Below are 239,793 nucleotides of genomic sequence, written 5' to 3' on the forward strand. Positions count from 1 at the left end.
GCATTGTTTACAGAACTTTTTAATTATGCATAAATATTCTACTCAATTTCACAAGTCAATGATTTGGTTTTAAGTGCCACTCTGAAGAAGTCTTTCGCACTCGTGATATGCAAAAATACTCAATATTAGTCTTCTCTAATTTCAATGAAATGGAAACATGCCTATGTTCTTGTTCTATTTTTTACCTTAAAAATATCAAAAGATTATGATGGTAGTGTTGCTTCTTCCCAGCATGATTAAAACATGTTAAGTGTTACGTCCATAGTTTTAATTAAATATCTCATTCGTCCTTAGTTTTTATTAAATATCTAGTGGAAATGAGAGAGGAGAAAATACATGATATTGTATATCATACGAACTTACAATTACAAATTCCCCTGAGTTACAGAATGGGTATTTTTTCTCAATTGCAATTTAATTATTTAAAAGGCATGAACTTCTAAATATTCCCTTGCCTATTAGACCAAGGCTAAAAGGATTTATATATATATATGTACAGCAAGTTATAATCGTCGTTTTCTACACTCAGCTTTCATTACTTTCTGTCATTACAACCCTCTTTCCTCTTGCTCTCTGCATTCCTTGTTTCCAGCTCACTCTTGGCCTTCCTCTTTTTAGTTTTACTGGATGTCTGTTATCCAATATTTGCTTGGGCCATGCGATTCCATGCATTGGCTAAACCAGAGTAGTTACTTTCTTTTTACCTCTTCGACTAGATATTTTTTTCAGTTCCATAATCTTCGCTATTGAATCATTTCTAGCTTTATCGATTATAAGGACATTTCAATCATGACGTATTTGTTGTTGTGCATCGGAGTGTATTTGCGATTGCGTCAAAAATATTGCGAAAAATTCCTTACGTTTCCTATTTCTACCTTTGGATGTGTTCAGTCTCACATGGAAATTACTTATCAAAATCGTGCCTCCTTTCGCCGGTCGAATATGGTGGACCTTCCGAGAAGGGAGGAGAGACATCGATTCAAGGGTGGGGGTAGTCTCTCCGCACGAGGCTCCTTCCTGCCCTCTTCCAATGGGTGCTACCCCAGCGCCATCGTCCGCTATATAAACGTCGGTTACCGCCTAGGTAGCGGTCATGCCGCCTTGAAGCATGGCGAAGTGGATCGTTTTAGCGCTCGTGGCGCTGACGGCGCTGAAAGACGCAGCAACAGGTAAGTGGGAGGATTGACTGTGTTTTCCCCTCTGTCAGGACCATGGTCAGGACTCTCCCAGTATAACTCCATTCTCGGTGAAATAATTGTGCGTGAAACAGTGAATTAAATTATGTTTCTGTGGACCGAGTTGTTGTTGGAAGATCAATTAGCGTGCTCCAAGTATTGAAGTGTAAGCGCAGATGCTGTGGTTGCTCTTCAGTGTTTTCCATTAATTTTATTGTGTTATTAGTTGAATAAAAGTTTTTATTTCAGTTTTTGTGAACTAGGGAGGGATGGTGAATGTGGGAGGGTGGACATACTGGGGTGATTCGCTAAATGCCGTATTCAAACCTACCCGATCCGGTTGAACGCTTGAATAATATATTAAATCGAAGTCTGGACCAAAAGTTTGGGCCGCAACGTTATAGTCCAGTGATAAGTTATCTATTTCCTATTAGTACAGTATTAGGGAGTGTTATTAAGGGAGAGATGACTATCAAATCCCTATCTTCGTTCGGATGACCTCTGGACGCGTAGTTGAATTGTAACTTTTGAATTATATAATAACTGTGACAGTTTGCGATCTTTGAATAATGATTACGATCACGTGGGATAAATTTCGTGAAGTTTATTAAAATGAAAGCCTCTGGATCTTTGTTGAATTTTCAAAGTAAGTGTTTTGGCCCTAGGAAAAGGAAGTGAAAATTCTATGGAGATAGAATCTATGTACACGACTGAAAATCTAGTTTTTGCCTATTATTTTTGTCCCTATGCTATAGGTTGTGATCGCAACAAAACTTTTTTTTTCGAATTTCTGCTTCTACCTACCTTGATTCACGTGTGTCGCAGTATTTCGAGATGACACATAACTTTCTCTCAATCGGTCGTATTTAATCTTTTTTCCCGACGAATCACTCCTTTACAACTTACGTTATCCACTCGAAATTTTCAGATTTAATATAGGAGATCTTTTTCAGCTCTTGCGTACATCTCGAGTGTAAAGATTTGCGTATGTGGAAGTATTGAGGTAAATTTTTCATAGTTCAGCTCCAAGAAAATGTCGACTTCGGTTTATTTTATGCTCCCTGTAAATTCGGACAGAAAATTATTTTCTGAATACAACAAAGAAAACCGCATGTATATCTGAGTTTTCCTTCGCGAGATATGTAATGATAAATATAAAGAATTTTAAAGCGCGGGAAAAACTCCCTCACCCCCCAAGCCACTGCCGACGAAGCCTCGATGACGTCAAAGGTGCCTAAACATCACGCGAAGCTATTGTTGTGATTGTTTGTAATAGTTGCCAGCAGTTGTGAGAGCTTCGTTTGGTAGACGTGTTGATTATTTTATATTTAAAGATAAATATCCGACGATAGAGGCTTGGAAGCCCTCATATTTTGCATTACTTATAATATTAGTATCTGAGTAATGGCATAAAATATATAACAGGAGCAGTTAAACCAAAAATTTTATAATACCTAAATAACATCGTTGTAGGAGTCTGAGCCACGGCCATTGGAAGGGGGATACGTTAATTGTAAGTTGATGTTATCGACGGCATATCATTCATTTAAGTATGTAATTAGAACGATTTTGATGTTTACTAATGTCTGCTTAGCTTTTATATACAATAACTTCATCCGTTTATTCGTAGATACCGGAGAATTCGTCGTTTAGGACTGTCTGTGCTTGTATTATGGGGTGGATTCCAGTCAATGCAACTTTTGCTCGCTGATTGGAGACATCTAGGAACATTTTTGTGCCAAAATAGTGTTATTTTCAACGTGACATCTCCCGTTATGCTACTGCTAATAATCACAGTGCCAGTGGTTGTAATGCACAAAGTTTGACAAGGTTGAAAAATATCGGGCAAGAGTTATCAGTGTTCCATCGTGATTGAATAGAAGGGATTACACTACCAAATATTATCCTTGATTTATAAAGCAATGGTTGTAAGAAAGCCTCTCGCCAAATTTTACCACTGAGCGCTGAATAATTTCGCCCCTAGAAGAGTTTGAAGTTTCAACTTGAATTCCGCGCCAAAAACGTATTTCTCGGGTGACGCCATGTTGATGACGTGTGAACCTCATGATATCTGCATTGCTTGCATAAGGAGTGCATTATCGTAGGCGTTATTTCGAGTATAAATAATTGGTATATGAAACAGAATTTTAAATGAGTGGGAGGAAACCTTACGTGTACTGTTGTGTGCCTAGTGTGAAACTACCTCTCGTTAAACACAAGAAAAGTATTTTTTTATTGTGCCAAACGACCCAGACCGAGGAAAGTGATGGTACCACGCTGCACCGAGACAGCATATTCCTTCAGAGATGGGCTATTATAGAATTTTTGAGGGCCATTTTAATGTAAGTCTCTTCTGCTTCTCAATGGGATTTAGTTTCCATTACTCCTTATGTTGTCTTTGGCCACACATCGCAAAAGTTCGTATGTGCTAAAATAAATACGCGCTCAACGGGAAATTTTACAATTTAATTGCAAATAAATCATTATGTTTCAATTTAAGTTGAATTTAATGATTGTTTCGTGTGCATTTACTATATATTTGCTCCGGTTTTCACTCTTTGTTTCTATCTTGCGCATTAAAAGTCAACTACTGTAACGGAAAGGGTCTTCGTCGCTAACCTGGTAATGTGTCAAATAGTACAAAGTAATACATTATTATCACAAATTTGTACTCCAGGAAATACTACGATGTAGTATTACTCACAACAAGAAGAAATAAGCACATTTGAGTCACGGTGCCGCCAGGTGTGTAAATAGAAGCACAAATAGTATAAATATTAACTTTTCTTTCTTTTTTAACTTTTATAATCTTACAGCAAAACACAGAAACCAAAGGAAAATACGTACTGAATGAATGCTAGCAAATAGTTTGGACTATCATCAATCGAAAAAGAATAAGGGTCAAATTATACAATTTAAGGTGTGACTCCTCTCGCTAGACTTCAAACTGTACGTTAATGCCGACGTCATTATTTTATCCACCATTTTTTCTTAATTAAAAAAAATTTGCCTTAGCTTCAATGCCAGCGAAATTACGAGTACAAAAAACCTGCAAATAAGAAAGAAAACGAGAGAAAAAGCTGAAAAAATTATGAAAGGCTGTCCCGATCCCTCAACCTTTACTAGCACAGCTCAAATCGATGGCAACTTGGCCGCCTCGGAAACATAAAATTACTCAAAAAATAAGTATTTTAAAAAGTAAGGGTGAAAACCAGCTCAAGTATGCAGGAAATGCATACGAAATAATCATTACATCCTGCATAAATAGAAGCGGAATGATAAATTTGCAGTATAAAATAATTTATCCGTTTGAGTGCATATACATATACTCGCCGCGCTGCGCGCCCTCGTTAGGGGGCCACGCCCCCTAAAACCCTCCCCGCATCCGGCTTCGCCGGCTGCTCCCACCGAACGGCTTCGCCGTCCCACCCGCGACTCCTCGGAACGGCTTCGCCGTTCCTCGTCGGGGGTCGGCTTCGCCGCCCAGATATTGAGGCAGCCCTCCGACAGAGACCCGTTAGTTCCTCGGAACGGCTTCGCCGTTCATGGTGTAAGGGCGGCTTGGCCGCCCAAGGGTTACCCGAGTCCCCCCGAGGCGTCGACTCCTGGGAACGGCATCGCCCTTCCTCGTGACGGGGCGGCTTCGCCGCCCAAGGTTTACCGGTGTCCCCCCGAGCCGTCGACTCCTCGGAACGGCTGCCCCGTTCCTCGCCTGTGGGCGGCTTCGCCGCCCAGGGGTTACCGTCGCCCTCCCCCTCGTAAGACACCCGTTCGGCTGCTCCACGTGTTGGGGCGGATTCGCCGCCCGAGGGTTCTCGGAGTTTTTCCGCGCCTCTGACTCCTCGGAGTGCGTCCGTCGTTCCTGGAGCGGGGGGAGCTTCGCCGCCAGGGTTTTCACTCCTCACAAGCAATGCGTACTACCGGCTATCCCCTATCGTTTACGAAGGCTGCCGGGGGATAATGTTGCAGAATGTAGACGCATGCTAGCCGTGATTGGGGCATTTTAGCTTATGACGATGTTTTTAAGGCGGTCCTGGGGGTTTCCAGGGGTTTTTGTGAGTATACTGACTACGGTCACAATCATCCTAAGGAATTCCTTAGCGATGAGTCATAGGAGAACGGAATTACTGCTAAAATATGCGAAAACAACAAAGAAACATGCTATTTACGGAGAGAAATAATTTTTTCTCTGGTCTTCTAGGGAGCCACGTGAAATTTCGAGGGGTTTTCCTGCATAATATTTGTTTGCCAATCTACAATAAAAATTCCAGCTCTCTAGCTTTAGGGGTACAATGAATTTTCCCCTATGACTCACATAAAGATTACAAATTCTGTGTTCTCCACATAGCGGTGCATAGGCGCTGTAATAAGGCATTACTCACGCGAATTTTGTGGCCGCACCTTATGAGGAAGTGGTTTTAAAAAATCGCATTTAGGTGTCCATGCGCCAGGACTATCAAAATACCCCTACTATTTCGTTAAGAAATATACATTTAAAAATTTGAAGTTTTATTGTGGGTGTGTAAATGGGCATGACTAATTGAACATAACGGGTAAATATAGCCGACACAATTCCCATTCGGAATCAATAAAAACGATACAACTGGGATGAATGGTACACGAAATATACGACTTATTAGGTAATTTTTATTTTTTGGGGGGGTCACAGGGGGTTTTCGGGGGATTTTATGTGCTTTTTCCGTATAACGCGGCATCGTTTACCTTCGATAAAAATTTCGGCTCTGTAGCTGTAGTGCAAGCATGGTTTTTCGACGGTGTCACCCGTTAAAATTAAATATTCTGCGTTCTCCTGGTAGCGGCACGTAGGGGCACGAGATAGACGTCGTTCACGTTAATTTGGTGTACGTACGTCGTCAGGGAGTGGCAAAAAAAATTCCGAAAAATTTAAAATCGTGTGTTGAGGGAATGCAAACTTCACGGCGGATGTGTTGTAAGTTACCAAACGTTGTAGGAGTCGCAATTTCAATGGAAATACATAATCGCTAATTACTCGAAATTCGTCGAACGTATGGATATGAAAAGTTCTAGTATCTTGCATTAAATGGTATTGGTCCTACGATTATTGCAAATTGGTCAAAAAAATTCCCAAAATGATCCCATAAGAAAAGCATTGAAAATTTGAAAAAGTTAAAAAAAATACTTTAAATCAAAATATTGCAAAGAAAACCACACCAAAAAATCATCAGGAGCGCAGTCGACCAAAGCGAGGCATCTACTTTAAAAATGCTGTTCCAGCGAAATTTGAATGCTAATCCTAAAAGAAACGGAGAGAACCCCAAACTTTCGCACTTTAGAGGGAAAGAAAATAGCTACCTATAACTATAGCACATTTTGAAATTTATTTCATAATTTAATCCGGAAACTAAAAACCATAAATAAGTTAACGATTTTACGATGGTATGTCCACAAATTAAAGCATCCACCATAATTGCCGTGATTACTGTCTCTATCAAAACTGTAAAAATTTCATCTTAAGAAGTTTCATTTCAATGAAATGATTCGTTTTAAGACAAAAAAATTGTTCATCGAGCCTCGGTTGATAATGTCAGTACATTTCGAGAATCACCCAGACCAAAATTAACGTTTTTTTTACCATGATGATAAAATTTTGGCCACTATTTCCACGAACCCAGTATGTTTACGGCTTCTTCAAGAGTTACTCCCGCGGCATTCATGAGGTTCAAACGTCACATGGCGTCAGCCAATAGAAATACGTTCCGCGTCGTGGGCGTGGCCTAAGCTCCTAGCGGACTTTTAAAGCTACTTATCTCGGTTAAAAATCGAATTTGAGCTCTGAAATTTGGCGTGTGTGTTTTTAATTTATATCTTTTTGGTTTAAAATAAAAAATCCAATTTCTAATTTTGAGTGTTCCCTCCTATTGTAAAAAGTGCCATTACGCTATCGATAAATGTCTAACAGTAGTGTAAAAATTGTAAGTGGCATGCTAATCTCCGTTGTTCACCGTAGATATGACATTTCACTATCACGCTATTGAAATAAAAACTGTGTGTGAAGTTTGTTATTCCATTATTTCAACGAATAGTAGTGAGAAAAGTCACCTGTGTCACTTGTGTGGGCTAATTTAAGGGTTTAAATCAGTGAATAAATAGTTGTTTCATCATAACGAGTTCTGTTATTGTAAGTTGTACGTGAAGAATATAAGAATGTGACAGTGACTTCCAGTTTTTGAGAAGAGTATTTGCCTATTTCCCACTATATTTTTATGGTATATGCTATAGTCAGGGATGGGCATGATTCGTCTTCATGAATCACGAATCATGATTCGCGAATCACAAACTGTGATTTGTGATTCGTGATTCGGATCATTTTTTTTCGTGATTCGTGAACCGTGAGTCGACTCTTTTATTACTAGTTGAGGTGATTCGTGAGTCGAATATTTGTGATGCAGCTCACGATTCACTGACGAATCACGAATTAATTTCACTGCTGTATACGTACAAGTCAGAAGTGCAGCCACTCGGATAATTCAAAAATATATTTTGCACTGTAAATTCGTTCAAATGTGACTTTCAATTGTTTTGAACAAGATGACAAGATAGAAATGAAATTTGAAAATAGCAAGACACAAGTCAAAGAAAATGTCAAGAAGGCAGTCTGGAGAAATGGCCAGTACCAGTAAGTTATTATTGCAGTTTATGCTTACCTATAATTCTTACTCTACTTTTATTAATCATTTCACTAATTCAAATTCGTAAACACTACAAAGTGATTTTTATAATAGAATTCGTGTCATTTCAGGTGAGGTAAATCATGGTCTTAGTGATAACGTTGCTGAAGGTGGTACCAATTACCGTGCCCCATCGAATTTAATTTTTGATGGTAAATTTTTCCAAATTGTAAGTCAATCTGAGAAATATATTTCTGCCCAATGTCAGCTTTGCTTGCCTGTAAACAAAGTGGTTAAAGGAGTGGTAGGCAGCACTTCAAATTTTACTCGGCATCTTAAAGTACGAAAAAATGGTCAACTTTTTATTGACAACAGTATGATTGATTCCAAATTTATTAAAATAATGCATCATCATTGCTTTTTAGTTGGTTCACAACGCATTACAAAGTTATAACAAATATAAATCACAGAAGAATGCCAAACGGACTGGTGAAATTCAGCAGAAGAAAATTACTAACTTTGTTTCTTCCAAATGCATGAGAGTGAAAATCAATAATGAAATGCTGAACAAAGATATAATGCACTACATTATTCATAGCATGAAGCCTGTCCGCACTGTGGAAGATGAAAATTTTATGCGAATGTTTCAACGTAAGTTTTCTCAGGCCAGCAAGTGGTTAAGGGAATTTATTGATAATACGATGAACTCTGTGATGGTATTTCTCACATTTCTAATGACGTCCTACATCAACTTTTTTCTAATACACTCTCTTTTTACTTTATGTGCTGATGTATTTTATCCTTTGATAGATATTGATCCTTCGGTTCAGATCATGTCAAGGAGAACAATGGGTCGAAAATTAAACCTCATGTTTGAAAATGTAAACCAAAATTTGGCAAGCAAATTTACAGAAATTCAATTTATGACTTCTACTGCAGATATTTGGTCCACGAAACATAGAAGCTTCCTTGGTGTCACAGCTCATTGGGTAAATTGTAAAATAATATTATATAAAGCCTTTTGTGGCCTTAGCGTTATTTATTCATTGATCAAATATGCTAACTGATTTATGTTTCCAGATAAATGATGAAACATTGACTCGTGAAAGTGCTGTTTTATCATGTGTTCGATTTAAAGGTACACATGATTACAAGAATATAGCAGACACTCTACACAATATTTTCATCAGTTTTGGGTTAAACAATGAGAAAGTTGCCACAATGATTACGGATAATGGGTCTAACTTCGTAAAGGCATTCAAAGAGTTTGGCTGCAGTGAAATAATAAATATAGACAGCGATGGTAATAACTTAAGACAATAATATTATACTATTATTGACGAATTTCTTACAGTACAATTTATGCATAAAAATTCAATGTCTTTGCTGAATCAGTTTTCGTATTGTTTACAGATTTGCCCATGCATGAAGACGATAGTGACATTGAAGAGCTTTGCATTGATCTGAATTTTGGCTCAATAAATATGGCATGTGAAGATCTAGAAGAAGACAGGTTTTTACCCAAACATTTGCGGTGTTTTTCTCATACATTATCCTTAATTGCAACAACAGATTTAACAAAAATTCTCAAGAACTCTCCATCTTTGGTTAATCGCTTGCACAAATCTGTAATGGCAAAGTGTAGTTATATCTGGAATGCATCACGTAGGCCTAAATCTTCAGAAATTATTACTGAAATTCTTGATTGTTGTCTCGTATACCCTTGCCCTACTCGGTGGAATTCACTGTTTGATGCAGTTTCTCAAATTGTAAAATTGAGGCCAAAAATGAATGATGTGTTACGGAAACTGGACATGAAGCAATTATTCTCTGATACAGAATTTGACTATATGGAAGAATTCATTGCTTGCTTGCGACCAATTGCACAAGCCATTGATGTGCTTCAAAGTGGGAACAGCTGTTTCTATGGACAACTTCTACCCACATTATTTTCAATACGCAAGAAACTTGCGGATCAGCTGGAGAAGCCACTGCTCTATACCTTATATTTAATTCCTGAGTTGTTGACCGCTCTGAACACTCGTTTTGGCAAATATTATAATCTATCTCCAGAAGTGAATGATGCAATACTGGCAGCAGCATTCCACCCTCAGTTCAAAATGCTTTGGTTGCCAAATAATGTGAGTGATATTGATAGTAAGCGAATTACTAACCTGTGCCTAAATTGTTTGGAAGAAGTCAAGAATAATGGCACACCATCTATCCACAGTAATAGTGAAGAGGACTCAGATTTTTATGTTTTAGCCTCACCAAGTAAAAGCAAGACATCTCGAAGTCAGTTAGAGTTTGCTTCTTTTATGGCTGATTCAGATAAAACCTTCAAATGTTTTACTCAGGGCTACCCTAATATTCGTAAACTTTTTATTAAATACAATACCCCAATATGTTCTTCTGGTCCAGTGGAGAGACTATTTTCATTGGTAAAACTTTATTTTGAAACCAGAAAGATCAAAAATGTCCGACAAGGTGTTTGAGAAGTTAATATTTCTGAAAGGCAATCAACCATATTGCTGTCTCTAATAAGTTTTTTTATATGATATTGTTTTTTCTTGGGTTTCCAACCGAGTGAGAAAATTCGTGGCTAATGTTTTTCGTAATGTACTCGTTACTTAATGTAACACTCTTCCATCGTCCTCTGAGCAGAAATGAACTGCAGGCCTTCCCTTCTGCGCTTATACAGGGTGTCCCATTTTAAGTTCCCACCCCGAATATCTCGAAATCTAAGCAAAATGAGAAAAAATGTTTCAGACAAAAGTTATAGGGTTTAGAAGGGGACATACGATGGTGACTTTGAAAATGACCTTGAAGTCGATTTTCAAGGTCAAAGAGGGGGTAACTTCCATTTCTTAAATAGAAACCCATATTTTTTATTGCAGGATCGTATTCTACGGAAAAAAAATACAAATTTCTTGTTGGAAACTTTTTATTGAAAAATGTATTTTTCCAGAGTTTTCTCACAAATTTCGCTCATCTTCGCGCAAATCTGGCCCACACCGAACTGGTTCATTGGGTTCAATTTCATGAGCAGGGGGCTACGGGAGGAACCTTCGCGGATCGCGCCGCTCCCGAAACAGAGAAAAACACGGTAGTTTCACAGCAACCTAGTATCGGGTATTAGTTTTTGTGGTAAAATAATAGTCTAGATGTTCTCGTGGTCGCAATTTTCTTTGGTGAAATATTTGTTCAGGTGTTACCTTCGTCGTTTCGAACTACTATCGTCACAAAAAAGGTAGAAGCTGAACTTTAAGCATGAGTATAAAATCGTATCGAAGCTCGATAGGGTCTCGTCATATTTCTGTTTACTAATTGTTTATTCAACTACAACAATGAATCATGGAACATTGTTTAAACGTAAACATTTGGCTTCTACGGTCGAAAGAGTGAATTGGAACACGCGAAAAACAATGAAAACAGCGAAACGGTCGTCTCCTTCATCTCGTCACGGGAAAAATATTTGATTGGTGATTTTCGTTGTAATTTTTATAGACAGAGCAACATCATCGCATTACGAACAGCTTGTTAAAATTAAATGTTACTCATTCCTTTATTTAAAAAATGGCCGAAAGGTAGATTTCAATTTCCGAGGTGTGGAGATGAAAATGAATATCGCAGTTAAATACGTGATGTGTTGCTCTGTCTATAAAAATTACAACGAAAATCACCAATCAAATATTTTTCCCGTGACGAGATGAAGGAGACGACCGTTTCGCTGTTTTCATTGTTTTTCGCGTGTTCCAATTCACTCTTTCGACCGTAGAAGCCAAATGTTTACGTTTAAACAATGTTCCATGATTCATTGTTGTAGTTGAATAAACAATTAGTAAACAGAAATATGACGAGACCCTATCGAGCTTCGATACGATTTTATACTCATGCTTAAAGTTCAGCTTCTACCTTTTTTGTGACGATAGTAGTTCGAAACGACGAAGGTAACACCTGAACAAATATTTCACCAAAGAAAATTGCGACCACGAGAACATCTAGACTATTATTTTACCACAAAAACTAATACCCGATACTAGGTTGCTGTGAAACTACCGTGTTTTTCTCTGTTTCGGGAGCGGCGCGATCCGCGAAGGTTCCTCCCGTAGCCCCCTGCTCATGAAATTGAACCCAATGAACCAGTTCGGTGTGGGCCAGATTTGCGCGAAGATGAGCGAAATTTGTGAGAAAACTCTGGAAAAATACATTTTTCAATAAAAAGTTTCCAACAAGAAATTTGTATTTTTTTTCCGTAGAATACGATCCTGCAATAAAAAATATGGGTTTCTATTTAAGAAATGGAAGTTACCCCCTCTTTGACCTTGAAAATCGACTTCAAGGTCATTTTCAAAGTCACCATCGTATGTCCCCTTCTAAACCCTATAACTTTTGTCTGAAACATTTTTTCTCATTTTGCTTAGATTTCGAGATATTCGGGGTGGGAACTTAAAATGGGACACCCTGTATAGCTGTTCAATCCGGGGGGCATTGTTGTCATCTTCTGTCCATTATTTTTTAAATTAATGGTTTCTATGAAGAGAATGGAAACAACCATTTCCAGGCCATGTTTTTAAAATTATTTGAAGTTTTTAATTTCATATCCCGAGGCAGTATGCTGAATGCCTTGATAGCAACGTTTGTAATTTTTTTTAATAATAAAAAAAATAGATGAATTGATCGCCAACCTATGATTCTAAATTCCTTTTTTCCTCTTACAATTAGGGATATTAATAGAGGTTAATATGTCCAATACGAGTGAATCAATGTATATCATAGGTAGCTCCATGTTGGTTTAAGGACGTGAAGGTAACCCAACTAACGGCATATTTTTGCATTCTTACTTTGCTAGATTTATTTTTTTAATAGTGCGGTTTAGACTAGTACATTATTGCCAACTCTTTTTCATGCATGATATGTAGTGCATGTTTGGTGAGAATTCACCCCCTACCACACACCTTTATTTTGGCTTGCAGGATGTTGATGTACAGAAATTCTGGTAATTTATGATATCCCGTTGATTCATACTGCATCTGCACAAGTTTTAATTAACAGGCGAAAAAATTGGTATAGGTTCCCAATTATGGGACCAATGTTCATAATGTGACCATTACTTAGTGTTATTGTCAATCTGAAATGGCACAATGATTTTCCTTAAAATATGATTCGTGATTCGTGAACCGCACGAATCATATTTTAAGGAAAAATCACATGATTCATGATTCGAGATTTGAATCAAATTTCCAGGCGTGAATCGTGATTCGTGCGTCGAATCTAATTTCTTCCATGATTCGTGATTCGCGACTCGAATCAATATTAGGTGATTCGTGCCCAACCCTGGCTATAGTATATTGTTTGTGGATTTACCTATATTATTGAAAAAGGTTGTAGCTTGTGTGTGTGTTGGCAGCGGAACCGATTCGCGATCTCACATGTGGATTGTGTGCAGACTGTTTTGCTGTGAATTCGTATCGTAGGGCGGATAGGACTACCTTCTCCGCTAATTCGGCGTTGCCAAATTCAACAGCACAGCTTACTCTAATGTCAACAGCACAGCTTACGATCGTTATCCTCCAGTATTACAAGTTTCTTTTACATCTCGATTTGCCGCCGACGTATAGCAATAATTTGTCTTAACAAATTCCGTGAGGGTCGTGGCATCAATTTTAGGTGTCCTAAAAAAAAGGCTGGTGTCCTAACACCCCATGCCACACGCCTTTTAGGCGACTTGCGGGGTATTATGTAGATGTATTTCAGGTGTACTATTCGAACGAGTAGCAACTTTATCATCCATTTTTCTGATAACTAAAACATACGAAGTGAAACGCTTGTACTTCATCATCCCGATGCCGCATTATTAATATCCCAAGTAATAATCTAGGCACAATAGCAATAGGAAAACTTGCCCAAGAATAACATAACAAAATAAAGTAACGATGAGCTGCTAAATACTCCCTCAAAACAAATTTTACACCATGCGCTCAGCGTATTTCCCAACTCCCTACGGTTGTTTAGGCACCTATGACGTCACGCCTGGCCTCGGCAACGCATGGGTGTCTTCGCGTAGTGGTCGGCTCAGAGAAAATTTTCTCGATTTTAAATGCAGTTTTTTTATTTCTTTTGATGTTGAATGGAGAAACTGAATGTATTTTTGCGAGCTAATGTATCCATTTGACTTATTCAAAATAGTTTTTTGAGCAATCTACGATCCATGCAAGTTCCTCGTGTCTCTGGACGAGATTTGAGTGTCAAATGCCGCGTATCCCAGCCGTTGACATTCGCTCCGTAGAGCTTGACATTGATCTTGATGCTCGATTGTAGACCGAGGATGATAAGTGGTATCATGGGAAGAGAAAGAGAGGTTAAGTTCAAAACTGAATGGCAACTCGGCAAATAGATAAGTGGTTTAGTGCGCGCTAAAGGACGGGAGAGACTGACCAGGGTCACATGAGGGTGGATCCAGGGTCAACGAAGGTTGTATCTAAGGAGATGAATTAGCGTGATGAAATTGAAGTAAATTGTTATCTTTTCTTTTGCGAAATTCCCCCAAGTTGGTCGCAGAAATTCCCCGTTGTAAGCCCTTTCCAAAGGTGACAATTTATGGTTTTTCAACTAAAAACTTGTAGTTTTCATTGTATTCAAGCTACCATCTATAATCGTATATCGGATTATAAACTGTCGCATTTTGTTACACGATAAAGTTAAAAATTCTAGCGCATGCTATTTACAAGACCGAAAGTCTTACAAAATTTGGAATTGAGTTTTTTCTACTTTATGGCTTCTTATCGGTCGTCGTTAAAGTTTGACGTGCATGGCTTTTATGTTACGTCAATGGTTTGAATAGGGTGTCTAATTCACATTCGATTCCGTCGTCTGCCTCTTTTCCATTAAAGGTGGAGTATATGGTGTGATTATTTTTACTTTACGGCGTATTGAATCCACCAAAGTGTTTGAGATTTAAGTCCTGATATTTTATTGAATGTTATAGAAATTTTACCCAAATACTTCAAATTATTGAATATATAGAGAATCACTCTAATCTAATTGGTCTGATTTTATGATTCATTTGTTTTTCTTTATAACTTACGCTGTCACCTTTAGAATTTCATGGTATTTCATAATTATTCGTAGAGAATGTGCACATGTATAGTATAAAAATTTCACCCTAACATACTAAAGTAAATTTTTCATATTTTCATAAAATCCGACTCTGTTTTCGAAACGTCGGCATCAATGGAGACTTTCACCCGGTGGACAGCTCGAGTTCAACCACAATACGGTCAAATGTTTGAGGAGGATTACTCATTTAAAATTGGAATTAATGAGAAATAAGACCGGTCAGTCGTGGGTTCTACGTCTACATCCTTCTTTCATGGATGCGGATTTAGATTCTGATAATTGTGAGTGGATGATATTAGGATATTGCGTTACGGGTAACCACAATTCGTTTCTTTGATTTTCAGATAATTTTTTTTAGCGAAATATAACTTATAGCTAGTGTACAAACCTAGGTTTGTACACTAGCTATAAGTTATACTTATTAAGTTATATGCTATTTCCGTTGTTAGCGGTAACGCCCCGTTCGGTTTAACTGCTTCTAATAGGATAGTTTCTTTCATCATAGAAAACGAAAGGTATTGATTGCGATTCGTAACCCACCATAGGCGGATCCAGGGGGGGGGGGGCACGGGGGCACGTGCCCCCCCCAGACCCTCAAAAATATGTAAGATTTTTAATACGGTCCCTTTATGATTGCGTTCGTTTTGTATTACGAGGTATCGTTGTGCCCCACCCAGAAAAAAAATCCTGGATACGGCCTTGCTTGTGCCCCTCCCAGAAAAAAATCCTGGATCCGCCCCTGTAACCCACCATTAGTGTATTCATAATATACAAATTATTTCGTTTTAGAAATACAGGTTTAGACGAATGGCAATGGTCCATTTTTATCCTCATTTGAAAAAGGCCAGATTGGCGCCCACGCGATGCCACTCCACGTGACGTCACAGGGACCTAGTTTCTCTACGAGTAGATGGGAGTTATACATCGTCTGAGATTACCAATGCATGCATTAGGCGCAGAGCTCTGGGAAACATGTCTTAATAATCACTTATTAAAACGGGCTAAGGTCGGAAAGTTTTCCTCGTTTGATAAGGTGTTAATAATCCTTATTTTAGCCTAGCGCTACCAGCTAGCAGGGTACTCATCTACCCGCTAGCAGCCTGCGTCGTATCAGCGCTTAAGCCTCCCTCAAGGTCACCTCACGGGGCGGCAGCGGGAACGAGGAATACGTCACGCGGAGAGATTTCCCGGCATTCATACTTAGCCGTCGCGTTTTCGCGCGCTTGAAAATTTTCACTTTTCATTTAATCGCGAATAATAGATATCGTCAATTAAAAATCTAAATGCGTGAAATACGTACTCCAGGAGTAATAATCTTTCGATTTAGGCAATAAAAAAATAATAGGAAACCACCCTATTGCATCACCTATAAAATATGAATGTGGAAATCGTGGAAATCAATCTTTCGCATTGGATTTCGGTTGAAAGTAAAATATGTTAAGCTTTTTATAAATATGTAAAGGATTGGGGATGGGTGCGAGCCTTGTCACTCTCTTATCATGCTAAAAAGCTGGTATGTATTTCGCATTTAAAATGTATACATCTGAGGAAATAATGTTGCAGGGTTCCCACTCAACCGTGAAAACCTTAAAACCGTGAATTAGCCGTGAATTTCGTCTACCGTGAAAAAACCTGGTAAAAGCCGTGAATTTCGTCCTAAAACCTTTAAAATATCTCAATCTTGATAATAATACCCTCCCAGAAATTTTCAACTGCGTTCGTGGTGAGGGCACCTCTATTCATTGTCGCGAGCATCATCGCATGTGTCAGAAAAGCGTAGGAACGAATGTTGCCTGAAGAAAAAAAAGCATCTTTCCCCAGCGCAAGCCTTTTCTCTCCCCCTCCTGAAATATGACACCACTTCTCATCAGCTTGTTTACTTTCCTCGACTGCCTTGGTTTCCCCTCCCTCGGTCACTGCTTAGTCCCCCTTACATCCAATTAGCCTTCCCACTGGCTGCAGCGACCACTTTCGAAACTAATCTAGGTGGCCTTTGTGTCGAAAAATTTGAACGTTTATTCAATAGCCTCAATCCTGTGACAGGAAGACCGCTAGCCTTGATAACCTGCCATGCGCTGTATACATTACGCTCCCTGCATTTGAACCCGGGTGACAGCGAGCTTTCGGCGCGACCTTACTAATTCCCGCGCGTTGCGGCCTTTAAGCCCCTGAAAACGAGAGGTCTTCGCTTATGGCAACACAGCATTACACGATTTTCGCATGCGTCGATCTGGGACTTGCCAGTTTTACGTCGCAACCGGAAAGTTTGTGTGGAGTTATTTACTGTCGGTGGTGATCCAGTTCCTCCGCTTTGTGCTATCTAAGGTAATGCTGTTTGTTTGTGTCGTTAAAGCCTCAATTCTGTCGCGATATAAACTGTTACAAAGTCGTTCCATTGTTCCCAGAGCAACGGTAAGAAGGGAACATGATTTTCCTCTGATTAGAGAGATCGATTCAGTTTTGGTTTCTCAGTATTCCTCGATCTATCGTTCCCGCATTGACCGTTCGCCATTTCTGGTGCCAAATAAAGTTCCTTATAGACAATGTAATTTTTTCCCGCAGCTAACGTTCCCCGAAGTATCGTTTCTCGCATTGATCGTTTGAAGATCGCGGTTCCGACGCAGAATTTTCCCGCATCCATCGTTTGACGAAAATGAGACGAAATAAATACAATGTGTCATTTATGGCTAATAACGACAAGCACGTAGTTGGAATCCTCCCCAAGAGATGGAACTACCATTGGGAGAAGCTCAGTGCCGTGGGAAAGTAACATTAGCGCATTTCCCAAGAACCTTTATCCCCCTCCATTCAGCATTCGCCTCCCCCTTCTGACGCTTTCCTCTTCTTCAAAATAAAAAAGGTCCCAGCTCGCGCAGGGATCTTATTACGAAGACCTTAGCTTCGAAAAAAATATCGAGTTACACAAGAACAATAGAAACGTGTTTCGCGCTCCCCCCTCTTCTCACCCACTGACCTTTTTCAGCCTAACTCCTTCAAAGTTCCCAGTTCCTGGAGGTCAACTGCTGCATGAGTCACCTATTAGCCCAAAAGGTATCTAACAATGATATTCAGCAATTGCTATTGCTTTTATTAGATTGAAATGTTAGTAATTTGCACGTTAAAAAAAACCAGACCAAACACGTCGTATTTTAAGCAAGGAAATAGATGGAAAAATACGATGGTGATTTTTGGCGAAACGCGATATCCTTGTAGCTGAGCTTCTCGGCAGTTAATTCGGCATTTTGTTCCGAAAACATGATGTCAGGTTGTTATCAGTTATCAATTTACGAGCTATACTATAAGTCTCACTTGTCAGAGTTACTGACGAAGGGATATCTTCTCAGGATTTTTGTTTCTCCCTACTAACAATCCGAATTCATCTGCTCATCTGGCACTACGCTAATTAGAAAAGAATGGGTATCTTTAGGGTAAAAAATTACATGGCGCAGTCATATGGTCACGCTTCATCTTCTGCAGTATGCTCTGCGTATCCCCGTACGCGATAGCATCATTTCCGAATTTCACCTCGTACGAGTGGTTCCCTTCTTTCTAGGGTGGCTGGACTTCGAACCACCGAGTGTTTTCCATGTGGGTTTAAAGTCAGGTTTCATTTTCTCTAGTTTTATTTTATCCGTCTTCGGACCATGGCGCCTCCAAAGAAACTATTGAGAACTTTAAGAGATGGACTGAAAATAATTGAACATGACGAAAAGAATCCGGGCTAGATGCGCGTGAATATTGCAGAGCGCCTTGGGTTGTCCGCTAGCACATGACGGAAGGTGTGGGGGTAGAGTGAGCTACCTGGAGGAAACAAGTAGAGATGTGAAGGCGAAGATCCAGGTGGGCGTGCCGCTGACGATTAACGCAACATTGTTCACTCTTTACACACTACCTCAATTATATTAAAAATATATTCATTAGACAGGAACAATTCAAGTAATAGACTATTTTTGGCCTTCGTGATCCATCTCACAACCAGTCACTGCGCCGGCGAATGCGGTTTTTTAGGCATAATATGCACATTGCTCTCGTGAATACGTGTACTGGAAATGGTGTTTGATGGATAAGAATTTTTACAGCTGACTGAAATCCATAATAGCAGTGTAAATGCCGAGTGGAGAGCAAACATTTTTTTAGTGAGGTGGCGTTTTCCTTCAGAATTTTGAAAGAGATATGGGTCGAATCAACAATATGACCTATGCGTCTTGATAAAGTACTACTATTCCTGTTATTATCTAAATAATTGTTTGAAACCTTTAATGAATATCTTAATTACTCGCCAAAATCCTGCGTTTCCTGGGACATAGGCAACCTAGCAAAAAAATAAAGCATTGATCGTTTTTCCGCATTCATTTTATAATCGTATCGTTATTAGGAAAGAAAAATTTTCACCTAGTGGAGTTCCAAAAAAGGAGGGTAGTCTTAGAATCGTGCTCGTCTTAGATTCGTGCTAATACGGTGTATGAAATTGTTTTTCGATTTATTATGTTTTACAAACAATTTTCATAGAATCTGTTCCGTTAAATAAGAAAGAATCCATTTATTATATTCTATAAACAATTTAAATGAAATATTTTCCGTTAAATAAGAAATATTGGGGTGGGGGAAATTCGGTTACTGTGCAGTAATAACAACGTGCGCAAAAAAACAATCTCTCGTCGAGGAATTAAAAAAGGACCTCGAGTGTCCGGACGGAAGAAGGCCCGAAGGGTATTCGGCGTCCAGGCAAGAGCGCGGTTGGGCTGGTCCTTTTGTCGGGTCTGAATGTTGCAAACGATAGATCACGTTATAAGAGATATCACTTTTCATTGCGGCGTTAACATTCACGGCCGTTTGTCGCGTACGTTAATTTTCTGTTGATATACGGCTAGTGATTTTCTTATTGGTCGCTTATAAACGGACGGTGAATTTAGCGAAATTGAGACCGTGAAAACCTGAAAAAAGCCGTGAATTTCATTATTCAGGTAGAGTGGGAACCCTGTGTTGTTAAATCTTGAAATATGACGTACAGACAAGACCGGGACTGGGAGTTATTTCGTTGGGGGGGGGGGGGGGGGAGAAGGGGGAAGGTCAGTTTAATAATTTATAACTTAATGATTATTGTTAACCCTGGATCAGTAAACCTTTGTCATTTTTACGAAGCTCCAAATTAATATTCCAAATTTTATGAAAATGCATGTTGTAATAAAAAATTACGTATGTTATAGTATACTTTTCCCCCGCACTTACATCATAATTTTTTACAAATCATAGTAAAAAGAATTATCAAAAAATATTTTCAATGAAATACTTGTGGCTTATATTTTAAAGTATACAATAAAAAATAGTGTCGTTAAAATGACGAAGGCTTAGTGGCCACATGACTCTGAGCCAAGTCTATATTATATACAATCTATATTATATACAACCCGATGTGTGACAGATACCTCACGTACCACTCACTCACTCACTGATTCACGTATACAAATTCCCGACCACTTCCGGACGTGCTGGGAAGACGAAATTTTTACGGGTTGTGGAGAAAAAATATTCATCGCGGGGAAAAGTCCGAAAACTGGAAAAAGTCGAACGGTTTTCGAGATATATCGATCCGAATTAACATTGGAGCCTTATGGGACTAAAACTTTTCCCGTTCATTGCCTACTTGCAAATGTCACGGGAACATGAAATTTCACTGACGGAAACTAGATTTTTCGGCCGATTTTTTGATGTGAAATATTTTGCCATATTTTGATTAAAAGTATTTTTTATAATTTTTTAAAATTTCCAATGCTTTTCTTATGGGCCTATCTTTGGATTTTTTTAAAACCAACTTTAAATCGTTGTAGGAATAAGTCCTTAACGTACGAGATACTAGATTTTTCGATTGATTTTTAAGTGTCGTTTTCTTTGCAATATTTTGATTTCAAGTATTTTTTTTAAACTTTTAAAATTTCCAATGCTTTTCTTATGGGCCTATCTTTGGATTTTTTTAAAACCAACTTTAAATAGTTGTAGGAATAAGTCCTTAACGTATGAGATACTAGATTTTTTGGTTGAGTTTTTGGTGTGCTTGTTTTTCATACATTTTGATTTAAAGTATTTTTTTTTTACTTTTTAAATTTTCCAATGCTTTTCTTATGGGCCGAACTGCGGAATTTTTTTGACCTATTTGCAATAACCGTAGGACAAATTCCTTTAAATGCAAGATACTAGATTTTTCACTCCATTTTTTGGCTACCTTTTATTTTCCATAAGTGGAACGGATTACGAGTAATTACATACAATCGATTTTCCATTGAAATCGCGACTCCTACAACGTTTGGTAACTTACAACACATCCGCCGTGAAGTTTGCATTCCCTCAACACACGATTTTTAATTTTTCGGAATTTTTATTTGCCACTTCCCGACCACGTACGGACACCAAATTAACGTGAGTGACGTCCTTCTCGTGTTCCTACGTGCCGCTACCCGGAGAACGCAGAATATTTCATTTAAACGGGTGACACCCTCGAAAAACCATGCTTGCACTACAGCTAAAGAGCCGAAATTTTTATCCAAGGTAAACGATGCCGCGTTATACGGGACAAGCAAATAAAATCCCCCAATAAACCCCAGTGACCCCTCCAAAAAAATAAAAATTATCTAATAAGTGTTATATTTCGTGTACCATTCATCCGAGTTGTATAGTTTTTATTTATTCCAACTGGGAATTGTGTCGGCTATATTTACCCGTCATGTTCAATTATCCAGGCCCATTCACACACACGCTACAAAACTTCAAATTTTTAAACGTTGATTCCTCGACAACATAGTAGATGTATTTTAGGGACTCCAGGACATGGACACCTAAAAGAGATTTTTTTAAACCACTTCCCCACAAGGTACGGCTAGGAAGTTGACATGAGTTATGCCTTATTACAGCGCCTATGCACCGCTATGTGGAGAAAACAGAACAGGTAATCTAAATTTGAGTAATACGGGAAAATTCATTGTTCCCCTAAAGCTAGATCGCTGGAATTTTTATTGTAGGTAGACAAAGACCTTTTATGCAAGAAAACCCCTCAAAATGTCACATGGCTTCCTAGAAGACCAAGGAAAAAATTATTTTTTTTTCTGTAAATAGCATGTTCTTTGGTGTTTTCGCATATTTTAGCAGTAATTCCCTTCTCCTATGACTCATCGCTAAGGAATTTATTTGGATGATTGCGACCGTTGTCAGTATACTCATAAAAACCCCTGGAAATTCCCCGGACCGCCTTCAAAACATCGTCATAAGCTAAAATGCCACAATCACGGCTAGCATGCGTCTACATTCAGCCACATTATCCCCCGGCAGCCTTTGTAACGATCGGGGAAAGCTGGTAGTACACATTGCTCTATGAGGAGTGAAAACCCTGGAGGCGAAGCTGCCCCCGCCCCAGGAACGATGGAGACATTCCAAGGAGTCAGAGGCGCGGGAAACCTCCGAGAACCCTCGGGCGGAAAATCCGCTCCAACACGTGGAGCAGCCAAATGGGTGTCTTACGAGGGGGGAGGGCGCCGATAACCCTTGGGCGGCGAAGCCGCCCAAAGGCGAGGAACGGCGAAGCCGTTCCGAGGAGTCGACGGTTCGGGGGGACACAGTAAACCTTGGGCGGCGAAGCCGCCCCATCACGCGGAAGGGCGATGCCGTTCCCAGGAGTCGACGCCTCGGGGGGACACGGGTATACCTTGGGCGGCGAAGGCGCCCAATCACCAGGAAGCTTACGGGGGGAGGGCGCCGATAACCCTTGGGCGGCTAAGCCGCCCACAGACGAGGAACGGCGAAGCCGTTCCGAGGAGTCGACGGCTCGGGGGGACACAGTAAACCTTGGGCAGCGAAGCCGCCCCATCACGTGGAAGGGCGACGCCGTTCCCAGGAGTCGACGCCTCAGGGGGACACGGGCAAATCTTAGGCGGCGAAACCGCCCCACCACGAGGAAGCTTACGGGGGAAGGGCGCCGATAACCCTTGGGCGGCGAAGCCGTTCCGAGGAGTCGACGGCTCGGGGGGACACAGTAAACCTTGGGCGGCGAAGCCGCCCCATCACGAGGAAGGGCGATGCCGTTCCCAGGGGTCGACGCCTCGGGGGGACTCGGGTAACCCTTGGGTGGCGAAGGCGGCCTTCCACGATGAACGGCGAAGCCGTTCCGAGGTACTAGCGGGTCTTCGTCAGAGGGCTACCTCAAGATCTGGGCGGCGAAGCCGACCCCGGACGAGGAACGGCGAAGCCGTTCCGAGGAGCCGCGGGTGGGACGGCGAAGCCGTCCGGTGGGGGCAGCCGGCGAAGCCGGATGCGGGGGGGTTTTTTAACCCCCCCGTTTAGTAACCTATAATTAAATGATTTTATGCGAAAAACGAATGGGGAACTTGCATGGGTCGCCGATTGCTCTAAAAACTATTTTGAATAAGTAAAATGGATACATTAGCTCCCAGAAATACCTTAAGTTTCTCCATTCATCATCAAAAGAAATAAAAAAATTGACTTTAAAATGGAGAAAAAATTCACTGAGCCGACCACTGCGCGAAGACACCCGAGCGTTGCCGAGGGTAGACATGACGTCATAGGTGCCTAAACAACCGTAGGGAGTTGGTAAATACGCTGGGCGCATGGTGTAAAATTTGTTTTGAGGGAGTATTTAGCCGCTCATCGTCACTTTATTTTGTTCTGTTATTCTTGGGCAAGTTTTCCTATTGCTATTGTGCCTATGATTATTACTTGGGATATTAATAATGCAACCTCGGGATGATGAAGTACAAGCGTTTCACTTCGTATGTTTTAGTTATCAGAAAAATGGATGATAACGTTGCCGTTCGTTCGAATAGTACACTTGAAATTCATCTACATCTAGATAATACCCCGCAAGCCGCCTAAAAGAGGTGTGGCAGGGGGTGTTAGGACACCAGCCTTTTTTTGGGACACCAACTTTTTTTGGGACACCAAAAATTGATTCCACGACGCTCATGGAATTTGGTATGGCAAATCATTGCTATATGTCGGCGGCAAATGGAGATGTAAAAGAAACTTATAATACTGGAGGATAACGTTCGTAAGCTAACGAGCTGTTCTATTGATTTTGGCACCGCCGTATTAGCGGAGAAGATAGTCCTATCCGTTCTACGGTATGAATTCACCGCAAGACAGTCTGCACACAATCCACATGTGAGATCGCGAATCGGTTCCGCTGCCAACGCACACACACACACACACACACAAGCTACAACCTATTTCAATAATATAGGTAAATCCATAGACAATATACTAGCATATAACATAAAAATATAGTGGGAAAATGGCAAATACAATTATAAAAAACTGGAATTCACTACCATTCTCATATTTATCACGTACAACTTACAATAATAGAGCTCATTATGAAGAAAACAACAATTTATTCACTGATTAAAATTAGCCCGCGCAAGGGACACAGGTGACTTTTCTCACTACTATTCCTTGAAATAATAAAATAACAAACTTCCCGCACTCTTTTGATCTTGATAGCTTGATCGTGAAATGTCATATCTACGGTGAACAACTGAGGTTAACACGCCACTGACAATTTTTACACTACTGTTAGACATTTATCGATAGCGTAATAGCACTTTTTACAATTCAATCACGATGGAACACTGATAACTCTTGGCCGATATTTTTCAACCTTGTCAAACTTCGTGCATTAGAACTACTGGCACTGTGATTATTAGCAATTGCTTAACGGGAGATGCCACGTTGAAAATAATACTATTTTGGCACAAAAAATGGTCCTAGATGTCTCCAATCAGCGAGCAAAAGTTGCATTGACTGGAATTCACCTCATAATACAAGCACAGGCAGTCCTAAACGACGATTTCTCCTGTACCTACGATTAAATGGATGAAGTTATTGTATGTAATAGCATGGCAGACATAAGTAAACATCAAAATTGTTCTAATTAAATACTTATGATGAATGATATGCCGTCGATAACATCAACTTACAATTAACGTATCCCCCTTCCAACGGCCGTAGCTCAGACTGCTACAACGATGTTACTTAGATATTATAAAATATTTGGTTTCACTACTCCAGTTTTATATTTTAATGTCCTTACTCAGGTATTAATTTTATAAATAATACAAAATATGAGGCTTTCGAGCCACTATTGTCGGATATTTATCTTTAAATAGAAAACAATCAACACGTCTCACAAACGGAGCTCTCACAACAGCAGGCAACTATTACAAACAATCACAACAATAGCTTCGTGTGATGTTTAGGCACCTTTGACGTCATCGAGGCTTCGTCGGCAGTGGCTTGGGGGTTGAGGGAGTTTTACCTTTACCCGCGCTTTAAAATTCGTTATATTTATCATTGAATATCTCGCGAAGGAAAACTCAGATTTACATGCGGTTTTTTTTTATGAATTCAGAAATTAATTTTCTGTCCGCCTGTGAAATTAAAAAAATCCATGCAAGTTCCTCATTAACTTTTCCTTATCAACTTGTCAAATTTTACCGACCCTGAAATTGCCACCCGGGCACATGCAACCATTCTTCTTCCATGATGCAACCTCTGCCCCACCCTAGTTCGGGGACTGGGTTCAGATTAAATTTTACTTGAAGGATCGCGTAAGTTTTCAACGAGAAACGCGTATATAACGAGAAATGCGACAACTACGAGTGGAATGGGATTGATGCGTTCTCCTCATTGAAATGCCTTCCTGAAAGGTGTAGGAAGATCTACTTTTGAGGTCAAATCAAACAACGGCAGCAGACGTTTGACTGCTTGGGAAAATGAGACCTTGAAAACTGATGTATTTTGCTGCAGACTATAGATACCATTGAAATACGAAAGGTTTACACAGATAGTGCGTCAACTACTGGTTATTTTGCTGTAATACGGACGGGAAACATGAGGAGACGTCGTCGCACGTAGTTTAAACTAGCCAAAATTTTGGCTGGAATTTTTGTCTGGGAAATGCGGTGAAAGTGATTATAACTTACACTGGCCGTATGTATGCTGCACGCTTCCTAAATTTGCTTATTCGATGGATAGTTAGTTCTAGAAGTGTGCGCCGGCAACGGAAACTAGTCCTCGCCGCGGTGTCTACGCAAAGTCTGCGGAAAATTAGATCGTGGATCTCTCGGAATATGCTCAATATTTCATCATAGTTTCTCTTCTTTTTAAGTCTTGGAACCCAATTTATTATTATTAGTGACCAATTCGCGCTGTAGAAATCATCGGCGATAAGGTCGGCGCACACTACAAAAAAAAAACCAGCCCGCCGCTATGGAGCTTTTAATTCCTTTATTCCTTTAGAGTGCAGTATTAAAGGAATGCAAGATATCCATTATGGCGTTTGAATATGAGTGCAATTATTGCTCACTGACTTTCATTGTCACACAATTCAAGATCCCTACCTATCAGGCTCACATGAAAAGGGCAAGATATTTTATGCTTATCATTTCTGTGACTCGAAGTATTCTAAAAAAATGGATTATCCACCAACAAAAGGAAATATCATTGTCGTGAAATTTTACTTTAAATGATTTTTTTATTTGAAGCATATAAACATACTTGCTTTGCCGGTTGTAGCTTACAATATCTGATTTTTCATATTACCCATGTAGTTTGTGAGCTCACTGTGTATTTTTTGCTTTGGTTGCAGTGGATGGGGTTGTTCTATTCAATTTTCGTTTCTAAACTTGTATTTTTCCATTTCAGACTCCCCCAGGAAATGCAGTAAAGGATGTGGAACTGGTATGTTTACTCTTAATCTTTATATCTTAATCTCTTAATTTTCTCATAAAGTCAGGGAGAGATGCATTTGAAAAAAAAACATTAAAACCAACAACAATTAAAAAATCTCAAAATATGTGTTTTTGTATCACTAGTGCTCACCTGGTCATTGCTTTTTGTTTTGGTATTTATCAAATTATCTTAGGCTCGTTTTTCGTATTTGAGGAAAACTGAAAAAAAATTCCCAATGCCAAATAAATTAATATCAAAATATTAGTTGCTTTTTGGTAATAAATGTGTATGCATACAATGAATACTTAATGAAGACCATAATGCATCATTATCCCCCCTAGACCAAGCCTTATCCTCATAGCCCTGCATTCCAATCTATTACAGTCGTTTTCAATTCTTTGTACATTTGAAATTACATATTATGTACTTCCTTAATCATCAAGACATGTCTTTCTTAGCTTTCCTCTATTAGTAGAGGAAATTATAATCCTTCTATTTCATTTCATTGGGATTAGTGTTATTAGTGCACCCTTTCCTCATTGCCCTTCAGTCAGTATTTATTACCATCCATATATCTAAGGAAGAAAAAGGAAAATATGATGCATGCATAACTGCCTACATTTCCATGTTTTCAAGTTTTCACTATGTGTGATGGGAATAAATTAAAATAATATCCTAGCCATGCTGCAACCACCATTACTTAAAGAGATTTTGACTGCGGTAGGAGCTTTATGCTCCAAAAAAAAGCCAACATTCAGGGCAGATCAAATTAATTTTTTTAAATATTATAATTATGGCGTTTGAATATGAATCAGGGGCGGATACAGAAAACACTCAAGGGGGGGGCGCAAAAGATATATTGAGTTGCCTTTACTTTTTATCGCGATATCGCAATAAAAAATAATCAAGTCACAGGCAGAGTAAAATAAAATTTTAATTAATGTAATTATACACATATATAAGACAATGCCATCTTATGATATAAAAAAAGTCACAATCGTGGTTCTGCCATGTTTGCCAATACGGCCGGACCCGCAAGGGAGGGGCGCGCGCCCCCCGTCTGTATCTGCCACTGATATGAGTGCAATTATTGCTCACTGACCTTCATTGTCACACAATTCAAGTTGCCTATCAGGCTCGCATGAAAAGGGCAAGATATTTGATGGTTATCATTTCTGTGTCTCATATTCTCTTTTCTTAACCTTTCAGCCCCTCAACATGACTTCAAGTTCAATGTGCAACCGGGACATACGTATGTGTACAACTTTGAGGCAACGACTGAAACGAGCGTACCAGGTGCCGCTGTAACCTGTGAAGATGAGGAAGCCGGCGGACACAAGGCACCTGGAGGGCAGAGGTTGCATATAACTGGTCGGGCAGAATTGCATACAGGTGCAAACTGCGATCACGTAATGCAGCTACTGCAGGTCCATGTGACTGGTGCCGATGGCAAGGTAGGTAAAATTGGAATACTACATGTTTGGTTTATCTCATCATCAACAATCGTGTGAAAATTTTGATGTTTGCAATGATAACACATCAGATATGTGGGGGTTTCTATTAAGGGGAATTCCTTGGTATGTCCTATAATTTTAGTGTTGCAGAAGACCTAAATACTTTGAACTTACAAAAAATCAGATTGATTGTGGACAAGCTCACTTTGTGGAAATGCATTAGTAGTAATAATACAAAGAGCTATAGTAATTTTCTACACTTTTTAATTTTATTATGAGCAAATTAAATATTAAGTGAAAATTAAAAAGTGCTGAAAATTACTACAGTTGTTCGTATCATTATTACAAAAAATGTCTCTCTTCAGTCAGATTTGAAGGATAAAAGAACGGTGATTGGAATTCACTCTGCAAAATATGTGGGATGTTATTAAACGGTAAAATTTCTGGAATTAGCTAATTTTATGATTTAGACATACCATTGGACTATAAATCTTTGTGACAAGGAATAACTCAAATGACTAGACTCAGACTTCCCTGGCATGGCTTTGTTTCATGAATGGTTTTCCAGCCATTAAAATTCATGCAGTGTTTGCTGCCGTAATTAAGCCAGCAGAAGTTTTAGGGCTATTTAAAGTTTGCTAATGGCATAAAGTTAAGTTAAAATGGGCTGTATGGCCTGCTGGCCAATTGCTGAGTGATCATTCTCTGTATTTGCCTTGTTATTGCTTAAGACGGACATTATTTCATCTCTTTGCCTGAGTAGTTTGTGAACTTAAATCTATATAATCATTTCAAACAAAATATTTTCTAATATTATTTATTTGAATGTTTTGTTCTGTCAATTGTATTTTGAATCTAAAATTCTACATGTAAATAAGTATCTTATTTTTAAGTTTTGTATACGGCATCTGAGTGGTTACTTGTTGTAGTATAATTATGGAGATACAAAATTGATAGATGGAGACACAATTATGTACATTGTGTTGCTTTTTTAAATTTTGAGTCATTCTTTTGCATCAATTGTCATTTTATGTGACTCTTCCAGAAATTCCAAGATTTTGCCAGCTGTGAGAGACATCCTCTTGGTTTCTCATGGAACAATGGTCGGCTTGGAACTGATGTTTGCGTTGAGGATGGTGATACCCCTGTGGATGTCAACGTAAAACGTGCAATTCTGTCACTTATGCAAGTGTCGAAAGTACAACCATCTGGATCTGCTAGCCTTCATGAGGTAGGTTTCCTAGGAATACCCCATGAAATACTTCCATTGTGTTGGTGTTGACCATTAATTGCAGTTGTATCCTATAGTTGAGAGATGTGTCAGGCCATAATAATGCCAGCCTGTCACAGAAATAATTTAACTTGAGACACATCCAAATTTCTGTGTCTAGTTTTCTTTATGAAAATGTAAAGAAATCTTGAAAATCAACTTTTGGGAAACTAACCAAATTTAAGGCACTAAAGTTCAGTGTATTTAGGTGTTCCAGAAATTCAGCTTTTGTATTCATCTTGATTCCTGAAGTAATTCTTGCTTTAAAATTATGATTTGATTACTTTCCAATCAATGCATTAAATGTTAAAATTTTTGGTTTTATGGCTATGTGATCAGTAGTTTTTGTGCTTCCAAAAATTCATGTCTTACAGGTTATTTTGGTGGAATGTTTTGTTAGTGGTATCTATTGCTTGTCCTTCAGGCATCTTCTGCAGGAATTGTACAAAGAGAAGATACTCACTGTTCAGAGCAGAAATTTTTGTCACCTAACCAACCATCTGACTGTACATTCCTTGAAGTGAAGTGGATTAACGTTATCAATTGTTGCATATGGGTTTGCAGTATAATTAACTCCTTGCATGACCTGGTAACTTATTTTATTTTTAATTAATCAAGTGGAATATATTTGGCTGGCTTAGTGTTTATCTTTTATCAATCTTGGTACCATGGCTTGGTAATTTTGTAGAACAATCACATTGTTTTTATTTAGGTTGAAATGAGTGTTTTATAATTCATGGTGATGAACAAATATATCATCTGATTCTTGTGACATGAAGGAACTAGTGCAGTATTCTTTCGTCATCATCTGATCTACATCAAAACCACGACAGAAAAATCTTGGTAATTTGATTCTCTGGTATGATTTTAATGTTCCTTTTTAATTTCAGACTGACATCTTTGGTGTCTGCCCAACAGATTTCACCTACCATGAAGAGGGTGGTGTACTTAAGGTGACAAAGCACAGAAACTTAAATCGCTGTGCACATCGTGAAGGCCTTCACAATAATTTCTTCTCCACTTACTATGATGAACCTTCGGTAAGAATGTTTGTCTTTATAATGGTAGAACTTTCTCAATTGCATCATTTTAATTCTGCATAATAGCTAATAATTTGCGAAATTGACTTAAGTTATCTCCTTTTTCAAATTTTAATTCCATAATCTGTGGAATGTTTACAATGACTTACCGTATAAGCGCGTGTAAGAGGCGCACCTTTTTTCCCAGATATTGCAGCCGAAAATGGGGGTGCGCCTCTTACACAAACTTCTTATCTTCCCCCCCTCCCCTTCACCGGTTGCAAGTTCAAGGGGAACTGAGTGGCCTTGGTTTTCAGCGTGAGTCAGTCATCTGAAACCCTGGGTCAAAGTCAAGCGGCAGGTAGGGGAGTTTCTCCCTTAGTGACGTATTTTTAAAATGCTCCTGTTTGAATTTCTTGCAAGCATCGCGCAGTCACGTCGGTACCCCAGAGGTGAACATTGAAAAGATCTCGCGGGGTGATTCGCTCCGGAGCGCGCGCTAAATTTATTGCCACGAGTGGGCATCCCGCGGCATTTATACTGCATATAGTAATATTGGTGTCAAAACCTGCGGTTGAAAAAATTCGAACGAGTGTACTCATTGTTGGAATTAATGGTGGATAGAAGAAATCGGAAATGCTTCTAAGTGAAGAGCGCCGAAGGAGAGGTCGAGGGGAAGAGGGCTCCCTCCCCTCCGTATTTAAAGCTACGAGCGAAGGAGCAAGGGAAGAACACGTCCGATCTTGCATGTGACGTCGTTACCTTTAAAGCGAAGGGGCGAAGGCGCAGCAATGTGATATACGCAGTTTGCGTTGCCTGAGTTTCCAGTCCGTCTCGTCTTGTTTGAATGCGCTTATGCTACGCTTGTTTCTTCCGAAATTGTGCTGTTTCGACTATGTTGAATATTAGTAGCCTTATTTTAGCTATAAATCTTTGTGTCAATCAATTAGAGCTCAAAAAACTTAAATGCTGTAAGATATACGTCGCGTTAGGTCTAATTCTTTTTAGAACCTCGTGCGTGTCATACAATTGCTGAAAGATATCGAGATATCTTCGAGCTCAGAAGGTGACTCACGTAGCATTTGACCTCCAGAAACTCGGGGAATTGAACCTGGTAGACCGAAAAAGGTCAGTTGGTGGAATGGGGTAGGGATGAAACACGTTTCCATTGTTCCCCTGTAACTTGATATTTTCCTGTGGAGTCTCGGAAAGGAAAAAAACGGCAGAGGCATTAGCTGATGGAGAGCCGAGTGTAGTTCCGTTAGGCCCCTTTCACACACACCAATTTTGGACGGTCGGTAAAATATTGGCCGCTATTTTACCGGCGAAGCGATGCTTGCACACATGCCGGATTTTTACCGGTCAAACGATACGTTGCTAAGTTTTTGAGCCGGCGTCGTAGATCCACAGTGACAATGGCGGGCAGCTAACCGGCATTTTGCTGGTGCCGGCGTGTGGTCGGTACGTGTGCAAGATCCAATGCTCTCCCATTGTTCACTGTTGGAATGTGGACGGCCGATATTTTACCGGCCGTCCAAAATCGGTGCGTGTGCATGGGGCCTTAAATCTACGACGTGGTTATTATCCTACGGCGCTGAGATTGCCCCGATTGTTGTTCAATCTCTTGGGAAAGCTCATGCCATTTGCCTGTCGTGTTTTGCCTTAAAATTTTCCACGGCTGCAATTCTATTGCAATGCTCCTGCGAGAGCTTTTAAACAAAATTGTTCGTGAGTAGGACAAGCAACGTAGAGCGATGGCGTATGCAAAGAGAGGATCGGAACTCTTTCTACTCCCTCTTATGCCGCCGCAGTTATCAAAATTTCCTCTTTCAAATAGTACTGAAAGAGGACATTTCGATAACTGTCGAAATTCCAGGCATACGTCTGCAACACCGCACGATAGGATAAAAAAATGTCGCAAAATTTTTTTTCTTTATTGCTTCGATCCTCAAAATAGGGGTTCGCCTCTTACACGTGTGCGCCTCTTACACAAGCTTATACGGTATTTTTTTGAAGTAATAACTTGTTATAGATTTAATTTTTGTTTATTGTTCAAGTCGTAATTGCTTTCTTCATTTTATCTATATTGTAAAATGGTGTTATCCATTGGAAATAAATAAATGCCCTTGTCATGCCATCCCTTAGGAACTGCATTCATCGCCCCTGCTTCAGTCCACTCTTCAAGTTGAGCAGACCATTAAGGATAAGATGGTTGTTTCTGCTGTTGGTGAAGAAAGTTATCTTTTCCGTCCATTCTCAAATGGTGGTTCGGGTGCTCAAACGACTGTGACAACTAGGCTAACACTCGTCAAACATCAACCTAGCCCTGCTCCACCTGGTAAGACTTCTCATCAGTGAACCTCAAGAAGTGCGCAGTCTGTGATTGTTCTCAGAGAGCTGCCACCTTTGCTACATACAATTCTTATTCTTGATTGGTTCCTAACATCAGTTCTCGACCCATGATCTTGAAAAAAATTATCTCTTTAATGGGTCAGCCTTAAAAATCTAATAAGTAGTTCTTATCTGGAGTAATGCCACCATTTAGCTTGTGGATAAAAACCTTGCAATCTTATTATTTATGAATTCATACTTTCCTAGCGAATACTTCGAATGAACTTTTCCTGGGCTTTCCTCCGGGTAAGATAATGATAGGCAGTTGATATGTCACATTCCAATTCATTAGCTACTTTTAAGTTGATGAGAATGGGCTATGAATAAGAATAGGAAACATTCGGCTGGCTTAAATTTTCTTGCCCAGTGGTGGGTCTGAAGAATATTCATTCACCGGAGCTTATTGTTGTAGAAATGAAGTGTAGTTAATTTGTTCTAATTCAGTGTTTGTATTCTATCTCTAGTCACCAATGGCCATGGATCATCAATCCTTTTTGATGCCCACAAATGGAACCTTGGAGGGGCTAACCCTGAAGATCAAGCTACAGTTGAACACGTCACTCATGCTCTCAAGGCTGCTGAAAAATCACTTGTTGGAGGAGCCAGTACTGAATCAGCTGGTGCATTCCGTAGCCTCACCCGTGTCATGCGTTATGCCAATGCAGAATGCCTGATGAGTGTTTACTCTCAAGTGAAGGCTGGAACTGGGTTCACTAGCAAGAAGCTTGCCAAGTAAGTCTTGCATTTACTACACCTAAGGTACAAATATAATATTCGCAGCTATGGCGTTACTATGAGGGAGGATGGATCCGCCCCCCAATGCCTCAGATAAATTAAAAAAATATTTACAACCATTGTCTAGATTTGACTTATAATAACTGCATCTGCTTAAAGTTAAAGTTCATTTATCAATATAAAATTTTTAGTGCCAAAATGATGTAAAATGTATTTTGAGGCAGGTCATTTTTCAAAAATTTTCTTAGGGCCGGTTTTATAATGTCTGGTTAAACTGGAGTTTAAGCTAAGCGTCGGTTAAGTCCCAAAATTCTGTTTTATAATTGATGGTTAAGTCAAATCTCAGCGTTAAAGTGGTAGTCAAGCTAAACCATGGATTTCCCTTGGGTAAAAGTTTAATCTGCTACCTTTGGCAACCCGTCGATTACACCTGGACATAACATTCCTTCACCGTCTACTGCATGGAGACATTGACTCTGTTCATCTGGTAGAAATGATCCCTTTCCATGTCCCCATTTTAAACACTAGGCAAACATTCATGTTTTCACTCCCTCATTCTAATAGAAATTACGCCTTCCACTCACCCTTAACCAGAACTATGCGGAGCATTAACTACAAATGTAGTAGCATTGACCTTTTTAATTTAAATCCAAAGAATTTAAGGAGGGAGCTGCCTTTGTTTGTGCAATGACTTGGATGATTTGTTCCTCTGTATGGTGATAGTGTCTGTTTCCACTGTTTGAGAGATGTGTGACTGTTCAATCTGTTATTCTTGACTGCTGTGTTTGTTTTTTCTATTGTTGGTTTTTGCAGCAAGTTTGTGCGATTGTTCCTGTATTTTTGGGAGCTTGGAAATGTTTCAATCTTGTGTTAATTGTGCATTTTTTGTAATTGGGTGGTTTTCCCGTCAATAAACTATTATTATTATTATTATTATCATGATGGAATCCTTATGCTTTGCATTTGATACAAATAAATTCTTTAAATGCTATATAAATAACAGTATATTTGTATAGTGACGGATACATGGGGGGGGGCTAAGGAGGGTATCCAATTTGCTCCCATTGGGTACCATCCACTTTACACTAGATAGAATGGTGGTTTATTTCCAACCCCCACTACAGCTGGAATTTTAACCTCACCTAGTCCAACCCCCTTGTCCCTATCCTGGATCCACTACTGTCTTTGTATAATTTAGTACTCTGCTAAATATTTAAAACATGTTCAATGAAAGCTTCATATTTTGTGCGCTGAGAATAAAAGAAAATATCTATCACATGTATAGTATAGTATTCATAAACACCACTGAGAGTTGAAATTTAATGCTTTCATTCTGATTAGATATGTTTTTCGACAGATTTTTTATAAATTGAACCCAGCAACTTTAATATCTTTGCACCCCATCTCTTTTCCTTAAATCTTAAATACAATACAAGCCTTTGCTGTTGATTAGATATGAAGTTAGTTATGTTAGCACTTAAAACTTATTCTTACACAAGGTTTGCAAAAATAGTATTAACATAAAGAATAGATCCCCCATCCCAAGCTATGAGCCAAAAAGAGTTTCAATATTTGTTACAGATGCATATTTTTATAACAACATGCAGCCTACTTGTAAAGTATGAAAGGTTTGCTGCAAACTGTACATTTATTTAATAATTGGATAGCAGGAGCCCTTGAAGTAACTGTGGTAGGGTTATGCATAAGTTATTCAAACTTTATTCATTCTTCTCTAATTTTAATTTTAGACTGTGAAGCTATGTTCATAATCAGTGATTTCAGAACATCCATTCAATTTAAAATGGCAATGAATACATTCTCAATGGCATTACCATAAAGACTCACAGTCATCCCTATTACAATATCAACTACACTATTGACAGCCAGTATCAAAATATGTTTCACTTTGTACTTCAATGGTAAGGGCTACTTAGTGTCATGCAATAGATTTTGGTCTCTCTAATGAAGAAATTTAAACTTAGTTCTGTCCCTTATTGAAAATTTATTTGCCAGAGATTATGGATTTCATGAAACATATTGCTTCTTAACAGTATATATATATATATAATCATAAAAAAGATGAGATAATTTAAAGTTATGAAATATCTGCTGCTAGCTGACAATTATATGGCTCAATTCTTTTCGTGTCTGTAACACGAGTGGCACATGGCTGAATATACCTCCTCATTGTGAAAATTTTAATAAAACTGAAAATGCTCTCATTATCGTTTTAATGAACACTGATGAATTTTTCTATAAGACGGTGGTTGGTTATAAATTCTGTTATTTAAATTATGGCCATGGTGAGTACTTAGAAAACGGGAAAGGCTTTGATTATTCACAAATTGCAAGTTGTTCCTAATTCCGTAGGGAACGGAGAGATGATAATAAATTAGCGTAGGGGCCATACTAACGCTAAGAAGATATATCTTACTGCAAAAGTATAATTAAAATTTATCGTCATTATGATTAAATTGTAGCCTCAAAATGTTCCTAAAATCGCTCTGGTGGCGTACTCAATAGAAAACCATTTCAATTGGTTTCATTATACAAATGAGAATCTTCGTTCTCGAATAATAAGCACAAACAAGGTTAATTTACCACTATTTCTTGCAAAGGGACTCCACCTTGATTCAATCCATTAACAAATAGTAATTCATTATCTCCGTGTAATTTATGGTTTACACGTATAGCAGCACTCATACAATAACACTTGTACTTGCCAAATATTCACAAATCGAGGCGAGTATTTTTATTTTAACGACACACTGATGATTGACCATAAGATCGTCAACGATTAAAACCGAAAATATTGGCGTCATCTTCGTTTTCAAAGCTAACCATCACTTCTAAACAAACCTAAACAATTCTTTCACCACTCCCCAACTCGATTTTTTTCAATTTTGACTTTCGTCTGTTTCACTTTTCGCGATCAATTGTTGGTATGAGAATTACAGTAGCTACGCTTTCCTCTCGTTAAAGTTCCCATCAGCCAACTGGCGGTAGGATTTGCTTTATAAAACCCAACCTCTCGTTAAACTCCACGTTACCGTTATCTCCACGTTAGTTAACGTGAGGTTTAACCAGACATTATAAAACCGGCCCTTAGTAGCTTAGGTGAGGAGTTGCCCTCCCATACCCATCAAAGTATATTCCCAGTTGCGCCACTGCTACTCAGAAAAAATAAATTTAAATCTCTCACAAAGAAAAATGCTTAAAATTAATCAATCATCTTTTTTGTTGTCCACAATTAATAAAATTAAAAGAAGAATCCAAATTTATAAAATATGATCTGGAGGACTTGATTTGTTGTGAAATTGTTAAGCTTGTATCCAGAGGACTCAACAAAAAAGAATTAAAATATGCCACTTTTTTTCACATCTATAATTCGTTTTATATTAATTCCAATAATCATGAGATATGTGGCGGATAACCTGCTCATCTCACTGGAATGGGTGGTGATTGTATTTTTTTTAAATTTATTACACTTTGAACCTCCCAAAAATTTCATGTTTATTTGTAAAGTTCTGAAGATACATGCCCTTCTCACCCACACCAGTCTTATCAGTTTCCTGTCCAGAATTTTGTATACTGGTTCATAGAAACTTATTTTTGTACTCAGTTGTTGACTCAACCTAAACTTAATAACTTGTGTACTTCCTCTCTAAGCACACAAGATTTTTATGTTTATTTAAATGTTTTTCTCCATTCATAAAAAAAATTATCTGTTCAATCCACCAGGTCCGTTTTTCTTGATGCTCTCCTACAAACTGGCACTGGTCAGTCAATTGAAGCAGTGGTTCAACTGATTAATGCTAAAGAATTGTCACCTGAGGTTTCCAAGCTGTATTATCTTGGATTTTCCTTCATCCGCCATGCCACGCGTGGATCCTTGAAGGCTGTTGCTGTAAGTATCAGGAATGCAGCCTTAAGCCTAGAAGGATGGAATGGGATCATTTTGACCCTTTTCCAACTCTGCGATTTCTTTACTTCTTATGAATGATATCAAGATCAATGATTTTTCACCAGTTACATTTGCTCAACTTAGGTAATTCTTTTGATCTTGGCGTAGTAAACTCTCCAAAAATATTTTAGGTATTTTCAAAGCTTTAGCTACAACTTTTATTTTGTTTCTGAAGTTTGGGAAGGCATGTTGTGATCCCTTTTCTTTTGAGCTGTATAAAAATCTCAGAAAATTGATATTTTCCATTTTTGCATTCAAATTTGTCTTTGCTGAATCGCTAAATTAATCAAAGTCAATATGGTTGACCTGACAGCTAATAATGGCAATCACTCATAAATTAACTATTATCTCCATAAGTAGGCAGATGAATGCATGTACAAAATAGAATTATATCACGTCAAAAATTCTGGTGGAAGCTGTCAAAAGACCTAGATCACTGTCAGAAGTAGGAACTGTGTAGTGTGTGCCCCTTGAAATTTTTACATATGATACCATAAACAATTGTCACATGTGCTTCAATCGAGTAAAAGACTAGATAAGTACCAATAAATGGAAGATCGGTAGCAGAGTTGATAGAATTCAGTTAGTGGTAAGAAATAAAGCATCATTACGTATTTAAAGTGAGTCCAAATTAAAAAAGTTTGCACCTGTGGCAAAATACATAAGGTAAATATTTACTTGTAAGTGGTTAATCTAAAATACTCATGAGTGTCAAAATTAGTTTTTCATGCTCGATCACTAGGTTTTTTTTCACTAAATGTTGATATAGCTGATGCAAGTATATTCAGGACCATTGAATGATAACAATTGTTATCATTCAATGGTCCTGAATATACTTGCATCAGCTATATCAACATTTGGATCTCATTTGACCCCCCAAAGTCTTTCTAGGGTGTAAAACAAGCTCTTTTCCGGGTGTGTTTAGAATAGTTGTAAAACAAGCTCTTTATTATGTTCGAGCTGTTGATGATTTCCCCATTTTGTTCTCAGTCTCTCCTTGAGTCACCATCATTACCACCTGAGGCTTATCTTGGAGCTGGTGCCCTTGTTGGACGTTACTGCTCTGAACATCAGTGTGATGACACTATTCCTGAGTTCAAAGTTCTTGTGGGAAAACTTGCTCACAAGCTTGGAAAAGGATGCAAGCCAGTCAACAGGGAGCATGAAAATGAGGTGAGAACATGCATTTGGCTTCAAAATTCAAATGATATTTGAACTTTGGTGACTGAAATTAAATAAATTTTAAATATGATGAAAGAAAGTTTTATGAAATGCTGTTTTGTCCTTGCAGAAAGACCTTCCCATTTCTCCGTAATTGCTAATTTGAAATTCGACAAACATGTTGTGAAAATTATTTTTACTACGATTGTGATTTTTTCTCTTGAAACTTTTGTTGCCATTTGTATAGTGTTATTACAGATATTTCAATTATTGCTAATTTTAGATTGTTGGAGCCCTTAAAGGCCTTCAGAATGCCAAGAAATTGACTGCTGAAGCTGCTGATGCCATCATGAAGTGTGCCGTCAACGATGTCCCAACAAGAGTGCGCGTGGCTGCCCTTGATGCTTTCCTTGGAGATCCTTGCCAACAGAAGGTATTGACTGGATTTACTCTTTACAGGTTTTCATTAAAAATGCTGACAGAGGATCCTTTACAATATCACTCTCTTTTCAAAGGGAGGCACTGGAATTTATCCTCTTGTCCTAGTTTGTGTATGCTTTTTATAGCATTCCATATTTTAAATTTTCATCTGTCACAATGCAGGAATACAAATGTGTTGATTGTGTTTCTCGTATGCATGAAACTTTAACAATGATATCTGATTAAATTTGGCAGTCATTTTTGCATGCCCAAGCTTTAAAACCATGATTTTTTCTCATGAAGTCTTGGATAATCTATTTCTTATATGAGGGACAACAGTCATGATAAGTACTTTTTTGATTAGCTCCGAAGGATTTGGTCTAACCATAAGAATAAATTTTAGTCATAATGCCATGTTGTATGTACTTATAAAATGATGTGCATCTGTGTTCTTGAATGCCAGCTGAATCTCAAAATCTCTTTCAAAGGTTTCACTGATCCAGTTTTAACTTATTGGTAAATTTTTCTGTAAATACATATGTACTCACCTTATTCTATTCCTTGATGTAGCTAAATAAGACTGCACTTGAAATGATGAAGAACCGGGATTTAGATTCTGAATTGAGGATCAAGGCATACCTTGCTGTGACTGAATGCCCATGTGAAGCAGTGGCCAATGCTGTCAAGGAAATGATGGAAGATGAGCCCATTCATCAAGGTATGTTAATAGAATTAAGTCTCTAATTCGTCTCCTTACTTGTTTCCCCTCTCACGTTATGAGGTAGGATTTATTGTTTGTACTGTGGTCACTCTAGAGTCACAATATGATCTCTTCTTTTAATTGTGTTTTATCTTTTCACATCTTTTTTAATGTCTATAAACCATTTTCCTTGACTCAAGTTTTTAAATTCAAATCGGCATTGAGTTTTGATTAAACTAAAATTTAGTGTGAAAGCCGTTATTCATTTATTAACTTGTAACCAGGTATGTGCGTGGTACAAAACACTTGTATATTTCAACATAAGTGTGCTGGCATCTGTCATGGTTGACTGACAAATCAGCCAGTGCATGTAAAGATGATAGTATTTTCCCTATTCCATATTATATTTTGTTATTTTGGGGTAGCTATGCATTTTCGACAGATCCATTTCCAAAATTTGCATTGTATATTTGCGAGGGAGAATAATACAAGGTATTCAATTATGGACCTCTCCTACAGATTATGAAATGTGTCAATAGGGTCATTTTCAAGGAGCGAAGAATCCTGCATATCTTTACCCATGACAAAATACTATGAGAATTAATTAGTTGATTGTGTTATGACTTCCCATGCTGACCTTTTTTTCTCTTTTCAGTTGGATCATTTGTTACATCTCATCTTTTCACTCTCCGTACCTCATCAAATCCTGATAAGGCACAGGCCAAGCATTACCTGGGAGGAATCAGGCCAAAGAAACGCTATCCATTTGACCCCACCAAGTAAGTCTATTGCTTTTGACGCTGGAGTTACAAAAATATTTTTTTGCTTGTTAAATTGCTGGTTGCATTGTATTGCAAAAGTTTTAACTGCATGTTAAAAAGATGCATCATTATTTCATGAATATTGAGATGCAAATAATTTGAATCAAGAAAATAATTATGTTAGACCATGAATTTTTTAAATTCTTATTTTATATTTTTAGATTGTAGAGAGAGTTTCAAACAGCTCTACTGCTGGCTTTATCAAATCCTCAGCCTGGTGAAGTCTGCAGTACAGCTGGGTGAGGCAGTTACTCTTTTATGAACAAAACAGAGCACTATTACACTTCTTATTAAGAAGTGTAATAGTGCTCTGCTGTATCCTCTTTTTATCATATTCAATAAGTCATTAGATTCAGGTGTATTTCCTAGTACTTTTAAAAATGCTTTTGTAATACCAGTATTCAAAGGAGGTGATAAGCATTGTATCAGTGATTATAGACCCATTGTCATTCAGTCAGTTTTCGCTAAAGTGTTCGAAAGTCTGGTCACAGACAGACTTAAGCCATTAGTTGATAATATCCTTATGGATGAGCAGCATGGATTTAGGAGTGGTAGGTCAACTTCTACAAACCTTTTGTCATTTCATCACTTTGTCACCTCTGCATTACAAGATCATTTCCAAGTGGACACTATATACTGTGATTTTTCCAAGGCTTTTGACAAAGTTAATCACAAAATATTGGCAGCTAAACTTGAAGCCTATGGTATATCAGGTCACCTGCTATCCTGGTTCAAAAGTTATCTGACTAAGAGAGAATTTGTAGTTAAAATACAAAACACTGTGTCTTCTCCTTTCTCTGCTACAAGTGGGGTTCCCCAAGGCTCACATTTGGGTCCCCTTCTGTTCCTGATTTTCATAAACGATATTGGTGCCTCACTAAACCCAATAAAACATCTAATCTATGCAGATGACTTGAAGATCTTTCATCCTATTGATTCAGACAATGATGCTGTGGATTTTCAGAGGTGTCTAACCTCTCTTGCTGACTGGTGTGATAATAATTCATTGAAGCTGAACTTAAGTAAATGTAATGTACTTACCTTTTGTCGAGGGAAAATCCCATACCTAAAGAACTACATTTTATCAGGGAGTACACTAGATAGAGTCGAACGTAAACAGGACCTAGGCATTTTGTTTGACTCTCCACTTAAGTTTGACACACATATTGATACTATAGTTAGTAAAGCATATAAATCTCTTGGTTTCATTTGCCGACACTGTAAAGATTTTAACAGTATTTTCAGTTACCGTATTCTATATATTACCTTAGTAAGATCTATGCTTGAATACTGCTCAGTATTATGGAATCCATACTATTTGTTATATGACGCTGCTATTGAGAGGGTTCAGAAAAAATTTTTAAGACTTGTTGCTTTTAGATTTAACTTAGAAAGAGAAAGAGGATCATATATGTTGAACTGTTAAATCTACTCAATCTCAGTTCCTTATGTAATAGAAGGAAACAATTAGGTCTCATATTTTTGTATGGCCTGCTAAATAACCAAATTATATGTCCGGATCTACTAAGTCTAATCAATATTAAAGTTCCTGCCTTACACTCTAGAACTCATAATCTTTTTTATCTCCCGCACTGCAATTACAATTACATTTATTTTTTGCCTATGTTCAGGATAGCGAGGGATTATAATAACATATGTGTAGATGCCGATATTTTACAAATGTCAAAGGTTTCTTTTAAAAAATTCTTAATGGACTGTTTGAGGTGCATTTCCTAAGGTACCCTTTTCAGTTTTGTATTGTTTTCAATGTATCTATTAAACTTTATCTATATGTTTGGTATATGATGATATGATGTTATGATATTTCGTATATGTTTATACAGGTTTATATTTTATGTATGTTTTTTTTTGTGAACTACTTCTAAGTATGTATTTTTATCTCCTAATATGTATTTCATGTTATTGATATCTATGTTTCTGTATTTGTGGTATATTGATATTGTGATTAACTTTGTGCAATTTTAAATTTGTGCTAATGTAAAAGGGCTTAAGCCCGTGAAATAAATTTATTATTATTATTATTATTATTAAATCATTGCAAAATGTAAAGATATTTTAAAGATGACCCGTAAAGATAAGAATACCAGACAAAATTAAAGGAAAAATGCTTTATTTCGCAGAAGTTATTAATTTTTTGATAACTTTTATAGCTTGGGCATCTTCATTGTCAAACTTCAATGTCATTACGATGCTATTTCTTTTTTAAATAGGTTCTCCCGTGCCTATGAGTCATCTTATTCCATGGATGGTCTCAATCTAGCCACATCTGCTGAAGGAAATGTCATCTTCTCTCAGAAGTCTTTTGTTCCGAGATCTGCCAGTTTGAATCTCACCACAAGCTTGTTTGGCCACAACTTTAACCTATTTGAGGTAGGAATAGTGTATAATGGCATAATTATCATGTGAATTTGTGTATAACATGTCTTTTTATGTGTTTCCCTATTCAAATTGTTCATTGTCAATATCAGGATTTCAGAAGGATTGATAGTATGGCTTTTATTGGCCTGATTCAATACAATTATTGTATGTACCTACACTTACCTATTTCATTAATGTAGTATGTTTCATGTTCATACATTTTTGATTACTCAGATGCGATGTGTTAAAGATATTTCTTGTATGTAGGTTGGTGTTCGTGCGGAAAATGTGGACTTCCTTCTGGAGTCTCTCCTTGGGCCCAGAGGTTACCTCAAGACTCACAAAGCAAAGGAAATCATGGATGAAGTGAGGCACGACTTCGAGGAGGCAATGGAACACATCGCGGAGCGTGCCTTTGCAATACGGACCCGGGGCATGCATGTTCCTCCTCATGTCACCAGAAAAAAGGTTGATGCTCTTGGAAAGAAGGTATGTCAATCAAACTTTGGTTGCAAATATTTGTTCCCTGCTGAGGAGGAGGAGAAATAGTATCTAATTTTGTGTAGAAATTGACCTGGATAGTTATAGCTTTTGTCATTCATCTTCGCAGTGTGACTTTCTGGCTTAAAAAAATATCTGTTGGTTGTATATTGTAATCACTATGTACGTCATAGTGACTGTTCCTCAATGTAATTAGTACTTGTTCAATGACAAAATATTGTCATTCAATTCCTTACTTATCCATGGAACTAAGGCATTTATCCTTTTGGATGACAGTATCAGCTGAATTATATGTTAACACTTTCAATGCTGACAATATAAAACTCAAAATCATCCCCCTGTGCAGCTTCCGTTTTTTAATGTAAAACGCACGCATGGATGCCAAAACATCTGGGAAAAATATTGAAAATATTTTTTTGGCTCTAATTTGTTAGTTATGATTTCTTTAATTTATGACGTGATATCACGTCACCCGCACAGCGAGATATTAACGTGTTGCGGGTTGCATACGGTCGGCTTTTTCCCCGCGCCATCGTTTTCTTTCGATTTTTTTTCTGGACGATGTAACCACAGAAATACGAGGAAAATGAATTTGCAATGCTCTTCTAGTATCGCCATAGGTATTTTTCCTCTGCCATAAGAAAAATTTTGGTGAAGATTAATGTAATGCAAGTTATAAGTACGAGGAATCACCGTGATTATCTGTTTCATTTGAAAGGTAATTCCGCGCAAGATATTTCCGTACATTCCTTGTACAATTAATCCTAAGCATCGGGTAGGATTCTAGAATATTGGATAATTTCTTCATTTTCCTCTCAAGCTACTATTCTTGTCACAAATTCCTTTACTCGTTTCTTGTTTTCAGCTCCAATACCATTCCTCCCATTCGACCACCCGTAAGCTTCAGGCATTTAACAACAATGGGTTTGCACGTTGCATTATTCCCTTCGCTGTAGCTGCTTGAGATGGGTGGCACTCCGCTTTCAAAGTTATTTTACGACGGTAGATTAGGGTGTCTCCTGGGGTGCACCACTCCAGCCTGTTGTTCAAAGGTTGGAGGGGTCACGGAGGAGAAGAGAGGGGTGGTAGTAAGATTTAGTCGGTGCGCTTGTAAGAATTGGAGGATAGCTTTCTTGGGAGTGCCATCGGCACGTCAAAAAGATCGGGGCGGAATGAGAAAAGACTTTGCTGACACGTGTCCTTTTCATGTCATTGGGGTAGAGACTTCAGTGCCGGAGTAAAAATGGATATGGAGATAAACAAAATCAACCCACAACTTTCTCATAACTCTCTTCTGAATCAAGTCGATAACATATTATTGCAATACTATGTATGTACTCGAGTTAAAAATAAATACATTAAAACTGTAAACAATAGTATTTGCAAGTAAACATCTTACGAGAAATCTTCATTCATTCAGGCCACGTAACACGGATCTTTCGACGAATATTCTGCGAAAATCTGAAAATTATGCAAATATTCACCGCAGTAATAATATTTTTCATGTAGTGCGAAATAATAAAATTTCGAGTAAATTATTAAATAATATTTATTGCTAGGAAGAAGGTGGCAGCATCTTTGCCCCTTCTAATGCACCCGTTCACCTAAAGCAATGATGACATTTACTGTCTAATTACGTGATGGGAAGACTGATTTCATAGCAATTGGAAATTTCTAGTCACGCCTTATTTATGTTTAATCTATAGTAAATAAAAAATGGAATCATTTGCCATAAAAATATTATATTTACACAAAAAATGAAATACAATCGAACTGATGATTATTTCAATTTTATGTACATTTTATATGCAATTGCACAGTCACGTCTGTTTAGTAAAGCCCGAAATACGTCTTTCACAAATGCTATATCAATAGATATAATCTATAATACAATTTACAATGAATAAATTATAAATAAAAATCAATTGAAAAAAAAATATATAATATGATTTATGTCTTCTTGTGAAATGGAGAGAAGCACTCAGGACAGAGTGGAGGAGAACCCTCACAGTCAGGGCAAATGAATGAGCTCTCTTTCCTACGCCCGAGAGTGTAGCAATGCTTGCAACGTCGATATTTCTTTCTGCCACCTTCCACTTGGATCAGTTCAGGGAAATGGGATTGAGATTTGTTGGGTAAAAGTGACCTGCGATAGGAAATGTAGTACGGAAGGATAAGGGATTTAATCTCAGAAGGACGGAATTTACAAAGGGAAATGTTTTCGGTGGGTCCACGATAAAGAAAAAAGCTATTGACAAGAATAAGGTGAAAGATGTGGATCCCTAACTTTTTATACCATTTTAGGGTTATCCTTTCAATTGGGTAGTATGACATCATTTGATCAAAATGGTCTATTCCGCCCATCGACTCGTTGTACTTCACAACGGCCTCAGGTTTAGGAATAACCCTATCTCCTCCTCGGGTCGGCACGTCGACCATGCGACTCCCGAGTTCGGAGCTGATCATCAGTACGTCCCTTTTGTCCTTCCACTTTAGAACGCAGATACCATCGTTAGTAAAGGCATCCGTAACTTCACCTTTTTTCAATTTAGCCTTTGCTACTTCGGAGGGGATGCCTTTCCGATTTGCTCTAAGAGTTCCAGTGCAATACGTTTTCCTCTCAAGGAGTTAGTGGACTAAATTGACGCTGGTGTAGTAATTGTTCATAAATAATGAATGACCATTATCTAAATGGTCATTCATTAATTTATAAACAACGCATTCTACATGTCCATGCCCTCCAAGTTCAGAATCGCCCGCCCCGTGTACACTAGAAATCTTAGAACAAACCCGGAAGGCACCGTCAGCATGTACATATTGATTCCGTACTTATTCTTCTTTGATTTCATATAAATATGGAATCGCAACCTACCCCTCCAAAGAAGCATAGACTCGTCAATGCAAAGCTTTTGGGAAGGAATAATTAAGGAATCAATGGTGGAATGAAATGAATCTAAAAGGGGACGGATTTTGTACAGGATATCAACAGGAACTGGATCGTTTGGGCCGGGGTTCAAAGAAAAATGAAGGGCATGAAGAATTTAAAAAAATCGATAACTACTCATGCGTTTCCGAAAGCAAGGGAGGTCAAACAAGATATCCGTGCTCCAGTAATCAGATATCTTGTTTATAGGAATACTTCCCATGTGAAACAAAAGGCCTATGAAGGTAAGAAACTCTTCATAGGTCAATTGTTTCCAATACCTAATCCTTGCTTTCGGAGATTCATTTGTCTGCATAAGATGATTAGCAAACGCATTCGTCTGATCAACTATTGCGTGAACGAGGGAGTCTGGAAAGAGGAGACGGAAAAAACTAATTGGGTCGTTGGAAGGGGGTGGAGTGGTGAGGCCTGGATTTTCCTGGAAAGGGATATTTTGAGGGGTCACTGAAGTTCGAGACCACCGCAAAGGACGTTCGGATGGAGAAGGACTGGCGGCAGGGTTAGAGGGCTCCGGGAAAGAATGGGACAATGGGGATGGGCCAGGGATTGGCATAACGGGATCGGGCGTAGAAGGCGGCAACGGAGTACCTGACTGTGAGGGTTCATCCTCCTCCCCACTCTCCTCCTCGCTAACTTGGAGTCTTCTGAGAACTCCGACTCCCCGCTCTCCTCCAGAAGCTCCCGCAATTCTTCCTCCGTATAAGCTCGCCTAGAGAAGGCGGAGAGCTCAGAGGGCAATCCTTGTGTCCTCGACGTCGACGGCTGCGGGTCGTGATGCGACGTCATCTGACCATCAGCAGAGGTCGATGTATCAGCAATTACACAAGACGGCATCCACTCCCGGTCAGCATGTGACAATGGCCGCTTTACACCTCGCTTACGCAGCATCTGCAATACGTACATACATTTTACATATATTTATGTAAAAATTCAGAAAAATAACAACAAAGAAGCACTTACGGTAAAACAGAGAAAAGATAAAATGATCCGAATAGCTTTAATTTAGCAATAACTTCAGCAGTGGTGTGACTAAATAATTTGATCGGATGTAAACCAATAATTACACAGTTATTGAGTGAAAAAGAGCTGTTTGATAAAGCAGCTCTTTAGAATCACTTTTACGCCAAGAACTGGGATAATATCCAAACAGTTATTTACGATATTACTATAAATGTTAATTATTTTTATTTGCATTACTTGCATATATTAACAATTTAAGTACTTAAAAACTTACACTTATGATATGGATGATTTTCTTCACTCTCCCAAAACTGCCGCTTCACTTATACCGCCGCCGCCACCACTGCTGAGAAGTTGCACTGACAAACAAATGAAGAGCACAAAAAATTAGGGATATTTTACGTTGTAAAATAATAATGTAATAACAAAGTCCAATTTACATTAAAGATAAACTAATATCACCACTTAATACATTATTTGGATGAAACATAATACCATCAGAGAATAAAATATCGAAAAATAAAAGGCTCAACCGAAGGAAAAAGATTGAAATGAAAATTTATTTTCTCGATTTACAATAACAAACGAGGTATAATATTAAAAACATTACCTAACTAAGTTCAAGATAGGTAATAAATACAAATGAAACATTACAATAAATTAGTAATATTCATGCATAAATGAAAAGAAATGTAAATAATCCCATTAAAAACGAGAGGGAAAATAAATGGAAATTGGCTTACCGTAAGGTAAAAGAAAACTTTTCTCCCGATGCTCCCAAGACAGATTGCTCGAAACGGTCTTCACTGTTGAGCTGCTATATCCTTATTGAGCAAGGAAGGGTCGCAAACGGTCGTAAAAAACATGAACCCAGCTCTTAAGGAGGGGTGGAACCCTCGGACCACACATGACAGGATATCACATCATCAGCACCAGAGGATAGCGAGCCATGATGTGATATCACGTCATGCCGCACTCAAGGTGTTAAAAAAGTGTTGAAATTCTGAGAAATATACTAATATGCACTGCACTCTATTTGTCTTGGCCCATGTTCAATGTAATAACAAGTATGTTATTAATTGATTTGTGTATAAACACTAGGCAAGGTGTATCACTTATTTAAATTTTATATTATTTACCTGTAGTGTCTTGTATACAATTAGATTATGCCCAGGTGTAAGGGTTTGATATTTAGGGAAAAAATGAAAATCGAATGCCTTTCTAGTCTGTCAGTGGTTTCATTTTTATTTAAAGTCTCTTGTTATCCATAAACTATTATTAACAGTGTTTATAACTAATATTTTAAATGTTACTTTTATTCATAGAAATGTGAATTATAATTGTGAATGGGTTGTGATCACCAAATTTTTGAGAAGGCTCATATACTTAGGAAAATATGTATAAATAAGGAAATCAAATTAGTTGATTCAATATCCACTTGCTTTATTCACTAGTGGCTTATTGATGCTTAAATGATCTGCTACTTGGTCTGCTGGCTGGTAGATTGAAATGGTCAATGAATTAAAAATTTAGTTTGAGGGATGCAGGAAATCATATAAGAATTTTTTTATAATTCCAAAGGATTTTATCTAGAGAGAAGAAGGCTGTGGAAATTATTACATTTAAAATGTATTATTATTCCCCTTTACATATTTCTTGACATAAATGCTTCTTCTTTTTTAGGTTGGCCATTCTGTTGATCATGATGACCACAGCCTGGACGTTGACATTCATATGAAGCTTTTTGGCTCTGAAGTTGGTTGGGCTAACTATCACGGAACTCTCCCAAAAATGCCTTTTAAATCTGGAATTGATAAATTCTTTGACCATGTGGATGACGGAATCAATAAAACCAAGGACTATAAGGTGAGTGTCTTTATTGGTGCCAATTTAAGAATGATCCTTGTAATAGTCAGAAACTTTACCTGAAAATAAAAATTTTCGGGCCATCATCTTTTAAATTCTCATCTGCCAAAATTATATTTTTAGAGTAAATTAGGTTGACTGGTTTAAATTTGGAATTTTCTTTTGATTGATTATCCAAATGGGTAATTCAGTGGAAATTAGTTTCTATCTTAATAAATATAAGTTATCTTTTAATTTTTTTACAGTTGGACGTCAGCCCCAATCTTGCAATATTTGATTGTCAGCTTGTTTACCCAACTGGTGCTGGATTTTCACTGATTTTGGATGCTTCTGCGTACTCCTCTGTATATTTGAAGGTTGAGTCTCAGGGTGATATACTAGCTTTGATGAGATATCCTGGAAATTCAAAATTCCACATGAAACTCCTTCCAAGGTAAGACCCTGATTTTCTATAGAATGGAATTATCCCATATGGCATTACTATAGGGTTGTGGAAATGTAACTTAATATTTGCATTTTCTGTTTCATTTTTAGTGCTTCTGTTGAAATTTCTGGTGCTATGTTTGTTGATGCTTTCGCAAACATCATGGCAGGTCTTGAGGTTGTTGGAAATGTTCATTCATCTACTGGATTTGATCTTGATGTCCAAGCCCTTAAAAAAGGTTTTGGCATGGAAGTCAAGGTTAGAAGTCAGTTTTTATTTTGAAACTATGCTGAACCCTCTCTTTCCAAAAGAAACTTCAAGTACATAATTGGTGTAGAGAATTTATCAGACAATATCATGACTTGAATTAGTTTATTTATTCTATAGAGATATAATTAAGGAATTGCACTGTGAAGTGAGTTGGAATTAGAAGTGATTCCTAGCGGGAATTTTCCCTCAACTACATCTGAAAAATATACTGAAAACCTCGTAGACTTGTGTTCCACGTCCACTCATCTCTCCAGTAACATGGCATTCTAGCATATTACATTTGCCCAACCCTGATATTTGGTTCTGCATCCTCCACTGTTTAGAATCGGAATTTGAGATAGGTATTCTTAAAGAGGTGCATGTGTTAGGGGTGAGAAAATTTTTTTTCTTTTGCTATGAATGTAGCAGGGTGAAAGGACCTTTAAATACATATGTAGTATGCCCATGCTCCTATTGGTGCCTGACATGTCTGTAAGGTCACACTGAATTAAAGGTCATTTAAGGGAAAATCATAATTAAATCCAGCTGTGACAGCCAATAACTGGTAATTTAAATCTGTTGGCTAAAGACATGTAGTTAGTGTTGAATTTAATGCCTTTTATATAAAATCAACTTCTTGATTACTACGCCAATTGCAGGGAATCGTAAGGAACGCTTGAAATAACAACTGCACACGTCAGATTTAACACCACAAACTGAACTGCATTTAACCTTTTCCCTACCGTACACGTACATATACGTGTGGACGTTTCCTGACCCGGGAGACCACGGGCGTATATATACGTGTGAGATTTTCCCGGTCAAGAAAACGAAACCCGTATATATACGTTTTCGAGCTCTCCCCCTTTCAGGACGGTCGTGGGTTTAGGTCGCCTTTGTCTCGGGACCCAACGCTTCGGGGTTTAGGATTAACCCTCCGAATCCGGGAGCAGGTACCCGGACCCTTCGTCTTTTATAACCTCTCTCAGCGGTAAGGGACAGCGGTCATACAATTGTTTATAGAGTCAATTTTCGAAATAAATATTTGTTCATTTCTCAAGAAATATAAACTAAGAATTGAATTGTTTGTCTTTTGAGCAGCGTTTACAATTTTTAAACGAAATTCTACGACAAATATTAACTTATATCTCGAGTTATGTATAAACATCAACATGGAAATTGTTGCTGCGTTAAATGCTTTGATAATGGCCTTAGAACTTCGTTTAAAATTTGACAATGCTCAGATAAAAATGAGGAATTATATTCAATGTCTGTAATTTACGTGCAAGCAACAATTATCCATTTGCTAAATACATATAAGCAATACATAAGTTGACCGCGAACCAATGCCGCAGGTATGGTCGTAAACCCGGAAAGGAGGGAGCACAACTACTCTTGGAGTCCGAGATAATACGGAGTCCCACCGTGGAGGGGTCGAAAAAGGTTCAGCGAGACCCTTCTTAACGAATGCCCTCCAAAAATGCTCCGTACCACGAGAAAGAAGAGTCTCTTGGGGAGCGGTACAGCAGTCAAGCTAAGACGAAAACTCCGCGGTCTCGAAAGGGTTAATACACTGACGCCAAGGTCGGTAAAAGCCTTTTACCGACCTTGACTGACGCCACCGCATGGAGGCGCCACAAACACCGCTTACAGATACATCCACAAGGGGGCAGCACATATAGATACAAAATAGCAGCCAAATTCAAAAATACATATTGAATCTTGTACAATCTTAACACCTCTCCTCAGGATTCAATATAAAAAAAATGAAACTTAGTGTATCATCAGCAAAAGGACAAAAATGGAACAAAAGAACACAGCTCAAAAATACTTCATAAGAGCAGTCATTAACATGTGTAAAAAAAAAACTCAAAAGATACCTAACTTATTAGTTAGTTCTTTGGTTCTTGGACCAGTTAGTGATTTTGTCAGCAAGTCAGCTAAATTTTCATTTGTCCTAACATACTTAAAGACAATTTCTCCTCGACAAACTAGGTCTTTTAGGTAGTGAAACTTAACAGAAAAATGCTTTGACCTATCATTAACAGACCTTGTGCTTGCAATGGTTATAGCACTTGTATTGTCCGCAAGTATGGAACATGGCCTTGATACAAAATCTCCCTGACCTATTTCCACCAAAAAATCCCTTAACCACTCAAACTCTGTAGCACTTTCGTACATAGCCACATACTCAGCATGCGTTGATGATGTTGATGGTGACTTTTGCTTTCTACTTCGCCAGCAAATCACTCCTCCACCTAGAATGAAACAATACCCTGAAATAGATCTGCAATCACTCAAGTCACTAGCCCAGTCAGAGTCTGAATATACAGTAACTTTTTCATCAGTTTTAACATAATGTAATGAATAATGTTTTGTCCCCTTCAAATAATGCAGAATGTGCTTCACATTCTCCCAGTCACTTCTCACTGGGTCTCCACAATGTTGACTAACAAAACAAACAGCACTAGAAATGTCAGCTCTGGTATTTGTTGACAAATGCAGCAAAGACCCAACTGCCTTCCTGTAAGTATGTTCACAAAATTTTTCACTTACATTTCTCTCAAGGTTAACACATCCCATTTCAATTGGAGCACTGAACCCCCTAATGTCTAAAGAGAGGAACTCCTTCAGTATTTCTTCAACATAAATCTCCTGGCTAACAATCAATTCCCCTTTGGATGGTCTGGAGATAACCATGGAAAGAAAATTTGACACACTTCCCAAGTCCTTTATCTTAAGACATTCTGAAAGTTCAACCTTGACATTCGTTAAATGTTCCCTCTCACCAAACAGTAAAAAATCATCAACATAGACAGCTAATATCACCCCAGTTCTGACATAAACACAAGGTTCCTTAACACAGTCCTTGAATTTTAATTTCAATAGAATATCATGCAGGTGACAGTTCCAGTTGCGCCCTGACTGTTTTAGCCCATACATGCTTCTTTTCAACTCACAAACAAACATACCATGATCTTGTGAGGGAAAACCAGGAGGTTGTTCCATATAAATTGGAACTTCCAAAAAACTATTGAGATAAGCCCCAACCACATCAAGTTGATCAATCTCCCATCCCCTTTCTACAGCAAGTGAAAAGAGAGTTCTTATAGTCTTTTTCTGCACAACAGGGCTAGAAGTCTCATAATAATCTAAGCCATACACTTGTCGAAAGCCTTGTGTAACCAACCTTGCTTTCAATTTCACAATCACCTCCCCAGACTTTTTAATGGTGAATACCCACTTACTACCAATGACATTGGCCTCCTTAGGCCGGGGTACCACCTCCCATGTCTGTTGCCCCTTCATTGTGTCCAGCTCCTCCAACATAGCAGCTCTCCATGCAGCTGACTGTGGCCCGCTCAGGGCCTCCTGCCAAGTCTTGGGAACCTGTATATCATCTGGGTTGTTCTCTTCATACATTACCAGATTACAGCATGGTAGACTGCATGGAGCTCTCACTTCCCTTCTCCTTCCGGATCGTCTCGGTCCATCATCTGGGTTGGCCTCTCCTGCATCTTGAGTAGCCTCTGCCACTCCCTGTGAGGCCCCTTGGGTAGGTCCAGCAGCAAGATCCTCTCCTGGATCTGATGTGGCCCCTTGGGTAGGCCCAGCAGTATGATCCTCTCCTGGATCTGGTGTGGCCTCTTGGGTAGGCCCATCAGCAGGATCTTCCCCTGGATCTGGTGGATCATCTCCTTCTGTGAATACTACACAGGCTCCTTCCCTGGTAGGGCACTGTTGTTGAAGTCAATTAATGCCCCTGTGGGACTTACAGGGGAAGATATGTTCTCTGAACACCACATCACGGCTGATAATCACCCTCTTTAAATTCAGATCACATAGGCGGTAACCCTTCACTCCCTCAGGATACCCTATCATTAAGCACTCTGTCGCCCTTTCCCCTAGCTTGCCCTTCTGCTGGTTTTTCGGTACCCAAGCCCATGCCTGGCATCCAAACACTCGCAGTTTTTCCAGGTCACTCCTCTGGATTTCCTTTCCCAGCCATTTCTCCAGTGGACATGAGAAGTTTAGCGGAGTTGATGGGATCCTATTTCGCAGGTAACATGCTGTCTGAAGAGCCTCAGCCCAAAAGTATCCTGCCATTCCTGCATTGATTAGCAAGCACCTAATCACATGACTCAGTGTCTGATTAGTCCTTTCAGCAAGACCATTCTGTTGAGGTGTTTCTGGTACAGATCTTCGATGCAGGATTCCTTTCTTCTTTAAGTAAGTCTCGAAGTTGTCTCCAACGTATTCCCCTCCATTATCGCTTTGTAACTCCTTTATACTCTTGCCATGAAGAACTTGAGCCATAGCTCGGAAGTTCTTGAATTCTTCAAATACATCACTCTTGTTTTTAATGTCTACAGCAGTCACAAACCTTGATGCTTCGTCCACGAATGTGACCATGTACCTCTTGCCTCCTATTGATTGGGGTGTTATTGGACCCATCACATCAGAGTGGATTCGTTGAAGAACTTCCACTACCTTATCTTCACGATGTGGAAATTTTTCCCTCTTCATCTTCCCTTTAATGCATGTTTCACATTGACTATTGTCCATTTCCACTGAATGATCAGTAAGGTCCTCGAGTAACTTTGATTTCTTCAAGATCTCCACGCTTGGGTGACCCAGTCTTTCATGCCACCTAGTCAAAGTTGTCAGGTTAGCCGTCCTTATCTCATTCATTCCAGGCTGTTTGTTTTCCTCCTTAATTTCCTTCAACGTGACTCCATTCACGGTAGTAATATAATACAATCTCGCCACTCGATAGGCTTGAAACAACATTTTCTCACCCTGGAAAATTCTCGTCGCACCTTGGAATGAGATAAATTTCAGTCCCTTTTCCTCAATCTGTCCCTGTGAAAGGAGATTATCTTCTAGCTCTGGGACATAAAGGGCATTCGAAAAGGTAATGTCCTTCCCGCCACATTCTTGAGATAAATGGAGCGTCACTTTACCCACTCCCGCAATTTTAAGGGGTGCTCCATCCCCAACCTTCACGATGCCACTATAGCTTTGGAAGTCTTGGAACAGGTCTCTTCGGGGGGACATATGATCCGATGCTGCGGAATCAAGAGTCCACACACCGTCGTTCTGCGGCAAATTTCTCCTCGTGCAAAGCGCCACATGCTCCCTTTGAATAACTGATGCGGTCGCCTCCAACGTCTTTTCATCATCCTCCGTTTTTCTTGGACATACGGCCGCAATATGACCCTCTCCGCCACAAGCATAGCACCAAAACTTCTTGTTTCGTGGTGGCTTGCTTCTCCGCGTGATTGGTGCGGCTCTTCTTGTTGAATACCTTGATTGGTGCGGCTGTGCAAATTTAAAAGATGTTTTTAGAGCAAGATGCTCCGCCTTGTTAACAGCGATGCGTGTCTCCTCCTCTTCCAGAAGGTACTGTTTCACGATTGCCAACTCCATGTTATTGGGTTGAGCCGTGAGGGTCTTGATGGTTATCTCATACTTTTCCTTCGGAAGTCCAGTTAAACATATAGCTGCTAACTGTCTATCGCTGAACCCCATGCCGTTTTTAATAAGGACCCTGTTCATATTTACAATATGATTACAGTACTCTTGCACACTCATGTCATCCCTTTTCTCAAAACTTGCCAATTCACGCAATTTTAACGTGGCACCATACAACGAGTTTTCATTGCACACTTTATCTAGGATGCTCCAGGCCTCCTTTGCCTCCTCACAGTCCATTACATCGTAAATGAGCTCATCACTAACACTCCTCATGATGAGAGCCAACGCCACGAGATTATTCTTGGCGCGTTTTCTAATCTCGGCTTGAGATAGTGCTGCTCCCGCAGAATCTGCGTATCCAACTATAGTCTCCCAACAATCCCTTAAGAGCATCTCCGATTTGATCCTTGCCTTCCATCCATTGTAGTTCTTCCGAGTTAATTTCGGAATAGCGAAGGTCTTCTCATCGCGATCAATTGATGCCTCAGTCATCATGAGTTCGCTGGTGCACCGCCGATTTTCAAATCCCGTACAGTTTGTAACTTCACACTCTTAAAGCGCTTCCTTCTCGTCCTGGGCCCATTACCTGTTGAATTTAACGCCTTTTATATAAAATCAACTTCTTGATTACTACGCCAATTGCAGGGAATCGTAAGGAACGCTTGAAATAACAACTGCACACGTCAGATTTAACACCACAAACTGAACTGCATTTAATACACTGACGCCACCGCATGGATGCGCCACAAACACCGCTTACAGATACATCCACAAGGGGGCAGCACATATAGATACAAAATAGCAGCCAAATTCAAAAATACATATTGAATCTTGTACAATCTTAACAGTTAGAGGTAGGTGGCCGAAGTAAGAGCACAACAAAAGAGGTGAGGTGTGGCTCAAGAGCGAACAAAGGCACCTCAAATAAACTAATGCATGCTGTGCTTACCATTAGATGTATGTTCCTTGAAATATATCATACTCAGCTTGAGTATAATGTATTGCTAGGCTGTAACTACTTTCAGGTAACAAAACTTTCTCAGTATACTATTAATATCTCACTAAATATAGTGTCGAGACAGTGTTGTTGCTGCAAGAATTTAGTACCCCAATTCATTATTTGTAGAAATATTACATGAAAATTCAAATATATTTATTGCAAAAATATATTATATTGACCTTCGTTGTCTTTTTTCTTTAAGTTTGGTGTGCCCAAGCCTAAGCAAGAAGTTTTCAGCTTCCACTCTCAAGTTATGTCTGTGAGGAGAGAGAAGGGCCATGCTCCTGTTCATGCACCAGTGAAATTCTACAAGGTCAGGTTTGTGTGAATTTATTCTTTGTAGCACATTATCTGAAATAGGGTAGTTTCCTTCTTCGAAAAAAATGAAAGGCGTTGGTTGCGATTCGTTACCCACAATTAGTGTAGGTATTCATAATGTACAAATTATTTGGTTGAAGAAATCCCAGTTTAGACGAATATGTTAATGGTCAATTTAAACCTCATTTGAAAAAGGCTAAATTGGCACCCATATGTGATGCCACTCTATGTGACGTCACAGGGACTTTGATGCTATATGAGTAGTCAGGGGTTTTCCATCGCCTGAGATTACCAATGCATGCATAAGGCACCGAGCTCAGGGAAATATTTCTCAATAAACACTTATTAAAATGCCTATGGTCGGAAAGTTTCCTTCGTTTGATAGGGTATTAATATCCTTATCTTCCTTATTTAATATTAATCCTTATTTAAGCCAAGGGCTACCCGCCAGTAGGGTACTCTGCTACCTACAAGCAGCCTGCATCGAAGCGGTACTCATAGCCTCGCACCAAGGTGGCTTCACATGGCGGCAGCTGGAACCAGAATGATGTCACACGGGCTTTTCCCAGCATTCATACGTAGCCGTGGCATTTTCGCGTGCTTGAAAATTTTCACTTTTCATTTAATAAAAATAAAAGTAGATGTTAGGTAAGTCTGTATGTGGAGTTATCTCTGAGAAATGTTTATGTCGTACACAACACAAAAGTATTCCAAAATCAATGTGTCAAAATCAGTTAAATTTAGTTAACTTTAAATTGTGAAATTACTAGGTAATAGTTTACTAAATTTTACTGGTAGCTTTTTTTCATACTAATTAAGAATTTAAATACTGTACTTCACTATTACATAATTCTCTTTTTTGATAATCCTATTTTGGTCTCTGTGTTGACTTGTTATGAAGCATGTACCATGAAGACCTTTGGTTGAATTCTTATCTCCTTTAACCGTGACATTTTTACAGCAAATCCTATCTTGGCTGCTTCGAGCAACTCACTCCTCTGACTGGTTTGGTATTCTGTGGTGAAGTGAAATTCCCATGGGATGGTCTCTCATCAGCTGTCGTACCTAAACCAAACCAAGCCCTGTTTCCTTTGGATGGACCATTAAAGCTGTCATTCCACATTGAAAAGGAGAATGAAGCCCTCACCCATTATTATTTCCGTCAGTTTTTAGATATAGGTATATGTCTTTTCACTTATTAGACGAAGTTTTTAATATATTTTGATGATCATTTACTGCTGTGGTCAGCTTAATGATTTTTCATGAAGTCAAGGCCTGTTTAAATGGTACATTAACATGTAGGGATTAATGTCTAAATTTATGAATTCAAGAATGATTGCCAAAATGCATCGTGTAACCACCCAACTTGTGTGAATGCATGCAGAGAAAATAGAACCTGTTATAATTTGGTTCATGCATTCGTACATGTTCCGTTTTGGTCCACAAAAATCATTCATGCATACAAACAGTAACTCGTATCTGTTAATGTATCGTGTAAACAGGCCTTTAAGTTTTATTCATGGTTTTTGTTGTAACGTGATGTGCCAGGAAGTTTTATGATCTAGCATGATGAATTGTTATGTGCCGCAAAACTTGCATAGTTTGCTAGTATGTAGGAGCTTTTAATAAAATTACTTCTTTGGATATCATTTCATCTTGTGAAAATTAAGGCCTTATGGGGAATGTAGCTCTCCATAGTCCTCGGTTTTTGTTGTAATGTGATGTGCCAGGAAGTTTTATGATCTAGCATGATGGATTATAATGCACCTCAAAACTTTCATAGTTTGCGTCTCTTACACGAATTTCTTATCTTCCCCCGTTTATCTATGTTTTTCCTTTAGCCCCGATGCTTAAAGTGGGGGTGCATCTTTTACACGGTCGAACCTCTTACACGCTTTTAACGGTTCTTATGGGAGTCAATACTTGTCATTGACAGATTTTACTACTGTACTGGAGTATTGTGTTATTGAAGTAAAAGAGGTTGATAGAGGTAAATTTATGGTAAGGGAAAAGAGTTATAGGAACTGTGTTAGACACTGTTTTAAAAGTTGATGAAAATGATGTTGTAGTATTAATGAAGAAAACTTGTAAAAATATGTTTTCTTATAAAAAATATGTCCTCTTTTTCATTTTCAAGACTTTTACTACACGCATTTTGAGATGAAATTTGATACACCAAACTCTAAAGTTGACCGAGCAGTCCAGTTTGACTTAGAGGCACGGTATGCACCCTATGGCGATAAGGCTGTGAAAGTCGATGTTAAGACACCTTGGATTAAGTTCATCCTTGAAGGTAAGATTGTCCATGTTATTAGTTGAGGTTAAAGCAAAAAAATTTCATCTAAATTAATTTTTTCAAACTTTCTCATCTGTCTCAAGCACCAATATATTAGGCAATGATGGAAAATTGTCAATGGGCTCATTCACTCAGACCTCTTTTCACTAACAGAATTTGGTGGATAGAAGAGAAAGAGAAGTCAAAATAGATAAAAAAAAGTCTTCCTTCTTAAGGAAATTTCATGTTGTCCTTCTTGACCCAGTATGTACTAAATTGTGGTCTCACCATATAGAGAAACTGTAATAAATTAAACTCTACTTGTTATTTGTAGTAGAGATGGGTTGAATACCAGATTTCTGGAACTCGAATATCGAATTCGAATATTAAATCATTGCTCGAATATTTGAATACCTCGGATACTATAAACTAGAGATGTGCGAATAGTACACGCGAATACTCGAATACTAGAAAGTATTCGATATTCGAGATCTCGAATAGTTATGCCAAAGATACCGTCTCGAATACCTCGAATACTTTGAATTTCGAATACTTTGAATACATACACTGTCGCTCGCACGTCGTTGGTAGTTGACTCAGAAAAATTAAGAGAACTCTAGTCGTTTAGTGCATGCAGCGCCGTTTTAGGCAAGCTGACGAAATACATCAAATTCGCGGGTTCGAGTGGTGAAAAGAGTTCGACGTGGGGAACCGAAATTGATCGGATGAAAAAAAATCCGAAAATCCCAGGTGTCCCCCATCAGGAGAGCCTCAATGCTGTGGGATAGCAACATTGGTGCATTTCCCACGATCCGCTATCCCCCTCCATTCAGCATTCACCCCACCCAATCTGACGATTTCCTCTTCTCCGAAATCAAACAAAAGGTCCCAGCTCGCGCAGGGATCGTATTACGAAGACCTTGGCTTCGAAAAAATATCAAGTTACCGGAAAATAATAGAATCGCGTTTTACCCTTCACTCTTTCTCCCCCACTGACCATTTTCCCGCATCTACTCAGGGCCGTGGGATAGTGACATTGGCGCATTTCCCACGATCTGCAATCCCCCTCCATTCAGCGTTCGCCCCACCCCCTCCGACGATTTCCTCTTCTCCAAAATCAAACAAGAGGTCCCAGCTCGCGCAGAGATAGTATTACGAAGACCTTAGCTTCGAAAAAAATATCAAATTACACGAGAACAATAAAAACCTGTCTCACGCCCTCCCCCCTCAACTCACCCACTGACCTTTTTCTGGCGACCTGCTTCGAAGTTCCCCATTTCTGGAGGTCAACTGCTGCATGGGCTAATAGATAGCATCTACTAGCCCAAAAGTTGTCTAACAATGACTTTCGGCAATTGATATTACACTTTTATTGGATTGAAATATTAGTAATGTACGCGTAATTTAAAAAAGAATAAACGACCAAACACGACATATTTCTGAGTTTATTTAAGCATTTTACGCTGGAAAATAAATGCCGGAAAGACAAAGAAATACGACGGAGGCTTAGCATTTTGGCGTAATGCTCAAATAGGGGGTTTCCTATTATTTTTTTATTGCCTAAATCGAAAGATTATTACTCCTGGAATACGTATTAAACGCTTTTAGATTTTTAAATGACGATATCTATTTTTCGCGATTAAATGAAAAGTGAAAATTTTCAAGTGCGCGAAAACGCGACGGGTAAGTATGAATGCCGGGAAAAACTCCGCGTGACGTTGTTCTGCTTCCCGATGCCGCGAGTGAGGTGATCTTGGGGCGAGGTTCTGAGCGCTGATACGACGCAGGATGCTAGCAGGTAGCTGAGTACCATGCTAGCTGGTAGCGGTTGTCTTAAATAAGGATTATTAATACCTCATCAAACGAAGGAAACTTTCCGACCTTAGGCAGTGTTAATAGGTGATTATTAAGACCATGTTTCCCTGAGCTCTGTGCCTCATGCATTCATTGCTAATCTCAGACGGTGTAAAACTCCTATCTACTCATATAGAAACAAGGTCACTGTGACGTTACGTGGAGTGGCATCGCATGGGCGCCAATCTGGCCTTTTTCAAATGAGGATAAAATTGACCATTGCCATTCGTATAAACCGGTATTTCTAAAACCAAATAATTTGTATATTATTAATACACTAATGGTGGGTACCGAATCACAATCAATGCCTTTCGTTTCCTTTAGTGAAGGAAACTACCCTATTGTTTACATAAAATTATAATATTCCATCAATCTGCTAAATTCCTGTTTGAATCCTTTAAAGGAAATCACAATTACTCGCCAAAATCTTGGGTTTCCTGCTGCATAGGCGACCTAGTCAAACATTCCTGCATTCATCGTTTAGTATTCGAGGTATTCGAAATTCGAGATATTCGAATATTCGAGCAATGATTTGATATTCGAATTCGATATTCGAATTCGAGAAATCTGCTATTCGACCCATCCCTACTATAAACTATGAATGCGGGAATGTTTGACTCGGTTGCCTGTGCAGCAGGAAACACAAGACAATGGGGAGTAAGTTTGATTTCCTTTAAAGGATTCGAACAGGAATTTAGCTGATTAGTGGAATATTTTTATTTTATGGAAACAGTTGTGCATATAGTTGATTCAACTAAAGGCCGTATCACACTAGCGACTGCGACCGCCGCTGCGACCGCGACTGCGGCTGCAACTGGCCCGTCGACCAATCAGAGCGAGGCAGCAGTCGCAGCCAATCAGAGAGCTCTATTTAAATCTCACGCGCTTGCAGCAGACGTGTTTGTTTTGTTTACCGTAGCGAGGGAAGTTCAAGAAGGTTGTGAGATAACGCTGAGATAATTTCGGATTTTTAAAGTGATGATGGAAGCCCAGCATATTAGATATTGGACCTGAGTACACAGGTAACTAATAATGAAGTATGTGTTAACATATTTTAGGAACAATTTCAACAATTGCTGCTCTCTATCCATTCTTTGGGCTTCCGTAAACAAACAAGCCACAAGCAGAAACGTTCATACGTGCGCATGCGCGACCGTGGCGTGGGCCGCAATGTGTGATGGGGTGCAGTCGTAGCCACAGCCGAAATCGCGGTCACAGTGGCGGTCGCAGTCGCTAGTGTGATACGGCCTTAACATCTCTTTCAAATATTCTAAGGGGACACACCACCTCGCAAAAAATGATTGCATGCCGTCTCAACATTTACACTGCTACGTTGGATTTCTGTCTCATATACATTCTTATCTACCAAACGCCATTTCAGCGGCACGCCCATCTGATACTCGGCCTCATCCAACTTCTTATTTTCAACAGGTAGCTCTCTTTGCCCCCACTCCTGCTGTCACGTGCTAGCAGACAATCTGAGGCGTTTTGCAAAATACACTCGCTTCTCCACCGGATTTTCTTCTTCAATTATTTTCAGTCCATATTTGGAAGTTCTCACGAGATAAGCAGATGAATTCGAATTGCTAGCAGGGAGAAACCAAATATCCCTTCGTCTGTGACTGTAACAATAGAGAATTATAGCACAACTCATAAATTATAACTTGATATATGTTTTCGGAAAAAAATACCGCATCAACTTCCGAGAATCTCTGCTGCTCATATGGAGTCTCGACAGAATGCTAAGTCTCCGTCGTATTTTGACATTTATTTCCTTGCGTAAAATGCTTAAATAAAGTCAGAAATGCGTCGGGTTTGGTCTTTTTCTTCTTTAAATTATGCGCACATCACAATACTAATATTTCAATCCAATAAAGGTGTAATATCAATTGCCGAAAGTCATTGTTAGACACCTTTTGGGCTAATAGGTGATTCATGCAGCAATTGACCTCCAGAAACTGGGAGCTTAGAGGCAGGTAGGCTGAAAAAGGTCAGTGGGTGAGAAAAGGGGGGCGCGAAACACATTTCTATTGTTCTTGTGTAACTAGATATTTTTTTCGAAGCTGAGGTCTTCGTAATATGATCTCTGCACGAACTGGAACCTTTTTTTATTTCGGAGATGAGGAAAGCCTCAGAAGGGGGGCTAGTGCTGAATGGAGGGGGATAGCGGATCTTGAGAAATGCGCTAATGTAACTATCCCACGGTACTCATGCAACAGGTAGGCAGAAAAAGGTCAGTGGGTGAGAAAAGGGGGAAAAAAAAAAAAAATAAATAAAAACACGTTTTTATTGTTCACGTGTAACTTGATATTTCGAAGCTTTTTCGAAGCTTAGGTCTTCGTAATACGATCCCTGCGGGAGCTGGGACCTTTTCTTTGATTTTGGAGAAGGGGAAAGGGTCAGAATGGGTGAGGCGAGTGCTGAATGGAGGGGGATAGCGGCTCGTTGGAAATGCCCTAAGGTTGCTATCCCACGGCCCTGAGGTTCTCCTGGTGGGGGAAACCGGGGATTTTCAGATTTTTTCACCCAATCAATTTCGGTTCCCCACGTCGAGCTCTGTTCACCGCTCTAATCCACGAATTTGATGTAGTTCGTCAACTTGCCTAAAACGGTGCTGCATGCACTAAACGACTAGAGTTCTTGACAATTTTCCGAGTCAGCTACCAACGGCAGTGTGTGACAGTACACGGCGCGAAATTCAAAGTATTCGAAGTATTCGAGAGCGTACCTTTAGCATAATTATTCGTGACCTCGAATATCGAATACTTTGTAGTATTCGAGGTATTGGAGTATTCGTGGATACTATACGCACATCTCTAATTTGTAGACTTATGGACAGTCCCTTAGTTTTGATGTGCTCAAAAGAGGTTGATATGCTTATTTTTATTCTAATGTGTCATGTAACAATGCAATTTGGGGTTATTCCCCCAATATTATATTTTACTGGTAGATCAAACATTGCACGTATAAGCCATGTTTATGATATCATTTTTCCTATTTTACCTTTAAATTTGGGGGAAAAAAATAACTGCTAATGACCTCAGACCTATCAGATTAGTTACATTCATCTGCTAGATTTTCAGTAAACTTAGTTATATATAGGTATATATTTAATGCATCAATTCATTAACAGTTGTTTTAAGTTAGACTTGGTATGTGGTTATTTGGTGGGAGAGTAGCTGTTTGAGCATTAACCCTTTCACTACTGTGAATGTACCTTTCCATCCTCCCTGCGATATGCTTAATGCTTATGCCTCATGTGACGAATAGGTTTTCGTATATCATGCCGCAGGAAAAGGGTTAATATTATACTTAGTGGCCCTGGACATTGCTACCATGTCATATTTTTTGCAGTCTATGGGTGGTGTTTTATTCATATTTTTTTTTCCACAGGGACAGCCATTGGCAATGCAACGGAACATAGCTTGATGGGAAAATATGTAAGTGAAGGCAATGAGTACATGGCAAAACTGGGTCTGGTTTTGAAGTCAGCAAGTGGAAACAAAAGGGAGTACACTCCAACAATAGAAGTAAATACTCCTGAGAAGAAGAAAGTAGGAAAAGGAACTAAGGGGCAAAAAGCTGGTACCAAGAACTTAAGCATTGAAGGTAATTGAGCTAACATACCTATTTCATTTCTTGCAATGGAACTGATATGTAATAAGAACTCTGGTTGAATTAAAAACACGCTTTTATTTAGTAAGCGAATGATACACTATAGTGCATAATACACGTCCGTACTTGACCATGGCTACAATCCGAGAGGCTGTTGAAGTCCCCCAGTTCCTACCACGCCACCCAAGTGGCGCCACAGTCACAAACAACTGACACACAATATTAGCAGACAGCAGAACATACATAACAACTCTCCCCCCCCCCCTATTTTTACAATACAAAAGCATAACATGTTGTCACATTAAACAAAGCAGACACACAACATCTGATAGTAATCACAACTCAAAAACAAAGTCTTTTAGGTCAAAGTCATCTAGGTGAGTACAAAGTCATCTAGGTGAGATGGAGGTTTGACTGTCCACTGAGGCCGAGATGAATTTGGCTCTGTAGCTGGTCTTGCTCCAGGGTTATCACAGGGCGGAGACCCTTCGGGCGGAGGATTTTGTATGGCCACCCACTCATCAGGCCAACCCAGCCAGGTGATGTTTTCAGGCGATTGAGGATAGTCCTCAGTTGCAGCTTGAACCTTTGGAATATCAGAGCAGGGATTAGTATTTACAATAATATTGGGATTTTTATTACCAATCCATCTGCGACGGAGTTGGTTGACATTCCTACGCTCAACGTGACCAGAGGCTGAAATAGTTTTAAAATTATGAGGACCCTCAACTTCAGAAATTACACCCTTCAACCATGGCCCTCCCCGTCCATAATTCCTGTAAAAAACTGTGTCCCCAACAGTGAAGTAATTTGCAGACGCTTCCCTTCTCCCCAGCAAGATGGAGTTCCTCTTTCGCTCATTCAAATTTACATGAGCTGGATGTAGGTTGTCCAAAACAGTTTTCAATCTTCTTTCCATCAACAGCTCTGTGGGAGCTGACCCTGTGGAATTAGGAGTGGTTCTTAATGTGAGGAGGATGTTGGCTAATTCCTTTTCCCATTCATTGGCGGGCAATTTAAGCAGCAATCTTTTGACAGTCTGCACCATTCTTTCTGCCAACCCATTAGAGGCAGGGTTATAAGGGGGAGTTTTGTAATGGGAAATGCCATTATTATGAACAAAATCAGACATCTCCTCAGACCTGAAAGCAGGTCCATTGTCCGTGACAATTTCATCTGGTAAGCCATGAGTGGCAAACCAGCTGCGCAAATTTGCTATAGTGGTTTTTGATGACAGGGAACCCCGAGTGGAAGCTACCTCCACCCATTTGGACATTGCATCCACTAGAATCAAGAACGTATGACCCACTATTGGGCCAGCAAAATCTACATGAACCCTAGACCATGGCTTTGTAGGTATGCTCCATGGAATGGTGGGTACTTTAGGGGGATTGTTTTGCACTGAAGAACATTGAGGGCAAGATTTAATTAAGGATTCAATGTCCTCATCGATCCCAGGCCACCATACATAACTCCTGGCCAGCCCTTTTGTGCGTACGATACCTTGGTGCATCTGGTGTAGCATGGCTAACACTTGAGAGCGATAAATCGGAGGAATTATCACTCTGTTGCCTCTTAACAGACAACCCTTCAATACCGACAAAGATCCAGGAGGACCCCTCAGGTACCGTTGCACCTCCGGAGAATTTTCAGAGAAATCCCATCCATGTAGGACTCCGCACAGGACCTTCGACACCACAGGATCCTACCTTGTGGCTTCTGCGATGGCACCAGCTGACAGTGGGGAATGCTGTGCAGCAGATTCCTCAAGGAAAAGGATACCTGCTGGGTCAGGAGATAAATCCTCTCCTTCCTCCTCCAGGGGCAACCTGCTGAGAAAATCTGCATTCCCATTGTGGGAGCCAGGTCTATACAAGACATTGCAATCAAAATTTGCCAAGAAAAGACACCAGCGGAGCACTCGTGGGGACATAATATCTGGCAACTGCTTCCTTTGAGGGTTGAAAAGTCCCACCACTGGCTTGCTGTCACTGTATATGGTGAATTTTCTACCCCATAGATACATATAAAATTTAGTTACACCAAATATTATAGCCAAAGCCTCTTTGCCCACTTGGGAATAGTTTCTCTCAGCGGGCTTTAATGTGCGAGAGCCAAAAGCAATGGGCCTCTCTGTGCCATCCAGCATAACGTGGCTTATCACTGCCCCAATACCATGGGGAGATGCATCCCCAGCAAGCACAATGGGGAGATCAGGGTTAAAATGAATTAGTGCCGCTTTTGTCACTACATCTTTTACATAAGATAAACAATTGTCATGCTCACTTCCCCACTCCCACTTAGCACCTTGCTTTAACAGGTCATGCAGTACATGAAACTGGGAAGCTTTATTTTGGAAAAATCGGTCGTAGTAATTCACTAACCCCAAGTAAACTCGCAAGCTGTCAACATTTTCAGGTTTAGGTGCGGATAAAATAGCACTTACTTTCTTGTCCGTGGGATGTATCCCCTCCACACTCAGTTGATAGCCAACAAACTCAATTTTGGGAACCGCAAATAGGCACTTGTCCAACCAAAGATGTAATCCTGCATCACCCAACTTGCGAAGCACTGCCCTCACTCTCTGCCATAGACCCGACTTAGTGGGGGCCTGAATGAGGATGTCATCCAGATAAACTAATGTCCCCTCCAATCCTACAAGGAGCGACTCCATAGTCCGTTGAAAGATTCCAGGGGCTGCACTGAGACCCTGACTAAGCCTGGTCACCTGAAAAAGACCCTTGTGGGTGTTTAGCGTCAATACCTTGGCAGTTTCAGCATCAACCGGCAGTTGTAGGAAGGCAAGGGACATGTCCAGCCTAGCAAAGTATTTCCCTCCCGCTAACTTCCCAAGCACTTCGTCAATTGTGGGAAGGGGGTAAACATCCCTCAAACTGTTTGGATTAACAGTGGAGGAGTAATCCCCGTATATGCGGATAGTCCCATCCCTTTTCTCCACATTTACTGTAGGTGTGGCCCACTCAGACACTTTGACAGGCACCAAAATACCTTCATGCACAAGCCGATCAATTTCGGAAGACACTCTGTTCAATAGGGCATAGGGAACTGGGCGAGCCTTACGGAACACTGGGGAGGCACCGTCCTTTAGATGGATGTGCGTTGGAGGGCCACTATATTTTCCCAACCCAGGGGCAAACACATGACTGAAATCTAATATTTCAGGGGGCAGGGGAACACTTGATGAGCACAAATGCACTCCATCCACACCAATGTTCAACGCGTGAAACCAGGAGCGACCCAGTAAGGAAGGCCCCGGGCCAGCAGCAACTAATAGAGTCAGTTCAGCCACGAAACCTCGAAATTCTGCTTTCACTTGGGTTTGTCCCAACACATTTAGTTTTTCATTCGACCACGTCGTTAAATTAATGGCACAGGGTTTCAATTTTAAAGAACTAAACTTTGATTGAAAAACTTGACTCCCGATAATGGTGTGGCCTGCACCGCTATCCACCTCCATAAGCAAAGGCACTCCTTCAATGTTTACTGATATTTGTATTGGAGGTGGTGCTCCCGAGGAAGGGGTGAAAAATAACAAAGAATTAAGTTTACCTCCGTGAATTTGATCGTCTGAACCCAGGGGCATGATGATCGCATGGGCTGCGGCTGGGGTGGCACGGCGGTGCTCTCTGTTGGTGCTCTGGAACGGCTGCGGTGCTCCCTGGTTCTGGGCCCGGCGACGCTTGGCAAAGCACATCTTGGCCAGATGCCCAACCTTGTGGCAGCAGTGGCAGGTAGCATTCCTCGCAGGGCAGTCTCTGTGCGGCGTCTCGGCGCCACAGCGGTAACAGGTCGTACGCCCAACTTCATGCTGACGCCTGTTTGAGGGTTGATGGGTAGACCGTGGAGCCTGAGGGTTGTGGGATCTGTCTGTGCGGAAAACACTTGCATCTGGGGAATCTCTGTTATTAACCACCAACACGTTCTGATACTGCGCACGAATTTGGCACTTTGCTGTGCCTGTAGCTGCGACACGTGAACTTTAGCCTGTTCTGCAGCCATGGCTCTGTCTACAGCGATTTTAAGCGTGAGATCCTCGAAGTTCAAAGAAAATAACTGTTCTTTAAGCGAGAGGTTTTTCATACCTCTAAGGACTTGACGTAAGAGTGCTTGATTGAGGTCTGTGAATTTGCAATTATCAGCCAATTGTCGCAAGTCGGCAACAAAGTCCTTGAACGGTTCACCCGGATTCTGCATTCTCAAATCAAACTTTTCCCGTTCCACCCACACACACGTAGTTGGTATGAAATGCCGTGATAACAGCGCGAGTATTTCTTCAAAAGATTTTGCAGACGGTTTCTCCGGGGCACAAAGTTTCTTAACGAAGGCATAAGTGTGCGAGCCTGTTCACGACAGGAAAATGGCTCTTTTCTGCGTGGACGACACGATTTGGTTGGCCTCAAAATAAAATTGCAATTGTTCCTTAAAGTCCTCAAAATCTGAAGGATTGCCTGAAAACTGAGGAACCATACCCAGGTGCATGCCTCCCACGGCACCCAACGCCGAAGATCTATTTACCGAATCCTCCGACATCGTGGCCAGGAAATGATTTTAAACACACTTTAATAATTAATTCAAGTAAATCATGGAACTATCAGCCCGCAGACACAAATATTTTTCACTTTAAACACTTAGGCGATTACTTCACGGCATACAGTTCACACCACGTGGCCAAAAGTTCGTCAATACAAGGTTTAGCACAAACAGGCATTAAAATCACAACAATAATCACTGCTAAAACTCTTTTTATACACAAATACGCAATAATATGAGCAATTTTGTTTAAAGTTCGTAGACAGACAGTCCATGGTAAGAATTTATGAAACACGTGGTTAACTTATTAGCGCCAACATAAGGTTTATCTCAATTGTATTTTCCGGCAGGAATATCGCCAAACAGGCAGTATATATTAATTAAAAGTCAGTTAAAAAATAAACAGCATACATCCTTAGAACTTTCTCGCTTAATTGGCAAGACTTACGCACCACGTGGGGTAAAAATGTAGAAGTCCTCAATTGCACTCGGTTGCAGTCCAAAATTTCGTGGATTAGTCTTGAATCCCATCCTCGTCGCCATTCTTGATATGTAATAAGAACTCTGGTTGAATTAACAACACGCTTTTATTTAGTAAGCGAATGATACACTATAGTGCACAATACACGTCCGTACTTGACCATGGCTACAATCCGAGAGGCTGTTGAAGTCCCCCAGTTCCTACCACGCCACCCAAGTGGTGCCACAGTCACAAACAACTGACACACAATATTAGCAGACAGCAGAACATACATAACAGGAACTATAGTGGCAAAAATTTTATCCTTGCACTTGAACATGATTCACTTCACTGGCTTATTTTTGTGCTCAATAAAGCTATTGATATGGATTTCAAAGTCTTGAATAACTACTATCTCACATGTGGGAAGTGTCCAAAGTGGCAAGGAGGAGTTTGACTCAATGGTATTAGAATAGTGGGGAAGAAAATAAAGTGATACAATATGTATATGATGCAAAATGTTGCATCGTCTCAACTTTCAGTGTTCATAAATTTCAATGCATAAATCATGCCTGAAAAAGTTACAGATCAAATGGATGTTTTTATCACCAAACCTAATTATTGAATGGGCCTTCCATTTCACCAATATCTCTTACAGGAACAATTACAATTGAGGATTATAATGCCCGCAATCCCCACAATCCCCGCAAGCGTGTCTTCACATTCAATCGAGTTAAATTGGTGACGAATAAAGCAAAATATGGCCTTGAGGGAAGTGTTGAACGTGATGGAGGTGATGATGAACATTCCTTCTCCTATGATTTAAAACTGAAATATGATACTGACCTTCGTCACTATTTTGCTCTCAAGGTAAGATAACTTAAAATTTAATTTTTAAATTCTAGGTTAAGGATTAGATGAGTGGATAAATTAAGTTCCTCTAATTTAAAAAGGTGTTTTTGTTGAAAAAAATGCATTGCCGAAAGAGGCATGTTTATTACTTTCATTTTTCAATGTATGCACTTCAACTATCACTTTTGTGCTTGTTCAGCATTGCCGAGGAAGCCTGTTTGCAATTATCATTACCTATGAATGTAATGAAGTGCCTAGTGTAATAATTTTTAAAAGTAAAATAATGCTGATTTTCTTAAATCGACTTCAATATGTTGACTTTTTGTTTCAGGGCAATTCGCATGAATCAATAAAATTTCTGGAACATGGTTTGAAAGTCGATGCTGAATTCACGGCCTCTCAGTTCCCTGAGGTTGGATTCCATGTTAAATTGGATTCTCAGATCAAACCAGTACATGTAAGTTGAAGTGTAAAATGGATATGTTTCCAATAAGTATGTAGATCTTTTGTTGATATAGTAGAATAAATCCAAGTTACTTTGTCACCATTAATTTTTTTAGTTAAGATATATGTTGCATTCTCTAATAGGAAAGATTTATTGGAGTTAAAAAAGTATCACATAAATTAAACTCCTTTTTTATCATAATCAAAAGTATTTAAATTTTTGATAGCATTATACTAGAGATGGGTCGAATAGCAGATTTCTCAAACTCGAATATCGAATTCGAATATTAAATCAAGACCTCGAATTTCGAATACCTCGAATACTAGAATTGCACAAAGCATATTATTTCTTTAAGCTTCTTATTTCTTACTAAGTTTCTGTTTCCCTTCCCAGACGGCACAGAACCCTCCGTATCTAATTCGTATGTACATAGTACCCATTGACCAAGGGGATACTATGCCGCTTCGTCGCTTTTCGTCAATGGATAATTTCCGTTCGCGGCCTGTCGACGAAGCGCGTACGCAGCATGTGAATGTCCGCTACTAAGCACGTACGATTGGATACGAAGCGCGCAGGAACACGGCACTCAGGCTAATCTCAATCGATTAGGTCGACATTAGATATATCGTAACTCGCACGATCGAAAAATGTATCGAACGCAACACAATCGATAGCTACCGACCGTAGCGAGAACCTTGATACGAATCATTATGAATTGTAAGTTCTCAATAGGTAAATAACACCATATCATGAATTCTAATTACCATGAAAGACTCACGACCGACAAAGTTTTGTCGGTTGTGAGTTTTTCATGGTAATTAGAATTCATGATATAGTATTATTTACCCATTGAGAACTTACAAAACTTACTCGGCCACTTAATTAAGTGGCCGAGTAAATAACTCTGCGAAAAATGAGATTCTCATGGCTAATTCACGCACCCCCAGCATCCAGCATTGTTAAGTGGCTCGTACTTACTTGGAAACCTTGAGATGTTAATGAGAGTAAATTCTTATTAATTTTGACACTAAATAAGACATCACATAGCCCACGAGCATTAAAAAGCTTACCCTAAAGCCTGACGAAATAAAATTTTTAAATAAAAATTGCCGATGAAACAGGATTGCTGACACATCTGCTATTAGTATGATCGAATTCATCAAAATGCAAGCAAAAATTAACGTATAGTTCAGTCTCAGCTACTAAAACTTACCCATATCAGGCGCTAAAGTATTTAAAAAATTATTTGGGATGAGTAAAAGTCCCTAGGTCACTGCAGTAAATGTATCACCCTATTAAAAATATGAAAGTCCTGCCAAATCACCAGCATAAACACTTGTAAAATAAAACATGTTATCTCTTAGATCACACCTCCGATTTTATACTTACTTTGCATGAAGTCACCACCGCAAGAAATTTTAAAGAGGCAGGAAAGAAAAAACCCACAGAAATACAATACATATATTATGTATTTTCTATTGTCAACCACAATAATATTTCCAATTTTCTCTTCTATCCCACATCTAATTTAGCGAAACAATTACTCTTATTCTCTTTCGAATAGAAAATTATTTAAAAGAGGACTGGTCGATACATACAAACAATCGTCAATACTTTCTCCGATGAACGTCCACTATCACTGCACCAACTTGCACAAATCAAATCCACATCCACAAATATGTCACTTCTGCCACAATGTCTGTCTTCTTGGCGACAGGTAACAGTGAAGCAATGGTACCTTCCTCCAATCTGGGCACCTCCAATTCAGCAAGAATTTTCTCCTCGTCTTCTCGTCCAAGGCCACAGATTATTTTCTGATATCACAAGGTGCGATGTGAAGCTCAGACACCTAAAATTAATAAATAATAAAATACCATGTAACTTATTAGGTCAAATCATTTCCAATTTTTGGTATTTCTGCATGAGAAATCAAATTACTAGGCTCGTAAATATAGTAAATATTTGTAAGCCTGATATTTTTATTGTTTTAAACTATAGCATAAGATAATTTGAAATGATGAAAGCCGACGTGTAATACACCATAGGGCAAGCTAAGAAGCAATATTCGATCCTATAAACTTGGCAGCTTATTCCTAGTTTCTCCTTTAACCACACGTTCACCGAATGAATTAATACAAAAAAGACAACTAAAATGCAAGAATTTTCAAAAGAATTGCTGCTACAATATTTTGAATCACCATTTTTAGTACTGAATAGTACTATAGTACTTCAGTACTGAATAGTTCGGGATGTTGATGCATCAACATCCCGAAGCCACTTCTAACTTAAAATTACATCCAAATAATTACAGCGAGAAAGAGTACATACCTCACAGTTTTTCGTAGGGGTGAAATGTTTTCTTCTTATCGCCCAAATGCACTTCTTCTTCAACTCAGGATCTTTTGGAAAGCTAAAACCTTGAACCATGTCCCGGAGTTTCCATTACGTCATCCCGACAATAAACACACGAAAGGCATTTTTAACAAAAATATCTCACAAACAAGTTTCTGAAGCCCAGTGAATGAAATTAAAGAATAAGGGAAACTTCACTATTACCAGACACTCTATTTTTCACAAACTTAACCACAAAAATCCCTGAAATGTGGTAAGACGTTACGTAAACGACGCGATCTCCAACGCCTTGTGCTAGCTTGTGAAGACATGTGATCTTACTAGGAGGATATGGCACGATGGCACCAGATGGCACCACCCGCGTAAGAAAATAGTCCCAGACCGAATACAGTTTTATCGATGAGATACAATTTTATCGATGCATATGAATTTGCCAGTCCTCTTGCATCTTTATTCGTCATTAAAGGAAATAAAGAAACAAAACCTTCTAAGTAACTTCCTAAGCGCGATTTTTGTATCTTGATTGTCCACCCTCGTATTTAGGTACGAAAACTTCCTGTGCCGTCTGGGTTGATGAATGTATAAATAAAAAGTAGTGATGGGTCGGTTCGATTCCTCGATTCTTCGATTCCTCGATTCTCGGCCAAGAACCGGAATCGAAAACGAGTACTTGCCAAGGCGAAAAATCGATTCCGATTCCAGCAGTACTTCAAACAACAAAATATACGACCGCATTTCCAATAGTCATTTGAATTTTCGCGCCACGGAATCGTAATAAAAAAACACATATCTTCTTGGGATGTGCGAGTACTCGAAAATTCAAGTCGATCGAGTAGTTGGTACTCGACTCGAGCGTTTCGAGTAGCATTACGGATGTCGAGTCGAGTAGTTAAGGTAACAGAGCTTTCGAGGCTAGTAGGTCCAGCAATCTGCCGACAGGAAGCGCTATCATGAAACTCATGTAATAATGCAGTTTTTAAAGCCGATAAGTCATTCTAATGCCTTGGCCTGGTAGTTTCAGCTTGCCGAATACACTATTGTTGTTGTCGACGTGGGCGCCGAATACCTTTACGCCAGCCGTGGCGGCCGATCATCTTCCTACCCCGCGCACACTGGTCCGAAATCGGAAAAAGCTGGAATAAAGTCCAAAATGACCTTTTTGGGGATAGAGACTTGAAACTCAGCGTAAATACTCATAAATCATTACCAAATATTGATTTACATGCCATTTTACATAAATGCGAACCTTTAGTGAGATACAGAGGCCCAAACATGACCAATTTTTCAATGCCACACGAGATATCGTTTTTCCTCAAAAAATCTTTGAATTTATCCAAGTGGTTTTGCGTTGGTATGAGTTTTGTGGAATAAAAAACGCAATATTCCTTTGATCTGGTGCTTTGCCTATACTTTCAATGACTTTTGAAGATTTTGGCTCTCATCTGTCTGGTTTTAAAACACAAAATGGCCGACCCGTTTTTCACGTGAAATTTGACATTAAGTAGACATTATCTTTCGTTTACGAAAAATATAACTCGGAAAATTTGAACCACAATATAAAGTAGAGATTTCTAAAGAGTACTAATTAGAAATCTTGAAAAAAAAGTTTGCGACGAAGGAAATAAGAGCGATTTTTCAATCGCGCGTCAAGGCTGACCTACACGCCGCGGACCTCTGAGGCTCGGTAACTGAGGCCGATTTTTCAAGTTTTTATAAAAACATTAGTCCTGAAAATCGTCATTTAAAGCATGGATAATCGTCTTCATTGACTTAAAACACTAAACTGAGGATGTTAAAAAGGATTATGTATAGATCGACTAGACCATTTAGCGCATTACTCGAGTGAAAATACTAAGGATTGGATATTTTTCGGAACCATCCCGCGCGTAAGAAATATGCCTCGGGTATTGAAGTAAAGTGAAGCGATTAAGTCAGCATGCTTAAGAGAGAGAAAAATGAACTGTTTCCGTGAAAGGCAACAAGCGATACCCTTTTTCCCTTTCCACCCTCGCCGAGGTGAGTCGCGCGGTAGGGGGAGTTTTCACACCATAAGGCTCTTTTAGCCTTTTCTATTACTGCGTCCGTCCGACGTAATATTCATTTGTAGCATTTAGTTTCTTTCTTGAACTTAAAAAAGCAAGAGATTTAAAGGTTGATTGAATGACGTGAGAAGTATAGCATTTTTTTTAGCAAGTTTAGTTCTATAGTTGTTCGCTTCGTCCACTTGAATTCCATTAAGATTCAAGATCCAACAAATCGTTGGTATAATTTTTAATAAAAATTCCAAAGTCTCCGAAATCTTGCAATTTTGGTGGGAAAGTACTTGCCCAATAACACACATGTGTAGCAAAAGGCAATTTTCTGCAGGCAGTAATACTGTAACATGGAGACGTCAAAACCTGCTGGCTGAGCATGTAGAATAATTGGATTTTCTGCTTGAGAATTTGAAAGGGCCAAATATTACATGATTCATATACGTAGTATGTAATCTTTATTACAGCTATGAAAATTCCTGTACTCAGGGCTCTCCCTTGTAGTTTGGATATATATATATATATATTATATATATATATATATATTGTCGACATATTATGAGTGCCAATATTCTAAAGTAATACCTATCATGTAACACCACTTTTCAGGTATGTTCTGTTTTGAAATTTAGCTATTATATTTTAATTACATAGTATAATGATATGAAAGATTCTTTTGTCAACTGACTCTTTCACAGAGTAATATTTTTAAAAGTAGTTTTCTTGTTGCCTGGATTAAGTGATATTTTTCTTGGAGCCTATGGCATCAGAATCGATGGAATCGGTATCGGTAGAATCGGAATCGAAATGTCAGAATCGGAATCGGGATCGGAATCGATAAAATTTTGGAATCGACCCATCACTAATAAAAAGTTATACAGTGGAACATTGACCTCGAGAAAAACGATAAATGCGGTAATGCTTGACTAGGTTGCCTATGTAGCAGGAAACCCAGGATTTTGGCGAGTAATTAAGATTTCCTTTAAAGGATTCAAACCGGAATTTAGCTGATTATTGGAATATTTTAATATTATGGAAACAATTTGGGCTTATAGTTGATTCAACTAACATCTCTTTCAAATATCCTAAGGGGGCACACCACCTCCCGAAAAAATGATTGCATGCCATCTCGGCTTTTACACTGATACGATGGATTTCTGTCTGATGTGTATACATGGTATATATTCTTATCTACCAAACTCCATTTCTGTGGCATGCCAATCTGATACTCGGCTTCATCCAACTTCTTATTTTCAACAGGTAGCTCGACGCTTTACCCTCACTCCTACTGTCAAGTGCTAGCGTACAATCCGAGGCATTTTGCAAAATACACTCGCTTCTCCACCGGATTTCTTCAATTATTTTCAGTCCATCTTTGGAAATTCTCACGAGATAAGCAGATGAATTCGAATTGCTAGCGGGGTGAAACCAAATATCCTGAGAAAATATCCCTTCGACTGTGACAATAGAGATTTATAGCATAACTCATAATTGTAACTTGATGTATGTTTTCGAAAAAAATTACGGCATCAACTTCCGAGGAGATCAGTTGCGAGTATATCAAGTTTCTCCAGAATGCAAAGTCTCCGTCGTAGCCACAGCCACAAGCAGAAACGTTCATACGTGTGCATGCGCGACCGTGGCGTGGGCCGCAATGTGTGATGGGGTGCAGTCGTAGCCACAGCCGAAATCGCAGTCGCAGTGGCGGTCTCAGTCGCTAGTGTGATACGGCCTTAACATCTCTTTCAAATATTCTAAGGGGACACACCACCTCGCAAAAAATGATTGCATGCCGTCTCAACATTTACACTGCTACGTTGGATTTCTGTCTCATATACATTCTTATCTACCAAACGCCATTTCAGCGGCACGCCCATCTGATACTCGGCCTCATCCAACTTCTTATTTTCAACAGGTAGCTCGCTTTGCCCCCACTCCTGCTGTCACGTGCTAGCGGACAATCTGAGGCGTTTTGCAAAATACACTCGCTTCTCCGCCGGATTTTCTTCTTCAATTATTTTCAGTCCATATTTGGAAGTTCTAATGAGATACGAAGATGAATTCGAATTGCTAGCAGGGAGAAACCAAATATCCCTTCGTCTGTGACTGTAACAATAGAGAATTATAGCACAACTCATAAATTATAACTTGATATATGTTTTCGGAAAAAAATACCGCATCAACTTCCGAGAAGCTCTGCTGCTCATATGGAGTCTCGACAGAATGCTAAGTCTCCGTCGTATTTTGACATTTATTTCCTTGCGTAAAATGCTTAAATAAAGTCAGAAATGCGTCAGGTTTGGTCTTATTCTTCTTTAAATTATGCGCACATCACAATAGTAATATTTCAATCCAATAAAGGTGTAATATCAATTGCCGAAAGGCATTGTTAGACACCTTTTGGTCTAATAGGTGATTCATGCAGCAGTTGACCTCCAGAAACTGGGAACTTAGAGGCAGGTAGGCTGAAAAAGGTCAGTGGGTGAGAAAAGGGGGGTGCAAAACACATTTCTATTGTTCTCGTGTAACTAGATATTTTTTTCGAAGCTGAGGTCTTCGTAATATGATCCCTGCGCGAGCTGTGACCTTTTTTTATTTCGAAGAAGAGGAAATCCTCAGAGGGGGGGCTAGTGCTGAATCGAGGGGGATACCGGATCTTGGGAAATGCGCTATTGTAAGTATCCCACGGTACTCACGCAGCAGTTGACCTCCGGCAATGGGGAACTTCGATGCATGTAGCCAGAAAAAGGTCAGTGGGTGAGAAAAGGGGGGAGGGCGTGAAACACGTTTTTATTGTTCTCGTAACACGATATTTTTTTCGAAGCTAAGGTCTTCGTAATGCGATCCCTGCGCGAGTTGGGACCTTTTGTTTGATTTAGGAGAAGAGGAAAGCGTCAGAGTGGGTGAGGCGAGTGCTTAATGGAGGGGGATAGCGGATCGTGGGAAATGCCCTAAGGTTGCTATCCCACGTCACTGAGGTTCCCCTGGTGGGGGGAATCAGGGATTTTCGAATTTTTTCACCCAACCATTATCGGTTCCCCTTGTCGAACTCTTTTCTCCGCTCAAATCCACGAATTTGATGTAATTCGTCAACTTGTGTAAAACGGCGCTGCGAGTACTAAATGACTACAGTTCTCTACATTTTTCAGAGTGAAATACCAACGATGTGCGTGCGACAGTGTATGACGCGAAATTCAAAGTATTCGAGGTATTCGAGGCGGTACTTTCGCATAACTATTCGAGACATCGAATATCAAATACTTTCTAGTAATCGAGGTATTCGAGTATTCGTGGATACTATTCGCACAACATCATACGTAATACTGATTTTGGAAAAGTGAAACTTTAATCGCTGATTTAAAATATTTTCAGGTTGAAAACATATTTGACTTGATTCATGGACCTGATCTCAAATCAGAAATGGCACACCTTCATATATCCAATATATATGTCTTCAAGCATGAGTCGGACAGTAATTACCATGTTTCAGTCAACAACAGAGGTAAGTTTAATAGGTGTTTAACTTAAGAAACTGAAAAGTACTTAATACATTGTAAAGATATCTGTTTCTAAAATCTTTACTATAAAATTATCTATTTTGTATGTTATTTTACTCTTCCTAACTGAAAAAGCCTTTCTTATGCATTCTCACCCATCCTCAGGTATAACTATGAACTTATCACACTACACACAGGAATTAATGACTGACCTGACCTCTATCTTATTTTTTAAACATCATGTTTACTGAAACCTGAGTCAGTGCCCATAAGGAGGAATGAAAAGTCATTATGACATCATCTTGATGTCATTTTTCAAGTCATGGCTTGGTAGTCACGGTGACCTCAAAATGGTCCCTTGAAATGACATCCTTCGTGACTCATGATTATGTCAATATGACCTTAAATGATTTTAAATTTTAAATAATTTTTTTTAAACATCATGATTACTGAAACCTGAGTCAGTGATGTATTTTAGGATGCTTAATAAATCAAGTTTTCATTTCTTTTGTTATACTGTAATCTTTAGTTGAGTATCTTAAAGTCATACTTATTTTGTAGTGCCCAGCATACTTTTTGGTCATATACTTCCAAATTTTTCAGCAAGACTAGGGATCTCCAAAATTATTCGCTTTAGGGCCTCACAGCCAATCAAACAATGGTTTGGGGACCAGCTATATGGCACATATGCATACTCAAATAGGTTTAATTCCATTATGATGATCAGTTGGGAAACATCACTCACTACTGTATGCTTCCATTTCAATTTTGTATAAACATAATGTCTATTATAACATTGGCTAATCTAGGCAAGGTACACATAAGTTTTGATCATTTGTTTATTTCGAGTGTTTGCAGGCACAAGCTGGTCTCATGAGGAATGTATGAGAGGGCCTCATTGGTCACCCGTGACCTGTAGGCTGTAGTTGGAGGTCACTGATTTAGAGAGATAATGATCAATCACATGTTTATGACCACTATTTTCTATTAACATAAAAATTAACTATTGCGCATTTAGAACCATTGAAAGCATACCTATATGCAAGAGAATGTTGCATATCACTTTCACTGCCACTTGGTTTACTGCTTCATTAGCTCTTCATATTTTATGGATTGTAACCCAGACGGCACAGAACCCTCCGTATCTAATTTGTAAGTACATAGTACCCATTGACTACGGGGATACTATGCCGCTTCGTCACTTTTCGGTAATGGATAGTATTCATTCCCGGCCTGTCGACGAAGCGCGTACGTAGCATGTGAATGTCCGCTATGAAGCACGTACGATAGGATACGAAGCGCGCAGGAACACAGCACTCAGGCTAATCTCAATCGATTAGGTCGAAAATTAGATACCGTATAAGCGCGTGTGAGAGGCGCACCTTTTTCCCAGATATTGCAGCCGAAAATGGGGGTGCGCCTCTTACACAAACTTCTTATCTTCCCCCCCTCCCCTTCACCGGTTGCAAGTTCAAGGGGAACTGAGTGGCCTTGGTTTTCAGCGTGAGTCAGTCATCTGAAACCCTGGGTCAAAATCAAGCGGCAGGCAGGGGAGTTTCTCCCTTAATGACGTGTTTTTAAAATGCTCCTGTTTGAATTTCTTGCAAGCATCGCGCCATCACGTCGGTACCTCAGAGGTGAACATTGAAAAGATCGCGCGGGGTGATTCGCTCTGGAGCGCTCGCTAAATTTATTGCCACGAGTGGGCATCCCACGGCATTTATACTGCATATAGTAATATTGGTGTCACAACCTGCGAAAAAATGTTGAAAAAATTCGAACGAGTGTGCTCATTGTTGGACTTAATGGTGGATAGAAGAAATCGGAAATGCTTATAAGTGAAGAGCGCTGAAGGAGAGGTCGAGGGGAAGAGGGCTCCCTCCCCTCCGTATTTAAAGCTACGAGCGAAGGAGCAAGGGAAGAACGCGTCCGATCTTGCATTGTCGTTGCCTTTAAAGCGAAAGGGCGAAGGCGCAGCAATGTGATATACGCAGTTTGCGTTGCCTGAGTTTCCAGTCCGTCTCATCTTGTTTGAATGCGCTTATGCTACGCTTGTTTCTTCCGAAATTGTGCTGTTTGGACTATGTTGAATATTAGTAGCCTTATTTTAGCTATAAATCTTTGTGTCAATCAATTAGAGCTCAAAAAACTTAAATGCTGTAACCCAGACGGCACAGAACCCTCCGTATCTAATTCGTATGTACATAGTACCCATTGACTAAGGGGATACTATGCCGCTCCGTCGCTTTTCGTCACTGGATACATTCCATTCGTGGCCTGTCGACGAAGCGCGTACGCAGCATGTGAATGTCCACTACTAAGCACGTACGATTGGATACAAAGCGCGCAGGAACACGGCACTCAGGCTAATCTCAATCGATTAGGTCGAAATTAGTTATATCGTAACTCGCACGATCGAAAAATGTATCGAACGCAACACAATCGATAACTACCGACCGTAGCGAGAACCTTGATACGAATCATTATGAATTGTAAGTTCTCAATAGGTAAATAACACCATATCATGAATTCTAATTACCATGAAAGACTCACGACCGACAAAGTTTTTGTCGGTTGTGAGTTTTTCATGGTAATTAGAATTCATGATATAGTATTATTTACCCATTGAGAACTTACAAAACTTACTCGGCCACTTAAATAACTCTGCGAAAAATGAGATTCTCACGGCTAATTCACGCATCCCCAGCATCCAGAATTCTTAAGTGGCTCGTACTTACATGGAAACCTTGAGATGTTAATGAGAGTAAATTCTTATTAATTTTGACACTAAATAAGACATCACATAGCCCACGAGCATTAAAAAGCTTACCCTAAAGCCTGACGAAATAAAATTTTTAAATAAAAATTGCCGATGAAACAGGATTGCTGACACATCTGCTATTAGTATGATCGAATTCATCAAAATGCAAGCAAAAATTAACGTATAGTTCAGTCTCAGCTACTAAAACTTACCCATATCAGGCGCTAAAGTATTTGAAAAATTATTTGGGATGAGTAAAAGTCTCTAGGTCACTGCAGTAAATGTATTAACCTATTAAAAATATGAAAGTCCTGCCAAATCACCAGCATAAACACTTGTAAAATAAAACATGTTATCTCTTAGATCACACCTCCGATTTTATACTTACTTTGCATGAAGTCACCACCGCAAGAAATTTTAAAGAGGCAGGAAAGAAAAAACCCACAGAAATACAATACATATATTATGTATTTTCTATTGTCAACCACAATAATATTTCCAATTTTCTCTTCTATCCCACATCTAATTTAGCGAAACAATTACTCTTATTCTCTTTCGAATAGAAAATTATTTAAAAGAGGACTGGTCGATACATACAAACTATCGTCAATACTTTCTCCGATAAACGTCCACTATCACTGCACCAACTTGCACAAATCAAATCCACATCCACAAATATGTCACTTCTGCCACAATGTCTGTCTTCTTGGCGACAGGTAACAGTGAAGCAATGATACCTTCCTCCAATCTGGGTAACTTCAATTCAGCAAGAATTTTCTCCTCGTCTTCTCGTCCAAGGCCACAGATTATTTTCTGATATCACAAGGTGCGATGTGAATCTCACACACCTAAAATTAATAAATAATAAAATACCATGTAACTTATTAGGTCAAATCATTTCCAATTTTTGGTATTTCTGCATGAGAAATCAAATTACTATAGGCTCGTAAATATAGTAAATATTTGTATGCCTGATATTTTTATTGTTTTAAACTATAGCATAAGATAATTTGAAATGATGAAAGCCGACGTGTAATACACCATAGGGCAAGCTAAGAAGCAATATTCGATCCTATAAACTTGGCAGCTTATTCCTAGTTTCTCCTTTAACCACACGTTTACCGAATGAATTAATACAAAAAAGACAACTAAAATGCAAGAATTTTCAAAAGAATTGCTGCTACAATATTTTGAATCACCATTTTTAGTACTGAATAGTACTATAGTACTTCAGTACTGAATAGTTCGGGATGTTGATGCATCAACATCCCGAAGCCACTTCTAACTTAAAATTACATCCAAATAATTACAGCGAGAAAGAGTACATACCTCACAGTTTTTCGTGGGGGTGAAATGTTTTCTTCTTATCGCCCAAATGCACTTCTTCTTCAACTCAGGATCTTTTGGAAAGCTAAAATCTTGAACCATGTCCCGGAGTTTCCATTACATCCCGACATTACACACACGGAAGGCATTTTTAACAAAAATATCTCACAAACACGTTTCTGAAGACCAGAGAATGAAATTAAAGAATAAGGGAAACTTCACCATTACCAGACACTCTATTTTTCACAAACTTAACCACAAAAATCCCTGATGTGGTAAGACGTGACGTAGACGACGCGATCTCCAACGGCTTGTGCCAGCTTGTGAAGGCATGTGATCTTTCTAGGAGGATATGGCACAATGGCACCACCCGCGAAAGAAAATAGTCCCAGACCGAATACAGTTTTATCGATGAGATACAATTTTATCGATGCATATGAATTTGCCAGTCCTCTTGCATCTTTTTTCGTCATTAAAGGAAATAAAGAAACAAAACCTTCTAAGTAACTTCCTAAGCGCGATTTTTGTATCTTGATTGTCCACCCTCGTATTTAGGTACGAAAACTTCCTGTGCCGTCTGGGAAGATATACGTCGCGTTAGGTCTAATTCTTTTTAGAACCTCGTGCGTGTCATACAATTGCTGAAAGATATCGAGGTATCTTCGAGCTCAGAAGGTGACTCACGTAGCATTTGACCTCCAGAAACTCGGGGAATTGAACCTGGTAGACCGAAAAAGGTCAGTTGGTGGAATGGGGTAGGGATGAAACACGTTTCCATTGTTCCCCTGTAACTTGATATTTTCCTGTGGAGTCTCGGAAAGGAAAAAAACGGCAGAGGCATTAGCTGATGGAGAGCCGAGTGTAGTTCCGTTAGGCCCCCTGCACACTCACCGATTTTGGACGGCTGGTAAAATATTGGCCGATATTTTACCGGCGAAGCGATGCTCGCACACACGCCGGATATTTACCGGTCAAACGATACGTTGCTAAGTTTTTGAGCCGGCGTCGGCGATCCACAGTGACAATAGCCGGCAGCTAACCGGCATTTTGCTGGTGCCGGCGTGTGGTCGGTACGTGTGCAAGCTCCAATGCTCTCCCATTGTTCACTATTGGAATGTGGACGGCCGATATTTTACCGGCCGTCCAAAATCGATGCGTGTGCAAGGGGCCTTAAATCTACGATGTGGTTATTATCCTACGGCGCTGAGGTTGCCCCGACTGTTGTTCAATCTCTTGGGAAAGCTCATGCCATTTGCCTGTCGTGTTTTGCCTTAAAATTTTCCACGGCTGCAATTCTATTGCAATACTCCTGCGAGAGCTTTTAAACAAAATTGTTCGTGAGTAGGACAAGCAACGTAGAGCGATGGCGTATGCAAAGAGAGGATCGGAACTCTTTCTACTCCCTCTTATGCCGCCGCAGTTATCAAAATTTCTTCTTTCAAATAGTACTGAAAGAGGACCTTTCGATAACTGTCGAAATTCCAGGCATACGTCTTCAACACCACACGATAGGATAAAAAAATGTCGCAAAATTTTTTTTCTTTATAGCTTCGATCCTCAAAATAGGGGTGCGCCTCTTACACAAGCTTTTACGGTATATCGTAACTCGCACGATCGAAAAATGTATCGAACGCAACACAATCGATAGCTACCGACCGTAGCGAGAACCTTAACCCCTCAACGCCGTCATGCGTACCCAGTACGCGCCCTTTAAATTTCGTATGCCGCCGTCATGCGTACCCAGTACGCTTCCTGACCTACTGTTTATAATATTCTTTCTCCGCCAGATATTGTATGTTAAATTAAAACTAATTACTCTATCTTTTGATGAAATGTTTTTCCTTTCCCATAAAATATTCATTGCGGTTTTATGCCTTCAAGATTTTTAAAAATCTTCGATAAAATTCCGTTTTAAACCAGCGCCTTGACGACTTCGGTCCAAAAACTCATCGCCTTCTTTCAGCTGTTCTATCATGAAAACTTCCGCCTATTCTGCTTGAGAGACGTCTAGAAGGGTCAGCTACTTTAGCTTGAGATACGGTATCTTCTAAGCTCAATGCCATGTCTCCGTCTTCTCCTTGTTTGTCGTCACCTCGAGCCCCAAGTGTGTTTGGTCCACCTCGTTAGTCCTAAGCGTCCTAAGCGAAGGGGCCATGTGCTTCGCTCTGCATTTATTTTTTATTTTTTTTTTCTGGACAGTAATCAACGAAGATAAGATTCCATCTAAACAGACAGCGTATACCAGGAACCATTCGAGATATTTTCTCGTCTCTTGAGGGAGCTTCTAAACCTTGAGCTTCAGTCCACCCAGTCCACCAGAGTCATTCATGCTGTGTGGTGTTCGTTCAGGCAGTATGCTGAAATTCTCATCGGGTGTACTTCCTGTGTGTGGTATTTTTTTATACTCGGGGATCCTACGAAATGGGAATAGTATTGAAAGGCAAAAAAGAGACTCGGAAGTCTGTTTGTGTGTTAGGCTATAGTAAAATCATTGGTGGGGCGAATTTCAAGGACCTGTTATTGCATTCGTACGTAATGGAAAGAAAACGCCATTACAAGTGATGCATGAAGTTATTTAGGAGACTATTGAATGAGGCAGTCCTAAATTCATATGCTGTTCACAGGAAAATCACGTATAAAAATTTGACTTATCATTTCGCGTGCCATTGGGCGAGATAATATTTTTGAAATATCCAACGTCATACGAACTGTTTGGACTTGGCCGTCACTCATTACAAAATTTAGTCCCAAGTATCACAAAAATTGATTTCCTAAAGACAATTCCTGCAGCTTGGAAGAAATCAAAGTCTCAAAGGAGGTGAGCAGTTCGTGCGTAACATGGGAAATGAAGAGTTTGCGTGTACTGTTGTGAAAAATGTGTAGTGGGATTATGTTTGGATTGCTTCAAATCATGTCAGAGCAGATTTTCTAAGGTAAATCATTTGAATATTTGGATATTGACGTTCAAAACATTAGCATGTGATTACATATATGAAATGATACAGTAATAATGGAACAAAGTCAGAGAAGTGGGCGGAGTGGTAAATTTTCAAGTAGGCGAAACGGGTAATCCTATCGAAAGTATCCAATCTGTTATCAAATTTTCAACCCCAAATAACTAAATTACATCACGTCATTGTATTTTTTAAATGCATGGAATGTTAGAGACCTCGTAGCTTATTCGAAACCAAATAAAAATCTTTCAAAATTGAAAATTTATTCAGTTCATAAAAAGAGATACATAAAACAATAAATATTTTTTTTCCAATTGCTCGAAAAATTATTATATAGTAGCGCATTATAATACGCAAGTTTACAAAAAATTTCAACGATACTGATCGTATATTATCAAAGATATAAATTATTGAATGATTGTATACCAAAAAGGCGAAGATTTTTAAATCTCATCCGGCCGCTGAGATGGGATTTAATTAAATGCCTGCCGCGCTTGAGGGGTTAATACGAATCATTATGAATTGCAAGTTCTCAACAGGTAAATAATACTATATCATGGTATTTAGAATTCATGATACAGTATTATTTACCTATTGAGAACCTACAAAACTTATTCGGCCACTTAAATAACTGCGAAAAATGAGATTCTCAAGGCTGATTCACGCATCCCCAGCATCCAGCATTCTTAAGTGGCTCGTACTTACTTGGAAACCTTGAGAAGTTAATAAGAGTAAATTCTTATTAATTTTGACACTAAATAAGACATCACATAGCCCACGAGCATTAAAAATCTTACCCTAAAGCCTGACGAAATAAAATTTTTAAATAAAAATTGCCGATGAAACAGGATTGCTGACACATCTGCTATTAGTATGATCGAATTCATCAAAATGCAAACAAAAGTTAACGAATAGTTCAGTCTCAGCTACTAAAACTTACCCATATCAGGCGCTGAAGTATTTGAAAAATTATTTGGGATGAGTAAAAGTCTCTAGGTCACTGCAGTAAATGTATCAACCTATTAAAAATATGAAAGTCCTGCCAAATCACCAGCATAAACACTTGTAAAATAAAACATGGTATCTCTTAGATCACACCTCCGATTTTATACTTACTTTGCATGAAGTCACCACCACAAGAAATTTTAAAGAGGCAGGAAAGAAAAAACCCACAAAAATACAATACATATATTATGTATTTTCTATTGTCAACCACAATAATATTTCCAATTTTCTCTTCTATCCCACATCTAATTTAGCGAAACAATTACTCTTATTCTCTTTCGAATAGAAAATTATTTAAAAGAGGACTGGTCGATACATAAAAACTATCTTCAATACTTTCTCCGATGAACGTCCACTATCACAGCATCAACTTGCACAAATCAAATCCACATCCACAAATATGTCACTTCTGCCACAATGTCTGTCTTCTTGGCGACAGGTAACAGTGAAGCAACGGTACCTTCCTCCAATCTGGGCACCTTCAATTCAGCAAGAATTTTCTCCTCGTTTTCTCGTCCAAGACCACAGATTATTTTCTGATATCACAAGGTGCGATGTGAAGCTCACACACCTAAAATTAATAAATAATAAAATACCATGTAACTTATTAGGTCAAATCATTTCCAATTTTTGGTATTTCTGCATGAGAAATCAAATTACTAGGCTCGTAAATATAGTAAATATTTGTATGCCTGATATTTTTATTGTTTTAAACTATAGCATAAGATAATTTGAAATGATGAAAGCCGACGTGTAATACACCATAGGGCTAGCTAAGAAGCAATATTCGATCCTATAAACTTGGCAGCTTATTCCTAGTTTCTCCTTTAACCACACGTTCACCGAATGAATTAATACAAAAAAGACAACTAAAATGCAAGAATTTTCAAAAGAATTGCTGCTACAATATTTTGAATCACCATTTTTAGTACTGAATAGTACTATAGTACTTCAGTACTGAATAGTTCGGGGTGTTGATGCATCAACATCCCGAAGCCACTTCTAACTTAAAATTACATCCAAATAATTACAGCGAGAAAGAGTACATACCTCACAGTTTTTCGTAGGGGTGAAATGTTTTCTTCTTATCGCCCAAATGCACTTCTTCTTCAACTCAGGATCTTTTGGAAAGCTAAAAACTTGAACCATGTCCCTGAGTTTCCATTACATCCCGACAATACACACACGAAAGGCATTTTTAACAAAAATATCTCACAAACACGTTTCTGAAGCCCAGTGAATGAAATTAAAGAATAAGGGAAACTTCACCATTACCAGACACTATTTTTCACAAACTTAACCACAAAAATCCCTGAAATGTGGTGAGACGTGACGTAAACGATGCGATCTCCAATGGCTTGTGAAGGCATGTGATCTTTCTAGGAGGATATGGCACAATGGCACCACCCGCGAAAGAAAATAGTCCCAGACCGAATACAGTTTTATCGATGAGACACAATTTTATCGATGCATATGAATTTGCCAGTCCTCTTGCATCTTTTTTCGTCAATAAAGGAAATAAAGAAACAAAACCTTTTTAGTAACTTCCTAAGCGCGATTTTTGTATCTTGATGGTCCACCCTCGTATTCAGGTACGAAAACTTCCTGTGCCGTCTGGGAAAGGTATGAAGGCTATTTGATGAGGTTTTACTTGCGAAGCTTTACATAAAGTTGGTTCATCAAATTTAATTAAATTTAAATAATTTTTGAAATCTTCACAAAGGATCATTTGTTTTATTTTCCTTTTTCAGTGACATATCCACTTGCTGGCTTGGAAGGAAAATTAATGGGAGAAGTCAAGCCAGGTCATGTACAATATGAAATTGATGCGAAATACGACAAGCACCAAGTGGACTCAGCCTTGGATTTCAAATATGGGGAGACTCCGGAAGAAGGATACGATTTCAAGTGGGGGGTAAGGAGAAGTAATTTAAAAGATATATTTTTAATGTTTAATTTTTTATTTATTTCTTCCACCAATTATATGACATCCAGTGACAAATACATGTAACCCTTTAGTTCCAGCGCCCACTATAGGAAAAAGCTTTCAATGCTATGAGTAGCATAAGAATATTTTAACCTTTCTGTGCAGAGCTCTTTTTTGGGGTGGAGTTATGCTGATATTTTTGTCCCTCCAATTTGGGACCCCACTCAAAGGGCACCCTGCCCTTACCCCGGTCACTGGACTATACCCTCTAATCCTGTCTTAGCATGAATGCACAGCCAACTTATTGTGTTACTGATGGCTATTTCAACCAAATATTGCATTTGATTTTCAATTATTTACTCTTCTAAAAGAAGTGCAAATTTTTTAAAGCATTGTGAAATTATAAGCAGATTTCTAGCGTCGATAATAGCAAAGTAAGTTAACATGAGGGACTAAGACTGTAAGTCCAGAAGTCCGTTATTTAATACTAAAATTTGGTTTCAAAATTACTTACCCACAGAGCGAAACGAAGAATCCATTTGAAAGTATTAAAAATTGTAGTATGCAACACAATAAGTACAGTGGAACCTCGATTTATCGTTTTTCAGGGGTTTGATGAAAAAAACGATGAATGCGGGAATGTTTGTCCTGGTTGCCTATGTCCCAGGAAATGCTGGATTTTTTCGAATTATGACATTCATTAATGGATTTAAAAAAGATTTTAGCTGATTACAGGAATATTATTCCTTTATCGAAACACTTAGGTCATATTGTTGATTCGGGTTATATCTCTTTCAAATATCCTGAAGGAACACGCCGCCTTGCTAAAAAATGTTTCACTCCACTCGGAATTTTCGCTGCTATTATGCATTTCTGACCGATGCAAAAATTCTTATCCATCAAATGCCATTTCAAGTACATGTATTTACGAGAGAAATGTGCGTGTTATGCCTCAAACAACCGATTTCGCTGTCGCAGTGATTGGTTATGAGATGGATCAAGAAGGCCAAAAATAGTTAATTAATTGAAATGTTCCTTTCTGGCAATTAAATTTTTAATATGATTGAGGCAATGTGGTGTTAATCGTCAGCGGCACGCCCAACTGATCCTCCGCTTCATCCCACTTCTTGTTTTCACCGGGGATCTAGCTCTACCCCTACCCCTGCCGTCATGTACTAGCGGACATACCGAGGCGTGCTGTAATATTCGCGCATTTCTAGCCCGGATTCTTTTCTTCGTCTTCAATTGTTTTCAGTTTATCTTTTAAAGTTCTCACTCGTGTCTTCGAAAGGGCCATGGTCCGAAGACGAATAAGAATAAAACTAATAAAAATGAAACCGGACTCTATAGAACCCCCATGGAAAACACTCGCCGGTTTTAAGTCAACCCACCCTGGATAGTACGGAACCACTCGTACGAGGTGAAGTTCGGCACTAATGCTATCGCGTACGGCGTAAGCAGAGCTTACTGCAGAGGGTGAAGTATGACCATAAGACTGCGCAAATTTTTTATCCTACAGAGAAGGCAACTTACCCACTCATTTCTAACAATAAGTCACGTAGCTCTAGATGAGCAGATGAATTCAGATTGCTAGTAGGGAGAAACAAAATATCCTGAGAAGACATCTCTTCGTTAGCACCTCAGACAAGTGAGACTTGTAGTGAAACTCGTAAATTGTAACCATACGCCCTGTTTTAAAAAAAAATCTGCATTAACTGCCGTGGAGCTCACTATCAGCTGCGAGGATATCGATATTCGCCAGAAATCACCATCGTATTATTCCAACTATTTCCTTGCTTAATATGGTTAAATAACGTTGGAAATACGTCGTGTTTGGTAAAATTATTTTTTGAATTACGTGCACATCACTAATATCTCAATCTAATAAAAATATAATACCAATTGCCGACATTCATTTTTACACGCCTTTCGGGCTAATCGGTGATTCATGCAGCAGTTGACCACCAGAGGTGGGGATCTTTGAAGCGAGTCAGCTAAAAAAAAGTCAGCGGTCGAGAAAGGGGGAGGCGTGAAAAAGGTTTCTTTTGTTCTCGAATAACTTGATATTTTCTTTCAAAGCTAAGGTCTTCGTAATACGATCCCTGCTCGAGCTGGGACCTTTTTTTTTTATTTCGGAGAAGAGGAAAGCTTCAGACGGGGAGAGGCGAGTGCTGAATGGAGGGGGATACCGGATCTTGGGAAATGCGATAATGTAACTATCCCACGGCACTCAGCTTCTCCCTATTATATTTCAATCTCTTGGGGAAGATTTAAACTTTGTGTCTGTCGTTATTAGCCATAAACAACACGTTGTAAATACTTCGTCTTATTTTTGTCAAACGATGGATGCGGGAAAATTATACGACGGGACCGCGATCTTCGAACGATCAATGCGGGAAAACGATACTTTGGGGAACGATAGATGCGGGAATAAATTACATTGTCTTTATGGAACTTAATTTGGGACCAGGAGCGGCAAACGATGAATGCGGGAACGATAAATCGGGGTTCCACTGTATATCAATGCAAAAACCATAGACTGTATAACCACTTTGCAATGGATTCCTGCGGTGAGGATGATCATAAATCAGTGTGAGAGTTGGGTTTAACTGCGGAGGAGTGGCCCTAAGGTGGGTCTCAGGCTGGGCCTAGGCTGGGCCTGAATGCATCGGACAGTTGCTACCTCAGCAGTCACTTCCTTTCCCTTGCGCTACGCTAGAGCCGACATCTGGTCTTTTACATTGAAAAATCCACAACAGCTATACCCAATGTTAGGTCATCTGTGTATGAAAATGCCTGTAGGCATTCTTAGTGAAAGAGTTGATGCAGCACATGAAAAATTCAGTGCAGCAATGTTTCCAATGTCCTTATTTGGGATTTTCCCCTCTCCTGCTTGCTTCTATGACATTTCTTTCTCAATCATTGGTAAAGTTTTTAATTTTCAAGTTTATATGAATGTTTGAGATGAATTTCTGTGAAAGTGAATGTAAATCAGAGCTTTGAGGGATATGTATGCATTTTGCAATGGAGTGCAGGGTTTAAATTTGAGCATTAATACATATTCTTGAATAATTTCTTTCCATAATGAGTGATTGGGCTATGTTGAAGCTACTATCAAAATATAATGTGAAAACTCAAGTATGCATGCAAATGTTGGGTTACCAATAGATTGGGTGAATGATTTTTATAAATTCTCCTGGAAATAAAAATAACCATGGTCATTTCAAAATTTTCTAGCAGAAGCTTAGGAGAACCCTTTTTTAACAATATTTATACTCTGTTGATGATAATTTTCTGTCTTACTAAAAAATTCATAATGTAATATCTATCCAAGCTAGCACATTATAAGTTATTGAGATAAGGTGAAAGGAAGAAATAAGGAAGTCGCTTCTCAAGTAAGCTTGTTATGGGTTTCTTACGGCCAGGGCGACAAACATCCAGAGTAATGGCAAAATGGATGCCAAACTTTCAGCACTTCCGTAGATGCTGTTATTATCCCATCGTTTCAGAGTGTTATTTAAGGCCTTTATGTATTAAAACAATGTTTTTATTATTGGCGCTTCTATATTATGAGGAGAAATAACATCATACCGCCATAATTTGAAAATCATTCACATTTATGAACTGATAGCGAAACGAAGGTCGTAAGAAAAACACAATTTCACAAGAATACCGACGTACAATAATATAAAAATGCCGGAAGGAACATCTAATATACGTATTGTAGTCATCGGGTTATCAAGCCATAATTTAAAATTCATAAATGTTTAAATGTATGGACCTTGAATAATTTCAGCTTTTCATGCACATGCCAAACAAGTTTTTTTTACATAATTGGATATTTAATTGGTAACTACGCCTCCTAATATTATCGTCTGCCGCGGTGTAGTTGTTAGCGTACAGGACTTCGGGTACGCAGGACGCACGTTCGATTCCACCCCGATGTTAATTTTTTTCTTTCCGCCGCATGGATAGAGTACTTGTATTATGCTTTATATCTTCACTAGCCGGTTGCTTGCAGTTATTAATTTTTTTCTATTTACGGGAAAATCTGTTATCAGTTGTTAAGCCCTTATAAAAACTCGCTTAATTTCACCAATAGCCTTTAAATTCATGTCGAGATGAGCCGCGTAGCATGTGTAGTACGCTGTTCAGCCGCCTTTGGCGCTCCAACAGAAGTGACTTACGTTGCCTGAGGATATTTGACGGCATTCCTTACCTAAATGTCCCTAACATCTTACCCTTGCCTTATATAAGTCCCTTAGCTTACGATAAGCTGCTTATCAATTTTTTCCGTAAGAAAACCGTAAGAAACGGTTAACTCTCTTACTTTGTGCTATCTGGGATCTTTTAGCCTCATTGATGGTGTAATGATTTTTTTTAAATTTTTGAATGGGTCTTATGGAAATGGAAAATTGTATTGCATTATACTGATAGAGATTCACTTATTTCAATTGTAATAATGGTTTAAAATTGATTGGTTAATGATGATCAAACTAAGTCAAATATGTTAAAAATTTAAATTTTATTTTCATATTGTTCATATGATTTTGTAGGTTGTGGTATTTGGAAATGGATTCCAACTTGATAGCAAGAGAGTTGTCTCTTCCCCCAAGAACTCAAAAGTAGATGTTTGCTTGGAGTTGAAGCATGGTGGCAGGAAATATGTACTGGAATCTGATTTGACTAATTCTAATGTTGGTGAAAAGCAGTTTGATTTCAGAGCCAATTCAGTACTTAAAATTCCTGGATATCAGCATTATAGGTAAGGCTATCACGCATTAATATGGATTCATTGAAAATTTGTGGAAAAACTTGTGCTTTCACTTATAGTTATAATTTGATTGCATCACAGATGACCATTATGGGAAAGAATGCTTTCATACTTTCTAACTTCGATAATTTAATGTACTGGATTCTTGTAGGTATAGATGAAGACTGCATTAATGAGAAATACTATTGCAAATGGTTTTTTTTATGCATTAAGCTAATGAAATAATTTAAGAGGGGTTTTATTTGCTATTGTTATTTTTTTGGAGCATTTTTGGAGCAAAAACAGTGAGTGATGTCTTCCACTTATCCATTTAATCAAACATAATTTTCATAACTACTTTACTATACTATAGCTTTCAAATACAGTGAAACTTCGATTTTACGCACTTTGATTTTACATCAAGTCTCGTTTTTACGCAGCGACACTCAAGTCTGGCCGGAAAGCATAGGGAATTGCAATGGTGAAACTTCGATTTTACATCTTTTCTTGATTTTATGCAGTTTTTCGAGTTTGCGCAGCATAACCCCAGCCCCAAAGAGGTCACTAATCTTGATTTTACACAGTCGTCTTTCGGCTTGTTTTGAAAATCCGACTGGAGCAATATGAAGTTAGGTTATTATTTCGTCTCAATGAGTTGCAAAAATGAATACAGGAACGGTTGAAATGACGCCGCGTTGTTGAGCGTGAAACTAAAAACATCGCGAATCTAATTATTGCTTCCCCCTGCACCCTCTCAGTAATATTTCAGGCTCCTTTATGAACCCGAATATCGCTCTTAGTTCAAATTCGCCGTAGAAGGATATCGGCAACTAAAATACATGGCAATCGCAATGTATGCGTAACTACTTTTGATTAAGGATAGATGATCGCCGGAGAAATTAACATTATCACCTTTCGTTTATTATTCGACTTATTGATCGACGCTGTTTATAACATATTTATTGTAATTACAGTAGATGGCCGTTAATCCGGAATTATGAACTACAGAATATATATGTATCCCTAATGGAAGGTTATCTAGAATTTTGCCAATGTTTTCCATCGCCCCAGCGAGATATAACGGCGAAATGAGTCGTTAAAAGTCCTCCCGTGCCAAAATTTTGGCTTCCAACGTGATCCAAAAAAAGATAGTCGTACTTCTAGTATGGACGTAAGTTGGTTGTGATTCAAGACGATGGTAAAAGCAGCATGCATTATCTCATTTTGCGGGCTAACTCTACATCTGCGGAACGAATGGTGGCGAGGGAAAGTTGCTTGTGTGGCGCGCTTACCAGAATTGACTCAACTTGTATCTCACTGTCAGTGGGTTTAAATTAAACATAGTTGGAACTTGAATAGCTATTAGCTTTACTCCGCTAGGTGGCAAGTTTTTATTTTTAACGGAACGGAAATATATACCCTCGGAGAATAACTCACGTCGTGAATCGTCATGTAATCATTGAAGTAAAATTCAAGACGTGAATGATAAGGCAGTCCCATTAAACTCAGGAATGGCTTAGTACCATTAAATCGAAATACAAAAAGGGTCCGGTACCGGTATCTGATAACAACACGTGTTGTTATCAGATATGGGGAAGCAAAATATTACGTGAAGACGAGTCACACGGCCGTGTGACTCGTCTTCATGTAACACAAAACATGTAATACACCTGTAATACAGCTGTATTACATGCATTATACATGGTGTATAGCAGATGTATACATCTGTAATACAGCTGTATTACACGTGTAAAAGTAGCTCAAAAGTCCTGCCATACAGCTGTAATACGCATGTATTACAGCTGTATTTTTCTGGAAAATACAGCTGTAATACTCGTGTATTACAGCTGTATATGTACATGTACAGCAAATATACATGTGTATTACAGCTGTATATGTACATGTACAGCAAATATACATGTGTATTACAGCTGTATATGTACATGTACAGCAAATATACATGTGTATTACAGCTGTATATGTACATGTACAGCAAATATACATGTGTATTACAGCTGTATATGTACATATACACGTGTATTACAGCTGTACATGTACATATACACATGTATGTAGCTGTATATCCTATGTATGGATACATCTAAATTATGTTTCTTGCTCAATAGTATTCATTAGCTGACCTCATTATCTTAAACATGCTGATTCCTCTAATATTAGCTGCTCTGGGAATTAATAGAAGAATTTTCTCTGACATAAATGCAATCAATGGAAAAATTACTTATCTGCCTAAACCTTACTTATGCTCTGTATTTCTAATTTCACTTGATCACACATCATCTTACCATAGCTACTCTAAGCAGCAGCTGCACTAGTTCAAATGCAGAGGCCCTTCATCTTCCTTGAGAAAACGTGATGGCCCTCATAACCTGAAGATCGAACATCATTGACAATATAATATGAACAGACAGAAACAATACATTTTACAGAGTAGTAAAAAAGGAGGACCATATACGATACCAGAGAGGAATAAAATGGATTGGACAAACCCTGAGTGCATGAAGAGCAAGATTGAAGGGAAAATGGAACAGTTCTCGATGGAAAACATTTTATGAAGTTCACGGATAAAAGAAAGGGAAGTACGTAGGATGTGTTATCAAGCAGTGAGGACTAGCACAGGGAAGAGTGGAGGTTAGGACAATGAAGTAGTCAATCCTAGCGATTCCTGACCAATGACAAAGTGAATGTCATGCTGGGAATCCTGAATTCCATGAGAAAGGAATGCATCCAATAACCATTTGTAATGCAAATTAAGAATATAGTGAAGACAAAAAATTCCTTCATTTAAAAATTATCATTTAATGCACAATATGTACATCATTAAATATAACAGGAACTATACAAATTCTTTCATATAAAATTATCATTTAATGTAAAATGTATACATTATTAAATATTTATCACACAAATCACATATCACACAAATTGTGCATATTCTGTCATTCAAAAATTTTCAATTAATTTAAAGTTCATTATATACTGAAGTAGGTATATCATAAGAGCCTTGGCTTCCGGGCATTCCTCCGCATTGAGTTGTCCATAGGTGTCGACAGTTTCTCCAGCCATCCTGCTGGCAGCTTCAGGTCAGAAGTAGTGATGCATAAAATTGGGAATCTGTATGAACAGCAGCAACAACATGCAAGTGATCATGCAAATCAAATTTATTAATGTATACCAATGGTAAACATAACTAATCACTAGAATATAGGATCAGTGCAAAATGAAATGGCAGAAATTCCCCCTAAAAGGAAGGATAAACACCAAATGGATTTAGGAGTACAATATCCAAGGTTTATCACAACATGTCGCTAAGAAATGCCTTAACACTAGAATGCCGAAGGGTGTCATTTTGACACCCTACGCGTACATTTTTTACGGAGCTGGCCCTTAGAGAGTGTTGTAGAAAAAAATCTTTCGTGGCTTTTATTCATTTTTAGATCTTAACAAAACGACAGTAAAAGGGATACCCCCCCTAATTTTTTTCGTCTCAAAAATTCAAATTTACCTTGAATGCCGGAGGGTGTCATTTTGACACCCAGTATATTATATCATTTCTTTCTTTGGTTTAGGTGTCTCGTGGGATGTGGCTTGATAATTATTTGTCAAATTAGTATAGTGTAGTACATTATCTTCATGTGTAGTACCTTTATGTATAGTATAGTATATTTTAGTATAGTATATTACCTTCATGAATGTTTGTTTTACATAATTTCAATGAGCATCGGCTGTACGTATACTACTTTTTTCAAAAGTTTAGCAGCTCGTTAGGTAAGTATATTCCGCTGCCTTTTGCAAATGATTCGCCTTGAAACCAGCTAATTTTTTTTACCGAGGTGACACTTATATGCCCTGAAACATTGCAGTAAAGTGACGCGGCGACAATGCAGTTAGCTGCTGCCGAGCCTGTGTTCGGCTGCCTGGCTCGCGCGCGTGTTTGGCAGACTGGGTCGCTATGGTCGCGACCTGCTGCTTGACTTGCCTCGGCAGTTCTGTCTTGATAATGGCACTGCATAGACGTGTTACGATGGAGCAATGTATTGAAATACTGAACGATATTTCTGGAGACGTGTCGGAGAAGGCGTCTGATGCAGATGTTGAGTCGGACAACGATTGGGTTGCGCAGGAGGTGCAATTTAGATCATCCAAAAATGATGAAAATAGTGAGCACGGTCAGTTTCAGTGTTTTGTATATTTCAGTTTAGTAATTTAATCACAAAAGATACACATATTTATTTTACAATACGCATATACACATAATTGAGATACTGGATCTGCACTGGTTATCGGGCAGAAAAGAAATTGTGCGTGGTCGTGACATGGTGTGCCGACGTGTAACGCTAGGTAGACGCTGGGTAGACTTCAAGGCGACGTCAACTCCTTGTTCAAGATCGTAAGAAGGAGATGGCCATGCTGAGGAATCATAACCTGGGCCAAACATAACCATTGACGAACAGCTGTTTCCAAGCAAAGCTAGATGTCCATTCAAGCAATTCATGGCACCAAATCCTGATAAGTATGGGCATAAATACTGGTTTGCAGTATATAAAGACAGTATGTATTTGGTAAACTGATTCCATTAAATTCCAGATTGACCAGAGGCGTCAAGGACGGCTCTCGTCAAGGTGGCGATCGCGTTTCAGATCATGTTGTAATGAAACGTATGCAACCCTACATGAGCAAGGGCAGGAATGTAACCACTAGCATTTGTTTCGCATCACTTTTGCTAGCTCTACTCGAAACAAAAGGGTTCTTGCCTTTCAGGAACCGTAAATAAGGGAAGAATGGAAATACCTGGTTAAATAAAAGCTTCTCGGGAAGAGTTGTATTCAAATAAATTGAACAAAAATGGTGAATCTCGACTTACTGTTCATAAGGGCAAACAGAAAAAAATGTGTTCTTGTTCTATGATCTCTTCGCCCTCATATTGAAATTAGTAACAACTCTAACAAATCGCCCGAAACAGTAAGGTATTGTAATGAGATAAACTTTGAAGTAAATATTATTGATCATATGGGGCGGAAATACTAGGCATAGGCGCCGACTCCATGGGGCTTAAGGGGGCCCGAGCCCCCTCAAAAATCCGTAATGGGTGTGAGGAAAAAATGTGTCAGGCTTGTCGATTTTATACGGAGTGTCCAGATATCGAGAGATTCGAGTGATCAGGGTTCTAATGTTGATCATATGACTCTCCTAAAATGCTTAAAAAACTTAAAACTCACTACTTAGAAAATTTCCCGGGGCATGGTCCCCGGTTTGGGCCCCCCCAATATTTTTTGTAAGTCGGCGTCCTTGATACTAGGTCAGAACTAGAATCAGGTGATTGCCTGTTTTTTTCTTTCCAGAATACTTTTGACTTGGTGACTATATATTCCTGAATACTATATATAAGGAAATAACTTCACAAAAGATGTCCCGAATTATTTTTACAAAATTTATCGGAATAGCTTGCTTTCCGTTACATTGAGTCAACGAATATCTTGCAACTAAATCCAGAACTGACAAGGGATTGTTAAGTATAGATAAAATGCAACGAAAACAGAACTGTTGATTTTTGTAAGCTCAGTGAAAAGTCAGTAAACCTACGGCCAAAACAGACCAAAAGTGCCAGAATGTAGAGAATCTACTATTTTGATGAAGCTTTTCGTAAGTCTGTATGAAAAAGCATTCGATTTCTTTTTGGGTTCATACGAGGTTTTTGCATATTATTTTTAAAAATGTCGTAGTTTTGTGACCGCAATGGTTTTATTTTAATTTTCGTCTTTTGAAGCACACTTCTACAGTCTGTGACGAAAAATTAATGAAAAAAGTTAACAATAATAATAAGAAGAAAAACAATGTCTTATTCATTTTATTCTATCTATTCATTCCTGTCATATTCATTTTATTTTTTTATGCACATAAAATTTAACCAATTGCAGTGAAATAAAAAAGTATTCAATGATTATATATAGGTATTATTACAACCTTCATGCGTCCTCCGACGTTTCAGCGCAATCTTTTCGATGGATGCCGCATTCCAGAAGAGTATTTTTTTGTAAATTTTTTTCTTCAGTGATACTCTATTAAAACATTAAGTTTTTTAATGTTAGGGCAAAAAATCAGTATTAAACAAAAGTTGACACTATTTACTCCAAAATAAAACTAATCTGCAACGTAAAATGCATATTAAAGCATGGGTGTCAAAATGACACCCTCCCGGCATTCTAGTGTTAAGAAGTTTTAATTGCACATGAAATCTCCAAAATATCATTAAAACCATAATACTTTCACACAACAACACATCAGGTCTTGAATAAGTTATATCTAACCATTAACAATAAGCTTCCACTCTTCACAATCACTATTTACATGGCATTTATAAAAGCACACTTAAACACATAGGCTTAGTAAAAGGAAATCTATAAGTAAAACAATAAGTCCTAGAAAAATGTATATGAATAATATACACTGACAATAACGTTTTGAAATTGAAATTATGTACGAAGAAATAATGAAAAACTCCTAGTTTTCCAAAGCCATATTTTTTCAATGATTCTAAATTTTTAGGCATGAATGGCACCGTCCTCTTTGATAATCACTGAAACCATTAAAAAAAAACCTAATTAATTGTAAATTTTCAAATCTTACAATTTGCTACTAAGCTCGAATACGTACCACAAGTAATTATTCGGCCAAAGATGTTGAAATTTCAAGTACACAGGAGCAGACAACAGCATCAGCCCTGGGCCACGACAAAATTTCGGTGTTGATGTATTTTTTCGTTTTAACCAGCCGAAGGAATGTAATCCTATTATTACAAAACTGGAATTAAAAAATTCGAAATGAATCAAGGAAAAGATTCGTCGCAAAAGCGACTCGTCGAGATTTTAATTGCATCTTAAAATTTAGCATTCATACTACGAAATATCACAGTCAATCTTCTCATGAACAACACACAAATAAAGCAATGAAAAGCGAAGTTTCATCCATTATTATGTATCGGAATATGCAGATTCTAGTCAAAAAACGTAATTGTCTTTATTTGTTGTAAACGACCGTAAGATTACTTCATACCGGCATTGACACAAACAAATATTTTTATTGAATACAAAAGTAGCATCATTAAAAAGTTATTGTTACACTTTCTGGTACTTAGTAAACACTACGACAATCATCTCAGTAACCCAGATTAAATATTGTATTTTAATCACAAAATTTCACACATTCCATTGATGAATAGAAAACAAAGAAGCATTAAAACACTCGTCACGAACCTCGCCGGATTATCTGAACCGGAATAAATTTTTAAAAATTACTACTTGTGCACAGTTCAAACCAAATGATTGAAATACGTGGATCAACACTATTAAAAATTTAAGGTAATTGTATTCCAGGAACCATTATGTGTAGAAAAACTTACCTCACGCAAGCGGGAAGACGTTGTCGGGTGCCACTTGTCCCTTCGGCATATTTGAAGCCATTTCGCTCTTCTCTCAGTATTTTGAGGGAAACTAAAATTTTTAAACACGTCCTTGGTGCTAATGGAGCAATTAGGAGCCGAGCTACAACATATTGTGCCGTATTTCTTCTACAATTAACGGAAAATCTTGCCGAGCAACAGCTGGCCACATTAACTTTCACAACATAAACAACGAGTGCGGAGAAAAAAAAGAGGACTGTCTAATAATATGGCGATTGAGCGCAGGAGGCCATGGCGCAGCGTAGTACGTTAAGCATATTAATTAACAACAAAACATTACCATCAGCGTTCATATTTAAATATGGGTTCCAAAAAGGGTACCGGCATTATAAATACAATTATAGATCGAAAATAAATCCTATTATGAAATGATTACTACCTGAATATTTGTTCAAGAATATTAGAGGCGATGATGCCTTCATACTCGTGTATTTCAGCTGTATTTGTACATATGTAAAAATACACATGTAATACCACTGTAATACAGCTGTATAAATACATATGTATAATTGGTGTATACGTACAGCTGTATTACATACGCTTATTATTTCCACATGTAGAAATACACGAAAAATACAGGTGTAATACAGCTGTATAGATACATATGTATAACTGGTGTATTCTTACAGCTGTATTACATGTGCATCATTTCCACATGTAAAAATACGCGAGTAATACATGTGTAATACAGCTGTATAGATACATATGTATAACTGGTGTATTCTTACAGCTGTATTACAGAAGTGTGTGTTATCTGGGGGCTTGCGAGTCGAAGGTCCCGCTGCTGAATTCGCGGAAGAATGCCGACAGAGAAGCTATAGGGTTGTTCAAGCCTATCAGAACGGTCTAAAAAAACGAATGTATATCACTTCTGATGTAATTTCATTTCGATTGGGATGAATGACAGATGCGTTGAAAATGTAATGATGGAATTATTAGCGATCAAAATTCGAAAAATTTCGAACGCCGCCAAAAACGGTCGGCCATCTTGAAATAGAGGTGATGACGAAACAAGCCTGTACGGCTGGCCTGTACCCTCGATCGCTCGATGCCAAGCTGAGTACTCTGCATGCCGACTGGACACTTACCAAGGTTATTCCTAATTTTGAAATGGCCTATGTTGTGCATGAAGCTTCCGGATGGATCAAGGCGACATGAAATCCATTCTTCAAGTTAGGCAGGCAACGTATGTAGCGTTGACAGGAATTGAAAGTTTTGTATTGCTGCATTTGCTAGGAAACTACGTGCAGTGAACTTTCATTGTGCCTCTAGTGCAAGTGAACACAATTTGTGCCCTTAATGTACCCCTAAGTGAATGATTGCATATAGACGATGAAGTAAAGAGTGAAGTGAGTTGTGAATGTAACTGCTTCGACGAAATTATTTATTTCTTCCATGCTAGTTCAATCAACCCTATACATTTCGATCTAAGGTATCTAACTATTGCCTAGGGGATATGTTTCATATTTGATCTAGTTGTGCTTTAGGGATACATCGAACGCATAATAATTTTCAATCGTTTGTTCGCTTCTAAGTTCCGTTTGATTTTATTACCTATTCATTTTTGAGCATTCACGAGTGTTTACATTTCACGAATTTCGTTGCGCTGTTGTTTGTTTTTGTTTTGGTCATATTTTGGTTACGGTAAGAGTAATAGTGAAATTCGAAGTTTTTTGATGTTACAATAACCGGTTTAGCTATTTGTTTCAGCCTATTCATTTCATTGTCCTCGAAATGTCAATGTGAAATAACGTAAACTGATTCTAAGTCGTTAGTGATGAGTGAGAAGTGAGGTGTGGAGAATCTTTCGAACTTCAAGGAGTGCAAATTCTTTTAGCGTGTGCAGAGTGATTGGAAAACCGATTATCATGTTTTATTAGTGTTTTATATTTATTGTGAGTCAAGTTTTTCATTGAATCAGTTGATTCGGAATATACTGATTATATGTATCAAAAAGACAACTCGTGAAATGTGTACGTTGTAGTGCTATTATGATATGATGAGCAATAAATATGTACAAGTAAGGGTAATTTTGCTTATTATTACTCTTATTAAAGGATAAATTTGGATTTTCTTTAAACACTGATCTGGCGGCAGACGCTGGAGATCTTGAAAAAAAGTGGAATAATCCTGCTGAGCCACTTACACAACACTGCAGTAGGGCATCTACAGGCTTGTGACGTCACACATCAATTCAAGATGGAAGTAGGGCTTTTTGGCGTAACGTAAAATTTGTCACTGTTTAAAGCCTTCTCTAAACATGTACAATGAAGAAAATAGCATAATATTATTGTCATTGCTCCTTCTGAAGCACGATCTTTCGATTTCTTAAATAAAAAAAATATGGTGAACAACCCTATTCCCGGTAGATTCAATCTACTAATGCTTAAATTTCGTGGGAAAATGCTTTTTTAATGCATAAAAATTATAAAGTGGGACAATTTTTCGGACTACTAATAATTTTTTTATTCATCACTGGCGGCATGACGGTAGTTTTTGGTTATCTAAATAGTTCACTTAAAAAAGTGATCTAAACACCAGAAAAATCTGAACTTCCGAATATCCCGGGTCCTGTGTGTTCCGTATTATCTATGGTATGCTATTTGGAAGGAGGTAACTACACTCAAGTTGGGATAGGGCCATCTGTGATAAGTTTCTGCTACTGCCAGGACTTGAACCGGTGTAAAGCCTTTGTGATGTATTAGCGAAATTTTGCTCCCTCTTAATGGGGTAAATTTGGATAACTATCCTCAGATATCTCATTTTTTCAATCTCCAATCTTTGTTTGTCTGCCGGTGGTTAAACGGGTATCCTGAAAACTGCTTTTAATGAGAATATTTTCGAAAATTAGCTTTTCTGCGAGCATTTAGTGTCACCATTCCGAAATTTCTCCTAGGTAACAGAAGTAATCTTAGTGCCAGAAATGCTGGCAATTTAACCATTTTGTTCAACCATGGGAATCATTGTTCAGGAATGCAACGTTGTTTCTCTTAGGGTAGCACGTCATCTGTGGTGTTGCTTGTGAGTAAATAATTAGCCTTCATTTTCTTGCCTCCAAATGAGTAATTGAATCCGGGAAACATATCTGATGTGATTGAAAACGATTTCATGCTCATTTACCGTAAAACTTCACATATGAGACTTTTTCTGGTTCCGTTTCTGGCTTAAATGAGAACTATATGTACAAAAAGGTATGACTAAGCCTTCTAAAAATAATGAGCAAGTGTTATCCTAAAAATTATACTCCTCCTCAATACCAACTCTTGATTTTACACAGTGCCCATATTTCGGTCCCTCCAACTGCGTAAAATACAAGTTTTACTGTATTCTAAAGTTATGAGGTTATGACAGTTTGATGTCCTGGTTCACACTAACTGAACATAAAAAAACTAGCCCTTGGTATTAAAATGTGCTCACCACGCTGTTAGCTTGCTGATTATAATCACCAATTTGATCTTTAGTTTGAAGGCATTTATTGCATTATTTTTAATACTCTTCTTTTAAAATAGTGATCATGGCATTTTTCTTTAATTTTTAACCCTATTTTATGTACTTGCTTTTTGTCTATTAAAAGTACCAGAACAAGGGTTTATGAAGCTTTGTTGGGCTTCATACCAAAGTAATTGGGCTTATATTAATACCAAAATTTCTGTTGCTCAGTCTGCCACCGTCTTCATGGTATAAAACAACACTGTTTAACTCGTAAAAAGAACAAGAATTTATTGGTTTAAAAAATTTTTATTTTGTGCTCTGAAGATGGCAGACTTACCCATAGGAATTTTGTCATTAATAAGCCCAATGACATGGCATGAAGCCTAAGAAAACTTCAAAAATATGATCCATTATGAAAGTATAAAATCATATACAGCACACTTCCGATTATCCAGGCTAATGGTGGGGAGAGGTGGCACGAATAATCGGAAAAACACAGATAATCCTAACACGCATTATTTTCTTGCCATGTTCATAATTTACGTAAATCCAACTATGTATCATTTTTTATTCACTTGTTTTGATACTTTAGAGTGCCTCGATTTATTGAGAGCTTTTTTTGCCTCACAGCGATCTTTTGAGTGGCGATGACATGATATTGTACTAGTATTCTTACCACTCCATATAAGACCTGGTTTCAAAAACCACGCAACCTTGGCTGTGTGATCAAGGGTATACAGAAAAGTTGTTTGCACAAATGCTTCAAACCAATGCGAGACATCAGAAACTAAACTGTCAGGCACCACGCCACATAGTCTCGTCTAGCACAACTTGCCCAGGTAGCAATTTCGGGACGCGGATCCGTGATCACGGAGCAAGGTCGTGCACTGGGAGGCTTGATAAACAGGAACACGGAGCTCCCGTCAATGCAGCTGGCGTGCGATCGCACCATCGTGCAGCAGCGGTTCTAGAGTATCCACGCTGGGGATTGCCTAGTTATGATTCATGCAATCTCTACATCCTCCTCAGCTTCAACTTCCCCCACTGCCTTCTCTTCTACAAAGCCCTTCCTCTTCAGTTAGACCTTGATTAGTCACAGCGTAAAATGTCTTAGTTCGACGAAATTTCCGGTTCTCTTTGGCTGTATTCATCAGCATGATGCGATACCATGGCAATAATTGTGCATTTGTTATTGAAGCATACATTTAAAGATCGTGGATAACATTTTTCTTGACTTACGATTAACTGTTGAAGAATCATTTAAATTAATCAAGAGTTTTTCCCTGCAGCTTATTGTCATTTTCAATACTTGAGCACACCTCCAAGTAAACGTGAAGCATTCCTTGTCAGCAAGTAAAATAAATAATTCTGTTTTACAAAGGGAATTCTAATAATAATAATAAAAATGTCATCTTTATTTCACAAGCGAATTTAGGACTAGGTAGTCCTCTCTTACAATTAACTTGTTTAACAATCGCATGCCCTGGGTGGTGGTCAAACCGCCCAGGCTTGATTCGAACCCGCAACCTCTTAGGTTAGCAGTCGGGGACTTTACCCCGGCACCACCGAGGCTGGCAATGGAAATAATAATTTCTAATGGAAATAATAAGCCTGGTGTAGCTTAGCATTAAAATGCAGTAATTTTGGTGCTTTTGCATCCAATTTTATTTTTTGTAAAGATTGCGGAAAACATTGAAAGAGAGTGAAAGTTATGCATGGATAAGTTGCACCCATATAATCAGGAGTCTGATGTATGTATTAAAGAAAAGAAAGATTTGTGTAAGCTTTTCCTTGCACAAGAACTTTACTATTTGAATGTGTTTTATAATACAGTGTTATTTCTGTACTTTTGTTGACCTTTATCAACTAAATACAATTGTATTATAAAGGTAATACATTGGTATTTCAACATTGTACAAAATATAACTCTATGGTTTCACAATTGAAATCTCATGGTACATATTCCAAAAACTGCACTGTCTGCATTATATGTAGCCTGTTGGCAGTTTGCTGTCTGCATTATGGGTAATGGATGTGAAAATTGTTAAATTGAACTGAAATTATTATCCCTCTTCATGGAAATTTATTTCCTAAATGTCTTTTCTCTCTCTGAAATATCTTGTTTAAGTTGGATATACATATTTGTTCTTATATTATCCTAGGTCTTTCATTATCCTGAACATATGCACTAACAGTCATGCATTTTTGTCCTAAGGATTGATGGAGGAGCAGCCATGGATGCTTATAGCTTCAAGACTCACTTGGAAGCTTATGTGGGGAAGGTATGCTATGTGAATTTAAGAGCTCATGGAGAGCTGGATTATGCTTTGCAATGCAAATCTGCTGAATGGTCATCATTGCTCCTGAACCATCTTCAAGGGTCTGTACATTACAGCTCCGATTCTAAGGGAACTAAAGGAGACTTCTTGGTTCACTTGATCAAATCCGATAGGAAATTGAAAGGTTAGTCCCAGCAGTCCTACAGTGTCATTCCAGCAAATTCTGAATGCAGTGAAAGTGCATAGTTTGCTCTCTGAGTGACTTTGTTCTATTAGAACTTTTGAATTATGTGCTTAGACATTAGGGTGGTCCTTATTTTAAAAAACGAACAATCAGGACCACCCTACTTAGACTTTTGTGCACATTAATTATGTCTTCAGGGGGGCAGGGAATTGGGGGAGAGGTCATGATTAATGTGAGGTTGGTTTAATTATTTTTAAATGAGGATGCCCTGTGATATTTTATATTTAAAGCAAAAGTGAAATTTTTAATTTTGTAGCAATAAGGAAAGTACTTGTATATGGATAGGAAGTACTATGATAGCTTTAAGTGGTAGATGTTATACAGCTACAATGATAAAAAACTTGTCTCATTTTGGCAGTAGTCCAGGCTTACCTATTTGCTCGTTTGATTATGTATTTATATGTTAAGGTTAGTCAGGTTTTAGATGATACCCTGAGAAAATGAGAAATTGCATACTTAATAAAGTCAATTTCTGTAGTATTATTTTCTCGTTATCAATTTTTATAATTTTATTTCTATAAGGCTTGTTGTAAATATCACTCATGGTATTTTTGAGATCATTTTGTTCACTCACTTTCTGTGGCTAAAACTTAGCTATCCTACCTAAGCAGCAGTAGTTTTTAAATAATACCTAACTTGTATCAATAATAATAATCTTTATTTATTCTCAGGGATGTAAATCTTATGTAGCTTTTTTATAGAAGATCGTGAAATGTTTTAAGCATGATGATATGATATTTTGTAATTAATATTCCCATCAGAAAATTTCTTATAAATAACATTTTGTAATTGATACTTATTGGAAATTTTTTATGAGAATCCTTATTATAATAATTTCCTCATGAGAAAAGTTCTTATAAGAAAAATGCCCGATTTCCTGTAAGAAATTTTCTTATCAGAAAAATTCCCAATATCTTGAAAGAAATTTTCTCATAAGTATTTTCCTATAGGGTTATGGAGCAAAATGACCATATAGCATCATTATACTCCTTGATCAAGACAGTGGTAATGACAATTGATAAGAATCATCTTTAAGAAATGTGCTAAGAATCTTTTTATTTGAGTGTACGGAGAAATTAGTTATCACTGTAATGATATCATTATCATCATCGTATTTAATATGCAATTTTTTTTTGTAGGTGATTTCAGCAATGTTCATTCTGAAGATGGCATCTGCAAAACTCTGGCAAATTTCTTCTGGGATGCTGAAAAAGACCCTAGCAAGAAGGTTCATTTTGAGAGTGTCAATCATGTGCAGCCCTTGTCTATTGATTCTAAGTAAGTTGATTGAGTTGTAAGTTTATTTTTATTTCAATTTTTCTTCATTCCATGAAATTCATCTTGAAACAATCCTGAGTTATAAAGGCCTTATGTTTCACTTGTTCCTATCTTAAATGAATATAGTACTTAAACATTAAGCATATTATATTTCAAAGAGATAACCATAGTCATGAAAAGGAATTTTTTAAATGAATTGTTCTTCCTAATGTACTCTGGAGAATGGACCGTATTGCGCGAGGAAAATGTGTGCTTAAGTTTTTAGAGTTTTTGAAACTGCCTGCTGAAGAGTATATCAACCATTTTTTCTAAATAATAACTCTTTTAATTCCATTTTTGATCTGTTGTAAAAGCTTTTACTATCCATTAATGAAAGAAAAATTTCATTACGAGCGTGATAGCATGAATTCAGGAAAAGATTGGGCAAATCTTCATCTGATCTATATTTTTCAGGAACAAACTTGTAATATTGGGTGAAACAACCCAAGTTGATGTCAAGATTTCGGCACAAGGAAAAATGACTGTTGGGAGCAGCATAGTTGATGTAGGTATCCACTTACCCTCTGGTCGCCATTTATATCTCAAGTCTCAAACTAAAATGAATTTGCGACCTAGTTCTGAGGGTGATAGTGATGGTGAAGCTCACGTGACCATCTGTGACAAGCATGCTGGTGGAGAAAGTTGCCTCAAGGTGCACGAAGTGATGAGCAACTATAATCTTGAGAAGGGTTCATATGTCTGCTCGTCCGACAGCACCTATTTAAGACATGATGGAAAAGAACTCAAATTTGGTGCTGAATTAAAGATTCTGCCCAAGGATGAGAAGACGGAAATGAGTGGAAAGGTAATCTTCTCTTTTATGCACATGCTACTTTCATGCTCCGATCAGCTCAGCCATGATTCAGGTCAGCCACTATGGCAAAGGAGGAAGATCTGTGCATCCTAAGTTTCTGCAAGTACTCCAGCTGTTTACTGTTACTGAAATCAATATACATATCCTTTACATACAAGTTTTATATTTAGAAGAAGTGCTTGTGAAAGATGGTTCAACTTATGTTATGTCTCATTTATTATGGGTTTAACACTAGGAGGACGGGAGTTTCACTCTACCTAGCAGGACGGCTAGGGGTCATTTGACCCCTAAAATGTATTTTGGGATAAAACGCTTAATATTCATCCAATATCCAGTTTAATTGTATTAATTATTGAATCAGTTCATTAAAACACAATTTAACATTATTAAATATTATTTCCATCATCAAAAGTTAATAACAATTATTTTAAAGAATCATGAATTAAACCGTATTTAGTAGTTGATTGCAAATCTAATAATGAAAATACAAACACTAAATACAAAAGTTGTGTTACATGTTTAAACAATAGGCGTAGGTACTGGGTTTACAAAATTTGCATTAAATTTTTAAAAAATTATTACTTTGTTGTAAATCTCAGACAGACAGTATTTTTTAAGTGCTATTTCCACAAAATATTTTTTTGCGCTGAATGCGTTCATTGGACGATTTATTCGTCTACATCTAAATCTACACACTAACCCGCAAGCAGCTTAAAAGCGCATGACAGGGGATGTTACGACACCAGCCATTTGCACATGAAAAGGAATTTGGAAAATGGACAGGAAATTGGTGCAATTTGATGGTATTTGGCACCTTTTTCTTTTTTGTGCATGTGGAGATATGGCTGTTTGATTTGGAGATGTGTAAATAAATTGATACATGCTATCCATCATATTTACTCCTGCTTTGTTTTTATTATAAAATAGGATGGTCACTGGTATTCTTTTATTCGTTTCGGAAATAGTTTTGTCTAAGATCATGCTGCTGAGTAAAAGTACATTATTGTTCTGGTTTGCCTGATTCTACGTAAGAGTATGGCCTAAGGTATTTTTGAACACTCACGTTGAATGGATTACATGGTTATTTTAGGGTTCATGGATATTTGTGCATCACGCCTGTTTTTTTCAGATCGTTCGTGCAAAGAGGTTTTCCATTTTCTTATGATTTCCTGCCAGCTGGATGGATGGAAAATAATCTTTGCCACAATATGGAAATTCATTTAGGCTGTATTTTCATTTCACATCTGTCAAAACCCAGTACTCGATTCCAAATTTGTCTGGTTTATTTGGAATATACCTCATAAAAGGACAGCTGCATTTTGTTGGATAGAGCTGTGCATTTGCTTTTACGCCAAAGTTGCCATCGGATTCACTATCTTGGACTTCGTCCCTTTCATCACACGCAGATGTTGATGGATTGGTCAGAATGTCTTTGAACTGATGTTTCCGATTCACTTCCAGACTGATCTTTAATATTCCCTACTGCTATTTGAAATGCGATGATTCTCTTCTCTTGATATATTTCTCGACTTCTTACTTTCTTCCTCAACTCCCTACTGATATGCATGCGAAAAAATCTACAAACGAAAGCGCATTATGGTAGAATCTTCTCCAGTTGCATTGGAGGTATAGAGAGCTGGAGAGCATTAGAAATTCATACAAAAGGACAAAAATTTCAGAAGTAACGCTAATTGCCGTTCGAAAGACAGGGACTCAACCGCCAACCGTATCCTGATTTGTATTTTCCAAGAACTTGCAGTAATGCTTCTTCTACGACCTACATGCCCATTCCAAGGGTAGGATTTACAGCAGAATTTCACAGTCCACCCAACTCCTCCGCTCTCTCAAAAGGAGACAGGATTTTTCCCCAAGGCACAGTGTGCCGTCAACCAACCCCAAACCCCAACGGGGTCAGGCGGCACTAATGCAGGACACATGGCAAAGGGGCAAGGCCAAGTGACAGTGCCGTCAGGCCAGAGAAATGAAGCAGTTATTCGTAAACCTGATGAGGCGATATTGAAAATAATGTCTCTAAGAGCTCTGAATCTTGGCCGACAGAAAAAAAGTCATGGGATACGTGACGATTTTCCGGTGTGGGAAATACAATAATCATTGAAAAATAAATAAAACAAAATTAAAATATCATAATTACATGAATTTACGCAAATCAAGGTTCGAAAATGTTTTATTTCCCTTAGCTGCCCAAAAAATATCGAAAGATTGAGCACAACAAGCCGCTATGCCTAGGTTTTCGAATACAGATAGGAGCCCTTGGGACGAAACTGGCATTGAACCGGGTACTTCCAGGTTCAAAATGAAGCAAATCATCTACCACACTAGCCTCTTGTTGATTATATGATATAAATGGCACAAAAGTGTCCACGGGCAATAAAATAGCGCGAAAAGAAGTTGTTGGTCAAATGACCCCTAGCCGTCCTTCTAGATATATCATGTCATAAAAATTTAAAACAAAACATTATAGTTGAATTTTCACTAATTTATCAAAATATAGACTAAAATGAACAAAGTGAAAAAGTTTCAAAATTTAAAAAAAATATTTTAATAAGAGAAAAATAAATTTGAATCCTGAAAATGGGTCAAATGACCCCTTCCGTCCTTCTAGTGTTAAATACTGTAAAACTTTATTTTACGTAGTTTGATTTTACATCAAGTCTCGTTTTTACGCAGCGACACTCAAGTCCGGCCGGAAAGCATAGGGAATTGCAATGGTGAAACTTCGATTTTACATCTTTTCTTGATTTTACGCAGTTTATCGATTTTGCACAGCATAACCCCAGCCCCAAAGAGGCCGCTAATCTTGATTTTACACAGTTGTCTTTCGACTTATTTTGAAAATCCTGAAAGAAGCTATATGAAGACAGGTTATTTATTCGTCTCAATGAGTTACAAAAATTAAATGACTTTTCGCTGTTGAGCGTGAAACTAAAAACATCGCGAATCTAATTATTGCTTCCCCCTGCGCCCTCTCAGTAATATTTCAGGCTCCTTTACGAACGCGAATATCGCTCTTCGGTATAATTTGCCGAAGAAGGATATCAAAACCTAAAACATACTGCAATCGCTGTGTATGCGTAACTACTTTTGATTAAGACAGATGATCGCCGGAGATATTAACATTATCACTTTTCGTTTATTATTCGACTTATTGATGGACGCTGTTTATAACGTATTTATTGTAATTACAGTAGATGGTCGTTAATCGGGAAGTATGAACTACGGAATATCTATCCCTAACGGAAGGTTTTCTGGAATGTTGTCAACGCCATGTTTTCCGTCGCCCCAGCAAAATATAATGGCGAAATGAGGCGTTAAAAATCCTCCCGTGCCAAAATTTTGGCTTCCAAGGTGATCCAAAAAAGATAGTCGTACTTCTAGTTCTAGTATGGACGTAAGTCGATGGTGATTCAACACGATGGTAAAAGCAGCATGCGTTGTCTCATTCCGCGGGCTAACCCCACGTCTGCGGGACGAATGGAGGCGAGGGAAAGTTGATTGCGCGGCGTGCTTATCAGAGCTAACTCAACTTGTATCTTATTGTCGGTGGGTTTAAATGAAACATGGTTGGAACTTGAATAGCTATTAGCTTCACTCCGCTAGGTGGCAAGGATTTATTTTTAACGGAACGGAAGTTAATACGCTCGGAAAATAACTTGCGTCGACAATCGTCATGTAATCATCGAAGTCAAATTCAAGACTTGAGTGATAAGGCAGTCCCTTTAAACTCAGGAATGGCTTAGCACCATTAATTCGAATTACAAACAGTGTCCGGCATTGTTATCAGATATGGGGACGCAAAATATTACGAGAAGATGAGTCACACGGCTTGTGAGTCGAAGGTCCCGGCGCTGAATTTGCGGAAGAATGCCGACAGAGAAGCTATACCCGGTAGAGTCTATCTACTAATGCTAAAATTTCATGGGAAAATGCTTTTTTAATGCGTAATAATTATAAAGAGGGAAAATTATTCCGGACAATTGATCGTTTTTTTATTCATCACTGGCGGCATGACGGTAGTTGCGCGGTTATGTAAATAGCTCATTTAAAAAAGTGATCTAAACACCGGAAAAATCTGAATTTCCGAATATCTCGGGCCCTGTGTGCTCCGTATTATCTATGGTATGCTATTTGGAAGGAGGTAACCGACAGCTGGGGTCATTAGCGCCATGAAGTAAAGGTTGGGGGGATAGGAACCGTATGTTGGCATTAGCCAGGTTGTAATGATAGGCTCCAAAGGGACCAGGACTTAACTAATCTGCTGGACAGAGTGGTGCACTGGAAGTGCCCTCCACATTACTCTCAAGTAGGGATAGGGCCATCTCTCATAAATTTCTGCTACTGCCAGGACTTCAACCCAAAGGCTTTACACCCTGTGGGCCTGCAGGCCCACAGGGTGTAAAGCCTTTGTGATGTATTAGCAAAATTTTGCTCCCTGTTAATGAGGTTAATTAGGATGACTATCCTCGGATATCTCATTTCTTCAATCTCCAAACTTTGTTTGTCTGCAGGTGGTTAAACGGATTTCCTGATAACTGCTTTTAATGAGATTATTTTCGAAAATTAGCTTCTCTGTGAGCATTTAGTATTACCAATGCGAAATTTCTCCTGGGTAACAGATTAGGGCCAGAAATGCTAGTAATTCAACCATGTTGTTCAACCATGGGAAATATTGTTCAGGAATGCAACGTTGTTTCTCTTAAGGTGACACATCATCTGTGGTGTTTCTTGTGAGTAAATAAGATTATTAGGCTTCATTTTCTTGCCTCCAAATGAGTAATTGAATCCGGGAAACATATATCTGACACGATTGAAAAGGATTTCATGCTCTTTTACTGTAAAACCTCACATATGAGGCTTTTTCTGGTTCCGGTTCTGACTTAAAGCAGAACTATGCAAAAGTGTATGACTAAGCGTTCTAAAAATAATGAGCTAGTGTTATCCTGAAAACTATACTCCTCCTCAATACCAACTCTTGATTTTATACATTTTGATTTTACACAGTGCCCATATTTCGGCCCCTCCAACTACGTAAAATCAAAGTTTTACTGTATATATATTTATATTTCCTTAACTTTAGGCTATCTACATTGCACCTCTTGCTCCCCTTTTCATGGGATTAATCCAATTCAATAACTTGAAGGCATAAAATATTTGTAATGATCTCATGCTATGTATTAGACAGATATGAAAATGCAATTTTCATAATGCCCTTGGGTAAAAATTCAAAAACAGCTTTATATTTTATGAATAATTTATTGAAGTAGAACAAACAAATTAAAAAAATAAACTTTGGCAACTGACATCTAATAACTTGGGTTTTGCGGAGAAAATGTTTAATATATTGTTTTGTAAATCATTTGTCTAATAAACAACTTTGTTGGCTAGTTATATCAGGGGCCTAAGTCCGTAACTTGAAATCTCCTTTCTCCAGAGAAAGTGTTTTCTACCGTAGTTTTCTCTCGACTGTAGTCCGTAACTTGGCGGAGAGAACATCAGTTCCTGACCGCTACCGGAGAAAACTCAAATTCTCAGTATCGGATAGGAAGAGCAGATAGGTATGAAAAATATTGAATCCGAAGCCGGCGATACCGCGAAGAACCAATAGAAATGGTTTGTTTCAAATAAAAAAACGAGAGGGAAATCAAACGATTCTCACTTGTAATAAGGGCTACTCATTCATCATTAAAGTTAAACTTTCAAATAAAAGAAATTGATGCATTGAGATTATAATTGGTAGTGGATAAATCGATTTAAATCCATCGCAGATATATTTGTTCATTAGTACACAAAAAAGAGTATATTATACCATTGAAAAAGGAGAGACTAATGCGTAACACCAAAGCATTTTTATGTTTTAGATGTAGGAAATCTTGTATACAAACGGCCGCTGTATTCATTGATGATATATATGGCATATTTTTTGCACTTTGGATGCTTACTTTCATTGGAGAATGCATGATGAGTATGGAAAAATATAACTGGCAACGTCAGTATTACATGCATTTATACTCGAAAAGCTGAAATACACCATGTGGGAGTGGAAAAAGAAAATTGAAAAATTTTACTATGCAGAAAAGAATCGCGAAGAAAATAACGTTACGGTTAATGTGTGATTGGTACATATTTATTCTTGCAAATACCTACGTGCGAGCAATTAGTCACATATGTTACCAACTCCCAAAATGTTATAGGGGCCTATTACGAACGAGCGGGCGATACGCTACCGCTGGGCGGAGTTTTCGTTCGGTATACGGTATCATACCGACCCTTGCGATTACGAATGGGACGGTCAGAAAGTCATCGCCGGGCGGAGAGTACGTGTCAGGGGGTCGGTAAGGAGCGATGCGGCGGAAGTGACGTTTGTATGAAAAATTCTGAGCTCCTTCAGCCCGAAAATGGTGTAGCCAATGGCAAGGGCGTGCGGTGTTCCAATTCCGCGGCAACTGTTCCTAGCAGACGAATATTTCGGCAAGGCTGTTGGCAGTCGATAAAGACAATTAGTGGTATTTATGGATTAATACGGATGCGTTCTTCATTAATTCACCTTAAAAGTTTGACAAATGAACGAATTTTGCTCCTCAATTCTTACTTATAGGATAAAAAGTTGAATAAAACAATAATTATCAGTGACTTGCGGAAGATATCATCAAAAAATCACACATGAGCAGATGCAGGTAGTGACAAATTGCATGGCAGACCATCGAAAAATTACGATAGAAGTACTTTTAAGGCCAACGGGTAAGGTGAACCACCAATTCCATTAGAGCTTTGACCGAAATGTCCATTTTTAAAAAACATATGAAAATCCACCACGAATACTTAGCTGGAGAGCCTTAATCACAGACAATATGACACTCAACATCTGTGAAATGACAAAATATCTGTTGCTCTGCATTCCTTTCGTGTTAGTAATGGGGTTTGGAAACCTAATGCAAATTCAGAGAACAAGAAAGGCACTTTTAAAAATAATGAAAAATAAATTTTTGGCTGTTATCTATGAAAAGCAATGGAGAATTAAAAAACACAAGATATTCAATTCTGGTAACAATAAAATTTTATTTCAATATAATGTAACAGAGTTTCACCATTTCTTTAGTTTAATCACGGGTACACAACCACAGCAAAACAGTCTGCCCACAATAAACATGTGAGATCGCGAATCGGTTCCTCGGCAATCACACACACAAGCTACAACTTATTTCAATATTTCAGGTAAAATCCACAATCGATACAAGCTCACACCATTATAAATAATGGTAAATAGGCAAATACGATCATCAAAAACTGGAAGTCACTACCATTCTTATATTCATCGTGTAAACATTACAATCAAGAGCTCGCTATGATGAAAATAACTATTTAATCACTGATTTTAAGCCTCACATTATCCTACGCAAGTGGCACAGGTGACTTTTCTCACTACAACTCCTTGGTACGAAATTGATATACTAGTATAAACAAATTTCACACATGGCTTTGAACTTGATAGCTTGATCGTGAAATGTTATCTCTGCGGTGAATGACGAAGGTATAAACGCCACTGACAATCTTTACATTACTATCAGACACTTCTCGATAGCGTAAACCACTGTTTAAAAACCAACCACAATGGAACAGTGATAACTACAGCTCTTGGCAGATGTTTGTCAACCTCGTCAAACTTTGTGCATTACAACCACTGGTACTGTGATTAACGGTAGTTGTCACATTGAAAATAACACTATTTTGAAACAAAAGATGGTCGTAGAAATCTCCAAGCAGCGAGCAAAAGTTACATTCACCTCACAATTCAAGCAGTTATAACGTTGAAAATAACACTACTTTGGCACAGAAGATGTTCGTAGAAATCTCCAAGCAGCGAGCAAAAGTAGTATTTATCTTGCAATACAAGAAGTTGTCACGTTGAAAAAATAATATTTTGCCACAAAAGATGTTCGTAGAAATCTCCAAGCGGCGAGCAACAGCTGTATTCACCATACAATACAAGCACAGGCAGTCCTTAACGACGAATTTTCCGGCACCTATGAAGAAATGGAAGATGTTTTTGCATATAAAAACAGAGCGGACATTAAAAAACATCCAAATTGTTCTAATTAAATAAATGAATGAGGGTCAACTTACAATCAACGTATCCATCTCCTACGGCCGTGGCTCAGACGGCTACAACGTTGTTATATGGGTATTATAAATTTTTTGTTCAACTGCTCCAGTTTTATATGTTATACGCTTACTCAGACATTAATATCATAAATAACACAAAATATGATAGCTTCCGAGTTTCTATCGTCGGATATTTTGTTTTAAAAACGCCAGCTCGACCCGAAAAATGTAAACAGACGTCCGCCATTAGGGGGTCGGTATCTCACCACCGGGGTAGCTGGCCGTGGTATCATACCGACCCCTAAGCCGTGGTATGATACCGACCGGTGGCCACTCGTAATCGCTCGGGGGCGGTAAACGCGCTTCGGGGCGGTATGATACCGCAGGCGGTATCTCACCGCATGCGGTGAGCCGTTCGTAATAGGCCTCATAGTTTAGGAAACACAACAACCTGCCTCGCTACATTTAAAATTTTCAAATACTGTCAGCGTAGAATAGCGAAAACATGTGGAAAATGGTTTACTAGAGGTATTTATATAGAAAACAAAGCAAAATTATCCTTACTTGTACATATTTATTGCTCATCATATCACATACAGCTCTAAAACGCACACATTTCTATCTTTTTGATACTTATAAACATTATATTCGGTATCAACTGTTGCAATAAAAAGCTTGGCTCACAATAAATATAAAACACTGTTATGTAACACTAATAAAACATGATAATCGGTTTTCCAATCACTTTGCACACACTAAAAGAATTTGCACTCCTTGAAGTTCGAAAGGATTCTTCACACCTCACTTCCTACTCATCACTCAGACGGCACAGTATCCTCCGTATCTAATTCGTATGCACATAGTATCCATTGACTACCGCTCCGTCGCTTTCGTGAATGGATACTATCTGCATACGGATTAGATACGGAGGATTCTGTGTCGTCTGGGTAACGATTTAGAATCATATTACGTTATTTCACATTAACATTGCGAAGACAATTAAATGAATAGGCTGAAACAATTTGCCAAACCAGTTATTGTAACACCAACAGACTTCGAATTTCACTATCACTCTCACCGTAACCAAGATGTGACCAAAACAAAAACAAACAAGGCAACGAAATGCGTGAAATGTAACCACTGCCAAAAGCTCACAATCTCACAACGAATTGGGAATTGGTAATAGATGCAATACGCAATAAAATCAAACAGAACTTAGAAGCGAACAAACGAATGAACATTAACAGGCGTTCGATGTATCCCTAAAGTACAACTAGTTCAAATATGAAACATATCCCCTTCGCAATAGTTAGATACCTTTCATCGAAATGTATACGGTTGATTCATACCCTAAGTTATATACGTACGAAATAATTTCGTCGAAGATGTTACATTCACAACACACTTCACTCTTTACTTCATCGTCTATATGCAATCAATTCACTAAGGGGTACACTAAGGACACAAATTTTGTTCACTTATACTAGAGGCACAATGAAAGTTCACTGCACGTAGTTTCCTTGCAAATGCAGCCATACAAAAATTTCTATTCTTGTCACTAATTACACTACATACGTTGCCTGCCTAACTTGAAGAATGCATTTTCGTGTTCTATTTTGGCACAAATACGTAAAAAATATATAAGTGTATGCTAATAGAACCGCTGTACGATCATCCACAACGGTCCGCCATTGCTTTTTTTCTCGTTTTCTCCTAGGGAGAAAATGAATCGGTGGGTCCCGGGCGGGTGACTCCGAAGCACCCGTCCAGGGTGCGTCAGTTTCTCCGAATCGCGTTACGGACTTCAGTCGGGAGAAAGATATTCTCCAGGAGAAACTCTTTCTCCGTTACTGGGAGAAAGTTTTCTCCGTTACCGGGAGAAACGAGTTACAGACTGGAGTTTTAAGTAATTTTGTGTTTATTATGAGAGCTTTTTTACGTAATATTATTTCTGCATTGTGAATTCTTGCTCTTCACATGCAAAAATATAAGTATAAAGGTGAAATTCATTCTTAAATCAACCACCAGATATCCTAAATTTACCCCTCGCGTCACATTTCGTTACTGCCAATAGTTCGCATTATTTCCGTTCATACTTTATGGTGCCAGTAGATCATTAGTAAGGGAGCAGGGTGCAAGGGAGAAAGGGAACGAGGGAATGAGTGCATATTACGTGGATTGGAAAACGGCCTCAGTTGGATGAAACGGGTGCTTCACGAGTCTATTTTCTCCCAACTCGGGAGAAAACGAAGTTACAGACTTAGGCCCCAGGATGGAATGGATAAAACTTAAAAAATTTCAGTTTTTTCGTTGGGCATTAGCATCTACATATTATGCGTTCAGTATCATCAATCATAGTTGAAATGTTGTTTAATTGCATTGTATATCATATAAGTACTCACTGTTTTTTCTTTAAAAAAGGAGTGACATGGTGTTTACAAGTTTTCTGTTTGCAATTTCATGACTAGTATCACTGTAGTAATATTCTTGCTTTGAATGAAACTTTACAACTCAAATCAAACAAAAAGGTACCAGTGTGCAATTTGATTCTCTCTCTCTCTATGCCAGAAAAAAGCCCTTTATGCATCATATTTTCTAAAATTATGATGAAATCATTGATATATACAATGCTTTTCTTTAGGCCTATGTTAGTGGCTCTTTACTGGGACAAGTGAAACCCATGTCAGTTGAATGGGGTGGTGAAGCTGTAAATGGGGATTACTCATATCATGCTCTTGGCAAGCTTGGAGAAGATCAGTCATTGGGTGTGAAGGGTAAATTGGATTCCAGTGGTGACGGCGGCAAGACAAAGGTTGGAGAGTTCCACATTGACGCTCAAACCAATGTTGAGAACCTGAAGCACGTCTCCTTTGGACAAGTGGCCAAAGTTACTCATGTCTCTGCGGATGTCTATGACGTAAGCACAGTTTTTTATACACTCCTTTCCTAAAATTGTTTATTACGACTTGCAGTCATTAGGGGGCTAGGACTGAATGGCTAAATATTCAAATTATAATTAAAAATGTTATTATTTCAGTCATAATTCTCAAAAGTCTGTGATATGTATTTTATTGTTACTTTTGGATTTGATAATAATCATAAAACTTGGTCCATGATTGGGATACTAGCCTACTTTTACAAATAATGATATGATTCACTATTATGCAAATTTATTTAAATTCAGCTTAAGCTACCCCTTCATAATACTCTATGAGGCCCTACTACAAGGGTAAATCTGATGGTATATGTAAATTCCAAATGCCTGACATAAAGTTATGATAAGTGAAACCACTTTCTTTAAGTTATGCCAGTTATTATTCTCATTGACAATGAAGCTTAATGCATGGTCACTCTTCATTCTTTCTTCAGTTTACCTCATCTGGTGACTTGAAGTGGGGTAGTGACAAAAAGCTCACCCTTGGTGCTAAGGTCCATAGGGATAATCATAAGGGATCTGCCTCTGTTACTATGTGCCTACCTTGGGATGCTGAAGATCGTGGTGTGATGGTAGAGTGGAGTGATGATGCTGTGAACCCAAAAGTTGAAGGCTCTGTCGCTTTCATGTGGCCTCAAGGAAAGAAGGTAATACATGTTGAGAGATTTTCATTACGAGGTTGATTCGATAAATACCCTGAGGAAATGATCATGAGATTTTAGCAGATTGCTTATTTTAGCATGAAAATAAATTATCAGAGGTTAGTGGGGACTATTCACTGCAAAAAGACCTAATAATAATCATTGCCACAAAATACAGTCTACCTAGTTTTCTTACATTTAGTTTCAGGAGTGCTTGGGAAATGGCAAAAGGTTTTCATATACACCCATGTCTCGTATAGCACAAGGGATGCGTTCCTTGGGGTCTTAGCGCTATACGAATTTGCGTTATACAAGAGCGTTTTAACATTGTGAAGATAGGGATGCGTTCCTGGTAGCATAGGTCTTGGGTATTGAATTTCCTCTAAAAAATTTATATTCCCAAAAAAAGCCTTAGAAAACATTATTTATATAAATGCTTATAGTTTAAAACATCTTTAAGGATAGTATGCACACATTCAAAGACTTTTATTCACGTTAAAAAAAAATTCTTACGTACTTTTGAAATTCCCTCCTGTCGTGCGGGTAGGCTAACATCTGCTATCTCAGGGGATCGTAATGTGTTGCCGGCAGTTGACGATTTTTCAAACTAGTCTAAAAACAACTATTATGTCACTCAGGCCCTTTTGTCGTTCATCGAAATGACAGGAAAATGCTACTTTGAATGCCATTTCATAGCTAGCGGAGTTTATGAATGATAAATTATTTTAATTTGAAGTTCTCTGAGTCATTAGCAGCTACGTGAAACAGCCTTTAAATGCCTTGAAACCTGACCCAGGTTTTCTTTCCCTGAAAATGAATGAACGAGATTGCATTCTTTTCCAAAAGAATATCGTCTCGTCGACACTAAAAACTAGTTTAGGGGGAAAGGAGCCACTTTCAATCATAGCTTGGAGTTCATCAGAAAATGTTGTGGTGACTGTTCTATCAACACTTGCAGATTCACCTGATATCGCCGCACTGAAAATACCTGCTTGCCGTTTAAATTCTGGAACCAACCGGAGCTTTCACTAAATGTCTCGGAGCGATTACCACTCTCGTCTTTTTGTACTGATTCACTATGAACTTTCCGTATGTGTAGACCGCTTGGTTGAAGTTGGTACGGCTGAGGTCACTGATGTTTTAACTTCGTCTTTAGTCAGAATAAGGCATCGTGCGTTTAAACTTCCGCGCAATATCGCTTTGACGTTCTCCATTTTCAAAGCAATTGACCTCTTTCAATTCCTCTTCTAGGTTTATAGTTTTTATTGATAAATTCTTGATTTTTCTATACGCATTCCTATTTTTTGGCATATTCTCTTGTTTTTTACTCTGTATGGCTCTATCTAAATCACCTTCCACTGCTGAACTGTATTCCTGAGACGCAGAAGGCCTACGACTGCGGGGAGGGAATGAAGCCATTGTGTTTGAGACTCTATAGCGGACCCTTTTATGTGTTGATGCTATTCATGCGCAACTCGGCCACCGCTCTATTTCTCCCCCGTGAATACCGATGACCTTGAAGGCTTTAGGGTAGACCTTCTACCTGGAAGTCAATCGCCCGATAACCTATGATGGCAAAAATACGTCTCAAACCGTACTGCCGAAGAAAAATCATTTCCACAAGCCCCATGCTTAATTAACGATCTAAATTATTTATTATCATTCTGTTAAGGAGACGAGATAAATCTTCGGTAGGCCGGCTATCTGGACCCAATGACGAGTAATACTTTTGGCCATTGCACAGCAATGGATTTCGATTTATATATAATCAAAAAAGAAGATTTGAAGGAAGCAATAATATTAATATGCGTAAAATAATAGAAATTTCGTGTGTACTTTACGCAAGTTTACGTTTTATCACGAGAGCGTTTAAGATTTTTGATTAGGCTACACTGCGTTGCAATGTTTCCCCGAGGAACGAAATTGCGCTAATCGAAATTGTGCTATATGAGACATGGGTGTAGGTTCATGCATGAGAACCAGGATAGGTTAGGTGTTTGCCTATTGAAGCTAAATAATTACTTTATGGCATAAGACTTATGGCTTATGGTCATTTGTTAAACATTTCATGCAGCACCAGCTATTGCTATTAAACTCCCTCCTCATTTCCTGTACGTGTATTTAATGGATTTTACCGAGAGTGGTGATATTTTATTGGTTTCCTGTGACTGTGACTTTTAGTGTGACAAACTTCTTAAATATCATATTTTGATCAAACAGATGAAATTTGAGATGCAAGCAGCCACCCCCAAGGATTCTCTGTCCCTCCATCTCATTGCTCACTCTCCTGTTAAAGGCCATGAAAAAATGGAGCTTATCCTCAACCATAAGGTAATTATGTGTAACATCTGTAATGCTCGGTAACCTATTAATGTTCACCTCTCCCTTACCCTTGTTAAAATACTTATCAAAATTTATCATATTATGACGTAGTGATCATACTTTAATGCTATGCATATTTTAATGATCGTTGAAATTCACTTAAAAAAAATGAGGCAGACATTTTCAATTGTGCCTCATTCAATCACCATTGTTTCAATAAAATTGAGGATGAGAGTTTGTGCAGTGTAATTGTAACTGTTGACCTAAGAAAGTATGCATTGGTGGCTTATCTATAGAAGCTTTAGTTTTGTACATTCTGTGATGTTCCCCATGGATGTGCAATTAGACTTTGAACAATGGTGTAATTAAATTACTAATTGTAAATATCACATTTTTATGAGATCTGTTCCATGATGAAACATAATTTGTGAAACATCGTAAAATAAATATCATAAATACCATAAAATACCATAGCAATACATTGAAAATCTCTCTTACGGATTGTATATATGTATATTGTGATGGAACATGAAACGCCACATATTTTATCGGGTGGTGAGGGTATCAATTGTCCCGAGTACGGAATGATCGAACCATTGTTGATTACTTTGAGACACAAAAAAGATATATTTTCCACTTCCATGACATACTCACACATTTATCGAAATTAATTACCCTGATGAAGATAAGGTGAACGAAAAATGCACAATATGATATGATTCAATTACCCCCCTCCAAAAACAAAAAGAACAATTCGTGATTTATAGAATATGTGGGCTGAGTTTACAATATGCCCCAATCAAGTCTTTAGGCTGCTTTTCGTGATCACACTGAATCAGATTTCTGACAATGAGTCAACAGTTTGTTGATAGATACGGCGCAATGGGACAGAGAGAGAGAACCAATATTCTGGCTACACAATTTGGGAAGTAATTCGGGTCTGGGCGAACAAGCACAAGGACGGGTCGCTAACTTCGACGTTCTTACGGTTTCGTCGGAGCCTGAGCAGTAGCAGCCGTCAATGATGCGATGAGTTGGACCCAAGTGTACGCAGGATCGAGGGCTGTCTTCCTCCCGATATCTCTGGGCGTTGGTCCCGTCTGTCGCTCGTCTGCAATCTCGCTCCGCTTCTGGCTATCTCCGTAGAACAATCTCGTCCTCCAACAGCACTCTCTGCTCACCCCCAGAAATGACGACCATCAGGCACGTCACCACTGGGCACGTCACCACTCAGTGGTGACGTGCCTGATGGTCGCAGAGTGGGGCAACCATCGGTCCGTGCTGACCAACACAAAACACTCGTGAATCACATATACCTCATGCCCGGGGCATGACAATCTATCCACACACACACAGTCATGGGCACGCTCACCCACACATATGCGATCATTTCCTGCTCGGGCCATTGCTCAGCGAAAGAAATAGCGGACATATGGTCGGTATGTCACAATATATAAAATTTCTTTATTTTGTCTTGTTGATTCTAGTTTTTCCATGGTAAATGACAAGTGTTTTTCTTTTTATTTAGAACCTCAAAGCTCTTCATGCCATGGAGACTGATGTCACTGTTGTTGCTTCTCCTGAGCACAAATTCTCTGTTCATTCACGTGTGGAATACCCACAGAACAAGCGTGTTGTTGATCTCTCAGTTACTCGTGAAGGAGGTCCTACAAACAAAGTCCATGCTCGCTTGGAAAAGAAGGGAGACAATCACTTTGAAAGTAAGTGATATTCTTTAAGATATACTTAGGGAGTAATTGGTTTATCTCTTGGATAGTGTAACTGAAGGACATAACTCACATAAATTGCCGATTCCTGTGATTTTTAGCACTGAATTATTTCAGTTTGATTTTCCTCATCTGGTGGTCATTATCAATTAGGCTTCAATTTTTTATTTCAATTTTTAATTAAACTGATATTATTTTGTCACTAATTAATTTTATTAACCCGTCAACGCCCACAGGTGCCATATGGCACCCAGTGCAGTGCTGAGCCAATACTCCGGCAATGCATTTAATATGTGAATTTTAGCAAGCATTTTGGTGCACATTCTTAGTAGAAGGTTTCCTCTATTATTCAGTCAGTTTGAATTGTGTTCTTTGTGTTAAGTTCGTGAATAAATATATGCATCATGTATTTAAAAGTGAAATACGTGTGAATTTAAAAAAACTTTGGGCGCTAACGGGTAAGCATGGTTCGTGGGAATTAGAGCATGCACTACTTAACAGATTCAGTATGTGAGGCTGAGTGATAATTTCACATTTTTGGGAACATTTTTTACCGCATGAGAGTCGTTGGAAAAAATAATAAGTTTCTATGATATTTGACCAATGGTGTGGCCAGAGTCTCAAGGCTTAAATGCAGACAGAGGAAGGGGTCTCCATGTTAAGTGTGCACTGAAATTTCCCTTTACTTCCTATCAGGTGAACTGAAAGCAGACTGGGAAGGACCAAGTTTGACAGCTGAGTCTTCCTTGAAGTACTCCAGTGCTGACGATTTTGCCCTTCATGGATTTTTGGACAGCACGGCTTTGAGGGTGAAGAAGTGGTCTATTGACATCGCAACCAAAGAACGTGGTGGAAAGGGTGGCAAGGCTGGAAAGAGAGTTGTTTTCATTGGAAAGAAAGCTGATGAAGTAGTGTTCCAGGGAAGGTATGTTACTTTGATATTTCAAATTTCTTGTTTAGCTTTAGTCACATGGACTCTCACTTTATAGTCATCCAGTATATCCTAATCTCCATTATCTTAGAACCTGTTTGCATTCCTACCCAATCCTCTCATACCAACTCCTTTTCCTTGCTCATGCATATTTATAAAAGAAGTCATTCAAATGCTCTTAAGCATTTTACTGCCACCGGGCCGATATATCGGCCCTTGCTGGTTAAGCGAAAACTGCCAGGGACTGATTTATCGGCCCGAATTCTTTCACTTTTTTTTCTTGATTGTGGCCTTTTCAATGGCTGTGATTTATGAACTGTTGAAAGAACGAGGCAAACGTCGGGCGGAACACACACGTCTTTATTGCACGGACGACAGACAAGAAGAAGAGAACAAGGCTCGAAGTGCACAGCAGTACACGAGAGAATGATACATAACAAATGAACAACGAAATGCCACTGGAGTGTAAACTCAACACTCCCTCTCACTCTAGGGACATTGGCAGTGAATTAAGTAACAATTTATACAAAACAAGAAATCAAGACAGTCCCAAACAGTCTTTTAGTTTTGAATGTTTAACCTTGCATAGACTTTTAGTCATAATATCTGCCACCATTAGATCAGTTTGTAGGTACTCCACATTCACTACATTTTTCTCAATCAATTCCCTAGTAAAATGATATCGAACATCAATATGTTTTGTCCTTGCATGAAACACTGGGTTTTGGCACAATTTGATAGCACTTTGATTGTCACAATAAATTTTTACAGTTTCCACAACATCTAACAACTCTGACATTAGGTATCTAAGGTATACAGCTTCTCGAGATCCCTCGGAGAGAGCTACATCCCAGATAGCACAACCATTTGTATACAAATGGTAAATCTTCTGTAACCTTACAAATTGTACCGATTTTTGTAATACAACTGTATTACAGTTGTATTCAAACGTTTTGTATACAGATGATTTGTAATACAGTTGTAATACAAAGGCAAAATACAAGGGAATTTGTAATACGATTGTAATAGAGGACATTTGACACTGTATTACAATTGTAATACGATTGTAATAGAGGACATTTGACACTGTATTACAATTGTAATACAAATGTATTACCACAAATGTGCTGTCTGGGATACTCGGATTCAGTGCTTGAAAGAGCAACACACTTCTGCTTTTGGCTTCTCCAGGTGATGGCAGCTCCAGCAAATTTATATACAAAACCAGTGCATGACCTTCGATCATTATGATTACCAGCCCAATCAGCATCAACATAGCCAGTAATGCTTTTGCCTGTAGGCTTAAACACAAGTTTTTCATTAGCAGTGTGCTTTAAATATTTTAGTACTCTCAAAGCACTCCTCCAGTGCTCACTGGAAAAACAATTGTTAAATTGACTTAAATAATTTACAGAAAAAGATATATCAGGACGTGTACAAACAGATAGATACATTAATGAGCCAATTAAACATTGATAAGGTACATCAGGTTTAGGTAACATTGGGTCATTCTTTTTCAAATTAACATTTACTTCAAGTGGAGTGTTTACTGGTTTAGCATCTTGCATCCCGAATCTGTTTAACAACTCATAAATGTAATGGCTTTGATCCAAAGAGATGCTACCATCAAATTTATTCTGAGAAATTCTCATGCCAAGGCACATTTTTGCTCTGCCCAAATCCTGCATTTTAAATTTCTTCATTAATTTTTCTTTAATGACATCTTTTTCCTTTTTATCATTGTGAAACAATAACAAATCATCAACATATAAAGCAATAATTAAAATACTAGTACCATCTTTCTTAAAGTAAACACAAGCTTCGTGCTTAGACTGAACAAAACCTAGCTCAATCAGAACATTATGAATAGTTTCATTCCATACCCTGGAAGATTGCTTCAGACCATACAAAGCTTTGTGCAAATGTGCCACACTATTTGTGGATTCATTGCATTTAACACCATCAGGCAATTCCATATATACAGTTTCATTTAACTTCCCGTTGAGGAAAGCAGTTTTGACATCAAGATGATCTATCTGCAAAGATAATTCTACTGCTATCCCAATTAATAGTCTCAATGTTTCAACACGAACTACAGGTGCAAAAGTTTCCTCATAATTGATACCATAAGCTTGCATAAACCCCTTCGCAACTAATCGAGCTTTATATCGATCAGGGTTCCCATCTATTCCCTTCTTCAATTTGAAAACCCATTTACAAGGTACTACCTTTACTCCCTCTGATCTAGGAACAATAGACCATGCACCATTTTCAGCTAGGGACTTTAACTCATCTTGCATGGCCGCATGCCATTTATCTCCATCTGGTCTAGAGAGGGCTTCTCTTGAGGACAGTGGATCAGTTAACAGATTCAAATCCTGAACATTGTAAGTAACAAAATCAGGGAATACCTTTGTTTTTCTCTCTCTCAAGGGATACCTCCTTTCAGAAAGTGTGTCTCCCTCTGAAGACATTTCAGCTCCCATTTCCCCTTTAGTATAATGGCTTAACAATTCCATTACAGGCACAAAATTAGAGTTATCAGACACATCAACACTTGGTTCATTATTTTCGTCAAAGATAACGTCTCTGGCAACAATAACTTCATTATTGCTATTCATCAGCCTGTAGCAGCCAGATATATCAGCATAACCTACAAATCTACATTGCTCACTCTTTACATCCCATTTCTTTCTCTTAACATCTGGTATATGAACCATTGCCTTACACCCAAACACTCTAAAATTTTGAATGTTTGGCCTTCTAGCAGACCATAGCTCTTCAGGAGTAATATTAGTGAGAGCAGCATGAGGGGACCTATTCTTTATGAAGACTGCAGTATTGCAAGCTTCTGCCCACAAATACTTGGGACATTCAGTATCATGTAGCATGGTTCTGGCAATTTCACAAATTGATCTATTAGCACGCTCAGCAACTCCATTAAGTTCAGGTGAATAGGGAACTGTGAGAACATGCATGATTCCATTTGAAGTCAAGAAATCTTTTAAATTCTTATTGACATATTCACCTCCATTGTCAGATCGCAATGTCTTTATTTTTCGATCAGTTTCTGTTTCAACTCTGGCCTTAAATTTTATAAAAACTTGAGTGACTTCATCTTTGCTTTTCAAAAAATAAGCAAATATTTTGCGTGAATAGTCATCAATGAACGTTAGCATAAATCGAGCACCATTAACTGATTTTACCTCCATTGGTCCGCAAACATCGCTGTGAATCAATTCCAAAACAGCACTTGATCTGCTACCTTGAGAATGAAAGGGTTTCCTCGCCTGTTTCCCTTTACAACAGCTTATACATGGACTCTGGATACCACTTGTAAAATCATAGCCATCCACTATCTTGGACAACTGCTTCATTCTTTCTGGACTCATGTGACCAAGTCTCCTGTGCCACAACTTCGCTGAAGCATTACCTTTAACAGATTCTACATGGTTAACATTAAAATTTTTCATAGGAAGCTTTTCATTTAATTTGTATAAACCATCCACTAGTGAAGCAGTTCCACTGACTCTGCCATTAATAAATACATTGTTTTTATGATAAATATCACATCCCTTTTCAGAAAACACAAGAATTAAGTCTTTCTTAGCCATTTGGGATATTGACAATAAATTAGCTGAGAGACCAGGCACCAACAACACATTATTAACTGTAATAGCACCATCATCAATATGAACATTTGACATACCAATTCCCTTACAATCTAAGGTATTATCATTTGCAACACTTACAGTTAATCCTTCTCTGGGAATAAATTTCTTCAGAAGATGTCGTTGGTTTGACATATTGATGACATACATGTTGATCCAAACTGCTGGGTTAAAGAATATGATCTGGGTAGAGATGGACTGCACCTAAATAGAAGAGGTACTAAGAAGTTTGGAGGACTTTTATGTGATGTGGTAAACTCCGTCTTAGTGAAGGGAAACTGAGTAGGGGTCCGGGAGGTGTTGTTTTGGGAGATGTTAAAAAGACAAACAAGGTTACTACACAAAACTTGGACTATAATATCAATGTAAATTGCACAAATTTAAATATTTTGGATGGGGAATGCCAAGATTCAGTTGAGATGTTGGAGTCGTCGAATGGTTATTTGAAATTACTACAATTAAATTCTAGAAGTGTCGCATCCAAATCAGTTGAGTTGAGTTCAATTGTCGAAATACAATGTCCGGATATCATAATTGGCACTGAATCATGGTTAAATGAGGATATATTGAATGATGAGGTTTTTCCGAATGGATTTACGGTTTACAGAAGAGACCGGGCCGGCAGAGGGGGAGGGCTATTTCTCGGCGTAAAGGAAAATATACATTGTCTTCTGCATAGGGTGGATGAGACCTATGAAATGATTAGCGTACTTCTGTTTCCAGGAACCGACAGGGAGTTGGAAATAACTGCGGTCTATAAGCCTCCAAATGACGGCCTAGGTATCCTTGACCGTTTAAACACATTGTATGAGGGCCAAGTTGCGAGCGGGAGGGATAATCCGGTAATTATAGTGGGGGACCTCAACCTACCTCATGTGGACTGGGAAGCCCAAACTGCAACGGGAGGCGAGGCGCAGCAGAGAGTAAATGACCTTGTAAGGCTAGGGGGATTTTCTCAGGTAGTTAAGGACCCTACCCGTGGGGAAAATATTTTGGATGTGTTTTTAGTGAGGCCTATTGATATGTTTATCTCTTCCGATGTTCTTGACGGCATAAGCGACCATAAGGCGGTTTCCTTGTCTGTTAAGTGTAGAAAGTCCAAAAAACCCTTAAAAGGAAAACTGTGCAAGCAATATAGTAGGATGGATATGGTTGGTTTTAGTGATTTTCTAGCGGAAAGATTCTTGGGATGGGTAGGGAATGGGAATTGTGTAAATAAAGTATGGGAAAATTTCAAAAGCCTACTAATCGAAGGATCAGATCGATACGTTCCCTCCAAAATATTGAAAGCAAACCCCGATCCCGAATATTACAACGCAAAAATCAGAAGGCTAAAGCGTCGAGTGAGAAGGCTTCATAAGATAAGACATCGAGGGGGTATATATTTAAGTGATTATAAGGATGCCTATAAGAAACTAAACGCCGAAAAATTAAAGGCCAAGGATACATTTTTGAGGAACTCTCTAAAAGACCAGGGCTGGAGTGGGCTTTACAAGTATATTCGAAGGAGACGAAAAGGGTATAATGCTCTAGAAAATATTTCTCTCAAGTGTGAAGACCGTATTGTAAACGATAATTATTCAAAAGCCACAGCTTTTAAGAACTTTTTTTCCAAAGTGTACAGTGAAGATGGAGTATTATCACCAATAGTTGGGGAAGATCATTCGTTTGACTCTTTTGAAATCAAAGGCAGTGATATAAGAAATAGATTGAAAAAAATAAAAAGTCACGCGTCCTGTGGACCTGACGGTCTTCCGGGGGAACTAATCAAAAGGTTGGGTAATTTTCTAGTTCCTTTTCTTAAACACTTGTTCACGGTAATAATTAACAATGGTGATTTACCCGATGATTGGAAACAGTCATACATAGCTCCCATCTACAAAAAAGGGCCTCGAGATAGTGTTAATTCCTATCGGCCGGTTAGTCTAACTTGCATCGTGTGTAAATTAATGGAGCATCTGATCGCGGACTATATCAAGGAGGTATTAAGAAAAAAGAACTGGTTTTGGGAAGGACAACATGGTTTCCGTAAGGGTTACTCCTGTGAAAGTCAATTAGCATCTCTTTATCAGGATTTGGTGGAGGGGCTTGACAACGGGAAGCAAATTGATGGGGTTCTGATTGATTTCTCAAAAGCTTTTGATAGGGTAGATCATGAGATTCTATTTAAAAAAATAAACGCGCTCGGCTTGGATGGTAGGGTCGTAAAATGGATAAATTCATTTACTGTAGGTAGATCACAACGTGTTAGAGTCGGCGATATTTTTTCCGATGAATTCAATGCCACTTCAGGGGTACCGCAAGGAAGTGTGCTAGGTCCTTTGCTATTTATTATCTACGTAAATGATATTAGTGGGAATATAAAGAGCACAATTAGAATGTTTGCAGATGATTGCATTATTTATAGAGTCATTGACAAAGCAGATGATTGTATCATCTTACAAAATGACCTAAATAATTTGGATAAATGGTCTAAAGAAAATAAAATGATCATCAATGCCAGCAAAACTAATCTAATTAGATTTCGGAAAGGTAGGAGTTGTGTACAAAATGATTACCATATTATGGGTGACTTACTGTCAGAAACCAAATGTTGTAATTACCTAGGAGTGACATTAAGCTGGGATCTGCAATGGGGAACTCATATTGAAAAAACTGCGACCAAAGCTTTCAGGGCGTTACATTTTTTGATGAGGACCCTTGGAAAAAGCTGTAAAAAAACAAAGGAATTCGCGTATAAAACGTTTGTTAGGCCCATTCTAGAATACGGGGCATCAGTATGGGATCCTCATTTGAATCGTGAGATCAAGCAATTAGCAAAAGTTCAGCGATTAGCAGCAAGATTTGTTTTGGGAAATTTCAGAAGGAAGGCAAGTGTCACGGAAATGTTAAAAACGCTGGGATGGAATTCTTTAGAATCAAGGAGGAAGAAAGCACGCTTGAAGTGTGTATTTAAAACTTACAGTGGTGATCCTGCGTGGAGGGAGCTAACGAAGCGGTTAAAAGGACCAAGTTATCTAGGGAGGAGGGATCATAATTATAAGATTAAGGCCCCAAGGCAGCTGACAGATAGACTTAAATTTTCCTTCCTACATCGGGGGATAGAGGATTGGAATGGCTTACCCGAAGAAATTTTTTCTGAGCCATTTCCAACTAACGCCTCTATATTTACCAAAAGGATAGATAAAATTGAATTTTGAGGGCTTTGTAATTGTATATTTAAAAAATTTTGTGTTTCTTGTCTTTTTTATTTGGTCTTACAATTAGTATATTATTGTGTAAAAATGGATTTTGAGGGCAATGTAAATGTAGATATGTATTGTATTTTTGCTGATTTGGTGCTAGGTATACGGGGACATGTATTGTGTAAAAATGGTTTTGTTGAGGGCTTTTTAAAAATTTTGTGGTACTAAGTATTTTGTTTTGCATTGTGGTTTATGTATATTATTGTGTAATAACTTTATGTTACCACCCGACTTCACGGTCGACTTGTAACCAATTATTTAATAATAATAATAATAATAATATGTTCAGTACAACCAGAGTCCAAATACCAACCGATTTTTCTTGATGATACGCCCATCGCTGTCTGGAAAGCTGAAACCTTCTCTTTATAGTCCCGGGAAGGCTGGCTCCTCACGATGGTACGGCATTCGGAACCCTTGTGCCCGAATCTTTGGCACTTGTTGCACTTGTATTTCCTGGAATTCGTTGTTCTCCTCTGCGTCTGCGCGGGCTCGGATCGGCTGTACTGCTGCTTCCCGTGGTTCTTTACTGCTAAGGCTGCTGCCTCCGCCTTATTTTCTCCTCGCCTAGCATCCTCTGCCAATAGCCTTGACTTGACAAATGCTGATGTCAGGGTCTTCCCGCAGTTGTCAAGGGCCGTTGAAAGAGCGTCATACGACTCACCAAGACCGTTAATGAGCACGTAGGCAATTAGCTCATCGTCAGTGTCGTAGTTCATATCTGACAACTTATGAACCACCGACATGACACCACCAACATACGCCTCCATATCTGGGTAGTCTTGGAGCTTTGACGTGTATAATTTCTTCAGAAGAAGTCTCTTACCGCTCGCGTCAGAAGGTGCAAAAGTATTTCTAAGCGAATCCCATGCTTCTTTGGCGGTTTTTGCCTTCCTCGTGTACGAATACAGCTCTGGTCGTATCATAAGTACTATTTTTGACAGAGCTTTCTTTTCGAGTCTTGCGGAATAGTCTTTCTCCGGTATTTTAACCCCGGCAACATAATCCCACAACTCTTCATGCACAAGGTACATCTCCATAGCATAGGCCCACGAGTTATAGTCATTCATGCCCGATAACTTTTCAATTGCTGGCGCAGTATTACTTGCCATATTTTGAAAAATACGGATTAGAATGCAAGCTTCACTCAAAGAAACCAATGTCTACGGAATAAACGCAAGTTAGGCCTATAACGATCGATGAACACCCCCATAATCTATCTCTGGTTATAAGATATAAATATATATTAAGTAATGGGAAAAAAATCTAAACGTATTAAATAAAATTAAGTAGCTGAAAAATCTTTAAATCTGAAATGTTGCTAATTCCGGAAAATAGCCTCGGCAGTCTTCATACATCCCACCTGAAATGGGCTGGCATGGGCTGGATACAAAATGACAATTCACTTCGTTTCCATTAGTCATAAAGAACTTGAGAAATTTCCTTTGTTTTTACATGTTTATATTTTATGTGGCATAATTTCTGTTAGAAGGAAATTAAAAAAAAACATTATGATTCCCTTAACCCTTTCCTACCGGTGCCTACAATAGGGAAATATTTTCCCTGCTACGAGTGGCATGTGAATATTTTAAACATCTTCTTTAGGGAGCTCTTTTTTTTGGGTGGAGTTACTCTGGTATTTTCGTCCCTCAGATTTGGGACTGAACTCAACGGGGCACTCGTACCTTTCCTCTGCCAGTGGTCTAGACCCTCTAACCGTATCATAGCATGAATCGACGTTCGACTTAATGCTTCACTAGTGCTTTCTTCAATCAAACATTTTATTTGATTTTCAATAATTTCCTCTTGTAAATAATTTTAATAGCAATTTTTTTAAGCATTGTGGAATTTTAAACAGGTTTTTAGTGTTTATAACAACAAAATTAGTAAATACAAGGTAATAAGGCTGTAACTCCGGAATTTGTCAGTTTTGACGCTAAAATTTCATTTAAAAATTGCTAACACACAGAAAAACCAACAATTCAATTCATGTATGAAAAAATTGTAGGGTTCAGCAAAATATATCATTGAAAAAACTATTGACAATATAACCGCTTTGCAACGGATTCCTGCGGTGAGGATGATCATAAATGAGTGGGAGGGTCAGGCTTAATTGCTGAGGAGTGGTCCAAAGAACTTGCTTAGCTGGGTCTCAGGCTGGGCCTGAATGCATCTGACAAATGCTACCTCAGCGGTCACTTCCCTTCCCTCGTGTCGGCCAGAGCTGACGTCTAGTCATTTGCATTGAAATATCCACAACAGCTATACCCGACGTCAGGTCTTCTGAATATGAAAATGCCCGTCAGCTCCACCCGACGTCCGGTGTGAAAGGGTTGAGTGCATTTTTATTTGAATCGGTAATCTAAGGGAGCAAAAGCATTGAAACTTTTGAATTATATTCTATTGAAGCTATCTTAAGAGCTACTTAAGAATTGAGGGGTCCTAAGCTAATAAAATGTATGGTTTCTGAAGTCACACGAAGCCCTACACCTGGGCCTCATCTAAAAAAACTATTCAAATCTACATTTAATTCTTAAGTCATCATTGGCATTAATGTTTTTGAAATTTTAGATATGTACTTGGTACTTAACAAAGAAAATTAAAAAAACAACTTATTTCTCTAAAAGATTGTCAAATTGGATATTTTTATAGTGCAAAACAAAGACTAATTGTGTGCCATCTGTCTATAGAAAGGCTTCATATTTCTCAAATAATTTGTCTTGCAGCACCAGCTTTTCCTCTAAACAAGAAGCAAACGCTATAACTTATGAAGGTGTTGGACAACTAAAAATGGGAGATGAAACGAAGAATGCTAATTTCAAGCTATTCACAAAGATGCTTTCTGCAAAGGAAGGAGGAGAAAATGGTTTTGAGGTAAATTGCAGTATATCACATCCTAGTACTCTAACTTATGTTGCTTAAATAGCTTAGAATGTTTACAAAATGGATTTTTTCACACCTTGTTTCCTTATCGATGCAGTCCAAGATGACCTTAGGTATTTCATCAAACAAGGGAGACAAACACAATGTTGTTGGTGAAGCTAAACTAACAAGCATGGAAATTAGATTTTTCAGTAGCTATTGCAAAGGTGAAAGTGAGTGCTCATCCGTGGAGGCATTTTCCAAGGTCAAGTTGGAAGGTAATTAATGTTTGTGAGAAACTATTGTTTTATTTTATATTTTTGATCCTCTCCTGCATTGTATAGATTGTAGAGGAAAAACTAAATTTCACATTAATGCCTTTCTGTATTCAGTTAATTAAATTCCAATAAAAATAACTAAAATTGATTGATCACTTTATCCCATATTTACTATGAATACTCTTCCATTGCATTTTTATAGTTATTGCATTCTATATTTCCACTTCCAAATGGAGTAATAAAAATGTGCAATACATGTACATATATGATTGCTAATTTATTTTAATACCTTTATCTACACTGCACCCCTTGCATGCTTGGTACAGAAATGTTCATTGCTCTACAATTACTATACAAAAATGCTTTTCCTAGATTATATTGCTATTTTCTCTTTCTTTCTGAATTATTTATAGTTATGTGAATGTATATTGACAGGTTAACTTTCCATCAGTTGAACACACTTATGAGTTTAAAAATTATTTTCTCTGCTCAAATTTTATATTTACTACTATAATTAATTTGATATCAACTATTATTAATTATATTATATATAATTCAACTACATTTAATTTACCTGTCTGACCTTTAAAAGTTGTAAAAAATAGTTAAAATTTTATTCTAAATGTCTCCTATTTTTGAATCTAGGGTGATTATTAGAACTTTGGACAAAATAAATTATTATTATTTGTTATTATTTGTATTTTTAATCAATAGAACTTTCCCTAGCCTCTAATAATTTGCTATTTTTACCTCAAAACATTTTGGTATGGATTTAAATTTTTAGGAAAAATTTTTTGCAAAAATTGTATGCTTTTACTTCACTTACAGGTTTGCAGCATGACAGGGAACATGAATTTAAATTTATTGTGGACTTGGAGAAATTGTTCCATGTGGTTCCAGTAAGTGTGATAGGTAACACTCATCGCTCAGAGTATGGTCTGGACCACAAAGTTGAAGCTCAAGTGAACAAAGGGAAATCCAAATACTCTTACCATCTTTATGCCATGAAAGAGGAAGCCGGTAAGTGTACAAGATACCCTTTATAATGTTGCATATGTACTGAAATTCATGTGTGAAACACACACCAACTTTGAAGTGTCTTAATATATCATTGAGTACCATTTTTTTTTTATCGAGTCAGGCATTTAGGGTTGGTATTGCTGTACTTTGTTTTGCGAAATGGTGCCCCTGTCATATCATTCATTGTATCGTATTCACAATTCTTTGGCAGTCATAGCTCCTTTTTTGATGAAAAACTCTCAATAGTTAAAAAGTCATGTTTAAAAAAATTAAAGTAGTAATGCATATTATGCACTATTAATACCACAGAAATAGGATGCATAGGGGATTGAAGTCCTTAACCCTTTATAACCCAACGTTGCTTCTAAGCAACATCAAAAATGTTTAAACATTCAGCTCTATTTAGGAGATATCTGAACTAAGTATTATATTTTAGTGTAAATTATAGTAATGAAATATTTAGCTGCGGGGATAATTATCATTGAATGTAAAATTTTCAAGTTTTCGAAATGAAAACTTTGAAATTCATTCATTGTATCCACCAATTTTACAATGACTTAGCTGGTTGTGTTTGGCTTGCAGGAAACAAGAATGTTGTAGCTCTAATTCATTCATGACTGTGAGTTTTTTTAAGGACAAAATCTCTCAGAATTCAGATATATTTATCCCAGTGTACTGATCAGGGAATAAGGTAAAATGGATGAGGAAGTGAAAGTAAGAAAAAGAGGAGAGGCATGTGAAATTCAGTTGATGGTTGCCAGCATCAGCAATCATGTTTAGTCTCTTTGGTAAAGTTTTAAAGTAGCAGATGTATTACCTGCTGAATATAAAAAAATGTGCTTAGCTGGAGACAAAATGTTGCCTGAATATTGAGTGACTGGAAATGAAAGGCAATATTGTTCATCAAAATAAATGTTGTGGACTTCTATAAGTGTTCTCTATTCTTTTCTAAAGAGATTTTTCTTGTCTGATTTTTTTATAGACATGCCATCTACTTTATGGGTTCCTAATTAATTGTATAGTTATGGCTAATTTATCATTGATATGCCCATTTTTAATGTAAACCTATTCAATGAAATTTAATTCGGTGAAATATAATGCATATGTATTTTATTTTCCATATGGCTACATCATTGAATGATTAAAATAGTTATGTACATATTTATTTTTTTGTTTCTGTGTATATTTAACCGTAATTAATTTGACACTGCCATATTTCTGTTCTATTTGATATCTTTCAGAAAAAAATTATATAAATAACATAAATAATGATATAATTCATGAAATAATTTTTGTGATGACTTGGGATGGTCATAAGTTTTCAGACAAATATAAAAAAATTAGGTATTGTTGATTTAAAAAACTGAGTGGTGTTGGTATCATGAATCTTTCAGGGGCTGTTCTGGTACTTCCCAAGAGGACATTGGCTGTTGTTGCTACCTTGGAGGCTAAACCAAATGTGGGCGAGTACGCTCAAATTCATAGTGGAATCTCTGTCTGGCTGGACAAAGAACGCCACCCAGAACTGAAAACATCAGGATCTTTTGTCGTTCTAACCAAAGTGAAGGTTCCTGAATTAGCCATCAAGACTGAAGCTAAGCTGAGCCATCCTTCTCTGGGAAGGGTAAGTGCATTTCTTTTGTTACTGTTACTTGCAATATCCATTAAAATATCACGATATATATCATCCGATACAAACATCGGAGTCCATAAAAATCGCCTACCGATAAAATACCACGATGTATCATTTCATAAAATAATCTCCAGCCCGATAAAAATTTGCCTTCAGATAAAATATATCACGTTATATATGTAATTCGATGAAAAAATACCTCCTATTTAATATCGCGATGTACCATACATTAGGGAGTTTTTAACGCACCGATTTATGGTCTAGCATAAACGAAGGCCAACCCTATGCATATTCTAGCCATAAACATTTTCCCAAACTAATTTCCCGATGCCAAAACATGATAATTTATCGCGCGCGATGACGCGATCGGGTGATAAATCACGATGTTTTATCGCGGCTGCGGCTTTTATGAGACAATAAATCGTGGTATTTTATTCGAGCAGCAAGTTTTATTGGACGATATTTCGTAATATTTTAGCAGTGGCGATTTTTTTATCGGATTATCTAGCGTAGTATTTTATCAAATGGCGATTTTTATCAGGCCCAATATTTGTTATCGGATGATATATCTTTATATTATATCGAAAGGATATTTCTACCTTATAATAGTAGTTCCGTAGTATTTTATCGGAAGACTATTTTTAACGATTCCGATATTTTTAATGGCTCAGTTAATTTATCGCACCCGATATTTTTATTGGACGATATATCGTGATATTTTATCGGTTCCAATATTCTATCGGTCCCGATCGGGTATCGATACTTTTATTGGGCCCTATTTATCGGACAATTATTTATCGATAATGTACAAAAGTCAAATTAGTATTCCCGATATAATTAATTATCGCGATATTTCACGATATATATCGCCCAGGGCAAGTGGCGCAGTCACGTCTTGGGGTACCAATAGGGGAAGGGAAGGAGGGGAGAATTTTATGGGGCGCCGCCTTTTAAATTTAGGCCTAAAACCTGGCTATGCCACTGAGTGACCTATTGGATGTAGCCACTGACTATTGGCAGATGGGTCCCAGGAGTTCAAACCTGGGGTGAAACTTTGGGCTCCCCAAAATTAATAATTATCTGTAGAACTAGCCCAGGGAAAGGAACTGGCCCCCCTCCTTTAGGTGTGATATTCGCATGCGCGGTTTTGTGATTAAGTGTCAGGGGTGAGCTCTACCCTCACCTTTCCAAACCAACCTTCAGGTTTGAATGCGGGGAGAGTGAGTATCGTAGAGAATATTTGACAATTTTTTTTATAGATTCTAACTTTTAGTGAAAACTTGTACAAATGAATTCAAAGTCAAAATGATGTCACTTTGACATCAGAATGACCCGCAAAAAGTCACCTTTACAGTCCTGACTGAATGGTGACTTTTTGTGGGTCATTTTGAGGTCAAAGTGATGTCATTTTGACTTTTCTTCCTCCTTGGGTGTATTTCAATTAACTCTCGTATCCCATTGCATGCAGTTTATTTTGAATTCAATTTTGGCTAGATTTTTGGCTCATTCTTTCTTAAAAAGACAAGAGTCGGACCTGTAATTGGGAGAAGTTTAGAAACCATATCCTGCATTGAGTATGATAACCTAGAAAATGAATCTGTGATAATGTCAGACTGAGTGGAATTATGTGTAATGAAATTCATGTTTTTTTCACATTGAACTACATAGAAATATGCGATCATTTGCAGGATTTGGCTATCCGTGGAGAGTTAGAGTGTTCAGTCACCAACATTGAGTTTGATTCTAAGTTGGAGTTTGATGTCTTTGCTGAGGAAGATAAAATAGTTGTTGTTTCCGCAAAGTTGGACAAGGTGATGCAAGAAAATGGTGGCAACCTGACTGCTATGGTGGATTTCAAGAGCAAGGTTAGCTTATAAATTGCATGCTTTGTCGTACGAATCATCCTGAGAAAATTTTCTGATCTCTGTAAATATGTATAATTAGCGGTGGGAAGGAAAATTAAATATTTTGTGGTATAATTACATACTTTTATATTTAACCTTCCATAGGGTATGTCAGAGTTTTCCTGGCCTACAAATGGTTGTGAGAATACCAATTTTGGTTTGAATTACTAATCGGTAACCTTAGCAATTTCAAAGTTCGATTCTCATTGCTACAGTACTGCCTGGAGCGATCTGGCCAGGTCGGCTATTGCCGAGGGCTTATCATCAAGCAAATATGAAAGGTGTTATAGAAAAAGTTCAGATTACATGAACCAAAGTTCTTTTTTGATTATAAAATTCTATTTTTTCATTATTTGCTTTATTTACAACATACTTGGTATACAAATATTATATGATAAGTAATTGAAATAAAATCAGAATAAATAAATAAAAAATTACCGGATGCTTTTGCGAAAGGGTTGTACAAAAAGTTATTGTAGTGGTTTTTAAGATTTCAGTGAAGTGTCAGAGGAACAATTCATGTAAAATATAATAAAATCATAATATATACATTATTAAATTTTTTAATCTGTGAAATTCTCGCAATTCATAGTATATTATATTGCAAAATTGCTATTTTTTATTAACTTTCCTCTAGTTTTCAAGAGCCAGAATAGGGTAAAAATTAGAGATGGGTCAAATAGCAGATTTCTCGAACTCGAATATCGAATTCGAATATTAAATCATTGCTCGAATATTCGAATATGTACCTTGAATTTCGAATACCTCGAATACTAAATGATGAATGCTGGAATGTTTGACTCGGTTGCCTATGCAGCAGGCAACACAAGATTTTGGGGAGTAATTTTGATTCCCTTTAAAGGATTCGAACACGAATTTAGCTGATTAATGAATATTTTAATTTTATGGAAACAATTGGGCATATAATTAATTCAACTAACATCTCTTTACCCCCACTCCTGCTGCCAAGTGCAAGCTGACAATCTGAGGCATTTTGTAAAATACAAGCTCTTCTCCACCGGATTTTCTTCAATTATTTTCAGTCCATCTTTGGGAGTTCTCAGGAGATAAGAAGATGAATTGGAATTGCTATCAGGGAGTAACCAAATATCCTGAGAAAATATCCCTTCGTCTGGGACGGTAACAATAAAGATTTATAGCACCACTCATAAATTTTAACTTGATATATGTTTTCGGAAAAAAATACCGCATTAACTTCGGAGAAGCTCTGCTGCTCATGTCGAGTCTCGCCAGAATGCCAAGTCTCCGCCCTATTTTGACATTTATTTCCTCGCGTAAAATGCTTAAATAAAGTCAGAAATGCGTCGCGTTTGGTCTTGTTCTTTTTAAATTACGCGCACATTACTAATATTTCAATCGAATAAAGGTGTAATAATAATTGCCGAAAGTCATTGTTAGACACCTTTCGGGCTAGTAGATGACTCATGCAGCAGTTGACCTCCAGAAAGGGGGAAATTCGAAGCAGGTAGGTAGAAAAAGGTCAGTGGGTGAGAAAAGGGGGTGGGCGCGAGACACGTTTTTATTTTTCTCGCGTAACTTGATATTTTTTTTGAAGCTAAGGTCTTCGTAATATGATCCCTGCGTAGGCTGGGACCTTCTTTTATTTCGGAGAAGAGGAAAGGCTCAGAGGGGGATCTTGGGAAATGCGCTAATGTTGCTATCCCACGGTACTCATGCAGCAGTGGAACTCCAGAAATGGGGAACTTCGAAGCAGGTAGGCAGAAAAAGGTCAGTGGGTTAGAAAAGGGGGGCGTGAGACACGTCTTTATTGTTCTCGTGTAACTTGATATTTTTTTCGAAGCTAAGGTCTTCGTAATACAACCCCTGCCTGAGCGAGGACCTTCTGTTTGATTTCGGAGAAGATGTAAGCGTCAAAAACGATTCTATTATTTTCCGGTAACTAGATATTTTTTCGAAGCTAAGGTCTTTGTAATACGATCCCTGCATGAGCTGGGACCTTTTGTTTGATTTCGGAGAAGAGAAAATCGTGAGATTGGGTGAGGCGAATGCTGAATGGAGGGGGTTAGCAGATCGTGGGAAATGCGCCGATGTTACTATCCCACGGCACTGGAGTTTCCTGGTGGGGGAAACAGGGGATTTTCGGATTTTTTCACCTGGATCAATTTAGGTTCCCCACGTCGAACTCTTTTCACCGCTCTGACCCGCGAATTTGATGTAGTTCGTCAACTTGCCTATAACGGCGCTGCATGCACTAAAAGACTAGAGTTCTGTACATTTTTCCGAGTCAACTACCAACGACGTGCGTGCGACAGTGTGTGACGCGAAATTCAAAGTATTCGAGGTATTCGAGGCGGTACTTTTCGCATAACTATTCGAGACCTCGAATATCGAATAATTTCTAGTATTCGAGGTATTTGCGGTTACTATTCGCACATCTCTAGTAAAAATCCATTTCCGAGCATGCAATTTCCCAAAATTTTCTGGGGGAGAACCCCAGGCTAGGAGGGCCCTAATTTGAACCCTAATTAAGGAGCCCCAATCACCCCAGATGGCCCCTGAGTACTGCATTTTAATTTGGCATTATTCCTCTTGGGAAAATTATTGGATATCTCAGTGCAGCTAATGCATAGGCGGATCCAGGGGGGGGGCACGGGGGCACGTGCCCCCCTAGACCCTCAAAAATATGCAAGATTTTTAATACGGTCCCATTATCATTGCATTCGTTTTGTATTGCGAGGTATCCTTGTGCCCCACCCAGAACAAAATCCTGGATACGGCCTTGCTTGTGCCCCTCTCAGAAAAAAATCCTGGATCCACCCCTGAGCTAATGAATTTAGGTTTTGCGATACATAATGTAAATTGCTGAGGTTTTTTTTGTAGAATTTCCCCCATAAGTAATATTTTTCCCCCATTTTGATTTTTTTAGGGCCAAAAAATTGATGCTGAATGGGTGACTTATGGATTTTATGCTGACCGTTCTCTTGGATTGGGTTCATTTTTCACATACCTCAACCACAATAATGAGCACCGAGACACTGGAGCTGTTTTCCGGGTGAATCCCAAATCTCTGTTCCTTTTGGTAAGTCCATGAATGCTGTGAGAATGCAATTTTTGCTTCGAAGAATGGGGAAATGTAATCAGCTTAGAAATGTGGATGAATGGTCAGCTATACATACTATGTTACATGATAATAATTATTATTATTAAATTGCTACAAGTTGGCCATGTGGCCTGTTGGTAACATGAACATACCATGAAAACAATTGAAAATATTGTAAAAAAAACCCTTGAAACCTACTTCTTTTACTGACTTTTAAAAATACCTACGTAACTTTTTTGGGAAGGGCTAAAATATTTTTACTGGTAGGTCCTGGTCAAGAAGAAAAACTGCTTTACGTTTGTCCTTTGTGATTGGCACTTTATCTTAAGGATCCCATGCTTTTTCCTCACTCACTATTTTAAACATCCCATATAGCATGTTTCTTTTCCTCCTTTCCTTTAAACTCTCCCATCCCATATACTCTGAGCATATCTGTAACACTCTCTGTTTTTTGTGGTTTCCCAACACATATCTTATAGCTTTTCTCTGCACCTTCTCCATTTGGCAGTATAAGCCTTATGAAGAGCAAGGGTCATAATCAGTATTAAATATAACTTGCCATTGGATCAATTTGTGGAAATAACAGTTTAGCCATGTTTGGCTTGCAAATCATTTAATAGTAAATGATAAATAGTCTAGTCTTAATTAATATATTCTATTATTTCTTTTGATTCATTATCTTGTGATTGCTAGATTTGAATGGTTTATTGTACTTTTCTATCAAACTAAGTAAAATTTTTGTTTTAATTTTCTCTTAGGTTAAGGCAGACTCTCATGAAGTTCTGAAGGCTGATTTGAAGGCAGATATTTCAGAAGCTAAGCAGGTTTTGGTCAGTGAAATCGGTGTTCTCGGTAAACACACTCACGTTGATACGTATGAGTTCAGTGGTTCCAATTCATTCAAATACTCCTCACACGAGAAGGGTAAGTACATATTATGGTAATGAATTCATGGTAGAAAATTATGATAGACTTTATACATTTTTCCTTAATTATGTTTGGAAATTTCTCAATATCCCATCCCGTCTTCGTGAAATTATGAACGTAGACTTCAATCAATGTGAGAAAATTTTTCATTGAAAGACTTAAGACTTCTAACAATTTTGCCCTTTCTTGTGGGGAAAAAATATTATGTGATATGTATTTGCTGGTACTTGTTGTAAATAGTTACTGGGGGGACGATGGTTTTAGATTCAGGAGGAGTGGTAAATGAACACGACCACACGTGTTGAATAACATGGCGAAACTGCAATTTATTAAAAGAACAAACTTCCGGTGAAGAACAAAAAAACAAATGAATACAGTAATACGATAGTTGGGAGATTACCAGCCATATTCAAACAAAAACAATCACAACACTCTCCCTTAATCTACCAACTTTACATTGCATTTTTACAATTAACCATACCCAGAGGAATAATGCACTTGCGGTGTGCAGTCACATTAAGTGCCTTAGTAAACACATCGGCAATCATTTTTTCAGATTCCATGTAATTGAGGACAACCTTCTTATGCTTAACAAGTTCCCTGATGTGATGAAACTTCACTTCTATATGCTGAGTGCGAGCATGCAATCCATTGTCAGAGGCTAATTTTAGTGCACTCTGGTTATCATTCCATAAAAGAATTGGCCCCTTCCTACCACATAACTCAGAGAGTAACCCCTTCAAGTAAGTGGCCTTCCTACCTGCAGAGTCAATGGCAATATACTCTGCCTCGGTTGAAGACAAGGCAGTTACACTTTGTTTTTTTACTCTCCCAGCAGATTGGTCCACCAGCAGACACAAAAACATACCCAGTCACTGATTTTCTGTTGACGTCATTAGCAAATGACGCATCAACAAAACCACAAATATCCGGATTATTCTCAGTCCTTCGGAATTCTATTCCTGCATCAATTGTTCCTTTTAAATACCTTAACACTCTTTTCACACACTGCCAGTGTTCATTTCCATAGCAGTTGTTGAACTGGCTGAGGTAATTGGTAGCATAGGATATATCAGGCCTGGTACACACTGATAAATACAGTAAACTTCCAATCACTTGTTGGTAAGGTACACTATCACACGTTATCGATTCACCCTTGGTCAGTCGAGTGCCAGGAACCATAGGGGTTGACACAGATTTACATTCTGCCATCCCCACCTTACTCAGCAAGTTCAAAATTACCTGTTTTTGGTTCAACTTTACTTTACCATTACCCATTTCTACCCTCATTCCCAGGCAATCCACGACTGATCCTAAGTCTTTTACCTTAAAACAAGAGTGGAGCTTTTGTTTCAGTTTCTCAGCTTGAACTTCATCATTAAAGAATACAAAAAAGTCATCAACATAAACACATATTATAACCATGGATGCACCATCTCTCCAAAAATAAACACAAGGCTCATGTTGAGATTTCTTAAAACCAACACTTAATACGACTTCATCCATTCTCTCATACCAGGAACGCGAAGCCTGTTTCAGGCCATAAATGGCCTTCTTTAACTTATACACTTTACTTGCATCTGAAACAAAACCTTCCGGTTGGTACATGAAAATGTCTTCACTTAGTGAACCATTCAAAAAGGCTGTGGAAACATCCAAGTGATGTACATGCAAACCATGAGCAACAGCAATTGAAAAACACAATCGTAAGGTATCATGTCTCACCACAGGAGCAAAAGTGTCAAGATAATCAATACCATAACGCTGAGAGAAACCCTTAGCTACCAGGCGAGCCTTATACTTGTCCACTTCTCCCTCCCCATTCCGCTTGAATTTAAAAACCCATTTGCATTGCACTATATTTCCACCCTTAGGTCTGTCTACAAGATCCCACACATCGTTTTCCTGAAAAGAACTGATCTCTCTTTCCATAGCTTCTTTCCAATGAATTTTATCAGTACCATTTAATGCCTCGGTAACTGATGTAGGTTCTACCTTTTCATCACATGCTAAATATAACTCAAAACCAGGAAATTCCTTCCTTTGCCTTTCCCTCATAGGATACCTCCTTTCACCTTCATCGACATTATTTCCAGGATTTATTTGCACCTCATTTGCATCCGCAAAAGACAGATTTTCAATATCATTCTCTGCTCCATGAATGTGATTGACATTGGCATTTGTTTCACTCTGACAATGAACATCATCACTGACATTACACACTGAAGTAAATGGCAAATCATCATCTAAGTTTACAGGCACAGGCATACTGAAAGAACCCTTCTTCCCCTTACCAATAGCCTTAATTGCAGTGAAACTATTTTCAATGAATTTAACATCACGAGCAACAAGAATTTCTCTCGGGTTTTCAGGATTAAGCAAACGATACCCCTTGGAAGCTGAAGAGTAACCCACAAAGACCATTTTCTTGCTCCTAGGATTTAGTTTATCCCCCCTTATTTCCTCAGGGATTAGAGCATATGCATCAGAACCAAACACCCTGAGCTGATCATAGCTGACTTTCTTACCTGACCACAGGACCTCAGGGACATTGTCAGGGACACTCCTGTGGGGGCTTCTGTTTAATAAGTACACAGCAGTGTTAGCTGCTTCTGCCCACATCTCCTTAGGACTTCCTGCGTGAAAGAGCATGCATCGCACTTTCTCCAGAATGGTGCGATTCAGTCTCTCTGCTACACCATTTTGCTGTGGAGTATACCTTACAGTTCTCTGATGTGTGATTCCTCTGCTTTTAAAGAAATTCTGTAACTCATCACTCAAGAACTCAGTTCCATTATCAGACCTGAAAATTTTCAACCTTTTACCAGTTACATTTTCAGCCATATTTACAAAATCAATCACTCTCTGCTTGGTTTCAGACTTGCTCTTTAAGAAATAAACAGTCGTTCTGCGAGAGAAATCATCTATCAAAGTAAGAATGTACCTTGACCCACTCCATGACTTTACATTAGAACCAAAATCACACAGATCAGAGTGAACAAGACCTAGTACCTCATCTGCCCTAGTACCTCCTTCCTTAGGAAAAGGATTTCTGTGCTGTTTTCCAAGAACACAAGCATTACAATCATCAGCAGGTTCATACTTGAAATCAATGCAATCACTTAATTTATCCCGCAACAATATCATATTTTGCATACCCAAATGACCCATTCTTTGATGCCACAATTCATAATCATTAATATTGCACACAAATGCCTGCTTTGATTTAACATCCAAACGGTATAACCCATTACTCGTTCTACTTGCAGTAGCTAGTTCTGTACCATTACAGACAAAGTCATCATCATACATTTTACAACCCTTTTTATCATAAACAACAGTGATCCCTTTGTCGGCAACTTGACTTACAGAAATCAAATTTTCTTTCAATCCAGGAACATGCACAACATGTTTAAGTTCACAAATGTGATCACTTACATTTAGGTTCACAGATCCAACACCTCTGCTTTTAAGCTTACCGTTATTTCCGACAGTAATCTCAATATGACTGTCAACGTCACGACAATAATCATGCATACGGTCTTCATGGGGTGACATATGCACGGATGCTCCGGAATCTACAAACCAATCTGAGTCACACGATGCAGCCGACAGGGCACACAGAAGACTTCTCAGCGGTTTCCTATTTTCTCCTTTCTTCTCTCCCTTAACCTCGGCTCTGTTCTCGTTCGGATCCCTCTTCTTCTGCGACTGCGGGCATTGTGTTTTAAGATGCCCCTTTTCACCACAGTTCCAGCACTTCCACGCCTTCACAACTGATGAACTCCCAGCCATGGTCGAAGAGTTGTACTTCTTGCCCTTGGAATACAGGGCAGTGGTTTCGGGAACACTCGCATTTTGACCGGCACTCACGCTCTTCCGGTAGCTTTCGTCTAGCAAAATCGTCTTCACACGATCCAAATTTAAGACATTCTCCCCACTCGTGATGGCCATGACAAGATTGTCATACGAATTTGGCAGCCCCTGAAGCAACATTGCTGCAACAAAGTTTTCCGCCATCGGCTCACCGATACCCTCGAGCTTGTGTGCCAACATTATCACCTCGCTGATATAAGTGTCCATGGTTTCAAACTTTTCGAGCCTCATTTGGCACATAGAACGAAGCAGGGATACATACCGCCACTTGCCTTTATCCTCATATGCCTTGGATAAAGCATTCCAGGCATCCTTTGCCGTTTTAGCTGGCCTTACATGGGGATATACCACAGGCTGCACCATAAGGCAAATGTCTGCTAAAGCTTTCTCGTCCCTACGTTCTTTACCTTCGCCATTATCACTTCCCTGGACACAACTCCACAATCCATTACGACGTAAATAGTTCGTCATCGCGAACGACCAGTCATAATAGTTTTCCCGCCCAACGAGTTTTTCGAAACCATACGCCTGCGAAGTGACCTGAGATTCTTGCATCTTTGCTACCACACGGTTTACCACAAAAATAAAGAAATCTGAATTCAGCAGCGCAGTGGAAGCGTGCTGGGCCCATAACCTGTTGTAAATAGTTACTGGGGGGACGATGGTTTTAGATTCAGGAGGAGTGGTAAATGAACACGACCACACGTGTTGAATAACATGGCGAAACTGCAATTTATTAAAAGAACAAACTTCCGGTGAAGAACAAAAAAACAAATGAATACAGTAATACGATAGTTGGGAGATTACCAGCCATATTCAAACAAAAACAATCACAACAGTACTTCCTATCCATCACATGAGATTGGGGGAGATTCAGCTTGAACCCATCCCCAAATGACTCATTTAGTTGATGGAGTTAGATATAAAACTTTGATATTTATTTTAGTTTCATACCTTTGAAAAAATAATTTGTAATGCTCTTCCCCAACAACACACATTTGGATATACATATGTATTTATATTGTATTTTCATGAGTCACATACATATGTATTTTTTTAATGTATTACATCTGTAGTACATATGTATTATTGAATGTATTTCCTTTGTATTCATACATATGTAAAAGTGGTGCGTGTTACACGATAAATACATTTGTATTTTTTGTGTATTTTTGAAATTTAGATACTTATGTAAATGTGGTCAAAAATACACAAAAAATACAAATGTATCTATCGTGTAACACGTACCACTTTTACATGTGTATGAATACAGAGGAAATACACATATAAATGTGGTCAAAAATACACAAAATATACATTATGTATATTTCCTGTAATACTTGGGAGGTAGATTTTCGTGGCGTCTTGCGAAATGTTCATAAACATTTTTTCCAGAAATAATATGTTCACAGCAAACGCCAGATTTCCTTATTTTAATGATCATTCATCCATTCGAATTTATACCCAGAAAGCTTAAAAATAAATCATATACTGGTCGATGTGAGCAAGGGTAGTAAAGATGGCGGCCATTTATGTTAATTTGTAAATGCACGGGAAATAGAGACGTATTACATATGTAAAATTCAGTTTCTATCCGCAAAATATACACATGGAAAAATGGTTCACAATACATGAAAAATAAAAAACATAGTACTTGCACAGAGCAAAAGTAAAAGCGAAGTTTATTTTTTTAAACAATATTTTAATGTAACTGTTTAAACAAAAAAATTAAATTCTCAATTCCGCGGCTCCACTGTCGCTAGGGAAGTGAGTGGGAGTGATACAGTCATAATCTCGTTGACAGTTAACCTCGGCATTTCGTTTGAGACTATGAGAACGTGCTGTAGGAGAAACTCCGACATCTACGCTAATAACCAAAAGGAAATCCGTACTTAACTAGCTACTGATGTAGAGTTGTTTTATATTTGTTTGTATTATTATACGTATTGGAAGAATTGACATAGTGTTTTAATCCTCGATAACCGGTGCGTGTGGATGGTGTGCTCAACCCGAAGCTATGTTTTGCTGGAAATGTGCTTCAATACCGCACGTTATTGCAATTCGTGCAAGCCAGCTCCAACTGTTTCCTGTCACTGGATTATTAAGGTAAGGTATGATTTATCTTTTATTATATTGTACGCATACATAGACTACATTAATTATGTTATTTGAGTATATTTGGATACAACTATTGGCGCAATGTGTTGACCACATTGCGCCAATAGAGGTAATTATTTTGTTTATGTTTGGCTACTGTTTTCCTTTTTTGTTGAGTTATGTATCGAGGAGACTGGTCTCCAATGAAGCTATATGGTAAAAAATAGTAATGTCAATCTTGTACGTATAAATTAATAGATTATGAGTCGTATAGTAATTCCGTGCTTCGCGGCTGAAGTTACATTTTTTTTTTCTCTTAATTAAGAGCAGAAAAAATTATTGAAAGGAATGTTTTCGTTCACTCGTAAGTTGTTTTATCGCTGTTTATTACCACAACCTACTGTATTGTAGTTCTTGCATTCCTAGTTATCCTATGCTTTAGTCATAACATCTTTGACCGTAGACTTATCAGCGTAGCCTTGTCACTAATAGATTCCTCGAGGTTCCGAGCCGTTTTGCCCACTACTTCTAATTATTTAACGAACAAAAAGTATTGGTCGTATAATATTGGTTCCCTTAAAGCAAAATGTAATATTTCTTTCATCTTGAAATGCAGTCAATCGAGGTGCATTTCGTCATTATTATTAACACAAGATAAATACGTAATTTTCATGCGAAAGTTTGTCATTATACGTAAGAAAAAGGTGCGTACGGGCCAAATTAATTAATTATAATTTTCTTTTCATGCTCTTTCGCGCATACCCAGGAGGCGACGATGTAAATAGCTTGGCCTGGACAAGAGGAGTATGGATTACGGAAAAAACGACGAAGCAAAGCCAGAAGACCATGTGGAATTGTTAATACCGAGGTAGGTATGGTTTGAGGGAAAAAAATTTTTTAATCCATAATGGAGAGGTTTCTTAAAGTTAAGCCTGAAATTATCGGTCGTATGAAATTTATTTGTTTGAAAATTTGATATCACAAGTTTATATTTTTTCTGTGTGAATCATCCGCTACTAAATCATGGTACTAATATATTAGTATCATGTACTAAATAAGCATAACAATGGATACACTTTTTCCTAGTTAATTTATATTTTAAAGTAGTTGTATGATCTTTTCTCATATTTCTCATTCTTCTTAAGAGAAAGGCTATTAATTTTGTAAAATGAAAGCATATCCCCAAAATATATGATTTCTCAAAGGACAAGGTCAAATCTGTGCTAGTTGGGACCTCGACATAATTGGTAAATGAAAAAAATTAAAACTTATGTCTGGAATCTAGCAGAGAAGCCAAACTTTCATTTGCATTCAGAATACAGAATTAGTACTAAAATTACAGACTTCACAGAATACTGACTGCCTATATATGAATTGAAAAAAAAAAAAATTGAAAGGCCTTGAGCTCCTATTCAGATCTTACAAAAAGATATATTTTTGCATGACTTTTAAACTTGACTTCTTCTTTTCTCCTTTCAGGAAGTGGCAATTGGTGCAGAGTTGTTATCCTGAATTCAGGTTTCTTCTTGTGCAATGGGTTTCAACGCTTGTTCCGTGCTAACATTTTTTTCTATTTTCCAACTCAAACCATTGTTTGTACTTGATTTATCTTTGTGCCATTTTTTAAACTAAGTTTCACCTACTGTTTGCTGGCCCTTAATGCTTGTTAGCAATATTCATGGCCACACTTGTTCTTTGTATGAATTATTTTATTTTTCTCTTTGAATAAATGTTTTATTATCTGTATGTTCTGGTTTCCTTGTATTTATTCATCCGTTTGATCCATATTGATATTAAGTGGATGTGGGTCAGAAAATCAATATGTATAATTCGTGTACGAGGGCCTGCAGATACATATGTATATTACATGTAAGGATATTCAGATTTCCAATTTGTAATACGCATGTATACTTACATCCTGAGGGACTTTTGAGCCACTTTTACGTGAAATATACAGACGTAATACGATTGTATTCCATCGTATACATATGTATAAGTCATGTATGGGTATTCAGATTTCCAATTTGTAATACGCACGTATACATACATCCATAGGGACTTTTGAACCACTTTTAAAAGAAATATACCGATGTAATACGATCGTATTCCATCTTATACATATGTATTTGGTCACGTATTTTTTGTGTATTATTGATGTAATACAAATGCCGTGTTATCTGGGTTGCAGCTGTTCGAAAATTGTAAAAAGTTACTCTCTTTCTCTCATCAGGATCACCAGATGATCAGATTGAAGCTCATGGCACTCTAGTCTGGGACAAGGCATTTGAAGTTCATGCTGATAGATTGAAAGGAGGACAGAAGGAGGTGTTGGCCCACTTGTTTGTGAACCTCAATAAGGAAAACTTCTTTGATGTCAAGCACACTTGGGAGCAAGACCATGTGAAACAATATGTGGTGAGTAAAATATTCTTAAAGTTCTGCTCATGATCTGTTTAGCATTGTTTCAAGTGCTCATGGGATTTTTGAAAGTACAGTAGAGCATCCGAGTAGGAGACTATCCATTATAATGTTGGCTGAGCCTTATCCAATTGTAGGACAAAATGGATGTTGTGGTCATGGTCATTATGTCAATTCCATTGTCTTACATACTTACTGTTTTTCATGAGGTATCATTTATTGGCCTACCACTCACTAATAGGGTAGTTTCCTTCATCAAAGAAAACGAAAGGCATTGATTGCGATTCGTTACCCACCATTAGTGTATTCATAATATACAAATTATTTTGTTTTAGAAATACCGGGTTAGACGAATGGCAATGGTCCATTTTTATCCTCATTTGAAAAGGGCCAGATTGGCGCCCATGCAATGCCACTCCACGTGACGTCACAGGGACCTAGTTTCTATAGGAGAAGATAGGAGTTATACATCGTCTGAGGTTACCAATGCATGCATGAGGCGCAGAGCTCAGGGAAATATGTCTTAAAAATCACTTATTAAAACTGGCTAAGGTCGGAAAGTTTTCCTCGTTTGATAAGTTATTAATAATCCTTATTTAAGCCAAGCGCTACCAGCCAGCAGGGTACTAGGCTACCCGCCAGCAGCCTGCGTCGTATCAGCGCAAAGCCTCGCCTCAAGGTCACCTCGCAGGGCGGCAACGGGAACCAGAAATACGTCACGCGGAGAGAATTCCCGGCATTCATACTTACGCGTCGCGTTTTCGCGTGCTTGAAATTTTTCACTTTTCATTTAATCGCGAAAAATAGATATCGTCATTTAAAAATCTAAAAGCGTGAAATACGTACTCCAGGAGTAATAATCTTTCGATTTAGGCAATAAAAAAATAATAGGATACCACCCTATTGCATTCATACAATGCAATGAAGTGAATGAATACGGACAATTTAAGAGAAGTGAAAAGTAAGGGATACACACAAAAGAGTATTTATTGGGCAATACTGAGGAGGAAGATTGAATGAGTAAAAAATCCAAGGGTAAATTGTGGCTTGACTGGATCTCAAAATCAGAACCTTCTGATTTTATGCTGCAGTCCTCTCGCTTTCCTGCCCGTCCCCTTTTCAAATGAATCAGTTTTTAAATAGAATGGGTGCTACATACAGAGTTCATGAATTTATTGTCTCTTTTATTGTCTGTCTGGGATTTCCACTTCATTGGGATGGATAATATAAACCTCTTGTGTAATCTTATGGAACTAAAATATCAGGATTTGCCTTAATTGAGGTTTTACAAAGCCCATGTTTGAATTATTGATACATATATATTTATGAAATACAGTGCAACCTCGATAAAACGACACCCCACGGGGCTCAAATAAACTCCCGCTTTAGCGAATTGTCGCTTTACCAGAAGTGGAGCAAATAATAGCCAATATACCTATTGTAAACAGTTACACAGGAACAGGAGTGGTGCAGCGACAAGGAAATTTATATCCGATCAACGCAAGCATAAATTCAGACGAAAGGTGATGTTTTTTGCATCACTAAATTTCCTTACTTAAAAAACAATTAATTATTCAATCAATTTATGAGCGCCGTCCTGAATAAAAATCATGCACAGCATTGCTTTGTCAATCATTATGCCAATGTACAACCAAGGAAGCCACTTCTTAATGTATTAGTGCATTTAAGTGATCATTCTATTATTTTGGCATTTTCCACTGAAAATTCAAAAAATAACTGATAAAACTGTATTGCGGTTATTTAATGCCTCAAATAGTTCCATTGGTGTATGTTAATTGTTACTGCACGTTAAGCGGCAGTGAAGTGAAATCACGTATAGCATTTGTTTATGCAGACGAAAATGGTGGAAGGTTATGAAACGATCCTGCATTGGAAGACTTTATCTACCATATAATGTAATGTCTTCATTATCTACGGTAAAAAGTTTGCTAAGCATGCAAAATGATGTGACTAAATTGCCGTTGTTAAAAAAGTCTCTTTTTGAATGTTACACTCGCGACGTATTTGAAATAATAGGCTGACAATAAGTTTACCACGGCACTGCAATGAAAACGGTTTGAATTAAAATTGGTAATACATATAAGAAAAGATATTAACGTGATATTATTTCACGAAAAAATATCATGCAGGTATTATGCTGATGTCACTTAAATAAAACAAAAGCAAGATGCAGAAACTGCGACAAATATAACTCACATGGGTATTATTTTCGGCAAAGAAACGAAAAAAGGCATACCCGTCTGATGGACCCTAAGGGCAAAAAATCTTACGATTTTGAATTTATTGATTTAAAATCCTCAATAATGACTGAAAAACATGAAAAAGGAATGCAGAATTTTTAAAATAAATAAACTGAAAGAGTAGCATCAGCTCTTCACATATGCCATCTGTGGCGGCGCCGAATGCATGGCGCCAAATGAGATTCTGTTGCTCTGAGAGTTCTTCCAGCGGCCACCAGGCTCGGCCGCCCGAGTGTCGGAAGAGAGTGCCACTACGACTCCAACCACTGATGCAAATAGTTCACCATTTTGAATAGTACATTGTGATCGTGACTTTTTCTTGTAACCGCAACCGAGAACAAATACGTCCATCCGAAAAATTCTCCCTGAGTATCATTGTATCGTACACCCTACACTATCGCTAAAGCGCACTACTTACCTCTAGAAGCATCATTGCAATAAACACCTCGTACTGCCAGGGTTTTGTCGGGGATTAAGTTGTAAAAGAGTTCCATTTCGTCTATGTTATACCACGCAGGGAATACTTCTTAAGATACTTAGGATCGGAGTGTTTTCTTCCACGACTTCGGGTTAACACCGCAGGCATCGCCAGCAATTATGACTGGAGATAACGCTGTGGTGCTTTGAATCAGCATAACCAACCTTTCGTACTCTTGACGTTCTGGATTCGCAATTTATCCCTGAAATACTCTGCATCAGGCTTAGGCATAGCCACTTTCTATGACGTTCTCGCAGATTGAAGTGGGCAAAACCACCCGAACAAAGCTCCTTCTAACTCTTCGTGGTCAGCATTCCTTGGGCGCTTTTGTTTTTTTATTGGGAAGAGCGAATAGGAAGATTAATTAAGTACGCCACTCTCATATTACTCTATCATTTTTATTTTCTTGTTTAGACGTGTTTGGTGTTTTTGGCCATGGTGTCTGCCATCAAATGCTTTCTATTCACTCAACTCATGGACGTGCGGGTACGCTGCCAACTGCTTTCCGCTGCCCGAGGAATAAAAGAAAATCAAGCATTCGCGAATGTTAATTCCGCAACATTTTCACCAAAATGAACTACTTATTTATCGAAAGCCAGTTTACTGCATGAATTTGAGACTGTACACTCCATGTTAACTTCATTTCTAACAGATCGCAAGAAATTACAGAGATTGGGGACTCTTGGAGAAGGTTCTCTATCGATGGAAACCCTCGCTATGGCGAATGGAAGCTCCTAAAGGGCTTCGTAAAAACGAATTTTGTAAACATGCTTATTATAGGGTCTATTGACGGTGCCTCGGCTAACTCTCGTAATAGCGGGGGTGTCAAAAATAGCCCGTACTCGCTTTAACGAGGTTCCACTGTAGTATGTTTAATTTTGGAGTTGATTTGAATAGAGGTAGTCATAAAATATGATGTAGGATATGTTACTGTGAATAGGGTACGGTCTTGTGAGTTAATTTTATTGTATCTTAAATATGATTTCCTTATCCTTTTGACAGTCTGATGTGATGAATGACTACACATTTATGCGTGAGAAAGCTGAGAAAATGGCAGATGAGATGAGGCAAAGGCTCCAGGCTGATGGAATGCATTTCCTTGGACTTCTGAAGAATGCTTCCCCTAATGTTAAACCTCTGTTGGAGTCATACCAGAAGCAATTGACTGAAATGAAAGATGAAATCCTCAATGATGAATATATTCATGAAGTTGTGGTGGCTTTGTAAGTGGATATGAGAACTTTCCCAAATTTACAGCTTTTCGTATACCTATTAAACTAATAAAAATTGGAGGCCTTTGTCATCTAATGTATTGATCATTGCTAAAATTGGGCTGTGCAGTGATAGATTTTTAATTTTAACTAACGATTGCATGTTGTCTTAAGCTATAATGATGCATTAAATTTTCTTTTCATTTAACCATTTCACTGCTGTAAACGTACCTGGTACATTCGCACGGCAAGCTGCTGTGAACGTGCCTTTTCTTCCTCCCTATCATGCACTCAGCACTTTCGCCGCATGTGAGGGGTAGGTTTTCGGAGATTGAGCAGCAGCAGAAGGGTTAACCTGTTCCATTTTCTGCAGTTACGAGTGTAAACATCTAATTTACATAACATTTAATTGAAATGCACCTTTGCATTTCTCTACCAATTGCCATTTACATTGTTTGAAGTATCTTTTGAAATCAAATCTTTCAGATGCTTAGTATAATTATTTAAAAATTTGGTTCTGTCTTTGAGCTTACAATAGTTAAAGTTTTTATTTTTACTTTATCAGTTCTGGTGTATCCTCTATAATTTCATGGCAATATTTTCTTTGCACAAGTGATTTTTCAGTGTTCTGAAATTAAGTAATCGTTTATAGGAAGAAAGCTGTCCATGCTCTACAAGAAGCATTTGCTCAAACTATTGAAAAACTTCGTCACATGAATGAGGAGTTTGAGAAGGTGTGGCATCAGTATTGGGAGAAGGTAAATATTTTCCATTTTACTCTTAAGATTGTAGAAGTTACATATGAAAGTATAAACTCCTTTTCTAAATATATATACTCATTTCCTTTATTAGGTGATGATTTATGTACCTTGTTAACAGTAAATCATGAAGTAATGGATATGACCATTTTATATCTTGTAAAATTGTTAACTGATTGATTTTGTGATGTGAAAGTAATACTTATAGATGAGAAACATAATAATGGTATCATTTCTTCTGATGAAGGATTTAAAGAGAGCTAATGTATTAATGACATAACAGCTACAATTTCTCAGACATCACTATGACAAATTATTTTTCAATAGAATCAATACACAATTGTGGTGATGCATTAATCACTCTTGGTGGAAATTAGCGTCAAAACCCTTGCAAATTCATCTACATCCTACCCCGCAAGTCGTCGCATGTGGCAGGGGGTGTTAGAACACCAGCCATTTACACTTAAAAAGGAAATGCAAAATTACGATTAGCATATATTAAAGTCCTTTGTATTTTGGGGGAAGAACGAATTCCCATAGCCATTGGTTTGGCTAAATATCTCTCTTAATTTCTCACTTCTGTCAGACTTGGAAATATAGTGGGCATCTAATATTATGTTCTCCGTGTCTCTCTTAGGGATCTCTATTCTCAAGTTTTCAAGCAATCTAAGCCTAGCACGCAGCCTCTGAGTCTCCAGCGGGTCTCAGCCTAATTTGCTTAACATCTGGGTAACCCTGTTTGTATGCCTGTAGAAGTTTTTGACAAACCGCACAATCTTCCTTTGTATTTTATTCAGTTCATGGATTAAGTCTTTCTGCACTGGATTCTATGTGCTCACTGCATTGTAGCTTCTTGTGAGAAGGATGATTTACTTTTCAGTGTAACTCTCCATGTTAACACGTTGCGTACCGGGGTATTTAAATTCCTTTTAACCCTCTGTTCCGGCGGTTTTTTAAACATCACTCACTTAGCAAACCTTCCATTTGAAGAAATGCCATAACTTATTTAAAAATTAAAATTTTTTCATGCAATTTTGAATGCAATACTCACAAATAATTTCAGAATCTTTTTCTGGTGTGATACTCCATGAAACACTTTCCCTTGTGGAGTGGAATGCCGCAAGTTGAGCACACATATCTTGTCTCTTTTCTAATTTTTCTCGTAGCGCACATTTTGCATCTTCCCCACAATAGGAACGAGATGGTGTTTGCTAAGGTCTCTCGATAAGCGCTGTGGGTGATCTCTTGAAGGGGCCCGTCCTGTTGGCTTATCATCGCAGTCATCGTCCGAGAATGATTCACTCGACTCCTGCCTACTCGCTGCCCACTCTTTGGTGGTCTGGAGCAAAAACCTTTTGAATCGAATGCCATTATTTTTGTTTAGAGTTTTATAAACTCTGAAAGCATTAAAAAGAGCGCAATTTATTAGCCAAAGCACGACTTTCTTCGACCATTTCATTGTTTTTCTCATGATGGAGTAATAGGATAAGTACATATCCGCCCTGTCAACACCTTTCATGCACTCATTGTATTTTAGAATACAAGTGGGTTTTCTGATTGCCTGTCCTGTAACCCAATCTTTTACCTTTGAGTTACCCATGCTGGCGTTATGAACAGTGCTAATCATTCTTACTTCCCTCTTGTCTTTCCAAACCACTAGTAACACCTGACCTTTACGAGAGAACGTGCTCTGTCCCTTTTTCAAAGTTTTTGCCTCGCTCTTCAACGTGGGAGGGAGTCCCCGATTTGGTCTTATGGTTCCACACACTCTTACTTTGTTATCTAAGAGCAGTTCTGCAATTTTCACACTATTATAATAGTTGTCTTGATAGACATGATGCCAAAGATTGAGATGTGGCTTCAAAAGAGACAAGATGGTTTGTTCTAATTTTTTCCCCTCGGCTGAATAAATTTCTAAATTACTAATGTAGCCAGAATCACTTTCACAAACCATTCGAACTAGTAAACCATATTTTACAATTTTAGCAGGATTATAGGTCTTGATTTTCAATCTTCCTCTCCATGGAATCATGGCTTCATCAAGTGACAATTCCTGCTTTGGTTTATACACATTTTGAAATTTTTCAACTAAGTATTCCAGGGTGGGTCTTATTTTATATAGTCTATCCGAAGTATCTTAGAATGCTTCGTTATCACTAAAATGCCACGCTTTCCATATCTGCTCAAATCTGTTTCTCGTCAGTAGCTCTCTAAATATTTTTGTTTCGATGAAAGGATCTGTACTCCAATACTCCTTCAGTGTATCTTTCCTCACTTGACCCATCAGAATCAAAATAGAAAAGAATTTTTTCATTTCAGCCATGGTTATGTTTGACCACTTCCCTGTTTATGGCGATTCTTTGTATTTATGCTTATTTTGACAGTAAAACAAATTGGATTGATGGCACATCATTTCAAAAAAATCATTACCAAGAAATAGTGAGACTACGTCAAGGATGTTATTGGAATTTTCTGGTAATCGCTTCACTCCAGGTTGGCCCAAAAATTGCTCTGAATGTCCCTCAAAATCTATTTTTTCCCATGAAGTAGAACTTCCTGCCAAAGTATTGCCTTCATTTTCACTCGCATCGGAGTCACTTTCACTGATAACTAGAGGAATACGTTTTCTAGTTTTCATATTCACCACAACATCAGAATTGCTTTCACTTTCGTCGTTATCTTCGTCATACCCTAATGGTACATCTGACAAATCATCAGCACACAAGTCTAACAAAATTTCTTCTTCATCCAAAGTGTTGTCCTTCCGATGTGATGCCATAATATGGAATATTCTTATGAGTGGTTTTTAGAGCACAAATGCGTGCAAACCTTCAAGCGAGAAAAACTTGACACCAAATGTTCTATTCACTTGGACTCAGGGAAACACCAACTGCTCTTGACACATTAGGAGAGAAAACTAACCCAGAGGCAGGAAACAAGTAAGAGAGCATCATCTCCCTCCATGGCATGGACGAAAAGAACTGGGGGCCTCATTGTGAGTCCCCCAGTTCCTTTTGTCGAGAATGTTTATGTTGACGGAGCAGAGCAGTCCACTTGCTGAGAGTGCATCTCGAAGAAGCGGCGATGAAGATAAGGGTCAAACTCGCTAGATAAAACAAGGCCATGTGGATAAACTCTTTGGAAATAATAAGCCAAGTGTGTGGGGTAACTCAAGGAAAAAGATAAATAAGAAGCCAATGCTGGTAAGAAGAGGAACACCGATTCTGGGTGGAGGTGTTGAGAATGGAAATATGTGCCTATTCGGGCGTAATGCCTTTGGTTTAAACATGGTTAAAAAGCTAATGTTTGGAATATAACTTTACCCAATCAAACTTAATGATGTATCAATTCATTATTAATAACGAACAACAACTGAAAATGTTAAAACGAATACGGATTGCACGCTTTAAAATTGTTTTGGTTGACGCGCCTAAATGACGAGAATCTTCGTCATCCGTACACAACGTGTTAAAGAATAGTGGAAGTAGTGTTGGATGGGTCACTTAGTTGAGAATACCTTCAGATGAGAATAGAAGCTCAATATTTTTTGTGATGCCATATCTCTCCACATTGAAGTCTAATGACATTATATTCTTGTGGCCTTTTGAATGAAAAATTAAAAGAAAACATTTGTTTGACTGCATGATACATGTTTGGATACATAAATTTTGCTAAATTCTCTTCGAGAAAAATCTTATCATGTCCCTTCAAAACTCTATCACCATAAAAAAAAAGGAAATCTAATGATTCTGAATGATCTTTTCTCCTAGGTTCTTTCTATCTATGACAAAATGGCTCCAGCTGTACGTGAATCAGTGGGAAAAGTGGTCGCTGCTGTATGTGAAGGTTTTGAGAAATTCAGTCGATATGTGGTGGAAGCTCTTGAAAAAGTATTTGGATTTATGCAACAATTCTCTGGTGAATTCAAAGCTGTTGGAAAGGTTATAGTTGAGTTCATACGAGGTAAGTATTCTCAACATTATATCATGCTAGTTTGTTTGGCAGAAGAAATGTGTTTGGTAGCTGTTCTGTATTTTTTAACTAAATTTCAAATTTCATCAACCTTTGACAAATTTTGATTTACTTAATGGTATTATTTGTCACTGTAATGACTTGACGCTACGATGGTTGCCGTGTAAGTGACGCTAGAGCGTAGCGTCCCATTTATTGTTTGGCGCCAAAACAAATGACACATTAAATTATATCTAACAGGTTACAAACAATAACAATGACAATATATCACATCACCTCCCTCCCTAAAAAAAATTGATTGCAATTTTGCAACATCACAAAAAAAATTAAACTCTATATTGGAGAGAGAAGAAAAACCAAAGGAGACATACTTCATGTTAATAAATTGAACATTACAAAGAAGAAGAAAAAAAAACTTCACAAATCCAAACACTCCCCTCTTTTGCTCTCTCTAAGAGGGTACCTCCTTTGAGGGACACTGTTTCCCGTCATACTCTGGTCATTCACATTCCCTCCCACTTTGGGCAACCTCGGTCCCCAGACACTATTTGAGACTTCTATCCCCCCACAGATTGCACCGATCCCTCTTCTGAAATGCTAACCTCTTCGCTTCTGGGAGCTATTTCTGGAGCATGAGATTCCCATCATCAGTCAAAATTTTGTAGTTCCTTGTACCAAGAACCTCTTTCACCACTCCCTTTACCCACTTCCCTATACCATATGGGTAAACTTTCACCATCACCTCCTGACCACTTCTAAACACTCGCCCAAAAGAACCCCCCTGAGCTCCTCCTTGAGCCCTTTGTTGGTTTGTAACGACCTCTCTCGTATTTGGCTTCGCTACCGCAGGCCGAGAACGAGGGAGTCTTCCAAACATCAGTTTGCTTGGAGCTTCCCCCGTGGTAGAGTGATGTGCCAGTCTATAGTCAAAAAGGAATCTGGGCAAGGCAACATGCAAGGGAACTCCTGAGTGCAGAAGGGTTTTCAGTTTGTTCTTGAAAATCTTTACCATATTTTCAGCAGCCCCATTGATTGCTGGGTGATATGTCGGAGAAAATATACGCCTAATACAATTCATTTCACAGAATTTTGCAAATTCGCCACCAGTGAACTGGGGGCCATTGTTGGTAACAATCTGCTACGGGAGTCCAAAGATAGAAAATGCATTTCTTAGGTGAGAAATGATCTCCTCTCCTGAACTAGTACTTAACTCCTTTACCTCTGGCCACTTTGTGTGGCTATCAATTAAAACCATAAACATCTTCCCCACAAAGGGTCCTGCCAGATCTAAATGTAGTCTTTGCCATGGTTTCTCTGGCCAGTCCCAACTCTTTAATGGTACCCTGTTTGGTGTTGGCTTATTTGATAAGCAGGACTCACAAGACTTTACCATCTTTTCAATGTCCGAATCCAACTTTGGCCACCACACATATGACCTTGCCAATGATTTTGATTTTGTCATTCCCAAGTGCCCTGAATGCAACTCTGACAATATTTTCAGTTTTAACCCTTCTGGCACTATGACTCCATTTCCCCACATCAAACAACCTTGTTCCACTGTCAACTCATATCGCCTATCAAAATATGGCTTCAACTCCTCACCCACCTTACTTGGCCAGCCAAACAAGCAAAAATAAATTACCTTACTTACACATTTATCCACCCGAGAAGCTTTGCTAATTAATTAAAGTGTTACCTCAAAGGTATAATTACCTTTGAGGTAAAAGGAAGATATTCACTTTCTCCTACCTGCAAATAGGAAATTTCCTCTGTAATATTTGACTCCTGCTCCACGGGTAACCTAGATAACCTTCATTGTGTAGTGCAATACAGTGGAACCCCGAATTTATCGTTCCCACATTGATCGTTTTCCCGCATTCATCGTTCGCCGCTCCTGATCCCAAATTAAGTTCCATAAAGACAATGTAATTTTTTCCCGCATCTAGCGTTCCCCCAAGTATCGTTTTCCCGCATTGATCGTTTGAAGATCACGGTCCCGTCGTATAAATTTCCCGTATCCATCGTTTGACAAAAATAAGACGAAGTGTTTACAAAGTGTTGTTTATGGCTAATAACGACAGACACTAAGTTTGAATCTTCCCCAGGAGATTGAAATAGGATAGGGAGAAGCTGAGTGCCGTGGGATAGTTACATTATCGCATTTCCCAAGATCCGGTATCCCCCTCCATTCATCCCTCCCTATCCCTCTCCCCAACTGAAGCTTTCCTCTTCTCCGAAATAAAAAAAAAGTCCCCGCTCGAGCAGGGATCGTATTACGAAGACCTTAGCTTTGATGGAAAATATCAAGTTACTCGAGAACAAAAGAAACCTTGCCTCCCCCTTTCTCGACCGCTGACTTTTTTTTAGCTTACTCGCTTCAAAGATCCCAACCTCTGGAGTTCAACTACTGCATGAATCACCGATTAGCCCAAAAGGTGTATACAAATGAATTTCGGCAATTGGTACTATACTTTTATTAGATTGAGATATTAGTGTTGTGCACGTAATACAGTAAAGAATGATACCAAACACGACGTATTTCTAACGTTATTTAAGCAAGGAAATAGTTGGAATAATACGATGGTGATTTCTGGCGAATATCGATATCCTCGCAATTGATAGTGAGCTTCACGGCAGTTGATGCGATTTATTTTTCGAAAACAGGGCGTCTGGTTACAATTTACGAGTTATGCTACAAGTCTCACTTGTATGAGGTGCTAACGAAGCGATGTCTCCTCAAGATATTTTGTTTCTCCCTTTTAGCAATCTGAATTCATCTGCTCATCTAGAGCTACGCTACTTATTGTTAGAAATGAGTGGGTAAGTTGCCTTCTCTATGGGATAAAAAATTTGCGCAGTCTTATGGCCATGCTTCACCCTCTGCAGTAAGCTCTGCTTACGCCGTACGCGATAGCATTAGTGCCAAACTTCACCTCGTACGGGTGGTTCCGTACTTTCCAGGGTGGGTTGACTTAAAACCGGCGAGTGTTTTCCGTGTGGGTTCTATAGAGTCCGGTTTCATTTTTATTAATTTTATTCTTATTCGTCTTCGGACCATGGCCCTTCCGAAGACACAAGTGAGAACTTTAAAAGATAGACTGAAAATAATTGAAGACGAAGAAAAGATTCCAGGCTAGAAATGCGTGAATATTACAGCACGCCTCAGTATGTCCGCTAGTACATGACGGTAGGGGTGGGGTTAGAGCGAGATCCCTGGTGAAAACAAGAAGTGGGATGAAGCCGAGGATCAGGTGGGCGTGCCGCTGATGATTAACACCACATTACCTCAATCATATTAAAAATTTAATTGCAAGAAAGGAACATTTCAAATAATAAACTATTTTTGGCCTTCTTGATCCATCTCATAATCAATCACTGCGACGGCAAAATCAGTTGTTTGAGGCATAACATGCACATTTCTCTCGTAAATACGTGTACTTGAAATGGCATTTGATGGATAAGAATTTTTACATCGGACAGAAATGCATAATAGCAGTATAAATTCCGAGAGGAGTGAAACATTTTTTTTTAGCAAGGGGTGTTCCTTCTGGATATTTATAAGAGATATAATCCGAATCAACAATATGACCTAAGTGTTTTGATAAAGGAGTAATATTCCTGTAATCAGCTAAAATCTTTTTTGAATCCATTAATGAATGTCATAATTCGCAAAAATCCAGCGTTTCCTGGGACATAGGCAACCCGGACAAACCCTCCCGCATTGATCGTTTTCCCGCATTCGTCGTTTTTTCATCCATCCCCCTGAAAAACGATAAATCTAGGTTCCACTGTATTTCATAATCATAGGCTTGCAATATTACTGCCCAGCACGGTAACCTATTGGCAGCCATTTGTGGTATCCTCTATTTTCCCCAAAAATGTGGAGCAGCGGTTTATGGTCTGTTTTCAAAACAAAGGTACGACCATATAAATACTGATGGAACTTTTTCACCCCAAAAATGATGGCCAAAGCCTCTCTATCTATTTGTGAATAATTCCTTTCTGCACTACTCAGTGACCTAGATGCAAAGGCAATTGACCTTTCCTCTCCATTGGTGTATTTATGCAGCAGCACCGAACCTAGGCCAAATGGTGAAGCATCACATTCTAATATCACATCTACAGTTGGATCATAATGTGCCAATACCCTATGTGATGTGATTAACCTCTTAATTTTCATAAAGGCTGCATCACAGTCTGCTGACCAAAACCATAGGACATCCTTCTTAAGAAGTTCGTGCAAAGGAAACAGCACAGAAGCTAGGCCCGGTAAAAACTTGGAGTAATATTCTATAAGACCCAAAAAGATCTTAACTGGGGGACATCTTTGGGAGCTGGTGCTTTTACAATGGCTTCCACTTTATCCTTCATAGCATGAAACCCACTTTTATCAATCCTATGACCCAAAAATTCCACTGACTCGCAACCAATTTTATACTTTTGCTTATTTACTCGAAATCCAAATTTTTGCAACCTCTCTAGCAATGCACACAAATTTTTACCATGTTCCTCCTCATTACAGCCTGTATCAATTACATCATCCTGAAAACAGGCCACCCCTGAAAGGCCTTGAACCACTTGATCCATTATCTTTTGAAAAATGGCTGGGGCAGATGCAACACCAAATGGTAACCTAGCGTATCTAAAAAGGCCCCTATGGGTATTAATTGTGCACATACTGTGGCATCCCACCCCCGACTCGCCCGGATACCACAATAGAACCGGGAGGAGACGTCACACAAATATAAAGAAAATACAAATCCGCGAAGATCCCTCCCGCATGGGACCTACGGGACAAAACTATGCCACTCACTTCTCGTAATTCACATAAAATAAAAAAAATATTCCCCTTTTGTGAATATGATTGCGGGTGGGGGGTTCCCGATTCAAACTGATGGGTGACGTTCGGGCGCTGATGCACTCGTCCAACACGCATTTACGGGAAGGAAATCAGACGGGGCGAAAGGAAGGACGAGTGATATTTTCAATGGGGTGACCCGTGGAGGAATCAGAACAAAAACACTCTCTCAAACACTTTCAATTAAACAAAATATAATTCACACAAATAAGGTTGCATATGACAAAAAAACAAAAGGAACCCTCTTATACGCTAATGAAATATGAATTGGTGAAAGCCACTTATGAGACATCGATGATAAATTAAAATAAAAAACAATATAACTTGGTTTCTAGATGAAAATCAATATAGAAAATGATGATAACAAAGTAAAGTTCGGTGGTGAACACGTAAATATGATACAAATTCAATGATTTCTAGACTGGGGAGGTAAATGATAGTCCATCCTGTCGAATGTAAATTTGGGGTGCGAACGTTAATTGTACTTGATGACTGATTTCACTTTCACTAATGTAACGGGTGCGTTCCGTGACTGTTTGTCTTAACTTGGCTTGGCAGGAGACACGAGGGGGCTTTGGGGGGGGGATAGCTGCAATCTTACTTTATCGTAGTCCGAGTCTGGACCAGGTTGGATCCAACACTCTCTCGTTCCATTTACTGCACTCCTTTCTCCCTTGTTGGAGGAAGCTGCATCCGGAACGGAGATAATGCGTCCTCTTCAGCTGGTCCTTTGCTCCTTCGGACGGGGGGGGGGGGGGGGAATTCTTCTTCCAGATCAATCTTTTTGGAAACACTTGGGCCCCTTGTCTCCTCCTGCCGTGTGTCGCACTGATTTTGGGCATAGGCTCCGCCCGACAGTCACTTAGGAATTCTCTCGGTTCTCTTAAGCGCACCACCTTTTATCATACCTCAACTTGGGGTGGGGGTAATGCACAATGAAGGGAGGGAGGAGTAATACGCCACTCTCTCAGGGAAAACCCGAGCTCCCCTCCTCCCACACACACACACTCACACACAACCATACAAAAATTGGCGAAAACACATTCATCCCCTCTTACTCATCCACGCCTTCCTCCACGGGCCATGGTTTGGGGGTGGGGTTTTGGGAAAGGTCGTGGAACGAGCGGGTAAACTGGTAGGGAAGAAAATGCGCCGAGTAGAAATGCACTGTAATGGGGCTTGAACCATTACAATACGCTGTGAATCTTTTGCTAAAACTAGCTGTTGAAAAGCCTGGGACAAGTCAATGGTTGAAAATGCCTGACCACCTTGCAACTTTAGAAAGACCTCTTCCACTCTAGGTAGGGGGTGCCTTTCAATATTCAAATTTGGGCTTAAAGCAATTTTAAAATACCTGCAAATCCTTACCTTCCCTGTGCTTTTCATTACTGGCACAATGGGTGTTGCCCAATCGCTAAAATCTACTGGATACAAAATACCCAGCTCCAGAAATCTGTCAAGCTCCTCATTTACTTTAGTTTTAAGGGCAAATGCTAAGGCTCTGGGAGCACAAAACACCAGTGTTGCATTTGCTTTTAATTGAAGGGCGACTTCCCCCCCATTGAAGGTCCCTAACCCTTCATCCCACAGATCCTTGAAGCTTTTCATGACATCTTCCCCCGACTTGACTTGTGACGAGCATACCTTTTGCACCGGCTGAGGTAGGCCCAGTGCACTGTGCCAATCTCTACCCAATAATGGCGGCCCTCCAGCCCTCCATTCCTTACTACAAACAGTGGCAATTTAGCATGAGACCCCTGATACACTACATCAACTTCCGCAATACCCTTGGGTTCAATGAGCATATTTGCATATGACCTTAACTTTACTCTAGTATCCTGAAGTTTTAAGTTAGAAAAATGCTTATAATAACATCTTTCTGACAGTGCAGAGATGGCTGAGCCTGAATCCAACTCCATTTTCAGGGCTATACCATTAACTATCACTTCAGCATACCATGGACGCACCACTCCAATCATAGCAGTATTTATATTGTACAATGCAAGATCAAAATCATCAGCATAGGAAGAACAGCGACCTTTGGAAAAATCCTGTTCCCCCTCAGCCAAAATTTGAAATGATACCCTTTTCGGTGCACTTACCCTTCCACTTTCCCTGCACATTGCCTTAAGGTGCCCCATCTTTTTGCAAATGTCACATTTATATGATCTGTATTTGCAGCTTGCAGCCCTGTGGCCCACGTAACCACAGCAGTTGCACCTGTCTACACTTGGTGGCCCACTCTCCTGCTTCTGCCATCTACGGGAGCTTCCTCCTGGCACTCCCGTGCCTACTTGATGCACCTCCTCGGCGTCGTCATCTTCCTCCATCTCACCTCTTTCACCTTTCACATAATGCACTTCTGCTACGCCTCCCACACCTTCCAAATTTCTTCCCTCTGCTGCGTTTCTACTCGTCCCCGCGTACACCAGTGCCTTTTCCCGGGATGCGGCTATCTCCACTGCTCGGGCGAAAGTTAAACTTTCGTCCTCCTAATACAATGCCTGGGTGATAGCCGAATCCCTGAGTCCCAGGACAAACTGGTCTCTCAGGGCCTCATCCAGGTACTTGCAATGACGCGACGCGCTGCGAAGGCCAGCCGCAAACTCGGGGACGCTCTCCTCCTTCCCTTGTGTCCTCTGGTGGAACTTGTGCCTCTCAGTAATTGCCGATTTCTGCGGGTTGAAATGACTCCTCAGCTTACTCTTGATTTCATCTAGCGAGCACTGCAACGGCTTCTTGGGCTCGCACAAATTACGCACGACTTCGTACGTCTCCTTCCCTATCGATGATAAAAGCAATGCTTTTTTCTTTGCTGCGTGCACCTCTTCCTCTCCCAAGTCCAAAACAATAAAATACTCGTCCAATCTCTCTTCATAAGACTCCCAATTGTCCACCCCCAACACAAACTTTTCCATAAAATTTGGCATCCCATCCTCGTCGCCTTGTAATGTAATGTAATGACTTGACACTACGATGGTTGCCGTGCAAGTGACGCTAGAGCGTAGCGTCCCATTTATTGTTTGGTGCCAAGACTAATGACACACTAAATTATATCTAACAGGTTACAAACAATAACAATGACAATATATCATATCAGTCACAAAAACTTTTCTTTCTGTTGTCTGTTTGTCTTTTTTATGTGGTAATAATTTGTCATGGTGCTGACCAATCAATCTTCCCTCTTTTCCTTAGATTTTGCGATAGTACATTTCTTATATTTTGTTTTAGGTGCTTATTTCTTTTCTCCAGTATTACTTGCTTGAACAGAATTTATTTTAGCCTTGATTGCCATGTTTGGGCTAATAACTAGTAATGGCTCTCCTTTATGTGCTTTCTATTTCAACTACTGCCATGTAATGAGGCCATGTTTGTTTAAGATGGGCTGGTGTAATCTTCTATTCTGTGTTCCATATGTAAATCTGAGGTAAGAGTGTGTCTTGTGTTTGTGTGATGTGATAACACTTTTTCAACATAAAGAGTGTATTGGCTGCGTTGAGACCAGAATTCATCTGTTCATTGATGGTTATTGACGTATCATTTCGAGCGTCATTTTTGAAGATTGAGGAATTCAGGTATTTATTCATTCAGGAAAGGCATGGTTACAAAATAGAAAAATAGCAATAGAAATCTGGATCTGTGATTCAGTGAAACATTTTCAAATTAGGTGGTCATTGAAGCAGGATCATTTCTTCCCTATTCAATAAATGAATTACGTAAGGATAACTGTGATCAGTATGATATTTTTTCTTGGATGCCATTATATAGTAGAGAGAGTTGATAAACCTTTGAGAAATTATTTTGACCCATTTTTCAGCAAAATAGGAAGGTATGTGATTTGATATAATTTTTACCTGTAGAGTGCACAGATTCTAAATGCTTGCCAAAATTGATGATTCATATCAGTTTTTGAGTATCTGGAAAAATTTTCATGCCTTCATTAAGACTCAGTCTCATCCTAACTTGCATAATTTATATCACGTAATGAATTGATAGCTCATAGCTCGTATGATTTTGAATGTTATTCATGTGTGAGAACTTTATGTCACATTGTGTGCGTGCATGTATTTGTAAATATGTAATTGTCACCACAATGTTTCCTTGTCGACCCAAAAATTTCTCCGTCATTTACTCTTTGTGAAATTATTGCTGAGACCTGATCGTATATGTTCGAGGAATCATTTAATAGTGATAACTAAACTAAGGAATTTCTTCATATTTTTCCTGTCAATGAATTTGCAGTATTTTAGCACTCTTTAAAGTTTCAGAATGTAGCACTGATGCATATCTCATTTTACGTGAGTCGTCATTATTGAGTAGAAAAAGTTCTTAAAGAGTATTTGAGCAAAAAGAAGTTGGAGCAGAATTTTCTCTCTTTGAATTTGTTACCTGCAAAATATGCCATGCTTTGAGAAGATAACGCTAATGGAATTCCTTGTATCTTACTGCAAAATTTAACAGTTGCATCATTTATTGCTGATCATATTGATATCAAGGCCATCACTGTTCTGTTGAACACAATAGGTTCTTCATTTGTAATTTTTTGAAAAATTTTCATAGCCATCAGTCATATTTGTATGAAAAATGTAGAAAAGATCTATGAGGCAACATTCATCTCTGATTGTAGAGAAGGAACTAAGTAACTTCATGAAGTGTGGATGATATAGTTTTCACTAATTTTGGAAGAGTGCAGTGCTTCAGTCATTAGTTTGAGATGGTTTTCTCTCTCAAAGTAGTTAATTTAGTGCTCATTTCATGAGTTTGTGGAAGACTTTTTTTGCATTACCGAAAGGGGACTATCCTGTCCTTGCAGACGTGGCGCAAACTGTTGCCATGCTGCTTGACGAGGCTAAATTCAGCTTTGAAGAGTGGAAGCAGATGGCAGCTGAGCACCTCCAGGCAGTCCCCGCTTTTGAAATGGTCAAGGAGTACTATGACGGGGTATGAAATGTTCCTATTATTGTTATTATACGAGGGTTATTCCAAAAGTATGGTCCGGTTAACCCCTCAAGCGCGGCGGGCATTTAATTAAATCCGGTCCCAGCAGCCGGATGAGATTTAAATGACTTCGCCTTTTTGGCATTCTATCATTCAATAATTTATATCTCTCATAATATACGATCAGTATCGTTGAAAATTTTTGTAAACTTGCATAATATAATGCGCTACTATGTAATAATTTTTCGAGCGATTTAAATAAATATTTACTGTTTTATGTATCTCCTTCTATGAACTAATGAATAAAATTTCAGTTTTGAAAGATTTAAATTTGGATTCGAATAAGCTCTGAGATCTCTAACATTCCATGTATTTAAAAAATACAATTACATGATGTATTTTAGTTATTTGGGGTCGAAAATTTCATAACAGATTGGATACTTTTGATAGGATTACCCGATTCACCTACTTGAAAATTTATCACTCCGCCCATTTCTCCGACTTTGTTCTATTATTACCGTATCATTTCATATAGGTAATCACGTGCTAATGTTTCAAACGTCAATATGTTAATATTGAAATGATTTTACCTTAGAAAATCTGCTTCGTGTGACTTGATTTGAAGCAATCCAAACATAATCCAATTGCACATTTTTCACACCAGTACATGCAGTCTCTTCATTTCCCATATTAGGCACAAACTACACACCTCCTTTGATTTCTTCCCAGCTGCAGGAATTGTCCTTAGCAAATGTATTTCTGTGAGTCTTGGTACTAAATTGTGTAAGGAGTGACGGCTACGTCCAAAAGTCCGTATGAAGTTAGATATTTCAAAAATATTACCTCGACCAATGGCACGCGAAATGATAAGTCAATTTTTTATGTGTTTTTCCTGTGAACAACATATGAATTTAGGACTGCGGCATTCAATAGTCTCCTAAATAACTTCATACACCACTTGCAATGGCGTTTTCTTTCCATTAGGTTCGAATGCAATTACAGATCCTTGAAATTCACCCCACCAATGAATTTATTATAACCTAACACACAAACAGACTTCCGTGTCTCTTTTTTGTCTTTCAATACTATGCCCATTTCATAGGATCCCCAATTTTAAATAAAAATACCACACACAGGAAGTACACCCGATGAGAATTTCAACGCCCTGCCTGAAAGAACACCACACAGCATGAACGACTCTAGTAGACTGAAGTGCGCGCGAAGCTCCATCAAGAGACGAGAAAATATCTCGAAGGGGTCCTGGTATACGCTGACTGTTTAGAAGGAATCTTATCTTCGTTGATTACTGTCCAGAAAAAAAAAGAAAAAATAAATGCAGAGCGAAGCACATTGCCCCTTCGCTTAGGACACTTAGGACTAAAGAGGCGGACCAAACACACTTGGGGCTCGAGGTGACGACACACAAGAAGACTGAGAGAAGGCAGTAAGCTTAGAAGATACCGTATCTCAAGCTAAAGTAGCTGACCCTTCTAGATGTCTCACAAGCACAATAGGCGGCAGTTTTCAAGATAGTACAGTTGAAGTAAGGCGTTGAGTTTTTGGACCGAATTCGTGAACGTGCTGGTTTAAAAAGAAACTTCATTGAAACATTTAAATAAATCCTGAAGGCATAAAGTTGCTATGAATATTTTATTGGAGAGGAAAAACAATTCTTCAAAAGATAGAGCAATTAGTTTTAATTTAAAATACAATATCTGGCGGAGAAAAAATAATATATACAGTAGGTCAGGAAGCGTTCTGGGTACGCATGATGGCGGCATACGAAATTTAAAGGGCGCGTACTGGGTACGCATGACGGTGTTGAGGGGTTAAGAAAAATTATCAAAAATCAAATTTTTTTCCAAAACAATTGTTTTATTTACATTCCTTACATATTCCTTTATATTTCTACGTAATTTCCATACTTAATTAAACATTTGTCAGATCATTCAACAAGCTATATCCCTAGTAGCACAAAAAGGATTATATCTAGATTTAATACGTATCATTGTATACACTGTATACATATAATATGTATCTGTATAAAATGCATGCAAATGTTCTCTACCATGCATATAATATCCAGATATTAGACGTATTATATGTGCTGCAATAATATAGATTTTATACTGATTAAATATGTGTACATTGTTGTAATCTGTATATTATACATATTTTATATATGTCTGATTATCCATGGTTACAGCATAAGGATATCATTTATATATTTTAAAGATTCTGGTATTCATCATATGCAGTTACAGATATCCATATTATATACATATTTATCACATGTAACAAAGTCTCTGTTTCTCTTTGTGGATAGTTGTAAATTGAGATATATTTCTGGGTTTAACACAACATTAAATAATACTGGCATAACTCAAACTGGACAAACCTTAAAGAAAAACTGTTGAGTGAAAGTAAATTGAAACAGTTACCAAACTTAAGAAAAATGAGTTAAGAACTTTTGACATAAAGTGAAGTAACTTAAGCTAACTTTTCCAATAACTTAAGGTCAATTTTTAAAACAAATACAACACTGTATCCTAAGTTACGAAACTGAGAACAGTATTACTGTGGAAAAAATAACTTCCAAGAAAACTTTACTGGAACAATTCCTACAATCAAGTTGAAATTCCCACCATTATGCATCGATTTTACATACATCTCTTTCTGCTAAAGCATTGTTTGCTCATTTACTTACCAAGAATATTCACAGCTTCAGCCATTTGTTGGTATCATTAGAGAAGTTCTGTATGAAATAATATCATGCTGAGTCTTCCACAAACCTCTACTAATGAGCTAGAAAATCGTGACATGTTGGTTGTGCTGTGTACCCAGTGCCATCTTGATATTTGATATGCAAATAGCAAAACGTTTGACTGCTAATGTCCATCACTTGAAGTTAAAGCGGTTCCAAATTTCAGGGATCAGGTTTAAAAATGCTTTGGAAGCTTTGTCAAACAGTGAGTGTGGGCAAATGGTAGGGCTACCCTCCATAGTGCTTTGAAGAAGGATAGTCTACCATCTGAGCTGTGTAGGGAAAGGGTAATGCTAACCCTCATATCTAGGTTTCACATCAAATGCATAGTAAGTGGTACATGTATTTGTATGGTGTAATAACGCATTTGTATATATTTTGATTCTTCAGGGTTGTTACACTGAATCACCGAGACCTATGGTTAAATATCCAATACAAGTTTAACAATTTTGCTGACTCAGTAGCGGATACAGCAAAAACTCAAGTGGGGGGGATAGTTTAGGTAGTGCAAAAGATATTACAATTATTATTATGTACAAGACTATGCTTCTAATGATATAAAAAAGTTGCAATTATGTTTCTGCAATGTTTGGCAACGTGTGCAGACCCGCAAAGGGGGGGGCACGTGCCCTCTGAGCCCCCATATGTATCTGCCCCTGTGCTGACTGGTAGTGCATTTTCCTAGTAGTGTCCAATCTCTCAAGCAGGTCCCTCATAATACTTTTGTATGAGAGGCAACACAGACTTTAAAATGTGACTAATACAGGAATAATGACTGCCAAATTCATGGGCCAGAACCTTTACGGAATCGTTTAATTTTTTTAAGCATATCATGAGATCACTAGTACATAGATTCATCAATACGGTCAGATAATAAAGAAATAATAATATAAACTGGAATCCCTAAGTAGAATTGAGGATTTCTATGTAAAATATTATGCGTTTGACACAGATTTCCTTTATTTTCTTTCCTTATCCTTCCCTATTGAAAATTTCCTATAGGAATTTTTTTTCCTATAGTAATTTGACAATGGGAACTCGACCATTTTCCTATAGGAAAAAAATTTCCTATGGGAAAAAAATTTCCTATAGGAAAAATATTTTCCTATAGGAAATAAATTCCTATATGAAAGCAAAAATGTTGAACTAATAAGGATTAAGAGGGTCATCCTTGAGCAGAGAGATTGCGCAGCAACTCAGTAATGTGCTAATATCAGTATTCCAACTTCAGTTCCAGTACCACCTAAGCTAATACAATATCTCTTGCTATAGCACCAATATTTATAATTGCAAAACCGGGATTTAAGTGTCATCGAGAGCTAACTTTGGTCGATTGGTTGGAGAGAAAATAAATATTTTACACAATATATTATGTAGCCATTTCAAGGATAAAATTAATAATTACTTATGGCATTTATTATAAACACTTCTTTCTCTTATTTTGGTGATTACCTGAGGTTTTGCATTATTAGTTGTATTCAAGACGCGATACTATAGTTAGTCGAAAGCCATCCGACTAGAAAGTTACCTGCAAATGCGAGTATATAGTTTCTAAAGGAATACTGCCTCACATGTACATATAATGAATTCCCACACCTCTAGATCTCATGTATATGATCTTATCTGATCCCATTTCCTATAAACAGTGAATGGAGTCACTTTTTCGTATCACTTGGTCGTTTGTCCTATACTGCTCGAGTTGAAATGCCAAATGATTTCGCTCCCTATGAGACATGCGGTGCGCCCATTCGACCTCGAGCAAATAATTTCTTCCGCTCTGATACTCGCCGCCTGCATTTCGTATTTGTCCACTATCAATGACAGCGAGCGGGAACGCTCCCTCCGAGGTCCCTAGGAGAATAGGGAAAATTTCTCATTCCTATTGTAAACTTTCTTAGGACATACCTATAGGAAATTTATTATTCGTATAGGATCAATATAGGTTCCTATAGGCTCAATATAGGTTCCTACAGGCCCAATATAGGTTCCTATAGGGACCTTAATTGTTCCTATAGGAACTGTTGTGATTCCTATAGGAAATTCTATTTCCTATAAGTATTTACATAATTCCTATAGTATTTCTTAAAGCCCTATAGGAAATAGAATTTCCTATAGGAATCGCAACGGTTCCTATAGGAACAATCAAGGTTCCTATAGGAACAATCAAGGTTCCTATAGGACCAATACAGGTTCCTATAGGAACCATTGTGATTCCTATAGGAAATTCTATTTCCTACAGGAATTTACGTAGTTCCTATAGTATTTCTTAAATCCCTATAGGAAATCAATGGGACATTTTCAATAGGGTTTGAGTGGTCTTAGGAATCACTACAGGCACTTTGAAATGACAAATGCAAGTTTTTATTGGGGGCACTATCACGAATGTCACTTTCATAATTTTTGGCAAGGGTGGGCAAAGCAAGAGACTAAATTTCAACTTTGACTGGAGAAGTTGCAATTGTTCGAGAACAGCCACTTGTTACTTAGCACATATTGTTTCTATATGTACTTCATTCGAGTCAGTACTTTTCTGTAGAAGTGGGAGCCTCACTTGTGCTAGGAAGAATGTAGTCCTCTTGCATCAATGAATTGGAATTATCTTCATCAGCCTTCACGTTATCCTCTCCGGGGATAGCATGGTCTATTCGCACCACCTTGGGCTCATCATGGTCCTGGAGGAGTTGAAGAATTTTTCTCATCACAATTATGGGGCAACCTGGAGAAACTGATAAGTTCCGGCATTATTCTTTTTCCTTATCCTCTAAAGGCCTCCCATCATTTTCCAGAACATGTAGTATTCTACGTCCTCTTCCAACTGTGAGGCATTAGTGAAAAATATACTAAAAGCACAAATCAATACTAGATGATAACGATCACAGAGAATTAAATCGATGGCTTTGTTTTAAAATTGTTATCAATTAGTAAAATTATTCGACATATTTTCAATTAATAGTTATTCATTTTCAAGTAAAACCCTCCATAAACCTACGAGATAATTGAGAGAGACTATACTTGCCGCAAAGAACTATTAACATTGTGAATTTGTGAGAAAACTAATATTTTCAACTAAATCTCTCTGAAAGGATTGTACTTCCACTATGCCAGCAAAAGCAAAGATCAATCTAGATTGATCTTTGCTTTTGCTGGCATAGTGGAAGTGGCATTAGCTAAATTGAGCGCAGAGATGAATAATCTTAAATAATTATTGGATTGAAAGTAGCAGTTCATTGATGGTCCAGATAGGGTAGATACACAGGTCGTGAAAATAATGTTCCATTTACTTACATTAAAATGGCCAGCACAGCAGTGAGAAGGGTTAATGCTGACAAAGGAATCTTCTTTAAATCTTTTCGTGCCGCTGAGAGCCACTTTTTCCGCGAACCCGGTGTAATTGGTCCGTTTACGAAAGCTTTATCCGGCGTTGAATTCATTTTGATGGATGCACAATGGCATGAAGCAGTATTCTTTCGATCCCTTTTCGCTAGTCTCATCTTCAAAACATATATTATTTCTTCCATAATGCACTTCAATGTAAATTTGCTTGTAAAACACTATTTTACGGCACATACAATTGTAAGGCACACAATGCTGTAACTACGAAAGTAAACAAAGTTTCAGTTGCAATGAAGAGATGCTTGATTTCGTCACATGGTATAGAAGATGGCCGCCGATCTTGTTTGCGCAAGGTTCAAAATAAGATTTTAGTCTGTAATATTAACTAAAAGTACGTAATATAATGGGGAAAATTTTGTGATTTAAGTTTTTTATAGGACTGAGGAATAAATCTCAAATTAAAAATCACCACAAAGAGAAGCAGAGATTTTAAAATATATGATAAATATGTATACAATACAGATATGTGTATCTGTATATGATGTATACCAGAATCTTTAAAATATACAATTAATATCCTTATGGTGTAACCATGGATCATCAGACATGTATAAAATATGTATGATATACAGATTTGCAAATAAGTATACCGATGTATTTCGAAATCTTAAAAATATACAAATATAATCCTTTTGGTGCTATTCAATATATTGAATGGCTAAGTAGTAGAAATTGACCATCTGCGAAGATGACCAATCTTTAACTGCTTCTTTCACTTCATCATCTGTGTCGAAGAGCTTGCCACAAAGAAACTCTTTTAGGTAGCAGAACAAGTACTCATTTGGCACCAAGTCCGGACTGTGCAGTGGGTGCTCCATCTGTTCCCATCCAAATTTCTTGCTTTGAGTTTGCATTTCTTACGCAGTACCCCCTCTGCTTTTCGCACCCACTTACGCACTTAACTGTCACTCATTTTGTTAGGACTGTTAACTTCAGTAATCTGCCGATGAATTTCTTCTGCTGAAATGTTTCTTGCAGACAAAAACCATATAACGGCCCTTATTTCACAATAGGTGGGCTGATTCTTTGTCCTAAACATTGTGAACTGACACTATAAACATCACACAGCAACAGTAACAATGCTAATGGCGGCGCTTGATGCACAAGGCATGCTGGTAGTCGCACGCATGTGTGCTTTGTCCTTGGTGCCAAATTCAAAAAGTGATGGCAAATCAGACCTTATTTTTGGAATAACCCTCATACTTTATGTTAAATAGATATTTATGTTATGTTTATAAAGGGAAAACAAAATCAGAAACTTATTATTATCATTATATTTGTTGCCACTGTGTGTAAGAGACACGTCTAAATGGCTTGATGGAACACAGAAACCATGCGAACAATTTAAAGCAGAGTGCATAGGTATGTTAAGACTGACTTATATAATTTTTATTGTGATCTTAATGGATGCTGTGTAAGAAAGCATAGGAGATTTATTTCACCAATATTTTGTCCGTTTTTAATAGTTTCTTACTTTATGAATTCCTGATTAGCTTCATAATTAGGTTTAATGCCTTGTCAAATTATTTTACTTGCACATTTTTTAGGCGTATACGCTTTGAAATATTTTATTTTGTGATTTTCCATCTTTTAGGGAAATATTATTGCTATTGATACTGAAACATCCTATTTGTGGGCTATATCTTCATAGGAGCACCTTTCTGTATTTAATTTTTAAATACATCTAAAATCTTCAAGCCAACTATTTATTTGCTTGAAATGAAATATTTATGCATTATAATGTTAGCTACATGTGGGTTAAAATTTTTTCTTGTCTGTACAGCCTGTTTTTTGAAGGCAGTTGTTTGCCATATTCCCCTACATCTGCAATTGCACTCAGTCCAGGGATGAAAACTTGAATTAGAGCCACTGTTTGGTGCTTGTGATATTTAGGACCCGGTTCAATCAAGTAATTAGCCATGTTTTCTTTCCTTCCTTGCGAGCAGAGATTGGTCTTTTGCTGCTATATTGTCGGCAAAATGATGTCAATTCACGGGCTAAGCTTTGATGTATGGGTGGCATATATTGACGTCAAGCACTCAGTTAATAACAGCAATTTTAATTTAAAAGTTATTATTAACAGAGCAAAAAAATTGGTAGTAGAGGAGCCACCAATAGTAAGATACATATAGTAGCTCACCACCCACCACTCTCTAAGTCAAAAGCATTTCTCTGTTATTAGTCTTTCAATGAAGTGTGTCAATAGTTTTGACTGTGCTAGTTGGTTGAAGCCTTGCTGAATGAAAAAAGTTTGCTTTAACCCGGGAGTAGTCGCGCCTAACATGTAGCCTTACGTGGTCGCTGCGGGTCACTCTGACCCGCTCTAAAAGAAATTGTTTTAAAGCTTAATTTACATTTTTGTTTTTTTTTATAGCTTTATACTTTTCAGTTCCAAGGTATATAAACTCAAAGCATGTGTTTAAAAATGACATTTTATTGCTTTTATATTTTTTTCGGAATTAAAGAAAAAGTATCACAAAAAATGAGATTTTTGTCATAGTACAAGTTTTTTAGTAATTTTACGGCTAACTAGCTTACTTACAATAATTTTTCACTCTTTAATATTGAACATAGGTTATAAAGAAATAAAAGATTAATGTATGGCTTATTGTTATAAGGAAAAGTTTTCAAGTTATTGAAGCATGAAAATGTTGTACATATTTTCTTAAAAAAAAAACGAAATATCAATGAGCCATGGTTTATCACATAGATTAAAAGAAAACTTATATGATAATAATAATAATAATATTTTATTGGTCACAGAAAAGATATGAATATACATATATAGGACCCGTCAGGAAAACATAAAAAGCAAATCAAAAATACAAAGTAACTCACAATATATTACAATATATATACATATATATATATATATATATACACATATATATATATATATATATATATATATATATATATATATATATATATATATATATATATATATAACCCCCGCCGAAATCATGGTAAATCTAAGCGTCCTGGTAGCGCAACTGGTAGAGCACCTGGCCGGCAACCAGGAGGTTCTGGGTTCGAGTCCCAGTCAGGCCGCATTTTTACCCTCTGATTTCTGGCTTTTTTCCACCTACCACAGCACCGTTGTCCTTGTCCTTTTTCTATTCCATGTTCCTATCCCTTTCTTTCCTTACCTGTGAATTTATTTGTATGTTTACGCTTAAGGCGTCGTGTGAATGAATGAAGTAGTGTATCGGCCATATTGGCTTATTTCACTTGGGCTCTGCGTGCCCCGAAACGCATGTTCCTGTCTCTTTCCTGCTATCGTGTGAGTGTGTACCTTTCCTTTCATCCTTGTGTCCTCGTCCATTCCTTCCGTTGGTGAGTGGTGAGCTGCCCCAGTGCCATCTATTGGTTACTCTTGTGGGCCAAAGCAAAGGGAGTTTCCTGTGTATAAACCCCCGCCGAAATCATGGTAAATCTAAGCGTCCTGGTAGCGCAACTGGTAGAGCACCTGGCCGGCAACCAGGAGGTTCTGGGTTCGAGTCCCAGTCAGGCCGCATTTTTACCCTCTGATTTCTGGCTTTTTTCCACCTACCACAGCACCGTTGTCCTTGTCCTTTTTCTATTCCATGTTCCTATCCCTTTCTTTCCTTACCTGTGAATTTATTTGTATGTTTACGCTTAAGGCGTCGTGTGAATGAATGAAGTAGTGTATCGGCCATATTGGCTTATTTCACTTGGGCTCTGCGTGCCCCGAAACGCATGTTCCTGTCTCTTTCCTGCTATCGTGTGAGTGTGTACCTTTCCTTTCATCCTTGTGTCCTCGTCCATTCCTTCCGTTGGTGAGTGGTGAGCTGCCCCAGTGCCATCTATTGGTTACTCTTGTGGGCCAAAGCAAAGGGAGTTTCCTGTGTATAAACCCCCGCCGAAATCATGGTAAATCTAAGCGTCCTGGTAGCGCAACTGGTAGAGCACCTGGCCGGCAACCAGGAGGTTCTGGGTTCGAGTCCCAGTCAGGCCGCATTTTTACCCTCTGATTTCTGGCTTTTTTCCACCTACCACAGCACCGTTGTCCTTGTCCTTTTTCTATTCCATGTTCCTATCCCTTTCTTTCCTTACCTGTGAATTTATTTGTATGTTTACGCTTAAGGCGTCGTGTGAATGAATGAAGTAGTGTATCGGCCATATTGGCTTATTTCACTTGGGCTCTGCGTGCCCCGAAACGCATGTTCCTGTCTCTTTCCTGCTATCGTGTGAGTGTGTACCTTTCCTTTCATCCTTGTGTCCTCGTCCATTCCTTCCGTTGGTGAGTGGTGAGCTGCCCCAGTGCCATCTATTGGTTACTCTTGTGGGCCAAAGCAAAGGGAGTTTCCTGTGTATAAACCCCCGCCGAAATCATGGTAAATCTAAGCGTCCTGGTAGCGCAACTGGTAGAGCACCTGGCCGGCAACCAGGAGGTTCTGGGTTCGAGTCCCAGTCAGGCCGCATTTTTACCCTCTGATTTCTGGCTTTTTTCCACCTACCACAGCACCGTTGTCCTTGTCCTTTTTCTATTCCATGTTCCTATCCCTTTCTTTCCTTACCTGTGAATTTATTTGTATGTTTACGCTTAAGGCGTCGTGTGAATGAATGAAGTAGTATATATATATTTATATATACATATATTACATTAGTTGCGAGGCATTCTCAAAGAATTCATCAATTGAATAGTAGCAATGATCTAAAAGATATTTTTTTAATTTTGCTTTGAAAAGGCCAGGTCTGATTTCGTCTTTGATTGATTTAGGTAATTTATTATAAATTTTAATACTCATATTGATAGGCCCTCTACTAAAGAGAGAAAGATTTTGTTGCCTCACTGCGAGCTCATTTCTACTTCTTGTATGATAATCATGAATATCGTTATTCAAGGTAAGGCACAACTTTTGTTTAAATTCTCTAATTAACATCACAGCATAATAAATATAAATACAAGGAAGGGGAAGGATCTGTAACCTTTTGAAAAGATTACGGCAGCTAGCTTGTTTTTTAGCTTTGCATAATATTCTTACCGACCATTTTTGTAGTTTAAAAAGACGGACTGACTTAGGGGAGTGACCCCAGGCTAAAATACCATATTTTAATCTACTATAAATATGTGCATAGTAAATTGATTTAGCTGTTTCTGTATTTGTGAGCTGAATCACCCGTCTAATTAAGTAGCAGCCTGAAGCCACCGAGGATGAAATGCAATTTATATGGGTATCCCAGTTTAGATTTTCATTTATGGAGATGCCTAGAAATTTGGTATCAGTAACCCGCTTAACAGTACAATCCGAAAATTTAATATACGGGCTGTAATCAATTTTTTTTTGAGTAGGATGGAAAAATATAAAGGAAGACTTGGATTTATTTATAGCCACTTTGTTAGATGAACACCATGTTTCCATTTTGATGACAGCATTTTGAGTGGGAACAACAATATTGCCATCATGTTTCAGTAGATGATTTGTATCATCAGCATACATAAAAATATTTCCTTTTAATTGTGAGGGTAGATCATTGATATATAACAAAAAAAGCAGGGGCCCAAGAATGGAGCCTTGAGGAACACCCCTCAATATCTCCTGGTGAGGTGAGGTATGTTTAACCATGTTATCGGTTATAATGGTTACTGCCTGGGTTCTTTTTTCAAGAAATGACCTGATTAGATTGTTTGCAATTCCTCTCATACCATATATATGGATTTTCCTCAAGAGAGTCTCATGGTCAACAGAATCAAAAGCCTTAGACAAATCATAAAAAATACCAACGGTATTGAGGTGATGATCAAGACCTTCAAGAACAGAGTCAATAAATTTATAAATGGCAAATTCTGCCGAAAGACCACCTATGAAACCAAACTGAGATTTGGATAAGATGTTGTTTTTTATCAGGAATGACATTATTCTTTTTGAAATGACACTTTCTAATATTTTAGAGAAAACTGAAAGTTTTGATATGGGTCGATAGTTTTCAATTGATTGAATATCACCCTTTTTGTGTAGAGGAGTTACAACTGCCATTTTTAGTTTGTCAGGGAAAATACCCGAGGAGAGAGAGGCATTGACCAAATGAGTGATAGGAGTAAGAAGATATCTTATGCAATTACCCTTTAGGAGGGAGCAGGGAACCCCATCCCACCCAGCTGAGTGTTTTGTATTAATTTTATTGATGATTGATTCTATTTCTTTCTCATTAGTAGGGTAAAGGTACATGTTATTTAGAACAGAGTTATTTTGAGGACAATTATCTGTATTGACTTGTAACATAGATGATGTTTTCAAGGGATTGAGAAAATGCGTATTGAAATTAACTGCAATCATGTCTGGGTCTGAAACAAGAATATCATTGTGTAAGATTTCTTTGGGTGATTTATTCTTTCTCAATTTTCCAGAGGTGTTATTTATTATATTCCAAGCTGTTTTTGATTTATTATCTGAAGAATAGATGGAATTGATATTACAAATCCTTTTAGTAGTAGTGATTAAACTTGAGTAGTACTTTTTGAAAGCAATATATTGTTCCTTAATATCATTGTCATTGGTAGCTTTGTAAGCTGACCACAGAGCTTTTAGAATTTGTGAATTTTGTATTACTTCAGGAGTAACCCAGGTTTTATTTTGAGGTCTATTTGAACTAGCTTTTACAAGAGGAAAGCAACCATTGAAGAGCGTAAGGAAAATATCCAGGAAATTATTAAATTTATCATTCACTGATTTTGCACTATATACAGGATCCCAAGTAGTAAGTTGCAGATTATTGCAGAAATCTTCAATGTTTTCCAAGGTGAAAATTCTTTTTTTAGAGAAGAATGATTTGGTAGACGAGAGTGAGGATATTGGTACTTCTATGGTTGTAACTATGGCCTTATGATCAGAAAGATGGGACTCAATGGCTTGACCTATTACTTCATAATATTTGAACTTCAACTATTACTTCATAATATTTTTCCAATAAGAACAAATATATACTTCCACAACTTTATGTCACTACAAATGTCAAGTTATTGGTTTAGTTGCATCCCAAAGTCAGTATAGTTGAGGTATCTTGGCCACGCGTGAACCTACAAAACCCACAACTTGATTAGATACACAAATTTATTTTTTATAAAAGCACATCAAAACTTTCAGGTGTAAAAATATTGTGTAGTTCCTATGTGTATAATATAAAAAAACTCCCCATTTATTCCATGTCAATACAGTTGAGACAAGTGGGCTTGGAGTGTTTGCCACAGACAGGGATGTTGCATGACGCACAGTTGTGAGCCGACTTGTTGCCTTGACGGTCGCAAAGTCCACACCGCTTTCTCTTGTTCAGGACTTCTACTGGAGGGCGAGCAATGTCTTCTTTTAGTATGTCCAAAATATTGGTACGGGTTGACTTTGACAGAGATCCTTGAAGACGAGTTCTAAGGTGAGGTGTAACTAGTTCCGTAGCCAACTCTTTGAGCCATTTCCTTCGTACAAGTTTTCTTTCTTTGTTATTTCAGGAGCAAATGATGAGAGAGTTTAGTCCTATGATGTCTAAAATATGGTAAAATGCTGTGAGGGGCCAATAATTTGTCTTTCTGGCGACAGAGTAATTGCCACACATTTCATCAACCACATCAACTCCTCCTTTTGTGGCGTTGTAAAATGTTATTATCTCTGGTTTCTTTTGTTCTCCTGTGGCATTGTCAATACTTTTACTGTGGTGCATGGTGGAGGTCAATAGAACAACCTTGTTCTTATTCGGGACATAAGATACGAGTGTTGTCAAGTTTTTGGCAAAACCAAAAATTGACGAGTGTACTTCTCGATTCTTAGTTCTCAAAAACTCTGGAGGTATCTCTTTTTTGTTTTTCCTGATTGTCCCAACTGTGGTGAGTTTTTGATTTTGCAAGAGATCATTAGAAAGGGCAGTACTAGAAAACCAGTTATCATAAGTGACTTTTCTGTTGCTTCCACTTATCGGTTCGACAAGCCTGACTACTACTGGAGATGGTGTTTGACTTATGTGTTCATGAGGTCCCGGGCGTTGTTTTCCAAGATATACTTCCATGTTGAGTGCATAAAATGTTCGTGAGTCAACCAATGAAAACACCTTCAAACCATATTTCGCAGGCTTATTCCGCATATACTGCCTGAAACCGCACCTTCCACGGAAGGCCCACAACATTTCGTCAACTGTTGTGTACTCACCAACAGAAAAGTTTGATTTACATTCCTTTACAACAAATTCAAAAACATCCCTGAAAGGTGCTAACTTGTCCACTTCTATCCTCTGCACTTGGGTTCTTTTATCATCGAATCTTAGCATTCGAAGCAAAAATCTAAATCGATTCAAAGACATTACACACTTGAATAGACGCACTTCTTCCCACAACTCTTCTGCGTTCAGATGTGAAGCCTTCAACACACCTGCGTAATACAATAAACCCAACAGGGCTTTAGTTTCTTCAACTGTAGTGTTTTTACAGTCACGATCTCGGCCATATTTGGTGGTAACTTTAATGAAATGAAAGACGCGTAAAGATACTTAGTGGACTGTATTAACAATAGAAATGGTTCACATTACAGAATAGATGCTTCTCGGTTGATGTCACGCCAAACACTGACCCCTTGTCTCTGTCTTGCACTAAGTCATGTCACACCAGGGCCTCCCCCCCCGACGGCCCCTAACCCAGTCCTCAACACATACATCCATCCATCGCGACCTCCACTCACCCCAACCCTAAGGTCCAAACCACAATTTTTGACAACGCTAATGGTCGCTGCGGGTCAGGGTGACCCGCACATGCACGACTAGGTCAACAAACGAGCGGAAATTGAAGAAACTCAACAGGGTATGGTAGGAGGGTTTTAGAGAAGCAGCTACACGGAAAGTGAAGACCGTTCGTTACTTTGCACATACAGGACAGATATAAATAGTTGCGTGCGGGTCGGAGTGACACGCGGCGACCACTCCCGGGTTAAATCAGCTGAATCTTATCTCAGCCCAGTTTATTAAAAAAATCACTAATGATTTAATCATTATCATTAAATATAAATAAAAATGAACTAAAAATGTTTTATAATGATTTTGAGATGGACAGATTATTCAAATGTTTAAATATTTCCATCATAACAGCTCTCAATGTTTTATTCTTGGATCTTACATGTTAGCTGTATTATTTCCTTTAGGTTTACATTTGATTAGTTGATCATAATTTTCAATTTCTTCTCTTGTCATGTGCATTCAGAAAATTCACAATATCATCATTCACTTTCAGTTCATGGCTAACCTTCCTGAGACTGTGAATGGCGTCTTCACTGAAGTCATGGCTACTCTGAAGGAAAGTAAAGGTTGGTCAAGATATCTTTTGTGCCCCCCTCTTGAGTTTTTTTTCTGTAACCGCTACTGAGTAGCCATTAGTAAACAATAAGTGTCCTTTAAAGGTTACTCTGTCCGTATACTATTTCCATATGTAGCCTTCAGTATACACAGTGTCCTTTCCAATGGGCTAAAACCTTTCCGTTACTTGCGTGCTCCTATGACCCCAAGAGTTGCATTGACAGGAATAAATCCAAATTACCTCGGAAAGGGCCACCCACGCCAAATATGTGGAAGGGTTAGAGCCAGACGAATGGTAGTCCACGTGATGGTGTCACGTGAAAAACACTGTTGGAATTTAGTTGGAAAACCTTACCAGCTAACTCTTCCCTGAAAACATGGAGTGGGACCTGTTCGCAAAGGGCAGGTGTCATTCACGGCAGTGAGGTTGGCAAAGCATATACATAATTACGTTTGTACAGGTATCTTCATTTTTTGTAAAGGTGTCTGCTCGAGCCGCTACTCTCTTCTTATTATCCTTCTGGTTTCATTGGATAAAGACGTCGTCTCATTTAATATCTTTAAACTGATTCATTAGTGAATTTATTTTTCCCGGTTGGCTTCAGGCAGCCCTGGCAAAAATGAAGGAGGCTGATAACAGTGCTGGAGAGCGTTTACAGATGTTCTCTAAGGGTTCTGATGCGTTCTTAGATGTTTTCATTGCCTTTGTCGATTTTCTTCCACGTGTATTTGTGTTTTCCTCTTTTCTGCACGTTAGTAAACGCTGTGCTGATAAACCAGTTCAGAAATTCTCTAGGAACACGGTAGAACACCTCCTGAGAGAGTTTGCCTTTCTGCTCTGGAACACTCGTGAACGCTATCCAACGGGGCTGTGTTGGAACAAAGGTGAACGCCCGAGAAAATGCCTACCAAGAGTGTTTTATCATTTCTGTTCGGAACACCCAAGAATGCCGTCGGCCTGGGTTATTATGAAATGCAGATTAATTTTTAAAATCAATCAACTCTCTTGAAAAGATGTAAAAAATCCTGCCATGAAAAGTTTCCCTCGTTTCATAAAGAAAAATGCTCTTCGAAATGTGATTTCACTCGTGCTTTTTTATCTACTGAGAGGAGATGAAACAAAAAAGATATTTTTCTCTGAGGGATTTATTCCTCAAGTCATAAGGCGAAACTTAATTTTTTTGAACTCCCGCCCGTGATTTTGACCAATCGATTGTGGATTCCGTCGATGGTCGATTCCACCAATAGTCGATTTCCACAGATACAAAAACACACCGCATCCATAACCGCTTTCACCAGCTCTTACATCCAACGGCCACATGAATAATGTTGCGTTAACTGTGTTGTGTTTGCCGTTTGCGAAATTGATCCTGCCGAAGTTTATCAGCCTCTTAAGTTCTTCATTTACTTGTTTCACCTCCACCTAGGTAATCATCTACCGTTATAACGTTTGTGTTTGCTGTTGTTGTTTGCGAAACTTGTCCAACGAAATTTTGTCGCAATTCTAACAATTACCAAGTTAAAAATAGATTAATTGAAAGCAATAAATGTAAAAAAAACAACGTTTAGCCCTTGGAGAACTCAAAATTGATCATAGAGGTGGACAGGTAAAACTCTACTCGAAGTAGGAACCTGGGAAACTCTTCAAAGTCGGCATGTTTAAAATCTTTTGCTTCGGAAACGAGTTCCCTTTACTACGACGCCAGCATCAGAGTTATATATCACTCCTGCTTGGATGAATCTCGGCAACGGAAAGAATAATTCGAAGCAAGGTAAGCTAGCGACATGAATGCCAATTTAAGGCTTATTCTCAGAAAGCAGTCAAGTAAAAAAACGTGTAACGTCTGAAATCAACAAATCTGAAGAAGATGGAACAAATTACAAAAAATGGAGAAAGTGGCAGACTGGAAAAAAATGACTCATTCCGAGCCTCGAACCCTGGCCTTTCAAAACGAAAGTGCAATACGGTACCACTGGGCCAAATCGACCTTTAAACAACGGGGGAAATTTTTAAATTAAATTAAAGGTGACCGTATTTTTAAATTTTTAAATGCTTTTTTCTCTCAAACCCGGGCGTATTTGGACAAAACCCTTCAGCAGTATTATTACCTAAGTGTCTACTTACAAATAAAAAGGGTCTCATCTTCTTTCTTGACATCAGTTAGGCAAAGTCTCCTTGTTAGTGGACCTGAGTCTTAGGGAAGGTGGTAATGCCACCGAAAATTCAGTTCTTAATGTGTTTTTTATCTTTATTTTGTGTCTTCTGGGATTCTGCCCAACCTAGGGTTTTTTTACGTTATATGTGTGTTGCATACTGTATACGTATACTGTATATGCATGGTAGGAGCAGTGGCGGATACAGATGGGGGGCGCAGGGGGCGTGCGCCTCCCCCTTGCGGGTCCGCCTGTATTGCCAAAAATGCAAAACCACAATTGTAACTTTTTTATGGCATAATATGGCATTGTCTTTTGCATGTTTAAAATCACTTTAAATAAATTTTCATATACTTTGCCTGTGACTTGATCATCTTTTATTACGATAAAAGTAAAGACAACTCAAGATATGTTGCGCCCCCCCCTTGAGTTTTTTCTGTATCCGCCAATGGGTAGGAGGACATTTGCTGAGTGCATTTGGTAGATGGTGGGTAGAAGGTTTTTATATGTATACAGTATACGTGTATCTTCTACTGTATACGCATGTTATACACTACTTATACGTATATTTAATGTATAGCATGTATGCTGTCTGGGGTGAATCACGTCATCACTGAAGTCATGGCTGCTCTGAAGGAATCAGCTCCAACTGTGGAACTGAAAGATTTCCTGAATGCCCTTGAAAACTATCTGAAGGTATAAATTATGTGACTTTCATTATAGTTTTGTTTGCCTGTCTTGTTGTTGAGGAATTCTCTAGTGGCAAGAGGATTTCTAGTGTCAGTGATATTTTTGTGATAGTTCGTTCAAAGTTCTTGTAATTTTAGAAGTTAAGTTTATGTAGTTTGGAGGCTTAAGATTATTTTCAATACAATAGTTAAAAATTTCTCTGGAGAATTTGAATATTGATTAGGGTTTTAATCAGTCATACCCGCCTCTTGTAGAGTTGAACCACCACAATTTTTGGTAAGGTTAGAGTTGTAAGAGACCTGGTTTGATAACAGTGTTTTTTTTATATTCCCAGGAGTTCAATGTTTTAGGATCTAATGTATCGACTGTGAGCTTATTTAACAAAAGATAACTGCTGCATACAGTGTGGAAAATATGAGCACTCATTTATGTTTATCAGCACTAGTTAATGTGGGCTTCTACATTAATTATTGAGAATTTCCATTGGCATCCTCATCCCTTTCTTGTATTTTTCACTATTGATATCTGATATCAATTATGACTACCTAAATTGTTTAAGGCTAACTTGCCCCCTCTCAGCAATGGGGTTGAGATTGCACAATCTCCGGGATCTCTTTGCTCCTTGGTGAGGATATTTTTTATAGGGTATAGTTTATTTGCATAAAGTTGCTGTTCAGGTCACCTAGTTTGTACTTTCCCCTATGAAAAAATTGTATAAACCTGTTTCAAAATTTTATACAATTTATACAATTACCATGGTGATTGTATAAATTGTATAAAATTTTGAAACAGGTTTATACAATTTTTTCATTGGGGTTGCCCCAGGTTATCAATTTTGAGGTATTCCCAAGCAATCCCATAAAGATTCATTGCATTATTGAAGGTGGGGAAAGAATAGTTGAAAGAGCCCCAGCTAATTATATGAGATCTTGTGATTCCTTTAGTTAAAAGCTAAAAAATGTCTACCTTCAAATTCAGTTAGTGAATTTTTATAACTGCATGTATAAGTGCAATGTGAAGTCTTCATTTTATATTTCGATAAATTCCATTTGATATATTCCATTAATTCATGAAGAAGTACCTACTAATTATATGAAGGCATTTCTTAAGGCATTTCTTTGTTCATAAACATATCATATTTTTTCCATAAATGCTAACATCTATGTGCCACATGATTATATTTCTAGCCATGCAAAATTATCTACTTAAAATATTACTTTCTATTAATAAAGATTTCCTTTTAAAAATTATTGATCTCCTCTCCATCGTAGTTACTTACATGATACATCGGCATGCTAAGTTAACAGTATTTTTTTATGGAATTATTAGTATTATAATTTCAATTTTTTTACCATATTATGGTTTATAAAGATTTATATATTTTATTTACTGCAGGAGCTGCAACATTCTGAAACAGATGATCAGGCAGAGCTGAAGAACTTATATTACCTCTTTGTGAAGGCTATCAAGTCTCTGGAAGATTTGGCACGGTCTCAAGGACATGAGTTGTACCCGAAGGATTTCTCTCTTTCTCAGGTTTAATATTCTATAATGCCTTTCTTCTCTTATCTATCCTCTAGATCTTATTTATTTCTCTTTTTTATGGATTACAGTGAGCATAACAGAATGATTTCAATCTTTTCAAAATCTCATTAATCAGTAAATTGCAAACTACTGTGCATAAAAACTAATCCCTCTAAAATTTTATTATGTCTATTCTGGGTTTAATGATATTTATACAAAATTTTAGCCTAGTCAGGTCGAGTATGGTAATTTCTGGACCAAGCGATGCAACAATTCATACGCCGACATATTGTCATTTTTCGAATTTCCTTGTGAATTTTCTATTCTCAATGCTTAGCCTGATGGGTAAAAATGAAAAGATAATGAGGAACGTTGATGGTAATTGTGTCAGAAGTAGGAGATGAATGAAAATTAATGTTACTTAAACACTAAAAACCACCGCTAACGAAAAGATATACAGCACTCATGTCGTCTACTGTAGTGGTTGACTGACTCGTAGAGAGCAAGCTGAAACTCCTAGGCCAAAGCGTTAGAATGACTTATTCACTTTAAAAACAATATTATTACATGAGTATCATAATAGCGCCTTCTGTCAGCAGATTTCTGAACTTTCCGCCCACGATAGCTCTGTTACCAAATCTGCTGGAGTCGACATTCGTATTGGTACTCAAAGCATTCGACTCGAGTACCAACTACTCGACTCGACTCAAATTTTTTAGTACTCGTACATCCCTTGTTTTTAAGTTCATGAGAATTTTGATACTGTCAGCATTACAATAATCACAGTTAGATAATCAGTATTGGTTTACTTGGATGCAATAGTTAATACTTGGTTGATTATGAAAAGTGTGGCTGAGTGCATTCTTCATTTTATCCAAGTTCCCCTTCTGGTCATTTGGATCTGGGCCAATGCAGTCCCTCTTCACCTTGGATGACATTGCTCGACTTCCATTCTTCTTTGCTGTCCGAGCATCTCCCTTCTTCTACAAGGTTGATGACTTCCCCACACCAAAGGAGCTCTTCTCTGAATTCGTACCAACACTTCTTAAAGGCCAACTTCCACCACAGGAAGGTAAGTTAAGGGTCATATCTACCTTTTATGTTTTTGTCTGCAGGGAAAGTGGTGGAGATCTTCCATCAATGAATGAAAATCAATGTTTTAGTTGTCTAATACAATTTTATAGTCACCTAAAAGTATTCCAATTGCTTTTAGTTAAATAAATACATATATTATTTATATCCCCTGTACTAATGTGTTTATGCATTTCATCACAATCTAATGCTTCAGGAAGATAAGTCTATCCTTTTGGAGCATCAATAGAATGGATAGTGGTGGGCTATTTAGTAACCACTCATGAGTATGTAAATATACTCACAGTGAGTATTTGTATGAGGTTAAATTCGAGAGGGGAAAAGTCATTTGCTTTCTCCAGAATTTATACCATGATTCTCAGAATCCTTTCTGATTGATTAAGCTAAAATATGTTACTCAGTCATTCATTTTTCCACAATGGATTTTTTGTTGCTTTTTAAAACATGATGGTATGATGTTGTCAGTCATATTTAACCAAGTGGCAATTGCTTGCTTATGATGACAGCTTCACAAAAGCTAATGCAAAACTTGGAGTGCTGTAAAACTTGAACCTGTTCACTCATTGAAGAAGAGTGTAATAGTTAAAAGTGATCCATTTTTTTTAACAGTGCAAAAATTCAGCAGAGGAAAAGTTAGTCCTCATAACTTGGATACCTTACCTTACATACCTTTTATGTCTTTTACACTCCTATATACTAATCTGAAATGGAAAAAATACTTTTATTTTGTAGAATTATTTTATATTTCGTTGAAATATCTAATGACACAAATTTATTCGGTGAATAGCTGAATGTATCCTGAACCACCGCAACCACCACATCTCTCGTAGTATTCGGCCATTTTATTTCTACATAAGATTTTTCATGCATGTAAGACTTCTACCGATCCTTTGTTCACGACAAGGAAACTTTCTATTCCTATGTTTTAGCAGTTCAGATAACCAAATATATTATTACTTTCAAATTTAGTTAGTTTTCTCATGGAAAAATGTTTTTACTATGGTATAAGGGGAATTTCGTAGATGTTTTTGCAATGTGAAACTTTTTATCGACATTTGGGTATAAATATTTGAGTGATTCCTGTAAGACATGAAAAACCTTATGTATAAACTCTTCTTGGGATTCGGTGTGGGTAAGATTTTGTAAGAGCGCTCAGAAGATTTTTTCTTAGGTGCTCTTACAAAATCTTACCCGCCCAAAATCCCGAGTAGAGTTTATACATATTGTTCACTGGGAAAGTGTAAAATCTTTCATGAAAAACATTGCTTAAGTCGTCCAATTTTTACTCATCTAATTTATTTGTTTCGGGATAATAATCTGCAATGGAGTAAGAGTTTTGTAGTTTATTTCAACTTCTTTCTTTTTAAGCTCATGCATTCCTTGTTGGAGGAGAGCACTTCTTCACATTTGACAACAGGCATTACACTCTCAGTGGTTGTGCATCTGACTATGTTCTGGCCCAGGACTTTGAGGATGGAAACTTCAGCATTGTAGGTCATTATGAAGGTGGAAAGCTCATGTCAATAACTTTGGTTGATCCCAAGGATATGTTTGAGCTTTCTATGGACTTGACGGTAAGTAATTTCTGTCTTTTAACTCTAATTTTGATTGTGGTACAAGCTTAATTTTCTTTTATTTGATTAGGTTTAAAAAGTTATTCATTGATTAGGGTTCAGAAATGCTCTCTCTGGAGTCAAGTCACATCTAAAGATTTGTTGTGGACTATAATTTTCCTTGGTACTTACTGTGAATAATATGATGAAGGTGTTTTGAAAAAAAAATTCATTTGTCATCTTTTAATAAGAATCATTTTATCTTAAGAGCTTTTTAAATGAAGGTTTTAACACAATATGTGCATTCATTTACTTCTTTATACCTGGGTGAAGAATTACTGTTTTAAAATAATGTTTTCCTCTACATATGACTAGAAGTGATCAATTTTTCATTCTCATCATTAATATTTCAGCTTAAAGTCAATGGCCTACCTTCTGAATTCCCTGTGCACCACAACGCAATGTCTGCCTGGAGTGAATTTGACGTGGTCAGCATGAAGACCGCATATGGAGCTAAAGTCACCTGTGACAGGCGCTTCAAGTAATTATAGCATATTTCCCTTTTATTTTAGTGTGTTATGGATTTTTTTTTTACATAGAATGAAACTATGTTTTTCTCAATGAAAAATAATTTTATGCATTAGTGTTGGTTCATTTTGGTTATACTCAATCAATATAGGTAAATGAAACCAATTAAGAACTCATTTAAAGAAACATTTTTAACCTTCCTGTGGAACAGCGACATCAAATGCTCATTGATATTGAATCGACATTGCCACGGAGATATTACGTTTCATTTTCAATATCAAAGCATCCACGTTACTTTGATGCGGTTTCCATGTAAGCAATTGACATCCACTGGTCAACATAGATATTAGGTGGTAATTATGATGATAAGTGTAAATTGGTGGAAATTACATCGATTCGACATAGACTCAACAGTGATATTCTGCTGGGCTTATATTCAATGAGTTTTGTTAACTTCTGAGAATTAATCCTTGACTTTTTAGCTTGACAGAGATGAAAACTTCACCTAACTTGGAATTTCCTAAAATTTTATTCTAAAGTATTGTAACCGTTGCCGTTTGGCTCGGTTCATGGATTATTAAAGAGGCGTTTACGAGGTAGGGAAGGCTTGTGTAAATTATGAAGGGTTGTTTAAATTTTGTAAAGGGTTATATAGTTTCGTGTAAATGCTTATGTAATTTTGAGTGAATGTGTGCGTGTGAATGAGAAGTGAAGTATGAATGACTAGATTTTGTATTTTTCCATCCCCCACCCCTCCCACGATTCTTCCGTCTACGAAGTGTGGAAAGTTCCGTTGTCTACGTGATTCGTAGCATGTTTTCCCCCACCCCACTGTGAAGCCGGAACACCTGCGTACGGAGGTGATGTAATCCTCCAACCTCGCCCTCCACAGAAACCCCCCCCCCCCCTCGCCTACGGAAGAATAGCCGAAAAAACCCGCTGTCCTGGGTTTTTCCATTCACTCATCCCCCTCCCAGAAAGTGGCTATATAAGCGGAGTGCGAGCGACGTGCAGTCTACTATTTTGCTGGAGAGGTCAGCCAGAGGCTCTGTTGGGTGACCCATCCATCCTGTGAGGAGAGAGAGAGGCAGCCCAGCGTGGAAGAAGACGCGATACTTAAACGGCGGTGACTTGGAAAGAGGAGATAAGACGGTATCTTCCTAGCACGGGCGGCAGAAGACGTCAATCCACGGCGCCAACGAAGGAGTTCTCTTATCCCACAGCGATACTAGTCGCAATATTGAGCCAGCCGAGGAAATCTTCTCCACCAGCAAATCAGCGAGAGCGATAAGTACTCTAGCCACCAATATCCCCAAATTTCAGCAGAATCAGAAGAGCCCCACTCCCCTCTCTCTTCCATTCAAGAGAAGAAGAACAGTGATATATTCCCGTGCATTTTTTAATATTTTTTTTTAAGCCCCCCCCCCCCCCCCCGTGTCCCCGTGTGTGTGTGAATGGTTAATCGTAGTTAGTAGGACTATAAGTGATAATTTGGAATTGGCAATTGTCATTTTTCAAGCATTTTGTAATATTTCACGCCAACAATTGTAAGCAGGGTTTATTTTCTTTTTTGTCATTTATTAATTGTTGTTACAGGGTATTTAACTGGCCAGTAGCAGTAGTTTAATCTTTGTTATTCAGAGAGTCATTTATTTATGTATTTTGTAGAACATTTCATAATTGAAGTACACATTAAACGTGTTGTTGTAATTGTAAACTGTTACGTAAGCCTTCATTATTTCGTACGCGCCAGCCTCCATTCAGCAAGTGAACCCACCCCAACTTACTTTTCCATTTCCTTTCCCCCCCCCATCTCCCTTGCCCTCGAACCACGACCCGCTCACCTTGAGCGATCCCTCCAAAATATCCTCCCCCATCCCCTCTGAAAGTGAAACCCGGACGGACGGCATGGGTTACAGTATGGAGATATTGATTTAATTATTAAGTGGTGTATGTTTTTCTAAAGATAGTTTTTTTTTCAGGGATGTGTGCATGGTTTCCATCAATGGATATTACTTTGGTAAGACACGTGGGCTTCTGGGAACCCTAAATAATGAACCATATGATGACTACGCCATGCCAAGTGGAAAGGTGATTATTTCAGCCATACATATTTCTATTCAAACAGTGAAATTAACAGTGTTTTTGTATCATGATAAATTATCTTTATTGCATGATTTTAATTGCCATGGCCTAGGTTGCTCCCACCGTAGACAAACTCGCTAATTCCTGGAAGGCTGATGCTAGTTGTGGTGACGTAGCAGCTCAGACCCATGTACATGAGCATGCCAAACAATGCTCAGATATGTTTGCTGGCTACTCCCCAATGAGGTATGTACATTAATGGCTTATATGCTTGTGTTGCTATGGTCAGTTAAAACTACAGAAGATTCCGGTTAATTGGGATATAACGGGACTTGTGCACTTTGCCCCAATTAAGCGGCTGCCCCAAATAGGTGAACTATCTTGTATATGGGCATAAAAAACTTTTAAATTGTAGAAAGAAGACTAAAGAATGTTTATAATGCAGCATAAGTTTATTAAACTATTAATCTGATTAGTAAATCAGCTAGTTTTAATTTATTGTCATTTTTAAGAATTATAACAATTTAGTTAAAAATATTTTTCACAGCCTCGGGCGACGCTGAATGAATGTCTTTTAATAAGTCCTATTGAAGAAAAGTCCTATCCTCTTGCGGATAATATAACAACAAGAGGTTTCAAAATAGGGCAAGAATAGGAGCATTTGTGAAAAATAAGAGTAAATCAAAGGAGGAAAATATAAAAGAATAGTATTCTGAAAAAAAAAAATTTTAATTTAGTCGCGAGTATAAAGTCTATGTCGCGGACTAATGGTCCAATAAAGTGGCATGCTGCCCCAATTAAGTGGACAATACTCTGGGATAACCTCTATTGGGTTCTGTTCTTCAAGATCTGCCCCAATTAAGCGGCTGCCCCTAGTAACCGGTGGACCCATTAAACGGAATCTGCTGTATCTTTAAATCGTGTACTGTTTTTCTTATACTTATGATCAATGTATTTGTTCTATAGGGTCTGCTTCCCAGTTGTGAATCCCGCTCCATTCAGAGAGGCATGTGATGTTGATATTGCTATTAGAAGTGGTGATGCATGCAAATTTACAGCTGCATATGCTGCTGCTTGCCACGTTAATGGTGTCAAGGTCCGAGTTCCTGATCAATGTGGTATGTTTATTTTCAAATATGTACCTTATTTTGATATTGCTGAGTAAAACAGTTTTGGTGAAAGAAAGGAGTTTTTCTGTAGGTGCTAAATTTCTGGGTAAGTTATTGCCGTTAAGCAGTTGAGAATGGTAGTTGTTAATGATAGTGAATATTATGGTGTTGTAAACATTTGTTAAACTTTTGCATCCAATTAGGCATTTTTAAATTGAAGCACGGATTGAATGCATAGAAAGTAATGTAATGAGAATTTATGAGTTATGTGGGAGAGAATGTGAAAGTGTTGCATTCTTCTTTCTGAGTATATTTTGATAATCTCATAATTAATCCAATCAGTAGTATTGGTTATCTTTATACGTTCTTCAGTCCTATTTTAAAATACCTTATGTGTCTAGAAAAATTTTTTTAACAGCTCATTGCAAGGTTGGTGGAAATTCAGTGCAGCCTGGATTTTCAGTCAGTCTAAAGGCACCTCGAGGTAAAGCTGACATCATATTGGCTGTTGAGCAAGCTCCCCAGAATGAAGTGTTATTCAAGGATCTCCTTGTCCCTGTGGTTGCCTCCATCACTAATGACCTGAAGGCGCACAAAATAACGTGAGTAACAGAAAATTCATTATTCATTTTAACTAGGGATAGGTCGAATAGCAGATTTCTCGAGTTCGAATATCGAATTCGAATATCAAATCATTGCTCGAAAATTCACATATCTCGAATATTCCAATACCTCGAATACTAAATGATGAATGCGGGAATGTTTGACTAGGTTGCATATGCAGCAGGAAACCCAAGATTTTGGCGAGTAATTGTGATTTCCTTCTAAAGATTCAAACAGGAATTTTGCTGATTGATGGAATATTTTAATTTTATGTAAACAATAGGGTAGTTTCCTTCATTAAAGAAAACGAAAGGCATTAATTGTGATTCGGTACCCACCATTATTGTATTAATAATATGCAAATTATTTGGTTTTAGAAATACCGGTTTATACGAAGGGCAATGGTCAATTTTATCCTCATTTGAAAAAGGCCAGATTGGCGCCCATGCGATGCCACTCCACGTGACGTCACAGTGACCTAGTTTCTATATGAGTAGATAAGAGTTGTACACCGTCTGAGATTAGCAATGCATGCATGAGGCACAGAGCTCAAGGAAACATGGTCTTAATAATCACCTATTAACACTGCCTAAGGTCGGAAAGTTTCCTTCGTTTGATGGGGTATTAATAATCCTTATTCAAGCCAAGCGCTACCAGCTAGCATGGTACTCAGCTACTTACTAGCATCCTGCGTCGTATCATCACTCAGAACCTCGTCTAAGGTCACCTCACTCGCGGCAACGGGAAAGAGCAACGTCACGCGGAGTTTTTCCCGGCATTCATACTTACCCGTAGCGTTATGCGCGCTTGAAAATTTTCACTTTTCATTTAATCGCGAAAAATAGATATCGTCATTTAAAAATCTAAAAGCGTGAAATACGTACTCCAGGAGTAATAATCTTTCGATTTAGGCAAAAAAAAAATAATAGGAAACCACCCTATTTGAGCATTACGCCAAAATGCTAAGCAGTGGCGGCTCGTGAGTCAAATGCTGGGGGGGGGCGCACCCCAACGGGGGTCAAATTAAAAAAAAATATTTTGTGTATTTTAGTGAGTCTTTCAGGCAAACTAGGTATTAAATTTGTGATGCCTTATGTTCCGTTTTTTCAAAAAAATACCTAGTTTTCCTAATAAAGCTTCATTAATAAATACTAAATGCAGTAGACTTTCGATCATACGGATCGGCTTAGTCCGTACTCTCGATTGTACGGATCGATGATCTTGAAAAATAAAAAAATATTTGCTGCGATATTTTGCAAATACAAACGGGAATACGTAAATTTACGTTTTACCGTCTACATTTTTCGCGCGGAGATGCCCGCAATACTCTACTGTTGTTCGTTTTGCAATCATAATGCGTAATTTGTAAAATCTATGCAATATTTCCAATGGTATAGATTGCAATGACACTTGAAACACCTGAGGAGGGAGAGGAGTGCCACTGACCTCCACTAGGCAGCAAACAGTACCAGGATGCGCGCGCTTTGTTATTGTAGATGTAACCATTGATTGCCGTGTTGGCGTTGCTCCTTGACTACAGTATGATTTAAATCAATAATTAAACATTTATCACACATTTTAAATAAAATATGAAATAATCTACTTACATTCCTTTAGTTATATTGCTTGTAGCAGAAGTCCATCCTTCTTTCCTTTCGTCCAGCAAAGTGATTAATTACACGTTCGTTGAAATCAGCGCTGGACAACAATTTCTTTTCGATTGAACACATTGCAAGGGCACTGAGTCTATCTTCTTTCATCGTACTTCTAGTAAATGTCTTTATTCGTTTCAATGTTGAAAAACATCTTTCACTTTCTGCAGTTGTCATTGGTATGGTGCAGATGATCTGAAGTAGTTTAACCCTCATATGGATTATCTGCGCCTTAGCGGCGCTCGTGGTTTTAAAAGTCGCGTAAAAATTTTCCATTCCAATGGATCATTTTGAAATTTTCAGTAGTCTATTTTTTCTGCTTTTTTCGTCTACACGTAAAATTTTGTTTAAATAGTGTCAATAGTTTACATTTTATTGGCCTCTAATGAAAAAAGTTACGTCGTTGGATTTACTGCGCCGCTGCGGCGCTCAGTATTTCCTCGTCGCTACATCGTGGACTGCACTCTCAATGTTAATGTCAAAGCAATTATGTTTCGTATGAAATGCTATAATATATTTATAACATTATTATTTAAATTTCTAAACTTTATAAACAAATTGAAATTGTTAAACAAAAGGAAAATATTACTATACCAATTTTTTTTTCTATTTTTGCTAAGAATCATAATGTTTGCCTCAATATAATGTTCATTGACAAAACTTCATCTTTTTGCAAGAAATATTCATAGAAACTCATGGCTAAGCTAGGTTGTATTTTCCATGGCATCCGTCTTAGTTTTGCTTGTGCACTTCCGCTCCGCGTCCACGTACCTGCCGTGGTGATAGTCACCTTTCAGTAAATCCCAGTGTTACTCTGTTTAGTATTACACCAAGCAGCAATTCTAAGAAAATTTTAACATAATGCATTGTCCGAATTCTTAGAATAATGGTTCCTCACGGCCGTGTGAATATTTCTCGTTGAATGAGCAACTGTAACTTGCCAGGAGATTCAGAGGTGTCACCGACTACCGTGAAGAACACGTTATACGGTTACTGTTATATGTCTTGTACCTCTCATTCGAAAATATACCTTTTCGGCTACGATAGTCAATGCAAAATTGCTGACGTTTATTTAATTACCGATGACGTGACAATTTACCATTGGGGTGAAATCAAGATAACTACCCAACTAATTTTGTGATAGAAAATAATTTCTTTTTCCTGACCATTAGTTCAGTATTTACATGGTAAAAATCGTTTCATGATGAATAGGAGAATAGACAATTTGCCGTGAAGTGAAAATTTGTAAATATATTTCTCGTTCTTTGTGTACTCAAATGCACAGATATTGGGATTTTAGTAACGTGAAGGGGTGAGTGAGGAGGAGAAAGGAGAAGGAATGCCAGGTAGGTTGTTTTGAGGTGAAGGGGTGGTAGTGTGTCGACTGCCAAGGATCAGGGAATACCGAGATCGTTAGGCCAAGTAAGAGTAGAAAACCCTTATCGCGAAAAAGGTTGGGAATGCAAGGAGACAATTAGATACAATAGCCTGCTTTTTCTTTACCTTTCCATCGCTGCATGAGGGACAGGGAACAAAAGCCTTGTCAAAACGCCTCGCGGTGGCCCTCCCTTCATTCCAAGAAGGTCCAGCTCGGGTGGGTCATTAGGGCGGAGAGAAGTTCAATCAACTTTTGTGGGAGGGGGGAAGAAGGTGGTGAATGACGAATAAGGGAGCTTAGTGGGAAGGTATGGATAGTCTCAATGTTTGGGTCAGTGAAACGCTACGGAAAGAAAAGGTGAGGGAAGTCCTCCCAGCTTGAAAGTATTTTTGTCACCCCAGAACATTCTTTCCTCAGTCCCTCACGTAGAGCTGGACAAAAGAAAATAGGCGCCTGTTCCTTCTTCCCTACCTCCTATAACCCATACTTCTAAGAAGTTATTTTCTTGGATTTCCCACTAATCCAGCAGTAAAACCTCATCTGGTACACTCCCACGCATCACATTTACTCGTCCATCTCTAAGGAAACGTCCTCAGTGAGGGAATGGGTCTCCGCGGTGGAAAAAAAATATTGGCTCTTCTAGCTCAACCTCCAAAGCGGCGTTGGGTTGTTGGACACGTCGCTAACTATCCCATATTCGTTATATTTCAAAACCTATAGGACTTTATTTTTTTAATTGCAGATTATGAGCTCCCAGAATATTCGTAAGATTTGCCTTGATCGCCAGAATCCTATAAAAATCACGAAAGTAACACTCGTCTCTTCTCACTTCACCTACAGTTGTTTCCTTATTAACGTGTTAAAACTTATCCCTCTGTATACACTGCAAAGATAAAACATATGGGTGGACGCAGTGAAGAAAAATAATATCATATGGGCATAATATCATATTATCAATAAGAAAACTTGTAAATTCTGGCTAAATTTGAAAGATAATACCAAAAGATGACGCGGCGCCGCTGCGGCGCCGAAAATCCAACGACGTAACTAAATTTGTAAATCCATATGAGGGTTAACTGATTCTGGGAGAACTTCTTTTAGGTTGTTGTCATAAATAAAATTAAGAAGCCGCAATGAACTGGTTGCCTTTGAAAAATCCCTTCTGCTGTATATAACTAGAAGTTCTTGTTTCAGTTCTACTTTGTTTAGCTTAAATAGTTTAGCTGCGGTTTCAAGTTCATGTTCTGGAAAACTTTTGGTAAATTCTTGAAACAAAATAGGCTGGAATAATTTTGCTACAGACAAATAGTCCAAATTATTAAAGCGATCGTCAATTCCCGTCATAATTACATCGCAAACTTCCTTAGCCAACACATTTCTTCTATCTTCAAATCGACTACGTTTCGAACTCGGCTCGGCCTCTGAAGTCGTATTATGGGTATTTAGGGAGTCAAGTTCTGAAGAGTTTCTAATAGTTTGGATAGCAAACTTAAATTCGTCAACATACTTCAAGGCCTTTATGCAATCAATTGTCTTGTGTTGTAGTTCATTGTACAAAATGTCACAATGAGGCATAATTTTATTGAAAAAATTTAACCAAAAATTGAAATCGTTGTCTTTGATAAAGTGATGCAAACCAACTGCTTTATTTACAGTGGAGTAATAATTGCTGTCATCATCAATTATTTTGTTTAAGCACTCTTCTATTTCATTTTTATAATTGAATATTGTGCTTACAATTCTTGATTTAAAGTTCCAACGAGTGCTTGAGCTTTCAGGTATTCGTTTCTTTACTACATATCATCGAGCACTGCTGTTCTTTTAGTAGATTGAGAAAAGAATGAAGAAAAACCCTCAATATTACTAAAAAATATTTTGACTTGCTTGTTTTGAGTTGCACTTCGTTCAATAATCAACTTTAATTGGTGGGCATAACAGAGCACATATAATGCATTTTTGTATACGGCTTTAACTCTTGCCTGTACTCCTGTGTGCTGACCACTCATAACGGAAGTACCGTCATAACTTTGAGCGATCACTTTTTCAGGCGTTTCCTTTACTTTCAGCTTTTTAAGTTCGCCAAAAATAGCCTCACTCACCGACGCTGCATCATGACCTTTTGGTATTACAAAACTAATAAATCTCTCATTTATTGACCCATATAGTTCATAGCGAACTACAAAAACAAGCTGCGATAATGTAGCACAATCTGTAGTTTCGTCTGCTTCAATCGCGATGAACTGTGTTTGAGCAAGCTCATCACGAATGATCTCTAGACATACAGCATATATGGGTTCAAGAAGCTCGTTTTGAATGGTTTTGGAAATGCCTAAAAAAACTCTGTTATTCGTCCTGTCAATGTGCTGTTTCAATGTTGAATCCAATTCAGCCATAAGATTAACTAAGCCACGAAAAATGCCAGGATTGTCAGAAGTATCCCTTTCGTCATGTCCCCTTAAAGCCAATTCAAATGCCCCACAAAACTTAATTGCATCTATCAATTTACTTAATACGTAACGGTTATTTGACACTTCTTCATTTAGTTTCTGAATTCTTAATCTGTACGCACTATCTAATTGGACTCTTATGTCAACTTTGCCTAACACAGCATACTCAATGCAAGCATTAATATGTTTTTCACTCAATTTATGTTTTTTGACTTTATCATTTAAATGTTTTAAATCCGAGACACCATCCACCGTCCATGCATGGTCTGCAACTCCCATTACCATACAAGGATAGCAAAAAAAGAATGTTTAACTTTGCACCCACACAACCAATCAGCATAGTTGTACAAATTATTGGAAAATTTCTGAACGAAACTATTTCGTGCTTTAGAGGCCTTTTGTTGTTGATATATATTAAGTACAGGCCTAGGGGGGCCTAAATTCTTGAGCTCGATCCTATGTTCCAGGTCCTTAATTCCATTACTAATAATAAAATTCACATCGTTGGAAACCGACGAGGCCATTATGAATCACTGATCCACTAAACAATCACTAACACTAAAACACCATCAATCACTAACTCGTTTAACTCAACTGCAACTAGGCCTATTTACATACCAATCACTCATTCGATAAAACAATTCACACACAATTAATCAACTGGTCACCAAAACAAGGTATACAGCAATACTGCAACACCACAGAATAGGGACCTACTTTTTCCCTAAGTGAGGAGGTACTACTGGACACAGAATTGGGACAATTTTTCCCTATTAAACTACACTTTCAATGAAAACAAAAACTGTTGATTACTTCAAAATTGTCTTCTTGAATGTACACACAACACTAAGAAACTTCTTAATCGGCAAGTACGCACAGTTAACTCCTTCTAAAATGATGTCTGAACTCATTTCACTCCGTTCTTTCCGAGAGTCTTGCCGTTACTATTAGGACGACTCAAGGGAGATAGAAGCCGTGGTCCACTAATGCTGATTCAGCTGAGGGACGAATTTAAGGTCAGCAAAGGCGTTCAAGTAAACAAAAGATGTCACGTACCATCTCCTTGAGTCTAAGATTCATATGTGGTAAACACAAGAAACGTTTACGGGTCGCACTTGGAATAACCATGTCTTCGGACTCATTGCCATGATGAAATAGAAAATAAATTCTAGATCGTAAAAGAAAGCGACTCTAAGCCACAGATGGTAGCTGTAAAGATCTCCGCACTAATATGAACTCTTCAAAGCCACTTAAATCAGACCCAAGTGGACATTTTCCGTCAGACAGCAACCGCTCTGCCGCTGAGGAATTGGGTAAACATGAACTAATAGAACAAGGACGGCTAGGAAAATCAGGAATCTGTGCACAAAAGGTGCATTGCACGCAGCACTTCTTGACTTTCATTGAATTCCTCTATTTAAAGCCACGTTTTACGGGTTACATCATGTTCAATCCTTCACCCATTCACGCACGCACCTATTTCCTAAATTATCAATAAGTGGGGAATCTGGTTTTTCTCAATCCTGCAGGACTTTTGTTAAATTTATCTGAAGAATAGGTACAACATTTTTAATCATTTAGACGATAGGACTACATTGTAAAGGCCTAAATATTATAATAATAGTTTCCCCAAGGTTCTTGAAATTCGTAATCATAACAGAACTGTGTCAAATACTAAAGAATAGTTTTCCTGTGTCACCATGGCCTTTAACTGGTTGGATTTTATGTGTTACGGGATTCAAACACCCGAAAATGCACGCATAATGCTATAATTTATTTTCTGTAGCAATACCTACCAGAAATTTAAAATTAAATCGTATAACTACACCCATAGCAGTGACCATTCTGATTCCGTAGGTCACTATTCTGTGGCAACACCAAGTAGACGCCAGATCATACGCCCGCCGGCCGGCGCAGAGATGTCAACTCACACCTCGCTCTGCGCATTCTCGGACGACGTCCCAAGACTCCCATAAGGAGCAGGCTTAGACGCGTCATAGCACCAGCAGCCCCCACCACTACCGCTCTCCATATAACAGCATGGGGATGGATTGGGACGTTCTGGCCAGCGCCCCACGGCTACAAATACGAACTTCTCGCGCTATTTCTTTTCGTGTTTTTCCCACACTTTCGATGCATGCGACTGAAAAAACACTCTGATTAATTAGATGTATGATAATAAATTAATGGAAATTTATTTTTTTTAATTTTTCAAATATTTGGGAGGGGCGGCGTCCGAGAGTCCTTATGGGCAAGCCGCCACTGATGCTAAGCCTCCGTCGTATTTCTTTGTCTTTCCGGCATTTATTTTCCTGCGTAAAATGCTTAAATAAACTCAGAAATACGTCGTGTTTGGTCTTGTTCTTTTTTAAATTACGCGCACGTTACTTATGTTTCAATCCAATGAAAGTGTAATATCAAATGCCGAAAGTCATTGTTAGACAACTTTTGGGCTAGTAGATGACTCATGCCGCAGTTGACCTCTAGAAATGGGGAACTTCGAAGCAGGTAAGCAAAAAAAGGCCAGTGGGTGAGCAGAGGGGGGAGGGCGTGAGACACGTTTTTATTGTTCTCGTGTAATTTGATATTTTTTTCGAAGCTAAGGTCTTCGTAATATGATCTCTGCATGAGCTGGGACCTTTTGTTTGATTTCTGAGAAGAGGAAATCGTCGGAGGGGGTGGGGCGAACGCTGAATGGAGGGGGATTGCAGATCGTGGGAAATGCGCCAATGTTACTATCCCACGGCCCTGAGTTTCTCCCTATGGTAGTTTCATCTCCTGGGGAAGATTCAAAAGTGCCTGTTGTTATTAGCCACAAAGTGCACATGGTAAACACCTCGTCTCATTTTTATCAAAAGATGGATGCGGGAAAATGGTCAGTGGGGGAGAAAGAGTTAAGGGTGAAACGCGATTTTATTATTTTCTGGTAACTTGATATTTTTTTGAAGCTGAGGTCTTCGTAATACGATCCCTGCACGAGCTGGGACCTTTTGTTTGATTTCGGAGAAGAGGAAATTGTCAGATTGGGTGGGGTGAATGCTTAATGGAGGGGGATAGCGGATTGTGGGAAATGCGCCAATGTTGCTATCCCACGGCACTGAGGTTCTCTTGATGGGGGACACCTGGGATTTTCGGATTTTTTTCACCCGATCAATTTCAGTTCCCCACGTCGAACTCTTTTCACTGCGCTAACCGCTCTAACCCTCGAATTTGATGTAGTTCGTCAGCTTGCCTAAAACAGCGCTGCATGCACTAGACGACTAGAGTTCTCTTCATTTTTCCGAGTCAAGCTAACGACGTGCGAGCGACAGTGTATGACGCGAAAGTCAAAGTATTCGAGGTATTCGAGATGGTATCTTTGGCATAACTATTCGAGATCTCCAATATTGACTACTTTCTAGTATTCGAGGTATTCGAGTATTCACGGATACTATTCGCACATCTCTAATTTTAACCCTTAACCAGTGACGTGCAATTCTTGTTACACTACCAGTGACGTGCGGTCTGGGAGACCGCAATAAATCAAAAATTCATAAAATATTGCTACACCTTTTTTATTGTTTTGTTTAATTTTTCATTGAATGTTTAACTATTCAAAAACTTATATTAAAATTTTTACACTCCCAATGCAAACCAATTCGTCATAAAAAATTGTGATTTGAAGCAGGATCAAAAAACTGATGCCAAAAACACTTGCGTTGTAATTATTATATTTATGTATCAATATTTCGCCAGATTCAAAAAAAGGCCATAAATGTTAAAGTTGGAAGGCTGAGTAGTAAGTAGCCATGAAATTTATCCTGCTTATTCCTTTTCATGACGCATTCTTAGTAAGTGACGTGTGGTCTCACAGACCGCTAATTGAATTCAATTGCAAATTTACAGAAATTAATAAAAGGAACGTTAAATTTTAAGTGTGGGATGTCCCTGTTATGCAAAAATATGAAGCTAACGAGAATAATAGATATTTTGAAATCTTAATTTTGAAAATATTCATAATTTTAGAAACGCAGCGGTCTCTCAGACCGCACGTCACCGGCTAAGGGTTAAATATGAAGATGTTTCCTTCTCTTAGCAGTGTTTTCCATGTAGATACCTAAATTTATTTTGACACAAATTTCACTCATATTTGTCAACAAATGAAAAGTATTAATGCTATTGAATTTCAGCGATGTCAAGTTCATCCTTATCGGTTACGGTGAGCATAACAACACATGGCCTTACATATTCACAACCAATGGACAGATGGGATTTGACGGAAAAGGCGAGAATGTACATATCCCAGCTCATACACCTGAAGACAAGGTAATTTTCAATATTTTCCAGGTGTATCTTTTTTGGAACTTGAAGAAGGTACGTGATTATGCTATTACATATTTCTCAGGTTTCGAAATGTCTACCATGTATCCAACTGAGGACCATAGAACATGTTAATTTGATCATGCAATTGATTGAATTGCAATGAGAGCTTGATGGTTTCCATCCATGTAATTTTACAATATCTTATCTTAACCATTCGTAAATATGTAACTTGATAATTAAAATTATGAAATTATCAGTGTAAATAACCTTGGATGATGCAGACACTGGTTGCTGAATCTCACAGCACAGCTACACATAATGTACCGTTCGTGGATAAGTTGTTTATGTATTGAAAGGTCACTTCATATGATGATGAACTGAAGCATTTATCTGGCCTCTAACAGAAAGCCATATTTATTTCAGCTTGTACCTGATGGCCTTCATCCTGATGTGGAGAAGTTTGCCCAGATGGTTAACCGTATGAACAAGCTGGTTAAAGTGGAATTTGCCAGGTTGCCTTATGCTGATGATGTATTCTACCTTGCAAGAGAATATCCTTTCAGACCTGGTGCAGCCAAGGCTGTCATTTCCTTGATGCACTCACGTTGCCTGTATTCACCGTTGCCCGTCTCGGTAAGTTACTCATTTTAATGGTTCAAAAAATCACATTGAATTACCGCATTGTCAAAGTAAGTTGTTTAACAATTTGAATAAACCATTTCAGACTCAGTCTATGAGGCTCTTCCTGCAACAGAAACAGTATGAGATGTATGGAGTTGCATTCCATGTCCTTTCACCCATCACGTTCACATCTGCCTCAAGAAGCATAAAAAAAATTCGACAGGTTGTTGGTAAGTTATGAATTGAAAACAGTGTAACCGTCTAAGTAGGTGTTGTTTATTGTTATGAGTTAGAGAAATATACTGTAGTACCTAGAGATATGAGTGCCCTAACATATGAGGTATTTGAGATACGAGCTGTCAAATGAGCTAAGTTTCACTTTGAAATACGAACCAAATTTGAGATACGTGTAATGGCCGGCTGCATTGCTGCACACAGCCAACCACTGCACCTGCACCTACAGTGGCATTTAACTGACGAAAATATAAATGCATAAAAAAAGTTTTTTGCTTTTAAATCCCTTTATTATGAAAAAGAAGAAACTTTTTGCTGTCACATGAAATTTCATTTTATTATGTTTTTATATAATATTTGTCATTTATAATTACATTCTTAATCAAAATCATGCTACAAAAACAATTGCGATAGAAATGTGGGAGAAACAGATTATTGGCATTTCAATTGGGAAAATTAATTGGAGATACAAACAAATTGACATACAAGCAAGTTTACAAAGCAAATTAAACTCAAACTCGGTATCACTGTATTAATCATTATTGTATGAGTAATAAATGTCAACCAAGTCAGGATTTCTTCTGAACATTTTTCATAACTTATCTCCCCTATCTAATTTTTTTCATTCTCATGGTTGTGACAGGTCAGGGAAATCGAGGGAAAGGGAATACATAAAATGTCATACAATAATTGTCATCATTGGATGTATGTGATTGCTAAATAGAGCTAAATATATTTTTATGTTATCTAGATTTTACTTTTCACTTATTTTTGCTTTACAGGCGGTCCCCGACTTTCGTACACAATGCGTTCCTGAAAACGTGTACGAAAGTCGAATGTACGAAAGTCGAACCATTGAGTTCCATACTAATTAGGGGTTACGTTCCAAAAGAGCGAAATATACATGCTAAAACCTCATTATATACACAGATTTTATTTTCATATATTAATTTTATTAATGAATTAATACCATTCCTCACAGTATGCAATTTCTTTTTAAAATACGCAGAAAAGAGTAAATAGAAGTTAAAAAAAAAACAGGAATTCCGTTGAGTGCCGAAACTTCCTCTCGGTGATTAAGTTAACATTCCACAAATAATTTTCTCTATGACTAAAACAAAACATTCCAAGAAGAAAACAAAATGCAATTTGAACCCTGACTTTCATTGATGCCTTTAAATTTTTACGTCATAATTCTTCTGCTGGTAACACCTCGTCACAGCGCATCTCGTGATCACGACAATAAAGACAAAAGTCATACGGAATTCGGATGATATTTCGTCCAACATCATTGCTGCAAGTGTGAATCTTGTACATGAATTAAACAGCACATAACGAAAAATCACCATCGGAAAGAATCACTTTTATATATTAATTGTATTTAAATCTGTTTATAACAATATTAATGTCTTTATAATAAATGTCTAGTCAACATTTTAAAAAAATCTATGCATTGAAGGCTGAACTACAGCCTTCTTTTTCTCTTGATATAAAAGCCTATAGCAAGCAGTGTCTCTCTCGACGGCTCTTCGGACCTGTGAACTTCTCTCCGTGTTTGGATCACATTCCTCCATTATGTTAAAAAATTTCTCAAGATGAGTGAATGCTTCACTCATTTTCTTCGCCGTCAAAGTTTAGGCTGGTTGACTCTGACCATCTTCTGGTTGTTCATCATCATCATCCTCTTTTTCTTTTTCCTCCTCCGCTTAGATGGTGATAAGGTCTTCGTTTGACATTGTCTGTCCATGAGAATCAATCAATTCATCTACGTCCTCCGTGTTTACGTCTAGGCCCAGTTGACTCATTAGCTCAACAACTTCCTCCGTGGCCACTTCAGGTGTCTCGTCGAAGCCTTTAAAATTTGGTGCAAAATCAGGACATAACTTATTCCAGCAGCCTATCATAGTAGATTCCTTGATTTCTGCCCAAGATTCGTTAATATTATTGATTGTGTTCCAGATGCTATAACCTTTCCAGAATTCTTTTAAGCTAGGTCCATCTTCCTTTTCAGTCGTTCGGATAGCCTGGCTGATGGTTCTCCTCATGTAGTACCGCTTGAAAGTGGCGATAACTGTTTGATCCATGGGCTGGATTTCGCTCGTGGTGTTCGGAGGCAGGAACATTATTTTAATTTCGGGGTAAAGATCTTGCAATGATTTCGGATGTCCCGGAGCATTATCCAAAATTAGCAGTATTTTGAAAGGTAAACCATTTTTTTGGCAATACTGCCTGACTGTTGGTACAAAATAACTGGTAAAACAATCTTGAAAAATCGTTCCGGTCACCCATGCATTTGAATTCGACTTCCAAATTACTGGCAGCAATCCCTTGTTCTTCCCCTTCAGTGCTCTTGGGTTTTCCGAGTGATAGACAACCATCGGCTTTAACTTCATGTCTCCTGATGCATTGCCTCCAAGAAGCAATGTGAGCCTGTCCTTGGATGCCTTATGACCGGGAGCAACTTTTTCTTCTTTCGCTAAATATGTTCTATCAGGCATTTTCTTCCAAAATAATCCCGTTTCGTCAACATTAAAAATTTGATGAGCTGAATAGCCTTCTTCTTCGACAATTTCGGAAAAAACTTTAACAAATTCTGTTGCTGCTATTAGCACTTGCAGATTCACCTGTGAATTTTACATTGTGCAAGCACGCCCTTTTCTTGAAGCGGTTGAACCACCCTTTGCTCGCCTGAAATTCGGGTGTAGCAGCATCTTCTTCTCTCAATTGCAGCTTCCAATCCTCATAGAGACTGCGAGCCTTTGCTTGAATTACTGCAAGGCTAAGAGGTACATTTTTTTGATGTTGATCTTCAATCCAAACTGTCAGCGATTTTTCCGTCTCTTCCATCACTACACCTCGCCGCCTGCTGACAATGGTCGACGAAATGTTCCCAGCATTTCTAACATGTTCTCTAATTTTTTCTTTCTCCTTCACAATCGAGCACACTGTGGAAAAACTTATTTTTAAAGAACGTCCGATTGCAGCAAAAGATTCCCCACTTTCAGCACGTGTAATAATGTTTAACTTTTGCTCGATGGTTTTCAGTTTATGCGACCTTCGCTTACTTCCACTGGTGTCTACCTCCTCAGTCTTACGTTTTTCACTCATTTTTTATCACTTCAAATAGAGAAATTGAGGAGATACAAAAAAATCGCCTTAAGTAAAACCAACACTTCCCACGTTCATATTATCCGCATATACTGCTTTATGAAACATTTGAATGTTGATATGCACAGTAAACATCGCGGGACTTTAAAAAATTGCTTGTAGACAAACGTTCGAAAGTCCGAATTTACAGTACGAAAGTCAAGTAAAAGGTGTCAATTTGGAACGTACGAAAGTCGAGTGTACGAAAGTCGAGGACCGCCTGTATTTGCTATCTTTTTGTTTGAGAAGTTATGTTTGCGGGAATCTCTAGCTAAAATGACGTAAATTAAGTAGTTAAAGTGAAGTTGGAGTTGGATTAAGAAGTCTGAATTATGTACTAATTTTTATAGCTGGGCCATTTATATTTTTGGAATGTTATAGAAACCAAATAAGTGTGTGTTATTAACACATTATACATAATGGCAGCTTTTGTCTCATTTTTGTTTTTGAGAAATCTCCAATTTAAATTTCTTACTTTGTCAGGCCTGGATAAGAAAGGTGTATTCAGCTTAAAAGATGCTTGGAAGGAAGTGCTTGATGGAGATGTTGAATTTAGGAAAGATTTGTCCTATGATGCTGATGTATGTGTGGATTTTGCTCAAGCTGTAAGTGTTCCATTTTTTTACTTTGTTATTGAAATAATAGATGTACGTTTGGGATAACTTTTGAAATTAGTACATATTCTCATTAATATCAGGTAGCTATCTTGTGTGGCTGCTACTTAGCATCAAGGATAATTTTGATTATAAACTTTGATTGTAATAATAGTAATCAACACTGAAGTTGAACTTGTGTGAGTTTCCCTTCAAATCTATCAACGATTTTCTTTCTTCCTATTACAATAGACAAATGGAAGTGCCTACAGCACACGAAACTTTGCTGGACTGCCCGAACCTTGGCTCAAGAAACAATTCACGGATGTTGTGTCAAAGAGAGTGGTTCAGTCCCTTTCACCTGAATTCACGGAAGAATGCACATGCCAGCTATACCATGGATGGCATCCAGTTACACGATGCAGGGTAACATCAAGGAAAGAGGTGAGGATACACAGGATGCAGAAGACTAAGATTATGAGGATTCCTTTCTTTTAAATAGTCATTACACTTATCATGGAAGGTTACTCTGAATTTCCAAAAGGTCAGGTTTTCCAATGCGGCTGACTTGTCCATCAAAATGTTGGCCGTAATGGAGAATTTGGCCCTGTGGAAATCCTGAGTAATCTTCCTTTGCACAATTCACCAGTAAAGCCTGCGATCATTCTTCAGTCATTACACTTCATAATAAATTTTGGATATAAAATTAATTTTAGTATTGTCAGTCGCACAACAGCTTCTCTGATAGCATTTTGTTAACACCCTTTCACTCCTTACGTAAAATCTGTGTGGCAAGAATATATATCGATGGCTAAGTTCTAACAACACTTACCTAGGTATCTCAAATTCGGCCGGTTTGAGACAGGTATCCTAAACAAAGTGTAATAACATTAAAAAAATAAAATACAAGCAAAGAACAACTCTTTATTTGCAAATGAATGCTTCTTTTTTAGTTTTATGAACTTTTGGTTTTTAATTACAGTGTGCAAGTAAAAGAAATTAATCGTTTTTTTGCTCTCCTGAAAAGCTGTTGGTTTTGAGATATGTGTTGTTAGAACTTTGCCATTGATATTTAGGTAGTGTACAACATTTGTTTTTCACATGCCATGATATCATTTCATTCTTAGATAGTTGTGCAGTAGAATGAACCTTTGTCTCTCTCAGTTCATTAACAAATTTTCAATGAATTTTTGATTGGAAAAGAGGGCAGCTAAAAATGAAATTCTGACTTAGTTGCTTATTTATTATATCGTAAAGTGAATGAAATTGCCTCAGGTACATTCTATAATGCACTTACTTTTAAATTGCTCCGTATGACTTGTTTACTTAAGCATTCAATGTTATGTGCATAAATACTCACTATATAGCTAAATTATTGCTGCCACTGAGACATGCATGTTAAGGAATCAACAAATAATGAGCCTTTCAACCATTGAGGTATCGGGTGAGGGAAACTCCTTTTAAAATTCCACCGAATGCCTGCTCTAATTGGCTCATTAGTTTGCCCTACTGAGAGCTACTGTGACCCGGTGGTGAGTCATGTTAGAGTGAATGTGATAGAAGACTTCAATCCCAGTAGATTCAATTTTTTTATTTTATTAAAACTTTTCCACATTGTTTATATATTTTGTTTATATTTTCTTAATCTTTACTCATTTTATTCTCTTCTACTTTATTTAAATTCTAAGATTACTTTCCAGCTAAACTGTCCTCTTTGTTAGAGATTATATTGAATATGCAGACCATTTTTGATTAAACTTTTTCGTTGGTAATATTATTGAGGAAATTTGTTAAAATATTGAAGTTCCAAGGCATAAACTACATTGTTTTTACATATATTCTACATGATTTTTTTTGTTACACTACAATTTTGATACCATAACTTATTTGTTTTCTCTCATAAATTGGCAATAATTTTGTAGTCACTAAGAAAACAATATTTAGATTTAAACTGCTATTGGTATGTTTGCATATTTATTTTTCATTAGGTTCCTACCCGGAGAAATTATTATGTATTTTTCTCTTTACAGTCTCAAGGTTAACTACCATATCCGCCGAGCTTGAGCTGCGTATCCCAACCCTAAGGCTGAGTGTCATAATAGGAGGGATTAACAGCAAATCAGTTGAATGATTTGCTGCTGTGTGAATCTCGGACGAAGTGTATTAAAAGTGAGACAGACATGCCAGTATAAAAGAACTCTTTTTGCTAGGTTTTATGCCATAAGGACAGTGATTTTTTTATCACAGGATGTCACTTAAATTATGTTGTTTGAGGAAGCTGAAAAACACTGCTTTGTACACTTAAAACATTGAAGTAAATTAAATCATTTAATTCCTAAGAAAAACATGAATATTCACATGAAGAGTTCATTATTAACAAGTTCTGATAATGAGAGACTGTACATATTTCACCTATTAAATGACTTGATATTTACGTGATAGTGAACCTGTTACCAATGTATTCTAAACCAAAACAGCAATAAAAGTGAATACCATCAAGACTTTTTAAAATGCTCTTTAAAATTCAATAACTGTAAGGAATCGCATTTTTATATTTTAACTCGTAATGTTATGTGTATGAATAAGGAATGGAAGACATGGGGGAAATTGCTATAGAATCATGTTTTTATATTTTAACTCATTGTATGACATTACACTATTGGTAAAAATGTACCTATAAATGCAATCTGACTGCCAAATCTAGTGGTCTTATGTTAGTGAAGGAGAGGCTTTGTAGTTTGTGCTGACTGGAACCATAAAGGTACCTAAAGGTACTACGTAGTGGAATAAAGCTTCACCCAGCCCTTGGTGTACCCATAACTTTGATCAGCTTCAACTTAAAAGTTATGAAATTTGGTTGGGATAATTTTCCAAGCCAGGCCATTATCAATCCATGCCTTTTTAGTGGAATAACTATTTTTTTAAATTTCAGGACATTGAATTTAGAGATATATTTTGTTTAAAAGAAGAATTCATAATTGGTTTACATATTAAAGGGCTGAAACTTAATCTGAATAGGAAGGTTGACTACTGGGAATTTAAGTATGTAGTTTATTTAATTATTCTAAAGGTTTACACGTATTTTGATTTTTTGATGCTCAAGTGATGCAAAAAATAGCCTAAATCCATCCAAAAAATTTCTATCCAATATCATTACTTCTGCCACAAATTGTGAACACATACTGCAGTTGTGTCTGTACGTTTTCTGGTATGCCAGGGTACAGTATCCATTTTGTCAACATTTCTTCACTCAAACTCAGTGATGTCCTCAGGGCAAAGATAAATACTGTGTGATCACTTCCTTATTACTGACATCCTCATATTAACCCCCAGGACCAGTGAGGTAGAAAGTGAGCCACCATGTAGGCCGTTATAATCAAATTAGGAGAAAACCATTCAACCGGAAATTTATTTGCCGGTTTTTATTTATTTAATATACCACATTTGGAAATCGTTACTCAGAAGCATGGTGAGGGTGGTGGAGGATACAGAAAAAAACTCAAGGAGGGGGTGCAAAAGATATTTTGAGCTCCCTTTACTTATAATAATCAGTCATAAAAAAATAATCAAGTCACATGAAAAGCTTAAGAAAGTTTTATTAAAACTGACAATACACACATACAAGACAATGCCATCTTATGATATAAAAAAAGTTACAATTGTGGTTTGGCAATGCAGGAATACTCATAAGGGGGGTGTACGCCCCTCACATGTATCATCCACTGGGTGAGAGAGGGCGACATCAAATCCCCCAAATGACTTAACACCTGACCGGCCCCAGGCTTGTATGAGGATGATCAAGTGTCAGTACGTCACTCACCTGTGCCATGAAGATGACATTCAACTAGTGTGTTGAAATGTTGGTAAAATAATGTATTGAAACCCTGTGTACCCAAGAACCTGCAGGCACAAACAGTCAGCAGGAGAGACTGAAATCTTTCATAACATAGTGCAGTTAATTGCCATAAGAAAAGTTTTTACTACCCTTCACATGGTAGGGTTGAGTAATACCACATAATATGTAGATTTATTTCAGTTAATTTTGGTTGTGAATAATACAGTCTGATTATACAATTAACAACTGTAGGTACAAGATTTGTCATGTTGAAATTTAATAATTGAAAATGTGTATGCTAAATTTCTGAGTTAGTATGCTAATGGTGGCACATGACAGAAAACAGAACCTTGGGCGGGCCCGCAGGGAAAGACCCTCCATGCCAGGCAGTTATTTGTAAAATCTTAAATGTACCTAAAGGCTCACCTGAGTGCACACTGACATCACTGTGTCAGATTATTTGCCGTGATTCTTGGAATATTTGCATGCGGATTATTCTAGTATTAAATTTATTATTGGGATTGGCAATATCTACAATTTCTAACTAATCAACATAGGCCTCAACTTTAGACAATTAATAAGCATTCAATGAGAGTTTATTATTATCATATGGAGAAATCATATTATTTTGAGTTTAAAAAATGTACAGGGACCTTGTATTACGAACTAAGAAAGCATATTACTGTAGAGTTATCAGTCTGGCCAAAAACCTGACCAAAACATCATGGTAAGTAATAAAAACCGATCCCATGCAAATGTCAGTGTTTGCCAATCAGTACCTACCTCGCCAATATGCCCCTATGCATACAGAATTCAATAATATGTTGGGACAGCTTTAATACTGACCCCTGTCAACATATAACGTCCTCAATGGCCCTTTCCGATAACAGAAAGTGGGGTATTGAAGCACATAAATAGCCTAACGTTGTCTTCTATGTATATATATTCATATACCTACCAAGGTCTGAAATGCCCTGCCTTCATGCTTAAAAAATGCTCCTACGAGGGCAAATTTCAACTACAATCTGAAACTCTTCCTTGTTAACAAAAGCTATTTTAGCACAAATAAGTTTCAAATGTGTATGTATTTTTTGTATTGACTTGTACTATATTCAACAATGCGAAGTCATGGGACCAATAAGAATAATTATTATTATATCTATACTGAAACCCTCATATATTAGTAATCAATCTGAAAAAAGAAAGTAATTAGGGAATCGTAGAACCTATGCTGTAGAGCGAAGTGTATAATTGCCTACGGCCATGGAAAATTTCATGCACCTCACTTTCAAATATAGTAGAAAAATTACTTTCAAAATAAAGTAGAAAATCTAGATTAATTAGAAACTATTCACACAGAGCACTATGATGGAAATGTGTTGTCGCTTGAGTTGGAAATTTTTTCAGGGTTGAAACAAGGCCCTGATACTAAACAACCGCCCGGATTAGGAAGTATGCTTTTATTTCCTACTAGCTGACCCGGCGAACTTCGTACCGCCTAACAATCAATAAACTTACAGTTTACTTACACCATTTCTAAATCAAGAGCGGCTGCATCGTTTTTAATCATGTTTAATTTATTATAATAAAATAAGGATACAAATTCAATAAAACTACGTAAATGAGAACCAAAATTGCTTGTCAGAAAGACATTTTCTTTATCGAATCTACATAGGGTGAATCGGAGCACGTTTACGCGGATTTTTTTCAACAAATTTTCTTACGTTTTAGCTTAAGAAATTTTGGGCATTGTGGTTTAATAAAGCAGTTCATGAAATAAAAATTATACGCATTCAGTTGTTGGCTATTTGCGTTATTAGCTGTAAAAAAATGTTTTTAGGTCCAAGTCTGTTGCATACACTTGGCCCATTCAGGGGGCAGGTTGACACGACCCCAGACCGACGCTTGACTGATGCTCAAAATCGTGCAAGAAAAGCCCCTATGAAGCAACATTCGCATTAAATGACTTAAGGCACGCCAGTTTTAGTATCTCTGTTTGGAAAAAATGCACTGCATAAACGTACTGCATGCGTAAACGTACTGCATGCGTAAACGCACCACGGTGAGCCCTACACATTCGGGTTTAATGTCTTGCGTCAAGCACCTTCTGAGAAACAACCGTTTTTGTTTTGTTATCAGGCGCAAGATGAAGCGGATGAAGCTAAATAAATATAGCGAAGAAAAGCAGTGACGCAGCGAGGGGAGATTTTGGGGGATAAACCCCCCCACCCCCAAGAGCTTAGAGAATTTTTTTATGAAAGATTATGTTATTAATATTAGGGGGACGGATGACTAACAAACAAAACATATTTAACTATTCACACAGCCACAAAACCCACTATTTTGAACCATTTATCTTAAAAAATGCCTGGGGGAAGTGCCCCCACACTTCCCGCTTACCTTAGCGAGTTTTCTATACCCTACAGACCCGTGGTATTAGCTGCACCAAAAACCCCCTATCCTAGCTACGCACTTGAAGCGAAGGAAGAAATACAGAGGATGACTCGTGAACTTAGCACGCTAAATTGACCATGAGAAAATCATGGGTTTTCATTAGCACATGAGCACAAACAACCCAAAAACTGAAAAAATGACCATCCGATTTTTTAATCGTTATCACGAATGCAACACGAATTGTAAATTGAATACGCTTAAGCTCAAAAGGGCATATGAGTTGAGATCATGGAATCTACGGAATGAGGACTTCCTAACCTTTGAATTTTCCTGTGAGTAAAGTTGCGTGAATCACATTCATCACCAATTTTTTTAATGACCAAACACGTTCCGTTGGATAGTTATGGTTGGTTTAGGCTTCGAAAGATCATGAGCACAGAAACTACATTTTTCTGTAAATCGTGCCTTGGTAAGCCAGGTACGTCCAAGGACTTAAAATATTCAGATTGATAGTTGGTGATTTCGTCTTCGTTTGTTACACATTTAAAAGATTCGAATGCATGCAGAGTACGAACTATTTGAATTTACCTCGTTTTAGTCATCCACATCTTCGTTCTTGCTCGCTAAATCAACCATCTTTGATTCTTTTGGTGATCAATCATATTCTGGAACTCTTTGTTGATGAGCTCATTGAAACTAATTTGCAATCATTCCAAGGAAATGAGTTAAAACTACTCGATTCCTCGACAGGAACACGGACATTACCGTTTGTCAACAATTGCTTGGAGATTTGTTTACAAACACGGTAGTGAAGTGTCAACTCGAGCTGGGCCACGGCTGGGCTTACAATCAGCTCGAATTAAATTTTTAAAATGTAATTTCAATTTAATTAATATTTTGAATATATTTAGTAATTAAAATGTTATATTACACACCTACATTTCTTAGATAACAGTGAGTGCTTGTAATTTAATATGAACTTTATATAATAGCAATAAAGCTCAAATTGATTCTACGTTTTAGTTAGAAAACGTTTGTATGTGAAAAAGAAAAGGGCTGTTTTTAGGGTTTTCCCGGCAATCATTCGATTTTTTCTCGCCGTAAGAACCATCCTTGAACTTCAACGAACATTTTAAAAAAAGAATTGGCCAAATTGGTCCAGGCGTTGTTGAGTTATGCGCTTACCAACACATTTTGCGATTCATTTTTATATATAAGATGACCGTGGAAAATTTCATGTACCTGACTTCGTAAATAAGGGAGTAAAATATGGGTCATTGGAGCCTAGGCACCCGGAGCGCTGTAGTACGAAATTTTTTAACGCGTGGGTTGAACATTTTTTCAGAGTCGAACCAAGTTCCTCAGGGTCAAAAACCGCCCGTATTATCAAGTATACCATAATTCCCTATGCTCGTGAAAAATATCATGAACCTGAGTTCCTAAGGATGGAAATGAGACATGGTTCCTAATACCTATGCAACCGGTGCGCTGTAGTGCGAATTTTTTGTCGCGTGGGTTGGGGATTTTTTCAGAGTTGAACCAAGATCCACAGGGTCAAAAACCGCCCGTATTATGAAGTATACTATAATTTCCTATGACCGTGGAAAATTTCATGCACCTGAATTCTTAATTACGGAAGTGAGACACGATTCCTTGTACCTACACACACGGAGGGCTGTAGAACGAATTTGTTTTCGCTTGGTTTGGACATTTTTCAAGAGTCAAACTAAGGTCCTCAGACTAAAAAACCGCCCGTATTATCAAGTATATTACAATTTTCTATCATCTTGGAAGATTTCATGAATCTAACTTCATAAATAAGGGAATAAATATGGTTCCTTGTACCTATGGACCCGGGGCGCTGAAGTAAAAAAATTTTTGTCCCGTGGGTTGGACATTTTTCCAGAGTCGAACCGAGGTCTTCAGAGTCAAACACCGCCCGTATTTGCAAGTATACTATAATTTTCTATGGCCGTGGGAAATACCATATACCTGACTTCTATAATCAGGAAGTTAGACATGATTCCTCTTACATGTACACCCGAAGCGCTGTAGTACGAATTTTTTTTTGTCGCGTGGGTTGACAATTTTTCTAGAGCCGAACCGTGGACCATATACTCAAAATACAGACGTATCATACATTTTCATTTTATTAACTATCAATAACAAAAATTTCACTTCCCTGAGTCGATTACGTTGTGAGAAAACCGTGTTTCCTTTTACCTATGTCTACCGTTTAAATGCACGTAAAATTTGAACTCCCGCCGCGCTAGAGACTCAAGATGGCGGATTACATTGGTCAAGTGCGAGACACGACCTGGCTTTTACCGACCTTGATTACAACGACTGCTGTTTCTGCGATTGCCCGCATGAGGTGTCAGTGTGTCCTGCAGCTGAGGACCTGTGCTGACAAGTCTCAGCAGTTGCTGTCCTGTGTGGTTGTATCGTGTGTCCTTTGATCGGTAGCGCGTGCTTTCTTATCATCGCAGACATTCCCACTGTAGAAGGGCTTGTGGGTCGTTGTCCACCACACTCGCTCATCAGAATCACCGACATTTCAGTAGCAAGTGTAAGGTGACGGAGGACTTGAATAACCGGTACGAAGTGAAGTTGATTTCTCCTTCTTCAGTGTGCGGTGCTGTGCCTGTGTTTTAAGTGTGAGACAAGATGCCCAGGAAGTGCGTTGAAACATTGCAATGAATTATACTTCGGTTGTAAAGTGGGGGAGCAAGACAAGGACTGCCCAGTCAACACAACAATTATGGCCACAGTGTGGCCATACTGTGGCAAGGCATTGTGGCCATAGTGGGTTGCCATTATGGCGCCATAATGGTTTTGACCCCCGGCCACACTGTGGCTAGCCATAATGTGGCTTTAGTGTGGATAGCCACACTATGGCCACATTTTGGCTAGCCACAATGCTCCACCACTAATATATTAATATTTATACATATAATAATTCCTTTTTAATAGTATTATTATGCCTCCTTCAATCCTAGCTATGCCCATCAATGTAAAAATAATGATTTTTTGGAAAATTAGATGCGAACCAAAAATTTTAATTTGCCATCAATTTAAATAATAAATACGATAAAATGCCCTCTGGTTGGCACCCCATACCCCAAGTAGCACTTTGCGATATAGAGTATCAGAAAGGTAAATGCAAATAAAAGTTCCTACTCAGTAAATTATGTTTGTAAGTACTTTATTATTGCAGTAAATTAACCATGAATAACATAATATAACCATTAATGATCGCCTAGGTTAGCCACTAAAAAAACATAACAACATTGCAAATAGAATAGATATTTATTATGCTCTGGGAAAAAACCCTTGGAGCAAAAAACACAATTTACAAAAAATGGCTCATCAAAGCAAAAGTTCATGAAAAATGTCAAGTAAAGTTGTTTGATACGCATCTATAAAAAAAAGAAATAACACGTAACAAGGATTGAAATTTGACATCATAGGCAGACGGAATATTGGGCAATAGTACATAATACATAATAATGATACATAATAGGCTGTATTTTCGTGGGAGTTTATTTTAGCTCTCCACTGAGTAAATCCATGTACAATTTAATTTTAAAAGCATGGATGGAGCCCCTCTGTCTAAGATCCTCAGGGAGAGAATTCCAGAATTTTGATCCCGTTATCAGAAATGATTTCTGGTAGATATTAGTACGTGGAGTAGGATAACATAAATAGTATTACAATAGAACAGATAAGCTAGTATTACAATATTGCCTTGGATTTGAGACAATAACATGTTACACATCCACCTCAAGTTATTTTAGCTAGGCTTATGGACCAATCTGTAACAGGTAAAATCACATATTTAGTCATTACAGCATTTACGGTAGTCTATCTAATCCTCTCCACATTTCAACATCACAGTACTCACGGAAAGACGCTGAAATAGATTAAATCAATAAATAATGTGGAAGCCTTTTCTCTTGAAATAAATACATATTATTCTTTCTTTAACACACTTTCTTTATATCAATGAAATCAGCCAACTCTCATTTTGATAACTCATCAACAAGTCTGCATCTATAGCAACCGTAAACAAACTTTATCATCTGTGGCAGTTGTGGCTTTCCAAAGCGTGGCCATAGTTGCATATGTGTATGGCAAGCCACACTATGGCTTGCCGCATGACAACCACAGTCTGGCCATAGTATGGCAAGCTGTGGCTAGCCATAGCCATAGTTGCCACAGGTAAACCACAGTTCGGCCATACTGTGGCCATAATTGTTGTGTTGACTGGGTGGGCTCCACATATATATGTTGTTCGACGTGCGCGAAACGTCTCGCAGAGTGGGCAAAGGGATCGCAGCGTCATATGAACTTTGCTGTACCCATGGTTTGGCGTGAACCACGAAACCACTCATCAGACTGTTACTTCTGTGTAACAAAGATAAGTGGAATTACTGCAAAATCCAAGCATACAGTAAAGTACCCAGATTTGCCGTCTGCAATGTGGCCAGTTGCTCACAGCGAGGACTTACCCGTGCCAGCTCATCCACCACAACCACCATTGCACTTTGATCATGTGGATGACACCCATGTTGAAGAGGTACAGCTGCATGATCCTACGTTTACGGCAAGTACATCTTCCTGTGAACCTCATCTCCTAACTCAGGGTGATTTAAACGATCTTATTCGTGATTTGTCCTTATGGAAACACAAACCCTTTAAACACAAATAGCTGCTGAAGCGCTGCAGGCGGTGCCCACGCGCTGCTGACGCGCAACAGCAACCGACAGCAACTTTCAAATTTCCGTTTTTTGAATGCCACACGCGTTGCTAGGGCGCCACTGTAGCGCTGCAGAACAGCTGCGGCAGCGTTACGGAGGAGCATCTCGAGCGCTGCTGAACGGCTGCAGCAGCGCCGTTCAGTTGCGGCAGCGCTGCAACAACCGTCTTGCAGCGCTGTAGAAATGCATTAGCAACACTACACCAGCGGTGCTGCGGCGCCCGTATTTCGCTTTAATTGCGTACTGAATCAATTAAGCTTATTCTTGCCGATTACTACCCGGTGGCCTATCTCCAAAAGCAATTCCATCATTCATGTGAAGGTTTGAATTATCATCGCTGCTATGCTCGTAGATATGTCTACTAGTCCGGGCACTAGTCAGCCTGGCAGATGAACGAAGAAATAGCTATATATTGGGCATAAGCTATGAAAGAGTACTGAAATAAATTATTAGGTCTTGATTGAACTGGGTTATTCGAACTGAGTTCGCCCCAATCGTGGAATTCGGGCGAACAAACGACCATGCCCTGGACCGAGGAAACCTACCCAGGCGGGACTCGAACCCGCCGCTGACTTTTGTCCGTCTAAAGTGGGGTTTGGCCCCACTTTGCGGTGCCCACGCGCTGCTGACGCGCGACAGCAAAAACTTTTACTAACAACCCTAAAATATTCATGTATATGTTTTAGAGACCGCTTTAATGAAATCCAATGTTAAATGTTCAATATTTTCGATTTTTAATTTTTTTTCAATTTTATTACTTTTAGAATTTGAAAAGTAACTTGATTAGTTGTAAAAATATATTATATATAACAAAATAAAAAAGTTCACGTTAACAATCCTAGTGGCCTGAAAAAATCTAATAAAAAATTTGCAAAATTATTTTAGCAAAATCTTTGAGAAAACCGTTACCCTTAATAGAAAAATAAAGATTCGTTCTTAGTTTGCATGCACAATTTTCCAATACACAAAGAAATAAAATACCGCATTGAAGAGGTAGTTGTAACTTTCAAAAATAAAATACAATGGAATATGGTTTTTTGGGCGTACAGAGCGGAAAAGTACTAAACTGGCGTTTCGGAATCGAATAAGTACACCTTAGTTGAACGGAAATACTTCGATATTCGAAATAACCTTTTCGAGCACTTCATTCACGACAGGGTGGGAGCCTCGGAAATAGCCTCTCTACATTTCAAAATCTCACCCCCTCGGTAGAAAACTTCACCGCTTGTATCTATGAGTAGGGGTAATCGCACCAGTGAATGTCCACTTTAGAAGTTAAATTACAAATTTTGATTTTAGACGAATGAAATGTCGTCTAATTGCCCCAGTATAGAATTTTCTTAGTCTTGAAGGTTCATGCGTGAAATTAATACCTTTCTTCTCGGTGTAAATGGATAACGATCAAAAGTACAGCGATGAAAGGAAATACTCGTAAAAAACCCAATGAATGTCCACATAATCCAGTGAATGGCCACAGGTAGTACCAATGAAAGTCCAAGCCAATGAAAATCATCACTAAGTCATGAACTAAATCATTTTATTCAGAAGTTCAAACAGCTTCGAATAGTATTCAACAAGTATATCATTCCAACTTTAAAATTTCCACTCAAGATTAATTTTAAAATTATTAAATAATTAAAAAAACATGATATTATTATATTATGATAAGTATTGATACATAAGTTTGCTGAATGAAATCTGGATATTGTCAATAATTATTTTTTTGTTTTTTGGTGGCTATTTCTTGCTGAATGTCCTTACATGATCTTTTAGTGCTCTTCGGCTGTTTCGGTTCGGGGAGATGGAGAACGGAATTTTCGACATTCCATTTATCCTCTAGCATTTTAATTTTCAAAGCTAGAGCTTCTGCTCGGGCCTGCAATTTCCTTTTCGTTAGTTGGTCCTTTTCCTTTCTCTTGGCTGTGCGCTCTTCTTGGAGAATTCTTTTCCTCTCTTTTTCGTCAGCCGCGTTTTGCATTTCCTCTTCTCTTAGTTCTTTAAACTGTTTTGATGTTATAGCATATATGGGTTTATTGCTTTTCTTTTTCGATCACTTGTAGCAATGCGTGGGAAACTCAGGTGTTTTCTCCAAATTGTCTCATACTCTTTTTTCTTGAAAGTTACCTGATTCGAACGAGATTCTAAAGGGGTTAGTTCTTCTTCTGAGGTCTCATAAGTGTCTATTTCGGGTGAATCTGGACACGGGACATTGAAATTCTGAGGCTGATGTCGACCATTTTTCAAATTGTATTCGACGGGGGCCACTTCATTGTCGGTATAACATTCATCATTTGAGGAATTTGGAACCGCCGAAAGTAAGGAGTCTTGGTTCTTTTCTGGAAAAACCTCGAAGATCACTTTTGTCGGGTTTTCCTCAATTATGAGGGTCTCAAGCACACCTGTCTTACATGAAAGAGATATCTCGCCGTTATTCTGGAGATTCTCATAATTTTCAATTGGGATACTATTAAGGCTATCAAAAATCGTGTCATCATAAGTCGAAGACCTGGTTGTGGGGTCATCAATGGGTTGCTCCTGTGGGCGGGTAAAAAAGTTAAACTATTCGTCTTGTGTTTGAATTTCTTCCAGATGTTGTACAAAACTGTTTGGGATGGAGGATTTTTCCCTGATTTTTCAGCATTTTGAAATAGTTGTAAAATATCTGGTGGGATGTCGGCTTCAATTTCTTTAAAGACTGAGGTTCCCTCACCAGCACTATCAATTGAATTTTGGTCATGTGCATAAGCAATTGTTCTGTGTCTGTTCGACACACACTTGGAGTAATCTGGACGGTTTGGATTGAACGGAAAAATACCACAAGTTTCAAATGATTTTCTTATGAGATCGGGTTTCATTGCTGAATCATAGGCTATCTTGAATAATGGAGCGAAATTTATTTTGGTAATTGGTTTTGTGGACTCTTGGGTGTGTTTTATCACCGTTTCTTTCCAAGCTTTCTTGAGGGGTCGGAACATGCCAACATCACATGGCTGCATAATATGAGAGGCGTTCGCTGGCAAGCAGAATAAAATAATTTTGTTTTTCACACAAAAATCATGTAAGTCTAAGTTTATGTGCGAATTATGGCCATCAAACAGCAACAGAACAGGGAATTTCACCCCCTTTGCTTCTAGCTCAGGTTTGAAGGCATTCGCAATGAACTCATAAAAAGTAGCACTGGTCATCCATCCACTATCACTTTTTCCAATAACAAAATTTTCAGGCATTGATGCGGCTATATCTCGAGGGATTTTCTTGTAAGGATATACCACCATCGGAGATATGTCTTGTCCAGACGCGGAAACGGTACAAAGAGCCGTGATGGACTTTTTCTCTTGACCCGATTCAATTGCATAGACATTTCTTGTCCCCTTTTCCGCTAAGACTTTGCCAGATTTTGGGCACAGCTGGACTCCCGTTTCATCTAAATTAAGAATGCGCTCAGGATCGGATAGAATATCGTCGCAGCCCTCTTCCATTAGGAACGATTTTAATTCGAAAAACCACGTCCTTAATGTTTCCTCAGTAACAGCTGCACGAGCTTTTGATAGTATTTGTGTATACCTGAAGCTTATTTGGGGATGTCGTTTAAGAAAAAGCTTCATCCATTTCACTCGTGAATGACTCGTCGGTCATTCGTGAATGGATTTTGTCGTCCAGTTTCTTGCATAATCCTTTGCACCGCATCTTTCACATCGTTAGTACGTACTGGGTAGCCTATTTTAGCTTTTTCTAATATCCACTTTTCAATTCTTGACTCCTCTTGGTCCGTTAAAATACTTTGGGGTCCCATTTTTCTATGGCTGGGCACCTTTTCATGTATTTTATTGAGAAGTGTCGACTTCGGAACTGCATATTGCTTGGCAGCCTTATTTGCACTCAGTAGCTGTATAACCAATGCAGGGTTTCCGACAAGTTCAAATCGGCCAATCCCAAACAGCCCCTAATGACACATGAAGTCCCCAAACTACCATTTGAGAAAATTGTTGGAGATATTCTGGATTTTGGTAATGCACCCTATCTAGTGCTGGTTGATTACTTCTCCAAGTGGGTTGAACTTTGTCCAATGAAAAATAAAACTGCAGGGTCAGTAATAGATACATTACAATGTGTGTTCGCCACACATGGTCTCCCAAGAATTTTTATGGCAGACAACATGCCATTTTCATCATTTGAGCTAAGGAAGTACTTCAGGGAAAGGGAAATAGAACTCAAAACCAGCACCCCTCATTACCCACGCAGCAATGGTATGGCAGAAAAATCAGTGCACATAGGAAAGCAAATTTTACGGAAAAGCAAAGAGTCCGGAGTAGACTTCAGAGACATTCTAAGAGAACATAGGGCTACTCCATTAAAAGGTCTGAATGCCTCTCCGGCACAAATACTGTTTAGTCGACAGCTGCGCACTCGACTCCCTACCACACAAGAGCTGCTAGCCCCTAAAATGCAGGATGGTATCTACAAAGCCCTGTGCCAAAGACAAACCAAGGTAAAAGTGCACTATGATAAAACAGCAATTGGTAAAGTGAGGAGATTTGAGAAGGATGAGAAAGTGGTCATCAAAACAACTAAAAGGGATCACTGGGAACCAGGGCTGATAGTCGACAAAGATGTCAATCCTCGGTCATACATTGTAAAAAAAAACTCTCTGGGTAACTTTATAAGACGTAACACCAGTCAATTACGACCTAACAAACCCCACGCAATATCCTCTAATGACTATATAATACTAGAAGATAACCAGGGTGCAAAAGCCATTAGATCCAACACTCCCATTTCCAAAGGCAACATTGGTAATGACAGCCAACCAAGAGAGGTAAATATTGGTGAGAGAAGGAACACCACTCGGAGTGGGAGAGTTGTTAAGACTCCAGTGCGCCTTGATATGAAAAAATGTAAATTGTGAAATGTTGGGCTAAAGAATGACACCATGTTAAGTGTATGATCACCTGTTTGGTATTGTAAACCAATGTGAAAAAAATTATATCTGTATATATGTAAATATGTTTGTTGTATGAATGGATGTGCAGTGTGCAATTTAGGGGTCACTGTGAAGAGGGGAGGTGTAGCAGAAAGAACCTAACCATGGGTTGGTATCTATGGACTTTCGGTCCATGAGTAATGGGATGGAGTGAGCCTCGCCTGTGCTGCCACATGCAAACAGTACGAGATAATTCATTTTGTTACGTTTTGAATAAAATTTCTTGGGTTATTCTTAAAATATAGTCATCAGTGGCATCTTTAATGTAACATGTTTAAAACGCATGGCGGTTTGAAGCCAGATGAATGGTATGGCATTTGTACACTAGAATACGTTTTTGCTAGAACTTAAGCTGTCTATCTAATTCAAAATCAAGACCACATTTTAACCGATATAGGCCGCCATCGAGTCTACGTTAAAAGCCTTCATGTCATGTGCATTCTTTTTCATCTATGAGAATATATTATTTCTATACATTTTTCATGAAGTTATCGGTAATTTAAACACAAAATAGGCTAAAGTTAGCTTTTAAGTTTTAAAAAGCCCATGTTTGCCCTCTGATAAAATATATAAAAAGTCACTTCTTTTATTCTGTCTTGAAAATTTTTAATGTGAATTCCCTCCAATATTTGATTTTAGAGTCAGATTCAAATCAAGTCAAATGGGTCAGATTTTGATTGTTTATGTTGTAGAAAATGTAAAAGTTTTCAATTGCTGATTTGACTTGTTTTACGTTTTTCATTGCTCTTTTGTTTTTTTTTGGCTGACTGGGTTTTTATCGTGATTATTCCCTGTATGATTCTAGTCTTGTTCTGCGCTGCGAAGAAGCAACAAATAAATTCATGTTGAGATAAGTCGATCTTTCATTACGGAACCTCAACATGGTAGCAGAGCGTGGCTCCTTGCGTTCCTTGGTTGCTTAAATAGTCTTCGTTGCTTTCAATCGTGTTTTTTCGCGAGTTAAATAACGTTTTCGCGCCACGTTCTCGTTTGGACATTTGCTTGGTTGCACTTGTGAACGAACTGTTTGCTGTTAAGTGTAAAGCATGGAGCTCCATGGAATCGAGAAGTTACGCGGTAGTGAGAACTGGACAATTTGGAAATTCTCGGTGAAAAATGTACTACGAGGTATTGAAAATGCATACAAGGTCTGCACTGGAGAGGTCTCAAAACCAGAGGTTGTGGGAAGCAATTCATCCTCTAATGAGCGCACTTCCTATGATGCAGCGTATAGAGTTTGGGACAAGGCGGATCGAGCGGCATGCCAAGTCTTGGTAAGGTCTATTGAATCTAAAGTGGCTGCTCTTCTCGTCGCGTGTGACTCGGCGAGAGACATGTGGTGCAAATTGCATGCTGTATTCGAACAACAGACTAAACAAGCTGTTCACACTGTTCAAGCGGAATTTTTTGGCTTCAATATGAGCCTCGCCGACGATATGGTCACTCATATCGCGAAGTTTGAAGGGTTAGTCTTACGAATGCAGCAGTTAAACGTGAAGCCGGATGAGTCATCGTTGATGGTTAAGTTACTGGACACATTGCCCGACGAGTACGAGAGTCTGAAACAGGCATGGTGGGCGAGACCTGAAGATCATCAGACATTCGCAAATTTGGTGGCAGTGCTGACTTCTGATGAAATACGTCGTTTGAAACGAGCTGAAAGAAAGGAAGAGGCAGTAGCACTGATGACTGTAAAATCTAAAATTCAGGGAAATAGAAATTTTTCCACTTATGCCGCAGGTTCAAGTAGAAAGAAAGGGGAATCTTCACGAGAGAAAGGAAAAGATAAAAGGAAAATCAAGTGCTATGGTTGTGGTGGACAAGGGCACATGAAAAAGGATTGTCCTAGTTGGAAACAGAAGAGGGTACAAAATAAATATAGTGCGCCAGACCGTAATGATGAGGCTGATCAGGCTTTCATTAGTGAACTTTTGAATGCAGAGACTGTTGGTGATATGTGGGTTGTAGACACCGGTGCCACCGATCATATATCTAACCAGAAAGAATGTTTCTCTTCTTTTGAACAGTTTTCAACGCCATTGAAAATACATATTGGCGACAAATCCACAATGGATGCACTAGGTAAAGGGACAATCAAGTTTGAATCCTGTGTTAACGGTAAATTGCTACCGTGTCGCATGGAGAATGTACTATATGTACCCACTGCCCGGAGAAATTTGTTCTCTGTTGTTTCCGCCCTTGATAAAGGCTTGTCTTTTAAGTCGTCGAAAACTAAGTGTGAATTTCTTAAAGACGGTGTAGTGAAAGCTTGTGGCGTCCGGTATGGACAATTATTCAGACTCCACATCCGTGTGCTGAAGTTAGATGTAACGGGTGCCAAAGAGATGAATGTAGCATCGAAAGACACACTACAAATTTGGCATGAGCGTCTTGGTCATCAAAATAAAAGACATGTCCTGAAGTTTCTCAAACAACGGGGAATCGAAGCTACTGAAGGTGAAAGTTTTTGTGCCGCTTGCGTTCAAGGTAAGCAGCACAGGAGTAGCTTTCATTCAAGAAGTCAGCGAGCCAAAGAACCTGGGGAGTTGATACACGCTGACATCTGTGGGCCGATGGAGTGTGAGTCTCTGGGTGGAGCACGTTACTTTCTATGCTTTACATGCGATTACTCGAGGTTTCACATGGTCTACTTTCTGAAGGAGAAGTCAGAAACTGCACAGAATATTACAGAAGTGTTGCAGATCGTGAGGAATCAATGCAGACGACCTGTGCGTGTATTTCAATGCGATGGTGGTCGAGAGTTTGTCAATCATGAGGTAGAAAAACTGTTAAAGTCAATGGGTGTGGATTTCTGTGTCTGCAATCCATATACGCCAGAGCAAAATGGTTGTGCAGAGCGTAGTAACAGGACTGTGGTTGAACTCGCTCGCACTATGCTATTAGCAAAGAATTTGCCTAAAACATTGTGGGCAGAAGCAGTTAATACGGCTGTTTATGTTCTCAACCGAACAGGCCCAAGCAGTGTGGATGGAAAAACACCGTATGAGATCTTTACAAGGAAAGAGTTTCATTTAGACAAACTTCGGGTTTTTGGTATCAACTGTTACATTCACATACCAACAGTCCGTCGGAAGAAATGGGACCCAAAGAGCCAGCGTGGGGTTTTTGTGGGGTATTCTCAGAATATAGATGGATTTCGAGTGTGGATAAAACCTGGAAACAAGATAGTTCGGAGTTGTGACGTCGTATTTGAACCTGAGACTTGTGGGGGGCTGCTGACGTTATTTCCAACTGACGTGCATGATGAGCTGGAGCCTTCAAATGATCCTGAAGAGGACTGCGTTACTGAACCCACTGATAAATGTGAGAGAAACCTACGGGATCGTTTGAAAATCAAACCACCTGAACGCCTCATTGAGTCAATGTTAGCTGAGGTTGATGAGCCAAGCAGCTACTCGGAGGCAATGAAATCTGATCAGCGATTACTCTGGGAGAAGGCTATGGAGGAAGAGATGGCTGCCTTAAAGGAAAACTTGACCTGGACCCTCACTACGCTACCAGGTAATCGCAAATCCATCTCTAATCGATGGGTTTACAAAGTAAAACGTGCAGGTGATGGTCACATTAATAGATACAGGGCTCGACTTGTAGTGCGAGGGTTTAGCCAGCGAGAAGGAGTAGATTATAGTGAAACTTTTAGCCCTGTTGCCCGGCTCGATACTATACGAGCTGTATTAAGTATTGCTGCCAAGGAACACATGCATTTGGCTCAATTTGATGTTAAAACTGCTTTTCTCAATGGGGTTCTTGACGAAGAAATATTCATGAAGCAGCCAGAGGGGTATGATGATGGCACTGGCAGAGTCTGCAAGCTTCACAAAAGTTTATATGGGCTAAAGCAATCCCCCCGGTGTTGGAATAAGTGCTTTAAGGAAGTTCTTAAGGACTTTGGACTGTGTGAGAGTGAAGCAGATCCTTGCTTATTTTATGGGACAAATTGCCATGACAAACTGATAGTGGTCATTTACGTTGATGATGGACTTGTGGTAGCATCAAATAAACATAAAATTACTGAATTTATGCAACGTTTAGAAATGTAGTTTAAAATCACTAGTGAACCAGTGGGATACTTCTTGAACTTACACATAACTCAAAAAACAGATGGTTCAATCTTCATAAACCAAAGTTCTTATGTGGAAGAGGTGCTGCAGCGGTTCAATATGGCTGAAGCAAATCCAGTTTCTATACCAATTGAACAGTATTTGAAAGAAGAGGAAAGGAAGGATGCTGAGAAAACAAGTGCACCTTATCGAGAGGCTGTGGGCTGTTGTATCTGGCTGTTGCTACTAGGCCAGATATAGCATTCTCGGTGAACTATGCATCCCAATTCCTTGATAACCCAGAGGTAAGACATTGGGGTTTAGTTAAACGGATTTTGAAGTATTTGCAGGGTTCAATGTCACAGGGGATTCTGTACAGTTCATCTGAGAATGGTGGGGAACTAGTTGGTTACAGTGATGCTGATTATGCCAGCGACCCCACTACGCGGCGGTCAGTCAGTGGCATTGTGTTTATGCATATTGGTGGTGCCATCTCCTGGGCCAGCAGGCGGCAACAGTGTGTGTCGCTGTCAACCACAGAGGCTGAGTACATTGCTGCTAGTGAAGCCGCAAAAGATGCTGTCTGGTTGAAGAGACTCTTTGACGAAATTTCCCCATTAAAGTGTCCCCCGGTGTTGTTCTGTGATAACATTAGTTCTATTAAGCTTGCTAAAAACCCTGAATTTCTCAAGAGGTCTAAGCACATTGATGTACGTTATCATTTTGTTCGTGAACAACTCCAAAAAGGACAATTATCAATTGAGTATGTTCCAAGTAAAAATCAAGTTGCAGATGTTTTTACTAAGCCTGTTCCAAGAGTACCATTTGAAAATTTGCGTTCTTTATTGGGCATGTGTGAACTTTAATTTGAAGTTGAATGTGAATTATTTATTTGGAATGTAAGGGTTTTCTTTTAATTTTGCTACTGATGAAGTAAGAGTCATTTTGAGCAAAAGAGATGCTATTGATATTTGATGTATTTCTTTTGTTTGTTATTACAGCAATGTAAACTTTTTGGGGGAGTGTTGTAGAAAATGTAAAAGTATTCAATTGCTGATTTGACTTGTTTTACGTTTTTCATTGCTCTTTTGTTTTTTTTGGCTGACTGGGTTTTTATCGTGATTATTCCCTGTATGAGTCTAGTCTTGTTCTGCGCTGCGAAGAAGCAACAAATAAATTCATGTTGAGATAAGTCGATCTTTCATTACGGAACCTCAACAGTTTATGTAAACATTTGCACTACCTCGGGTCATATATAATTGGACTGAGGTATTTGCAGGAAATAAAGTAGAGTTTTTTTACAAATAGGGAACATTGCAAGATATATGGCAGAGTGAGCATTAAAGAGATTGAAACTTTGTCAGAAAATAACCTAAAATATGCAACCTTATTAGTATTGGTAAATATATACTGGCGGTAGTCACAAAAAATTGAAATCTGTCTGCCTCGTAAATAATTTTCTTTATTGGCCCTTCTCTCCCAGTTTCGGCACATCTAATTTTAGCGCTTCACAGCAACTGATTCGATGTTATTTTTTATGGCAATTGAAGTGGATATTTCTGGGGGCTGTCGTTGGATATTTACTTTAAAAAAGTTGTCACTGCCTGGGAAATTGGCGTTCATTAGAGCTTGACGGGAACCCCTCTGGGCGGAATTTGCTTCGTATCAATTCGCGAATATATTTCATTTCTTATCTTAAGCGCTATAAGAGTCCATGGTTCAGAAGCGTGTGACCCTACGTGCCCAAACTAATTATAGACTTGTTTTTTACGATTTGGAAATCCATGCATCGATCTGGACCCACATAACGCGAATATATAGTTTTGGTATCTCGGCTGTCGCTGGTTAAGTCATCAAACTCATTCATTATCCTCTGGTCGTAAGCCGAGAGTATTATGAGGGTTGAAATTATCCTCGCACCATTATCCAAGCAATTATCTTTCTGCTTAATTAGCAATGCTCTCCTCTTTTTAAACTCTTAAAGTCACCTCAGTCGATCACCTATATGCCCCGCGCGATGCCGTGGACTTATTCATTCATTCTATAGAACTATTCAGCTTCTCTCGTTTCTCAAGCGTCAGAATAAGGATTCCTTTTTTTAAGTCAAGGATTTTGGTGCGAGAAACGAAGTAGGTATATGTCTTTTGCATGAAACTTTCAGAATATGAAATAATCGTTCTTCGACTAACGGCCACAAGTAATTGGCTTTCCATACTACAATTTCTTTAAATTGTATTTAAAAATCCACTAGTGTATAGATAAGATGTAATGGAAATACTTGTCTAATTGTATTAAAAATGTTTGTTAACGTTAGAATACAAATAAATACGTAATTATTACGTAAAATATAAACGTAATTTTGTTAAAAAAACTGCTGTAATGTTCGCTACACCATGGGGATAATGCCGAAAAAAAAAGTTAGGCTGCGGTGCTACGGTCTGCTCTGGTAGCTGGGGAAAATATTTCCTTGGAAATGTAAGGTTGGAATCATCCACATTCTGTAAATCCTAATTTCCATTTTTGACTTCGATTAATTCTGTTTATAATGCCTATAGTCTTTAAAAACTACGTGAGCGATGAGTATTTTTTGTAATCGCGTTGTCGCGATCAAAAAGATCTGCAAAGTGAATGATGACTCGATTTAGAGTTACGGGTCCACTTGGAATTCTGTTTATCTACTCAACCAACAAAGAAGATACTCAATGACATGAACTCTAAATAACGTTTTAATAACAGACTCGGGGCACGTAAACTGAGCTAGAACCACAACTGAGCAGAAACCTGTGGAAAATAAATCCAATTCACTCATCAATTCATGTCATTGAGTATCTTTTTTTTTGGTTGAGTAGATAAACAGAATTCCGTATGGACCCGTCACTCTGCCTTCCTTGCGATAAGACGGACGGTCACTAAATTTGCGCTAATATTCTGTGGATGTGTCTCACTTTCAGTGAAGTCCTTTTCTTTTGGATGGAGTATCACCTTGAATTTTCACAATGTACTTATGTTATTACTAACATTTAATGGAACGCGACGTTTGCTGATACAAGCTTTTCCTAACGAATATTTTAACGATGATTGTGTCGAAAACTGCTGCTGAAATTCACAACTTCCAATTTCCCCCTATGCATGTGTTCAGTTTTCCTTGGGCATTACTTCCCAAAATCGTGCTCGTCCTAACCCCCTGACAGCTGTATTGCGCATAATGCTAGGTAAAACGATCCTTAATTAACGGTATGTGTAAAATTTGTTATCTCGCCAAAGAATGCTGAGCGCCGAGGTTCTCATTGTCCACCTCCGGACCGGGGTTATCAGCCTCTCATCTCGGTGGATCTCAAGCATTCCTTCACGTTGCTTTTCTATGCGTCAGCCATTCGGGAAATACTAGCAACGACTGATCGGTGGCGGCAATGGCTGAACAGTGGGAGATATTATTTTGTGTTTCAAGGATCGGAAGGCGTAGGATCTCCGATACAGTACCACGTGTAATTGAGTCGTTTACGAAGTCCCAAAATTGCAATTCATTGGATGAATTCGTTGGATGAAAAGGAAGGAGAAAATACGAAGAAAATTAGCTTCTCTATTAAGTTGTTCTTTGATGACTTTAAATCACGAAAACGTGAAAGTTGCCGTCCATTTTTAATGATTGGATGTCGTCATTAGTATATCATTCAATCGCTCATCGAATTTTCATCTAGGGTTGCAGTTGCTCATAGAGTGCATAGGCGGATCCTAGGGGGGGGGGGGGGGGGGCACGTGCCCCCCCACGACCCTAAAAAATATGCATGATATTTAATACGGTCCCATTATCATTGCATTCGTTTTGTATTACGAGGTATCCTTGTGCCCCACCCTGAACAAAATCCTGGATACGGCCTTGCTTGTGCCCCTCCCAGAAGAAAATCCTGGATCCGCCCCTGATAGAGTGTATACAAAAACGAATCTCGTGAGGTCCAGGCACAAGGCTCAGGAGTATCTGGGAAGCCACTCAGTATGATTACGTGACGTATCTTATGAGTTATCTGTGAAAGGGTTAAATTCGGCCATGCTTCGTCGTGAATAGCTCGAGAAGTGAGCGACGGATCCTAAAACGGAAAGAAATCGGATTAATTTTTTTCAAACTATGTAACAATTGAGGAAAAAAATTGATGAAACAAGGCCATTCATCGATATAACAAATCTGCTCTGTTACCACAGGTATGAAACGATTATTTAAATTGCGAAAACTTAAATGTTTTTTTTCCTTATGCCATGCATAGCTTCTTGTTTTATCCTTTCAATAGGGTGGTTTCCTATTTTTTTATTGCATAAATCGAAAGATTATTACTCCTGGAGTACGCATTTCACGCCCTTAGATTTTTGAATGACGATATCTATTTTTCGCGATTAAACGAAAAGAGAAAATTTTCAAGGGCGCGAAAACGCGACGGCTAAGTAGGAATGCTGGGAAAGACCGAGTGACGTATTTCTGGTTCCAGCTGTCGCCGTGTGAGGTGACCTTGGGGCGAGGCTTTGAGCGCTGATACGACGCAGGATGCTTGCAGGTAGCAGAGTACCATGGTAGCTGGTAGCGCTTGGCTTAAATAAGGATTGCACAGCCCAACAAAAAAAAGTTTTTGGTGCCGGGAGTTTTTGAGCTGATATTAACAATATGTGTGGTGCTGAATCCAAATATGATATCGTTTTTTATGTAACAGCTCTACTTTTTTAGATACGGCACATTTTATGGTTAGATTCTTTTAAATATTTGATATATTTCAGAAAATATTTTTAAAATTTAAATCAATCTATAAATAAACTAATCCATAACCACTCTGCAGTATTTACTTTGAAAATCACCTTTATACCTTTGAGAAAGGGGTTGGGGAGGATTTGGCGTGTTTGAAGAAGGGGGAGACTGGCGTACAGAGTGGAGACAGGGAAAAGATACAACTAAGGGAAGTGGGAAACCCAAGGTGGAAAAGGACCCTAGTCATAACTGTAGAATAACGACACGTGGGAAGAATCACAGAAAAGTGGAGAAGAGTAAAGAATAGTAAAAGATAGGCTAAAAAGAGAGAGCGTCTCTGAAAATGGAGAGACGGGAGTCAGTAATGAGTAAGGGGATTTCCGGAAACAAATGTTGAAGTTCTTAAAGTTTTTGTAAAGCAACCTCTAAAAATGAGCTCAATTCGAAGAAGTTGTGTAAATCATTGTAATGTGTTTTGTTACATTTGTGGGGAATATGCTTTAAAAGAAAATAGGAAAAACATTACAGACTTTGTGAAACGTGCATACCTGGGATATTTTGGTGTTCAGCTTGGTGACCATGGTAAAAAGTGGGAACCGCATGTTGTGTGTAAAACATGTACAGAACATCAGCGGTAGTGGACTACAGGAAAAAGGAAAAGTTAAAGTTTGGTGTGACAATGGTTTGGAGAGAACCTACAAACCATATTGATGACTGTTATTTTTGCATGGTAAATGTTTCGGGAATTAATCGAAACAATCGCCACAAGTGGAAATATCCAGATTTGCCTTCAGCTAGACGCCCGGTACCCCATTCAGAAGAAATCCCGATTCCAATATTTCAGACATTACCAGATGTATGTGAGGATGAATATGAGCTATGTGAACACATTCATGATTCTATTGACGATAGTGACAGTGACTACGAGGCAGTATCAACAAATCCTCAACTATTTTATCAAGATGAACTAAAGCCTGAATCACACGATCATTTTTTTTCGTCGCGAAAGTAATCACTATCGAGATCACTTTTCCCGTCGCGAAAAGCAATCGCTCTTGTGATCATTTTTCTGAATCACACGGTCACTCCCGCCGTCACTTTTCGCATCATTTCCAATATCACATCTCTTTGTCATAGGACCCACATCACGAAATTATATAGCGTGTTTGTTTATTCATGTCGTTCCCACAATTGTCAAACGTTGCGCTGCAATCGTTCCATAGGGGAATGCGTTCCGATTGGCTGATATGGGTTTTAGTGACGGTTTTAGCGACGGAAAAAGCGACCGGACGAGTGATGAAAAATAGCGATGAGAATCCACATCGCGATCGCGAAAAACAATTGCCGCCGACGATCATTTTGCGCAGTGCTCGCGATAGTGATCACTTTCGCGACGAAAAAAAATGATCGTGTGATTCAGGCTTCAGCGACCTTGTTAGAGAATTGAACTTATCGAAGGAAGCATCTGAACTACTAGCTGCAAGGATGCATGAAAAGAATTTAATGGGACAAGGTACAAAAATAATTTTTTATCGCACAAGGGAAAAGGATCTGCTACCCTTCTTTACCCAAGAAGACAATCTTACTTTTTATTAGACGTTAGAGGTATTCTGAAAGGAATGGGACTACCACAATATGAAGCTAGTGATTGGTGTTTGTTCATTGATAGCTCCAAGCGTAGTTTAAAATGTGTTCTTCAAAATGCTATCAAGTTTGGCTCAATACCAATCGCTCATTCAACTGAAATGAAAGAAGAATATGATACAATAGTATTGGTCTTACAGAAGATAAAATACCAGGAACATCGCTTGGTGATTTGTGTAGATTTTATAATGGTGAACTTTCTTCTTGGACTGCAATTTGGCAACACAAAATATCCTTGTTTCTTGTGCCTCTGTGCTAGCAGGGACAGACAAACCACTGGATTAAGAAGAAGTGGTCAAAGAGAGAAAACTTAGTTGTTGGGTAAAAACATTATTGCTGAGTCTTTAGTTGAACGGGAGAAAATCACCTTACTGTCCCTTCATGTTAAACTAGGCCTAATGAAGCAATTTGTAAAGGCTCTTGACAAGGATGGACCATGCTTCGGCTACATAACAATAAAAATGCCGCAGATAAGTATAGAAAAACTTAAAGCTGGTATTTTTGAAGGGCCATAAATCAGACAACTTACAAAGGATCCTGCTTTTGTCAAGTCAATGAATGGGTTTGAAAAAAACAGTTGGCTTTCATTTGTAATAAAAAAATTTCTGGGAAATCACAAACGAGAGAATTATCTCGAACTGGTAAACCATATGCACACTAACTTTAAATCACTTGGATGTAATATGAGCAAAGAAGTTCACTACCTACACAGTCACTTAGACTGTTTTCCTGAAAGTTTAGGCGACACAAGTGAAAAACAAGGTGTAAGATTTCACCAGGAAATCGAAACAATGGAAGATCGCTACCAAGGAAGATGGGATAACCATATGATGGCAGATTACTGCTGGTGCTTAAAACGAGACTATTTTAACAAAGTGCACACAAGAAAATCGCGCAAAAGAAGACGTTTTTACGTCTTTTTTCTTTAAATTGTTTTATTTCGGTAAAAAAATGTTACTACTTGTATTCAATTGTATTGTAAAACTATTGTAATTGTAGGGGTTATTACATTACTATAAATAAATCAAGTCTTTATATTTTGCGGGTTTTATCATTTATGTAATTATCCCATATAACATATCTGTATCTTGAAAACTAGAGCTGATAGGAAA

The 239,793-nt window shown here is 38.3% G+C and overlaps 3 protein-coding genes and 1 long non-coding RNA gene across 4 annotated transcripts; 3 read left to right on the top strand and 1 right to left on the bottom strand.

The window, feature by feature from the left end:
• Positions 1 to 1,096: 1,096 nt before the first annotated feature.
• LOC124167158 (apolipophorins-like) lies at positions 1,097 to 52,294 on the top strand. Its single transcript, XM_046544964.1, has 18 exons — positions 1,097 to 1,169; positions 26,651 to 26,686; positions 27,887 to 28,131; positions 29,177 to 29,362; positions 30,292 to 30,441; positions 32,566 to 32,758; positions 33,276 to 33,543; positions 37,288 to 37,453; positions 38,501 to 38,683; positions 38,955 to 39,104; positions 39,662 to 39,809; positions 40,447 to 40,570; positions 42,844 to 43,003; positions 43,259 to 43,480; positions 49,080 to 49,262; positions 49,508 to 49,695; positions 49,797 to 49,944; positions 52,178 to 52,294. Exons 1-18 carry the CDS (start codon positions 1,109 to 1,111, stop codon positions 52,292 to 52,294), a joined length of 2,928 nt encoding a protein of 975 aa, XP_046400920.1. The 5' UTR covers positions 1,097 to 1,108.
• A 3,612-nt stretch (positions 52,295 to 55,906) lies between these two features.
• On the top strand, positions 55,907 to 158,019 carry LOC124167159 (apolipophorins-like). Its single transcript, XM_046544965.1, has 29 exons — positions 55,907 to 55,942; positions 56,616 to 56,731; positions 57,693 to 57,910; positions 58,869 to 59,024; positions 64,254 to 64,469; positions 70,145 to 70,356; positions 70,670 to 70,795; positions 78,541 to 78,670; positions 88,463 to 88,626; positions 93,195 to 93,403; positions 106,516 to 106,763; positions 107,963 to 108,101; positions 108,555 to 108,945; positions 119,714 to 119,989; positions 120,442 to 120,654; positions 122,869 to 122,979; positions 124,499 to 124,691; positions 125,394 to 125,622; positions 135,271 to 135,418; positions 135,525 to 135,684; positions 136,513 to 136,704; positions 138,099 to 138,328; positions 140,026 to 140,202; positions 143,150 to 143,302; positions 144,082 to 144,247; positions 152,454 to 152,638; positions 156,383 to 156,603; positions 157,244 to 157,379; positions 157,987 to 158,019. The coding sequence occupies exons 1-29, from the start codon at positions 55,907 to 55,909 to the stop codon at positions 158,017 to 158,019; spliced, it is 5,184 nt and encodes a 1,727-aa protein (XP_046400921.1).
• LOC124167256 lies at positions 96,117 to 100,849 on the bottom strand. Its single transcript, XR_006866644.1, has 3 exons — positions 100,809 to 100,849; positions 100,064 to 100,210; positions 96,117 to 96,523 (listed from the first exon to the last, which is right to left on the bottom strand). It is a non-coding gene; the product is annotated as an uncharacterized LOC124167256 (long non-coding RNA).
• A 3,104-nt stretch (positions 158,020 to 161,123) lies between the features above and the next one.
• LOC124167253 (apolipophorins-like) lies at positions 161,124 to 212,790 on the top strand. The gene is made up of 17 exons (XM_046545139.1): positions 161,124 to 161,312; positions 170,993 to 171,120; positions 186,504 to 186,576; positions 189,300 to 189,415; positions 190,805 to 190,945; positions 191,813 to 192,005; positions 193,394 to 193,599; positions 193,992 to 194,119; positions 196,089 to 196,197; positions 196,304 to 196,437; positions 197,158 to 197,309; positions 197,719 to 197,902; positions 207,550 to 207,685; positions 208,106 to 208,315; positions 208,407 to 208,533; positions 212,168 to 212,289; positions 212,530 to 212,790. Exons 1-17 carry the CDS (start codon positions 161,141 to 161,143, stop codon positions 212,773 to 212,775), a joined length of 2,577 nt encoding a protein of 858 aa, XP_046401095.1. The 5' UTR covers positions 161,124 to 161,140; the 3' UTR covers positions 212,776 to 212,790.
• The last annotated feature ends 27,003 nt before the right edge of the window (positions 212,791 to 239,793 follow it).

Source organism: Ischnura elegans, chromosome 10 (genome assembly GCF_921293095.1).
Source record: "Ischnura elegans chromosome 10, ioIscEleg1.1, whole genome shotgun sequence".
NCBI lineage: Eukaryota > Metazoa > Arthropoda > Insecta > Odonata > Coenagrionidae > Ischnura > Ischnura elegans.

Excerpts from the sequence above, each read along its gene's own strand:
- LOC124167158 (XM_046544964.1), top strand. The coding sequence starts at position 1,109 with ATGGCGAAGTGGATCGTTTTAGCGCTCGTGGCGCTGACGGCGCTGAAA. Across the intron at positions 1,170-26,650 it reads GCTGAAAGACGCAGCAACAG|ACTCCCCCAGGAAATGCAGT; the intron begins GTAAGTGGGAGG and ends TTTCCATTTCAG. Across the intron at positions 49,263-49,507 it reads ATAAAACCAAGGACTATAAG|TTGGACGTCAGCCCCAATCT; the intron begins GTGAGTGTCTTT and ends ATTTTTTTACAG.
- LOC124167159 (XM_046544965.1), top strand. The coding sequence starts at position 55,907 with ATGAGTTCGCTGGTGCACCGCCGATTTTCAAATCCC. Across the intron at positions 108,102-108,554 it reads CCCTTGTCTATTGATTCTAA|GAACAAACTTGTAATATTGG; the intron begins GTAAGTTGATTG and ends TATATTTTTCAG. Across the intron at positions 120,655-122,868 it reads TGTGGCCTCAAGGAAAGAAG|ATGAAATTTGAGATGCAAGC; the intron begins GTAATACATGTT and ends TTGATCAAACAG.
- LOC124167253 (XM_046545139.1), top strand. The coding sequence starts at position 161,141 with ATGGCTCCAGCTGTACGTGAATCAGTGGGAAAAGTGGTCGCTGCTGTA. Across the intron at positions 192,006-193,393 it reads CCAACTTCCACCACAGGAAG|CTCATGCATTCCTTGTTGGA; the intron begins GTAAGTTAAGGG and ends TTTCTTTTTAAG. Across the intron at positions 208,316-208,406 it reads ATTCACCGTTGCCCGTCTCG|ACTCAGTCTATGAGGCTCTT; the intron begins GTAAGTTACTCA and ends AAACCATTTCAG.